The sequence below is a fragment of the Heloderma suspectum genome, chromosome 17 (assembly GCF_057233095.1).
Source record: "Heloderma suspectum isolate Gila_16-S chromosome 17, 16-S_ref, whole genome shotgun sequence".
Classification (NCBI taxonomy): domain Eukaryota; kingdom Metazoa; phylum Chordata; class Lepidosauria; order Squamata; family Helodermatidae; genus Heloderma; species Heloderma suspectum.
The window spans coordinates 8,212,501-8,449,359 of NC_139474.1; the positions used below are offsets into that span (position 1 = coordinate 8,212,501).

General features: G+C 49.2%; 10 protein-coding genes and 1 non-coding gene across 18 annotated transcripts; 4 read left to right on the forward strand and 7 right to left on the reverse strand.

Moving 5' to 3' along the window:
* Positions 1 to 30,046: 30,046 nt before the first annotated feature.
* On the forward strand, positions 30,047 to 30,120 carry TRNAR-UCU (transfer RNA arginine (anticodon UCU)). The gene has a single exon. It is a non-coding gene; the product is annotated as a tRNA-Arg (tRNA).
* A 10,323-nt stretch (positions 30,121 to 40,443) lies between these two features.
* LOC146334365 (olfactory receptor 6N2-like) lies at positions 40,444 to 41,400 on the forward strand. Its single transcript, XM_084823609.1, has one exon. The coding sequence runs from the start codon at positions 40,444 to 40,446 to the stop codon at positions 41,398 to 41,400; it is 957 nt and encodes a 318-aa protein (XP_084679735.1).
* An 11,197-nt stretch (positions 41,401 to 52,597) lies between these two features.
* On the forward strand, positions 52,598 to 53,569 carry LOC146334366 (olfactory receptor 6N1-like). The gene has a single exon (XM_084823610.1). The coding sequence runs from the start codon at positions 52,598 to 52,600 to the stop codon at positions 53,567 to 53,569; it is 972 nt and encodes a 323-aa protein (XP_084679736.1).
* A 12,293-nt stretch (positions 53,570 to 65,862) lies between these two features.
* On the reverse strand, positions 65,863 to 74,802 carry LOC146334367 (phospholipase A and acyltransferase 3-like). The gene is made up of 5 exons (XM_084824329.1): positions 74,705 to 74,802; positions 73,604 to 73,872; positions 68,270 to 68,372; positions 67,724 to 67,992; positions 65,863 to 66,145 (listed from the first exon to the last, which is right to left on the reverse strand). Exons 2-5 carry the CDS (start codon positions 73,679 to 73,681, stop codon positions 66,047 to 66,049), a joined length of 549 nt encoding a protein of 182 aa, XP_084680455.1. The 5' UTR covers positions 73,682 to 73,872; positions 74,705 to 74,802; the 3' UTR covers positions 65,863 to 66,046.
* An 11,188-nt stretch (positions 74,803 to 85,990) lies between these two features.
* LOC146334368 (phospholipase A and acyltransferase 3-like) lies at positions 85,991 to 96,303 on the reverse strand. Of its 2 annotated transcripts, XM_084823602.1 has the most exons (4): positions 96,204 to 96,303; positions 94,886 to 94,988; positions 92,043 to 92,311; positions 85,991 to 87,063 (listed from the first exon to the last, which is right to left on the reverse strand). In XM_084823602.1, the coding sequence occupies exons 1-4, from the start codon at positions 96,219 to 96,221 to the stop codon at positions 86,950 to 86,952; spliced, it is 504 nt and encodes a 167-aa protein (XP_084679728.1). In that variant the 5' UTR covers positions 96,222 to 96,303; the 3' UTR covers positions 85,991 to 86,949. The 2 variants fall into 2 exon arrangements, with proteins under 2 accessions (XP_084679728.1, XP_084679727.1); XM_084823601.1 differs by lacking the exons at positions 94,886 to 94,988; positions 96,204 to 96,303 and adding an exon at positions 92,732 to 92,990.
* A 290-nt stretch (positions 96,304 to 96,593) lies between these two features.
* LOC146334369 (phospholipase A and acyltransferase 3-like) lies at positions 96,594 to 106,358 on the reverse strand. The gene is made up of 4 exons (XM_084823600.1): positions 106,081 to 106,358; positions 101,251 to 101,353; positions 99,702 to 99,970; positions 96,594 to 98,635 (listed from the first exon to the last, which is right to left on the reverse strand). Exons 1-4 carry the CDS (start codon positions 106,114 to 106,116, stop codon positions 98,516 to 98,518), a joined length of 528 nt encoding a protein of 175 aa, XP_084679726.1. The 5' UTR covers positions 106,117 to 106,358; the 3' UTR covers positions 96,594 to 98,515.
* Positions 106,359 to 108,991: 2,633 nt separating this feature from the next.
* On the reverse strand, positions 108,992 to 131,742 carry LOC146334370 (phospholipase A and acyltransferase 3-like). Of its 2 annotated transcripts, none has more exons than XM_084823599.1 (5): positions 131,716 to 131,742; positions 122,072 to 122,157; positions 115,472 to 115,574; positions 113,161 to 113,429; positions 108,992 to 112,768 (listed from the first exon to the last, which is right to left on the reverse strand). In XM_084823599.1, exons 2-5 carry the CDS (start codon positions 122,126 to 122,128, stop codon positions 112,664 to 112,666), a joined length of 534 nt encoding a protein of 177 aa, XP_084679725.1. In that variant the 5' UTR covers positions 122,129 to 122,157; positions 131,716 to 131,742; the 3' UTR covers positions 108,992 to 112,663. The 2 variants fall into 2 exon arrangements, with proteins under 2 accessions (XP_084679725.1, XP_084679723.1); XM_084823597.1 differs by lacking the exon at positions 131,716 to 131,742 and adding an exon at positions 125,998 to 126,147.
* On the reverse strand, positions 123,021 to 123,827 carry LOC146334371 (uncharacterized). Its single transcript, XM_084823596.1, has one exon. It carries the CDS (start codon positions 123,752 to 123,754, stop codon positions 123,098 to 123,100), a length of 657 nt encoding a protein of 218 aa, XP_084679722.1. The 5' UTR covers positions 123,755 to 123,827; the 3' UTR covers positions 123,021 to 123,097.
* Positions 128,662 to 167,075, reverse strand: ATL3 (atlastin GTPase 3). 3 transcript variants are annotated; one of them, XM_084823594.1, is made up of 13 exons: positions 166,989 to 167,075; positions 151,264 to 151,481; positions 150,202 to 150,345; positions 148,411 to 148,515; positions 147,906 to 147,956; positions 145,962 to 146,018; positions 144,146 to 144,238; positions 141,560 to 141,698; positions 138,811 to 138,938; positions 137,873 to 137,929; positions 136,557 to 136,628; positions 133,904 to 134,335; positions 128,662 to 131,947 (listed from the first exon to the last, which is right to left on the reverse strand). In XM_084823594.1, the coding sequence occupies exons 2-13, from the start codon at positions 151,468 to 151,470 to the stop codon at positions 131,855 to 131,857; spliced, it is 1,578 nt and encodes a 525-aa protein (XP_084679720.1). In that variant the 5' UTR covers positions 151,471 to 151,481; positions 166,989 to 167,075; the 3' UTR covers positions 128,662 to 131,854. The 3 variants fall into 3 exon arrangements, with proteins under 3 accessions (XP_084679720.1, XP_084679719.1, XP_084679721.1); XM_084823593.1 differs by lacking the exon at positions 166,989 to 167,075 and adding an exon at positions 162,204 to 162,320; XM_084823595.1 differs by lacking the exon at positions 166,989 to 167,075 and adding an exon at positions 159,125 to 159,319.
* Positions 167,076 to 167,191: 116 nt separating this feature from the next.
* On the forward strand, positions 167,192 to 217,903 carry RTN3 (reticulon 3). Of its 2 annotated transcripts, XM_084823604.1 has the most exons (9): positions 167,205 to 167,399; positions 186,625 to 186,675; positions 197,054 to 199,090; positions 208,932 to 209,139; positions 210,470 to 210,608; positions 212,638 to 212,707; positions 213,555 to 213,601; positions 214,048 to 214,106; positions 215,333 to 217,903. In XM_084823604.1, the coding sequence occupies exons 1-9, from the start codon at positions 167,285 to 167,287 to the stop codon at positions 215,376 to 215,378; spliced, it is 2,772 nt and encodes a 923-aa protein (XP_084679730.1). In that variant the 5' UTR covers positions 167,205 to 167,284; the 3' UTR covers positions 215,379 to 217,903. The 2 variants fall into 2 exon arrangements, with proteins under 2 accessions (XP_084679729.1, XP_084679730.1); XM_084823603.1 differs by lacking the exons at positions 186,625 to 186,675; positions 197,054 to 199,090 and having other exon boundaries at positions 167,192 to 167,399; positions 215,333 to 217,898.
* A 7,160-nt stretch (positions 217,904 to 225,063) lies between these two features.
* ZFTA (zinc finger translocation associated) lies at positions 225,064 to 236,473 on the reverse strand. Of its 3 annotated transcripts, none has more exons than XM_084824840.1 (5): positions 236,159 to 236,473; positions 232,986 to 233,597; positions 230,256 to 230,651; positions 228,687 to 229,106; positions 225,064 to 226,086 (listed from the first exon to the last, which is right to left on the reverse strand). In XM_084824840.1, exons 1-5 carry the CDS (start codon positions 236,418 to 236,420, stop codon positions 225,545 to 225,547), a joined length of 2,232 nt encoding a protein of 743 aa, XP_084680966.1. In that variant the 5' UTR covers positions 236,421 to 236,473; the 3' UTR covers positions 225,064 to 225,544. The 3 variants fall into 3 exon arrangements, with proteins under 3 accessions (XP_084680966.1, XP_084680967.1, XP_084680965.1); XM_084824841.1 differs by having other exon boundaries at positions 233,112 to 233,600; XM_084824839.1 differs by having other exon boundaries at positions 232,986 to 233,600.
* Positions 236,474 to 236,859: the final 386 nt, after the last annotated feature.

Below are 236,859 nucleotides of genomic sequence, written 5' to 3' on the forward strand. Positions count from 1 at the left end.
GATAGGCTATGTAAATACTTATGCAGGCTATCACGGCTAACACAGGGACACCATTTGCGTCCCTGCGGAAGCCGTGATAGGCTGCATAAGTATTTATGTAGCCTATCACGGCAAAAAAAAGGGAACGCAAATGGCGGCGGCTATGGCGGCCGCCACTTGCATTGCCTTTTTTTTTTGCCGTGATAGCCTATGTAAATATTTATATAACCTATCACGGCAAAAAAAAAGGGAACGCAAATGGCGGCTGCCGGAGCCACCGCCATTTGCATTCGCTGTTTTGTTTTGCTTTTTTGCATGGCAAAATACAAGGACGCAAATGGTGGTGGCTACAGCAGCCACCATTTGCGTCCGTGCAGGATGCCCAGCGGCTGGATGTCCAGCTGCAGGCGGCCCCAGCCGGCAGCTCCATGGAATCTCCGCAGAGCGGAGCCGGCCGGAGAGAATTTCGGGGGGAGGGACGGCGCGCCTCCCCCCCACCGCGAATGTCGCCCTTCGAAAAGGTAAGTGACTTTCGTACATCCCTATAGATGATAGATAGATAGATAGATAGATAGATAGATAGATAGATAGATAGATAGATGATAGATAGATACTGTAGATAAATATTGATATAGATATTAGCAGAGGTGGCTCCAGTTTTGTGCAGCCCTGGACAGCTGTGCTCCATCCTACATCAGCAGACAGCCAGCTGCCATTTTCAATTCCCATAATGCCCAGGAGTGCCCAACAAAGCAACACTCCAGGGCATTCGGGGCAATTTAACATGGAAGGCGGCTCCCGGGACTTGCCCTTCGCCACAAAGGTGGGGGTGGAGATGGTGGCAGGCTGAACATCTGCGGTGGGCCCTGCTGGGGAGCTGGCCACCGCCCAAGGATGCTGACGCCACCCCTGAGATGTCGATACAGAGTACAGAAGAAGCAACGCACGTGTGCCTGTGGCTGGTGGGAGGTGGGTTGGGGGAGAGGCCTCTCTAGCGCTCAGCTCTTGGAGCTGTGGATGCGCGATGCGAGCAATAACGCAAGGCATGGATGCAAGTGGACACAGTTCCAAATGCGATTGTTTCCGCTGGAGGTGAGGATTAGAGGGTTAAGCCAGCGGCATCTTGGGAGAGAGACAGAGACAGGGAGGGCGAGAGAGAGGAGCATCCAGCATCATGGCCCTGGCTCCAAGCGAAAGCCAAGGCACTGACAGAGGAGAATAAACTCTTCAGGTCCAGGCCTGCTATACCACCAGCTGAGGGACTGAAATGGGCTCCAGATACTGTACCAAGCGGATGGTTGTGAACTTGCAAGGGTCCCGAACCAGCAGGCGCCTTCCTCTGAGCCCGCTTCACTTGAGGGGACAAGCTCCCACTCCACAGCACCTGCCCAGGCAGGAAGGCAGCAAGCACGCCAGGTGAGAAGGTAGGGTGGCCATTTACGCATGGCCAAAAAACAGGAATTGCCGGGGGGGGGGCGGGGAGGAGAGAGGACCCTAATTGGCGCAACATTTGCACATGCAGATTTGTAGGCGTAGGGGCAGGTTTAGAAATAATGACTGTATTTTAAATAGAGATGCAAGACATCTCACCAGAATGGAGGAGACTGGCCCGTCTGCTGTTCAGGTGTTGCTAACGGTGGATGCTCTGATCTCCCAGTTTATAGTTCTTTGGCTTTAAAGCAGACTTGGATTGGAGACCTCCTCAAACAGAGGGACATCTTCAAGTAGACAGCTGTCCTCTGCCAGCCCTCCAAAACAGAGGCCTGTCCCCTGTAAAGTTGGACATCTGGCCACCCTACGAGGAGCCACAAAGAGGAAAAGTCCTCATCTTCAATACAGGGGCCACACACCTCAGGTGGGTGGGGCAATGTATGGAAGTTAGGAGATATACATTGGGCAAAGGGACTTACAAGGACTCAGGCCACCTCCAGCTCTTGTCCGAGTAAGCTGTAAGATGGTGCAAACATTGCTCCCTGACCTCGCTTATGTTTTTCTATGGTGCCCGTTGCTGTCGTTGTTGTTATTATTGCTACATTTATATCCCCACCTTTCTCTTGCAAGGACCCCAAGGCGGCATACATGGTCCCCCTCCTCTCCATTTTTCTCCTCACAACAACCCTGGGAGGTAGGTTAGGTTGAGAGTCAACGGCTGGCCCAAAGTCACCCAGGGAGCTTCATGGCTGAGTGGGAACTTAACCCTGGATCTCCTGAGTCCCGGTCCAACACTCTAACCACAACACCACATGTGGTGTGCCATTATTTTACATAGCAAACTGCCACGTGTACATTGGCAGAAAAGAGATAGATAGATGATAGATAGATAGATAGATAGATAGATAGATAGATAGATAGATAGATAGACAGACAGACAGACAGACAGACAGACAGACAGGAAGACAAGGAATTTGCGGTAGACACAGAAAGGGGTAGGAAGCCACTGTCGGGATTTGAGAAGGGGATCATGTGGTCTGAGTGATGGGAGAGATGAACGTTTTTGACAGCAGAGAGATTTGGATAGAGGTGAGAGGACTGAGATATGACATGGAAGGTCCAGGGAAAAGAAGAAGGTTACCTCAGTCAAGGAAGAAGATCGATGGCAGGAATTTTTAGCCCACAGCAGGGAGGAGAGGGACGCGGGGAGCGTGCCAAGATTAAACAGGGAGAAGCAATGTGACAAAACAGATCATATCGTTATATTCCTGTATTTACTATATTTTTATCCCACTTTCCAGACAGTGATTGTCTCCCAAAGCGACTCCTATCTATGACGAAAGAGAGACAGGCCCTGCCATCCGGCTCATGGTCAAAACAGAAAGGGCACACAAGGAGAGGGGAGAGAGATTAGTTCTTCATGGCCAGAACAAAGTGGTCAGAGATATAAGGGAGCATTTCTGTCCAGTTTGGCCAGGAAGATCTTCCCATGCTGGGGGGTCTCGCTTGAATCGCAGTGGGTGGTTAGGTGGCCACTAATGAATTGCTAAGAAAGAGGAATGGCGTCACTCCAAAAGAAGGTGATTATTTGCATCCGCTTTGCATATGCTAACCTATATTTATAGGTGCAAATGTAGAAATACTTATCATAATTGAAGTAGAAATAAGAACATGAGAAGAGCCCTGCTGGATCAGACCAAGGGTCCATCTCATCCAGCGTGCTGCTCACACAGTGGCCGACCAGCTGCCTGTGGGAAGCCCACAAGTGGGACGAGAAGCTCTGTAAGTACCAGCTCCAGGTTCTGAGGGCCCTTGGGCAAAATGCCCCCTATGGGCCCCCTCCAAAGTGAGCCCACCTTCTCGCTGCCATGGTCACCAGCTGTTCTTGCTCCTCCTCCACTTTCTCATCATGGCTGCCGCTTGCTCGCTTGATGGACAGAGAGCCAGCGAGCAAAGAGGCATCCTTCCCACCTCCTCCATTTTCTGGCCAGAGCGAGGGGTGGGTGAATAAACAGGTTGCAATGGGGAAGAGAAGGAGCCACGCCAGGGAGCTCTTGTCAGTGGCGGTCGGGCCCTTGGTGGGTGCCCAACCATCTCAACCTTTGACACTAGGCATGAGTGCAATAGCAGCCCCACGCACACGCGCACGCCTGCTCCCCAACGACAGAGGACTATTGCCCCCGATCCTGGAAGAGGTATATAGCCATCAGGCCTAGTGGCCAACGATAGCCTTTTCCTCCACTCCTTCATCTGACCCCATTTGAACAGCCATCCAAATGGGTGGCCATCGCCGCATCCCGGTGTGGCAAAGTCTGCTGTTTAACTCTGCAGCCCATCCCGCCGTAATGTGGAAGATGGTGACCAGGCGACTGTCTGCCTGCCGGTTCGGGCTGCTCTCCAGTTGCTAACTATTGGTGGGAAACAACTCTTAGGGGTCTTTATCTTTAAAACAGACTTGGACTGGCAACCCTTCGAATAGAGGATGGTCGTCTGTCTAAGAGGAAAAATGGCCGTCTTCCTTTAGCCGGAAGATGGGCTCACATGCTCTTTCCCCCTTTCTCCTGAAAACCCAGGTCAACCGTCAATGGGATTTTTTATTTCTTTTCTTGCAGGGAGGGGGCGAAGCAAGCTACCTTTCCTAGAATCCTAGGGTCGGAAGGGGCCTGCAAGACCATCGAGTCCAACCCCCTGCTCAGTGCAAGAAGCCTGATTCCCAGGCGGTCTCCCATCCAAGTACTAACTGGGGCTGCCCTGCTTAGCTTCCGAAATCAGACAAGATGGGGCACATCCAGCTGCAACGGCTTCTTTGGGGGCTGTTGGGTGGGGCGAGGCTGGTCTCCTGGGAAGCTGGGGTGTGACCTCCTCGTGGATTGTCATATAAACTTTTGCTCGACGGGAAATTGGTTTGAAGTCTTTGGGCTCAGAACAGCATCTTTCCCGCCCCAAACAACCCCTGTGCTTGATCAGGCAAATGGGCCTCCTCAACATAATACGCCCATCTCTTCTTGCATTAAGAGAGGTGTTAAAATCAAGCAGCACAACAAGTTATTAAAGAAAGAGAAGAAAAGACGGGCACGAAGAAAGGATACAGAACATAGCAACACCTATAGGCTATTTATAAGGAGATAAAAATAGGGAGGGGAGAGAGATTGAAATGGCTTCCACGCTGACAAGAGTAATAATCTTATCAAAAGGATCAGTCTTAACTAAGAAAAGGAAAACGCCAGAGAAATTAATTGAATTGGGGCCGAGCTGTAACAATGTTATGACACACATCACACCAGGAGGGTGGGGTGGAGTCTATCATGCGTATGCCGTGTTGCTAAACAAGCGAGACCGTGAGTTCCCTGCATTGAAATTAGGCGCACCTAACCCTACGGAAGCACCTCAGGCAGGGGCGCTGAACCTCTTTCGGCCCAATTCTGTTTCAGAGAAGCTCTCGGGGGGGCTGCATTCCAGGGGTGGGTGCGGCTGAGAGCCAAAGGGGCAGGATGAAAATGCCCCAGATACCCACATGTTTTTGCTTCAAGCTGTCATTGTCAGTAACTAAGCTTTAGGAGAGGCATTTCAACCTTTTAGAATGTGGGCAAAAAACTGCACTGACAAAAAAGCCAGGAAACCACCAAGCATTTGGGGGGGAAGGAGGCAGGGCCAGGGGAAAGGGCGGGGCTTTCTGGGGGGTTGGCCCCCAGGCCTGCAGTTTTGCACCCCTGCTCTAACCACTGCACCACACTGGATGAAAAGGGAAGGGGCAACTGGATTGGAAGGTATAACCAAAACAGGGATGCCTCCAGTACTGGAAGTTTTAGAGACCAGGCTGCCCGTCAGAAACCTTTCGACAAGGCCGGCGAGTTGAAGAAAATACAGCAGCAGCCTGATATCTCAGCAATGCCCGAAAATGGCTCGAGATATTGTTCCGGGGAGGGGGAAAAATCATACCTCTGCCGGATTCGGCAGATGCGTATATAGCTCAGAGCACAAAAGCGCCCATAATTGACAGGGCTGTCTAAACGCAAGCCTTTCTGTTTGCCACGGCTCGTGCAAAAATCTGAAAACAAACCAGCAGCGGAGTCGAGAGAGAGGGAGAGAGAAAGGTTGGGCCTTCAATCACATGGAAAGTCTTTCGAGTGCATATTTGCTTGTTAAAATGGCAGCACCGACACCCGCCTCTGTGCAGCGGACGGGGCTGTCCGGTGACATTTCATGGGACTTGGAAAACATGCATATGCTCTCTCTCTCTCTCTCTCTCTCAATACACGCAGCTCCAAACATTCTCCCTCCTTGACAGAATCGAGCATGACCCAGGACTGGGAACATGCAGACGCAAAGGCGGAATCCAGGGCGGGGATTATGCAAATGAAAAGGCGGGGCCATGCAAATCGGAGCAGGCTTCGTGGCAAGGCCGGCGTCAAGGGTGGGCATGGTTGGGCACCTGCCGGGGGCCCACACCCCAGCAGGGGCCCACTGAGAAGGGCCCCCTGGAGCTGCTCCTCCTCTTTGCCATGGCAACCTGCTTGTTCACCTGCCTCTCGCTCCGGCCCGGACAATGGAGGTGGTGAGAAGGAGGAACAGGAGAGGCCACGGCCTGCTTGCTCCCTGGCTCTCTGCCTGCCAAGCAAGCAGGAGGAATCATGAGGAAGAGGAGGAGGGGCAAGAGCTGCTCGGGACAAGGGGAGGAAGAAGGTAGACTTACTGAGGGAAGGGGCCACTGAGGGTGCATTGCCCAAGGGCCCTCCAAGACCTGGAGCTGGCAATGGCTCCCAGTCAGTTCTATGGGACATTGTGAATGGGCGGTACTTCCAAGGGAGGGGCGAAACCCATTCTTCCCCACATGCTGAGAAACAGAGGTCCCGAAGCCCTCATCCCAGGGATACCTCCTTGAGCTTTGTCCCAAGTAAGCAAAAGACCGCCCTTCACACCTATGGGGAAAGACTCAGGTGCTCCTGCTGGGGACGATCCATTTGGCACCGGACTGTAGGAAACGTGGCCGTTCCCAGAGCTATACATACTGCTCGCCATCTCTGCTTTTCCTCCAACACCTCGCCGAGTTCTCCCGACTGTGTACACAGATTATTATTTTTCACCCGTCCCTACAGGGTGGTGGCTTTATTTTATATTTTCCTTTAAATGCTATGTATTTCTTCTTTTCCTATAAGCCGAGCTCCGAGCTCCAAGCCTGCCTTCTCTAAAGTCTTTCATTTTAGGCTGCTGGTTTGTAAGCCCTATATATCTCCCCTTCCTGCCAGAGCAGTAGAAATTGATTCTGGATTAGATTTATAATAGCAAACAGCACACATCTGCAAATGGAAAGCTTTCTCTCTCGCTCGCTCGCTCGCACGCACACATGCACATCTCACCTCCTTCTCCCCAGCTCCGCTAAAACCATCTGCTGCCGCCCTCTTGTGTCAAAAGAGGTGCATGTGTGGCTAAACCAGGATACGTGTTCACACACCTGGGCCAGGCTGCCCCAGATTAGCAGATGCTAAGGAACCCAAGAGGGAAGAAGCAGTTGCCCTCATGTCCTGCTTCTGGGCTTCCCAGGGGCATCTGGTTGGCCACTGTGGGGATAGAAGGATGGAGTAGGTAGGACTTTGGTCAGATTCGGTGTGGCCCTTCTAAAAAGAAAAACGGGCTGGAGCAACTCCCCGATTCGGGAAGGTTACAACAGCTGGGCTTGTTTGGCTTTGAGAAAAGGCAAGTAAGGGGAGACGTGGTAGCAGTATCCAGAATTATGCCTGGTGTGGAGAAAGTGGACAGGGAGATGTTTTTCTCCCTCTCTCATAATACTAGAACCCCGGGGTCATCCCATGAAGCTGACTGGTGGGAGATTCAGGACCGACGAAAAGGAAGGCATTCTTCTTACAGCACGTAGTTAAACTCTGGAATTCACTACCACAGGATGTTGTGATGGCCACCAATTTGGACGGCTTTAGAAGGGGACTGGACAAATTCCTGAGGAGAAGGCTATCAAAGGCTACTAGTCCTCATGGCTATATGGTAACTCCAGCATCAGAGGCAGTGAGCCTATGTACGCCAGTTGCTGGGGAACATGGGCGGGAGGGTGCTGTTGCACTCATGTCCTGCATGTGGGTTTCCTGTTGACAGCTGGTTGGCCAGTGTGCAAAGAGAATGCTGGACTAGATGGACCCTCGGACTGATCCAGCAGGTCTCTTGGTATGTTCTTACATTGATGGGCATGAACACTAAGGCACCATACGGTGTGCACTCCCCCATTCATTCGTTCGTTCGTTCATTCATTCATTCATTCATTCATTTGTTCGTTTGTTCACTGATGTCACGTCTGCACCACCTCATTTGCTGAAGCTCTCTGGGCAGGGTACAAAATAGAAGTTACACCCATAAAATGCGAGAACGTAAGAATAAAACAGGATATCAAACAGGGGTATTGGACGTCTTTCTGCTCAAGGACTAGGCTCCATGTCAGAGAAGCTCTCGGGCTGCATTCCAGTGGTGGGTGGAGCTGAAGGCAAAAGGAGAGTGGCCAACATGAACCACACCACCCAGAAAATCCTCCGGACTACCAGCATATTTTAGCTTCAAGCTCTTACTGCCCGTAAGTAAGCCTCAAGAGAGACATTTCAACTTTTTTCAATCAGGGGATGGGAGTACCACACAAAAGCCAGGAAACCAGCCAACAAGCCCCAAGGTGGGTTCAGCACCTTGGAGAGCTCCTTTAGAGTTCGGACTGCTTCGGACTGAAACCCAGAGCGGATTCACAGCCGCAATGACATCAGAGCCACCAGCCTTCACTGAATGAAACCCACGCCCGAGGACAACGGCATTGTAAGGATCTAAAAAGCACCAATACATTCTTTAAACCATTTCACAGGGCTGCTCACTTTCTGCCCTTATGTATGATAGCATATTATAGGGCAAGAGAACAAAGCAAACAACGTTTCCTTTGCTTTTAAATTAGTGGAAGGCCATCCACAGAGTCAAGGAACACAGCATCCAACAGGGAGAGGAGAGACTTCAACAACAACATCTTTATTTAGCTATATTCAGAATTTGTAGCCCACCTTCTCACCAAGGTCTCAAAGTGACAGCAGCAGCACACATTGTTTGAAAAAATGCCCCCCAAACCCTAATAAACTATATTAAACTGTAATATAGTTTATTAATATACCTAATAAACTGTAAAGAACACATATAATCAAATAAATAAGGAAGCAACTAATTGCTTAAAAAAAAGTTCCAATTTAAGAGGGAGGAAGCACAAGGAATCTGAAAAGCTATTAAAAGCTCAAGCGAATGGAATGTCCTTTCTCTCCCTCACCCCACCCAGCCCTAGGGCCTAAAAAGTAGTAACTACGGTTCCAGGTTGAATGTATCTTGGGGGAGTGTTCCATAACTTGGGTGCTACCACTGAGAAGGCCCTCTCTGTGGTAGCCAGTCGCCTGCCTTACTTCAAAGAGTGCGGGCATCCAGAGAAGGGTCTCATATGGTGGGATTATTTAGCAATGATGCCTCCTGTTAGAAAGGCAATTAGCAGAAAGAAAAAGGCAAAAGAGAATGAGCATGCACCATTTCCACACGCATTCAGGCTATCTTAGAACAGTAAAAGGAGACCAATCCTTTCTTCAGTGAAAGAAAGAAAACAGTTTTACTCACAACTATTCTTGCATAGACAATGCAGGTACAGCGTAGAGTTTCAGAAGGACTTTGTTCAGTCCATTTTGTGTTCCTTTCCTCCGGCAGAAGCAAGAGAGCAAAGACATGTGCTCCTAGCAATGGAGGAGGTCAGAGGGAGGGAGGGAGGGAGCGGAAGGAAGGGGAGGAGCAAAAGGAAGAAATCAGAGGAAACCACATTGTAGGCTATAGAGATCCTGAGGTTAGCTGTGGACAAAATTCCCATGAATTAACTAACTACAACACTGCCCGCTTCCAGTGATTTGCAGACAAAGTTGCAATATTCCCAATATCTTTAACGCACAGGCAGGCGCGTGTGAGAGGAGGTGGTCCCTTAGATACCCTGGTCCCAGGTCACTTAGGGTGCGGTAGGCCAAGACCTGCCCCTTCAATTGAGCCCAGGACCCAACGGGTAGCTAGTATAGCTCTTTCAACACTGGTATAAAATGCTCCCGATGGCTAACCCCTGTGCCAGGGTTTGAAGGGTGGCCGTGTGTCTTCTTCTGAAGGTCTGCCAGGGGACTGTTCTCCATTTGAAGTCTTCCAAGTCTGGTTTGCAGAGAAAGAACCTCCAGTAGGAAGAGCAAAAGGGCCTTGAAGCTGCCCAGCAGCAGCAGAACCAGTGGAGCAGACCGAGCAAGGCGCACAGAGCACCCAGCCAGTCTTCCACACTGTGGCGAGAGGCGCCGTGTTCCCCTCACCTTGTAAGAATTATCTCTGAATTTGCGTACGTGCATATACATAAAATGAGCACGTGCAAATTGCATGTAAATTGGTGTCCTCTTTTCAGCCACCCCAGTCATTGTACCTTCTCCACTCCGGCATGCCGTGCCACTATCCCACAGGGTAGCGCTTGCCCGAATTCCTGGCACCTCAGCTAAGGACGGGACGTTGGCAACACCCCGATTCTTCTTCTTCCGTTCCACGTCCTGCTGCCTCTCCAGGCAGAGATACCGGGGAGCCTTTTCACTGGCCCCCACCTCCTATCCTTTAACCATCAAATTATCATCAAATTGCTTTATGTTATTGAGTTCTGAGGGCATTTCCATGCACCACTCCAATCAGCAATGGCAGCTGGCAAACAGAAAGCGCCACAGGAAGTACATCATTCCAACGGCACTTCCTGTTCCGGGTTGTTTAGAGCGGCCATTGCTGTTTCGGGCTGGAATGCCGATCTCTCAGATTCCGGTTCTGCCCCTGCTTCTTCTTCTGGATGGGTAGGTGATGTGACCAAAGATTTTCCCACCCTGTCAATGGATTTTCTGTGGCCGGTGCATGGATTCAGAGCGCCCATAAACCCACCCCAGTCTTCCAAAGTCTGTTTCTATGGAGGCAGCCCTGATGCCTTATTAAAGAGACAAACTAACCTTCCTACAGCAGAAAGAAAAAAAACCCTGATTTTTTTTCTTCCCTGAAAGAAATTAATCAGGTTTCTTTAGCCTTTCACAGCTGAATTTTTAACACATCTCTCCTAGTCTGAAATACATTATCATTTTTTTTATTAAGCACATTAATATCCAAAGTACCCTCACCACTGGCCAGAATAATATCATATTTTAATTAAACTTTTATGGTGTTCATTTCAAGACAGATGCTAGATACAGCTGTTCAGCATTGATGCAACTTCTCTTTTCTTTTACCTGGGCAGGATTTGAAAAGAAAGTGTCTGCCATATCAACGCTTTTTGCTGAACCGAACATCACATCTGCCCAAGCTCTGGCATTTCATTTTGGAAAATGACAGGTGCTGGAATTCAAGACTGTTCAGAAATCTATTCCCCGTCCCCACTACCACCACCCAGCGGCACAGTGGGTTAGCTGCAATTGATCAGTGGTGAGAGAAAAGCACTCTGCACATTCTCAAAGGAACTGGGCTGAAAAGCAGCATTCCAGGGGGGAAAACCAGCATTCTGAACAGGCTGAGCCCAGTCAAAACAGACCCTTTGGACCAAACAGGAAATCATACCCACCAGATCAGAACACAAATCAGAATTTCTTCTCGTAAGTAGCGGTACAGTAGTAAATTCTGAAGTGCAGGCGCTCATCAGGAGAGTCACACTCCAAGGAGAGTCCAGAAAAAAAACCCTCAGGCAGGTGTGTTGAACCATATCAACAAACCAGCTTCCTTCTCTACCAGGAGCAGGTCTTTTGCTTTGTAAAGCCAATGGGTCCATTCAGAACCAATATATTGGTGCTGGGAAAGTTCATCCCCCCCCCGACCCCACTGCTGTGAAAATTGCAGCTAACCTTGGAGGGGAAGAGGTCTGCCTGGTTTTGCCTGCTGGGCTACACACTGCTGGCCACAATGAAGACCAAAATGCTAGTCCCTAAGATTGCCAGTCCTTAACGATGACGGATGGATAGACAGTAAATACAGATAGATCCAGGAAACCGTAAGAAGATAGATGCCTTGCTGGTCCAATGATCCACTCACCTACCTTTCTCTCCCACCGACCCCTATCTTTTGTCCCATGACAATGTTGGGACCGTGTCCAGCACCAGATGCTAGTTTGGGTTGGGCAGTTGCTGCATCCAGCACTGGCTCCAAGTTCTGGAGGGCCGTTGGCCAAGAATCTCCCAACGGGCTTTTCTTCTGCAGTGAGCCTACCTTCTCAGCTACATTGTCACTTTCTCCCTGGCAGAGAGCCAGGGAGCCAGCAGGCCGGGGCATCTCCTGCCCCTCCTTCTCCCCACCTCCATGACCTGGGCCAGAGCGAAAGGCAGGTGGACAAGCAGGCTGCAAGACTGAAGAGGAGGAGCAAATCCAGGGGGCTCTTATCAATGGGGCCCAGCTGGGGCATGGGCCCATGGCAGGTGCCCCACCATGCCTACCCTTGACGCCGGCTTTGCTTTGGACTTTAACTCCCAGAAGCCCCCGCCAGCATGGCCAATGGTTAGGAATGCTGGGAGTTGAACCCTTGCTGTCCTTGACTGGGTCCCAGACCTATTCCGCTCAGCAAAACGTCAGCTCAGAACCTGCATCACCGTCATCGCTCTCTCGTGACGTAGAATCCAGCTGTGTCAGAGCCGGTGACACACACCACATCTGATCGATCTAGGCCCTCTGCCAGCAATGTCTGAGCCCCAGAATCCCCTGTAAAGGCATAGAGGGTCACGGGTCTGTTTCTCAGTGTGTGCGCCTTACTCATGGGAGGGGCCGTAGCTCAGTGGCGGAGCCCCTGCTTTGCATGCAGGAGGTCCCAGGTTCAATCCCAGTTCTCCAAAAAAGAGGGTCGGGTAATGAGGAAGACCTTCTCTGCCTGGTGTCTTGTAGAGTTGCTGCTGGTCAGAGTAGACCTACTGGGGCTCGATGGGCTCTGTCACAGTCTAGATGAGGTGCAACAAACCCAAGTTAAATCCTGACAAGGCAGAGGCCCTGTGGGGAGATGCCGGGGAACTGGGTGTGCAGACGTTCAAGGTAGGGCTGCGTTCCCCTTGAAAGAGCAGATGCGTAGCTCGGGGGCACACCTGGTTCCAGCTTTGCCACTGGAGGCCAGAGGTTGCCGCGGAGCCTTTTACCAGCTTTGGCTGGTTCACCAGCTACAACCCTACCCGGTAAGGATAGTCTGGCCATGGTGGTCCGTGCTCCGATAAGCTCCTGATTGGACTACTGTGATGTGTTGCACATGGGGCTGCCCTTGGAGATGACCCAGAAGCTTCAACTGGTCTGGCCTACCAGCTTTCTGTTTGAATCAGCCCTTTATTCAGAACCCTAGCCCCGGAATCTTACTTGATCTTTAGAGAAAAGGCCGTAGCTCAGATGTACAGTCCCTCCTTTGCATGCAGAAGGTCCCAAGTTCAATCCTAGGCATCTCCAGGTAGGAATGGAAAGAAAACCCTGCCTGAAACCCTGGAGAGCTTCTGCTAGTCAGTGTAGGCAATATTGAGCTGGATGGACCAATTGTCTGATCCAGGATAAGGCAGTTTCCTGTTATTCTCCACCCCTGGCTTTGTCCCAGATTCCTCTGCTCCAGTCATTCCTTCTAAGGGCATATTGCCCAAAGCCATCGCCATCACCACATCTGGAACCAGAGGAGGCTGGTGGCTCCAATTTTGGTGGGGCTGTGAATCCATTCTGGGTTTCAGCCAAAACCAGTCAGTACTCTAAAGGAGCTCTCCAAGGTGCTGAACCTATTTGGTGGGTAGAATTCAGCACTTTGGATAGCTTGTTTAGAGTTCTGGCTGGTTCTGACTGAAACCCAGAATGGATTCCCATCCCCACCGAAATCAGAACCACGAACCTCCACTGACCTGAACCTATCCTGCCTGGAACAGGGGTGGGCAAATGTTTTGGACATCAACTCCCAGCATGCCTGACCATTGGCCATGCTGGGAAAGGGAGTGGAAGCCCAAAACATCTGGAGGCCTACCTTCTCCTCACCATTTCCCAACGTGGTGCTCTCCAGATGTTTTGTCCTTTAATTCTAGTCAGCCCCTGCCAGCATAGCCAGTGGTCAGGAAGATGGGAGTTGTAGTCCAAATCATCTGGAAGGCACCAGTTGGGGAAGGATACCCTAGAGAGGATTGTGTGGGGTGAGGAGAGATCATCCTGCATTGAGCAGGGGGTTGGACTTGATGGTCTTGTAGGCCCCTTCCAACCCTACTATTCTATGATTCTATGAACCTATGATTCATTTTGGTCATGCAAAGGGCAGGGTGAATGGAAAAGGCCGTCCTGTCCATTAATCCCTTCCCAGCTGCCAATGTCCCATACCTGGGCCCATTCCAGAGGCAGAGTTATTTAGCGTCCCCTTATAAATCAGTTCTCCGGGCCCCAAATGAGTCAGTTCCTGGGGGCAGAGAGAAGTGGAAAGAGAGGTGACTTTGCAATGGCTCTGAAATAAACCTGTCATTCCTTGGAACTGCTGGCTTGCAATTCATGGCTCATGTCTTAAGGGCTTCTTTACACACACACAGGCACCCTTCACCATCACCAATTCCCCCCCCCCCTTGCTCTTTTCAATTATATAAGGAGAAAGGGAAATAGAGCGGAGGGAGTGGGCAGGCATCTTTGTTCAACTCCAGCACCATCTGGAGGAGGAAAAGGGATTTGCTGAAGCCACAGGCAAATTTTCTTCTGCTGACCACTTGAAAACGACTGGGGGTCTTGGTAGACGGCTCAAGAAACTTTTATTTTGGTCAGCAACTCAAAGATCATACAGAACTCATTTGCATCACTTCCTTCTCCTTCTCCTTCTCCTCTTCCTCCTCCTCCAGCCCCAATGCTGTCATCAAAACCAGCACCGAAAATGACCAGCCTCAGGCTAAGTTTCTGGGAAGGGCCCCTTTAACTGGTAAGATATCAGCCAACATGAGTAGGCGGCACGGGCACGGTGTTGTGAAAATCATGGACCCTCAACCAAAGCTTGATTAGCCTTTTTAATCACCCAGCTCTGGTCCAGAAGGCCTCGATTGCCATTGTCAGCAAAAAGAAATCCAGGGTGGATCCAAGTATGGATGTTCTTGACTGTTCAGCAACTTCTCTGCAGACCGCTGAGACGGAGTGCCCAATCTGAGAACCTTTCTTCGACGTACGTTAGGGGTGCGGAACAAAAATAGGGTGGGAGAGGCAGATGACCCCCAGCCCACCAACCCACTGCAGCCCTTATGATGTCAGGTGGGTGTGACCCCACACCCTGACATCAGTGGCCATGGTCACACCCACCCGACATCAGTGGAGGCTGGTGGCCCCAATTTCGGTGGGGCTATGAATCCATTCTGGGTTTCAGTCAGAACCAGCCAGAACTCTAAAGGACTCCAAGGTTCTATACCTAATTTGGGGATCAGGTTCAGGGATAGGGTTCAGCACTTTGGACAGCTCCTCTAGAGTTCTGGCTGCTTCTAACTGAGGCCTAGAATGGATTCACAGCCCCAATGAAATCAGAGCTTTCCTGCGATTGAGATTGCAGGAAATCCTGCGATTGAGATTGCTGTCCTTCACGGACGTTTGCGGGCTCTTTACATGACGCCATGAACCTGCCATGACCCTCCAGGGCGTCTCCTGCACTAAATGCCCTTGGTTCTGTTTTTAAATAGATCGCAGATAATGAGCTATCAAATTACCCCGTTGTGTTCCGCTTGAGTTTCCTCCGCGAAAAGAGGAAAAGCAGCAAGAAGAGGAGCGAGATCCATGAAAGACAACGGAAGACTCAGATACGGGGAGAAGGAGGGGGGAAGGGGAGGGGGAAACAAAGTTCATGTAAAGGGAGTCCGTTGTGATCCTGCATTTAAAACAGATGCAGAAAGCCCCGTTTTAAATGCAGGATTTTAGGCTGGTGTAGAGAAGCCCTCAGACAAATTGGTTTCCCAGATGGGAAGCAGTGGGAATTCCTCTGCCCGGCCTCCCCGGGGAATCCTGTGTGTGCTGCTCCCGCCTCCCAATTGCAAACTGAACTCAATCCATACTTGTCCCTAGTTTTGAGGAGAGATTTGGGGAAAAGAGGAGCAAGATGGCACCGGGTAGATATGCCACGAGAGGGATACGTTCTAGGCAGAAGGGGCAGCAAGGGAGAACAGACAAGAACTGTTTGAGACAGCAGGAAAGCTTTGGGCTCCAAGAGTTGGAAGAGCAAAGCAGAGCCGGCATCAAGGGTTGGCATAGTCAGGCCCCTGTCAAGGTCCCATCTCCCAGCAGGATCCTACTGATGACAGCTCCCTGGAGCTGCTCCTCCTCTTCCCCCTTGCAACCTGCTTGTTCGCCTGCCTCTCGCTCTGGCCCAGACAACGGTGGTGGTGAGAAGGAGAAGCAGCCGATGCCAGGCCTCCTTGCTCACCAGCTCTCTGCCCATCAAGTCAACAAGTGGTACCAGTAGCAAGAGAGAGATGAGGAGTCAAAGTAGCTAGTGACCAAGGTGGTGAGAAGGTAGACTCACCGAGGGAGGGGGCCCATTGAGCATACTTTGCCCAAGGGCCTTCCAAAACCTGGCACCGGCACCCGGCCTGGTTTACCATCACTTGATGACTGCAGCATCAACTGACAAATGATATGCGTGGATGGATGGTGACAAACTCCACAGCAAAGAGACGTTTCCCTTTAACTTCCCATGACCCAAAAGACAATGCTTTCCCATGGAATCGTAATTTTCCAAAACAGATGACATTATGCAGAGCAGACATATGCAAATCTACTTAATTGGTATCCTTTCTTCTAGGGGTAGAATTTTACTTTCTTCTGTCTTGTTTGGAGGGGGGTTGGCTGGGTACAGCAATCCTGCTTTCCCGCTTCCTTCCAAATTCTAACGTCGATATTTTGTTTATCAGTCTCATATGAAAAAGCCAACAAGCTTGTGGGGGGGGGGGAAGGGGGGGGGGAAAAAGCTATTAAGTGCCATTAACCGTATCTAATTAAACCTTTTCTGTGCATTCATCTGGTGATTACGAGCCCCTTAGAAGGAAACCGGTGGGAAGGAAAGGGCAGGGAAGACTGCCAAAGCAAGTGAGCGGTTCGCGAGATCCAAAGAAAAAGAGTTTCATTTTCCTTTCTCCAAACAAGGATTCGTTCCCCTCCCTCTTTTCAGACTGATAATCTCGCTAAATATTTGCTGCTGGGGAAGCAAGCTGAGCCAATTCCTCCCCCCACCCCCGGCACCTCACAAAGCATACAACACTTGTTCAATTATTTACCAACTTTGCTCACCGAGCAGAGGGTACGTTGGGAATGTAAAGAAAGTGAGCCTTCCTGAATCTCTCTGTTTCGCTCTTGCTCTCTCTTTGCTGTTTCATTGTAAGGCAGAATGAGAGCAATGACAGGAGAAAAAGGGAATGTGTTTCTGAAGATGGAAGGTGGTGCGGGGAGAAGAAGAGAGGGGGAGAGACGGAGCCTCTTTGCTGTGTGATAAATAGAGCTGTCACTGGGCTTGGTGGTTATCACATCTAAGAAGGGCCTTCTCCTGACCTTTCTCCAAACTGGAGGAGACAATGTCCCAGTTCCTTAATACCAAGAACCAAGACCTTGTCTAAGCGTCGGCATGCTTGCGTCAGGAAGTCACTGTTGCATATGACTTGTGGAAATCCCTCCCCAAAGAATGGACAAGTGTCTGCCTGGGGCAGATCTTCACTTCTCCATCAAGGCCACATTCAGTCCTTGGGATGGGCGTACATGGAGCCGTGGCTGGTGTGTGGAACTCCATTTAGCTCGTGGGCCGAATTCCATTTCAGAGAAGCTCTCGGGGGCCACGTTCCACTGTGAGCAGGTTCAATGGTAAAGGGAGCGGAGCCAGCGGCAAAAGGGGTGGGGCCAAAAATAGGGGGGAAATGCCAGCCTAGATTAGCCCAACACTCTCACTGCCAGTAACTAAGCCTTAGAAGAGGCATTTCAACCTTTGAGGATGGGGAGAAAAATTCACAAAAGCTGGAAAGCCACCAAACGATCAGTGGTGGGGCCAGAGAAAAGGGCTTGCCTATCTTGGGAACCCCAGGAAGGCCAGATGCAGCCTTCGAGCCAGAAGTTCCCCGTCCCTGGTATAGTGTCTGAGCCAAGAGGGTAGGAATGGGGAGGAATTCGGATAGTCCAAACTCCAAAGCAGACTCACCTTCTTCGCACTTCCTGGACTCATGCACAAATTGGATTTAGGGTACTTTTGGGATCCACACTCCCACCACATTCCCAGTGAGGTGGTCGGAGGGCTGAATTGATTCTAGGTTTTTTACAGAAACCAGGCACCAAAGTGGCTAGAAAGTTTGGATGCTGCCATATGCATGGAAAAGGGTGACATGACTTCACTCTCGGGGAGATTTATGGCCGGGGGCAGGGGGGACTTGGATGCTGCCATAGACCCATCAGGGCAGCCATTTTTGTAACATACAATGTCCCTGGTAGTCTGTAAAAGAAGATGAAGAAGGTTTTCGGCCCTCAGATCACCTTGTAAGTCAGGGCTGCAGGAATTCACCCAAGGCCTGAATTCAAATCTTGGAAGGGTCTCAGGGGTCATATTCCAGAGGTGGGTGGGGCCAAAAGAACAGAGGTGTGGTTACAACTGATGCGTGGAGCCAAAGGTGGAGGAGACTATTTAATTAACCATTGCTCAAGGACACACATACTTACCACAGCAAGGTCCCATGCAGGATTACTCAGAAGTAAGCAACAGCAAGCAAAAACTGAGGCCCCCATGAAACAGCGAGCCATTTCTCTTGCTCCCCCCACCACCAAATGCATGTTTACTCAGACGGAAGCAAGAGACCAATGCAATATAAAACATGAACATTTAATCTTTTTTTAAAAAAACAGCTACCAAATTCATGCAGCTATATGGAGTGGAATGAAATGGAAGACAGGGCGCTGTCCCATTCCAAGCAATGACCACAGCAGTTGGGAGGTTGGGGAAGGTGACTTCCAGATGTTTGGGACTACAATTCCCAGCTTTCCTGACCATTGGCCATGCCAGCTGGGGCTGCTGGGAATTGAAATCCATAATAATCTGGAAGGCACCTGGTTGAGGAAGACTGCATTCAAGCAAGACACTTGATGCCTACCCTCCCTGGAGATGTTGGGATTCAACCTGGGAACATCTGCAGATCTACACCTGGGCTACGACTCTTCCCTAAGTTGGGAGACCAGAGAGTAGCAACAGAGAACATCGCTCTGTTGACCAGCCAAGGCCCGAAGACTGGAGCCCTGATACTTTAACCATGCTTGGCCCAGGCTTCCCCAACCTAGTGCCCTCCAGATGTTTTAGATTTCAACTCCCATCCTCCCCATCTCACATGGCCAATGGTCAGGAATCCTGGGAGTTGTAGTCTGAAACATCTGGAGGTTCAACCTGGAGACTTGGAGAAGGCTGGCGTGGCCAGAAGAAGGCTTCTGTCTCCCCAGCAAAGGGGCCAATGTTAGAAATGGCTGGAGGAGGAGAAGGCGCTGAGTCCTGAATGCTGAAATTAAGTGTAGCTTTTCCCTCTGCCAGAAAAAGCTTTGCTTGCTTAATTTCTGGCAAATATCAACCAAAAGAATAGCCCAAGTTGCCAATCTTACCTACTCATAATTTCATAGAATCATAGAATCATAGTCCAACCCCCTGCCCAATGCAGGAAGCCTGATGCCCAAGCGGTCTCCCATCCAAGTACTAACCAGGGCTGACCCTGCTTAGCTGCTGAGATCAGACAAGATTCAGCACATCCAGCCCTGTGCTCAACATCATAGAATCATCGGGTTGGAAGGGGCCTACAAGACCATCGCGTCCAACCCCCTGCCCAATGCAGGAAGCCTGATGCCCAAGCAGTCTCCCATCCAAGTACTAACCAGGGCTGACCCTGCTTAGCTTCTGAGATCAGACGAGATTCTTCCCAGCAAGCAGACATGTAGTGGTTGAAGCTTTCTGTAGTACTGATGGGGCAGACCTTGCCGGAAATCCACTTCTCCACAGATGTGGTTCATGTTCCTTTTTAATAAATGGCTCCCTGGGGCATGTGGAAACCCCTGGATACTTACCCCATTTCCCTGGCAGGTTTAGCCTGCCACAGACCTGACACACATTAGTAATAGGAAAACCATATATTAAAAACATCATTGATTGGAATAAATGAGGTGGAAACAGCAGGTTTTAGCCTTTCCAGGTGAATCAGAGGATCTCCATCACCTCACACACGCAGTACAAGGAACGTAATTAAGATATCTTCATGTAGCGAGACAGTAAAGGGATTCCCCCCCCCCCAATTCCCTCAGAGCGAAAATGTTTCCTTCTCCCCAGTGCTCGGTTTCTGAAATAAGGGCATTGTTAAGAAAATCTGACTTCAAATAACATCGAAGTGCATTTCTGCATTCTTTCTTTGGGAGAAATATCTTGGGCACATCTTATCTGGGTACCAAATTTCAGCTTTCTCACTGTCATGGACGTACCCGAACCATTTCTATGGCCTCGCTGAGGCAGTCAAGGAGACCAAAGCATTGTAGTACGACAAAGGTTAAAATTTATGGGCATGTGTTTTGGACTGTCTCCTTATCTAATACGTCAGTTTAACGCCATTGTTTTAATCAAAAAATAAAACATTTAATTTGTTCGCTAAAAAGATCCTTGGTGGATATCCGAATGGAAATGGGAGAAACAATGATTGGGCTGTTTCATGGGCAGAAACAACAACAAAAAACCCTAGCTGTGTCCCACTACTGCCAACCTGTGGCTGTTCTACACACAGCTGACGTACCCTCAAAGTTCACAAGGCTACTAAAACGCCAGGTGCGGGTGATTCATGTCAAAATCAATGCGCCAAAATTGACAGCTTTATCCAAAAATGCTCGAGACAAACCTTCACCATTCAGTGCTCCCGTCACCCAGAAATCTGTCCCACAGGTGCCCTGCTAAGACCTGGTTGATTGTGATGGGTCATGGGTGTCACAAGCATTCAGGCAGAGGTGGCAATTTAGGTCACAGGTGGCAGGCCTACAGCCCTCCGGATGTCTTTGGACTCTGGCTCCCATCATCCCCATCTGTTGGGCATGCTGGCTGGGGCTGATGGGAGTTGAAGTCCCAACCCATCTGGAGGGCCCGGCTTAGGTGAACGCCCTTCCATCGAATGCTCTCAGGAGCTACTGAGATCAGTACACAATGACCCCATGTGGTGAACCACTGAAATGCAGGCGGCAGCTTCTCATAAGCTACCCATAGGCCCTGGACTGACTCCGCCCACCAAGGCTGCCATTGGATCGCCCTGGACAGGAAGGAGTATAAAAGGGGCTTCCCGTTCCAGCTGAGCTTTGTTTGAGCAACAAGGTCATCCTGAGCTCTGGTGTGCTTCTGTATCCTTTGATTATTCTTCAGCTTTGCCTCCCGGTTTGCCATTCAGTCCTAGTTTAAGAACTTAAGAAGAGCCCTGCTGGGTCAGACCAAGGGTCTGTCTTGTCCAGCCTTCTGTTCGCACCATGGATAACCAGTAGGGTTGGCGGAGAATTTCTCCCCGAAACTTCGGGGGGCCGAGCGCCAACGTGTTCGACCCCCTGAACAAGTTTCGGGGAGAAATCCTCTGAACCCCCCCCCGCCCCCCCCCCGGGACGGGACTTACCTTCGCCGAATGTCCCTCCCGGCGGCGGGTCCGGCTGACGGTTCGGCGGGTGTTCGAGCGGGGCAGGAGCGGCAGCCGGTCTTTCGACCGGCTGCCGCCACCGCCATTGCAATCAAAGAAAAAAAAAACGCCCCCTGATAGGCTACGTAACGATTAACGTAGCCTATCACGGCTAGATTTGCAAAGTCAGCCATGATAGGCTACGTCAATCGTCACGTAGCCTATCACGGGTGACTTTAAAAAAAAAAAGTGTGTACGGATAATGGCGGCCCCCATAGGGAGCCGCCATTCCCGTTCCTTATTTGGTCGCTGTAGTCTATGTAAAGATTTACGTAGACTACGGCGAAAATAAGGGCAACGCTATTTGCGTTGCCCTTATTTTCGCCGTAGTCTACGTAAACATTTACGTAGACTACAGCGACTAAATAAGGAACGCGAATGGCGGCTCCCTATGGGGGCCGCCATTAGCGTACGCGCTTTTTTTTTTTTTTAAAGTCACCCGTGATAGGCTACGTGACGATTCACGTGGCCTATCACGGCTAGATCTGCAAAGTCAGCCGTGATAGGCTACGTGAATCGTCACGTAGCCTATCAGGGGGCGTTTTTTTGTTTTTTTTTTAACTTTTGCGTTCGCGGCTGGGCGAGGCGGGAAGCCTCCTCCCCGGCCTGAATTTCGGCTGGGCCGAGGCGGGAAGCCTCCCCCCCGGCCTGAATTTCGGCCAGGCCGAGGCGGGAAGCCTCCCCCCCCGGCCGGAACTTCGCGGGAGGAGCAGCGAACCGCCTCCCCCCCACCGCGAACGTCCTTCGAGGACAGGTAAGGGACTTTCATCCACCCCTAATAACCAGCTGCTCATGCAAAATCCACAAGCAGGACAGGAGTGCAACTGCACCCTCCCACCCATGTTCCCCAGCAACTGGTGCACATGGGCAGACTGCCTCTGAGACTGGTGGTAGCATAGAGCCATCAGGACTGGTAGCCGTTCATAGCCTTCTCCTCCCCCATGACTTTGTCCAGCCCCCAAATGGGTGGCCATCACTACATCTTGTGGAAGTGAATGCCACGGTTTAACTCTGCGCTGTGTGAAGGAGGACTACCTTTGATCTGCCCCGAATCTCCCACCAATCTGTTTAATGGGATGAACCCATATGGTTCTAGCATTAGGAGAGAGGGAGACAAATGTACCCCTCCCCACTTTCTCCACACCGTGCCTAACCCTGGGTTGCCCTAGTGGATCATTTGTATCGGGGTATGGATAGAGGGAGGTACAACCTTGTTAAGAACATAAGAAGAGCTGTGTTGGATCAGACCAAGGGTCCATCTAGTCCAGCGTTCTGTTCACACAGTGGCCAACCAGCCGCCCACAGGAAACCCACAGGCAGGGCATGAGCACAACAGCACCCTCCCGCCCATGTTCCCCAGCAACTGGTGTACAGAGGCAGACTGCCTCCGATACTGGAAGTAGCATAGAGCCATCAGGACTAGTAGCCATTGATAGCCTTCTCCTCCAGGAATTTCTCCCAGTCCCTCTTTTATTTATTTATTTAGAGCATTTTTTCCCCACCCTCCCAGAGTGGCTTACGAAAGCTAATATTAAGACCGTCCCTGCCCTCAGGCTTGCAATCTAAAAGACACGACACAAAAGGAAAGGGGACTGGGAGGGAGGAGGGGAAAGAAAGCAGATACGTCGCTGGCCGATGTGTAGGACCAGGTCGGTCTCCCCCTGTGTAGCGATGTTCTTCCAGGCGCACCCTCCCAGCGGCCCTTGGCTCTCTGGCCGACAGATGAGGCCAGAGTCCGCAGGCCCAGGAAACTGTCACTTGACGCTGCCCTCCAAAGTGGTGGCCGTCACTCCGCCTCGTGGTCGCGAAGTCTCGTGGTCGCGAATTCCCTACAGTAGCCCTCAGCATCAGATTTGCCCTTTGGCACTGGGTACCGCCTTGTTCCTGGCTCCTGCCTGAGACTGGTCAGTGCCAAAGACTCTGACGTCTGGACCGGCTGTGCAAAGCTATGCTTTGCACGTTCCCCCGTCTCCCGATTAGCCAAGCCTAACCTTTACAAATCAGGGCACGTCGTCTCCCCAGCCCTCGCCACCCACCCACCGCCGGCTCACCCTGCCTTCTCGCCAGCACATCTCTCTCTAATCGCCCACTTCATTTCAAGTGGTCGAAGAACTCCTCCGCCTTGGCCCCTCTCATTCCCTTGAAGAGGACAGAGGATCTAAGCCTTTTTCTTTTTCCTCCTCCTTTCTTTTCTTCTTTCTTTTCTTTTCTTTTCCTTTTTTTTTTCCTTCAAATGCCCAATCGATCCTCGCTTTCTTGCATTCTGCTGACCGGCGCCACAGCCTGCTTCAGCATTTTACAAAGCCTGCTGTGCAAAATGCAAGGACTGGGAGGCTGGGAGGTGGAAGACAACTTCGAGAAGAGCGAGCGAGAAAGCCTGAGGCTTTGTGCTCAGATACTGGGAGGAGAGCTGAAGGAGAACCTGACCGCAATAGGCATTAGGATTGCCACTTCTTTTCCCCCTGACAGATGTCCTGTTCCTTTAACGACTGCGTGGCAGGCAGAAATTCAAACATTGGGGGGGGGATATTCCCAGCAGAGAGATGCAACATCTGGGAAGCTGCACCGGTGGGATTTTGCCCCCCATGCAATTGTTGAAAGAGATGGGGCTTCTCCTGCCAAAGAAAAGGGCTTGGCCCTGCTGGGGAAGAGATACAAACATCTCATCATTTTTATTTTTTAACCTAGTGCACCAGCTCAAACTAATCTCCGTCTTTGCTCAAGGAAAGAAAAGACAGCCGTGTTCTCTGCACTTCTGATCTGTGCCGACTCCTCAGCCTGTGTGTTTCGCTAAGGCGTGAGGCAGGTCAGAGGGACAGCTGGCCCTTGTGTTTTCTGAAATGGAATGGAGGTCAGCCACTGCTTCTCTTTCCCAAAATGCATTGCTAGGTGTAACCTGAGGCCTGCAACTCCTAGCCCTGACACATCCATTCAGACGGCACATCTCCATTTTGAGTTCGGGTCTATTTGACCCACAGACCTCGTGGCCACAACATCTGGCCAGATTTTGGAACAGTTCTTATTTTCCCCCTGGTTTTTGTACCACCTAACCCAGCCTTGCTCAACCTGGTGTCCTCCAGATATTTTGGACTACAGTTCCCGGCATCTCCCAGCCAGGCGTAGCACACACACTCACAGCTGGCTGGGGAATGCTGTGGGTGGTAGCCCAGCACATCTGGAGGGCACCAGGTTGGGGAAGGCTGACCTAGCCTGATGAGGGGTTCTGGAGAACACGAAAGCTTGCACATTTTGAGCAGTGGAATTTTGGTTGGTCCTACTAACGCTATTGCCCAGCCGCAGAACTGTAATAAGCTAAGATGGGTGAATGGTAATATATACACTCACACTGCCATGAGCCTAAAGAGATCAAACAAAGCACATTCCAGACTGTCATAAGCTGGAAGACCCAAAGCTATTCCCCCTGCCTTCCAGAAAGAACAAGGGATGGGGGAGAAAGTCCTTCAGTTGGCATTTTAATGCACATTTCCCAAATTTCACACTATTGAACCGCTGTGCAAACTGAAACTCAGTTATCCTTCGAAACTCGCATTTCTCCAAATTTTGCAATGGAGTTCTTCAGTTTAAAAAATACATTAGAAGTGTGTATGTTCGGGGAAATAATGATTAAAAAATGCATTATGGTAGGAAAACAACTTGCCAAAATGTGTATGTTAGGCAAAAATGCATACACAAATGCATACATTAGGAAAGATGCACACAAAAATGCTACACATTTTCATGTGAACTTTAGAAAGCAAACTCAGTGTTCAGAACAACTGGGAAAATGGGCAACAGAACATCATAAGAACATAAGAAGAGCCCTGCTGGATCAGACCAAGGGTTCATCTAGTCCAGCATTCTGTTCACACAGTGGCCAACCAGCTGTCGACCAGGAACCCACAAGCAAGGCATGAGCACAACAGCACCCTCCCACCCATGTTCCCCTGCAACTGGTGTACATAGGAAGACTTCTTCTGATACTGGAGGTAGCAGATAGCCATCAGGACTAGTAGCCATGATAGCCTTCTCCTCCAGGAATTTGTCTAACTCCCTTTTAAAGCCATCCAAATGGGTGGCCATCACTACTTCACGTGGTAGCGAATTCCATAGTTTAACTACGCGCGGTGTGAACAAGTCCTTCCATCACAACAACAACCTGGTCTCCACTTGGAGACCAGCCTGGCCCCACCCATTAGCCAAAGAAGGAGATGTTGTGGGGAGATTGCATTCCCACAGCCCAGTTTTCCTGCAAAGGCTGTTCCACAAGCTGGGGAAGCCCATACACCAACCTCCCCATGAAAATGGAACCTCCCCACACCCCTTCAAACAGCTGCTTGGTGGGATGTGGGGAGCCCCATTTGCAAGAGAGTTTGGCAAAGGCAAAATCCGGCAGCGGCTGGGGCACTCATGTGGGTTGCACTTCAGGCCTCTGAGGGCTGCACGCCGGCCACAGGTTGCCCACATGTGGGCAGCCCTGAAAGTTGCTTGAGTGAGTGTGTGAGTGAGTGAGTGAGTGAGTGAGTGAATGAACAAGCACAGATCCGGTCCCTGGCAATTCCAGCTAAAAGGACCAGTGGTCCCTCTCATCCATTGGCAACCCCTGCTGGGCTTATCTGGTAGTGGTGCCAACAGCATGCTGGGTGGGCAACTCAGTGTCTCCACCATTTTAGTTTCCCACAATGCCTCCAAGTAGCATTGCTCTGAGGCACTGTGGGAGATTTGAAACGGTGGCTAAAACCCACCATCCAGAGAGGCTTGGAATGCTGGGCTGAGGGGAGGAGGAATAAAAAGGCCCCCCCAAAGCACGTGTTGACAGCGGTCCCCTGAGACGTAACCACTGCTCAAGGATTCCAGGCTGGGAAAGGCTCCTTTCAGCCTGAAGCCCTGAAGAGCCATTGCCACTTGGAGTAGACTAGGGGTGTTGAACCTCTTTCATCTCAAGGGCCGAATTCCACTTCAGAGAAGGTCTCGGGGTGGGTGGAGCCAAAGCGAAGGGGCGTGGCCATCCAGGGAACCAAGGAGGGCCAGTTTGGGAGCTGAGGCAAGCCAAATTTGGCCCCTGGACCTGTGAACCTGCACCCCTGGCGTAGCCCATATTGAGCTAGTTGGACCAATGGTTTCTTTGTTGGGGAGGAAGAACAAACCAACAAATGTGAACGTTATTTTTAAAAAGAATCTCTTTAAAAAAACAAGCCTTTGTATTTATCATGCCTGGACAGAAAGCTTACACTTCACCCAGAAGTTGCCCTCTTGTAAAAGCTTTAATTGGAGTGCAGCCGTGTCCTTGTGGAGATAAGAGGCCCGAAGCCACCACACCAGTTCCCATGGTAACGGCTCCATAGTGATGCTTTGCGGAACTGCCTGGCCTGCGGAGGCCTCACTCTGACACCCACAGTGTGGGGAAAAGTAGAGAAAGAGAGGGAGAAGAAAACAGAGAGGAAAGGAGGAGAGGGGGAAATGCATGAGCCTTAAAATGGGACCAGCTGAGAGAAAAGTGAAGTCCAAAAAGCATGACGAGCAGGAGGAAAGAGAAGACGTTGGTCCCAAGACATGGTCTGAAGGCACACAAGGCAGCAGCCATGCTGAAGCTAAGCAGGTCTGGGTCTGGTCAGTGCTTGGAGGGGAGACCGCCTGGGAACCACCTGTAGCCCCCTTGAGTTCCAGGATGGAAGAACAAGGGGATATAAATGGAATAAATAAAATATACTATCAGCTGTACTATTATACTATTACAGAGTGAGCAGTAAAGTGGCCACATTTTCTGAAGGTCCCAAGACATGGTCTGAAGGCACATGAGGCAGCCACCTCGCTGAAGCTAAGCAGGTCTGGGTCTGGTCAGTGCTTGGAGGGGAGACTGCCTGGGAACCACCTGTAGCCCCCTTGAGTTCCACAGTGGAAGAAAGGGGGGATAAAAATGGTATAAATAAATATGAGGGTCACAGGGATAGTGACTGGCCTGGAGACCATGTCCTTGTGAGTGGAAGGAGCTGCATATGTTTAGCCTGGGAAAGAGGCAATTGCCAAGTGTAATGTTATCAGCTTCTTTCTCTGCAGTTTCCTACTACCACAAGTAGCTTGATGATCACCACTACACACACACAATGCTCCCGCTAGAGCAGGGGTAAGCAACATGTGTCCTTCCGGAAGTTGGAGCCTACAACTCCCCTTCTCCCTCAGCATTGGCTATGCTGTCGAGGGCTGAGAGGAGTTGTCGGCCAAAACAACTGTAGGGTCACAAGTTGCCCATGCCTGCCGTGCTACATCGTGACATGGCGTCAGTCTGCGGGGGGGGGGGAGTGTGCAGATGGTAGCCACTAGGACGGAGGCCACCAACCACAGCTCTGGTGACACTTGTGGCAGCAGTGAAGCTGTGTTTTTAAAAACAAAGGGGCAGGGACGCTTCCGCCAGCCACAGTTTTCCCTGCAAAGATCTGATCGTTGCTACATCCCACGGTTTTTCGTGACTTGAGGGAGTTGCCTTGGGAGAGTGGCCCTTGGTGTCATGCCTGACCAGGGATATTGGATAAATGCATGAGGGGTTCAAATGAGTTTGGACTTCTATGGCTCTCACCTGCAGATCCTGTGGTGGACTGGCTTCTTTTGACTCGCGCGGAATCTATGGACTTGTGGGACATTTTGTGGGGACTTGTGCAAATAGGCCCTTCTGCAAGGGTGCACTTATCCAATTTATGTGTTGAAATCCAAAATATCTGGAGACCACCAGGTTGGGGAAGCCTGGGCCAAGCATGGTTGAAGTATCAGGGCTCCAGCCTTCAGGCCTTGGCTGGTCAACAGAGCAATGTTCTTTGTTGCTACTCTCTGTTCTCCCAACTTAGGGAAGCATCGTAGCCCAGGTGTAGATCTGCAGACGTTCCCAGGTTGAATCCCAGCATCTCCATGGAGGGCAGGCATCAAGTGTCTTGCTTGAATGCAGTCTTCCTCAGCCAGGTGCCCTTCATAACTGAAGTCCACAACTGCCTCCAGTATCAGAGGCAGTCTGCCTGTGTACACCAGTTGCTGGGGAACATGGGCAGAAGGGTCCTGTTGTACTTATGTCCTGCTTGTGGGTTTTCTGTGGACAGCCAGTTGGCCACTGTGTGAACAGAATGCTGGACAAGATGGACCCTTGGTCTGATCCAGTGGGGCTCATCTGATGTTCTTATGTAGCAACTGGCATAAAGACCTCCAGTCTTGTGACTGTCATGGAACGCAGGTTCCTCAGGTTCATGGGGGTGCAGGGGTCTGCCGGGAGGCCCTGCTCCCCCTGATCATCCTCTGAGCAGACCCCAAGTTGAAGTATCTGAGGTGTATGCAGTGGAAATGCAGGAAACCTCTTTCGGCCCAGGGCTAAATGTAATTTGGAGACACTCTCAGGGGCCAAATTCCAGTGGTGGGTTGAGCTGAAGGCAAAAGGGGCAGGGGAAAAGACACAAAGAAAACTCCAACCTAGTTTAACTCAAAGCTCTTAAGTTAAAGCCAGTAACTAAGCCTTAGGAGAAGTGTTTCAACCTTTGCAGCAAAAGCTGCACCAAAACCAGGAAACCACCATTGATTGGTGATTGGGTGAAATGGGGTGTGGCCAAGAGAATGGGGTATAGCCATCTGGGTCTGAGGTTACCCACGCCGGGTATCACACATGGGTTTCACATCATGAGAACTTCTGTCACATCCAAAGTGGCCTTTCTACTTCCTTTAGAAAAGCCCTGAGGCAGCCAAGCATCCCCTCCAAAGAAAGGAAGCCCCCAAACTGTGACACAGACACTGAGGAAACCCCCTACCGCTCCCCATCAATCTTTTCTATGCCTTCAGACTGGGAATGGGACAGCAATTTGTTAAATTCGCATTTTAACACCAACTTACCTAATCATTTTCCACTTTCAAACCAAAACGCGGTTATCGTTTGCAATTCACACTTCTCTGAATTTTGCAATGGAGTTCTCCAATCCAAACCTGTGTGCAAAAACATGTATATTCAGATAAATAGCAGCCCAAAATGTCTTATATTAGGGAAATCAGTTGCACAAAATGTGTGTATTATTAGGCAACATTGTGTCCAAAAACACATGTATGAGGAGAAACGCATACAAAAATGCAAATTCCCATGGAAACTTTAAAATGAAAAATTCTCAAAGTTTCAGACAAACCGAACTTAAGGTTGGAAAAATTCTCAAAGTTTGGGAGGAAAGGGACTTAAGGTCGGAAACATAAGGAACTGAGAAGTTGATGGATTTGTTACCTCAGACCCAAAACCTAGGTTCACTTCTGAACTGATTCAGTGAAGCATCAGTCCTGTGCATAATTTTCATCCCTGTGTAAAAAGACAGGATCGGTATCCTGGAAATTTTAAAAGCAGACAGGAACATGTTCCAACAAAGCTATCCATTGTGTGTTTCAGTCCCCTGCACCCAGACAGACACACAGACACACACTGAATCTCTTATTTTGTTCAAGAAAAAAAATGGAAACTGCTTCTCAGCATTAACTGATTTCCGGACTGGGGAAGGGGATATGGGGGGGGGGGAATGTTGGCACAAACCCCTGAGGGTTACAGCTGTTTCACTCAAGCTTGGGAATTTTGCCCTGTCCATGGTACTAACTGTGCTGATGCTGAGGTGAAAGCTGTCGGCTGAACAGAGATTTCAGTCCCGGCTCCATGTTTTTGCTATCTCTTTCTCTTTGTGGTAGGAATGGAGATATCCGATGAATTATATATAGAAAAATTTTCCCCTCCTTTTCTGCCTTGCCAGAGCAAAGGGTGGGGAAATGCTGAAAGGCATCTCTTTGATGAGTCGAGGGAATAGGATCCTGGCTCCAGGTTTTCCCTCTGTCCCCCCAACAAAGCCGTGCAGAAATAGCAGGATGCTGGAATCGCTCGGCAGTGATGCAGAAGGTATGTGCTTTTTCAGTTCTGGTCCTGATGCTGAGCTCGTGGTGAGGTCTCTGTGGCGCAATGGACGAGCGCGCTGGACTTCTAATCCAGAGGTTCCGGGTTCGAGTCCCGGCAGAGATGGTCTCCACGACAGGTGTCTTAATTTTTCACTTATCTTTGGGTAAGGAATGCTAATTAATTATATTTCCCTCTAGGGGATTTCTGAAAGGAAAATGAACGGCAGCTCTCAAAATCCCCTTGGTTGTGTATTCTGCTTCTGTCTTCTCCTCTTTCAGATCGCTATCACCAGATTTAAATGCATGGTGTCTCCTTCCTTTGCATTTATTTTTGTTTTGTTTGTCTCTGAACAGAAGCCTCCTTTTTTTCCCATTTTTATGATTACCAGGATTATTATTGCTTCCTAGGATAACAGCCCCCTGTTCAGACTATTAAATCCTGCAATGAATTGAGGAAGACTAAATTGTGACTTCTTGGAGAGGAGATAAGAAATGGTATTAATATATCTATATCTATATCTCACCTCATTTACAGTGATCTCTTCTTGCTGGCCCTGCTCCTGGGTTTTTAACATTGGCCCAACACAGAAGCCCCATGCTAAGCACACACACAGAGGGATGGATGAACTCATCAAGTCCCAGGCCATGTGCAACTCGCCAGAGCCCCACTGGCCATCTGCCCCTGCTCACAGCGAGCCACTGGGCAGTCAGTGGGCCCTGAGTGAGTGGTGCACAGCCCCCAATCCCTTGCCAAGCCACCATTTTATGTAAAAATGGTGGCTCTGCCTTTTTCGTAAATCCTCATTTGCACGAATGGCGCCCGTAAATTGGTCATTTACGCAAGACTACAGGCATCCATGGACACCTGCAATCTTGCGTAAATGGCCACTTTAGGGATGCCATTTGCACAAATGGGAGTTTACGAAAAAGGCTGAGTGGCCGTTTTGCAGCTCGGCGAGGGATCGAGAATTGCCAAGCCAGGCAAGTGCAGGGATCTGCGGACTGGCATCTGGGGGGCTGAACCGGCAATTTCTTGCTGGGACTCAAGCCCCAATGGATGCCTGTGACATCGCTACACACCCACTGAATGATTAGAGACATGTGGGGGGACACCAAAAGCTGGGGGTAGGCTGACAGTTTCACTTTCTCCCACATTCAGATGTTTTAAATCTCAAGTCCTTTCTCGCCCAGATATGAAGAACTTTGTGAATTTTCATGAATTCCTATCCAAAACAAACTGAAATGAGCCAAATGCATGGGCCAAATTTCATAGGTACAGCTATTCTCAGCCTGGAGAGGACGACGGTATACCTGCCTGTTAAACGTGAGGATCCGGTCAGAAAAAAACAGGTGGCGATCCTAAGCACTAACATGGGTGACTACACAGGGATTCAAGCCCAGACTTTTAAGAGCAAAGTACTCAATGCGCAGGGCCTGGGCGGACGAATCAATCAGTTTCCCTTTCTCCCACATTGGGGATTTTTAAATCTCAACTTCTTCTTATCGCAAATGTGGTGCACTTTCCGAATTTCGGTAAATTCTTACGGAAAGTGTATTGAAAAGAAATCCTCGCCCAGCCCTAACTAAGATTGCTGGGCCCACTGAACCTGCATCACTTTGCTCCATTGGCAGAGCACAGCATCTGCTTTGCATGCAGAAGGTTCCAGGTTCGATTCCTGGCATCTCCAGGTAGGACAGGAAAAACTCTTGCCTCAAGCCCTGGAGAGCCGCTGCTGCCAGTCAGCGCCAACGGTACTGGGCTAGATGGACCGAGTGTCTGACTTCACCAGTGGGGAGTTTGCTTTTGAGTAGCTCCATGTGCAGTTTAGAACCACACCCACTCCATGTTCTGAATCACACTGGGAGACGACAAAAGTGAGCAGGCCCTCTGCTACAGATATTCACCCTCCGGTGCTGTGTAAAAACAGACAGAAGAAACTCCGTGGCCCCCTCATCTGAAACTAAGGTAAGCCAAGCCAAACCTGAACATCCCCCAGACATTTCTCTCCCCCCTCCTCAAGAATTTCAAAGAAAAGCTTACCCCAAAAGTTCCGGCCAGCGCTAGCTTGCACGTCTCCAAGCACAGACGTTCAAACCAGAAGAAGAACCAGATTCTCTGGGTGTGGTTTGTTTCTCCCCTCCTGAAAAGTTCTCGTGCATGCTGCTTGCATGAGTAAAATACCCTTCTTTCCTCATGCAGAAATGACTTGTGGCCATGTGTGTGAGTGTGTGTGCATTTCACAAACACATGCACAATCAAATCTTTCTTCTCAAATGTCCATCTCTTCTTCCTACAGGAATGGATTGCTACCTCCAGGTGACCTAGGCTTTAGCCTCCTCACGACAGGTTACTCTTCAGGCAATCAGCCAATCGAGGGGCTTGTTTTCTTTTTATTGACCATCGAGTCCAACCCCCCGCTCAGCGCAGGAAGCCTGATTCCCAGGCGGTCTCCCATCCAAGTACTAACCAGGGCTGACCCTGCTTAGCTTCCGAGACCAGACGAGCTCAGGTGCATCCAGCCCTTTGCTCATTCCAGACTGTCTTGTTTTGGTGATTATACATAAGTTGCTCCAGGCAGCTTTTTAGCTGAGGAACAGGATAAAAATTATTTAAATCAACTAATAATAGATATCTATTTACTGTGTGCCTTCTTAGCAAGAAACACAGTAGAAATCTGTCAGTACAATTGTCCTTCTATCTCCACTATCTATCTTCTATGTAAGTGCCGGCAACTTATCGAGTCCAACCCCCTGCTCAGGGTTGGACTCAATAAGTTGCTGGCTCGATAATGGAAGCTGAACATTCAAAGAGTGGGCCTTAAATGTATACTTCGTCCATTGCAATGTTACGATAGGGGCCTTCACAAGAACCACACCCACACGATCAATGAAGAATGAAGCTCCTCCCAAACCATCCTGCCCATGCACTGAGATCTTCAGAGGGGGCCTCCTCCATATCCCATCATTGAGCAAAGCATACAATGCATCTACAAAAAAAGGGGGGCCTTCTCTGTGGTGGTGTCCCAACTTTGAAATGCTCTCCCAAGGGAGATGCAGTTGGTGCTGACTCTGTATTCTTTGGGGTGCCAAATTAAAATGTTCCTATTTGCCTAGGAATTTTCAGGAGAATTTTTAAATTTTAAAACTGAATGACATTAGCAATCTAAATTGGTTTTAGATGGATTGGTGTACCATTCAGGCCATGGCTTCTGTTGATTCTCTGTGCTGTAGCCTGGTTGCAGGGCTCTGGTATGGGTCAGATCTTCAGTAGGGGTGAAGTTAGGTTTCTCAGGGAAGCAAGACAGGAACAGATAAGCACCACAGAAAGCTCCAAGTGGGACTGGAGGCCAGACAAGGTTGTCTGCACATTACTCCAACAAGGAGCAGATCAAGACTTAAATAAGGATATGGCCGCCTTTAGGCTGCTTGGTTCCACCTCCACACTAACTGAAGCTTTGTCTCTAAAAGGGGCCTGGCCTGTTTTAGCAGCCTCAAGCTGAGATGACATGGCAGTGGCTGTAGCATGTGAATATTCTCATGGCCAGAGTTCTAAGACAGCAAGGCAACCTCCTCTGGACTCAGGGGAGACATCCTCCAGGATCCTTCTGGAGAACTGAGTCCTGAGGACGCCAGAGCCTCATGACACTTTTCCATGACTTCGTCCTCTCCCTGAACTGTTAAATCTAGAGCCTCTTCCTCAGAGGAAAAGGGGCCAGGATCCTGGAAAGACACCGTTTGGAGTCATGCTCCACGACAGTCGGGTTGGTTTGTTTTTATTTGCTGCTCTGATGTTTTTGGATGCTGTTGTTTTAATTTTGATATTGTTTTGTTATATGATATTCATTTTATAATTTTATGTTGCCCTCCTGGGATTGCCTTTGACAATGAAGGAGCGGTATAGAAATATAAAAATAAAATAAAATAGACAAAACTGTCGGTGCAGGGAACTTCTTCTCGTGAATGTCATTCATCAGAATAGGCAGAAGCTGGTCACAGTGCTGACAGTGGGTGGCGCGAGCCTCGTGAACACCCCCAAGTATCCATTGAAGATGTAGAGGGGTTCGCGCAAAGACCCTTTATGTCACCCAGATTTCACAGCTTGATGACAGAGATTACAAAAAGCAGGTGTACTTCTCAGCAAATGCATTTCCAACCTGAGTTTGAAAACTCTCACATCCTTTTGAGGTCACACTGACTCTGCACCCTCACTTGTCTGCCAGTGTATAGAGACAACCCCTGCAACATCACCCCTTCTGAAAAAACACAGCCCGGAGTGGCCTCAGCTGGAGACACCTCATCTATTTTTCCACCCTCGGTGGATGGGACCATGAAGCTCCCTGCCCAATCTTCTAATAACCTTGTTGACAAGATTTCCCCACTGTGACTGCAAAGGTTGCGTAAGGCCCCTGTTTGGTCTCAGAAGAAAGTTTGCCACGAGCTTTAATGAGCATGCCAAGGAAAAGAGATTTGTACGGGCATTAGCCTCATTGTCTCTGATCACTACAAGAAGAAAAACCATTGAGGGGGCCACTTGTTTATCTCTCCCTCAAAATGGGGAAGGGGGAAAGAAGTGTACCCCCAAAGTACTTAACCTAGTTCCACACTACCTAAAAAACTGAAATTTCACACACACATAGCCTGAAGACATTCTGATTACTGGGGAAGTCTGGAACTAGGAAGGATAGAACATGCTCCCTTGTTCTATATCTTTGTTAGAGTATTATGGCTAATAGCTCCTCTGTGTGAATTTATCGTTTTTATTTTTGCCTTGTTCCTGGGGGGTGGGGTTATGTTTTATTTGTTTGTTCTCTATGATAAGCAAACTCCTTGTGAATACTGGTGGATGAACTGCTGTGATAGATGACAGGATAGATAGATAGATAGATAGATAGACAGACGTTGATGGATGGATGGATGGATGGAGAGATAGACAGACAGACAGACAGATAGACAGACAGGGTTGTTACCAGAATTTTATTCTACTTGCGCAAATTTGCATGAGTGCTAATGTGCACTTGCGCAAATTTGCATGAGTGCTAATGTGCACTTGCGCAAATTTGCATGAGTGCTAATGTGCACTTGCGCAAATGTGCTGATGTGCATTAGTTAATGCAAATTAGCAGTAATGAGAATTAGCACAAAGGTGCCCCCAAAAGTGAAAAACTGGTCTGCAAGTCCACAGATTCACATGATTTGGAAAAAGAATCAGCAGGTCCGATTCACAGAAATCCTAACTCATTTGAATCCATTGCAGATTCCTCAGACATCCTGGAAGGATAGATGGATAGAGGGAGGGAGACATCGGAAAAAATATGTTAGATATATAGGCAGACAGATGAGAGAGAGATCTGACGATGGATCAATCTACTCAAACCACCTATGAAAGTTCTGACAGAAACCCTGGTCTCCTCCCTCAGCATACTTTTTTCTAATCCCTCCACATTAGAACTTTTCTCTTCATTCCTACTTCCTGTTAATTGGCTTGGGTTAATTGCCCCAGAGGGAAGGAAGGGAGCCGTCTTCAGTGGCCACATCCCTCAAACCAGCCAGGCAAGGGCCGGCTTCATTTCCCCCGATCCCCGCAAACAAGCCACTGACGCACAGCTCTTGGGTGGGGGTGACGCGACTCTGGCTTCCTCTGGAGAAGGAGAGAGCACAACAAAAACAAACTCATTAAGTAAGCAAGTCCCAGAGCTATTTGTTAATGTGACGTTTTAGGGACATAACAGAACATCCACCAGGGAGGGGTGGCTGAAGAACTGTTCTTGGTTTCAGCCAAACAGTTCCTATTACTTTTCATGGCCTGGCCCTCAGTCCATTTGGACCGCAGAGGTTGTCAAGGCCTCTCTGAGGGAGCGTGTGTGGTCCCTGCTGCCCAGAAGAAGGCAGCAGTTCAACCTTTTGTGAAGAAATAAATAAAAATGCCAGTTACTGGAGAACACAAGCAGGTGGGAGCGATGTTGCAGTGATGTCCTCCTTGTGGGCTTCTCAGAGGCTTCTGGTTGGCCACTGTGGGAACAGAATGATGGACTAGATGGACCTTTGGTCTGATGCGACATGGCTCTTCTTATGTTCTTAAATCTAGTTTGGACCCTACTGTTTTGAACAACTTTTGTCCACAGTCCAGCTCACCATTCTTGAGCAAGATAATGGTGTGAGTGGTGGCTTCTCCACTCTAGATAGCCTTGGATGACACTGATTATTTGGCTCCATTCCAAATAGGCTTTCAGCCTGGTTTTGGGGTTGAAAAAACCTGGGTTGACCTAGTGGATGACTTGCCTTGGGGTATGGATAGGGGGAGGTACAACCTTGTTAAGAACATAAGAACATAAGAAGAGCCCTGCTGGATCAGACCAAGGGTCCATCTAGTCTAGCATTCTGTTCACACAGTGACCAGCCAACTGCCCATGGGAAACCCACAAGCAGGACATGAGTGCAACAGCACCCTCCCACCCATGTTCCCCAGCAACTGGTGTACATAGGCATGCTGCCTATGATACTGGGGTTAGTAGCCGTTGATAGCCTTCTCCTCCATGAATTTGTCCAATCCCCTTTTAAAGCCATCCAAGGTGGTGGCCATCACTACATCTTGTGGTAGTGAATTCCATCATTTAACACTATATTGTGTGAAGACGTCCTTCCTTTTATCTGTCCTGAAGCTCCCACCAATCAGCTTCATGAGATGACCCCACTGGGTTCTAGTATTATGAGAGAGGGAGAAAAATGTCTCTCTCTCCACTTTCTCCACACCATGCATAATTTTCTACACTAGTCTTGGGCTCTTTGGACCTAGTACAAGGTATGGATGGGTTAGGACCTCAAGTAGAAAGCTGGAAAAGACTTGAGGTCTTGGAGAACCACAGCCTGAGTGACCAGTTCTGGTCTGGGTTCTTTAAACCTAGTACAAGCTACGGATGTGTGAATCTGCGTACCTCAAGCTCATTGAGCTCCTCTATTTCCACCTCAAAGCTCATTCTGACTTTTGTCTATATCAGATTGCATGCTTTGTCTTTGTTTCCAAAGAAAAATGTGGGTGTATTTTCGTGCACATGTTTCCAAATGTATGCATCGACCTGTCCATATTTTTAAAGTATGCATTTCCCCCCAATGGTTAAAGCATCTTAGTGTGCTTTTTTCAAAAATACACATTCTTTCATGTGCATTTCTCAAACGTACGCATTTTTGAATGCATTTCTTTTGTTCCACAACTCACATCACAAGCTCATAGAATCATGAAATAGTAGGGTTCGAAGGGGCCTACAAGACCATCGAGTCCAACCCCCTGCTCAGTGCAGGAATCCAAGTCAGAGCATCCCTGGCAGATGGCTGTCCAGAAATGTACAGCTCAGAAATGTACAGACTTCAACCGCTGTTTGCATTCATGTTCAGGTTCAGGTTGGAGCATTGCAAACTGGGTAAGTTCTGGGCAAAAACAAGCTGGAATAAATTTCTCTTCCTCCCTAGTACAACCTAGCATCATGCATACAAGTGTATGTTTCAATCGTACACGCATATGAATTAATCTCACACTGGGTCCTGGTTCTATGACTTCTTCTGGGTTTCACTGATGTATCCAAGCGGGATGGAAGAACCACAGGAGCCCTCCACTCCATATCAAGGGAGCCATTGTTTTCTTCTACAGCCCCAAAGGGCCAAGCTGGCAAAAATACATTAAGCCCCTCCCTCCCCCGAGATGTAAGTACAGAAAAGGGACCCTCATATGAATAGGAACCAACATCTTCACAGGAGACAAACAGAGAAGGAACCTGGAAAATGGCTCTTGGTGGGCCATGCTTTGCCTAGAGCTGAAACCGGCCAGCCTGCTTGTGGCTCCATCTTCAGAATGATCATTGCAGAGATCTCCAGATGCTAGCCAAATCAGACCTAACAAGAGAGAATGCAGATACAAAGCCTCTTATGGGCCTCGCTCCCATGGCACCCTGATCCTGAGACAGAGAACAGATAGCTGCACAGAAAAAGACCTGGTGTGCCTCCTACTGAAGATGCCACCAAGGTTCTGAGAAGTTCAGTGACATCCCTCCTCTATGGTTTCACTGATGGTAAGCAACGGTGCTCCTCCATTTATTCCAACTGTTTGTTAATTTTTTAATTAACTACTTCATTTGGAGATTTTTCCCCCCATTACATATTGACCAACATTTCATTAGCTATTCATTTCAAATGCAACCACCCATTTCCATGGACGTACTCTAGAGCACAAATTCATTGGAAGTTCAGTTTCTCTACCTTTTACTGAGTCAGGCCTCAACTGAGTCTGAGTTGATCTGCCCCAGTGCTGACTACTCTTGTTAATGATGATTCTGCGGTATCTCAGACAAGAGCCTTTCCCACCCCTTTTGGCTGGGAATTGGACCTATGACTTTCTGCATGCAATGGGTGTGCTCTGCCATGGAGAACATAAAAACATAAGGGGAGCCATGCTGGATCAGACCAAAGACCCAGATATCCTAATGGGAACTCCAGAAGTATGACATGAGTGCCAAGAACCTTCCTGGTCATGATCCCCAGCAACTGGGGTACAGAGGCAGACTGCCTCTGTTACTGGAGGTAGCATAGAGCCATCAGGAGTAGCCTTCTCCTCCATGAATTTCTCTAATCCCTTTTTAAAGCCATCCAAACTGGTGGCCATCGCTACATCTTGTGGAAGTGAATTCCATAGCTTAACTATGCACTATATAAATAAGGCCTTCATAGGAACATAAGAAGAGCCCTGCTGGATCAGACCAAGGGTCCATCTAGTCCAGCATTCTATTCACACAGTGCACTGTATCAAGAGGTCCTTCTTTTTCTCTGTCCTGAATCTCCCACCAGCAGTTTCATGGGATGACATCATTGGTTTCTAGTATGATGAGAGAGAGAAATGTCTCCCTCTCCACTTTCTCTACACCAGGCATAATTCTGTAGACCTCTATCATGTCTCCCCTTACTCACCCTTTTTCTAAGCTAAACCATCCCAAGCATCGTAACCTTTCCTCATACGGGAGTTGCTCCATCCCCCTGATCATTTTAGATGCTCTTTTCTGCACTTTTTCCAACTCTACAATATGCTTTTTTAGGTGCGGTGATCAGAGCTGTATACAGCATTCCAAGTGTGGTCACACCATTGAGTTGTATAAGGACAGTATGAGCTTGGCAATTTTGTTTTCATTTCATTTCCAAATTATGCCTAACGTGGGATTTGCCTTTTTCACAGCAGCCAAGCACTGGGTTGACATCTTCATTGAGCTATGCACCATAACCCCAAGATCTCTTTCTGGGTCATTGCTAGCTCAGATCCCATGAACCCATGACATATACGTCAAGTTGGGATTCTTTGCCGCAACATGAGCTATGCACCTTCCCCCAACATCACATGAAATGGCCTTATACTGGATTGAACCTTTGGTTCATCTAGCCTGGTACTGTCTCTCCCTTTCCTCAAGTAAGGATGTGTGAATCAGCAAAATGCAAATGCAATTGGCGGAGTCTGCGAATCACATCGCAAGCTCAGAAATCTATGGATTTTGACCACCGATTGCATTTGAGTCTGTGTTTAGTCCAGAAGGTACAAATTGGGTAAATCCTCATCAAAAACAAACTGAAATAAATTTCTCATACATCCCTCCCTTGTCCACTGCTGAGATTCTTTTAACTGGAGAAGCCAGGGACTTAAATTGGGATCTTCTGCACCCCAGGCATGTGCTCTACCACTAAATTATGGGACCTTCTGTGAACTATGGAACCAACCTTCAGAGGTAGTCAGAAATAGTGATGAATGAACCTTTCCATTTTGGTTTCTCTCAGTTTCTCATTTTTTTAGCCTTAAGTTTCGTTTCTTGCGAAACGAACTTAATCTTACGTTCGGTTCTCCCCAAACTTTGAGCATTTTTTTTAAGTTGGCATGAACATCTGTGTGCATTTCTGTGTGCATTTCTCCTAATACCTGCACTTTTGCATCATATGCGTTTTTCTCCAAGCAATTTTCCTAATAAAATGCATTACAATGTCATTTTGACATTTGACATTTGAGAGATATAAAAAGATAGGCATTTTTGCATGAAATTTCCCCTATGATATACATTTCTGACACATTTTTTTATTGGAGAACTCCATTGCAAAAGTCAGAGAAATGTGAATTTCAAAGAATAAGTGAGTTTCAGTTAGTATATTTGTCCAACGGTGTGAAATGAGGTCAGTTCGCATTAAACTGCAAACTGAACGAATAGTCGGAAATACAGAAACTCACATTGTACCACTCTTCCTCAGCTGCATCTTGTTACATGCTTGTCTGTCTTTGAACTTGTCTCCTGCTGCCCTATGGTCTCATCAGTTGTACTCACTTTTTAATCTGTTCTGTACTTCATTCACGACAGCTCTCCAGGATAGCACTTGCCGTATTTGCAGACTGGAGGTGTGATCAGTGTAGCACTGACTCACTGATACAACCATGGCCAGCATGGTCAATCAGACCAAGGTGACTGAGTTCATCTTCGTGGGCTTCCCAAACCTTCAGCATTTCCACCGGCTCCTCTTCTTCTTGCTCCTCCTCGTCTACCTCTTCACCATCTTTGGCAACCTGCTGATTTTCACAGTCATCCGTGCAGATGCCAGACTCCATACCCCCATGTACTTTTTCATCAGCATCTTGTCCTTCCTGGAGGTCTGGTATACAGCAACCACCATCCCCAAGATGCTGTCTAACTTACTCAGCGAACAGAAAAGCATTTCCTTCACCGGGTGTCTCCTGCAAACCTATTTCTTCCATTCACTGGGAGCCACAGAATGCTACCTGCTCACAGCAATGGCCTATGATCGGTACTTGGCGATCTGTGACCCTCTGCGGTACCCTTCCGTCATGACTACCAAGGTGTGTGCTCAAATGGTGGCTGGCTGCTGGATCTGTGGCTTCGTGTGTCCCATCACCGAAGTGATCTTGGTCTCCAAGCTTCCCTTCTGTGGCCCCAACAAGATCGAGCACATCTTCTGCGACTTCCCACCGTTGCTCAGCTTGGCCTGCACTGACACCTCTGTCAACGTCTTGGTTGACTTTGCTGTCAATGCCTTCATCATCCTGCTGACCTTCTTGTTCATCATGGCCTCCTATGTGAAGATCATCCAGTCTGTCCTGAAGTTCCGCACAGCCGAGAGTCGAAAGAAGGCTTTTTCCACCTGTGCATCCCATCTGACTGTGGTTCTGCTCTTCTTTGGAAGCATCATCTTCATGTATGTGAGGCTGAAGACAAGCTACTCCTTGGACTACGACAGGGCATTTGCCGTGATCTACACTGTCCTCACCCCGTTAGTCAACCCGATCATCTATAGCTTGCGGAACAAAGAAATCCTTGGAGCCATAAAGAGGAAAATCCAACTGAAGAGTGATGTTAGGTGTAGATGTACACATTGAACCTCTTAAAGAGGGCTGTAGTAACAGCCCATGTTAAGTGTGAAGAAAGGACAGAGCTCAATCATCTGTGAATCTGCCCCCTTGGAGGCACAAAACTCCATCTTTGAAAGGTCCAGTTTACTTGGTTTTTTAAACTGTTTATGTAGGAGACACGTTGGACATCAGTAGCTTTGCGCCTAGAATTTAAACTTGTAGGACAAGTTTAGTCCTGCCATAAGGGCATTGGAGAAGGTTTAAAAGGCTTCTGCAAATTATCTCCATTTGGATCCATATCCAAAATGCAGACCTAACCTTATGGGGGAAACTCCAATGTTGTCCTCAGAACAAATCAGGAGGTGGGGAAATGGGCGAGATGTGGAATGTGAATTTTATCTCTTCGAGCTGTATCAGAGCTATATGGATTTTATTTATTTGAGCCATTTTTAGCCAGCTCTTCAGCACAACTGTTCCCTCAGGGATGCTAACAAATCCATAGGTTCTCCTCCACCCATTTTATCCTCACAACAGCCCTGTAAGGTAGGTTAGGCTGGGGGATAGTGACTGGCCCAGGGTCACATAGTGAGCTTTGTGTGATTTGAACCCAGGTCTCCCCAGGGCTGAGCTGACACTAACTGCTACACCACACTGCCCCAATTTACACATGTCTAGGAGCAGCAGCAGCAAGGAGGGCTTGTCCATTCGTAAAATGTCTACCAGGATGAAAACACTCATTTCCCAGAAGGCAAGCTGGTAGGTGTAAAGGAAAAGTGATTTGCCTGAAAACCTAAGGACGAAGCAGAGGTGGGCTCTAAGCTCTAAAACCCAAAGCCTCTCTTTTGAACCCAAATAAAGATGCCGCTGCAGGGCGGCCCTTTGCTTTGCAGCATGCCTGCTTCCCAGGTAAATAATAATATTTTTTTAGAAATCTAAAGAAATAGAATACAAAGCAGGAGAGGCAGGGCAACGGGCAGGGTGACGGGCAGGCACCAAGAGATGTGGCTGGGGGCATATTGGTGCCTGTGGACACCACGTTGGAGACCCTGGTCTCAAAACATACCATGGCAGCTGCCACATGTGTGAAAGGGCAGGCTGTGCCCTTCATGATGCTTTGGCGTTCATGCGTATGCATTTTACCAACAAATGCAAGAGGCAGTGATGGCCAGCGATCTGGATGGCTTGAAAAGGGGGTTAGAAAATTCCTGGAGGAGAAGGCTATCCGTGGCTGCTGTTCCTGTTGGCTCTCCAGCATCAGAGGCAGTGTGTTGCTGCCAGTTGCTGGGGAACATGGGCGGGAGGGTGCTGTTTCTCTCATGTCCTGCTTGTGGGTTTCCCGTGGGCAGCTGGTTGGCCACTGTGTGAACAGAATGCTGGACTAGATGGACCCTTGGTCTGATCCAGCAGGGCTCTTTTTATGTTGGTACACACTGCTGGAGACAACATTTGCCCATTTTCTATAGCTGGCAGCTATGGGAGTGTAAATAAAACAAACATTGCAAAGATTCCATAAACCTCCCCTGCTCCCTTTCTCTCTCTCTCTCTCTCTCTCTCTCTCATACAGCAGAAACCTGTAGCATCACCCCGGACGACTTGGAAGTGGGAAGCATGCAACGTTGCTTTTGTTGTTGTTCAGTCGTTCAGTCGTGTCCGACTCTTCGTGACCCCATGGACCATAGCACGCCAGGCCTTCCTGTCCTGCGCTCTCTCCCGGAGCGTGCTCAAGTCCATATTCATTGCATCGGTGATGCTATCTAGCCATCTCATCCTCTGCCGTCCCCTTCTCCTTTTGCCTTCAGTCTTTCCCAGCATCAGGGTCTTTTCCAGGGAGTTTTCTCTTCGCATTAGGTGGCCAAAATATTTGAGCTTCAGCTTCATTATCTGTCCTTCCAATGAGCGCTCAGGGTTGATTTCCTTTAGGATGGACTGATTTGACCTCCGTTGCTTACTTATGAACAATTAATTGTCCATCACTCATTTTTATCCACCCAGCAGCCTAGTGTGGTAGGTTAGGCTGAGAGAGTGTGAGAGGCCCAAAGTCATCCAGCGAGTTCTGTGGATGAGTGGGAATTTGAAACCGGGTTTCCCCGGGGCTAGTCCAGGTCTCCAGCCACTTTTTTTTTTTCCCCTCAACCCCAAAGAGGTCTCGCATTACATCGATGTCGCTTTGCCATTCAATTAGGTGGAAATCCATACATTCCATTTTGCCCTCATCAATTTTGCATCCCCAGTGGCACACAGGTTGTCTTCACGGCTGAAGGCCGTCCATGTACACCGTCTCTGCTTTCCTGGTGCGGGAATCCGTCTGTGCAACTATCTGAGACGGGCTGGTTGCACGATCCTCCATTTTCCATCTGGCCTGCCATGGGGAATCCCACTCCCCATGATAAAGAGACATTCCAGGTTGGCTAATATAAAAAACAGTCCTCTTTCCTTTTCCTTCTGCTCTCTGCCTACCCAGGAACCTGTGTGTGTCACCCAAGGCAAGAGACAGATCTGGGTTACAGTTGGGCCTTTATATTTTCAGAATATGTGCATATGTTGGCAACCTTCTGTACATTCTCCAGGCATTATGCACTGTCTCCAACAGGTCTTGGGGTGCGGGGTGCATAGCTCGACAGGATTTTGCACAGGCATTAGGCATAATCTCTAATGCTAGATTGAATGGGCTGAAGTTACGGGAAGGCAGATTTGGGCTGAACATTAGGATAACAGTCTTGATGGTAAGAGCAGTTTGACAATGGAATCAATTACCCTCACTGGAGGTCTTCAATGGACAATAATTCATCGGGGGTGATCTAACTCTGGATTTCTTGCATCGAGCAGAGAGGACTAGATGGTCTAGACAGCCCCCTCCAATTCTCTGATTCCATATTGTTCCCATATCAGGAGGATACCAGTCTGGTGTAGTGGTTAGAGTTTTGGATTGGGAGATCCAGGTTCTAGTCCTCACTCAGCCATGAAGCTCACTGGGTGACTTTGGGCCAGCCACTGACTCTCAGCCTAACCTACCTCACAGGGTTGTTGTGAGGATAAAATGGAGGGGAGAAGGACCATGTAGGCCACCTTAGGTTCCTTTGCAAGAGGAGGAAAAGTGGGATATAAATATAATGATAAATAAAGACACAATTCCTCAGACTAATTCAAACACCTGATACAGAGAATGGACGTTAATGTGAGGGGATGCCTCAGAATTAGAGTTGGATTTATTCCCCCCCTTATTTTCCCCACGAACCACCACCATCAGATTTTTAGTGCTGAGATCAAGATTTCTGTCCTTGTCTTCTCTTAGCCACGGAACCGCTTGGAAGGGGCCGTCAATACTACATTTCTCAAAATTATACTCACCTTGCTTATTATCCGGTGTCAAGATTAATGAGACCAATAAAGAAATACAGCAATGTACTTCTGTATGAAGAAATATAACATCCCTCCCCTTTCTTTTCTTTTCTTTTCTCTCCTTCATGACATGATTTGTAATTGTGGATTCACCCATTAATATAAACGTTGAAATTACATTATGCCGCGATCATATATATGAGAGAAAGAGAAAGAGATTGGGATCATTAGGACAAGGAAGATTAGCTTAGGAATGAAATCCATTTTTACAGCTGCTATCTGATATAAATATAGAAAGCCGCCCTGAACTGACTCAACCATTGATCTGTCTCATTCAGTACTGTCAGCAGCTCTCTAGGGTCTGGGGCAGGGAAGGGTCTATAAAAAGTCCACCCACTCTCCACCTGTAAACATGAAAATAACACAGCTACTCAGGTTGCGATCTAAAGACCATCAGCCTAACTCCACTAGGTGTAGGATTCTGCAGAAGTGCTGCTCCACCAGAAGGACAGCACTTGCTATGCCAGCGGAGATGTCCCACCAGCGATGTTTCCGCAGCGGTATGGGGTAAAAGGGGGCGGATCAGGGGAGGATTCAGGGGAAGCCTTGGAGTAGGCTTTCCACTTACTCACTGTCAAAAAAGAGGAATTGCATCACCACCAAAGAAGGCACCAATTCACACGACTGTTGCATATGCCAATGTATAGGTGTGAGCGTAGAATAAAATAACTGCAATTGAAATTGAAATTCAAGACATCTCACTGTAGCGGAGAAGACTAATTAAAGGCATTTCTACATGAGGCTTTTATCCCTCACCTTTGCCGAGGCTTCTGCTTCCAGATTCTTGGCAGAATTAAGGGATTAAGATCGGCTCCTTTACACGTGCGTTTTTCCCAAGTTTTCTTTCCCCACCTTCCTATATGTTTCATTATACAACCACTAGATGGCACCGTGGTATAGCAGAATTGTGCAATCACAGGAGACTCTCCTTGAGCCATTTTAAAAAAATACCAGACTGCATTGGCGGGGTGGGGGACCTGTGATAATGTTTCCAAAGCATGAGAGAAGCCCTGGAGGATGGTGGCATCATGTAAAGGACCCGCAAAGTACCGTGAGTGAGCAATCACGAGAGCACAACCAAAGCCTAGTATAGAAAGGCTCTAGGTGAGCTGTGTGCCTATTGCTCAGTCTGCCATCCAGGTGCTGCTAACTGTGGATAGGAAACTTCAAAGCCCCAGTCTGCTCTCCCTTCTTAGGGTTCTTTCTCTTTAAATTGGACTTAGACTGGACACCTCTTCAAACAGAGGGACACCTTCTAGAGTTAAAGGAAGACAAACAGAGGATCAATTGATAGAAAAAGTGGAGTCTTTTTATCATTCATTGGAATGAAAAAGCTCGGGAATCATTAAAACCCTTTACTTTCCTGGGGACGATTTAATGTCAGCTTCGGCATAAAAATTGATGACGTTTAAACTCTTAAAGGTTGTTCAGGCAGGCATTTGGGGTGGGTTAGGGTATTTAAAAAAAAAAATATGGTAAAATTTTATTGTTTTAAATTGTTTCATGGTGGGTTGTACATCGCCCAGAGTGGCTGGGTGACCAGTCAGATGGGCGATTAATCAATTTAATAAATTAAATAAATAAATAAATAAATAAATAAAGGCTGCCTTTAATTTGTGAGTATCTTTGATGTTAAAATGGGGTCACTGTAAGAAGGATTTGGTGTCATTACATGTCGAGTATTTTAGCACTTGACCAGACCTATATTGTGTGCTTATGAGACTGACGCTGAGTTTTTACCCCCCTTTGCTTCTGACAGAGTTAAGCAGATGCTTAAACAAACAAAAACATCTCTGTTCTAAGTGGTTGGATCTGGTTGCAATCTCAGAAACGTCTGATTCTTTAATACCTGTTATATAAGATACCATTTGGTCTGGAGAGCTACTGTACAACTCGTACTGAGACACACACACACACACGCACCCCGCCCCAAGAAAATCATTCACAGCGTTACGCTTTCAGCGTACGCCTTCTGCTTTTATAGAAGGGAAATTTGATAATACTCCAGTCCATCAAAGACTTTGTATCTGGGGGTCTGGGGAAAGTTGAGGATGTTTCCCACTATTTACTTCGATGTCCCCTCTGTGACCATCCTAGGCATACTTTTCTTGCTATTACTCTTCAGTCCCTGTCGAACAGGCCCCTCTTAGACCAAATATGTGCTCTTCTTTATGGCATTGATGTTTTCACCACTGTTCAGGTAGCAAAATTTGCCTTGGCAGCAAGGAAAATACACGCCAAATCCCAAACAGCTTAGGAGGGATGTTTCTGTTGGATATGGGTGTGTGTGTGTGTGTGTGTATATACACACGGTTGTACTGTTCTCTTTTCTTTTTATGTATATGGTGGTGGCCTGTGGCACCAAGCAACAAAGTTGACTTAACTTGACTATATATTATGTAAATAATAATAATAATAATAATAATAATAATAAATTGGACACCTTCAAATAGAGGACTGTCCTCTGCCAGTTCTCCAAAATAGAGGACTGTCTTCTGCAAAGGAGGACACCTGGCCCCCCTGGCTTGGAACCACTGGACCCAAAGCCCCCTGGTACAGCTGACACCCCCCAGAACGAGTGGATAAGTATGACAGCACTGAAGTTGGCATTCATATTGGAGAGCCAGTGTGGTGTAGTGGTGAGAGTGTTGGCCTGGGAGCCGTGAGATCCGGGTTCGAGTCCCCACTCGGCCATGGGAGCTCACTGGCTGACTTTGGGCCAGTCACAGACTCTCAGCCCAACCTACCTCACAGGGCTGTTGTTGTGAGGATAAAATGGAGAGGAGGAGAATTATGTACGCCGCCTTGGGCTCCTTGCAAGAGGGGAAAAGGCGGGATATAAATGCAATGAATACATAAATACAATACATATTTACACTTCCAGAAGTAAATTCCCAGTGCGAGGGGAAATAAATACAAAGGCCTAATGGGGAAAATAACAACTGGAAAATCCACCCATGCACTCGCCTTTTGCCCTAGCTAATATGATCTGTCGGGTCTCCGGTGGAGATGGTTCCACCACCACAAGACCATAGGATGCCCTGCTCAGTAACCACCTTACAGTCATCCCCTCACTTACCCGCTTGTTTGTTTTTCATAATGCACCCCCTCCTGACCCAGTTAGTGTAAAAGCGCACAAACACACCCTCGCTCTAATTTGGCACCAAGGGGGTTACATTTGTCAAAGGGACTGGATCCCAGAAATCCAGTCCATTCACTTTTTAACAAGGCCCTGAAGACTAGAGGCGAAAACACATAAGTAATGGACAGGTAATCCCTGGAATTAGCCATCCAGTCAAGTCCCTATATCAGCCGCAGGTTGGCAAATCTGGTGGATGGATGCCGTGACCTGCCCTTCCTTGGAACCTGAAGGATCAAAGAAATGCTCCTAAGAAACGAGGAAATGGGTGAGTGCCTGCATCGGTATCACCCACCATTCCTCAGTGATATGGAAGCTGTAGGAAAGCAAACGTATTTTGCATTTATTCTGGGTTTCTAACTGGCTCAACGCTTCTGCAGTGGGGTAAACCATACAAAATATAAGATCGTTGCTGGTTCAGACCAAATGTCCATCTCAATCAAGCTTTATCTTTCCTACAATGGCCACTTGACCCCTCTCTAAAACCCAGAGTCCATGAGTGTGGCAGCCCTTGTCCTCTGTTGCTCCCCAGTAACTGGGATTCAGAGATAGTTTGCCTCTGGACATGGAGGTTCCATTCCTAACTAGCATGGCTAACAAGAACATAAGATGAGCCCTCCTGGATCAGACCAGAGGTCTACCTAGTCCAGCTTCCGTGTTTCCGACCGTGGCCTCTGGGAAGTGCACAAACAGGGTAAGAAGGCAAACCTACCTCAATTTGTTTTCTTTATTTCACCCTCCAGAGAGCTCAGAGTGGCAAACATGGTTCTCTCTCTCTCTCTCTCTCTCACACACACACACACACACACACATTTTACCCTCACAGCAACCCTGTGAGGTAGGTTAGGCTCCGAGATCGCAACTGGCCAACGGTGCACCCAGAGAGCTTCATGGCTGAGTGTGGATTTGAACCTGGGTCTCCCTGCTGTCAGTCTGACACTCTAACCAATAGACCACATTGCCTCTCACATGTGTTTTCTACCTAGAGAGATCTTGCGCATCAGTAGCATTCTACTGACAACTGCCTTGTTTAGCTAAGTGATACAATGGTTTTTCTAGAAGCAACATCGCAATGGTGTACATGTCTACTCAGAAGTAAGCCCCACTGAAATTCAGCGGGACTTAGACTGCAATCCTATACCCACTTGCCTGGGAGTAAGCCCCACTGAAATCAGTGGGGCTTATATCAGAGTAGTCATATGTAGGATTGCATTGAAAGGCTAACTGGGTGAATCCACTTTGCTGAAGGTTTTTTTATGATGCATTTTTATGCAGTTATTTTGCTTGGTGTTTATTCTGGGAGATTTTATATTGCTGTTTTTTTTACTATTTCCCTCTGTGCTTCCCGGATAGTTTTACTGACGGGCTGCCTTTCAAATAAATAAACACGAATAAAAATAAAATGAAAGATATGAAAGTGACTAGACCATTTTTTTTTTTAGAACCTCCAAGTTATTGATACATCAATGGTCCTATACATTCTTGTATTCCTTAGCTTTACTTGTCTGAAGAGTTTGAAATGTTTGGTATTTTGTTTTTGATCATCTGTGTGTATGTGAACGTGGGAACACATTTCATCGTTGCGTCTTCGTGTTGTATGGGTTTCCACGGATGTCTTACAGCGATTCTGCAGAAACGTGCATGCATCATTTTTATTAAGCAGAGCGCTTTCCTAAAAAGTACATCTTCTTTTATAACATTGTTGCTTTCAGCAATATCCCTTGTTGACAATTATACATGCTAGAACCAAGCTAGGTTTTGTTGTTTTAGTATTCCTATTAATGGCTCTGTCTATCCTGGTTGTCATTTGGATAAATAAGGTCAGTGTCTTGGCTTGGAGTCTTGCTACGCGTTATATTGTTCATGATCCAAATGTTGATGCTTGAGAAACTGAAGGCTCCCCAAGTGAAACAGAGACAGCTGAAGGGAAAGTGGAGCCTCTGGCCACCTTTCTCCCTCCCAGGTTTATCTCTACTTATCTCTCTTCTTGTAACAAATAAGAACATAAGAAGAGCCGTGCTGGATCAGACCAACGGTCTATCTAGACCAGCTTTCTGTTCACCCAGTGGCCAACCAGCTGCCCACGGGAAACCCACAAGCAGGGCAGGAGTGCAACAGCACCCTCCCACCCATGTTCCCCAGCAACTGGTGCACATAGGCTCACTGCCTCTGGTACTGGAGGTAGCACATAGCCATCAGGACTAGTAGCCATTGATAGCCTTCTCCTCCAGGAATTTATCTAACCCCCTTTTAAAGCCATCCAAATTGTTGTCCATCATTACATTTTGTGGTAGCAAATTACATAGTTTCACTCTGTCCTGTGTGAAGAAGCCCTTCCTTTTATCCATCCTGAATCCCTCACCAATCAATTTCATGAGATGACACCATTGGCTTCTAGTATCATGGGGGGGGATGCCTCCTTCACCACTTTCTCCGCACCATGCATCATTTGGTATACCTCTTTCATGTCTCCTTTCACTCACCCTTTTTCCAAGCTAAACAGATCCAGTCGTTGTAACCTTTCCTCATAAGGGAGATGCTCCAGCCCCTTGATCATTTTAGTTCCCCTTCTCTGCATGTTTTCCAACTCTGCAATATCCATTTTTTTAGGTATGGTGACGAGAACTGTACATAGTATTTCAAACTTGGCCAGGCCACACAATAGATTTGTCCAAGGACAGTATGATATTGGCAGTTTTATTTTTTATTCCTTTCCTTATTGTGCCTAACATGGAATTTGGCTTTTTCACAGCAGTGGCACACTGGGTCAATATTTTCATTGAACCCCAAGATCAATGAAAATATTGATCTTGGGGTTCAATATTTTGAACCCACTACAACCCCAAGATCTTTCTCTTAGTCAGTCACTGCTAGCTCTGATCCCATCAACATATATGTAAAGCTGGGATTTTTTTGTCCCGAAGTGCATCACTTTACACTTGCTTACATTGAACCAGATTTGCCATTTTGATGCCCATTCTCCCAGCTTGGAGAGATCCTTTTGGAGGTCATAGAATCATAGAATAGTAGGGTTGGAAGGGGCCTACAAGGCCATCGAGTCCAACCCCCTGCTCAATGCAGGAATCCAAGTCAGAGCATCCCTGACAAATGGCTGTCCAGCCTCGTCTTAAAGGCTTCCAGTGTGGGAGAAAAGGTCTTTGCAATCCCTTTTTTGTTTTAACCACCCTGAATAATTTGGTGTCATTAGCAAATTTGGCCAACTGCTCATTCCTAATTCCAGATCATTTATAATAAGTTGTAAAGCATTGGTCCCAGTATAGATCTCTCTGGGACCCAACTATTTATCCCTCCATTGGAAGAATTTACTATTTATTCCTACTTTCTGATCCATAACTCTCTTCTTATTATAAGACTGCTACGTTTGCTCAGGAGTGAGGTACTTTGGTGAGGGAATTTGTTAAAAAAAAAAAAAAGCCCTTTTAGAAGTCCAAGTAAACAATGTCTACCAGATCACCCCTGTCTGTTTATTGACACACTTGGAGAACTCTAAAAGGTTAGTAAGGCAGGACTTATTTTTGCAGAAACCATGTTGATTCCTTTTCAGCAAGGCTTGTCCTTCTGTATGATTACTAATTTTATCTTCAATAATGCTTTCCACCTATTTACCCAGAACAGATATTAGCTTAATCAGCCTGCAATTTCCCAGATCTCCTCTGGATCCCTTTTTAAAAACTGGTGCTATATTGGCCATTCTCCAGTCCTCTGGTACAGTAGCTGATCTTAGGGGCATGTTCCATATTTTTGCTAGAATACAGGCAATTTCACATTTGAGTTCTTTAAAAAAAAAAAAAACCTCTCAGCTGGATACCATCTGGGCCCAGTTATTTATTAGCTTTCAATTGGTCAATAAGGTCTTCATCTTTTGTCACCACTATTTGTCTCAGTTCCTCAGACTCCCTTCCTGAAAACATCAGTTCAGGCACACGTATCTGTCCTACATCCTCCGCAGTGAATACAGATGAAAAGAATTCATTCAGCTTCTCTGCAATCTCCTTATCCTCCTTTAGTTTCCTTTAACTCTATTGTCATCCAACAGTCCAACCAACTCCCTAGCTGGTTTCCTGATTCTGATACATTTAAGGAATTCTTTATTGCTGGCCTTGATGTTGTTAGCAGCATGCCCCCCAAAATGCTTTTTGTGCATCACACTGTGTGCTTGCATTTCCTTTGTGCAAGTTTGTGTTCCTTTTTGTTCTCTTCCTTTGGGCAAAACTTTTTCCTTAGAGTTCTGAGGTGGACTAGGGACAATTTGCTACAAACAAGAGATAGGATATGCAAACAACAGAGGGAGACACATGGTCAGAGGCTTTTGCTTCCCACTGCCTATGATCCCATCCAGCCTGACTCCGAGGGAGCCTTCAGAATTGTCAATAGTCAGAACCTGGCTTACCCGTAGCTACTTTTGACATGGTGAATGCAACATGTAGCCAACAACGAGAGGCACAAATCTTGCCCAAAACCCCAAAGTGACACAAGATCACACAAGTGCCTGTTTATTTTTGTGCAAGCCCAACATTTCAGGGAGACATTTCTTCTTCAGGGACTACCTGCACTAGTCAAACCAGCTCCTTGCCACTGCTATGTGTAACATGTCACCACCACGCTCTCCTTTCTTGTTACTATATGCCTACATCTCATATTTCTCTAGATGAACTTCTAGATGGCATGGAAACTTTCAACCAGACCAAAGTCACCGAGTTCATCCTCATGGGCTTCCCCAACCTCCAGCAGTTCCACATACTCCTTTTCCTCTTTCTCCTCTTCATCTACCTCTTCACCATCTTTGGCAACTTGCTGATTTTCACCGTCATCCGCTCAGACTCTCAGCTCCATACGCCCATGTATTTTTTCATCAGCATCCTCTCCTTCTTGGAGATCTGGTATACAGCTGCCACCATTCCCAAGATGCTCTCTAACTTGCTCAGTGAGAGGAGGTGCATCTCTTTCACCGGATGCCTCTTGCAAATCTATTTCTTCCATTCATTGGGAGCTACTGAATGTTACTTACTCACAGCGATGGCGTACGACCGGTACCTGGCAATATGCCACCCACTGCACTACCCAGCCATCATGACTAACAAGCTGTGTGCCAAATTAGCGGCCAGCTGTTGGATCTGTGGCTTACTGGGACCCGTGGCCGAAATCGTCTTGGTTTCCAAACTTCCCTTCTGTGGCCCCAATAAAATTGAGCACATCTTCTGCGACTTCCCCCCGCTGCTTAGCTTGGCCTGCACCGACACCTCCGTCAACGTTCTGGTCGACTTCACCATCAATGCTTGCAAAATCCTGGCCACCTTCCTCCTGATCTTAATGTCTTACCTGCGGATCATCAGGGCCATCCTGAAGATCCGTACCGCCACCGGGAGGAGAAAAGCCTTCTCCACCTGTGCTGCGCATCTTACTGTGGTGCTGATTTTCTTTGGGAGCATTCTGTTCATGTACGTCCGGCTGACGAAAAGTTACTCCCTGGATTATGACAGGGTGCTGGCTGTTGTCTATGCTGTCCTGACCCCTTTCCTTAATCCGATTATCTACAGCCTGAGAAACAAAGAAATCAAAGCAGCCTTACAGAGAATGTTCCAGGGGTGGGCAAGGATTGCTAGGGAAATAGACCAACCTAGGGGGCCTAGAAGCTAGGGGAGAAAGGAGTCAGGAAGAGAACCAAGGGGTCACATCCAGGGCTGTGTGCCTTCTGTATTTCTGTTCTTGCACCACTGGAGTACAGAATCTATTACTGGGCACAGAATTCCATGTTGCAAGCATCTCTGCTCTGGGATTATAATTTTTTAATAGGAATACCAAATACAAAATGTTGTACAGGCAGAAGGAATGACTGTAAGAATCAGTAGGCCTCGCCCGCTGATGCTACTCCCAACTCTACAGGAGCTTCCAAGTGTCCAAACAATAACTAAGCCACAGTGCCCCGCGGCCCCCGGATACATAACATTCCTCCCTCCTTAGCTATCATAGACTTCCAGCCAACAAGGAAGCACCCTTTCATGGCACGGTCTCTGCACTCGACTAGTAGGTGTAGCTTGCTCAGATGACTTTCTTTCAGTAACTGCCATAGGTAAGGAAGGAGGACTGCTCGCATCACTTAGTGGTTCTAGTGCTTCAACCAGCGGTGAAAAAAACACATCCGTTCCAGATAGATCTTCAGCAGCTACCTCTGCTGATAACAACCCTCTCTGGCCAGAACGCCTTCTCAGCTGGTCAACATGGCAATGCCACACTGACCATCTGCACACTGGACCTTGTATGACACAGGTCCAGTGACCTCACTGATAGAGGAAGGAACCCACTTCAGTCCAGCACCATAGTTCCTAGCAAACACCTGATCTTGTGGGGCAAATGAAAAGCGTATAGGAAAACCACTAAGCCAAAGGCTGAGGATCAACAGAGCCAAGATGGATTTGCTAGTGCATCCCCATAACTCTTTGGCCATCCCCAATGTATTCAACTCATCATGCAAACTGTAGGCATAGAAGCTACTTGGCGGCCTCTTTCAGTAGACTCCAATAGCCAACTCAAGACACAGACAGAAGGTTTCTTTTCAAGGCTTTAATCCTTTTACACCTTAATGACTCTTTCAGATGCTAATCACCAGCGACTAAGCAAGGAACAGCAGAGTGGCCTATGTGCCGAGTAGGCAATTGATCCCCGTTTGAAGGAGAGTCACTTGAAGACTCTGAACTTATGGGCTAGGGAGAGATCCTCCCTCTTTCCCTTGGGTCCCTGGGATGCGGCCGTTGCTTGCACACCAAACGGGCGCTACGTCTCCTTTCCGCGTCCTCCATCGCTCGTCGCTCTTTGCGTCTGCGTCGAGCGTCCAGTAAGCCCCCCTCCCGCACTTGCTCACTGCCAGGGTCACTATCTATCTCAGGAATGCCAGCAGGAGGAATCTCTGCCAGCTGCTGTGCCTGTGAGGGATGAGCTGGCTCCTCTCCCACGGATTGCTGATCCTCCTCAGAATCAGAACTGCTCTGGGGTTCCATCAGCTCAGTTTCTACCCTGACACTACTTTTCATATTCTAAGATGGTCAAAGTATTGAGCTTTTCTGGATGCAGAATCTGGGAGCATAATTCGGATTTTAAAAAAACAACATACAGAACCTTGGCTGCACTCTTGAAACAACTTGCTCTAAAACCATTTATTTATTATTTAATTATTATTACATATAGATGCCTTGCCTTTCTTCCTCTCACAAGAAACTCAAGGTGACTTAAATTATCCTCTCAACAACCCTGTGAGGTAGGCAAAGCTGAGAGTCAATCACTGGCCCGAACTCACCCAGGGAGCTTCATGGCCAAGTGAGGACTAGATCCCAGATCTTCCAAGTCCCAGTCCAACACTCTAACCACTACACCATACTGGCTCTCAAATTACAGCATACATGAAACCATTATTTCCAACCTTCGATGTACGTAATAAAAATTCCAGTACATCATAAAGTAAGTCTATTTTTTTAGTGGAAGTTGCTAGAATGGACAAAGCATTCTTTTGATGAACTTCTCCATTCCAGCAGGATCCAAAACATAATTGTTGTAGTAGATTATTGAAGCAGATGCCACTTTTTAGTAATGGTCCCAAACCGTTTGGGCCTCACCCAAAATATTTTGCCCTGGACAAAGGGGATTCCCATAAGCATGTGCTTGCCCAGTGTGGAAAAAACTGGATGCTGGGCTAGGTAGTGCTTTGGTCTGATCCTGCAGGGCTCATCTTGTGTTCTTCAGCCCCCAAGCAAGACATAAACACAACAAACCCCTTTTATTGCCCCCCAGTAATTAGCATACTGCCTCTGCCCATGGCAGTTCCTTTTAGTACCATGGCAAAGAGACCTCTCCTCCATGACTTTCCCTAATCCCCTTTTAAAGCAATCTTGAGTCAGTTTCCATCGCCATCTTTTGTTGGTAGGAAATTCCATCCATCAGCCTTCCCCGACCCAGCGCTCTCCAGGGGTGTTGGACTACAACAACCATCATCCCCAGTGGCTGGGGGTGGTGGGAATTGAAGTCCAGCACCTCTGTAGTCCAACACTCCAGGCTGGGGAAGGCTGCCATAAATGAATGATGCACTGTCCTGAATCTCTTGCTATACAGCTCAAGAGTTAGCATTCGTCCACTCAAGGGAAGGCGGAATCGTACCCACCCTGGAAGTCCCAGCTGTCCTATTGCCAACTTTGAGGACCAGTTTCCTTCCTGCACCCTCGGTCCCTCGGAAAGACGTTGACGACTGGTTTCCTTCCTGCATTCCGACTAGAGCTGGAGTGATGCCAAAGACTATGCACTTGGGTATCTATTCCTCTGTGCTCTGTCCCTGATCCCACCCCTCACCTGCCATTCTACTTGAACTCTTTGATCACTCCTGCATCCTGTCTACCAATGCCTTAATCTACCTGGAGTCATACACCAGGATCCTGAACCCTCATCCTCAGAAGATCCTTGTCCTCTGAGGAAGCTCCAGAGTTTAGACTTCAGGAAGAGGATTCAGTCACGGAAGGGCATCGTGAAGATTCCACCTCCCCAAGGTCTAGTACCCCAAAAATATCCCAGGGGTTGGCTCCCCTGAAGCCTGAGGAGGCTGCTTTGCCATCTTCAGACTCCAGTGATGAGGACACTCACATGCCACATCAACTCCCATGTCATCAAAGCCTGAGGCTGCTAAAACAGGCCAGGCTCCTTTAAGAGACAACACCTCAGTCACTGTAGAAGCAGGGCCGGCCAGCCCAAAAGCGGCCGAACTGCTACTTAAAGCTCAGTCTTGGTCTGCTCCTTGTTGGAGCAACATACAAACAACTCTCTCTGGCCTCCAGCCCCACTAGGAACGTTCCATGGTGCTGATCTCTTCCCGTCTTACTTCCTTAAGAAACCTGACCTAACTTAACCCCTGCTAAAGACCTGACAGATAACAGCACCCTGCAACCTAGGCTTCAGCACCGAGCATCTACAGAATCCACAGCATGAAATAGTACACCTGTTTACAGAACCAAAGTTCTGTCCCATCTCTGCACAAGGGCTCTTCTGAAGGCCTCAGCCTCGAACACACCCGCCACCTTGGGAGGGCTTTTATTTATTAAAAAATAAAATATCCACAAACTGAATACCAGTCTTGTTTTGAATATATATATTTTAAATAAAATATTGGTTTGGGACGATATTGAACATTTCATGAAAAACACAGTTACACGTATTTAAAGTTTCCATGCCAATCCTACTTGGAGCTTCCGGATATTACTAGGGTACACATTATATCAACAGAACTGAATCAAAGGCAGTTGAGTAAGCCAATGGGAGATTAATCTAAGTGTGGTTAGCACCACCTTAGTTCTCCACAACCTTACTGACAGTAATACAAGACTGTGTGGGGAGGATCCAAGACAGTGGTTACTCATAAAACAGTCAAGTTGAGTATAGGGTGGCCAGTTGTACAGCAGACAGTTCTCTATTTTTGAGGGCTGACAGAGGACAGTCATCTATTTGAAGGTGTCCTCTATTTGATGGGCTGTCCAATCCAAGTCTGGTTTAAAGATAAAGAACCATAAGAAGGGAGAGCAGGAAGGGCTGTGAAGTTACCCATCAAGAGTTAGCACCTGGACATCAGACTGAGTGGGCACATCGGTCACCTAGTCAATCGTCTCCACTACGGCGAGGTGCCTTGTATTTCTATTTAAATAATACTTATTATTTCTAGATTTGCACATATGTATATATATATATACACACACACACACACACACATTTACATATGCAAATGTTATGCAAATTGTCATCCTCTGTTGTGCTCTTTTTGGGTGATGCGTTTCCTCTTTTTTTATGATGTGTATGTGGCCACCCTAAGAGAGTATGGCCCTAGCGCCAGGTTGCTACATCCGTACAAGAATCACTAAAACTTTGAAAGAAGCCACTTGTTGCCAAGGGAACAGTATCATCAGGATATGACCACAGGCCAAGCATCTATCTCCACACTACAGGTACAATGGGACACTACAAGCAGGGTTGCTGAGGCAACTGATATGACTGGGGGCAGGTGATCGGAAGACAAGACCTTCAAGTCTACATCGAAACCAATTATGGTCCCTGTGTGGAGCCTGCAAGCCATGGGTTAATAACTACAAAGTTGACCGAGCGAAGCCCTCTGCGGCCCCCAAAACAGACATTAATAAACTCCATGGAGATGGAAGACCAATAAAAGCCAAACTTCAAGTGACTGCTAAACAGGCAGCAATGAAACTGATGAAGAAGTGTCAAGATGAACTGGGTGTTTATCAACAGGAACTCCGTGACCACAGAAGCGATGTGAAGGGATGTCACAAGATGGCTTCCTGTGGGTCAAAAAACAGAGGAGAAAATGTTCTCAGGTGCCTCAAAAACGTTTATCATGTCCAGGGCATTTTGGGAAGGACTTTCTTTCCTCAGGGGCTGCAAAGTATCTTTCCAATGCTTCTTCTGTCTTAAAATGCCACCATATAAGGCCTACAACTACACAATGGAGGGATGATAGTTCAGTTCTTCCATGCTGATGTACAGATTCTTTCTTGCAGGAGGAAAGGAGCCCCCAAAAGAGATGGGTATAAACAAAAGCTTCCGCATCATTGCAACGGGTGATAAATCAGGAAAAGCGACAGCAGTAAAGAATCCCCACCGAAAGGACAAGCTAGTCCCATTGACCACGGTCAGCTGTGCAGGTGACACTCCCAGCATCTCAGAGCTGCTTGCTGAGCTTGCACACTTGTCTTTCGCGTGCCTCGAAAGCTATCTTGGCGTCCATCAGTTCGCTCAGGGCCTTGCGCATGGCTTCCATCTCCTGCTCGGCCTGCTCGTAGCTCTGGGCCAACTCCCGGTTCTCCCGCTGCAGCTCCTCCAGGGTCGACTTGACGTCCTTGTTCTGTCGCCGGCAGCAGTTCTTGAGCTGCTCGGCTTCAGCGAGCAGGGTCTCCACCGTCTTGACCATCGACTCAGTCTGGTCCCGGGACATGGCTGCAAAAGGGGAAGCAAATAGGGGAACATGAAGCAGAGCCTCGCTGAATCAGATCTGGCATGTAGATCTGAATCAGATCTCACCCATCATCCCACTGCCAAGTGGCCAGATTTGGGGCCACAAACAGGGCATGAAGGCGATAGCCATTCCTCATCCTTGCCCCCCATTGAGTAGTAATTAAAGTGGCTTGTTGCCTCAGATTACAAAGGTTCCAGTTTGGCATCATGCCTATTACATTGTACAAGACCTCTCATCCTCCCTGAATTGGACTAATCCCTCTGGAAAGCCAGTGAAACCACTGGCCAGGGCCAGCGCTAAGGGTCGGCATGCTCAGGCACCTGCCAAGGGCCCACACCCCAGCAGGGGCCCACTGACCAGAGCCCCCTGGAGTTGCTCCTCCTATTTGCCACTGCAACCTGCTGGTTCACCTGCCTCTCTCGCCCCGGCCCAGGCAAAGGAGGTGGCAAGAAGGAGGAGCAGGAGATGCCCCTGCTTCCTTGCTGTCAGGATTCCCCTTTCACCCTGCTGCAAACTCCAACAGCCAAAATCAACACTCAGACCAGAGGCTGCATTTCCAAGGCTTTAATTCCATTTACCCTAATGAGGCATACAGATGCAAATTGCTAGAGACTCACAGACTGCAAAGGAAAAGGGGTTCAAAGGGGAGCAAAGAAAGTTGGTCTCCCTTTGGGAAAGGCGGCAAACTCTCTTAACTTAAGGGGTGGGAGGGGAAACTCTCCCCCTGTCCCGTGACACCTCTAGGCGCAGCTGTTGACGCCGAGCCGATCGGGCAGAGCGCCAAAGTTCAGCCCCTGCGATTTCCCGCGTGTGCCTGCGGCTGCGCCTTGCATCTAAGAGTTCAGGTTGTCCTTCCTTCGCCTCCCCCTGTTCGCTATCGCTCACAGGGGAATGTGAAGGGAGGGCATCTCCGTCCAGCTGTGCCTCTGAAGCCTGGGAAAGCTCCTCCCCCACGTGTTGTGGCTCTTCCTCAGAATCTGAGCTGCTCTGGCTCTCTATATGTTCAGAGGCAACCCTGACACTTGCTCACTGGCTCTCTGCCTGTCAAGCAAGCAAGTGGGAGCAACGATAAGGAAGGGGGGGAGGAGCGACAGCAGCCGGTGACCATGGCGCTGAGCCGGTGGACTCGAGGGAGGGGGCCCATGGAGGGGTTCTCGCTCAAGGGCCCTCCAAAGCTCCTGGAGCCGGCACTGAGCTAAATAATAACACCATGGATCCCTTACACCTGGCACACACACATGCCGCTGCCCCCAGTGGCCCAAGTTACTGGGAATACCTCTCTCTCTTGCTTGCTTGGAATCTTCTCTCAAAAGGAGATGCCCTACCGCCCGACTTACTTTTTTCTGGGAATGCCTCAAAACGCCGTGCTGGGTTGCAGCCACCAGGGGCAGCCTTGGTACTTAAGAGATGCAGGACACAGGGCCAGCGTCAAGGGTAGGCATCGTCGGGCACGTGCCACGGGCCCACCCCCCAGCAGGGGCCCACTGAGAAGAGCCCCTTGGATTTGTTCCTCCTCTTCCCCCTTGCAACCCACTTGCAACTAGGAAAAACTTCCTGACTGTAAGAGCAATACGACAATGGAACCAATTACCTGGGGAGGTGGTGGGCTCTCCCCCACTGGAGGCCTTCAAGACGAGGCTGGACAGCCATTTGTCAGGGATGCTCTGACTTGGATTCCTGCATTGAGCAGGGGGTTGGGCTCAATGGCCTTGTAGGCCCCTTCCAACCCTACTATTCTATGATTCTATGATTCTAACCCACCAGCAAGCAAGCGGGAGCCATGAGGAGGAGGAGGAAGAGGAGGAGGAGGAGGAAGAGCAAGGGATGCTTGTGGCAATGATGGTGAGAAGGTGGACTCACTGCAGAAGGGGGCCAATGGAGGGCGTCTTACTCAAGCACCCTCCAAAGCCTGGAGCTGGCACTGGTGGTCAGATGTCCTGCTTCACAGAGGATGGTCCTCTGTTTTGGAGAACTGGCAGAGGACAGTGCTCTCTTTGAAGGTGTGTCCTCGACTTGAAGAGGTGTCCAGTCCAGGCCTGCTTTAAAGTCGAGGAACCATGAGAAGGGGAGCAGAGCAGGGACCTTGGAGTTCCCCATCCACAGTTAGCAGCACCTGGATGGACAGCGGACTGAGCAGCTCACCTGGTCAGACTTCTCCGCTACAGTGAGATGTCCTGTATTTCTGTTTCAGTTACAGTTAGCCTTTCCAGACTTCCACCTATGCGTATACATTTTGGAGCTGAAACAAACTGGAAGCAGGTGAAGACTTTTTAAGGGCTGGGGTGTTACAACCAATGCGGAGGCGGCCCCCGCTTGACATTTCCCCGTGTCTTTGCCAAGGCTGCCCCATGGAGAGCGCCGTGAATCCAATCAGCTGGGAGATGGGCTTGTTTGTTCGTCACAGCGGGAAGATTTATGGCTGTGAAGTGGCATGTCTCGCGCCACGGGGCTGCCCCCAACCCTGGGCCGCGCCCTCCCTCTCAAGGAAAGCCATTTCACTCACCAGCCGGGCTGCAGGCAGGCCTGAAGTAGCTGTTGAACGGGAAAAAGCCTTCCAGCTTTTCTGCTTGGGTTGGTCGGCGTGCGCAGCGGGGCCTCGGCAAAGGAGGGTCCTTCCGCGTGGCTGGGGTCGCAGGAGGGATGCTTGGCCAGGCAGCTCATCAGCGTGGCACACACACACACACACACACACCGCTTTCCTGGAGCTTGTGGATGGCGACACAGAAGACACACCAGAAGGTGAGCAGAAGGATTAATGCAAGCTAAATGCAGCGAACCGTTTGAAGGAGGATTTACTGCCTGCCTGTTTTCCTGACAACTGGCAGCCTTAGCTGCAAGGCCAACAGGGAGGAGTGAAAGTAAAGAATCATTTGGGCCTCCCCCCCGCCCAGTCGAATGCTCGGGTCTTTCCCAGAATGCTCCAGGACGTGGAGAGCCCTCAGCTCAGGCCAGGCAAGGCCGGGCAGTGCCTTCACCTGCGTGGGGCAGGCAAACCACATCTTCCATCAGGCTGCCTCTGACCTAGCTGCATTTTCCCTCTGGGCAAAATGAGGTGGTCTTGTCAGGAGCTCTGGGAAATGCCCCGCCTAGAGCGGCCACTTCTGCATCATCAAAAAAGAGGAAATTCATCCCCAAGAATAGTAGACATAAGAGGGCATGGATTTGCATGGCATTTGCATATGTTCATACAAAGGCAGAGATGAAAATCTGGAAATAATTACTGTAACTTAAAAAGAAATACAAAACATTTATTTTATTTATTTGTTGCATTTATATCCCAACTTTTTTCCTCTTGCAAGGAACCCAAGGCAGCGTACATAATCCTCCTTCTCTCCATTTTATCCTCACAACAACAACCCTGTGAGGTAGGTTGAGCTGAGTGTCTGTGACTGGCCCAAAGTCACCCAGTGAGTTTCCATGCCCGAGTGGGGACTAGAACCCAGATCTCCTGGCTCCCAGTCCAACACTCTAGCCACTACGCCACACTGGCTCTCTCTCGATTTTGCCATAGTGGAGAAGGTTGTGATCAGATGACCTGTGTACCTGCTCAGTCCATCATCCATTTTCAACTCTCCCTTCTTAAGTAGCTATTTATCTTGAAACAGGATTGTGCTGGACAGTCCTTCAAAGAGAGGATGCCTTCAAATAGTTCAGGACTGGACAGAAAGTAGATTTCAAGATGTGTTGGACTTCAGCTCCCAGCATTAATGACCATTGGTCATGCTAGCAAAGGCTCCTGGGAGCTGAAGTCCAAAACATCTGGAGAACTACCTTCTGCCCACCTCTGAAATTGAGGATCGCCCTTTGAGTAGAAAACTGTCCTGTGACAGCCCTTCAAACAGAGGACAGTGGAGTAGGACAAATGGCCAACCTAGCTGTATCCCGCCAACCTCTGCTGCCTGCCCACCTCCATGTTTAAGCCCATTGCCATAGAGGCCATTTAGGTCCACAGATGAGAATGGATTCACACCACACTATTGGCGGGACCTGCCAACAACTGACGAGGGGGTTGGGCTAGATTATCCCCAAGTCACCTTCCAACCCTCAACTTCTATGATTCATCTTTCTGTTGCATTTCTATCAAAAATTTCCCCCTACACACACCCCTCATGGAATCCAAGATCCTTTACATATTCCAAGTGGTCTCCCCTCCAACTATTGCCCAGATTCTGCCCTGCTTAGCTTCAGATAGGTTGCCGCCTCATGCACTCTCAGGCCATGCTGCTTTTCATTCGTTTCTTTCCCTGGACATACCAGCCTTTCTCCCGCAGGTTGGGGAATTACTGCCTTAGAGGTCTGAGGATGCCTTCCCTTGGGGAGCACACGCACACCCTGTCCCAAGAGGACTTCTGTGTAGTCGTACCACCCACTCTCCGTCTTCTCTCTCGCGCTCAAGAGATGGACTTACGCTCCAGAGCTTTAAAAGCACCCCTTGGTAATCTTCCTAGCCTAGCTTCTTTGCTGGCATCCTTACAATCTCATTATCTCTGGCCATAAAGAGAGAATGTATGGAGAGCTCTTTGAGCCAGCAAAGGACTGCTAGCAGCCTCCCGCTCCCCCCTCCCCACTTGGCAAAGTAATAGCCCCATCCATTTAAATTTATGTCCATGGTAATGCAACCCATCAGGGGCTGCCCCCGGGATCCTCCGGTGACCAATGGGGTGTTTCAATTTCTGCGAGCCGAAAGGGGAGCAGGAAGGGTGGAGGAACTGAAGTGTATGGATGTCATCCGAGGGAGAGGGGAATATCACAGCGCTTCGGAAACAGTGGTGCAGGTAGGGTTGGACTTTGGGACCAAGCTCCAAGGCCCCACAGCCCAGAGGGGCCCCAAATGACCCCGCAGAGAGCAGCAGGTGATGAGGGCATCAGAAGCAAGCTGCATTGCATTCCTTTAATCATGCTGTTGCTATGATTTCAGTGAGTTTAAAATGCAGAACTGCACATGCTCAGAGTATTTTATTGTTTTTATCAGACTGGGCAAACAATTTTGTTGTCACCGTCATATCAAAATAATAAATAAATATCAGGAATGTAGAAGCCATTAAGAACATAAGACCAGGCTATTTGGGGCTGCATTAATAGAAGTATAGCTTCCAGATCACGTGAAGTCCTAGTTCCCCTCTACTCAGCACTGGTTAGGCCTCATCTGGAGTACTGTGTGCAGTCCTGGGCACCACACTTGAAGAAAGATGCAGACAAACTGGAGACGGTTCAGAGGAGGGCAACAAGGATGATCAGGGGACTGGAAACAAAGCCCTATCAAGAGAGACTGAAAGAACTGGGCATGTTTAGCCTCGAGAGGAGAAGACTGAGGGGAGATATGATAGTGCTCTTCAAGTACTTGAAAGGTTGTCACAGAGAGGAAGGCCAGGATCTCTTCTCGATCATCCGGAGTGCAGGACACGGAATAATGGGCTCAAGTTACAGGAAGCCAGATTCTGGCTGAACATCAGGAAAAACGTCCTGACTGTTAGAGCATCACAACAATGGAACCAATGACCTAGGGAGGCGGTGGGCTCTCCCACACTGGAGGCGTTCAAGATGAAGCTGGACAGATACTGACTTGGATTTCTGCAATGAGCAGGAGGTTGGACTCAATGGTCTTATAGGCCCCTTCCAACCCTGCTAGTCTATGATTCTCTGATAAGAAGAGCCCTGCTGGATCAGACCAAGGGTCCATCTAGTCCAGCATTCTGTTCACACAGTGGCCAACCAGCTGTTGACCGGGAACCTACCAGCAGGACATGAGTGCAACGAACAGCACTTTCCTACCCATGTTCCCCAGAAACTGGTGTGCATGGGATGGCGGGGAGGACATGTTAGTTGTACACTTCACTACTATCATAATACATCTGGCCATCTGAAGCCCCCCTGCCCTACCCACCCCATACACACAGAACCATTAAGTCCAGGGTCTAAAATTTCCTAGCTGCACCGCTGTTTGGAAAGTACAGGAGAACTTCTTTTTTAACAAAAAAAATAAATACAAAAGAATATTTTTATATCAGAGACTGGGATGAGGTGAGGCATGCTGGAGACTGAGGCAAAACAGTAAGTTGACAGGGGAGATGAGTTGCCATCTTTGTTGTGAGCCTTTAACAGGCTCACAGAAGGAAGCTTTCGCCATCACTCTTTCTCCATGCCAACAAAAGTTCACCTGCTGTATTCCTGCTTCTGTTAGAGACACAGGAGCAGAAGAAGAAAAAATATGGCAACCCTAAGAGGAGAGAACAGGGACAGAAGAGAACAGGAAAGGGAGCGGCATGAAATGGTGGACATAATGATCTAAATGGTGAAGGACAGCCCTTCCCACAGGTCCTTAGCAGGCACACAGCATCCTTGGGCAGCCGCCAGGGCCCTGGCCTCCTGCTGATGCTTCCCTGAGGCTCCTCTTCAAGGTGCCACGTGGCTGAGAGCCACCATTTTAATTTCCCACAAGGCCCCTAACATAGCATCACTCGGGGGCATTGTGGGAAATCAAAATGGCACCTTCAGCTGCCAGGTCCCACCATGGTAGGAAGGGGGCCAGCAGAGGGCACCTTTTTGAAGGCCCCGTGAAATCTGGAGGCAACCCTGATTCTTGGCTTCCTGTTTTCGTGACAGTCACGTGACTGAAAGTTAGAAACTGGCCATTTTCGATACGCTGTTGGAGAGTCAGGAAGCACAACCTGCAAAACAACGACTTCCTTTCCCTCACCCCATTTCCCTCAGAATGAGCAAAGAGACCATGAAAGGCTGATGGGCCTACTGCCTCTTGGCTGCCTAGCTCCAGCCTCAAGAGGGTGCTGCTGTCACCCACCTTTGTGCCGCTTAGCAACCATGAGGACCACCAGTTGCCTAGCCAGAAGGAGATAGTGCCCCTGCCTCTTGGTTGCCTAGCAACATCCACCAAATGGGGCCTAGTACTAAAAAAAAAGTCGCCACCACAAGCCGGAGTCCTGAAGAGAGTTTTATTGGCTCCAAGCACGGCGTGGGTGGGTGGTTTCTGTCACAAAATCTGATTTAATTTTGGGTCTGGTGGTCTGAAAACAATATGACAAATAAAGGACACTAGGCAGTCAAACACCCCCAGAGGTGGTAAGGATCTCGCCATGGAGGCCCCTGGCCCTCCCCACGAGCTATTCGTAGCGGTGCTTGCGCCTCTTGGCCGCAGATCGGATCATGGCGGCAGCCACGCCCATCATGCCAATTGTCCCCACAGCAATGGCTTCGGTGACCTGGAAGAAGGGTCGAAAAAGAGAGCCTTTAGGGGTCTACATGGGAGTAGCAACGTCAGGCGCTGCTGCAGCATTCTGAGCATTTCAAGTGCTCAGCGTGGAACTGTCTGACAAAACCTTACAACGGGCCTGTAAGTTAGGCCCATATTGCAGACGGGAGCGGAGGGAGACTGAGGCTGAACGAACGGTGGCCTGCCTAAGGCCTTCAAGTGAGACGGCGGCCACAGGGACTTTACGGCCCACGGCTGAGCCGCTACAGCACCTTGGGTAATTAGACGACAGATCTGAAGGTCGCCCACAGCGTGCATGCTGAGCTTGCTCCCTTCTCTGGTCCAGATGAGTCTGAAGGGGTTTTGTCTTGCTTCACAAATCTGCAAAGCCTCTTTAGAACCAGGGGGTGACAGCAGGACAAAACAAATTCGCCTGCACAGCGTGGGCAACGAAGCCCCTGTTGCCCCACTTCCAACTGTTTCTTAAAGAAAAAAAAGTTTCCCTCCCGAGCTGCTCAGCAGCGCTCAGACTCGGAAGTTGGCGGGCTCTTCTCTGGGTCGTAGGTTCTTAAGTGGCGGCTGAATGGGCACCTACAGGGCTCCAGGTTTGCCAGGGCCTTTGGGCAAAGTACCTTCAGTGGGCCCCCTCCATCCCTCACCTTCTCCCCGCCATGGTCACCAGCTCTCTTGTTCCTCCTCCTCTTTCTCATCATGGCCGCCGCTTGCTTGCTTGCTTGGCAGGCGGAGAGCCAGGGAGCAAGCGGGCCGTGGCATCTCCTGCTCCTCCTTCTCACTACCGCCATTGACTGGGCCCAAGACCAGGTTGCAAGGGTGAAGAGGAGGAGGAAGTCCAGAAGGGATCCCATCAGTGGGCCCCTTCTGGGGAGTGGGCCCTTGGCAGATGCCTGAACATGCCTACCGTTGACGCCAGTCCTGGACACCTATCAGTGATGCTATATTATCATCATCATCATCATGGTTATTATTGTTGTTGTTATTATTATTAATATATTTCTATCCCGCCTTTTTTCCTCTTGCAAGGAACCCAAGGCGGCTTACATGGCCTCCCCTCCATTTTATCCTCACAACAGCCCTGTGAGGTAGGTTAGGCTGAGAGCCAGTGATTGGACTAAAGTCACCCAACGAGCTTCATGGCCAAGTGGGGAACATGAAAGTGGTCAAGTTGGTGCTGGATCAGACCAAGGGTCCACCTAGTCCAGCATTCTGCCCACATAGTGAGCAACCAGCTGCCTATGGAAAACCCACAAGCAGGGCATGAGTTCAAAAGCACCCTCCCACCCATGTTCCCCAGCAACTGGTGTACATAGGCAGACTGCCTCTGATACAGGAGATAGCACAGAGCCATCAGGACTAGTAGCCAGTGATAGCCTTCTCCTCCAGGAATTTGTCTAACCTCCTGGATTGAACCTGGACCTCCTGAATCCTAGTCCAAGACTCTAATCGCTACACCACACTGACTCTCTGCAGCAGCAGAATTCCTGCATTAGCCCAGAGGTTAGACTATATGACCTCGGAAATCCCTTCCAACTCTGTGATTCAAGGTATCACAGCCACCTCACGCTCGCACCTGGTCACTCATCGCAACTCCATATCGCAAGTCCATCACAAAGTGTTCACAGTTGTGGCTAGTCAGGTTATAGGGCATCTCCCGGCCCACCAGTTCCTCTGCCCGCTGGAGGATCTTGGGAAGCGGCAACGCAGGATGGGTATGGTCGTGTTTGTTGTTCACTCGGAACTGGTCTTTCCGCACCACAACCTCCAGCCAGTCTTTCTTCACGTACGCTCTGTCGGACAAGACCGCCAATACGCTGGCAGCGCCGTTAGCAAGACGGTCACCTTTGCAGAGGAAAGGAAGAGAGTGAAGAACCACAGGGGATCAACATCTACCAGAAATAGGCCACCAATAGGCCAGGAAAAACTGCAGGGACTAATTAAGGCTAAGAGACCCAGGAAAGTGACTCTCCGAGGTACGGTGGTGACTTTCCTGCATTTCTACAATTGAGATTATTATTTTTATTAATATTATTATATCCGTTCTTTATTAATTCTTCGTAGATCCTTTATGGAAACCCCAACCCTGGAGCTTGGCCAACTGGTTTCCCTGGAAACTTACATTCAGGGGCTAAGTGAACAACTTTCCCCTCTCCAACGTAGATGGCCCAGTGCTGATAGCAAGAGCGAAAGATCTCGATAAGGTCTCCGGGTTTTATATCTTCCTATGAAAAAACAGATGGCAGGTTCGTGAGGCACCACTAATGTGATGGACTAATATGGCTATCTCTCTGGAAGTCGAGCGAATAATGTTCATCTGCCGCCCTATAACAAAAGAGTCACAGGGCACCTCACACAATAGAACAAGCTTTTTTTTTAAGGTTAGAAACGGGTTAAAAACAGCAATGATAAATAATACGATCGAGATTCAAAAGGCCTCACAATAATAAAAATCTGAAATTCTAAAATGCGTGGGAGAAGAGAAGTGGCTTCACATGGAACCGAGAAGATTCCTCGGAATATTCACCTCTGACTGGGATTCCTGCATTGAGCAGGGGGTTGGACTCGATGGCCTTGTAGGCCCCTTCCAACCCTACTATTCTGTGATTCAGGATGGGCGCCAGGCAAGATTCCTTGGGATGGGCATTCCATCAACGGGGTGCCACAGCTGAGAAGGACCTGTCTCTTGTAGCCATCCTCCTAATTTTCTTCAACAGGAGCGCCCAGAGGAAGGCTTCTGAAGATAATGTAATGGTCCAGGCAGGTACATACGGAAGGAGACATTCCTCCAGATGCTCTGGCCCCAAGGTGGTTAGGCTTTAGAGGTCAACAGAGCCCCTTTGTTTGCACTGGGCTCAGAAATGGATTGGAAGCCAGTGCAGCTGATGAAACTCTGGTGCCACATGATCATATCAACCAGACCTGGTTAGAAGACTAGCTGCTCTATTTTGGACTAACTGAAGTTTCCAAACTGTTTTCAAAGGTAGCCCTATGTACAAGACATTGTAGTAATGCAACCAGGAGGTTATAAGAGCATGGGTAACTGTTGCCTATCCCAGTCCAGATAGGGTCAAACAGCTACTATATTTTATTTTACTTCTTTTTTAAAGAACATAAGAGCTATACTATAGCTCTTAACACCTTAACACCTATACCGCACCAGCTGCATTGGTTACTTACTCATTTTTGGGCCCCGTTGAAAGCCCTAAATGATTTGGGGCTAGGTTATTTGAACGACCACCTGCACCGATATGAACATATTGGGCCTTGAGATCAGCCTCAGAGTTCCAGCCTGTGGGGCCACCCTCAAGATATATTAGACTGGCGGGCAAGGGAGACAGGGCCTTTTGGTGGCAGCCCCACCTTTGGGGAACCCCTTCCCTCAGGAGGTTCACATGGCTCCTAATTGTGGAGGTAAGTAGGACTCCTTCAACAGGCAGCACAGCTGCTAATCCTGCATCACTCTCTCAAAGAGAGCAACTGGATGCCCCTACATGACAGGCTAGGCAGGTGGTGACTGGGGAAAGGGCCTTTTCAGTGGTGGTTCCTCAAGTCTAGAATGCTCTTCCCTGTTTACTGAGTGCCCCATTTAATGAGATTTAAATGTCAAGCTTAGACTTTAAGAAATGGTTCAGGCTTGTATTGCTTCATTTGCTGTTGCCTCTTTTGAGTTTTGTTTTGTTTCTGTGAGTTTTGTTTGTTGGTTTTACTCATGACTGTCGCTTCGATTATTTCATGGATTGCGTTTCAGAGATTTGTTTCTCATGTTGTTCTGTATTGATTGTTCTTTATTCAGAGAGATGTTCAGCTGCCTTGAAAGTTCTCCAAATTACAAGGCGGGGGTGGAGGGGGGATGTAAAGGTAAATATTAAACAGCAGTGCCTTGGCCAGTTCATAGTGCTCTAAATTCAAACTGCAAACTGGTTGGTTTGTTTTTTCCACTAGCTGCAGGAAAGGTGTCACTTTCCCAAACTCGAATGGGGGTCACATTCCAAAAGGCAGGAGAGAGATTCCCATTTCCCAGCTATCAGGAGAACATCACCTGGCATGAGCTGCCATTGAAGAAACATCAGCTGACGGTGTCTGACCACTAGGAAACGATCCGCTTAACCAAGGAAGGTCAGCCAGTTTCCTTTTTTACAGCTTAAGTGAGTCTGTTTCGCAATAGACAGCTTTGTGCTAACTATAGAACAGCCCCCAGCAACTCAATGCATGCAGCAATGTTGAATAACTGGGCAGGCAGTGACGGTGGCATAGAAGAGGTCGCGGGCTCTCTCACAGTGGAGGCATTCAAGACGAGGCTGGACATCCATCTGTCGGGGATGCTCTGACTTGGATTCCTGCATTGAGCAGGGGGTTGGACTCGATGGTCTTGGAGGCCCCTTCCAACCCTACTCTTCTATGATTCTATGATTCTAAGATGAGGAAAGCACCGGCATTTGCAGTCCATGGGCGCGCCCAGGGCCACTGTCAATGGTAGGCACGGTTGGGCAGCTGCCAAGGGCCACACCCCAGCAGGGGCCCACTATCAAGAGCCCCTTGGGAGTTGCTCCTTCCCTTTACCCTTGCAACCTGCTTGTTCACCTGCCTCTCGCTCTGGCCCAGAGAACAGAGGTGGTGAGAAAGAGGAGTAGATGCCATGGCCTGCTTGCTCCCTGGCTCCCTGCCTGTCAAGCAAGCAAGCGGCAGCCATGATGGGAAAGAGGAGAAGGGAGGGGGCCCATGGAGGGGGTCTTGCCCAAGGGCCCCAGAAAACCTGGAGCCAACACTGGGTGTACTCTGGAATCAAGATGGCCTCCCTGTTCAGAGATTTAACTTCTAAGGCACCTGGAGGAGGGACAGAAATTAACACCCTTCCCCAAAATAGGGACAGTTATTTCCCAAGGACAGAAAAAAAAAATCCCTCCCCAAATATGGAATGTTCCAGATAAATAGGAACCATTGTAGCTTATGAACTTCCTGGGGGGCAGAGGAAGAGCATGGCAAAAAGCTATGAGGGGCACATGGAACTGTTTAGCATTTGTTGTGGCTTCAACATTTAAAAAGTCTGGAGTGGATACAATCTGGATCTTAGAAGCACAGAACCATATGGCTGGAAGGGATCTGGGAGGTCATCTAGCCCACCCCTCTGCTCAGTCCTTCAACCAGTGGAGGCAAGCAGCCCAGACGTCAGGGCAGTGGTGAATCTGCTCTAGGTTTAGTCAGAGCCAGTCAGAATTCTAAAGGAGCTATCCATGATGCTGAACCTATTTGGGGGATCAGGTTCAGCTCCTTGGATAGCGCCTTTAGAGTTCTGACTGAAACCCGGAGCGGATTCACTGCCCCACTGACATCAGAGCCACCAGCTTCTACTGCCTGCAACCACAGCATCCCTGACAGTTGCCTCTGCTTCAATCCCTCCAGCAAAGCAGAGCCTTTTAGCGCCTGGGGCAATCTGTTCCTCTGCCGAACAGCTCTTACCATGAGGAACTTTCTCCTAATGTTTATCCAAAATCCACTTCCTTGCTATTTCCACACAGTTCCAGCCCTGCTCTCTGGAGCAACAGAGAACAGGCCTGCTGTGAAGCACAAGGCCTTCTCTGTGTTGGCCCCTAGAGTGTGGAACTCCCTTGTCTGGATAACTGACCAAGCAGTTCTGCTATTCATACTTTGACACCAGGTTTGAAAAAAACGATTTCCCTCTTCCCCACGCATTTAGTGATATGAGCATTATTCCTGTGGCTGTATCTTCATGAATGGTCTCTGCTTAATTGTGGATGGCAAGGTTCAGGCGAGCGTTTTCCCTCGCTAGGATTACCGCCTTACCGTTCGTTCTATGAACAACATAATATTGTTCTACTGGATATGGCAAGAAATCCAGTAGCGGAACGTCAGTGTCCATATGGATCTGAGGAAGTAAAAAATGTGACTCATGTATTCCCCCCAGCCCAGCCCACAATATAATTTCTACAGCATTTAAGGTGAAGTGGCCATTTGTCTACGGCCTTAAACCTTTCCCAGGAAAGTCTTTGCAGTTCTTATGTTAAATTTTATGTTAGAGGATACCAAGCTTTATGTTATGGGGCGGGGGGGGGGGGGACACACAACACAGCAACATTAATAGCTGCTGCTATTAAAGGACGTAGCAAAGCGACAGCACAATGCAGTAATAGTCATATCTCCAAATCGAGAGAGAGAGATAGCCGTACACTCGGTTTTATGGCTTTGTTTATTTCCTATTTGTGATTTTTAGGACGCAATTGTATACACCAGGAGTGGGCAACTTCGGTGGGATGGGGGGGTCTGCATTGCCCCTCCCCAGAACCACCGGGGGGGGTGCCCCTTCCCCTCTGCCAGAGGTATCTGTGCAGCCAGATCCCAGCAATTCTCCAGAGAAACAAGGTGCTTTGCTTTCCAACAGAATTGCTGGGATTCCAGCACCCTGGTGGTGGTCACAGCAGCAGGGAACCCAGCAAGGAGGGGCTCAAACAAAACCTCGTGGGGGATCGCATGCATCCTGTGGACTGCAATATACACTTACCTGGGAGTAAGTCCCACTGAACTCAATGTTAATTACTTCTGGGTAAACATGTAACGGGTTGCACTGTTCATGCATTGTATTTTATTGCTTTGAAAGCCAGTTGGGGAGTGAACATAAGAAGAGCCCTGCTGGATCAGGCCAAGGGTCCATCTAGTCCAGCATTCTGCTCCCACAGTGGCCAACCAGCTGCCTGTAGGGACCCACAAGCAGGACAGGAGTGCAACAGCACCCTCCCGCCCATAATCCCCAGTAACTGGAGTACATAGGCAGACTGCCTCTGATACTGGAGGCAGCACATAGCCATGAGGACTAGAAGCCCTTGATAGCCTTCTCCTCCAGGAATTTGTCTAACCCCCTGCTAAAACCATCCAAACTGGTGACCATCACTACTTCTTGTGGTAGTGAATTCCATAGTTTAACTCTGCGCCGTGTGAAGATGTCCTTCCTTTTATCTGACCCATCAATCAGCTTCATGGGATGACCCATTATGAGAGAGGGAGAGAAACATCGCCCTCTCCACTTTCTCCACACCAGGCATAATTTCGTACACCTCTCTCCTGTCTCCCCTTATTTGCCTTTTTTCCAAGCCAGACAATCCTAGCTACTGTCACCTTCCCTCACAGGGGAGTTGCTCCAGCCCCTTGATCATTTTAGTTGCCCTTTTCTGCACTTTGTCCAACTCTACAATATATTTTTTTAGGTGTGGAGTAGTGGCCTTTTGCTTGGCCGAAAAGCAGCATCTAAGAACCAATATACATTTTTTAAAAATAGTTGAAAGGTAGGCCATCTGGAAGGTGCCTGCACTAACCACTACACCACACAACCTTCAAACAAATTACAAAGAATACACACTTACATACACCCCACCATTGCCGGTACATGGAACCTGACCCTCCACCTTCCCTTCCGTGTTAAGCACGCAGCAACCCCACACACCTGTTCGTTCATTTCGGCTCCGTAACGTAACTCCATCACAAAATGTTCGCAGTTGTGGCTGTTTAAGGTGTAGGGCATCTCCCTCCCCACCAGATCCTCTGCCTGCCAGAGGATCTTGGCCAGGGGGAGTGGCGGGTGGGTCTCGTCATGTTTATTGTTCACTCGGAATTGGTCCTTCCGTACGACGTCTTCCAGCCAATCCTTCTTTACGTACGCTCTGTCGGACAAGACCGCCAAAGTGTTGGGTGTTCCATCTGCAAGATGGTCCCCTTGGAAGGAGCACAGAGAGAAGGGGAAATGCACGCCAGTTAAGGACAAGAGGGATTAAAAGGAGTTATGGGTGTGCTTTCATTTGCAGAACACGACAAAGGTTTTTTGAGCAGTCCACCAAAACCCTCCAGCAATGTTCAAGCGGTCCGCAAAAAACAAATCTGAGAACCATTTAAAAGACTAAAATGCTTCTATGGCAGTCTAGACTTTTAACTGTTCGTAATCTGCCCAGAGAACATTGGTTGTTGGAATGATGAGAAATGTAATAAACAAACAAACCAACCACTGCTCTGGATTGGTCAGCAGAACCTGCTGGGAATATTGCAACCTCATCTGCAAGTTATGGGAAGGGGGCAGTGTTGCACTTTGTTCATGGGAATGTGGGCACAGCTAGCCTTGGGATCTCTATAGCCTACAGTGTGGTTTCCTGCTCCTCCCTTTCCTTCCCCCGATTCCTCTCCCCCCGCCTTTCCTCTTGCTCTCTCTCTGATCTTCCAGCATTGCTGGGTGCACATGACTTGCTCTCTCTCTCGAGCTGCCTGTGTAAAGGAACACAAAATGGACTGAACAAACTGTTTGAAACCCTACGCTGTACCTGCATTTATATGCAAGAATACTTGTGAGTAAAGCTGTATTTCTTTCTTCACTAAAGAAAGGTGTGGTCTCTCTTCTTTTTCTTTTCAGCCTTTGTGTGCAAGTGGGACTGATAAATGCTCATTCTGTTCTCCCTTTTGGTTTTTTCTCTGCTAAGTGCCTTTTTAACCAGAGGCAGCAGTACCAAATAATCCCATCACAGCCAGCATAGGTTGCCCTAGGTATCATGAAACTTACGTTCAGTTGCCAAGTGGACAATCTTTCGATCCCCAACGTAGATGGCCCAGTGCTGACAAGAAGAACGGAAGATCTCAATGAGGTCCCCAGGTTTTAATTCATCCTAGGAGGAACAAGGATGATGGTTTGATTATGGCTCTAAATTAGCTCAATATCATTATGACAAGGTGGGCAGGTGGGTGCAGGCAGAGTGCCTGTATTTTACCATGTCCCATGTTGGGGGTCTGTAATGTGTCTCTGTGCAGAGAGACATTGCCTCCTCACTCATCATGGGATCCCTGTTGGTGGAGACCACAAAGAAGGGTTTGGACTTGCAGAAATATAGGCTGCTTCTCCAATAGGGTAGCAAACCAGCCATTTTGATTTTACTGGGCTGATGAGTAAAACTATGTTCTTGCCTGCTAATCAGTATCTGTGTCTGAAAACCAGTACAAAATTAGATCCTGTCCTCACTCGATCCATAACCTGTAGCCAGGCCCCTGCAAGCAAAGTGGCCAGATGATGTCTACTTGAGGTCAGTCCTCTGTTGTGGACTTGCACCAATACCTATACAGCACTGATGCCTACACCAATACCTTCTCCCTATACAGAAGGGAGAGGGCCTTCTCCGTGATGGCCCCCCAACTGTGGAATGATCTCCCCAATGAGGCCCGCCTGATGCCAACATTGTTACCTTTTCAGCGTCAGGTCAAGACTTTTCCCTTTTGCCAGGCGTTTGGCAGCATGTGAAGGGTTTTAATTGATCCTGGATTTGTTTTATGGTTTGGCTGATTGCTCAAAGTTGTTTTTAGATATGTTGTCTTTGTGTATACCGTCTGTTTTTATATTTTATATTGTGTTTTTATATTTTAAATTTTGCATATTGTACTTTTAATGTTCTGACATTTGTAAACCGCCTAGATTACATTTGTAATAATAATAATAATAATAATAATAATACATGTTATGTAAATCAGTGTTCTCTTTTGTCATTTTTTAGGTGATGCATTTCCGCATATTCCCCGTAGTAACCTATGGCTGCAAGAGCTGGACCATAAGGAAGGCTGAGCAAAGGAAGATAGATGCTTTTGAACTGTGGTGCTGGAGGAAAATTCTGAGAGTGCCTTGGACTGCAAGAAGATCAAACCAGTCCATGCTCCAGGAAATAAAGCCAGACTGCTCGCTTGAGGGAATGATATTAAAGGCAAAACTGAAGTACTTTGGCCATATAATGAGAAGACAGGACACCCTGGAGAAGATGCTGATGCTAGGGACAGTGGAAGGCAAAAGGAAGAGGGGCTGACCAAGGGCAAGGTGGAGGGATGATATTCTGGAGGTGACGGACTCGACCTTGGGGGAGCTGGGGGTGGTGACGGCCAACAGGAAGCTCTGGCATGGGCTGGTCCATGAGGTCATGAAGAGTCGGAAGCGACTGACCGAATAAACAACAACATTTCTTTTTTGTCCATGCGTACCTGCAAGGATCAGGATTGAGGCAGCAACTGAGGACCTGAATGCCCAAAAGCACGTGCCCAGTCAAAGGCTCTGAGGTTGGGCCTTTATGGGGCCAGGTGGGCATGGATTGGCTGTTGGGGGCTCAGCTGACGGAAGGCTCAGGCAGACTGGTATTGCCACCCTCAAAGCACGATCCGCCCAGGCTGGCAAGCAGAAACAGAGCAAGGGTGGTGCGCAAGATAAGTGCCACAACTTGACCTCTGGGATCCCAGCTTCAAGACCCCTCTGGTGCCTTCCATCTGCCAAGTTTTGCCCTGGCTCTGCCCAATCCGGCTCTAATTCCACCCCTGGGTGCCCAGATGTTCAGCAGGTCAGTTCTTTTGCAATCAAAACACTGGCAGCCATCCTGTTCCTGGGTTGCTAGAACCCGACGTCCTGTACATTGAAGAGTTGCACCGCAGGGAGAATGTCGCCCTATGCGTCTTATACCAGCCATTGCGATACTGCAACAGAAAGCCACCTCTGGCCAAATTCTCCGTGCTATGCCGCTCTTAAAGGCACAGGAGTCTTCTCAAAATCTAGGTCAAGTCCACCCACAGCTCTACAGTGTACTTTTTTCCATTGTGGCAGAGTTCCGCCTGCTGGTGTTTTCAGGCACTGCAGAAGAACAGGGAAAATGGGAAAATTCATATATAGATGCAGAACATGGTGGCAGTTCTTCTTCACTTGCTTTTATTATTCTGCCTTTCCTCCAAACAAACAACCCAGTGTGGCAGACGTGATCTTCCCACACATACACCCAGAAATATGCTTTATGCTCACAACAACCCTGTGAGGGAGGGTAGGCTGAAAGAGTGTGACTGGTTCAATATCACCCAATGTGTTTCAAACCTAAGTGGGGATCTGAACTCAGGTCTCCCTTAAGTCAGACACCCTATCGACTACACCAGGAGTGGGCAGAATACAAGCATGTGGGATCTACCTTGGTTTGGGGGGGCGGGTTAGTAGAACTCCAAGGTCCACTAAACAGAACAGGGCACAAAGGGACAGCAGAGTCCATTACCTACTGCACCCTACAGCTATACACTGTATCTACAAATACAGATCAACATCTGAGTTACCATAAATCAAGGATTCTAACTCAAAACTCTCCAAGCAGCCAGGAAAGAGGCGCAAAGACCTGGTCGAAGGAAATCAATTAACACGCCCATTTTACAGGTCAGGAATGCTAAGGCTGAGATTGGTGACAAGCAGCAAGCCAGCCATGGTAGCATTTTTTTAATTTTATTTGTTACTTTCAATTTTACTTGCTATTGTTAAACTATTGGGAGGAGCGAAGCAGCCAGCCACGCACGCCAGCTGGTTTTACTTGCGCATTGCTTTGCCCGCATGATGCACACTGGTGGCACCATTGGTTGCATTGCGACATTTGTTTGAGCAGGCAGGAAGCAGGCAGAGTGAGGAACAGAGTCGCTGCCTTTGCATTTTAATACAAACTTAACAAATCTGTACTACACATGAACCAGAAGGGAGTTAGTGTGATAATCACACTTTTCCAAATTAAAAAAACACACACACAAATGCACAAAACTGCATATCATGTGCACAGAGAAATGCATTAACTTAGGCAAAATAGCTTTTGAAAATGCAGATGCTAAGAAAAAGGCGTACAAAGATGTGCCTCTTGGGAAAAATGTGTACAAAAAGTATGTACACATTGGGGGGGGGCTTTTAAAAAGATTCACAAACTGATGCAGAAATAGAAACTGTGTGGAAGTGAACTTGAAATTTTTGCAAACTGATGCAGAAACGGGATGGAACTAACTGCATGTTGAGAAAAATGAGTAACTGAGAAATTGACATGTTCATCCTTGGATTCCTGCATTGAGCAGGGGGTTGGACTCAATGGCCTTGTAGGCCCCTTCCAACCCTACTGTTCTATGATTCTATGATCCATCTCTAGGAGGAGTGGTGACTGAGTGGTGGCAAGGTATTAGCAGACACAGCTGTGTCTGCCATTCAGCCTCACCCTGCATCTCCTAAGCTTGCCTTCTGCCCTCAGGTTCTGTGGAAGATGCTGTCCTGTCACCAGTGTCAAAGTAAAATTCAACTGGCTAACTGATCAACTGGCTAACTGGCTAACTGATTCAACTGGCTAACTGGGAGAGCACCTGTCCTCTCCCAAGGGAGCCGATCTGAAGCAGTTGCACTTACTAGAAGGACAAGCCAGCATTCAAGTCCAATGAAGCAGGTTAGTAAGGCAAGGTCAAACCTGGCAGGGTCCATCAGGACCCTGGACAGATCTATGCTGGCTAGAGCTCACTCATGGAGAGCTGTTGTCTCAGCAACATGCAGAGGTCTGCTGAGGCTTTATGAAGGCTGGCTGATCTGAGCCTGGTGTTAACTCCACCCCCTGTGTCTGGCTCTTAAAGGGCCATTGCATTATTCTTCAGCTGCTGGCTCCTCTAGGATGGGGGTAGTGAGGACTGCATTGGGGTGGGGTACCCTCTGAGTCTAAAGAATCCAGTAAACCTACATCCACTGACCTGGAAGGTCCCAAGGTGACAGATGATGGCTCACTGGAAGATACCTTCTCCATCTCAGAGTTCTCCTCTAAGCCAGAGGGGGGGTCAAGGCCAGAGAGCATGACAGCGCCATCTTGTCCTTTGCCTCAGGTGACAACGTGTCTCAGGGTGGCCCTGCCTTTATCCCGTTCTCTCCCTGTAGAACAGAGCCCACCACCACAAAATATCTTGCTCCAGGCCATTAGCAAGAGCTACTTACCCGTTCAGCAGGGTTCTTCACCCTGATGAAGAAGGCTGAGTTGTTTTGCTCCTGGTCGTTCATCTTCACTAGGCTCCGAGTGATATTCTCAGTGTCGGCTTCCTATGGGCATAGCTAGAAGTAAACCACCATTTGGGTAAATCGCAAGGTTGCGTTCTGGTGTGACCCATCCCCTCCCTCCCTCTCTCAGGCGTCCCTGATGATGAGCACTTTAACAATAGCCTCAAGCCAGGATCGCCTGCCGAGACATTTTTCTCCCTCTCTCCTAATGCTAGAACCCGGGGTCATCCTTTGAAGCTGGTTGGTGGGAGATTTAGGACAGATAAAAGGAAGGACTTCATACAGCGCAGAGATAAACTATGGAATTCACTACCACAAGATGTAGTGATGGCTTTAAAAAGGGATTGGACAAATTCCTGGAGGAGAAGGCTATTGATGGCTACTATTCCTGATGGCTATGTGCGACCTCCAGCATCAGAGGCAGTCTGCCTATGTACACCAGTAGCTGGGGAACATGGGCAGGAGGCTGTTGTTGCACTTATGTCCTTCTTCTGGGTTTCCTGTGGGCCCAGAAGATATTGCAACCCTTGCATTTATGGACAGAGAAAACTAGTCCTCAGTGAGGTGGTCACATTTGCATGGCTGGGAGGTTCTACTTCAAGTGGTGGATGCACTGTTCCTCCATACCAAGAAATAAACAATAATAATCCCCATGCATAGAAAACTAGGCGTGTCAGGGAGATGGCTGAGCTAGGACCCTTATCCCTGAGATGCTTGCTTTCTACTTGAAGGGAATTTTGAAGGATCATTCAAGCATGGGAGCCTCCACCTGCAGGCTGAAGTGGTACAGTCCAATGACATGTTTGCTATCTCACTGCAAAGCCAGCCACAATAAAAAAAGGGGGGGGGGAGAGATCTTTGTAAATCCCTCTGAGGAATAGGTGTCCTTAGATTCCTTAGATAAGCCTGCTGGTAGTGCCTTGTCTGTCTATTTATTTATTTCAAATATTTACATCCTGCCTTTCAGGGCAAAACCCTTCCCTCAGATCAATAGCATGGAGATCATCAAGAATCCATGTATACCACAATCCAAAACTTAAAAAAAAAAAACATTAAAACATTATGACATTAAAACAATAGCAGATAAAATGATACAGAGCACCACATATTAAAAAGCAGTTTGATTTTTTCTAAGTTTTCAGGGTCCATTTAAAGGAAAGGAAAGTAGGAGCCATGCGAACCTCCTGAGGGCGGGAGTTCCCCAAACATGGGGCTGCCACCAAAAAGACCCTGTCTCCCTTGCCCACCAGTCTAATATATCTTGAGGGTAGCCCCACAAGCTGGAACTCTGAGGCTGATCTCAAGGCCTGATACGTTGATATGGGTGCAGGCAGTCATCCAAATAACCTAGCCCCAAATAATTTAGGGCTTTAAATTGCACCCAGAAACAAGTAAGTACCCACTGCAGCTGGTGCAGTATAGATGTTAGCTCTCATGTGGCTCTTTTCATATAATTTCATATAATACTTGTATTAAGTAACAAGAGGAGGGGGGTTAGAGGAGTTACTGGCATCTGGAACCAGTAATGGAGTTGATCATGCGCTCCCTGGGCTCTCTCCAGGCTCTGGAAAGACCTGGCTCCAATTCCCCTTTTCGTTTCCTGGGACTCTGATCCTACCTGAACCCTGCCTGTCCCTCCCTCCATACCTGGCCCACCTGAGCTCCTAATCCAGCCCCCCCAGGGACCCCCAAATAGCCACATCCCTTTCCCCAGCTCCGCCCCCTTTCCCCAACCACTGATTGTTTCATGGTTTCCCAGCTTTCGTGCATTTTCCCCTCCCGTTCTAACGGGTTGAAGCGCCTCTCCTGCGGTCCAGTTCCTGGCAGTAAGATCTTCAGCTAAAACAGGCTGTTCTTCTTTGGTTCGGGGGCCCTTTTGCTTTCAGGCCCGCCTGCCCTTGGAACGGGCCCCCCAAGCACTTCTCCAAAATGGCGTGCAGCCCTCAAGCTGAAAGAGCTTCAACACCCCTGCGCCAGAGTCACCCATGTGCTCTGCTTCTCCCAGGACTGGACGACCTTTGGTTGACAGGCCGCACGTTTCCTATATGCTCTTTTTTAATACAAGCGCTTATACTAGAGCTGTGCGCAAATGGCCTCTCAAAATTCTCCGGCCTCTTTGTGGGCAGAGAAACTGGGGGCCAAATTCACCGAATTTCTCCTAGGGGAGGAGAAATTCTACGACGGTTTCTCACGGATAGGGCTCACTATCGGCAGGGGTTGCCGCACAGGTTCTTCCTTTTATTTCCTCAGGGTTGTTGGTCTACTGCACTGCTTCCATAGCTGGCAACAGCATCAGCTGTGTCGAGGCGTTCACTTTCCTGAGGCAGAATTGTGAATTTGTTTGGATGGTGCTTTTGAGTTTAGCTAATCGCTGCGAGGTGGCCAAGGGTGCAGTGTGTGTTTCCTCTCTCTATTGCACATCTTTCTGTTGCTCTGCAGCCTCCCAGGCCACCTGATCTTCCTAAACTGAAAAAGGCCCGTGGGAAGAATTGCCTCACAACATCTTCTTCACGATGGCTTTAACTGAAGTGTGGGAAGCCAAGGAGGCTGCAGGCTGCCATGGAGATGACTGTGCAATGACAGACAGGGCACTCATGCACACTCCTCCGCCGCCTCACGAGTAAAGGAAGGACAAGAACCCAAAACCCAACCCATGAGCATTTCTCCAAAATTTCTCCTCCTTGGAATTTCTTTCTGAAAGCCATTTCTTCTCTATCCAACTGAATGAGAACAGTCAGGAAAAAAGAACGTGAGAGAAATTTTCAGCACAGCACCAACTTATACACAAAGCAGAGGGAAAGCACTGTTTCGGAACTGGCCTTCTCTTCTGAGAGAGAAAGAGATGCAATGACCGCCGTGACCCAAATGTCACAGAACACGAAACACAGGAAAGGGAGGGAGGGGGTGGAGCTGGGCTGAAATGTCTCAGGAAATGATCTTCAGAGGATGTTTCATCTGGAGGGGCTCTCCCGGAACTGTTGGAGAATTTCAGCACCACGACACACCCCGCCCCTGGCCCATATTCAGTAAAATGTCCTGCCCCCACTGCCCAATTTCACTGCCCGCAGATGGGGTGGAGAAAAGTGGGCCCAATTTTAAACGATACTAAAACTGGACCCACCGTTGGGCCTGGTTTTAGTATCGTTTAAGATTATTTCGATATGCTGAAGCAAGCAACTCCTGCTTCTTCCAAGCAGTGCTGGCTCTAGGTATTTATGGGCACTTGGGGCCCCCCTCCATGAGTCCACCTTCTCACCACCATGGACACCTCCTTCTCACCACCTCTGTTGTCTGGGCCAGAGCAAGAGGCAGGGGAACACACAGGTTGCAGTGGTGAAGAGGAGGACCAAATCCAGGGGGCTCTTGTCACTCTTGTGGTATGGGCCTTCGCATGTGCCCAACCATGCCTACCCTTCCAAGCCTTCTCCTTTAGCCCAATGTCTTCTCCATCCACCGGCATGAACTAGTAAAAGTTTCTTCCAGTGCTGACAGCCCAAATCTTTCAGAAGAGAACTTTCTAGGAAATATCCTAACAGTTTACTCTCTTCTTTCTCCCCCCACCCCAATTTCACGGCTCGCAAATGGGGTGGAGGATTTTGTGGAGGCCGTTTCCGCTCAGCCCTCGTTTCCTCGCATGGAAATATACTCAGCTGATTAACTGATCAATCAAATCAAATTCGTATAATTCGTCTGTGATTTAAAAGGGGGGGCAACAGACCAGTACGAAGTCCTTCCTTCTCGCAGAGTCTCTAAGGAGGCATCTTCGGTTGTCAGTGGTGCCGCCAGGGTAGGACTTTGGGGCAAAGTCCAGGGTCCCACCCAGGAGGGCGAGCAGGAAGGGCCCCAAACGCAGCAGCGGGATGGTTGACCACATTTTGGAGGCAGTGAAGGAATACACCCCACAATCGTAAGGGGGCAAGGCGTAAGACCTTTGAGTCCAGAATCTAAAATACGCTTACTGAACCACTGACAACTGTGTAGTGAAAGAGGAGTTGTTTCTTCTCCCCAAAACCATCTCCCCTGCCCACAGGACTCACAGGATCGTGTGCGAGCCAAATAGGAAACAGAAGACTGAAAATGGCCGTGTATTTTGGTACTATGTATCGGAGCTGGTGCAGTGCATCGGCTGCAAGTCCCTCAGCCTTACCTCAGCTGTGAAATCACTAAGAGACCTTACTTAAGCCATTGTTCTGTCAGCCTCAACTGCACTATGATAATAATACTGGGCTACTTTACAGGGTTGTTGTCAGGGGGACTGGGCTCCTGTACATGAAACACTTTGAAGAATGCTACAGTAGTGCTGCATGAACACATTATTATTATTATTATTATTATTACTACTACTAATACTACTACTACTACAAATTTTAATCAGCTCAGCCGAAAGTGAAGCCAGACATGTCTGTTTCTGAGAGGCTATTTTGGAAGTAGCATGTTACTATAGTAGCAAATCACAGAATCATAGAAGAGCAGGGTTGGAAAGGGCCTACAAGACCATTGAGTCCAACCCCCTGCTCCATGCAGGAATCTAAATTGTTAAAAAGGAAATATTAACGATGGCCTTTTCTTCTAACAATGAGTGACGGCGGTTGTTTATTAAACAAGCTTTCATTGGTACCTCAAAAAGGCATCGCCATAAGTTTTCTCATTTGCAAATTCATTTCCATTTAATCAGTTAGCAGGCAGATGTTTACCCCCACTCAAATTAATATGCATTCATCGTCTCCTCTTATTGTTCTCCATCAACCTCCCCTCCTCCTCCTTTGCTGAAATTGAGATTGCAAACCCCTCGGGACAGGGACTTGTCTTGTAGGTTATGTAAATCAGTACAATGTCATGGATTTTAATGACACTATACACCACATCTATAATAATAAAAGAGGACATGTGTCTGTCCGTCCAGGAATCCCCACCATAGCTCCAGGGCCATGAAATCTGGGCACCGGAATCTTGGTATGCATACTACAGGGATCCTATGGGGTGAGCACCTCAAGGTTATTTTGTTTTTAAAAGGCATTAATTAATTTTAATTAATTTAAATGTGTCTGTATGGTTGAAGCCTGCAATAACGTCTTTGGCTACTAGGGGGCAGGCTTCACTATCCAGTAAATAGTTTTGCAGTCTGTACAGTTGGAAGCCAGGGGAGATTAGTAGGCCCAGAGATAGAGTCATAACCCTCCCCCGTGCTGCGGAGCAGCCCCCCCCCCTCAGGGGACAGAGTGGGCACACCTCTCTCTTAGGGGAGTATGGGATGCATCATCACAAGGGCTGTGCCTAGGGGTGCCAGCTGGGCATGGCTTTACTCAAACAGCATGGGCACAGTGTGTCCCATTCTGACAGCTGCTTATGTTTGAACATAGGACTATCTGAAGAGCCCTGCTGGATCACACCAAGGGTCCATCTAGTCCACCATTCTGTCCACACAGTGGCCAACCAGCTGCCCCAGTGGGAAACCCACAAGCAGGACAGGAGTGCAACAGCACCCGCCTGCCCATGTTCCCCAGCAACTGGGGTACAGAGGCAGACTGCCTCTGATACTGGAGGTAGCATAGAGCCATCAGGACTAGTAGCCACTGGGAGCCTTCTCCTCCAGGAATTTGTCTAACCCCCTTTTAAAGCCATCCTAATTGGTGGCCAACACTACATCTTGTGGTAACAAATCCCTTAGTTTAACTCTGTGCTGTGTGAAGACATCCTTCCTTTTACTGGTCCTGAATCTCCCACCGATCAGCTTTATGGGATGACCCCGTTGGGTTGTAGTATTATGAGAGGGCCATGCATAATTTTGTGCACCCCTGTCATGTCTCCCCTGACTCGCCTTTTCTCCAAGCCAAACAATCCCAGCTGCTGTAACCATCCCTCATAGGGGAGTTGCTCCAGCCACTTGATCAGTTTAGTTGCACTTTTCTGCACTTTTCCCAAATCTACAATATCCTTTTTTTTTCGGTACGGTGACCAGTATTCTAAGTGTGGTCGCACCATAGATTTGTATAATGGGCGCACGATCTTGGCAGTTTTATTTTCACTTCCTTTCTAATTATACCGAACATGGCAGTTGTCTTTTTCATAGCCACTACACACTGGGTTGACATTTTCATCAAGCTGCCCACCACAACCCCAAGATCTCTTTCTTGGCCAGTCACTACTGCTCCCATTATAATGCAGGAGTGGGCAACCTGTGGCCTTCCAGATATTGTTGCAGCTCAACTCCCCTCATCCTGGACCGCACCCATTGGCCATGTTGGCTAGGGCTGATGGGATTTGTAGACCAACAACATCTGGAGGGCTGACAGCCCAGCTCAGGCCAGATGATAAGTAAGTCACCAAATCCCAAAGCAAAGCTAGGAAACTGGGTATTCGTCTGTCAACCAAGTGGGTACTCTCTTATGAGACTCTGCTCCACTCATCGGTACCAGTCGAGCATACACCACCAACGGGCACCGATAAAAGTAGAGAAAATAAAGGCAGAACCCCCCTTCCAACAACGTTCAAAACCCCTGTGTACCTGCAGTGGGGCTCTTGCTATTTTCCTGTGGCAAATGAATTAACCTCCCATTTTCTACCTGGTGCTTGGAGTGACATCATAGGGAAAGTGCTACCTCACCTGTTACCGAGTAACCATTAAATACTCTGGTATATATGTGTGTGTGTGTGTATGTGTGAGTGAGTGAGTGAGAGAGAGAGACAGACAGACAGACAGACAGACAGACAGACACAGGCAAGCAGGCAGGCAGGCAGGCAGGCAGGCAGGCAGGGGTATGGCGGTGGGAGCGGGGGCCAGGATGTCATTTACCCCATCAGTTCAGGAGAGCATACATTTGGTCATTAACCCACTGCGTTCTCAGATCCTTCATCCAAAGGGAAAAGTGGAGGTTGAGCAAGGGGGCAGGGGGAGATATAATACCAGCACATCTGCATGATGCGCTGTTTCTTCAGAGCAATGACAGAGCATAGCGAGAATCCTAATCCCTCTTAGCAATCAAGGAGAGAGAGACTTCTTATTTATTTATCAGTTTATTAAGACGTTTTAAATCATGCCTTCCCTGTTCGCAAACAGAAAGCTCATTTCATGAACTTCTATTAAAAAAAACACACGCACACCGAACAACAAACAATGATTCCTAACAAAAGCCGTAATAAATGTCAGGTATTAATAAAAAATAATAAACAGGCAGGCATTCAATCTCGGGGGGGGGGGGGGGCCTTCAAAACTGTTTTTCAGTAACTGCCCACTCAGTTCTTATACTGGAAGCAAATCCTTCATTTGACCCATATGCTTGTTCCTTAATTCTACTAGGTGTATGTCTTTCCCCACCAAGGTCCTGTTTTGGACTTGATGGCAGTTGGTGGTCACTGAAGTTCTGGAATAGAGGTGGTCAACTTCAGGAGGTCCGGGGGTCATTTTTGCACCCAAGACACACACACCCCAGTCTCCCCAAAAACGATTTAAAAAATATATATATATGGAAAAATGGCATCCAGAGGACTACAGCGCACCGAAACGGTCAAGTCGAGCTTGTTTGCAAGCTAAATTCGACCCTTTCAAGTCTCTGTAGCTGTTAAAGAGTCCTAAAAGGGTCTAATCTATCTTGCGAGCAAGCTAAATTTCACCTTTTCGGTGCTCCGGACACCATTTTTTATTTAAAAATATTTATTTTTACTTTTTTTTCCAAGTGTGGGGGGCAGTGAGGAGTGAAGAAGAAAAAGACCCCAGAAGCCCGAAGTCTGGCTACCCCTGTTCTGAGAAGTCATTCAAAATGTTCCCAGTACAAAAGCAGAACCACAAAACAAAACGAAAATCTAACCTTCACAACCTGACATCTTGTTCTTTAAATTTAGAAAATGACCATGTCGTATTAGGAATTGTTCGTATTTCGGAGTCTGAAATGTAGGACAAAGTAGGAAAGTGGTTACGTTCAAAGAGGAGATTTCCAAGCATGGAGTAAACCTCAGCCCGGGATGGCTGTTTAGTCCTCATTACGCCTGCTGGGCAACAGTATAATGCCAACCACCGTTGCCACAACTGCTGCAACTCCTACGCCAAGTAGGCCCGCTGTGCTGGCGATCAAGGTGTCTCTCACCTGAAAAAGATGAGGCAGGGGAACCATTAGACTACGTCCATTCCAGATGCAGACCTGTTGGGATGCGTAGGCCTAAAGCAACCTTTCCGAACCTGGTGACCTCCAGATGTATTGGACTCCAAATCCTATCAGCCCCAGCCAGCATGGCCAAAGGCAAGAGATGATGGGAACTGTGATCCAAAACATGTGGAGAAAACCACGTCAGGGAAGGCTACTGTTAAACATCCAATTCAGCGAACCGTCAACAACGAAATCCCCAGAAAAGTAAGACCGGCAAGGGGGAAACTTCAAACCTCACTCCTTCCACAGATTACTTCTCAGATGGGTGACTATTTTAGTAAGTCAGCATCTGAATCCAACCAGCTTTGCAATGGTGGATGGTAGGAACCATGGGATTTGCTGGTAGATCAACAGGAGTCTACCCAAATGTTTCTGACAGGGCGGACTCTGGAATTGAGGGAGTCAGTACTGGCTCCAGGTTTTTGAGGGCCATCGAGCAAGATGCCCCCAACAGGCTCCCCCCCTCAGTGAGTCTATCTTCCCCCTACCGTTGTCACCAGCTCTTCTTCCTGCTCAGCTTCTTTCCTGTCATGGCTGCCACTTGCTTGCTCAACAGGCAGAGAGGCAGTGAATAGGTAGGCCGTGGCATCTCCTGCTCCTCCTTCCCACCACCACTGTTGTCTGGGCCGGAGCAAGAGGCAAATCAACAAGCAGGTTGCCAGGGTGAAGAGGAGATGCGAGGCCCTTGTCAGTGGGCCCCTTCTGGCATGTGGGCCCTCAGCAAGCGCCCGAGCATGCCTACCCTCGACACCAGCCCTGGAGGGAGTCTTGGTAAGGAAGGCCCCCGCTGCCATCTTCAATTTCCCACAGTGCCCAGAGTGCCCGCCATAGCTCACCCTGCTTGAGTCCTTGCAGCTGCCCATGCATACTGGGTTCCACCCCTTTAAAGAGAGGATTTGGGTATGAAAGAACTGTGAGCTAACTTCAGGTTCAGGAAACAAATTCCTGGGCTTAGCACATGCTCAGGGGGAACCCTGTTCCTTCATTCCATGTGTCTGCCATACACACACACTACAAGCATTGATTTGCACCCAACACCAGTTGGTGGACCTCTAAGTTCTACTGAAATAACAAAGACAAAGTTGATCCCACAAGCCTGAAGTCCACCCATGTGTGTGTGTATGGTACATACTATAAACAGTATAACATTCATACAAAAGACAGGCATCTACATTATCTAACATTACTGCAAGGTATCTTTTGAAACAGGTAGCTAGTATGTTATTAAACATCTGAGGAAGCAAACAAGTAAACGGTTTGTCAAAAATCGGCAAACTTCACCTCTTGATCAGACTATAACAAGGAAAAACATTTTTATCTGTCAATACAAAAATTGTATCTAACCCTCATAAAGGCCATAAAAGGGTGCCAGACATTGGAAAAATGGGCAGTCTTTTGTCTACTCTCTCTTAAACGGACACACTCAGTTCGCTTAGTCATCTCTGCAACCTTCCAAACTATATAATACACAACCATTCTCTCAATGTCGGGGTGGCATTTCTCCTCCCGTTTCTGACATCCAAAATCCTAGCAGCAATCAACAGATTCTGAACCATCTATTTATGTACGGGATCTCTCTCTTCAAACACATAACCCAGGACGACTGTTAGAGGGTCACAGGATAAAGAAACAGGTCTGTTTATTGATATTGCACATACAACTGTTTCCGGAAAATAATTGAAGGGCATTCCCACCAAATCTGCACAAAATTAGCGTTGTCATTTCTGCACACCAACACTGGCCTTCACAGTTCCCATAGATATGACTCCATCGATTAGGGGTCAGAAAGTATTGATATAGTACATCTGCCCACTTCTGTTTTAATGGCTGCAGTCCCAACGTTTCTGGGGCCCATCCTGGGTAAACCAGCGTCTGCCTTTCAGAGAGGTTTTGACTTTCAGTTTGGCTCGTTAAAAAAAAACAATGTTGATGTGAGAAGCCAGAGAGGCCATTTTTCATAGCCATCCAGAGCTCAGCTGCAGGAATCCAAGTTCCCTTTCCAGAACCTGAAGAGTCACTTTCTCCCAAGGAGACCTTTTCTGGAGGCAAGGCAGGAGCCCAACTTGCCTGTCACTTGAGGGGACAACGCTCCCGGATGTCAAGGGGTTGCTCATTCTCCGCCTCAGAAGCAGCGTCCCTTCCTCCTGACAGGCTTGGCCCTGCAACCACCTCTCCTGAGGGCTCAGGCTCCTGTGGATCAGGCGGCAGTCCCTGGTCTGGGATGCCCTGGACTTCTTGGGCCTCTTGCTCTTCCTCTGAGGAGGACTCCTCCAGTGGGAGCATGGCAGTCAGGGCCGAAGGGCAAGCAAGGCGACCAGGTCAAGAAGCAAGCCAAAGGTCAGAGCCGAAGGGCAACAAAGGACACAAGACCACATCAGAGCACAGGAAGACCTTGTTGCTCAAGCAAGGCTCCACAGGAAGACCTTTTATACTTCTTCCTGTCCAGGAGGATCCAATGGCCAGCCTGGGTGGGCGGAGTCAGTCCAAGGCCCAAACATACCTCACTGAGCAGCTGGTGCCAGCTGTAGTTCGGTCGCTCACCACGCAGCGGAGCACCACACAGATACAGCCACTACCGAGACGTCGCTTCATCGCGAAAAGAACAAGCACCCTCTTTGTTCCGAAATCCCTTTGGGAGGGGTTATTGCAGAGAAAATGAACGAGGCAGACAGCAGGCAGAGCGGGGGGAGGGAAGCAATGTTCCTCGGTGTGAGAACAGCGGCGGTGGGTCAAATCTAAAAGCAGCATCCCCGTTTTCATCTGCAAAACGCTGGTGGAACGCCTTGCCACTTGTTGCAAACTGGCAAAAACCTGGTGCTAACCTACGTCGAAATCTAATATATTGAATAGTGCAAGGCCATTCCTCAGATAAAGGCTTGGATTCAAACACGGTTGCCCGGGCGCTTGTCCATCACCCCTGTTCCTTTCCCCTCATTGGCCGGAAGGTGAGAGCAAGGTTTACTTCTTGGGTTTTAAAGCATAAAAAGTGCCGAAATGCATGTCAGTCCATCCATGCCTTCACGCCCATTGGCCACCGAAGTATTTACCTAGGGAGGTGGTGGGCTCTCCCACACTGGAGGCATTCAAGACAAGGCTGGACAGCCATCTGCCAGGGATGCTCCGACCTGGATTCCTGCATTGAGCAGGGGGTTGGACTCGATGGCCTTGTGGGCCCCTTCCAGCCCTACTATTTTATGATTCTATGATTCTGTTGGTGGCATCCCTTGCGGGCGTGCCACCTCATTAGTCTGTGCAACTCGTCCCCAGGAGTAGCGGCAGTCAGCCGCTGGTGCCTCTCGCCTCAGTAGCTGACTCGGGGCTGTCTCAGACCCAGGGCCGGCCTTACCATTAGGTAGAGTGAGGCGGCTGCCTCAGGCGGCCGATCCAGGTGGAGCGGAGAGTGGCAGCAAGGTGTTGGAGGACAGAGCTGTAGGCGTTCGACACAGCCTGCACTGCACCGCCTAAGTGACCACCCTGCCTTCAAGGGTGGTAGAGGCAGCCAGCACCGAAGTAAGATTCAACTGCCAATCTGGTCGGCTTCTGCACATGGAATCTGGGGGACGCCATCTTGTCCTTTGCCTCAGGCAGCAAAACATCTTGGGCTGGCTCCACTCTAACACATCTAACCTTTGCTTCTCATCAGCCTGATGCGGTGCCTGAGCTCCAGCCTGTTCGTAACCATGTCTCTGGCCCTTCTAAGCCACATCGATGACCCACCTCCGATTCAGAGCTAGGCTGAGGCCTGACAGATGTTCAGACCACTGTTGTAGTGAACATTCCACTCAACTGAACGGGGTAGAAGTAGGGATGTACGGACTGTGTAAAATCCACTCCATCTGTGTTTTGTGGATTGTCAGGCGCCTTTTGTTCCGTCATCCGCTCACAGAAGGACGCGCTTTTTTTTCGTCGTGTGAAAAAATACGCAGGTAATTACGTAAGAGGGTTCGCAACAATTTACTGTTGTGCCAGTGTAGTGTAGTGTAGAGAGCCAGTGTAGTGTAGTGGTGAGAGTGACGGACTGGGAGCCGGGAGATCCGGGTTCTAGTCCCCACTTGGCCATGGAAGCTCACTGGGTGACTTTGGGCCAGTCACAGACTCTCAGCCCAACCTACCTCACAGGGTTGTTGTTGTGAGGATACAACGGTGAGGAGGAGGATAATGTAAGCCGCCTTGAGTTCCTTGCGAGAGGGAGAAAGGCGGGGTATAAATGCAATAAATAAATAAATAAATAAATTACTGTACATAATTTACCTCAGTACGTAACATTTAGCGTATTGTCCCCCGTTCCGTTCAATGTTTCCTCAACAGAAACTTGTGTGTTTTCCTACGAATAAATATGCATAACTTTTGGGAAAGTTTTTTTTAAAAGCATCCGAAAGTCCACAGACTTCGTGTGGCCCGAGGGGGTCGCTCCGCAGCGGATTCCACAGGTTGGATTCTTAGAAAACCGAGCTCATTTTAGTCCATCTTGAATTTCTCCAGCATCCCTAGATAGAAGCCCCTTACCAGTTGCAGAAAGCAGGGCCAGACGGTCCTCTCCCTCCTCAGGGCCGTTCCACATACGGAAGCTGACTGGACTGGCAGAGGAATCTTTCTTCAGTACAGGTGATGGGACAGCACTCAACATCCTCCAAGGGGCAGCAGACTAGTTTAGAGGGCACAGAGCAGACACAGCTGTGCCCTCCAGCATCTCGCTGCCATGCCCCACTATCTGCCGCCTGAGGCAGAAGCCTCACTCTGCCTAATGGTAGGGCCGGCCCTGCCCTCTCTGCAACATGCACACAAGATACAAGGAGGGTATTCCCCCCCCCTTGGGGGCAGCATAATAGCTCTGCCCTTCAGAAGTGATGAATAGCACATCCACGCTCAGCTGGCACAGCATTTCCAGGTGACCACAGCTCTGGGTCATCCATACGCACCTGATCGCTCCTAGCTTTGCCGTAGCGCAGCCTGGTGACAAAATGCTCGCAGTTCTCGCTGGCCAAGCTGTAGCGCATTTCCTTTCCCAGGAGTGATTCCGCCTCCTGGACGATTTTGCTGGCGGGACGCGGCCTGTCTTTCCAATCGTATTTGTTGTTGACCCGGCAGACGTCACTTCCAGCGATTTCCCAGAGGAGTTCCTTCTTCACCACTGCTTTTTCCGACACGATGGAGGCGATGCTGGAGGCGCCGGCCTGCCTGAAGTCATCTTGAAAGACATATCAACAGAAGGAACATCAGAATGAAGCACTGGCTCCTTTGCAGGAATGTCCACAATGAACATTTGAACCAGTTTCACTGCCACTTTCACTTCCTAACCACAAGGAATTCTGGAGAGAGTAATTCCTTTAAGGCAGGGGTTAGAACCTCAAGCCCATAGGCCAATTCCAGCCTGCCTAGGGTCATGATCCAACCCCCTTGGGTTCTCTAGATGGCTGTGTCCCACTACCCTGGCCCCATGGCCTTTCATCCAACCACCGACTGTTTGGAGCTGGGGTTCTGATTCTGTCAGGGCCCAGTCAAAGTAGATCCTTTTGATTACCAAGATGAAACAAAGCCCCTTGTGCAAAAGGATGGCAGCGTATTGATAGAAAACAGATGCAGAAAAAAATATGCCAAGAAAGCTCACACTTCTCTTCAGTTAACAAAGCCGTTCTCAGCCACACCGCTTGTACTCTGAGGAAGCCACAGCAGAGTACAAGAAGCCATTCCCCCAGGACCAGCAGAAGTTCTCCAACCTGATGGCGCATGCATGGCCCCCTGGAGCAAGACCAAAGCACAAAGCCTGCTGGTTGGATTTTATAGGTTTCTTCCTAGTTCAGGAGCTGACAGACTGGCACACAGAAACACATTCTCTTCTCAGGAGAAGGGGGGCTCCTCTTTCCCCCAGGAAGCGAAACCGATTTTCTAGGAGCTGACATCATCTAGCTGGCATGAACAACTTCAAGGTGGAGCTGTAATTTACTAGCCTGTGTGAGAAGCCCACTCTCATTATTAACTGGAAAGCGGCCTGCTAGGCTAAACTCCACAGGTCTCCAGGTGGCTACCAACAGCATATAGGAGTGCTGTGAAGTCCACCTTTTTGCTCACCATCCAACTCACCATTTTATTTATTTATTTGTTTGTTTGTTTATTGCATTTGTATCCCACCTTTTTTCCTCCTTAAGGAACCCAAGGCAGCATACATCCTCCTCCTCCTCTCCATTTTATCCTCACAACAACAACCCTGTGAGGTAGGCTGGGCTGAGACTCTGTGACTGGCCCAAAGTCACCCAGTGAGCTTCCATGGCTGAGTGGGGACTAAAGCCCGGATCTCCCGGCTCCCAGGCCAACATTCTAGTCGCTACACCACCCTGGTTTTTATGCAGTGTTTTAATTAATATTTTGTTCATCTGAATTTTATTGCTACCCTCCTTAAATGCCGTTTTTTGTGGCAGAAAGCCAGGAGAGAAATAAGTCCTCCTCTTGTCCAGTTTGCCAAGAGAGCATAGTCCAACACTCCCAGTCCAACACTCTAGCCACTACACCGCACTGCCTCTCCACAAGACGTTTTCCAGCTCTTGCACATTTTTCCCTTTCTAAAGAGTGGAAATACCTCTCCAGAGGCCCAGCTGCTGGCAAGAAGAGGTTTAAACTAAAACAGGCCGGTATGTTTGGGTGTGTGAGAAGCCGTGCGTGACTAGCCTCGCTTCTCCACCGGAAAGTAATTGCAGTGTTTCCGAAGGAGGCGGGAGGCAGCCGTCACATGCAGCTAATGAGCCCAGGCTGCAAAAGGAAAAATACAAAACTGACTAGGCACAGAAGCAGAGGGGAGATGGGAGGAGGAGAAGGCAAGGAGTCCTGCGTGTCCATACAAGCCATACTGATTGAGCCCAGGACTATATATTAGGAAAGCATCAGCCTCCGTGTTGAGCCAGCTATCTCTTGTTTAACGCCAAGCTGGAAAACAACTTAGCTTTCTCAGGCGGCTGAGACTAAACTCTCTCTGAAAGCCATTACGTTTAAGAGCTTAGCACAAGGTGTTTGGGGCCCCGCACACTACTGAAATGTGCCCTCCCCTCACCTACCCACCGAAAGCGTCTCCAAAACTGAATGTGGCCATTGGGTGAAAAACAGTCAACATCCCTGTTTTAGGGCTCTCTAACAAAGAAATTGTCTTAGAGCGCAATCCGATGCACATGTAGGCAGAGAAAAGGCCTACAACTCCCAGCATTCCCCAGCCAGCACGGACCCGAGGCCCGAATCCAGCCAATCTTGAATCAGCACTTATGGAAAGCTCCACGGTTTTTTTGCTTGTGGACAAAGCTGGCAATCGCCTGTAAATCAAGCCGCTCTTCAAAGCACAGCTTCAGAGGCCGGTTCAAACACTGGCTGCCTGAAAGCCTACCCAACTTGGGCACGTATCCAGGACCGACGCCACAGGTCGGCATGGTCGGGCACCTGCCGAGGGCCCACACCCCAGCAGGGGCCCCCTGACAAGAGCCCCCTGGACTTGCTCCTCCTCTTCTCCATCGCAACCTGCTTGCTTGCCTGCCTCTCGCTCTGGCCCAGACCACGGCGGTGGTGAGAAGGAGAAGCAGGGGATGCCACGGCCTCCTCGCTCACCGGTTCTCTGTCAAGCAAGCAAGCGGTAGCAATGATGAAGAACAGGAGGAGGTGCAAGAACAGCTGGTAGCCATGGCGGGGAGAAGGCAGAGCCCCTGAGGCAGGGGGCCCATGGAGGGTCTCTTGACCCAGGGCCCTCCAAGCACTGCACGTCTCCAGCAAAAGCCCAAGGTCTTACTTGAAGGAGCCAGGTGGATGACGTAACCAGAACCGACATAGATGGCCCAGTGCTGGTAATACAAGCGGGAAATTTCTATGAGGTCTCCGGGCTGTGGCTCCACCTGTGGCGAAACACAAGGGAAGCTGTAACAATAGTGTAAAGGAGCGTAAATCAGTAGTGTGACTACGGAAGCAGGATCCGGAGTGGGAGGTAAGCACCAGCAGAGGTCCTCCAGTGACTACGCAAAGTCGAGGTGCTGTGGCGTACGGGCTAAGAGGGAGGCAGCGTGGTATAATGTCAGACGAAGTTATTCTAGGGTGAATCCACACAGCCACGAACACGCAGCCTGTCAAAGGTGGTCTAGCCCGACACGCACATTTTAGAGTCCTTTGCTACGCACAGCTAGTCTCTCTTCAGGGGAGTTCAACCTGTGCATGTCGGCCTAATTTCAGAAGTCGCCTACAAGCCAACAGTCCAGACCTTGACCAAAAAAAAGGGGGACCTCTCCCTCACCTGGCTGCCCATTGGGTGGAGTGGGGGGAGAGAGAGAGAGAGGAAAGGGGGTCTCAGAAAGAGCGACAAAGGGAGAAAAGGGAGGTCCTTGGAGGAAGCGTGGGATCTAAATAAATGTAATTCTGGAGCAGCATTTGCAGAAAACAGTCCTGTGTTTTATTTGTTTTTAATTCCCGGACCTGTGAAATTGCTGGGTGTAGCCACAAAGCAAGAATAAAAGGAAAGGGAGTGTCAGGACACACCAGTGCCATAGTCTTTTTAACTCTACATTCGTGAGATCTAGAATCTTTAAAAAAAAAACATATACATGGGTGTGTGTACGTAATTTGAACTTTCTGGTACTCCCACAAAACGAGGATAAAACTACTTTTTCAGCGACTTGAGACCAGCTGTCTCTTTTTTATTCTAGTTTGGATGCTTTCCAGTTTTCTTATACTTTCTGGGTATAGCCACGGGCATTATTAAAAACCCCAACTCTGCGGCAGGGCACACTAATGCCTTAGTCTTTTTAACTCTACAGTCATGAGATCTAGAATCTTTTTTAAAGCACACAAACACATATTATCTGAGCTTTCTGGTACTCCTGCATTTACCAGATGTCTCTGTGCTATGAATCGTCTGACCAGCATAACCTCATGGCTATATATAACTCAACAGAGGCTTTAGAATCTGTCTGGGAAAATCACCCGTCAGCTGCAATGCTCTCTAATGCCACAGTGCACATAAACAGAAATGGCGTGGAAAGGACAGCAGGGGTATCCCACAAAACAACACAGAGAGGGTGGCTTCAGGGCTTTTCTCGACTGCAGCAGCAGCTACTCACGTAGGAGCAAGCAGACATCTTGAGGATCTGTGCGACTGCCTCGCTCGATCCTGTGCCCTTGTCAAAGCTTGAGAGCAGAGCAAAGAGGACGCCAGCCAAAGACTTTAATGATTGGGGACAGCTGCAGGCGGGGTGGGGAAAGGTTCGTAATTGCCTTTGCGCTGGATGAGGCCTGGGCTGGAGATGTCGAAATGGGCAGACAGCGGGCCTGGACAGATCGGGTGACCTGCCAAAGGGCAAAGCAGGATCCTGGATCAAGTGTCACATTCATTTTTAAACGTAATGGCGCGTTTCTTGTTATTTTTTAAATGCAAAACATGGGTGATTGCAAAAAGGACGACTCTTACTGAATTTCCCCATCTAAGGGAAGGTACAAAAATACACACATATAGTCTTATAAATTGCACTGGTTGCCTTTTATTTCTTTTCTTGGAACTGAAAGAAACAAATGCATTAAAAAGACTAGTGCTGTGCCCAACATTTCTCCCACGTCTTTTTTCCGACCATTCTCATTCCATTTGATAGAAAAGAAATTGCTTTTGCAAAGAAATTCAAAGGAGAAGAAATTTCGGAGAAATTCGCATGGGTCGGGTTTGGGGTTCTTGTGTTTACATTACTTATGAGGTGGCCATGGAGCTTAATTTACTTATGAGGGGGCCATGGAGTGTACAGAGATTCATTGTACAATAATCTCTGTGGCAGCTTGTTGCCTCCTTCGCTTCCTGCACTTCAGTCAAAGCCATCACGAGGAAGACATCATGAGGCAATTCCTCCCATGGGGCTTTTTCAGTTTAGGAAGATCAGGTGGCCTGGGAGGCTGCAGGGCAATGGAAAGATGTGCAATAGAGAGAGAAAACACACACGGCCCCCTCCGCCACCTCACAGTGATTCGGTAAGCTCAACAACCAAAAGAAATTCACAATTCTGCCTCAGGAAAGTGGAAGCCCTATCCGTGAGAAACTGTTAGATAATTTCTTCTCCCCTAGGAGAAATTCCCCCCCCCCCCAATTTCTCTGCCCACAAAGAGGCGGGAGAGTTTTGAGTGGCCCTTTGCGCACCGCTCTAAAAAATACACAGAAGTATAACTGTTTGGTCTCTAGCGTGATGCTGTTCTCTTTTTGATATCACTTTGCTGCCATATTCAAGCCTCTTGACTTTCTGCCATTGTATGTTAGGAACAGATTTGGAAAAGATGCTGGTTTGCACACTGACGTGCTGACATATTAACTGGCCAATATCATCGCTCCCTCTAATACTGAACGCAAGCGGTGAGCGCCAACATGAAAATGGGGGTCACGGAGAAACAAGAGAGAGGTCTTGGCATGCTTATTTGCAAAAGCACTCCTGCTCCCAAAATTAAGCACCTAAGGGGGCAACAACCCCCCCATCCACTTTCTCCACACCATGCATAATTTTGTACACCTCTATCATATCTCCCCTTTACCCACCTTTTTTGTAAGGTAAACAGGCCCAGCTGTTATAATATTTCCTGCTAGGGGAGTTGCTCCAGCCCTTTGATCATTTTATTTGCCCTTTTCTGCACTTTTTCCAACTCTATAATATCCATGCATACATATGCTGAAGTTTTTCCCATCACTTTGTCTCCAGACCAGGAAAACGTTCATCTCCTCAATTTCTGCCTGGTTCAGGGATCAGTAATGGCAAAGAATCAGCCCTCCCCACAAAAGTTGTGCCAACCCAACCACATGATTTCTAGAACTTCTAGAAAAAAATGTAATAGCATGAAACTCAGTATCTAAGATCTACCTAATGAGGTCTACAATGGTGCAAAATTCCACCCCGATCCATCAGAGATTCTCACAGGTACAGTAAGTTTTAAAAGTGCTGACAACTGGCACATCTACCCCTTTTTACTTCCATTTGTGTCGTGGCATATCATATATTTCTTTCCCATTCTGGTGAAAAGTACTGATCTACTTTATTCAGGCTTGTTGCAGAAGGGTGCCTTTCATTGGTTTGGTGAAGTTCTGAGCAGTGGTTCCAAACTTATTAAGGTTTTCCTGCCCCGTGAAAGTCTATGGCAGGAACTGCTGGCAAAGTTACACTGAGCATGCCCAGTTTCATCTGAAGCTGGAAAGCTGCCAGGACGTCAGTGTTTTCAGAGGAATTCTGTTACAGAGGAATTCTACTGTATTCTATGTACAACTGGAAGTTGTGGCAAATCACAGCATCCTTGCTGATCACGAGGCAGGTCTGTTAAGGCGTCACCCTTAGCTTCCAGTTTCCTGGCGTTGTGGAGGAGCCTGAGCAAAGAAAAAAAGAAAGCCCAAGAGAACACGAAGTCTCAGAGTCTATTGGTTCTCTTCTAGGTCCCGCTGCTTGTTCTTCTTCTTAGGCATGAGAGCGCCAACTATTCCCAGGGTAAGCAAACCCAGGCCTGCGATGCTCATACCCACCAGGACATCTCGGACCTGCAGGATCAAAGGGAGAGCCAGTCAACAAAGCCAGAGGTCAAAGGGAAGATCATGTTACCTGACAGGGGTGGAAGGATTTCCCCTCATTTCATTCCTTCAGAGTTCCTCAGGTTTGCTCTGCCTCTGAATTCCAATCCGTCTGAATCCAGGTTTAACAGGGAGAATTCCCAAAATTAATTCCAGAGATGTTATGTGTGCCAGTTTTACCTCAGCATTCAGTTCCTTTGCCTCATTTATTTACTTACTTACTTACAGGATTTATAGACCATGCTGTGTCTGACAAGATTCCCAAGCAGTGGATAATAAAAAAGAAGGGGGGGAATACAACATTAAAATATTTAAAATCAGATAATGCTAATAAAATTGTGACCAGTCAGTCAGGGAAGGTTTGCTTACCTCCATTCCCTCTAAGTTACCAACACGTATTTTTTATTTTTATTTTTATTACTACTCCTACAATTATATCCTGCCTTTTCCCCTCTTGCAAGGAACCCAAGGCAGCTTATATGGTCCCCCTCCTCTCCTTTTTGTCCTCACAACAACCCTGTGAGGTAGGTTAGGCTGAGAGCCAGTGACTGGCCCAAAGTACCCAGTGAGCTTCATGGGACTAGAACTCGGGTTTTCCAGGTCTCAGTCCAACACTCTCACCACTACACCACAGTGGCTCTCACGCATGCACACATTAATAAGAACACTTCAAAAAAGCAATCTTGCTGTGATTGTCTGTATGATTGCATGTAGATTCTTTTTATGCTCTGTTTTACTGATATACATCTATGCAACGTGCAAAAAAAGTCTTGATGCCACTGCTGATACAAATCATATGGAGAGCGCTCTTTTTGGCATGCTTTTATTTACAGCCAAAAGTGCACCTTTTCCCCCTTCTACGTGATTTATGTGCATGATTGATAAAACAATGCAAAAAAAGCATCCTGGGAGTAATTGTATGTATGATTGGATCTAGATTCTTTTTGCGCTGTGTTTTATAGACCATTTACGCTGGCCCTGCTCTCCTTGAATGGAAACCAAATCCCCTGTAATGCTATTAAATGACACCCCTTACTTGGTCGCTCCTGGCCACGCCATAGCGCAGCTCGGTGACGAAATGTTCACAGTTTTCGCTGGTGACTCTGTACTCAAGCTCCTGGCCCACCCTCTCTTCGGCCTGCCGGACAATCTTGGTAGTGGGCAGCGGGGGATACTTGGCATCATGCTTGTTGTTGACCCGGTAGTGGTTCTTGCCTACCACCTCTCGCAGCAGCTCCTTCTTCACCAGCGCCTTGTCGGTTAGGATGGACATGAGGCTGGCACAGCCTGCCCCAGCAACTTCACCTTCAAGAGGGGAAAAGGGAACACCATCAGGGAGAGAACAGCTGGCAAAAAACCAGCAGTGAAAACTTTGCCCATGTTCCGTCATGGAGCTCAGGGGACCAGCAAAAAGCATCAGAATTCCTGCAAAACACCTAGCACACTTTCATTCATTCTTGTTATGGAATCCGGTGGTGCCATGCCGAACATTTCTTCTGCGTTTTTTTTTTACCATTCTCATTCAATTTGGTAGAAAATAAATAGTTTTCAGCAAAAAAAAAAATCAAAAGAGAAGAACGTGAAATTCAGTGAAATTCTCATGAGCGGACTATGGAGCTTTTGTGCTTAGCTTAGTTACAAGATGGCCAAGGCAGTTGTGTGAGTGTCCTGTCTTTCATTGTACTATCATCTCTCTGGTGGGCCACAGCCTCCCTGGCTTCCTGCACTTCAAGTAAGCCCAGGAGAACCTGTCACCAGGTTACTCCTCCCATGGGGCTTTTTCAGTTCAGAAAACATGGCAACTAGGAACGGTGTGGGGCAATGGAAAGTGGTGTAATAAAAAGGCAAAAAATCCACACAGCATCCTCAGTCACCTCGCAATGATAAGGCAAGCTCAAAAACACCATCAAAAAGAAATTCGAAAGCACCCTGAGTAGGAGGCCAAAAAAGAGCCTCTTTTGCAAGAGAAGAAAACATCCAGGAACTTGGAGGACGTATGTCACAGATTTCATTATAACCAGAGGGTAGATTTCACTATACATCCAGGGAATTGGAGGACAGCACTATAATTCAGGTGTGCCACAGTGTGATGACGGCCACTAACCAAGATGGGTCTGGCAAAAGGTATGATTGCTCAATGGAACATCCATGTATAGGGGCAGAATATCTTTGAATACCGGACGCTGGAGATGAACAACATCTGTCTGCCCTTGGAAAGAGAATGGTGGATGTAATGGCCCATCGGTCAGGTGCAGCAAGCTAAAAAACGTTATTGGTTTTATTCCAATCATAACATCCCCCCAAAGGATGCTGGGAATTAGAGTTTGGGTAGCACTCAACACAGTAGCTCAACACTGCCTTAGAAGGAACATTTTAATGCACACAGTGATGTGATGAAATACTGGGGGGTGGGGGGGGGGCGCACACAGACTAAATAAATAAATAAATAAATATTCTAGCTCACCTCCAAAGTTTCAAACCCACCAATTTTCCAAGGATAAAGCTGCTGTCAAAATACACAGGCTGTGTGTTTTTCTCCTAGTCACCTGCCAATCCTACCAGGGATGGGGGTGGGGGGTCCTTACTTGCTGGAGCCAGATGGATAACAAAACCGTTCCCCACGTAGATGGCCCAGTGCTGGTATCCTAAGCGGAAGATTTCGATCAAGTCTCCAGGTTTCAAGTCGTCCTGTAAGTAGGGGACACAGGGCAAAGGTATTCAGCTACCTTCGACAGCAAGCAGCGGGAAACCAAAGAGGGAACATTTCTAGGACATTTAAGAACAGACACACAGAACCCTCAAAGCAAAACTAAGAGCCGGCTCATCACGCCACAGCTCAGAACGTGGAAAGGGTAGGGGTTCCCAGCTTTTGTGCAGTTGTTCCCCATTCTGAAAGGTCGAAATGCCTCTCCGAAAGCTTCATTCCCGGCAGTAAGAGCTTAAAGCTCAAATACGCTGGGGGGTGGTTCTGGTTTTGGCCCCGCCCCCTTTGCCCACGCCCGCCACTGGAATGCAGCCCCCGAAAGCTTCTCTGAAATGGAATGCAGCCCTCAAGATGAAAGAGGTTCAACACCCCTGTTCTGTGTAATCTTTGTTCTGACTGTATCTGTATTGCGTTAGTATTTGCATTATTTGAACTTATCTACATGGTACCGCCTCGGCGGGAAAGGTAACAGCGTTCCGCACACCTCGGTGTTCAGTCACGCCGGCCACATGACCACGGAAGCGTCTTCGGACAGCGCTGGCTCTTCGGCTTAGAAACGGGGATGAGCACCGCACCCTAGAGTCGGACACGACTGGCTGGAGACACCTTTACCTTTTTTTACATCAACTTGTAGCCTCCTTGGCAGGGTTTTGGCAGGGTGTGCCTTTTTAAAGAACAAAAACTAATCTCAGAACCACCCATGGGCAATGCTGAGGTATTGAATATGTCTTTTGCCTCCCAATTCTTCTTACGTGGTGGATTTGTTAAGAAAACACATCTCTTTTTCTTTTGTAAATGCTCGATAATTTCTGAGGAAGCTAGTGCCATGAGGTTTTTCTCCATCCGTTTCTAACCTAGAGGGATATTTCTCCTTATTGGGCAACTTTTCCAATCATTGGTTATTTACTAGGCGATCCGAGAAAGGGTATTGTCAGATCAGTGGCGGGGTTTGCTTTCACTTCCTGCAGGCAAAAGTCACAAACATTGTTTTACATACTTGTTCAATCGACTGGAGATTGGATGCCTCTATTGATCATTTCCAGCTGACGTTTTATTGAAAAACGGTGTGAGTTTGCTTTTTGCAGAAGGGCTGTCTTTCTTTACAATGCACAACCTGTCAGTTTGTGGAGCTTTTCATTATGATGGCCTCTGGTCAATAAATGAGATACATGCATACATAAAATGTCCTTTCTGCCTGTTGCACTCAGAGACACACAGAGTGTCTCTGAGTGTTCGACCTGTGCATGTCAGCAACACGCAAATCTCCCTGCCTTCTACCCGGTCAGACTCTTCATCTAGCTTAGTTGTGTTGACACTGGCCGGCAGCATCAGCTCTCCAGGGTTTCAGGCAGGAGTTTTTCCTGCCCTAACTGGAGATGCCGGGTGAAATCTGGGACCTTCTGGAACAGATGAAGCTGCCTTCTACCAGGTCAGACTCTTCATCCATCTAGCCCAGCAGTGTCGACACTGGCCGGCAGCAGTTTTCCCAAAGAACTACATGCCACATGGAGGGGAGCATGCACACCGCCTCAGCAACAAGGTCTATACTCAGAGAGAGAGAGAGAGAGAGAAAGAGAGAGAGAGAGAGAGAGAGACTGGACCCACCCCTTGACAAGCAAAGAGAAACTAACCCTTGCAGGCTAACTTAAAAACTATGAGCTTAGGCAATCTGGAAAGCATCTCCACACAGAGAGAAGGCATCTCAAGATGCTGGAAAAGATTACTTTTACTTTATAAAGTAAAAGTTTCAGGACTGTGTGTGTGTGTGTGTGTGTGTGTGTGTGTTTTAGGGCTCCTGAAGAAGGCCGCTAAAAACATCAGGGCTGAAATGCATTGGGCTTTGTTATAAATGAAGTCATCTTTTCCAGCTTTCCGAGATGAGTTCACTCTCCATGGGTCACTTAAAAGCGATACACACGTGTACGTACATCACAGCAGAGCAAAAGTCCTTTTCCTCCAACATCCCCTTCCTGGCCAACGTCCCCTTCCTGGGCAAGGTGCTTGAGCGGGTGGTTGTAGGACAGCTCCAGGCACTGTTGAATGAAACGGATTATCTAGATCCATTTCATTCGGGCTTCAGGCCTGGTTTTGGAACAGAAACTGCCTTGGTCGCCCTGTGGGATGACCGCTGCTGGGAGAGGGACAGGGGGAGTGCAACCCTGTTGATTCTCCTGGACCTCTCAGCGGCTTTCGATACCATCGACCATGGTATCCTTCTGGATAGGTTGTCTGGGTTGGGAGTTGGAGGCACTGTACTACAGTGGTTCCACTCCTAATTGGATGGCCGATTCCAGAAGGTGGTGCTGGGGGATTATTGCTCTGCGCCATGGCAATTGTGCCATGGGGTTCCACAGGGCTCTATTTTATCCCCCATGCTGTTTAACATCTGCATGAAACCGCTGGGGGAAGTTATCCGGAGGTGTGGGCTGAGGTGCCATCAATATGCAGATGACACCCAGCTCTACCTCTCTTTCTCATCAAAACCAGGTGAGGCAGTGGCTGTTCTGAACCAGTGCCTGGGCATGGTAATGGACTGGATGAGGGCCAATAAACTGAAACTCAATCCAGACAAGACAGAGGTACTGTTAGTGGGTGGTTCGTCTGCCAGGCTAGGTGATATTCAACCTGTTCTGGAGGGGGTTGCACTCCCCCTAAAGGATCAGGTTTGTAGTTTGGGGGTACTCTTGGATCCAGAACTGTCACTTGAGGCACAGGTGAACTCAGTGGCACGGAGCACTTTTTATCAGCTTAGGCTGGTATACCAACTATGCCCTTATCTGGACAGAGATAGCCTAGCTACAGTTATCCATGCTCTGATAACTTCTCATCTGGATTACTGCAATGCGTTATACGTGGGGCTGCCTTTGAAAACGGTCCGGAAACTTCAGCTGGTCCAAAATAGGGCAGCAAGATTGTTAACAGGGACTGGCCTGCGAGCTCATATTACGCCAGTACTTTTCCAGCTGCACTGGCTGCCAGTCCATTTCCAGGCCCGATTCAAAGTGCTGGTGTTAACATTCAAAGCCCTTAACGGCTTGGGGCCAGGTTACCTGAAGGATCGCCTCCTCCCATATGTGCCTGCCCGGACCTTAAGATCATCATCAGCGGCCCTTCTCCGTGAGCCCCTGCCAAAGGAAGTGAGGCGGGTGGCTACTAGGAGGAGGGCTTTTTCTGCTGTGGCACCCCGGCTCTGGAATGAGCTCCCTAGTGAGGTTCGCCTGGCATCTACATTGTATTCCTTTCGGCGCCAGGTGAAGACCTTTTTATTTTTCCCAGGCATTTTAGCATTTTAGCTTTCTAAATTTTTATCTTTGCTGTTTTAAATCTGTATTTTAAACTCCTGCACTGCTGCTAGGTTTTATTGTGGTTGTATTGTTATATTGTGGTTTTAATGTTCTATATGTTTTAAATTGTTTTATTGTGTGTTGTTTGGTTTTAATTTTTGTGAACCGCCCAGAGAGCTTCGGCTATTGGCCGATATAGAAATTAAATAAATAAATAAATAAATAAATTCCTCACCAGCAGTGCCATCGGGACAGGACTATAGGGCAGAAGTCCAGGGCTCCACTCAATGGAATGAGGAAGACCCCTGCCCCCAAAGACAGCAGCAGGGCTGGCCTGGCTTACCACATTTTGAAGTCAGCAAAGTGACACAAAATTGGGAGGGATAGCTAATACTTTGGAAGACAGAAACAAAATTCAAAGTGATCTGGATAGACTGGAGTGCTGGGAAGAAAACAACAGAATGGCATTTAATAGGGACAAATGCCAAGTTCTGCACCTAGGAAAAAGAAACCAAATGCACAGTTACAAGATGGGGGATATGTGGCTCAACCACACTACGAGCGAGAAGGATCTTGGAATTGTTGTCGATCACAAGCTGAATATGAGCCAACAATGTGATGTGGCTGCAAAAAAGGCAAATGCTATTTTGGGCTGCATTCATAGAAGCATCGCTTCCAAATCCCGGGAAGTACTAGTTCCCCTCTACTCAGCACTGGTTAGGCCTCATCTGGAGTACTGTGTCCAGTTCTGGGCACCACACTTGAAGAAGGATTCAGACAAGCTGGAGAGGGTTCAAAGGAGGGCAACAAAGATGATCAAGGGACTGGAAACAAAGCCCTATGAAGAGAGACTGAAAGAACTGGGCCTGTTTAGCCTTGAGAAGAGAAGACTGAGGGGAGATATGATAGCACTCTTCAAGTACTTGAAAGGTTGTCACAGAGAAGAAGGCCAGGATCTCTTCTTGATCATCCCAGAGTGCAGGACACGGAATAATGGGCTCAAGTTACAGGAAGCCAGATTCCGGCTGAACATCAGGAAAAACTTCCTGAGTGTCAGAGCAATACGGCAATGGAACCAATTACCTGGGGAGGTGGTGGGCTCTCCCACACTGGAGGCCTTCAAGACGAGGCTGGACAGCCATTTGTCGGGGATGCTCTGACTTGGATTCCTGCATTGAGCAGGGGGTTGGACTCGATGGCCTTGTAGGCCCCTTCCAGCCCTACTATTCTATGATTCTATGATTCTACTGTCTAAAGAGGGTGGGCCCCGTAAGATCATCAAGTCCAGAGTCCAAAATTACCTCCAGCGTTCCCACAAAGAGCTCACCCACACTGCTTCTGGTCTGCATCCTCACTCTAGTTTGCCTTAAACTATCACTCCAGACTCTCTACACACACACACTCACACACACACACCGCTCACTTACATTGTCGTATCCTGGCCCCACGCCGCACATCGCCATGGTCGCTGTAGCTTAATCCACAAACGCTCAGTAAGAAAGGGTTGGGAAACTTTACTAGAACGAAGGCAGATATCCTCCCGGCTTCTGCTTCGATGTAAGTAGCAATCGTGAACAACTGGGACTGAAAAATGAAACTAGAACTAAAATAGTTGGTTTGGACCCATGCCAAAATAATTTATACTGTTCACTAAGGGAACGTCTTCAAATTGCCAGTTGCCCACAACAGCTGCGTTTCCCACAGTATAACAGCTATACAGAGAGAGAGAGAGAGAGAGAGAGAGAGAGAGAGAGAGAGAGAGAGAAAGAAAGAAACTCAACCTTTTCCTGGGGAACAAACAGGTCAAACATGAAGTCATGCACCCAGTAAATCATCCACAAAGTCAAGCTAGTAGCGTGACCAACCAACCAGGAAAAAACCTCAAACAGCCCATCTTCCTCTTGCAAGACATTAGCACCATTTTACGGGTGCCCCGTACAGACTCATTACTCCCCCACCACACAAAAACCACGATCACATCCCATACATACAAACTCATGCACCATTAAAGAAACGTTCCTATTATAATCCCAAAATTACACATTTTATATTTCTGAAATTACGTTGTAGGCCGCTCATGGGGCTTTCCTTCCATGCCTGCAAAACACCCACCTTGTTTTTCCCTTGGCTTTTTTTGTGTTTAACATAACATCCAACATGACGAAGAGCCCTACAAAAGCTTGCTGACTACTGTGTAACTTTTTGATTGGTCCTAGTTAGTGTATCGCCTCAGCCAGACTGCAGAAAGGTGTTGTCTGATTTGAAAAACGGGAGGATTGATTGGCGTCCTTTTGCTTCTTTCAGTTCCCTTTGTTTGACCTCCTTATGTTTCTGGCTTCCTGATTTATATCTACATGGTAGAATCATAGAATCATAGAATAGTAGGGTTGGAAGGGGCCTATAAGATCATCGAGTCCAACCCCCTGCTCAATGCAGGAATCCAAGTCAGAGCATCCCTGACAGATGGCTGTCCAGCCTCGTCTTGAACGCCTCCAGTGTGGGAGAGCCCACCGCCTCCCTGGGTCATCGGTTCCATTGTCATATTGCTCTAACAGTCAGGAGGTTTTTCCCAATGTTCAGCCGGAATCTGGCTTCCTGTAACTTCAGCCCATGATTCCGTGTCCTGCACTCTGGGATGATCAAGAAGAGATCCTGGCCTTCCTCTCTGTGACAACCTTTCAAGTACTTGAAGAGTGCTATCGTATCATGTGTGTTTGCTCTCATATATTTGGGGCCTGTACATCAGCAGCATTGGCGCCCACTGTCCTTGAGATCAATATCCCTGATTGTTATGAGGCTTTGTCCCTTCTATCAGCTCTCCCTCCCTCCTGCCTACGCACAAGGAACTCTGGGACCAGTAGTTTTTGAGAGAGCATATCACGTCAGGAAGTTCACATCTTCGTGTCTCTCAATCTACGTCCTAGTGTAAATGCACATGCTGACTCTCTCTGTTCTAGAGCAGGGCTTAGTCAAGCAAACCACTGTTCAGATTAGATGGAAAAAACAGGGGAAAACCCAACATTACATCTGAGCTTTCTGGTAGCCTCAGAGTTACTAGACGTCTCTGTACTACAAGTCAAGTCTGAGCAGCATAACCTCACGGCTATGTATAACTCAACAGGTGCTGCAGAATCTGCCTGGAGAAACATTACAGAGCATCGCAGAGGAATGCCAAAGTGCACATGAACAGAACGGCATGGAAACGACAGCAGGGGTATCCCACAAAACGACACAGCTCAGGGAAGCAGAGACGGCAGCTTCCGCGCTTTTCTTCCCCGTTGCAGCAGCAGCTGCTATTCACGTAGAAGCGGCCAGACATCTTGAGGAGCTGTGCTAGATCCCGTGCCCTTGTCGGCTCCTTTCTGTGCCCTACCCACACTTTAGCAAGCAGAGCAAAGAGGACGGCGGCTGGAGACTTTAATGACTGGGGACAGTTGCAGGCGGGGTGGGTAAAGGTTCGTAATCGCCTTTGTGCTGGACAAGGCCTGGGCTGGAGATGTCGAAATGGGCAGGCAGAGGGCCTAGAGAGATCGGCTGACTTGCCAAAGGGCAAAGCAGGATCCTGAGTCAAGTGTCACATTCATTTTTAAATGTAATGGTGCAATTGTTAATGTTTTTTGTTTTTTTAACTGTAAAACATGGGTGATGGCCAAAATGGCAAAATGTACTGAATTTGTCCAGCTTAGGAAAAGAACAAAAACATAGACTTATAGGTTCTATGATTTTATGTATACATTGCCTTTTCTTCCTCCTTTTTAGAAATAAAATAATAAAGCATTAAAACATACATAAATATAAGCATAACTGCTTCACCCCTAGAGTGATGGTTCCTTTGTTTTCCATATCACTTTGCTTCAGTATTCTAGCCACTTTACTTTATATCACTGTTTGTTAGGAAAATATTTTGAAAATAAGTTGGTCATTCAGCCCAGTCAGCTTCTGTGTGTGGAATGGGGACAGGGCACCATCTCGTTCTTTGCCTCAGGCAGCAAAATGTCTTGGGACGGCCCTGTTTAGCCAACAGAACCATCATCCTGTTGGCTTTTAAATGAGCGGACAGACTCTTGCTGTGCAAATGAACGCGGCGTACGCTGAGTGAATTTGAGCTTTCAGCAATGTGTAATAGCGTGGAGAGGAAGTCATGCAGTGATCCTTGGTTTGAGGAGTTGGGATGTTACAAGCGTGTCTCTGTTTCCATCTGTGAAATGGTGCCAGGCGAGTCATGTCGTATGTGCCAGAGTTAAGCCCTGGAACTGAAAAGGCAGTCCAGATCTCTCTTGCTGAAAGCTGCTATCTCCTAGCCCTAACTGCCCGTAATAACTCACACAAAAACTCTGATCAGCTCGAAGTTTTTATTCGTGGAAGTATTTCTGTCATTTATAAAACTTCTGTTAAAACACAGGCTAGTAAAAATGATATTTATAGTAAAAGGAACAGGGGTTTATCACTCTTGTAGTGTAGCAATTGTAAGACTTACTATCCTGTTAGACTGCAATGTGTATTTTCCTTTTTAAATCTTGTCTTTACTGTTATCTTCTATTGAGATGTCTATTTTATTGATATACAATAAAAGTGACAGCTATCAGCACTTGGAAGGTTACCTATTAAGCCTCAACGGTGTCTTGCAAAGGTCATCAGAGACTTATCAAATGCAAAGCGGGGAAGGAATAAAGGCACATAGCAATGGGTAAAGAACTTCAGTGAAGATAATACAGTGAGTCAGTGGCAGAGGAGAAAAATTCAGTCAGCTGACAACCATCACCCACTACATATCCAGCTCTCAACTAGAAGATCTCTATTTGTGCCAGGATATTGTCGGGAGTGGGTTTGGGAGCAGATTCTGGAATCACCGGTTTCAGATTTGTTTGTTTTTAACCAAGTTTCTAGCCCTTATCATTGAAGAGATATCCTTCAAAGCTCACAACCATAAACTTAATGACATCTCAGAAGGCGGAAAGATGACTGACTAAGGGCCAAACAAATGAGACACCATTCACATAATTAGCAATGGTGTAAATGCCTTTTTAAAAGTAAATTTCAGGTGTGGTGACAGGGCCACATCAAAGGGTTAAAGGATCTCTGCCACCCATGTCAGGGTCCCAATTCAGCTCAGGCCTTCTGCACCTGCAATTTACTTTTTAAAAGCAGCTCACATAATTGTGAATTGGGCAAAAGGCATCACAGCCAGTCTGACCCTAAGGTTTCCAAAAATCTGGAAGCAGGGATTTAGTACCCCTTGCTTATCCCCACACAGCTAGCAAAACCAGAATAAGTCAGGCAAAACACTTAAAGTGCAGAATAAATTGTAGAAAATTAGAGGAATTATGCACATGGACATTATTTATACAAGTTGCAGGATTATGCTTTGCTGAGCACAGAATTTTAATTTTAGTGCAAAATTACGTATAACTTAGTTATTAGGTGCCTTTCACATTGGAAAGGCTCGTCCTTCAAAACGACACACCTGTTTCCTCACATGCGACTGGCAATTCTTGCCTGGGCATCGGTAGAAGGCAATACTTTCTGCAAGTCACACTTTGCCAAAGAAACCTTTGAACCTTGCTCTCGTGCCACTAAGGGGTTGGGAACCCACAACCCTCCAGATGTTGCTGGAGGGTGGTCAGGGATGATGGGAATTGTAGTCCAGCAAGATACAGAGACCACCGGTTCCCCTCCTCCACTCCAACAGCAGTGTAGTGGTGGGAGCGTTGGACTGGGAGTCGGGAGTTGGGAAACCCGGGTTGTAGTTGTAGTCCTCACTCAGCCATGGAAGCTCACTGGGTGACTTTGGGCCAGTCACCGACTCTCAGCCCAATCTACTTCACAGGGTTGTTGTGAGGATAAAATGGAGGAGCAGGATTACGTATGCTGCCTTGGGTTCCTTAAAGAGGAAAAAAGGTGGGATAGAAATGTAATAAATAAATAAAATTAATTAATCTAAAGCAATGAACAGGCAATCTTGTTTATACCTCACCACTAGCTGATTTCTACAGATCCACCCTCTCTTAATGGCCCATGAGCAGGCCAGGCCTGGGTTCCTCTGGTCAGTTAGTAACCCCGGTCAGCCCACACCAGGGATGGACGAATTTGTCAGTTTCGCTTTCTCTGACATTTGAGTTTTTTAAATCTCATCTCAACTTGTTTCCGGTCGGTATATGAAGAAATGTACAAACAGTGGTACATTCTTATCCAAAAGGAACAGAAACAAAATTCTCACTGAACTGCGCCAGACAAATTCAATAGGTACAGCCACTCCCAGCATGGAGCGAGCCATTTTGTAACTCCCTGCCATGTAGCTGTTAATGAGAAGCAGCCTGCCAGAAAAAAGAGATGGCAACCTTAATTCAGCACCACAAACGTGGCTGAATACACAGGGGCTGAAAGGCAGACTTTTAAGAGCCAAGCACTCAAAGCCCTCTGGACGAATCTGTCAGTTTCGCTTTCTTCTCCCACTCAACCCACATTCTTCCCATCCCCGTTTCTGAAGGGATTTGCAGGTTTGGGGGAGTCCTTATCAAAAATCAAACCAAACAGAATTCTCACCCATTTCGACCACGCACACACCCCGATCTACCTCTGCATCCCCTCCACTTCCCATCTCCCACCATGACCACTCCAAAATGAACATGTCCTCGCTGGCTTCATCATATAAGTTCCACCAGAGAAATCACTAAAAGAACTGAGCTCCTCATAATATGAGAATTGGTTTACACAGATGCCCAGAAATGGTGCTCCTGTCTCTTCAAACATGCGGCAGGATAGGAATTTCGGCAAGTGTGTCATTTCCCCGCCCTCTCGCACTTCCAAAATTCCTTTCTCCACCCCACCGTTAAAGGGACAGGACCCTGTTTGTCCTTTGAGGATGGTCACACACTTGGGACAGGCTTCCCTGACCCGGCACCCTCCGGATGGGTTGCACTACAACTCCCAGCATCCCGTGTCAGCACAGTCCATGGGAGTTGTAGTCCAACCCCTTGAGAGGGTGCCAGGTTAGGCGAAGGTGACTTTAGGAGAATGGTTCTTTCGATACACTCCTGCTTTTGTTGAAACACGTATCCAGGGTCAACCAGAGGCTGCCCTGGGTTGAAAACACAACGTTCGCATGAATAAATGCTCGCAGGGGTGTTGCCTTTGGTGCATCAAGGCGGGTGGAGGCACAGAGTTCCCAGGGAAACGAGCCACTTGAGAATGAACGGCATCAACAGCAGGGCAGACAATGGCTGAATCTTCCTGGGGAAGCCGGCCTCCTCTGGAACAACTTCAAGGGATGCCTTCCGATGGAAACAAGGCCTCCATTTCCACAAACAGGTCTTCAGCCTCGACATAAGGCCCGGGCTGCCGGAAAGTCTGAAATGCGAGGGAACTGGATTTCGAACTCTGGATTTCAAACTCGCCTCTCACCAGACCACTGCTTAAATGCAGAGAGCTCTGCTACGGAGTGATAGAACAGATGTTGGATAGAAATTAAAGGGAAGGGATAGAAATTAAACCCTGGGCAAAATGGCCTCTACCGCCATCCGTTTTGCATTCTTCCAAAGTTAGTGTTAGCTAACACTGCTGTTGAGACCGGGCTACGCGTCAGGAAGGCCTCACTCCAAATCTGGGCTTTGCCACAAACTTACTAGGAGGCCTTATGGTTATTCTGTCCACCTCAGCCCCCTTCAGCTACAAGCATCTTGTCTCTTCCAGAATGGAACCCATTCCAGTTAGTGTCCAGTCAATAGTAGCAGGGAGACACAATCCATGGTGTGTCATGTCTCAAAAACAGTTATGGGGAGAGCCCCCACCTTCCGCCCCACTCACTTTTACATGGGTGTTGGCGGGGAGAGCATGCCACCCTCCAAACAGGGAGTTAGGAAAGTGGAGGGGGGCTTTGGAACTGTGGCCTCAAATCGTACCGGCTTTGTTTGTGTTTTTAAGAAGTCGACTCCGAAAAGAACACTAAACTCAAAAAAAAAAAATGCAACCCAAGAGGACGCAGAAGTCTCAGAGTCTCTGTTATTGGTTCTGTTATTGGTTCTGTTGCTTCTTCTTCCTGACCACAGCGGCACCGACAATTCCCAGGGCGGCCAAACCCAGCCCTGCGAGGCTCACCCCCACCAGGGCATCCCGGACCTGCAGGATCAAAAGGAAGAAGCCAGTCAACCAAGCCAGGAAGTCCTTCGATGCAAAGGAAAGAGCATGTCAGGGGACTCCAGTGGAGAGGAGAGGTTTGCCCCATTCTACCCTTTCAGAACAGGGGTGAGGAACCCAGGCCCGGTGGCCAAATCCAGCCTCTGGGGCTCTCCAAATGGCCACACCCATTTCTCCTAGCCCCGCCCCCTTTCCCCCAACGACCAATCGATTGGTTGTTTCCTGGTTTTTGTGCATTGCCCCTACCACCGCCATTTTGGAAACTAAACTTGACAGTGCAATCCAGAAAACATCTCACCACTCAGAAACAGGGAGTGCATAACAATATTATTAATTGGGGCTATTATTACCCACATTAAAAAACAAACACTTACTTGGTCGCTTTTGGCCACACCATAGCGCAGCTCAGTGACGAAATGTTCACAGTTCTCGCTGGTGACTTTGTATGCGAGCTCCTGGCCCACCCTCTCCTCGGCCCGCCGGACAATCTTGGTAGCGGGCAGCGGGGGATACTTGGCATCATGCTTGTTGTTGACCCGGTAGCGGTTCTTGCCCACCACCTCTCGCAGCAGCTCCTTCTTCACCAGCGCCTTGTCGGTGAGGGTGGACATGAGACTGGCACAGCCTGCCCCTGCAAATTCACCTTCAGGAGAGGAAAAGAGAGCATGATTCAGGGGAGGCGGAGAGCCAGCAAGAAAAGGCACAGCCATGAAAACATCACCTGTGTTACGGAATCCAGAGGTGCCGTGCCAAACGTTTCTTCTGCCATTTTTCCAACCATTCTTGTTCAATTTGATAAGAACACAATTTGTGTTCTTATCAAATAATCTCATCAAATGTGTCTTCTTCCAAACGCATTTCAAAGGAGAAATGTTTCAGTGAAATTCTTGTGGGTGGGGTGTGGGCTTCTTGCGCTTCCCTTAGTTACAAGATGGCTGGTTTGGGGAGTGACCCTCTTGTCTTTCACTGTATGATCATCTCACCAGCAGTCTGCAGCCTCCCTGGCTTCCCACGCTTCAATTAAAGCCCACAGGAAGACGGCACAATGAAACTCCTCCTGTGGGACATTTTCAGATTGGGAAGCGTGGGTAGCCAGGGAGGCTGCAGGGTAATGGAGAGATATGAAACAGAAAGGATGGAAATACACAGCACCCTCACAGCAATCAGGTAAGCTCAAAAACACCGCCCAAAGGAATTCTAAAGCACTCTGAAAACGAGGCAGAAAAATGGAAGCTTCTTTCATGGGGGAAGAAAACTTTCAGGAAATTGGGAGGACAGATTTCAGCACAGCACTGGAATTCAGCTGGGCCACAGAGTGATGATGGCTATGAACTTAGATGTACGTATCTAGCAATGGGTATGATAGGTAAATGGAACTTCCATGTATAGGGGTAGTATTTCTTTGAATACCAGATGCTGAAGACAAACAACATCTGTCTTGCTGCTGCTGGAAAGAGAATGGTGGGCATAAAGGACCTTTGGTCTGGGATAGCTCTTCTGTCCTTATCTGCACTACACACTTACATGATGTAGTGATGGCCACTGCTTTGGCTGGCTTTAAGAGGGGGTTAGACAAATTCCTGGAGGAGAAGGCTATCAATGGCTACTAGTCCTCATGGCTATATGCTGCCTCCAGTATCAGAGGCAGTCTGCCTATATAGCTGCTGGGGAACATGGGCAGGAGGGTGCTGTTGCACTCATGCCCTGCTTGTGGGTTTCCTGTGGCAGCTGATCGGCCACTGTGTGAACAGAACACTGGACTAGATGGACCCTTGGTCTGATCCAGCAGGGCTCTTCTTATGTTCTTATGATATATAGATGGCTACCAACCTGAATGGATTTAAAAGGGGACCAGACAAACTCTCGAAGGATAACGCTATCAGTGGCTATTTCCTCTAGTGTCAGAAGCAATATGCCTCTCAAAAACGCTCACTGCTGGGGAACGTGGGCAGGAGGGTGCTGTTGCACTCATGTCCTGCTTCTGGGCTTCCCATGGGGACATCGGGTTGCCCACTTGTGAACAGAACACTGGACTAGATGGACCCTTGGTCTGATCCACGTTCTTATGGTTTTGTTCCAGTAGCTGTGTGCCCCCGCTCAAAGGATCCTGGAGGAAAGATCTGCCCGCTCTGTAAAAGTGTGTGTTTCTCTGCTGATGCCCAACTGCTGTCCGCGACAATGGCGGCCCACAACGAGTGGGAAAGGAAGCGGCCATTTTTTATGATGGCAGCCATTTTGAATTCCCCCCGATTGAAAAAAGGAAAGGAAAAAAGCACCTTGGAGCTGGGCTTTCTGGGGGAAACAAAATGGCAGCCAATCTGATTCTCTTCTCCCCCAAAAGGATTTCGCCTCACGCCCCCAAACAAAACCGCCAATCTTGAGGTGGGGGAAAAAGCTGGAAAATGGCCCGTATCTGTTTAGTGCAGCCCAAGTAGGAGCATTTTGATACACACAGTGATATAATGAAACACTGAACAACATTCTAGTCCTCAGCCAATGGAGGTTGGGGATGCTAACTGGTTTGCTGGCTTTTAAAGCAACTCGATTGTCAGGCATACGTCCGATACTTTTCCGAGGATCAAGCTGCAGGTAAAATGCACAGGAGTGAGCAAGGTGGGCGGAGGGGGGCTGTTTACTGGTAGGGGGGAGGCAGTCGTACTGGGCGGGGGGTAGAGAGATCCTTACTTGGCGGAGCCAAATGAATAACATAGCCATTTCCCACGTAGATGGCCCAGTGCTGGTATCCAAAGCGAAAGATTTCTATCAAGTCCCCAGGCTGCAGGTCATCCTGTAAGCAGAGGAAACAGGGCAAACGCATTCAGCTGCCTTTGAGAGCGACAAAACAGGAAACCGAAGAGAGAACATTTCAGGCTAGGGAATTAAACACAGAGACACACACACACAGCCTGTCAAAGCTAAACTCGGAGCCAGCTAATCATGCGACAGCTCAGAATGTGGAAGGGACATTCCAGATGAGCCACAAACACAGCTCTGTTAAAGAAGGCCCAGCCTGTTTCGGGAACTGATGGAGGCTAGCTGGAATCCCATTGTTTCTGCTGTGTATCTGATGCGATTGTTCCATTGTATGCCATCTTCTTCTTTTTTAACTGTTTATTTGTATTGTGTAAATGGCCCAGTTTGCACATAATGACAAGCCAAGAGAGGAGGGGTTTAAACCCTGGGTGGTTGTGAATGAGCCAGTGTCCCTGGGTTGTTTGGTGTGTTGTTTAGGATGACATCCAGACTCGGAACTCTGGCTCGCCTCTCCCCCGACAAGCCAGAGTTGGACTCTGAGTTGTTGAGCGCAATGTCTAAACCTGGAACTGTGGGTTGTCTCTCCCCCAACAAGCCAGAGTTGGTCCCTGGTGTCAGGGTGGACACTGAGCCCATAGAATCCCAGAGTAGTTCTGATTCGGAGGAAGAGCAGTCGCTCCTGGGAGAGGAGCGCGCCCCTTTTTAGCTGTCAGGGGCTCCTTGGAGGGCTCTCTCAGTCTAATCCAGTAGCCAAGTCCAGACGCAGACAAAGGGATTCTTTTCAAAGCTTTATTCTTCTTTTACAACTTACAACTCTACAGGTAGCAACTAGATCTGAGCAGCAGCATCCCTATGCCCTAAGTTGGAACAGTTGGTCCCCGTTTGAAAGGCAATTACTGGCAGACCCCTGAATATAAGGACTAGGGAGAATCCCTCCCCTTTTCCCTTGGATCCTCTGGGCGCAACCGTTCTTCGAGCGCCAACCGGGCGCTACACCTCCTTTCCGCGCTCTCCATTTGGCACCGCTCTTTGCGTCTGCGCCGCGCATCCAACCAGTCTGCTATCGGTGCTGGGTCACTCCCTGGACTGCTTTTTCTAATCTAGGAATGTGGGTGGGAGGAATCTCCGTCAGCTGTTGGCCCTGGGAAAAAGGAGCGCGCTCCTCTCCCAGGAGCGATTGCTCTTCCTCCGAATCAGAACTACTCTGGGATTCTATGGGCTCAGTGTCCACCCTGACACCTGGGTTGTTTAGCACGACAGGGCAGAGACAAGCCAGCGTTCTGGGTGCGGACATCACACTAAACAACCCCGGCACGAACTAGCACTTTGGCTTATTCATGACAACCCAGGGCTTAAAAAAAAAAAAAGTAGGTTGTTAGATGTGAACTGGGCCTCTATCTGCGTTATTTTAACTTATTATTGTGAGTGATTCTGAGCACTCTCGACGGGGTTTTGGCAGGGTATGCATTTAAAAATAACAACACATAAGCACTGAGGGACAACAGCGAAATACGTCTTTAGTTTCCTGATTCTGCTTATGGCGCAAGTGTGTTAGAACATCCCATGAGTTTTTGAAATGCTCCACCATTTCTGAGGAAGCTGGCGCTGAGAAGTTTCTCCATCAGTTTCCGAAGGGTTGATCCTTCCCCTTCATTGATTTACCGGCCGATCCAAAGGAGGATATTGTCAGATCAGGGGCTGCATTGAGGTTTAGCTGCCTGCAGCCAAAACCTGAAAACATTTTTTACATGCTTGTGCAATTGATTGCAGACTGGACGCCTGGGTGTTGATCGTGTGTTGCGTTTATTTTTTGCAGAGCTGCTGTCTTTATTTACAGCATGCGCCCTGTCCATTCGTACGGCTTGCTTTTTTGTGGCCTATGGTCAGTACAAAACCAACCATCTAAATACATAAATAAATAAAATCTTCTTTCCGCCTGCAACACTCAGGCGCACACTCATATCCACACACATGCCCTGAAGGCATTTCTGTTTCCTGGGAAACGGAACGGATGAGAGCAGTGTCAAAACTGGCGACACAAAAATGCTTTTTCCCCAGAATTTAAGGGGGGGTGCAGGCTGGCAACACACACACCCCCCTCCAACATCCGATCAATCTTTGGTTGGGGGAACTCTAGGCTATTCATAGGAGTAATTATCTTACTTTAATTCAAGGCAGCCAAGGTTTATTTTTTATCTTATTTTAAATTATTTTTCTTTCTTTTTGTTTGTTGGTTTAAAAAAAAACCAGTAGCTGCTTGACGGGCAACAGAATGTCCCTAGAACCAACATTAATGCAGCACAACTCCTAAGGTATTCTTTGGGGAGGCGGGGAGGAGCGACAACTCCCCCCAGTTTTGTGAAATGGGGGGATATTTGGCACACCTTTAGTCAAAACAGCCCCAGAGTTACAACATCTACTGTGTGTTGTCCGTGATTCTGTATGCACTTGGGAAAAGTGCAGAATGTGGAATTTGGCACAGAATTCTGGAAACCTTTGCTTTCCTTTTTTTAAGAAGAACATGTTTCTAGCTCTTAGGATTGCAAGGAAAGCATATGTGGCCAATGGCTTCTGAAAGCTCAGAAACCAGAAGGGTGATTAGGTCCAGTAACTGGATGGGACCCCTGCTAAGCACCTCACTCCATAACTAAGCAGAACTAAGAATAACTTACAGGAAATGTATTTATTAAATTATATACCACCCAACCGGCAGGTGCCTTTGCAGCAGTTTAGACTCATAAAAAAACCCCAACCTAAGCAGGAAATACAACAATGAAAATATCAAAATATTAAGTTATTAAAACATTAATATTTTAATAAGCACATGTCTGTGCAGTTTTTTAACACTGATGTCTGCTGTTCATGAGATTAAGGATTTGGGTTCCTTTGGCACAAAATTTTAGCGGTGTCATTTTGAAAAGAAGTGCATCATGTTACAAACAGCATCGGTTACTGTCATAACCCCACAAGCATCCTGTTAAAAAGGGCTGATAACCTCAATGAAACCAAGACAACTCGATGGAAACTCCTGCCTGGACAGAACTCACAATGGCTGACTCAAGGGTGAAAACTGGAACTGACCTTTGGCCCCTGACGGGCCATATCATGAGCAAGGTATGGTTCAGTTAGGGAACATCATCAAATTTCCAGTTGCCCACAACGGAGATTGGCTGCGATAGAACACTTCTCGCTCTCGCTCCTTTTAAAAACCTACAGAGTTAATCTGTTTGGTGACTGCTATAATTCTGCCTTCCACAACCCGGTACTCTCCAGGAAGCAACTATCTCTTGAACTGGAGTTGCAGACAATATGCATACATCGCAACAAGGCCAAAGTCTTTCCCCCCACCATTGGCGCCATCAGAGCAGGACTTTGGGGGCAAAGTTCCAGGCCGCCCCTCCACCAGCAGAATGAGCAGGAGGGCAGGCTTCCCACGTTTTGAAGTAAGCAAAGTAACGCGTTGCCACCTAAAGCAAGCGTGTTGAACCTCTTTCAGCCTGAAGGCTGCATTCCATTCTGGAGAACCGGAGAACCTCTCGGGGGCTGCATCCCAATGGTGGGCAGGGTCAAAGACAAAAGGGGCGGAGCAAAAATACAAAAAACACCAACGTATTTTAGCTTAAAGGTCCTACTGCTAGTAATTATGCCTTAGGAGAGGCATCTCAGCCTTTTAGAAGGGGGGATGCACTAAAAGCCAGGAAACCACCCCAACATTGCTGGTTGGGAGAACTGGGGTGGGGTCAGGAAAAGGGGGCGTGGCCTTCTGGGAACCGTAGAGGGCTGGATTTGACCCCTGGGTAGGGAGGTACAATTGTGTAAAACTCATTCCATCTGCATTTCACGGATTGTCAAGCACCTTTTGTTCCATCATCCACTCATTGACAGGATAGGAGTTCTTTTAGTTTCCCAATTTGCACAACTTACTTTATTTATTTATTTATTTATTTATCTATTTATTTAAAAGATGTCTTGGCCTCCTTTTAGAGCAGAAGCCCTCCCGAGGCAGTTTAAAACAATAAAATATATTTTCACATTTGCGCAAGCCCACACTCATGAAAATGCGCAAATCCCCCCACAAAATGTGCAAATCCCCCTAAATGCGCATTTTCATGGTTTAACCTATGGGGGAAGCGCACATTTTGGGCTTTAAAAAATGGATATTTTTCTATTACTAAATCTGCGCAAAATTTGGGAAAGTTAGAAAAACAGCCCACAAGTCCACAGAATCTGACCTACTGGGGAAAAGCCAGGCCGCTGCAGAATCCATGGGTCGGACTCATAAAAATCCAAACTCACTTGATTCCACCACAGATTTCTCTGACATCCCTACTGTGTGCCTAAAGTTCTGCGCCCCTGATCTAAGGAGTGTAGCCTGCATAAGACCATTCAGTCCCAAATCTACCAGAATGTAATTGCACCGTTGCAACCCACGAACAGCCAAATATATAAACTGTGTCTGCTCTACAACCATACTCTGGTTTGCCTTAAACTCCCACTCCATCCCCCACAGACACGCCGCTCACTTACTTCAACGGATCCTGGCCCCACACTGCACATCGCCATGGTCACCGAGACTTTATCCACAAACACCCAGGAAAAAACGGTTGGGAATTTTCCCAGAACCAAGGCAGAAATTCTCCTGGTCCCTGCCTGGACATAACTAACAATTCCGAACAAACAGGATGGACAACAAAACGGAACGAAAGCAGCTGATGTGCCCCGAGGGGCCGTGTCAAAAGGACTGTACAGGCCTGTAAGGGAACAGCTTCAAATTCCCAGCTGCCCACCACAGAGATGCCACCCATCATATAACAGCTATCAATCTAAAAAAAAAAGGACCTACAAATTCCTCAAAGAGGAGTTAGAGGATGAATACCAGCCATGCAACCCTACACATGTCTACTCAGAGAAGTAAACCCCGTTGAATTCAATCGGGCTTACTCCCAGGTAGGTGTATAGGAATGCAGCCTAATATTTCTAAGAACTTTAATATTACCATTGAAAGCATTTATTTAATATTAATTGCATGTTCCGGGACTAAACGTTTATATATTACTGAACCATACCTTAATTAATTTTTATTAACCTTAGTTCTATGCCTTATTAACCTTCTACAAAACACTGCCTTTTACCCCTCCGTTCATATTAATATTTATTAACTTTGTCTTATGAATCTATGCACTGTATATTATGTTATTTTCTGTCTTTTGTAAGTTACTTCTTTATTCTTTCATAAGTTACTTCTTTAATAAAAATTATAATTAAGTAGAAAATGTAATTTATATTAAGTAGAAAATTTAATTTATATTAAGTAGAAAATTATAATTTAATAGAAATTAAGTTAAGCAGAAAACCAATTTCCTTGAGTGGCTGGTGGATATTTGCTTCTGAAATATAATTTCCCCCTGACCAGGTGAGGCTGAGAAATTCTGTACGCTGATCAGAATTGTTTCCCCTCAAAAAGAGATGATATCATAGCTACTGTCAACTATTTGAAGAACGGTCAGATCGTTGATGGAGCAAATCTGTTTTCTGCTGCTCTAAAGCAGAGGTGTTGAACCTCTTTCATTCCAAGGGCCAAATTCCATGCTGGAGCTCTCGGGGGCCACATTCCAGTGGTGGGCGGGACTGAAGGCAAAAGGGGTGGAGTCAAAATGCCAGCCTAGTTTAGCTGAATGCTCTTACTGCTAGTGGAGGCTGGTTGCTCCGATTTTGGTGAAGCTGTGAATCCATTCTGGGTTCTCGTCAGAACCATTCAGAACTCTAAGGGAGCAATCCAAGGTGCTGAACCCGTTTTGGGCATAGGCTTCAGCACTTTGGATAGCTGATAACCAAGCCTTAGGAGAAGCATTTCAACCTTTTAGAATGGGCGAAAAAACTGCACAAAAGCCGGAAAAACCAGCAAATGATTGGTGGTCAGGGAAAAAGGGAAAGGGGGTGTGGCCACCTGGGGAAACTGTAGGGCCAGATGTGGCCCCCAGGCCTAAAGTTCTGCACCGCTGACTTAGTGAAACACAACAGACAAGACTGATTGAAAGTGAGAATGTTGGATGACCCAGCCTAGCTTGAAATACATGCCTGGATCTGTTTATATTCATTCACAAAGAACCTGTGGAAATGAAGCAGATTTATGTCTGTCTGCTTCTGTTCGCTGTGGGCAGAAGAAACCAGCTGCAAAAGACACCGGGGGTTCCTCCTCACTGCTGAAACCCGAGCTCAACTCTAGCTGCCAAGATTCTACCATGCATGGAGCATGTGCTTTGGAACATAGATTTGCCTCCATAAGAGCTAGAAAACTTTTTAAAAACAAAAGCCAAGATCCTTGGGAGGCCGAATGCTACGCCCAACTACCTAATTCTGCACTTGCACAACGCAATTGTGGAATAAACGCAGTGGCGTGCACAGCTTTGGATTCCATTTCTGAAACGTCCTACGCCAGGCAGCCCCGGTGAGAGCCAGCAACCTGTTTGAGACAAATATGCTCCATTCACAAACCTTTGTCCACCATCCCCTGCCTCAGATTCCCCTTACCAGATTGGGCAGCTTTGAGTTGGCAAATTTGTGGACGGTCTTCTTTTTCACATCCATGTTTCCATGCGCAACAGCTGAGGCGGTACCTGAGACATCAAAAACAACATGCTCCGTTAGTGCTCGGGACGCAGCCGATTAGCGCCCCGGGGACAGTTTCGGGAGGGGGGGGCCCTTTGGAACACCCTGCCAAAACACCACTTCACTTCTCACAGCCAAGGGTCCCCAAACCAATTCCATCCCAGATGCAAGAGCTTTCAGCAAGGCCAGCTTTTAAGAACCGGCTCTTCCCAGCTGTCTGAAAACCATGTCCGAGGAAAGAGCTGGGAGAAGATTATGGGGAGACGTGCAGTGCCAGCTCCAGGTTTTGGAGGGCCCTTGGGCAAGGCGCCCTCCATGGGCCCCCTCCCTCGGGGAGCCCGCCTTCGCACTGCCATGGTCACCAGCCACTCTTGCTCCCGCCTCTTCCTCCCCGTGGCTCCCGCTCACTTGCTTGACAGGCAGAGAGCCGGGGAGCAAGCGGGCTGCGGCATCTCCTGCTCCCCCTTCTCAGCACCACCGTTCCCTGGGCCGGAGCGAGAGGCAAGTGGACAAGCAGTTGCAGTGGTGAAGAGGAGCAGCAACTGCAGGGGCTCTTGTCAGGGGGCCCCTCCTGGGGCATGGGCCCTCGGCAGGTGCCCGACCACGCCTAGCCTTGACGCTGGCCCCGGAAACATGATAATGGTCTTCGAATATCTGAAGGGATGTCAGGCAGGGTTGTTCTCCGTCACACCAGAGGGCGGGGCTAGAATTAATGTGTAGACCCTGCAAGGTACCTTAGGAATCATCCTATCCTGGTTTTAGGATGGTAAAAGATATGCCCCTCCCCTCCTCCTCCTCCTCCCTGGCCATGTGACTTTGGAAGGGTTTTCATTGGCGTGTGTCATATTTACTTATTTTTAAACAGTTTCTTCTGTTTTTGCACGCGGCTGGGCTCGATCGCTAGAGCTCCCCGCTCCGCAAGCAGCTTTCTCCCTGCTTCACGGGGATTCAGTTGGGCAGGTGCCGAGCGCCCCTACCTTTGAAGGGGAAGGCCTGGCGAGGCGGCTTCTTGGCTCTTTTCACGCCTACAACGCCCAGCCTCGACACCCCCGGGGGGGCCCTGGTAGGCCCCCCGGGCGGGTCTCCTTTGGCTTTTGTGTGGGGTGCATGGTGAAGCGGGCATCCCGGCTCACTTCCCTGCAAGGTATTGGGCATCCTCGCCAGCTGCTTATCGTTAAAACTGGGAGCTTGTGGGGCGCAGCCCCCGAAGCCTTTGGGGGTGCCCCCCAAGGAATGGCTGCTCTTCCCGATGGCACCGTCTTCCGGGCGTTTCACTCGCCCCACCTCGGCTTCCCTCCCACAGCACACCCTCTTCCACACTGTGTTCAGGCCCTTCCTAGGCTTGGCCGATTCACCGCCAGGCAGGGATTCTTTTAGGCTCAATGCCGCAGGCCCCTTGGGACTCGTCTTCAACCGTTCCGGTTCAACTTTCACGGGATTGTCCGGAAGAGGTGGCTGAGCACTCTTCTTGCACGCCTGAGGCCCAAGGCAGGCTGAGGCCACGGTCTGCTTTTGGGGGCCCTCTTGGGCCGGCAGGGTCTTCGGCTGGTGGGCAGCCTTTTGGCAAGAACCCCTCTCACAGAACCACACAAAAAATTCAGACATCTTGCTGGCCTGGCTTGATTTTTCCCTTCCTTCCTAGACACCAGCTGGAGGGGTCTTTTGAGGGCCCAGAAGAATTGTGACAACCTGGTAACCACCGGCAACAGGCCTAGTGGCTACAGCCACTCCATTTTGCTCCAGCCTCCTGGACTGGATCATTATTCCACGTCTAGAATCAGAATCTTAGAAAGACAGGAGGTGGCCTGGATGGCCTCTGGCCTCCCCAAGGGACAAACAGCACCACAAACACGGGCGGACCATTTTTGCTCAGTCTATTTCCAGCTAGGTTCTATGCTCAGAGTGGCTATTTCGCTATATATATATAAAAGCCAGAGTCAGTAACTGGACATCTCCAGGCTAAATTTGCTTATTTAAACAGGGTGTCAAGGGCTCCTTGGAGGCCTAATCCAGTAGCCAAGTCCAGACATAGACAAAGGGATTCCTTTCAAAGCTTTATTCTTCTTTTACAACTTAACAACTCTACCGTTAGCAACTAGATATGAGCAGCACAGTACCTATGCCCTAAGTTGGAACAGTTGGTCCCCGTTTGAAAGGGAATCACTGGCAGACCCCTGAACTTAAGGACTAGGGAGAGTCCCTCCCCTTTTCCCTTGGATCCTCTGGGCGCAGCCATTGTTTGCGCGCCAACCGGGCACTACGCCTCCTTTCTGCACCCTCCATTTGGCGCCGCTCCCTGCGTCGATGTCGCGCATCCACCAAGTCTGCTTCCCGCGCTCTGTCACTCCCTGGACTGCTATCAAAGCTAGGAATGCCGGTGGGAGGAATCTCCGTCAGCTGTTGGCCCTGGGAAAGAGGAGTGCACTCCCCTCCCAGGAGCGACTGCTCTTCCTCAGAATCAGAACTACTCTGGGATGCTATGGGCTCAGTGTCCACCCTGACACAGGGACCCTCCTGGGGTTCCAACCTGGGTCCCCCAAATGGGCAAAAAACCTTCCCATGCCCCCCGCAACCACTGATCAGCTGTCCACCTTTGTTCTGGAGGCAGCTTACCACAATATTTTAGAAGCCACAAAAAAGAAATGAAGCTCGTTTTTGATCAGGGTAATAAACAGTTCCAAGGGTGTATGTACCTACTAGGCATGCATGCCGAAGACTAGGACTAAGAAGCAATATGACAGCCACCCTCCAATATTTGAAGGGCTGTTATGTAGAAGAGGGAGCAACTTTGTTCTCTGGGGCTCCAGAGGGGAGGACGCAACGCATCAGGTTCATATTACGAGAAAGGGGATTTGGACTAAACTTTTAGGAAAAACCCCCTGAGGGTACGGTCGGTTTCATAGTGAAACAGGCTGCCTTGCTGGACTCCGTTAACCAGAGGCTAGATGGTCACCTATCGAAGATGCTACAGCGGTAGAATTCCTGCCTTGGCGGGGGGATGGACTGGATGACCTTTTGAGGCCCCTTCCAAATCTGGGGTTTCATGACCTGCACCGCCCTCCTGGTCAAAGATCTGCCGAAGCAATGCTCCCAGGCAGCACTAGAGGGGGCCAGCGGTGAGAGGGGGCTGACCCCCTCTCTCAGACTGGTCACTTCCCGGCCTCCCCCGCCTCCATTGTGTTACTGGAACGAAAGGTACTTCTCCCCTAAAATCATAAACTGGGCTCATAAACTGGAAATGAAAAGAAAAAAAGGCTGTGGTCCACAACGCGCTGCCCTGAAAGTTATCTGCATCAAACTCGATAGGACTTACCGGGGGCAGGGGGGGCTGTGTTTCGGATTGGAGCACTCACGTGAAGCATATGTCTTTGTTAGATTTGTCCCTTTCTAAAGTACCCTTTCAGACATCTAGCCGAAAGGAATGAAAATATAACCTTCTGCACTCTCCCCACAATGTATTCCCTCCCCCCACCCTCGCTGCCCTGTCCCAGCGCCACCAGTTACAGCAAAGAAGTAAGGGGCCACTTTAGCTGGTCCAGAGAGGTGGGCTGACGCAATGCAAAGAAGCCAAACTGCCCATTCCCCCATCCCCTTCAATCCATAACCCGGCAGGGAGAACAAGGCATTTTTCCAGCAGATTGCAACCACGGATTGCGGTGGCAGAACACCTGCTTTGCAAGCAGAAGGTTGCCGGTTCAATCCCCAGCACCTCCAGTTAAAAGGAACTGGGAAAGACCAGTATTAGGGAGTCCCTAGAGAGCGACTCCCGGGTCGACAATATTGTGCCAGATCGACAGCTGGTTTCAACTCAGCGGATGAGAGGGTTCGATGAACAGAAACAAACCAACCTTGGGCTGGCAGACGCGGCAGCGTGCCCCCCGGCCGGATCTCAACACAACAGCCGAGAAGATGCAGGGGCCTGCAGAGAGTGCAACCAGCAAGACAGTACACAGGCCAGCGGTGAGATCACCAGAACTCCACCTTCCCTGTCATCATCTGGGGATGTTTAAGGGCTGGGGCTGCTGCCCCCTGCTGGAGAAAGGTTTCCCCGCACCTTGTTAAATTCGGCGCTAACCAAAAATCCGAATGCGAGTCTCTGGGCCGCTCCAAAAATTTAGGACGTCTCTCCTTGCTTCCTTTTGATCTGTCCGTTCACTGGCTTGCTGGTTGCATCGTTTTCATGCCTGTTGTTTTGTCACTGACCCTCTGCCTAACCGACCCCACAGGGTTGTTGTGAGGAGGGGGGCTATGCAAGGGTTCCTTGCAAGAGGAAAAAGGCTGGATATAAACGTAATAGTAAATAAATACATAAACAACGGTCTTTTCGTAATGTTATGTATGCCGCCCTAGGATCCCTTGCGGATGAAGGCTGTTTTTTTTAATTTTTAAAAATCAATTGAATACATAAACAAGGCGCAAAATGGTTATGGGGTTGGAGTGACCTTTCAGGGGTTCACAGCTAAGGCCTCTGACTGCAAAGAGATTCAGATTCAGATTCAAAGAGATTCAGAGATTCAGGCTCCTTCCCGACTATGTGATCCTGAAATCTTTTGTATCAGGGTAGGTGCCTTGAAGCAATACCTCTTCAGGGGCAGTTGATCACCAGTAACATTCTGGTGATGTGTTTCAATGGGGGCCAGGATGGCCCAAGAAAGCACAGGCGATGGGCAGAGATGGCTCGTCTTTAATTCCCCCCACCGCACAAGGGACCGAGTGGAGCCTGTGTGTGTAGAAAGAAATCAGTCTTGTGCTGGAACTGGGTCTGAAAAGGAGGCAGAGCGCTAAAATCCTAAGGTGCTATGTGTTCCCCTAGACACCTGATGGGGAGCAGGAATCAGGTGGAGCATTACCGAGGGGGAGCCTCATCTTACGCTCAGCCTGGACGCATCCGTAAACCAACCTGAAATTGCAGGTCTGCAATGTCCTTCTAAGAACTGCAGGTCAAATTCAGGCCTCCACCTCCCCCCGCATCATTTGGTGCCCTCCCAGCCTTTGTGCAGTTTTTTACCCCATCCTAAACACCTCTCCTAAAGCTCACTCACAGGCAGTAAAAGTTTAAGGGCACAATCCTATGCATGTTTAGGCTGAAAAAAGTCCAACAATTCTGGCTGGGGGATGCTGGGAATTGCTGGACTTGCTGCCTAAACATGCATAAGATTGCGCCCTTAAGCTAAAAGATGTTATCTGGGGTATTTTGGCCTGCCTATTTCAGCTCTGGCCCCACCAACACTGGAATACACCCCTTCCCCGCCACACTTCCCTGAAAGTGAATTTGGCTGTCGGTCCGCAGAAGATCCAGCACCGCTTTAACGAAACCGAATCCTGGGGGAAACTGAAGTGGGGAGGGGGGGTCTGGGAACAGAAATGGCCCCCCGGCCCTTGATGCGACAAAAAATCTGTTAGCGCCTAAGACAGCTCTTGGTTTCTGTCAGGTTTTTGCTGCCAAAGAAACGAACCTTTCTGGAAGTTTATCGTATTCTAAATTTTGATGTAAGACAGAGCTGCAGAATGTCAGGCCCAGGAACCAAATCTGCCTCCCCCCTCCAAATTTCACGCCTTTTGCTCTGACCCTACGCCCATTCCCCGTTCCAGATAAACATCTCCAGCAGGAGGTAAGGAGAAAGACCTTTGTGCATGACCCTGGGGACTCCGCTCTCAGTAAGAGCAGAGAGCACCGGGAGAGATAGACGGCTTGTCTAACATAAGGCAGCCTTGCCTGTCTCTTTGAAGCATGGATGGGGAGAGTGCAGATGCTGTTGGACACTGACGCCATCATCCTTCACTATTGGCCATGCTGGCTAGGGCTGATGGGAACTGTAGTCCAGCAACAGCTGGAAGGCCCCACCTTTCCCACCCCTGCTTTAAAGGGAAGCGGCATTGCCAAAAGGCGAGTGATTCAGGAGTCCTTGACCTGTGGCGTTCCCGGGGCTTGGTGGGTATAGATGTGGTTGGTACTTTGGGTTGGGTGGAGGAAAGGCAGTCACATGTAAGACCGGGATTACCATTCCATCAGGAGATACACAGCTCCCAAGGCTACAAAGACATTGTACAGCTATTCCATCTTTTGCCCCAGAATACAGCCTCTAGCTGGGTGACCTCTGGATGTGTTGGCTGGGGGATGTTGGGCGTTGTAGTCCAACACATCTCAAGGGCAATTGGGAAAAGCTGCCTTAAGGGATTTTCTGTGGTTAAAAGGGGGGGGGGCATGAAGAGACAGTGGGAAAAGACAGGAGGGTTACAAACGGAAGATGACATCGGGTGGTTCCAGATGGAGGGCTCCAAACGCTATTCATCAGAAAGTATTGTGCAGCTGTTTTTCTCCCTGACAGATTTTCTGCATTAAGGGGAAAAGATGGAAGAAGCAGTGGGAAATCGCCGGAAGGTCAGCAACTAGAAGACAATGCTGTTTGGACCCGAGTAAACTTGGCTGAATGATGCAGAGCAATGGCGCCATAAAAGCCTCGTCTGGAAGCACCAAGGGGGGGGGCACACGTTTCAAAACACCACAAGTTCAGTATCTTGGTCTTTATTTTTTGCAGTCGCAAAGTGGAAATGCATATTTATTTTTGCTCTCTTGCACTTTATAAATACAATTTGGCAGCTACGTCCCCACAGCATTGGTCCCCGGCCAAAAGTTTTAATACATGACTAACAAGGTCGTGGAGGGAGTTAAAACGGGGAAGTGAGAAAGGGCTCCCCGACAGCAAGAAAGGAGCTCTAATACAACCTGGCTGTGCAAGCAGATACATGGGTCCCATTTGCCTTAGACTCCCAGCAGTTGTCATCAAAGCGATTCCATGGAGAGAGGGAGAGAGCGAGAGAGCGAGAGAGAGAGAGAGAGAGCGTGAGCTGGTCCGCGATTTGAGCTTAATGCTCCCCCTTCCTTTCCAAACTAATTTGAGCTTCAAATGGATTTCAAGGCATAGACGGGCATCTCTCAATCTCACAAGGCAGCCAAGACAGAAAAAAGTGACATCTATACACCATCAAAACAAGCCACGGTGGCGTCTCATGAGCCGTGGCGTGTGCCGGATGGGATCTGCACAATCACTGCTTCGTGTCGTTCAGACCCGGGCGGCACAGCTTGTCGGAGGGTTTCGCAACCCTCAGATAACCCTACCAAACCCCAGGGGTTATTTGAGGGTTGTTTAACCCTCCGGCGATTCATGGCTCCCAGTTTTGGCCAACACGCTAAGCCGTGGCCGGGAGGCGATGATGCAAATCATGGCCAGCACACATCACAGCCCACAAGAAGCCACAGCTACATGTTTTGATCATGCAACCGGCACTGTGTGTCTGCAGGAGTATTGGGGGCAGGGGGGAGGTTAAGCATAGGATGACTCCATATATTACCTGGATGTAAGAAGTGGCGGGGGGGGGGGGGGGCTGGAAGAGGACAAAAATGAGTTCCGCTGTTTTTGTGCTGTTGGTATAACCTTTGAAAAGGAACAGATGCAGGAGAGAGATGCAAACAGCCTGAGCATGCGCACACACACACACCCGTGCTTCAAATGGTTACAGCAGCGGGCTGAGCGAGGTATGTACAATGCATCCATCCCTACCCACAACCAGGTAATACACCTGTACATGCAAGCAAGAAGCTACCTGTGACGTGCAATAAAATGTGTGGAACGCTGTCCAAAATGCCTGCAGAGGCGGGATTCTGCCCACCAGATCCAGGGTGGGCGGAAGGTAGATCTCCAGATGTTTGGGAGCTCGATGCTGCCAGCATGGCCAATGGTCAGGGATGCTGGGAGCTGGAGTCCAACACATCTGGAGATCTACTTTCTGCCCATCCCTGCCCTAGATAACGTTACTTGGAGGAGAAAACTGGTGTCGATGTCTTTGCTGAATTAAATGTCTTTGCCCCAACCAGCAGAATTAAAGGAATGCAAGTTGCACAACACCGATTTCTCCCTCCCTCTTCTCTCCCAGTCCCCACAATTCACTTGGTCAAAAGACGAGGAAAGTTCGTCTTGTGCTTGTATGTATGTATGTATGTATCAGAAGGAATGGACTATTATTCAGCTGTGGAGGGGGGAGAAACGGCAAAGGAGCAGAGGCGAGGCAAAGGCAAGTGAGCCCTTATAAAGCTATGAAACCGTGTGTGATGAACACCTGGGCTAAGGAGAGGCTGGAGTATGAAGAGCCATGAACAGAAAAATATTCTTCTTCTTTTTGGTAAAGCACATAACAAAAGTGGGTTTGGAGCAGGAATGAGGAACGGCCCTAGGAGAAAGATGAGAGTCAAACACTCTTTGCCCTGACCTTTCTGGCTTCCGTCAAAATCAAACTGCTAGACAGGAGTTTCTAAGCAATGGGGTGGGGTGGTTTTTTTGGTCAACTGTGAAAGTAAGGTAGGGGGGGTTAAAACAGGTAGTTTGGAGCCCTGCACAGAATGGGAGACTTTGCCTCTCCCTGCCCCAGAAGGTACCCTAACAGTGGGAAGGTAGCCTGGCTGGCTGATTCTGCCTTCCCCATTTGGGAGAATGGATTTCCTAGGCCTGTTCCCAGCTGCCAAGGCCTTCTTGACAAGATTTTGCCTGACCGAGGGATCGATCTACAGCAGGCTTGCACAATCGGTGGCCCGCCAGCTGGGTTTCACGTCTTCTTGCCCACACACACCATTTCTGCAGTGCCGGGCAGGCAGCCGCTCTGCTGGCCTGCACTTGGCTGGATGGGTCACAGACTGTCCAAGGTCTGATCGAGGCCCTCTCCCAGGTCGCCAGAGCCCTGCTTAGAGAATGCACCCTGAAAGTGGCCACCAAAGAACAAACAGTGCACGAGCTTTCGCCTGCCCACCATTTTTCCCCCTCCTGCCCAGAAAAGGCATGCCTGCAGCACCCTGCCTGGGCTCGAAGCAAGCTGGCTTCCATGGTGCTCACCGTGCGTCACACGGGAGGGGAAGGGTCAAGCGCATCCAGGAACCGACATACAGAACGAGCCAGAATGGGAACTGGGAATGATCCAAGGAACTGAGGCGACAGCCGCAGGGAAGCCCCAACGATGTGTTTGGGTCTCTGTTCTTCCTCGACACGAGCCAACCGAGATTCGTTTCTAAGGCAGTGGCTGGCCGAGTGAGGGCCCCTCTCCGACTCGAGGCACGAGGGTGCTGTCCAGCTTCACAAAGGCACAAAAGGGTTGAAGGAACTTGAGGATTATAGAGGGTGTTTTCTCCTTTTCTTTTTTTGGACCAGGCCCAGCACAATAAATGGTCCCCTTTGACATCTTCTGCAGCAGGGAAAATATCCCGAAGGGTCGGAGTTCCACCGACTGGCAAGGTCAAGCTGGATCTCTCAGGGAGAGGAATAGCCCACCACCTCCCATCGCTGACAAACATCCAGAAGCAGAGTTGAAGAGCAGGTTGACGAAGGCATGCGATCGGCATGCAGAGTTTGTGGTTGGTTGGTTTCGAGGAAGGCACTAACTGGTACAGAAAGGAACTTTAAAGCTGCGTGTTTTTCCCCCCTCTGTTAAAGTGCAAAAAAATAAAATAAAAAAGGGAGGGAGGGAAGCGAGATAAAAACGGGGGACGGGATTCTTAAAAATCAAAAGGAAAGATTAACCATAAAAGGGCGGCGGGGGGATATCCAGAGCCGGAAGCTCCAGATTGCTCTCTAGAAGCCCTGCAAGCGATTCCTGGATTCACAGGCTGGAACAAGACGTCTGCTGCAGCCGCAGTTTGGACCTTTTGCTATTAAGACCTCACTTGGTTTTCTTGTCCTCGGAAGCCCTCCGGGGTGACGGTCTGCTGGATTCTGCAGCCTGGGAGGAAAGATGCGTGCGGGAGGAGGTGGCCTGCGGAGAGGGGGGAAGAGGTGGAGGAGGCTTAGATCGGGAAAACATTCAAAGATTGTTTTACGAAGAGCGTGAATCGCATGGCAAAAAAATGCCTTTGGTGAGATTTAGATGCCTTCCCCTGCCATGCATATCTGAGGCCTGGCGTACACATGAAGCAGAAGAAAATGGCAGAGGTCTTAAGTGGAACAACAGGCTAGAAAGGAAACAGGTCAGGGACTGAGCCTGAAGGGCAGGGACTGTCCTGCTTTTATTGATCTGTAAGCCCCTCTGGAACTCTTTCTGGCTGAAGAGCGGAGTTTTAACACTTTAAAGATGTAAATAATAAACAAACAGACTTTGAAAACAGACTTTGTTTTTTCTCTGCTTTCAAGATCCCTTCTTCTAGAGAAGGTTAGTTATTGGGCGGATTAAAAATGTACTAAATAAATAATCAATAAATCCAAGCAAGATGTTAAAAAGGCAGGTTGGGAGGGGGAAGCAAAAGGTGACCGTCCCATTCCTAACATCTTGCCTAAAGAAGGGGGCTGGGGATCCCGAAAGATGTTTCATGATGATTTGCTTGGTCCAATAAAGGTATTACAGCAACATAGATTCTTGAATTTCTCAACATGGAGTTTGGTATTTTTCTTTTGGTCAACACAGCTACCTTTGCATTCTTATTCCAATCAGTCCATGTTTGAATACTTTGCTGTGCTGGAAATTTTAACTGCTGGTGGTTTCAAGTTTGAATTGTATGTTATAGCGTTTACTGCATTTTGCTATTTTATATATGTTTACTTTTCCCCCCATCTTTTCATAAGCTGTCTTGTGAGGCCAACGTGCCCTGAACGGCAAGACAGAAATGCATTCATTAAATTAGGGGTGGGCAACTTCCGTTGGTCTGGGGGCCAGTCCCCTCCCACCCACCAGCCGCACTCCCATCACCATAGCAAAAACAAAGCATTAAAAGTTGCATTCTAAGCCTTGGTTCTAAGCCTAAGCCTCAAGAAAAAATGGGGGGGGGGGAGAATTTAAACATATATAAAACAGCAAAACGCAGTAAACACTATAACATACAATTCAAACTTGAAACCAACAACAGTTAAAATTTCCAGCACAGCAAAGCATTCAAACATGGACCAATTGGAACAACAATGCGAAGACAGCCGTGTCAATCAAAAGAAAAATACCAAAATCCATGTTGTTTAGACCAAGCAAATGATCACGAAACATTTCTTTACAGAGGTTTCGAATGGACAGATCTAGCTTGAAAACATGCTAAATGTCTTCATTTACAACATCCGTATGCTGCTCCACATCTAAACAGATTCTGGAGTGGTGAACGACAAGAGATAAAACGAACAAATGATAAAAAGAAGAAATGTGATGTTCAGATTATTCTTTAAGGGAGCAATCCTATGGCCGCTAGTCAGTGGCTAGATGGCCACAGGATATGTAGGTTTCCGGGAACCGACCTCAGGAACCAACCTCACAGGCAGCTCGGAACAGCCCTGCACTCCGCACTCGGAAGAGAAGCGCGGAGCGGCAAAAACGGGGCGTTCCAGGGCGGGGAAGGCAGACATGCCGCTACGACACATCTTCTTTGTCGTCCAGCAGCCTTCCCGTGGCTACACAGCCGAAATCTAGCCACAAATGCAGGGCAGGAGAAGCACGGAGGGAACGACCCCCTCCGTGCTTCTCCTGCCTTGCATTGGACAGGCAGTCGCCTCTGAGTTTGGAGGCAGCCGCCAATCCCCATAGGATTGCGCCCTAAAAAGCAGAGTGCCAATAAAACCAAGGCTGGCCCATTCTAAGGCTCCATAGCGATTTGCCGCTGAATTTCTTTTTGATTCCCCCCCTCTTTTTTTTTCTAGGGGGGGAAATAAAAATAAAAATAAAAATAGGGTTGGGGGGGTTGCCCATCCCTGAACTAGATAATAAAGCAGAAAGGCACGAGCTGCGGGCTGCACTCACCCGCGAAAGCACGAACTCAGCGGTGGTGTCGATGATGACGCCCAGCTCGCGGTACTGGCCCGAATAGCGGATGTAGCCCCAGGCCAGGAGGGCGAGGAGCAGCAGCCCCACCACGAAGTTGCAGAGCTGGGCGGCGATGCCCAGGCCGACGTAGTCGGTGATGCCGGCGCTCAGGTAGAGCGAGACGATGAGGCTGAAGATGATGGCCGGCGTCCGGAAGGTGTTGAAGATGTTCTTGCTCTGGTTGTGCTTGGCCAGGTCCTCGAAGAGCTCGTTCATCTCCTTCACCAGCTCGTCCTCGTAGCGCTGGCTGAATTCCTTGCCGCCCATCTTCTTGATGCGTTGGAAGTGCTGCAGGGCCAGGGCGCTCTGGACGTGGTGCTTCTCCTCCAGCAGGTCTGGCGCAACGTACGGCTTGTCCCCACCGCAGAGCTGGGGGGGCGGAGCGAGAGCGGGCAGTGAGGTTTCTGACGGCATGGAGCGTCGGAAACGGGCCGAAAGCCGCTTCCGGGTCACGGAATTTATCTGAAGCCTTTTTATCCCGCTCTTCGGCCAAAAACGAAGGCTCTCAGGCGGGCTGACATGCCGTCAGTGTGACGCAGGTCAGTCCCAGCCCGCTTTGCCATCGAACAAGACACGACGCACAAGGAAAAAGGGTGGGGAGGGAAGAGGGGGAAAAGGAACTCGGCTTTTCGCAGGGGTGATGGAATGGCCCCGCTTGCCCTCTCATCTCCCTCTTCTAGGAAGCTCCCCTGTACCAGCCCAGACCATTTGTCCATCATCCGCTCTGATCGGTAGCACCTGCCCCCCACCCCGGGGTCTCAAACAGGTCCCGTCACCTGCTACCTGCCCCTTCTTTTCTTTTTTTTTAGGATTCTTTATTTAGTTTTGACAGTATACGTAAACCAGCATAAACAATGATCAACACAATCCATCATATAAAGTAAGACTAATAAATAGGAAAAAAAGAAGAGAAAAGACGAAGAAAAAAAGGAAATGAAAAAGAAAAAATGTCCACAATAATTCAAGCAACATATGGAATCTTATTAGAATACATCCTCACGAAAAATAAGTAGGAGTTTCGGGGGGGGGGGGTATTAGAAATATTAAAATAAATATGAACATTATATTTAAAGGAGGTTTATGCCTTATGGAAGCCAAATATTACTAACGGCTTTTGGGACTGAATGTGTGGTACTACCTTTATTCATAGATGCAATAAAAGTCCACCACTCGGCAGCAAAAGTATCTATTTTCTTTTTGCCCTTTTGCTATGCATAACGTTTGGGTCCATTTTTCTATTAATGCTACTTCCCATACTTTGTTGTACCACTTAGCTATTGAAAGTCCTTGTAGATCTTTCCAATATCTGGCAATAAAACACTTGTGCTGCTATTAAAAAATATCCCACCAGTTTCTTATATGATAGAAACCTAAGAGGAGATGCCTGGGATTGAACCAGGGACCTTCCGCGTGCAAAGCAGGGGCTCTACCACTGAACTATGTAGCCTTTCCCCGTAAATTAGGGCTGTTGAACCTCTTTCAGCCCGAGGGCTGAATTCCATTCCGGAGAAGCTCTCGGGGGGCACACTGCAGTGGTGGGTGGGGCCAAAGGCAAAAGGGGTGTGGCCAAAATTACCAGCATATTTTAGCTTAACGCTCTTACTGTCAGTAACTAAGCTTCAGGAGAGACATTTCAACCATTCGTAAGTAGGAGAAACAGGACAAAAGCCGGGAAACTGCCAAACGGTTCACAGTCGGGGGAAACAGAGGTGGGGTCAAGTCTGGTGTGACTTACAGCAGAGTTGCTTTATAGAGAGGAAGTGTGGCAACACTGCATCTAGCATTGGAGGCAATAAACGCAGGCTAGGGTCAGCTTAAAAGAAGTTCAAATCAACTTACTTTTATAGACATCGTCAGAGAAGGCTAACATTGTTTAACTACAAGCACCCCCTAAAGCTGGGTGTGTGAATGTGAGCTGGAGGCATGAGACAGGGTTCCGTGCTTCCTTCAGGGAGAGAACCGCACAGTGCTTGTTGCAGAGGCAAAAGCGGGGGGGAGCAGGAAATAGGAAGTGATCAAGCTACAGGACATTCTCTATCGCCCATAGTGTCTGGAAGCATGCAGAGTTGTTCCTGTTATCCAACAAGGGGAAGGGGGCATGGCCGTCTGGGGAACCTCGGAGGGCCAGATTGGCACACAAGGCAGGCCGGATCTGGCCCGCGGGCCTGAGGTTCCACACCCTATGCCTTAAATGTTTTTATGATGACAGGGAAAGAAAAAAAAATAGAGCGAGGAACAGCAACGAGGAAACGAGCTAGCAAGCCACTGCAAGGAGACAGGAGGGGCTAGGCCCACCGCCCTGCTGCCTCCTCAAAATCCAAACACCCTCCACTCCAGTTGCAAAGGCCTTACACCACCTAGAAGATGCTCAGGCCCAGACACTGGAGAGTCTCCAGGGAAAAGGAACTGGGCAGTCTCGCTTCCTCACTCAAGACTAGAGCCAGAATACTACTGCAGGAAATCCAGACCACAGCTTTGCTACAGCAGGGTGAAAAGGCAGAAGTCCCTCTCCCTGTGCTTGCCACACACACACACACACACACACACACACAGAAAAGGACACGCTACCTCTCCTCATCTCCGTTCTCACCTTCTCCATATTGGTGTAATACAAATCCTTGGCTGAAGCGACGGCAGCCAAGTTGTTGGCTTCGGCGGTGGCCTGGAAAGAAAGATCAGCATTGAAACATAGGTGTATAATCAATACCACCCTCCATGCCCACCTTCTCCCGATTTGAGCTTCGCCACTTCTGAAGCCTTGTCCTCAAAACCAGGTATTTCAGGCTCGGGAAGCCTATCATAAGGTCTAGCAGCTTAGCCACTTAAAAAGAAAAAGGTGAGATTTTGCAGGTAGCTCAATTCTATTTATTTATTTACAGCATTTATGTACCGCTCCATATCTAAACAGATTCAAGAACAGCGAACAGTCAGAGATAAAAGAAATAAAACACCGTATTACAGATTATTATTTTTGAAAACAGAGTACCGATAAAAACTGTAGCTGGTCGGTCAAAGAAGGTCCTGGAATAAAGATTATTTTCAGGCTGAGCTAGCATGTTCAGTGACCAGGTTCTTGCTCAGCCACGATAGCTCACTGGGGGATCCTGGGCTATACATCTGTCTAACCTACCTCACAAGGTTGTTGAGAAGATCAGATGGGGCGCTCTTTGGAAGAACGGCAGGGTAATTTTCCTATGTTATTATTTATGGATTACGTTTTTATGGTGTTCATTTTTATTTGTATTACTGTACTGATTATGGTTTTTATTGATGGGGGCAGGGGTGTTCCTGTTATATTCATTATGGATTTCTGTATTTGTATGTGTATGCAGAAGTCGCTTCGAGACGGCTTTTTGAGGTGGGAAGCATCACGCAAATTAATAAATGAAATAGAAATGATAAATAATAAAGAAGTAGTGATAAAGAAGTAGTGATAAAGAAGTAGTGATAAAGAATAAGTAATGGTAAGCAATGATAATAAGCAATGATTTTTAGCATTTTAGCATTCCAGGTTTTTTAGCTCTGCTGTTTTAAATCTGCTATTGCGTTTTGAATATCTGCACTGCTGCTAAGTTCACTCTGGTTGTATTTTTTTATTCTGTAGTTTTAATCAATTATATTTTATTGTATTTTCTGTTGTATTTTTGTGGTTTTAATTTTGTGAACCACCCAGACAGCTTCAGCTACTGGGCAGTAGAAACATGAAATAAATAAATAATAAGCAATGATAAGCAATGATAAATTATAAGCAATAATATTTTGACTGTTGCTAAAGATCAGAAGCCTAAGGAAATCTCGGTGCAAGGGTGCGATTCCTCCTGCAGCTGATGCAGAGGGAAAGGCCACCCTCGAAAAATTCCAAACAACCCCAAGGGTTTAGCTCCTCCTGTCCCGGGCAAAGCTTACCAGCAACATGGACTTCGGGTGAGGCAGGTCTTCCCCCTGATAGATCTTGATGTAAGCCTAGAGGGAGGTAAAGGTAATAGTCAATGGGGTCCAGTTAGAACAGTGTGCTGGTTTTAAAAAAAAGACACATTAGCAAACGTGTATTGTTGTTGTTTTAGACCCAGAAGTAGCTATTTTATGCATATTAGATCCGGTTAAGAAAGAATATAAAGAAAGAGCCTTGGGGCGGAATCCTAAAGCATCGTACAACAGCGTGCTGGCTGGGGCGGGCTGGGAGTTGTAGGACTTCTTTCCGCCTAAACGTGCATAGGATTGCGCCCTTACTTGCTGGCAACGGCAAAAGTATTACAAAATACTGCAACGTGGAGTGATCCAGCCAGCCATGCCCTTTTCTGCAATGCTCCATTCCATTCCCCCTCCCCACTGGTTTTCTGTTCTTCCACCCCCACCCTCCACCCCCTCCACAGTCAAGACAGCATTCCATGCCATGAGCATACTCAGCCCCTGCTGGGCTGCTTTGGGGTCCCACCCCCTCTTTTTGGTCAGGACTTTTTTGTACTTGTGCAAACCCTGGGGTCCCCCCAAGACCGCTAATCTCTCCCTCTTGTGCACAGAGGGTGCCGTTTGGGCTCCATAAGAATCCACACTTGGAGAATTGTGTTTGCTATTAGTATATAGGATCAATTCGAAGGGAAACACACGCACGCACGCACGCGCGCCAGTTCATTGTAGCCTGCAAAGAGATAGCATGTGGCTGACACAGGGGTGGAGAACAGGTGGCTCTCCAGATGTTGTTGGAGCCTATCATCCGATGATGAACAGAGTGCACAGGGAGCTTCAGGTGACAGAAGGTAGTCCAGATCCCCTGCCCCCCAGCCCGCCTCTCCCACCCCACCCCACCCCACCCGGCACTTAAGGAAAAAAGAAAAGGGACATACCTTGAAGTACTCCAGCAAGCCTCGACAGGTCACTTTGGAACCGTTGATCTCCTTCTCCAAGAGCTGGCCGGGATCCAGCACAAATGGGACCAGCTGCTTCAGCTGATGTTTGAATTCATCTGCAATGTCTGTGCAGAAAAAATGGGAAAAGATAGAAGAGGGAGACACAGGAGAGGATGGAGGGAAACTGCTCACGCTGGTGGACAGGACTTGGATTCCTGCACTGAGCAGGGGGTTGGACTCGATGGCCTTATTGGCCCCTCCCAACCCTGCTATTCTATGATTCTAGGATATGGTACTAGGCCAAAACATCAACTGAGAACATTAGTTTTCAGTATTTTGAGCAATGTTTCTAGTCCTCAGGACTGCGAAGCTATGCTTGAAAGCACATGGGCAACGCCCGGCAAAACCTTCAAAGCTGAGAAAGACAGAGAGAGAGAGAGAGAGAGCGCGCGTATGTGTCTGAATCAGATATCTCGAAGTCCAAGGTAGATGCTTCAGTGATTTATACAGCTCCGTGACCTTCGCCATGGCTATTATTAATGACGTACATACTGGCTTTTTTTCACTGATGTACACAAGGCAGCTTACAAAGAAAACAATCAACATAATGCAAAACTAAGATGAAATATCTCCTAAAACAGCAAATTATAGCAAAAACAACAACAGAGCTTTTAAAATGAGGAGTAACACATGTAATACAAAAACAGAACCCGACCCAAAGCCCACTTAAAATAAGATCAGGTGGACGGATCTTGGGAGGCTGTTCCATGCGAAAAAGGCCCTTTCCTTATCTCAGATAAACAGTGGGACCCAAAAAAGGGTCTCCAGTGTAGAGAAGTGATCTACAGAATACAAATATATTCCAATTCCATGATAGGTCAGATTCATATGGGGGCGGGGGGGGGGGGGGAATAACCATTCTGGAAATATTCCAGTTCCAAACTCTTTAGGGTTTAAAAGGTCAAAGCCAGGGCTTTAAATTGAGCCCTGAAGCGAACGAGTGGAAGTTGAATCATTTGTGCAAAGCACAAAACTTTGCAAAACAAACTGTGCAGAATGCGAGAAAGCAGGCCAATTTGCATCGTTGATAAATGGCATAGAATGCTGCTTTCCTTACCACAGGGTTTGAATTGCCTTGGTGAATAATCTCAATCGTTTTTTCCCAAAAACACAGTACATACAAGCCCTCATCTTGGTACCTCTGAACTTTGCTTCTTAAGCTGGAAGTACAGCTCTGTTCAGTTCAGTCATCACACCAAACCATGGTTAAGGAAGCTCTACCATGGTTTGGTGAGGGAAAATAAGGGCTGGTTCAGACGCCACACCAAACCGTGACTTGGTACCAAGTACACAAGCCATTAAGAACCCTCGGGCTCAGGTAACACTTAGCTCCCTTCCTGGTTTACACCAAATCATAGTTTGCCTTGTCTTCTGTGGTTTCCACTTCCCCTGCAAACCATGACTGAAAAGCCATGGTTTCTAATCCTGGCTTTCAGGGCAAGGGCAAACCATAGTTTGCTGGTTTAAATGAAATGGGAAACTATGGATTGCCTCAAACCTGGAAAGGAGGAAGGGAATTCCAACCCACAAGGGGAGCAGAGTGCAAACCCAAGGCTCCTTGAAGGTTTGTTATGTCAAACCATGGCTTGGCATTACACCTGAACCAGGTCTGAGGCTTGGTCAATTACCAAGAGTGTGACATTACCATATATTTTCTAGTATAAGGGAAGGCAGATTAAGCAGCAGTGAGATTTCAGAACTGATCCACACATCTTTACTTTCATTTTAGTTTAGAGGACAGAAACAAGAGAAGTGGATCTTCTGGTTGGATTCAGATGGTGACTTACTAAAATAGTTATCCACCTGAGAAATCAGCTATGGAAACAGCGGGGTTTGAAGCTTCACCTTTGCTGGTCTTACTTTTCTGGGGATTTCATTGCTGGCAGCTTTCTCCACTGGATGTTTTACAGTCACCTTCCCCAATGTGGTGCTCTCTAGACGTTTCGGATCACAACTCCCATCACCCTGAGCATTGGCCATGCTGGCTGGGGCTGATAGGAGTTGTAGTCCAACACATCTGGAGTTGGGGGAGGCTATAATTTTGCAATACTGAGAGCATATATTAAGATTGTGGTGGAATCTTGATTAAGAGCATTACATTTAATGGTTCTGAATAAAGGGCTGATTTGAGATAGGAACACAGGAAGCTGCATTATAATGAAGTCAGACACTGGGTCCCTAAAGCTCAGCATCGTCTGCACCAGGGACGGCTAGAAAGTAGATCTAGAGCTACTAGCAGATTTGAAGTAGATCAGGAAGGATTTCTGACTCCCAGTTTGTTTCACAATAACAGCAACGAGATGACTCTCTCGCCTGGTCTATTCCACGCTAAATTATACTGCTGAAATGAAGGAAGCTTAGGGGGACTAGGATTGACTTTTGTGTGAAAGGACTATGAGCTCAGTCCAATTCTACAGCATAAATCCCTGGGCTCAGAATTCTTTAATTCCAAGAGTATTGTCTTTTGCACTAGCCTGCAATTGGTGGATCTCAGGACTCCAATGAAAAAAACACAAAGTAGATCCCACAAGCCTGAAGTCTGCCCTCCACTGACTCACAGCAGTTTGTCAGGCTTAGAAGCCCTTTCCAGCCCTACCAGAAGATGGCAGGAATTGAACCCGGCACCTTTTGCATGCAAGGCCTCTGCTCTACCGCTGAGCTGCCACCCTTCCCCAAAGGCCCTCACCAGTCAGACGCCCATCAAAATTCGGGCTGGTGGCCACCTTGAGGCCTGGATGAGGCAGGAGAAAACAGTTGACGTTAGTGAAGCAGGAATGGATGTGCTTCCGGACATGCTGGATTTCCTCATGCTGGTGCGATTTCACCTGGTGGTAGAATACAGAGTAACATCAACCTCCAATCGCCTGAGATATTAGCGGAGCGAGACAAGTGCAAGGCTTGTATTCCGATTCCACGCAAATGCAAAGTAAAAGCAACACGACTTGTGGTAACGGGCACAGGATATGGTATCCTAAGATTCTCAGCTTCCATTTAAGAAAAAAAAAAGTGTCTAGCCCATGTGATTTGCAAATATAAGCTTGGAAGTGCAGAGACAACGCAGGGTGACATCGCAGAGGCGAGGCACGGATTCGTGTCGCGGTACAAGTGGTCAAAATATATTGCCTGAAAATGCACACAGAGAACTGTGAGGCAAATTGAAAGACTTGGGGGACAATCCTATCGGGATGGCCATCAGCCTCTGAATTGAAAGACTTACGGCCATCCAATGCAGAGCGGAGGCACCCTTCACCCCCGTGCTCCTCCCGCTCTGCGTTTTGGCAAGACGGGGGTTTTCGCCTGCCTAGCTGGGGCTCTGCGGAGCAGGAGGGAAGGTTGGGGAAGCATGGGGGCTATGACAGAAGCCGGCCTCCCCAGTCCGTCCCCCCACTGGCATGCCCCCTTTCCCTCCTATTTGAGGCAGTTTGGGTGACCTCAGGGAGACAGCCGGCGCAGATCTCTTTGCACCAGCTGTGAGGGGAAGGGACAGGGAGCTCCGATTCCCCACTCCGAGGCCAGAGCGTTGTCTTCAACCTCAGATCCAGGAATCCAATCTATCCTATGTCCCCCCAGACTCTATCCGGGGGGGGGGGGGTGTCATAGGACTGCTCCCTTAGCAGATTTATTGCAACGTAAGCTTTCGAGGACTGGAATCCATTTCATCAGCTGCACGAAGCTTTCCCCTTCACGCATCCAACACAGGGAGCTCTAACCCACAAGAACACGACGATAAGACTCTCTTATTTAAGAGCACATGAAGCTGCCTTATACTAGGTCCTTTTCAGATACGTAAAAGCGTTGTTGAACGGAAGAGGGCCGCAACCTGTCCTCTATCATCCAGGACTGTAGGACACGAAATAGCGGGCCTAAGTAAAGGAAGGCAGATTTCGGTTGAACATCAGGTGAAACTTCCCAACGGTCAGAGCAGTCAGACAAGGGAACCAACTTCGGGTGGCAGGCTCACCATCCCTGCAGGCCTTCAAGCAGAGACTGGACAGCCGTCTGCCCGGGATGCTTTAAGATGGATTCTTGAACTGAGCAGGGGGTTGGACTCGATGGCCCTAAATGGCCCCTTCCAACTCTATGACTGTATGTCAGACTATTTGTCCGCCAAGCCCAGCACTGTCTACTCTTCTTGACTGGCCACAGTCTCCAGGGATGAATCTGAGCGTGTGGAGATTCTGGCAGCTCAGACTGGGAACAGCAAGAACAGAAGGAGGCACCCCACCTAGTGAGCCCAGATACAGCCAGACTTTCTTCCCAAGACCTCGACACACAGATAGCCCAGCCTGAACGGCTCCCCCATTCCTCTACCATGAGAGCTCACGTTTCGGAGGGAGAAGAGGAGGGCGAGGGGCATGACTCGAGGGATGCTAGGGTCTGTCGCAGAGAGAAGCCGAAAAAGTTAGGGGCAGGGCGCAGACGATCCGCCAGGCTGGCCATTCGTGGAAGCCAAAGTAGGAGGGAGCCACCCTACGGGAGGGGCATCCCTGCAAAGCAAGTCTGGCCGTGAACTTACCCTAAATTCATGCCCAGACTGCTGGCAACTTCTCTAACATCCATGTCATCTCCTCTACTGATATTTGTAGATGTGTGGATTAGCTGCTTCCATGCAGTCTGAGAGTTTCCTAGAATCTACATTTGTAAAGAAGCTACCTGTTTACTAATAAAGTAGTGTTGGCCTGAAGCCTTGTTTCCTGGAGTGTGTTGACTGGGGACGCAGAGGACGAAGGAAGAAGGTGACAGAAGGGTCTTTAACAGCACTGCTACCTCATCCTTTTAACTGGAGATGCCAGGCGCCGAACCAGGGGCCAGATAACATCTGTTCCATCTCTAATCTATAGTCCTTCCTCTGAAGCAGGGGTGTCGAACCTCTTGCAGACCGAGGGCCGAATTCAAGCTTGGAGAAGCTCCTGGGGGCCACATTCCAGTGGTGGGCAGGGCCAAAGGCAACAGGGGGCAGGGCCAAAATATTTTAGCTGGAAGTTCTTCCTGCCAGTAACGAAGCCTCAGGAGAGGCATTTCAACCATTTAGAGGGGGGAAGTTTGTGCAAAAACCACCAAACTATCAATGGTCAGGGAAGATTAGGTGGGGGCAGGGGCATGGCCAGGTGGGCCAGATTTGGTCCACTGGCCTGAGGTTCAACACCCCTATCTGCTGTAAAATTCTGATTCACGCTCACACAGAGTTCGGCTTATGCGGTGCTGAAACCGTGACACGAGGGCCCCTCTCCGCCAGGCCTCCTATAGGTGTGGGTTTGTTTGTTTGTGTTACCTCTAGCCGTTTCTCCAGGAAATGCATGCCACCGTTCAGGCCGTAAGGGTACTCGTAAGGGAAGCTCCAGTCACGGACCAGGAACATCAGGGTCTGCGTGGAAGACGGTTCCAAGATTATGTTTGAGGCAGCCATACAAGGAATGCAATAAAAGCAACTCTGCTGGCCCATGTAGCACAGCAACCTGCTTCCGAGAGTGGTCAGCCCAAAACACTTCCAAGGAGCCCACATGTAAGGCTTAAAGACTTATTGTCCCTGCTCCCCAGCAACCGGTACTAAATGGTTCCATTAAGAAAGCACGACTAATAGCAGCCAGGCGGCCTGTACTCTTTCTTTAAAGCTTTATTTGGCCAATGGCTTTTAGAGATGAACCAATCTGTCGGTTTTGGTCTCTCCCTGTTTCTCATTTTTCTAGTTTTAAATTCAGCCCGTCCTGAAATGTGAGAATGTTTCTAAGCTGAAGTTCAGTTGTCTCCAAACTTTACGAATGTTTTTTTAAAAAAGACTCGGCATGAAAATGTGTACACGTTCTTGTGCACATTTCTCCTAATACTTGCATTTTGGTATTGCCAGCGGTTTTCCTAATGCAATGCATTTGCAAATATAATTTTCACTAACATGTGCATTTTTGCACGCAGTTCCCCTTAAAATATACATTTCTGCACACAGGTTTTGATTAGGGAACTCTCTTGCCAAATTCGGAGAAATGTGAATTTTGAAGGATAACCAAGAGCCTAATATTGGTTCGAAAGAGTGAAAAATGGGACATTTCCATTAAAACGTGAACCAAACTAATTTCTCCCCATCCCTAGTGGTTTTTACCATACCCTGTGACTGTGAGTTCCATAGGTTAATTGTGCACTATGTGAAGAAATACTTTGTCCAATACGACAAAGAGTCTTGCGGCACCTTAAAGTCTAACGAATTTATTCTGGGATATGCTTTTGGAGACACTGTCCTCTTCATCAGATGCAGTCGAACAAATCAGATTAGTCCAAAAATTAGAAAAATCAGTTTAGTCCAACGAAGGCTAATCTGTTAGTCTTTAAAGTGCGACAAGACTCTTTGGTTTTCTGCAACAGACTAACCCAGCTACCCCTCTGGAAATTGTTTCTTTTGCCTATTGTCAATTTCATTGGGTAGCCCTAAGGTCTGGTATTATGGAAAAATATTGAGGAGGAGGGGAAAAAATACCTATCAGCTTTCTCAACGCCACCTCTAATCCTTCCCTCCATTTCCAGTGCTCATGTTCTGACTGCTGTTACTCTCGTAGCCAAAACAGCACCACCCACACACAAGCATAAGGTTATTAGCAGAATTGAAGGGGAACCCCAAGGTTTACAGAAATACAAAAAAAATGGAATGGAGCATCCTAACCAAGAGACGTTCATGCCACAACATTTTGTTCCAGACCCCTCTCGTAATTATATAAACCTCTTAGCATTTTCCTAGCCTCTTCCCTGAAATTAGACATCTTCCCCCTGCCCCAGACTGGCCTTCCCCAACCTGGCCACCCTCCAAATGTTTTTGACTGCAACTCCCATAATCCCTGACCAGCAGCCATGCGGGGGTGATGGGAGTTGTAGTCCAAAACATCTGGAGGGCATCAGGTTACCCACCCCTGCTCTAGCCACGACCTCCATGCAGGATCTCAAATTCTGCATCAGTTCAGCTGCTGTCCAAATTTCAGAAGACCTGATCAGCAAGCCTCCGGACCGCGCAACTCGGGGCTGAGCATGGGATGTGAAAAGCAGGGCCCTGGGCTCCAGCACCCAAGCTGGTATACTCCCCACCCTGTCCCTGTTCAAATTCATACCTGGAACGGCTTGAGGAAGATCTCATCCATGGCCAGGCGCCCGTACTCGGTAAAGAGCTACGAAAGGAAACAAAGGACATATTCAAAGCGGTTTTTAAAATCATGGGAGTGCCAGCAGCAGCAGGATAACTTTTAAGCCAGGCTTTTCTCAGCTGATCTCAGGAAACATAACACTGGGGGCGGTGGAGGGGAAGGTAAAAGAATTAGGGGGAAACCATGAGTATGGTTGACCACCCTGGTTGTCCCTCCCTGGCCTTTTCCATTCTAATGCTTGGAATGCTCATACTGGTTACCACACCTTGGATTAGGATTCAAAAACGCCACACTGGGCTGTATCTGGGCTGGCCAACGATTTCTCATTATTTCAACTGATAAAAACTCGCCATGACAAACAGGCAAAAGTGTAACACCAAGATTTTACTGGTGAAGATGAAAAGTCAGACCTTGGGGCTGTTCACACAACATGCTAACACGCACTCAGTGGTTGAGTGTGGGTTGTTATTGAATCGTGGATTGTTGCTGAACCACGGGTTAGCGTGTTGTCTGAACCCAGGACATTTTCCACAGGGTGGCTTGTTAGCCACCCTGAACAAACAAACAACAAACCATGGGCTCTCAAGGTGGCTTGTTCAAGAAAAATAAGCCACACTGTATAGTTAACAAGCCAGCCTGCAGAAAATGTCCTGGGTTCAGACAACATGCTAACCCATGGTTCAACAAACAGCCCACGGTTTAACAACAACCCACACTCAACCACTGAGCGTGGGTTAGAGTGGTTGTGCCAACCCAGTCCTTGAGTTTACAGAGACATCAAAGTACAGATAAAGGGGTTCCCATCGTAGAAACCAAATGGACTCTCTGGGTCAGTTCAGAAGTAATACCCAACCATCTACGTGGCTGATCTCTAAGCTCGTACGTCTCCCTGTCCGCTCGCGTGCCCCAACTGCCTCTGAATTCCAATTTGGTGGCAAACTACGCCGTGCCATTGCATCCAAATCGGGCAGACGAGGATTTGTGCAAGCAAGAGGTGTTCGGACCTCAGGCTTGGGGTCCCAATCCGACCTTCCAGGATTCCCTAGATGGCCATACCTGCTTCCCCCAAAACCGCTGATCATTTAGTGGTTTCCTGGCTTTTGTGTGATTTCTTCCACATTCTAAATGCTTGAAAAGACTCAACCGAAAGCTTAAGAACGTCGGAACATCAGAAGAGCCCTGCCGGATCAGACCAAGGGTCTTTGTAGTCCGTTCACACGGGTGGCCGACCAACTGTCGACCAGGAGCTCACAAACAGGACACGAGTGCAACAGCGCCCTGCCACCCATGTCCTCCAGCAACTGGGAGTAAGAGCTTTAGGCTGGAAAAAACCCGTGTATTCGTGGCACTTCAGCCTCACTCCCCCGGCCTTCCGCACCAGTGGGATGCAGCCCCCAAGGGCTTCTCCAAAAATCTCAGTCTGTCAGGCTGAAAGAGGTTCAGCACCCCTGTTGCAAGCCACCGTCAGCCCGCAAGCCAAGTTTGCAAGCCCAGCTCAGACTGCCGGGTTGAGTAAACGGAGCAGAAGAAACAGAACACAGCTCACAATGGAGAGGGAGGGGGAGCCTCTGTTGCAACAGGCCTGCCGAAATCCCTCTCTTCCACCCCACTGTTGAACGGTCCAGGAGGTCCGGCTTTCGTTCCATCTGCTCAGTCTCTCTCCGTTGCTTTCAAAGGTGGTGCAGTGCCATCGGCATGGCCCACCTTAGGGTCGGGGTTGAACCCGCTTGTGGGCACCAAGCCAGCAGCTGAGAACAGATGCCATACAGAACCTGAATTCCGCACCACCGGTGGGGATTAGCAGAACACACACCAGCCCAACGGTAAGCCCCCCACTCAGAAACTGTTACGCGTGCAACACATTTGCACACCGCACGGTAAGACGGTTGATGAGTAGTCATTGTCGCCTACCTGCAGCTGCTGTAGATCATCTTCCTGGATGTTCTGGGACAAGTTGTAGATCTGGAAAGGAAAAGAGAGCTCACAGTCCCAAACTCACATGAGCCTGTTGCTACAAAGGTTTCTGTGGCCACTTCTTCCATGCCCAAGCTTGTCCCATGCCTGATGGGGAGGGATTTAAATTTAAAGAAATAAATGGCCACCTTCCCTTGTTGGAACCGGCCTATGCCCAGAGCTTCGGAGGCTCTGTTCATAGGCCAGCCTGTAAAATCCATCGGAAACACAGAGACGGGGCCTTCTCGGTGGTGGCCCCGTTTCACTGCCTGCACCTCATTTCCTGCCCTGCCTTGCTCACAACACAGATGGCTCTGCCTTCCAAGAAATAACCCAGTTCTAGCTTTCGCGACCTAGCACTCACCGCCCTCTCCAACTGAGAAGGACAAGCCCCCTTAACTTGGACCCCGGTAGATTCGACAACAGCACCATTACAGAAAATGCAACAAAGCAGGAGACCCACCTGGACAGAACTTGTCATGGTGCTGAGCGCAAAGATGGTGGCGCAATCCTTGACGGTCGATTGGCTGTCGAAGGCTCCTTGGGTGTCCATCAGCACGACTGCCACCTGGAAGCACAGGTCAAGGGCCGAGAGCATCAGGACCGACAGATGCTGCCGGCGAGACGCTCAACGCTGGAAGCGGAGGACCGACCACTTTTTCCCCCGAGGCCAAGCAAGAGACTTCAAGCCACAGCGCTCCATTAAAGCAGGGGTGGGCTGCATGTGCCACACGGGCCGCATGCGGCCTCCCGTCAAGTTTTTTGCGGCCCCTACTTGTTCCCCTGCCACCGCTGCTGCTGCTGGGAAACAAGGGGAACCCCAGAAAAATGGCAGTCCCTCCAAAAGAGCCATTTGGCGGGCTGGGGAGAGCGTGATTCTGCAGGGAAAGAACCCCTTGTGGCTTGTTTCCATGCAGAACCGCCAGGAATCTGGTCGCGTGGCCACGTCCAGCAGTGGCGGGGGGGGGGCTGGCAAGGGCCATGGTGAGCTGCAGCCCACCGAAGTTGCCCACCCCTGAATTAAACCCACTGGCTGGGCTTATGCTGCGCCAGACGTCGATGCCTGCTGCTCATGGCAAACCCTTGTGGCTTGGACCCAGAAGATGCAGGTTCAAATCCCTACTCGGCCATGAAGCTTCCTCAACAGCCTCGGGCAAATCAGGGCCGGCCTACCCCACAGGGCTGCGGTGAGGATAGAACAACACAGCCCAGGCACGCCGCAGAGAAAGAGCAGGACGCAATGAGAAGGAGACTGAGGAGGAGGATCAGCAACAAAACAAATAACGTGACCTCTCCCAGGACCTTCTGTCCCAAGGGTGGTGCCCTACAGGTGTTTGGACTACAGCTCCCATAAGCCCCATTCAGCATGCCCAAAGGTCGGGGATCATGGCAATTGCAGCCCAAAACACATAGAGGGGACCAGATCCCCTAACCTTACTCTATCCTAGTCCTCCGCCCCACCTGTCCTTTCATCTCCCCCCGCTCCTGTCCTCACTGGGAAAGGCTCCCCCTTAATCTTTTTCCTTCTAAAGTTTGCTTTGTACTTCTGACAATCTTATGGTTCTCTCAGGCCAGTTGATATGTCCCTCTTGTATACGGATGCTGTTGTTTCGGGTGTTTAAAGGACCCACACTTGGAGAACGAGCTCACTATTATTACATGCACCCTTTCCGGCACCAGGTGAAGACCTTCTTACTTTCCCAGGCATTTTAGTCTTTCAGCAGTTTTAAATCCATTACTGTATTTCAAAGCTTTGCATTGCTGCTCGGTTTTGTTTTGGTTGTTTGTTGAATTTTATGCTGTAGTTTTAATCTTTTATACGGTATCTTGTGTTGTATTTTACAGCTTTGTCAAGAGCGTTGGCTATCGGGCGGTATAGAAATGTAGTAAATAAATAGAACAGGAGTGGGGAAACATGTTTGGTCTGGGGGGCAAACTGTCCCCCACTTTGGGCCGGACGACACCCAGGGGCAGGGCCCTGCTAGTGACATCAGGGGCGGGGCGTCACCCCATGACATCATAGGGTCCCTGGCTGAAATGCTATCTGGAGCTCTTCCAGTCATCATTTCGACTTGGAGAGCTGGCTTGGCTCATCCGTGGCGTGGCCTTCCCCGCATGGGGAAGGAGAAGCAGGAGAAAAGCACAGCCGGACGGTGCTTGCAGGAGCCAGCTTAGCCCTGACCCGTTTGGCCAGGTTTCCACCCCAGCTGCCAGAGGCCAAGTTTCCACGCCACCTACCAGTTTTGACTTTTACCTTCTTCCCATTCGGTTTCTCCACAATGAACACTTCACTCCAGATCTGGATGCCAGTGGTTTCGGGGTCGGAGCCCCCACGCCAGGAGAAGCCCGTCAGGGGTTCATCCTTGTTACCCAGCCAGTCGCTGCTGCCCCCTTCTTTCTGCAGAACAACAGCAAACGCTGTGTAAGGAAGTCGCCTTGCCCACCTGACTTGTCCTGCAAATCAGGTCACTGAATTCAACGCATCTGGAGGGAGCCAGGTGAGGGCAGGCAGCTCCAAACCACGGATGAACCTCGCACACTCACATTCCTACTTCTCTTCACCCGTGAGGACGAGGACTTCACCCACTACCAGTTTTGACTCAAGTTTCCAGCTGCAAACTCGGGGAAACACGCTTCACTATAAATCTCGTTTGTTAGAAGAAACCACGGTTTGAAATCTGCACGCAAAAAACTTGATTGTCTGAACCCATCCAAAATAAAAAGGGAAGGTGGGGGAAAGAGGAAGAAGGGCAGACTGTAAGCACCATCAGGACAGGGACCTGATTTTTGCTCATAAAACTCTCCTAAGCACCAGAGACGAGAGATGTGAAGCCCGGGGGGGGGGGGGGGGGAGATCCCGAAAAAATGGTGGGAGACTGGAAAAAATCCGGAAAACAAATTATTTTTCAAAATTTTCCAAAAATCCCTGGGGAAAAGTGTGGATTAAAAAAAAAAATCCCCTTCCTTCGCCATGGCCCCCACCCCCTCCACTGTTTTTTTGTTGTTTTTTTCCAGGCCTTCACATCTCTACCAGGGACTGGTAGATGCACTGCTTGAATTATAATACCTCTTCATACGATGTAACTTTTGGAGCTCACTGCCGCAAGGTGCGGTGACAGAACCACTAGCTTAGATGACAATTAAAAAATGACTGGACTCATTGGTGAAGGACTGATTGATTACATTTCTGGGTATATTATTATCAGGAATAATAATAAATCATAGCGACAATAACAGCCAGCAGCAGCAAGATGCCACGGGGCTGAAATAACTGCTCCTGTGAAACTGGCTTACGTCCACCTGGTGGAGGCCTCACCTGCGTGTACAGGTAACGCAGCAGGAAGTCCAAGAAGAAGGATTTGCCCTTGCGGAAGGCCCCAGCCACCGACACCACCACCACGTCAAGGTCTCGGATGGCATCCTGCAGCAAGACACGACTCAGCGCCTTCTCCTCCAGCTCAAAGGAGTGCTGGTCTTTGTGCACAAGCACAATTTGCACGGGGCCAGGCATCACACCAGACATGGCATCTCCAGCTGTGCGCACCAAAAGAGAGGAAGGGAGGAGGGATGTTTCAGCACACATCGGCAGCTAGGCCAACAAGGTTGACGTGCCCCATGCCGAAGGATCTGGCAGCTGAAACGCTCAGAGCGCAGGGATCCGTTCCCATGTCACCACCTGTTAGCCTCGTACCACCTTAGAGCGTTGGCTTCCCGACCCTTTACTTTGTTTGGCCTCAGAAATGTAGGTCTTTGCCCTCAGTTCCTTCTGCGTGGGCTTGCAGGAGGGCACAGGGCTGGCTCCAGGTTTTGGAGGGCCCTTGGGCAAGACACCCTCCATGGGGCCTCTCCCTCCGTGAGTCTCCTTTCTCCCCGCCATGGTCCCCGGCTGCTCTGCTCCTCCTCCTCTTCCTCATCATGGCCGTCACTTGCTTGCCTGACAGGCAGAGAGCCAGGGAGCAAGCGGGCCGTGGTATCTCCTGCTCCTCCTCCTCACCACTACCGTCGTCTGGGCCAGAGCAAGAGAAAGGTGAGCAAGCAGGTTGCAAAGGTGTAGAGAAGGGGCAACTCCAGAGGTCAGTAGGGCCCAGCTGGCGTGTGGGCCCTTGGCAGGTGCCCGACCATACCTACCTTGACGCCATCCCTGGCTCCGCTAATCGTTGGGCCCCACGGACGTCCTCCTCCTTTGTTCCCACACTGCTCCTCTGTGAGCCCTGCCTCCCATCCAAAGTGCCCAAAACCCCCACGCTGTCCTCCCCCATTCCATTGGCATCTCACACCCACTCACTCCTGGGACAGAGCAGCACCGTTCCTGCGAGGTGTGGCTGGCTGGCACCTCTGCACAGCTGGCCTGGGGGGGTGAACTAAGGACCGCCTTCTATTTTAAAAAAAGATGGAGAGAAGTACACAGTACCTCTGCCCATACATGGAATGGTTTTCCCCTCTGACAAACACAAGTTTTTAAAAAGGAAATCAATAAGAGACCAGCATAAACTCCTCTGAACAACACAGATGTCTGCTTCCCCGACTTTTTTTATTTAGAAATTTTCTAAATCACTCTCCATAGTATGAATCCTAGAATAGTCACATATACAATTTTTAAACCCTCATATTATTTAAAAAAAAACACACACAAAGATGAGGACAGTACTGGATACACAGGGCAATTTCAAATGGTATTCCTACTCAGAGTAGACTCATTGAAGTGAATGGACCTAGTCTACGTAAGAATACCATTGGATAGTGTCCAATGTCATCTTCTGGCCTTATGCTCTCTTGGCAAACTGGACAGGAGGAGGATTTATTTTATTTCTATCCCAGCTTTCTGCCACAAAAAAACAGTATTCAAGGAGGGTAACAATAAAATTCAGATGAACAAAATATGAATTAAAACACTGCATAAAAGCCAGTGTGGTGTAGTGGCGAGAGTGTTGGACTGGGAGTTGGGAGATCCAGGTTCTAGTCCCCACTCGGCCAAGGCACTGGGTGACTTTGGGCCAGTCACAGAGTCTCAGCCCAACCCACCTCACAGGGTTGTTGTTGTGAGGACTGAGGATTATATACGCCACCTTGGATTCCTTAAGGAAGAAAAAGGTGGGATATAAATGTAATAAATAAATAAAATTAAACACACAATGAAAAACACAATCAAAGGAGTAAAACAGCACCAACCAATTAAAATCTCTTCAGCAACAGACCAGCTTATATTTATGTCTTGCATATATATATATCCTGCCTTTTCCATGACGGAGCCCAAGGTGATGAACATAATCCTCCTCTCCATTTTATCCGCACAACCATCCTGTGAGGTGGGTTAGGCTGAGAGTCAGCGACCGGCCCGAAGTCACCCAGTGAGCTTCAAGGCCGAGCAGGGAGTTGAACCTCAGGCACTCCTCAGTCCAAAACTCTAACCACTACACCACCCTGGCTCACTGGCTTATATGCCAAAGGCCTTCCTGAATTAAAAAAGAAAAAAAATACATATATTCTTGCCAGACCTACTGAAATGCTGACCAGAGTGGACAAACGAAATAAGCAAGAGCCCATTTCGTGGCTTCTCACCATCCATCTGCATGCGGCCAACCCGGTCACGGAGAGGTGGTTGCTTGGGTGTGGGTCCAAACCTCCATGGCTTTTGCCAGTCGGGACCACCCAGCACCCTGCGGAGCCAGGCTGGGGTCCCCTTGTGTGAGCAGACTTGGCGAGAGATTATGGGCCGCCTTGGGATGGCGTACAGCAAACTGGGGCAGCTACTGGAGGGCCGCGACTTCCGCGGCAACTCTGGTTCTTTCTTTCGGGCTTTCATGAGCTTTCAAACCCGGGAGGGCTCCCCGCTAAGAGGCAGCATCCCTACGGGACAAAACCCATCCTCAACGGTCCAAGGAGAACATAACAACCCCGTCACCACGGCAACAGCAGCCGAAGGGCTCTCTAGGCCGAGTTCCAAGGAAAGGACCATTGCCCATGATGCTTTGCGCTCCTCTGGGCCAACTGATTCCCCATTTTGGAATTTATTTCACGCATTTTTCAGGTTGACATCAGTCCTACACATACACAAACACGGCTTCTGTGCCTTCTAAAAAAAGTCTGGCGGGCACAAATTCAACAGGCACAGTTTCTCCCAGCATCACATGATGGGAGAAGACTTCGCTGGTTGGATTGCCGCCCATCACGGGGTTGTCAAAAAGCACAAGAGCCCTGTTGTTGTTGTCTTGGGGGGAGAGGTATCATCCATACTTAGTAGGGAGGGTAAGGGCTGAAAACGGGTGGGATTTTTATCTCTAGCCAAATCGAAATTCCTTGTGCCCGTTCGTGGAGCACGACTAAAACATAACCACAGTGAAAGACAAACTGGCATGAAATGTGCAGGGTTTAATCAGCTCAAACTGAGCGGCTGCTTTTGCTGTAATTTCACAACCAGCTGAAAGCAAAACCAAAACCGTAAAAAAAAGGATTTTTCAAAGAGGCACAAATGGATCCATATAGCCTAATAAAAGCACAATTTTAGCTTAAATCTACTAGTCCAAAATCCGGGTCTACAAAACACCCTGGACCCTGACATACACATGCAAACACAACAGTGCCATCTAAGAAGCTACCTAGAAAACTGCCTGGATAAGAGACAGCATATAAATAATTCTAATAAATACATTCCCCAACCCAGACATCGTTGGACTGCAATTCCCATAATGCCCTGCCAGCATGGCCAATGGGGAGGGATGAGGGGAGCTGAAGTCCAACAAGATCTAGAGAGCAACACATTCCCGCCGTCCCTGGACTTCCAATTGACTTGCACGCTTTAACCTTTCGATCCAGAGAGCCAGCGTGGCATAGTGGCTAGAGTGCTGGACTGGGAGTCGGGAGATCCGGGTTCTAGTCCCCACTCGGCCATGGAAGCTCACTGGGCGACTCTGGGCCAGTCACACACTCTCAGCCCAACCTACCTCAGAGGGTTGTTGTTGTGAGGATAAAATGGAGAGGAGGGGGATAATGTAAGCCGCCTTGGGTTCCTTGCAAGAGGAAAAAAGGTGGGGTATAAATGCAATAAATAAGTAAATCCTTCCCAGCCTACATAAGATGAGAGGACCGCTGCTGGATCATAGCAACAGCCCATTCACTTTCCCCACCCTATGCATAATTTCATAAACCTCTATTAGCCTTGCTCTTTGCACTCCTTGGCAGAGGAACCCCCTTTTTCGGCTCTGAACTCGGCAATTTGCAAGGCACCACACCAGCCCGTGGGACACTCACCTCCTCTTTTATCTGCTTATCTGCCCGGCACAAAAAGAGGTCAATTGAATTAACATCACCTTTAAGACCTCCATTTTCCTGCCTAGGAAACTCAATACGCTCTGGTGCCAGGAGAGCGTAGGCCAGGAGGAAATTAAACGCAAGCAAACTTTGAATGAAACTCATCCAGCAATCGAAAAACATGTGCTGAATAAATTCGGAAGGCAGATGCGCTGGGGTTTAAGAAAAACCCTCTGCCTTAAAAAATCCCTCTCTTGAAGTGGCTTAAAAACAATTTCCAGAGCTAAGCAGATCACCCCAGATAAGTAGAAGCGGCAATGCGAATTCTTGCCATTAGGCCTTCCTAGGCAGTCGGCTAGGGCAGCGCTTTATAAGGGGAGGTTCTACTGCAGCAGCTAGAAAATGGATCCTGAGGAACAACAGGAAATAAAGGCAGCATAGTGTAGTGGTTGGAGTGTCAGGCAAGGGCTGTGGAGAGCCAGCTCCCAATCCCCACTCACCCATAAAGCTCATTAGGTTGCTCTGGGCCAGTCAGAGGAACATTGGAAGCTGCCTTATACCAAGTCACACCATTCATCCATCTAGACTACAGCGCCCATAATCCTTCACTACTGGCCATGCTGGATGGTGCTTAGGGGAGTCATAGTCCGAGACATCTGGAGGGCACCTACCAGGACTCTACACTGACTGGTGGTGACCCTCCAGAGCTTCTCTTCCCTAACCCTACCTGGAGATGCCAGGAATTAAACCTGGGATCTCTGTATGCGAAGCCACAGAGCCTTCTTCACCTAAAGTCATTCTCTCAGCTTAGCCTTCCTCACTGGGTTGTTGTGAGGATAAAACAAGGGTGGGGAAGACGCACAGCTGCCACCTACAGCTTCTTAGAAGAAAGGTGGGCCATGAACGCAAGAATGATAAAATTTAATAAAGAAAACACAAAGGGTCTCAGTAACAAACAAGAGATCCCAGCAGGCTCCTGTTTTAGGAACACAAGGCCTTACAGCGAGTCAGACCTTAGTCCATCTAGTCCAGGATTGTCAGCACTGACTGGCAGTCTCTCACCAGGGTTTCAGGCAGGGCTTTACCACTGAGCTATGGCCGCTCTCCATAGTTTTTGAGCCACTCAGAACAAAGCCAAGGGGACGACTGACCAACACCTGGAAGCAATTTTTTTCAGGTATTATTAAAACCAAACTTTAAATTGTAATTAACTTCAATTTAATCCTATTATGTTGGCACTAACACCTGATCCCACCCTGTCCCGCCACCCCCAGAATGTATCCTTGGGCACTATCCTGCACAACATTTCAGGTTATGGGCTGACCATCAGCCACTTCTGTACAATTTGCTAGCTCCTTTGACTGGAGCGGGGCGAGGGCATGTTTGCAGAAATCCAGCGCAAAGATCTTCTGCCAGGGTTGTTCCTGCCGTTCCTAAGCTGCTTTTTGGCAAGCTGCACGCTCAGGACGAGGCTTTGCGCGCTCCTCAGAAACGCAAACTTCCGTGAAAGGGAAAAGGCAACACCGCATGCATGCAAGCCAAAAAAAACAGAAAAAACAAAGCAAAAAAAAACCCACAGGCCACTCACATACCAAAAGCTTTGCCAGCCAACCGCTGCCGGCTATGAGTCAGAAACAAGACCACTCCCTGCCTCAAAATGTGGGCCTGTTTTGCGTTTAGCAGCACAAGGATCCTGTCCACGCTGTGGAGGAGAGGCCTTGCACAAGCTGCTGACCCATCACCAGCCATGATTGTGGCAGCCCCCCTCTGTTTTCATAACCCCAGTTTCCTGCTTCCAACAGTGGCCAGCCAGGTGGAGGTTCACAAGCTGGGGCATGAAGGCCACAGACAGACCTCCCCTGTTGCTTGGCCTCCCCTCCAGCAACTGGTATTCTGGGGTATACTGCCTCTGAATGTGGAGGATCTATTTACCTATCGATAAATGTCTCCTCCTCCAGGAACCTGTCTAAACCCCTTTTAAACGCCGTCTATTTATTATTATTTAATCACTTAATTTATATTCCGCCTTTCCGCTAAACAGTGGCGCTCCAGGTGACTAGCAATAAAATACAGATTAAAAACAAGATCTTAATTAAAACATAACAACACATAAAACAAATAAATTAAAAACACAACAAATAAGCAGCATCCAACCAATTAATTTCCAGAGGTGGGGCCATGTTAGACTATTGCAGCAAAAACAACAAAGCATTTTGTGGCACCTCAAAGACTAACCAATTTATTCTGGTCCATGAAAGTTCTTGCCAGAATAAACCGGTTAGTTTTTAAGGTGCCACAAGGCTCTTAGCTGTGTTTCCAACGATTTCAAAACCTCTTCAGCAACAGACCAGCTTATATGCCAAAGGCCTGCCAGAATAAAAATGGCTTGGCTTGCTGGCAGAAGGGCAACAGAGAGGGAGCCAACCCAGCCTTCCTCAGCAGGGAGTTCCACAACCTGGGAGCAGCCACCGAAAAGGCCCTCTCTTGCATCCCCACTAAACGTGCCCCTGACAGTGGCGGACTCCCCGAAGATCATAAAACCCAGGCAGGCTCATATGGGAGAAGGCGATCTTTCAGGCAGCCATATACAGCTTTATAGGTCATAACCAGCACTTTGAATTATGCCCAGAAATAGACCGGTAGCCCATGAAGCTGTTGTATCTAAGCAGGGAAGGCCCGAGGTATTTCGCTGCCTCAGGCACCCCTTCCCATTCACCGTGCTGGCACTTCAACATGAGCAATGGGACACCCTCTTACACCATACACGAAGGCTGTGGGGTAGCTTAGGGGCCATGTGGCCCACAGGTCTCTCCTCCAACACTTTGCTGCCGCCTCCTAGCATCTACTGCCCGAGGTGACTGCCTCACCCTGACTAATGGTAGGCCCGGCCCTGTATCTAAGCTCACAGCCATCATTACATCTTGTAGTAGCAAGTTCCATATGTCAGTTACTACTACGATTTTAGCCTTCTCTCGCTGTTATTTCCCAGAAACCGGTATTCAGAGGCATGTTATGAACTATTTTTTAAAAATCCTTCATCCTGCTTCATCCGGGCATGACGCAAACTAATCCCACTAAGATAACATACAATAAAACAATAAAATTAATCGTCATAATAAACCAAATTTGACACAGCTAAACCAATAAATCAGGCTAATCACGTAACCCAACTTGGGGCCTGCCAGATGTGTTGGACTACGACACCTATCTATCCAGCCAGCATGCTGAAGGATGGGAATTGTCATCTAACACATCTGGAGGGCACCAGATTGGAGAAGACTGACATAAGCAAACTTAAAACATCCAGGCAAATTTTAAATGGTGTTGACCTGGCGTCGAATAGATTGTAAAGCCAGTCATACCGCCATGGGGCATTCTAGAACTGGGGTGCCACCAGAGAAAAGGCGCTCCCCTTGAGGGCACACAGAGAACAGCCTCAACCAAAGATCTTAAGCCAGTCGTCCCAAACCTGGTGCCCTCCAGGAGAGTTAAGACTACAACTCCCATGATCCCCAGATAGCAGGTAGATCGCTGGTTGATTTGCAACAGATCAGCAAGACTGTCTGACTCCCAATAGCCTGACAAGAGCAACTAAAAAGCTTTCCTCACCCACAAATTTAGGGTGCTGAAAAAGATCATTTGAGGCATTAGGGAAACCAGAAGTGTCTTTTTGTGTGAAAGGACTTGTGAGCTTGGCTCTGGTACCAGCCACAAATTCCTGCTCTGAGTATATGCTCAGAGGCACCCTCCTCCCTAACTCTTAGCACACGTCCAAGTGCCCAAGCCATTATTTTGCGCCTGGTTGCGGGTTGTGGACCACAGGGTTCTAGTTAGAAAAACAAACCACCCTAGATCCCACACGTTTGAAGTCTGCCCTCCTCTGGCTCAGGCCTTTTCAGGTATGCAGGTTGTGCGAAGGAGTTGCCTACCTGGGGAACTTATTTTGGATGCTCGAGATTGCCACGCTACCTGGATCAGCAACCTGACCCAACCTGGCAGCGTAAACCAGCGAGCGATTGGGAAATATGTTGAAAGACGAGTTGAGGAGTCTGCCTGCAGAGCATGAACGTGGAACGGGAACGCCCCCCTCGTGGAATAGATCTCTGAGGCCTCTGCCAAACACAGGGGCTATTTCCTGATGCAAGGCAAGGAAACTGTAGTAACAGTAACAAACGGTAACGGTAATAAATGTAAGACTTCTACCTACAAAATATGTAAGACTTCTACCTACACGCACACACACACCCCTCATCTGAATTTCCCAGGCTGAAATCTTATGCACGTTTTCCTAGATGAATGCAGCAGTGCTTACTTCGGAGCAAGCGTTAGCTCCGAAGTAAGCACTGCTGTGTTCACTCTAGGAAAACGTGCATAAGGGGCGTCCCTTACACTCTCCACTGAGCTTTTCCCAACCCGGTGCCCTCCAGATGCGCTGGAGAAATGTAGAGGGGGCCGCAGCTCAGCGTTTTGCATGCAGAAGGTTCCAGGTTTGATCGCTGGCATCTCCCAAGTAGGGCAGGAAAAACTCCTGCCTGAAACCCTGGAGAGCCGCTGCTGCCAGTCAGTGTCGACAATACTGGGCTAGATGGACCCAGGGTCCATAAGGCAGCTTCCTATGTTCCTAAGTAACTCCCATGGCCCCAGGTTGGGGAAGGGCTGTTGCACGGAACCCCAAGCTCTCCCCAAGACCTAACGGTGGGTCCATTTCCTACTCTCCTCCAGGGGGAATGCCCGTTCATAAGGCTGACCCCAAGTTCTGCCCATGCCTAAAGGGTGAGCACTCCGGTGCCATGGGGGAACCCATCCCTATAGGGCAATGGTGGCCCTCCAGATATCCCCGGGCTGCAACTCCCATCATCCATAGCCAGCATAGCCAATGGTGCTGCAGTCTCACAGCATGTGGAGGGCTACACATCCCATCTCTGCTGTAAGGAATTCTATGCCCTAGTAGCGGGCTGGGATTGGTGGGGCGGAGGGCAGGGCAACATAGGGGGAGCTGAGGGGTGGCAGTAGGCGGAGCCGAGGGGTCACAGGGATGCACAGCAGCAACCCATTGTACAGAAAAGGGAAACTGAGGCAAATTAACTTTGAGGTTACGCCTGCAAAGCAGAGGGCTGGGAGGGGGAGAGTCAAACAGCAACACAGAAACGCTCCTTTGGACCCATATTTTTCTGTCCCAGTTACAATCCCCATTGCACAGAGAAGAGTAACTAAGAGTAACTTCACGACCATTAGTGCAAAGTAGGGGGTGATCTCTCTTTTTTTATACACACATACAATATCACAGTCTGTTACTCTCTCTCTCTCTCACTCCCCCTTTCTTACTTTAAGCACATGGGACCCAATCCAGAATGGTGCTGCCCCACCCACACAAAGCAGCAAGCCAACCCTGCTATGCCCTCTCCTGCTTAGGTGCTACATTGTTCTATGGGACCCAACCTCTCCATATCCCTAAGGGATGGGTTTGAAGCCCCCTCCTGTGTAGGGAGGCTCAGCCCTATAAGATCACCCCATCCCTACGAGGATCTCTCCTATGTAGTTCCTGCTATCCCGATAGGATCATCCCATCCCTAGCGGTGACTTCATGCCCCTTCCTCCAACAGCATCCCATCCTTAGGAAACTAAGCTTTCCACACGCCATGGGGAAAATGCTCCAGCCAGCCAGCCCCCATAAGGATGGCGATTGTCTATGGGGAAAATGCACGAAGTCCCAAGTCCCGTATAGAGGTGGTGGTGGTGGTGGGATGTGGGTCGCCATCTCCATAGAGGGATCCTTACATCCTGCTCCACAGCCACCCCACCCTAACAAGGGACCCACCACCACCACCACCACCTCTATACGGGGCTTCGTGCATTTTCCCCATAGACAATCGCCATCCTTATGGGGGCTTCTTGCGTTTTGCTCCACAGGGGACCTAAGCATCCCTCACATGTCTACAGGGGGCTCAATGGATTTTCCCCACAGAGAGTCGCCATCCCTATAGAGGGAGAATTGCATTCTGCTCCACAGGAACCCCAACTCTACAGGCGACCCAAGGACCCCCCCCCATTTCTAGAGGGGGCTCCATGCATTTTCCCCACAGAGAGTCGCCATCCCTACAGAGGGCGAACTGCATTCTGCTCCACAGGAACCCCCAACTCTACAGGGGACCCAAGGACCCCCCCTCATTTCTAGAGGGGGCTCCATGCATTTTCCCCACAGAGAGTCGCCATCCCTACAGAGGGCGAACTGCATTCTGCTCCACAGAAAGCCCCAACTCTACAGGCGACCCAAAGACCCCCCCCCCATTTCTAGAGGGGGCTCCATGCATTTTCCCCACAGAGAGTCGCCATGTCCCTACAGAGGGCGAATTGCATTCTGCTCCACAGGAACCCCAACTCTACAGGCGACCCAAGGACCCCCCCTCATTTCTAGAGGGGGCTCCATGCATTTTCCCCACAGAGAGTCGCCATCCCTACAGAGGGCGAATTGCATTCTGCTCCACAGGAACCCCCAACTCTACAGGGGGCCCAAGGACCCCCCCTCATTTCTAGAGGGGGCTCCATGCATTTTCCCCACAGAGAGTCACCATCCCTACAGAGGGCGAATTGCATTCTGCTCCACAGGAACCCCCAACTCTACAGGGGGCCCAAGGACCCCCCCTCATTTCTAGAGGGGGCTCCATGCATTTTCCCCACAGAGAGTCGCCATCCCTACAGAGGGCGAATTGCATTCTGCTCCACAGGAACCCCCAACTCTACAGGGGGCCCAAGGACCCCCCCTCATTTCTAGAGGGGGCTCCATGCATTTTCCCCACAGAGGGCCGCTGTATAGGGGTCTCCTTGCATTCTGCTGCACCCTCTCTTTAGAGGGGGCTCCATGCAGTTTCCCCAGAGAGGGTCCTTATTCCCCATGCACTCGCTTCCATGGGGAGAAGCCCCCCACACACACTCCCGACCCCTTAAATCAGTGGGGCGTCCCGCCACGGGGACGCTTTCCATATCCCAGGCAAAGGAGGGGGCCCTTACCGGCCGCTTCCAGCTTCATACCACTCGCAGCCGCCGCCGCCGCCGAAAGAATGACACGAAGCCGCCGCCGCCGCCGCCTTCTTCCCGCCCCCGTCCCATCCCCGAGCAAGCAAAGGAGGAGCCGCCGGCGCAGGCATGAAGCAGGGAAAGAAGGCAGGGGAGCGGGGAGGCTTGGAAATGCATGCTGGGAAGCGGAGTCCCCGTCGTGCCACGAGCCTAGGGAGAACCGGCCCGGGCGAACTACAACTCCCAAGAAGCCAAGCGAAAATCGCGCGGGGGGGGGGCAGATGCATGTCGGGAGATGTAGTTGAAACGCGGGAAATGGACGAGTCGGGCCGAAAGGGAGTCGCCGGGATGGAAGAGACGTTTGGAGGCGGGGCTCTCGAAAAGCATGCCGGGGGACGTAGTCCACTACTACTTTTGAGGGTTCCAGCGGCCTTGCTCCTCTGCGTGTGAAACAGCAGGCTGTTATGTGACAGGCGGAAATGTTACCGGGGAAGCTTTCCCCGGCATAGAGAGAAAGCGATGTGGAGAAGGGGCAAGCCTTCCCGGGTTAATTTCCGCCTGCCGGGCTGCTAGAGCAGGGAGCAGGAGGGAAAGTTGGCGACCTTGTTTGCTGACTGAGTTTGAATGTGGAATAGTGGAAATGGAAAATCTCAGAGGGACAGGAGAACGGCTGTTATCTAGCTTCCTTTCTTTCTTATCAGCACTGAGATTATTATTGCAAGGGTGTTTGCATTGCAGGTGTTAAGTATATTTAAGTCTCCCTGAGTTAAAAGCACACATGATTCGGTTTTAATTCTCCTTCGATTCTGACATGTAAATGAAACTGGTAATTAAAACGAAAATACTCAAAGTGGATTTTCTGGCTGGCAGCAAGCAGTGGTTTTTGTTTCTTGGCTTCGGTATTTTGGTGGCCCTCATGCAAGCCCCACGTGCCCTTATAGATCTAGCCGACAAAGGTCCGTCTAATCAAAGCTATGTTTTCCCAGTAGCAACGTATGGCTGTGAGAGCTGGACTATAAGGAAGGCTGAGCGCCGAAGAATTGATGCCTTCGAACTGTGGTGCTGGAGAAGACTCTTACGAGTCCCCTGGACTGCAAGGAGGTCAAATCAGTCCATCCTAAAGGAAATCAGCCCTGACTGCTCATTGGAAGGACAGATACTGAAGCTGAAGCTCAAATATTTTGGCCACCTAATGCGAAGAGAAAACTCCCTGGAAAAGATCCTGATGCTGGGAAAGACTGAAGGCAAAAGGAGAAGGGGACGGCAGAGGATGAGATGGCTAGATAGCATCACCGATGCCATGAATATGGACTTGAGCACACTCCAGGAGAGAGCGCAGGACAGGAAGGCCTGGCGTGCTATGGTCCATGGGGTCACGAAGAGTCGGACACGACTGAACAACAACTGTCACTCATACAGACTACTGCAATTTGCTGCATGTGGGGCTGCCCTTACAAACGCTTAGAAAACTACCACTGATACAGAATGGCGCTGCCTGCCTGCAAAAACACGCTACACCCATTCTGAATCAGATGGGCAGATTGTGGGATCCACTTGGTTTTTTACTAGTCCTCTGAGAGGCACCAGCCAGAGCCTGCTGCAAAAGACTTACACATAGAATTAAAGATTGCTGGGCCCTGGAGTTCCTTTTGAGTACCAAAACTGAACAGAGCTCCCAGCCCTTCAACTTAACAATCCACGCCAGTTATCCTAAGCTTTCTTTATTTCTGCAATATAATTTAGGGTGGGGAGGAGACATTTTGTTGCCACTATTGTTCAACAGTTGGGAGTTGGAAATCATCCAGAGAACTACCAGTAGATCCAGACAGAACTTATGCCAACCCCTGTTCCAAAACATCTGTATTGCTTACCAATTTGATTCTGGGCACAATTCCAGCTACCGTTGTTGGCCTTTCATCCTGGGTTTAAGGAGTGCCTTCCCCAATACAAGTCCTGCTCCATGTTCCTTCCTTTACAGTTCAGTCCTAAGCATGTTTACTCTGAAGTCTCTTCGAGTTCAATAGGACTATAGCTCTAAGAAGTGTGTCTAGAATTGCAACCTCAGGAGATACAGTTGTCATCTAACAGGAGCAAGGCCTTTTCTGTGGTAACTCTAGAATTGTAGAAGGCTCAATTGTGTGTGTAAGTCACTTCAAGATGGACTTTTGCTGTAGGATGCGAGACATAAATTTAATAAATAACAATAAATCCCCCAGGAAGTCTATCTATGTGTTCTTTCCTGGTCACCTGTCATAGACAGGCGATGGCACTTTTATTCTGCTAGATGTTTGCGGATTAGCAGAGATGTCTTACCATTGACTGTATTCACTTAAAGGCTACAATCCTATGCCCAGTTACTTGGCAGGAAGTCCTACTGAACTGGTGGGGTTTATTTCTGAGCAAACACACACAGGAGTTGACTGTGTGTTTTTATTAGGGGTTGGGGGGGGTTGAAAGATGGTCTATAAATATCAGAACAAAAGAATCAATGGCTACTACTCAGCTATATGTTATCTCCAGTATCAGAAGCAGTATGAATGCTTCTCAAATCCCAGTTGCAGGGACACATGAGTTGGGGTGCCATTGCACTCATGTCCTGCATATGGGCTTCCCGTAGGTATCTGGTTGGTCATTGTGAGAATAGCATCCTGGATTAGATAGACCTATGGCCTGATCCAGCACAGCTCTTATGTTTTTAATCAGGACATGCAAACAGAGGGTTGAACATAGGAACTGCCTTACACCGAGAGAGATCATTGGTTCATCTAGTATTAGAACAAAAGAAAGAGGGCATGGAGAGAGGGTTGACATCCACTCAAAATTACAAATAAAAAAATTCTGGTGGTGGAAATGGTGATAAGGGCTCAACAGGGGAATTCAATTACATATACTTTGGCTTCATTACAAATAGGATATTAAGACTCTGAGGCTGAGCCAAAGACTTCCAGGAAAAGATTGGCGGCTGCACAGAGGCATTCTGGGAGGCAGTTCCAGGCGTAAGGGGCAGCAAGGGGGGAAATGGGGAGCCGGTTCAGGGAGCAGGAGAAAGGGTGCAAGCCGCCTGCCTATGGTGGCAGATGCTAAGGAGCAACAGTTAGGTTTTATTTATCAAAAGTATTTTTAACCAGCTCCTCAAGCATAAAGGCTACCGGACCAGCTTATATGCACTCAGTAAAGCAAGAGAGTCCCTGCCTGCAGGCTCACAATCTAAAAAGACACGACACACAAGGACCTGGCAGAATGTCCCTGATTCCCCTCTCATCTCCCTCTCTATACAGCTTGCTGGAATGGTTGCTGGTGGTGACAGCTGAGGGAGGAGGAATTTTGGAGCGGTTTGTGCCATGCAGCCTGTCCTGCAACCCCTAGGCTAGCCTCCTGCCCTCAGGAGCGGTAAAGGACACTGTCCCATCACCAGTGTTAGGAAAAGCATCAAATATAAAACTGCCCGTATCATACTGCCCTATGGTGCAACCACGCTTGGAATACTGTGTACTGTTCTGGTCTGGTCGCTGCACCTAAAAAAGGATATTGTGGGGCTAAAAAAAGTGCACAGAAGGGCAACTGAAATGATCAAGGGGCTGGAGCAACACCCCCATGAGGAAAGGTTACAACCTCTGGGGCAGTGTAGCTTAGAAAAGAGGGGAGACATGATAGAGGAGTACAAAATGATGCATGGCATGGAGAAAGTGGACAGGGAGATGTTTTTCTCCTCTCATAATGCTAGAAACCAATGGGGTCATCCCATGAAGCTGATTGGTGGGAGATTCAGGACAGATGAAAGGAAGGGCTTCTTCACACAGCACAGAGTCAAACTATGGAACTCACTTCCACAAGATGTAGTGATGGCCACCCATTTGGATGGCTTTAAAAGGGGAATGATCAAATTCCTGGAGGAGAAGGCTATCAAGGGCTACTAGTCCTGATGGCTGAATGCTACCTCCAGAATCAGAGGCAGCCTCCCTATGTACACCAGTTGCTGGGGAACATGGGCGGGAGGGTGCTGTTGCACTCATGTCCTGCTTGTGGGTTTCCAGTGGGCAAGCTGGTTGGCCGTTATGTGAACAGAATGCTGGACGAGATGGACCCTTGGCCTGATCCAGCAGGACTCTTCTTAGGTCAGCTCTGTTCATGGAACAGGGAAGGGGCATCTTGCGTCAGGCAGCAAAATATCTTAAGACCCGCCATGGCAGGAGTCTTTCAGATGGCTGAGGGTAGCAAAGCATGGACTTCATATTAGCTTTAATCACATTTTCTTGCACCGGAATTTCCCGTTATGTAGTTTTGCATGCTACATAGTTTAATTAATTTAATTATTTAATTAATTCTACCACATGGCATGTAGGAAATTCAAGCAGCAGTTATCATGCTTTAAAAAAATAATGTGAAAAGACATCTACAAGGTGGTTTTGTCAATGTACATATTTATTTAAATTAAATCAACTAACTTAAAGGCAGGCAATCAATAATAATAATAATAACAGAACCCTCTTGACAGCCCTCGTAAAAATACGTTTGGAGAGAAAATATGTATAAGGGCGCGGATGCTCCCGCCCGAGCTCCTCTACTCAAAGCTTCGAAAGTGACTCAAAAAGCCAATTTAAACACACACACACATCGCCCGCCCGCTCCTTTTTGCCGTTTATTCAAGCCCCTACTACGGTTACTACGCACGCGCGCTCAGCGACGTAATAAGCAGACCGGGAAGCGCGCCAGACTGGGCCGGCTCACACGCATGCTCAGTGCCCGGCTACCTGAAGTTCCGCCCCCCGCGACACTCACCGGCAGGAGAAGGAGCCCCCGAAATGGTCCGCGGGCGGGCGCATTAGGCGCGCCCTTCGCCCGCTACACACCCTTCTCAGTGCGCCTGCGCCAACGGGCAGCCGCCCAGGCCCGCCCCTCCGCTGTACGCCTGCGCAGCGCGCCGGCCCGCCGCCCCTGCGGCCGCGCGTGCGCAGCGCGCCCTTGCCGCCCTCAGCTTTGTCAGTCAGCGCCTGTCCGCCGAGAGGGACGGTCGCTCGGAGCGGAGGCTCTCGTCGCTGATATTTTTTTTTTGCTCCTCCGCCCCTGTAGACGAAATGGCTGAGCCCGCCACCCAGTCCTCGTATGTTTCTTCCTCCGCCGGAGGTGGCTCCTCGGAGCCGGGAGGACGGGACCTCAAGGGGGCAGGTCCCCCGCCTCAGTCTTGCGCTGGTAAGGGCTGGGAGGTGGCCAGGGAAAGGAACAGCGGGGTGGGGGGGGAGGGTTGGTGAAGGGAAGAGCCTGCAGGGTTGGTGGGCACAAGGCAGCAGGGGGGCGGGGGCCGCAGTCCAACACAAGAGAGCCCCTGAGGACGTCAAAATTCCCTGGGACCCTTGAATCAGTGCCTTCATTAAAAGCCAAATCATCCCCCCCCCAATTAGGACCAGCCCAGGCATTTCAGCTTTAGAGTTGCAGAGAGCCCTTCCTCTGGCTGCATGGGGCAGAAAAGCACAAGTAGCCATTATTGCAACAACAACACATGCAGGGAGAGTTAAAAGCAGTCCTCTGTGGAGTCCAGGGAGCCGTCTCCATGAGGTTTGCCATGTGGCCTGTGCAAGGTTTGAGAGCTGGGCTGGGGTGGGTGCTGTAATTATCTTTTTAGGACATGGATAGCGGCTGCGTTCGGAGAGGCAGTTCAGGTAGTGCCTTCGTGGAGGCTTTTGTCGGCGCAGTCCTGTGTGTGTGTCTTCTCAGAAGTAAGCCCTGCTGGGTTTAGTGGGGCTTAACTCCCAGGTAAGTGCGTATAGGATTGCAGCCTAAAGCGTGCGTTCTGTTAGGACAAATCCCAAGTTCCCGGTGATGATATATTATGTGAGCTCTTGAGCTCCCTAGAGCTGCTTTGAGCGCCATTGTTTTGGTAGAAAGGTGGGGTATAAATCAAATAAATAATTAAAGCCCTTCTTCAGGTTGGCTGGTTAAAAGAAAAGAGGGAGAGAGGAGCGGGGGGAGAAAGAGGGAAAGCCATGTTGCAGGGGGAGGAAAGGTTGTGGTTTGCTGAGTAGGAAAGAGCCTGCAAGTATGTGGACGTGGGTACGGGGTGTGAGGAAACATTTCTCAGTAGGGTGACTTAGAAGAACATCTTCCATTAGAACCAAATTTGACAAGGCCGGAGTTCCGAATGGGGTGTGCATGCTTCTGAGTTACACAGATGCTGTCTTCAGCACTGAAGGTTTAAATCACGATTTCAAAAGGGGCGAATCGCTATTTCTGAGGGGATCCTGCTGCAGGCAGTGATTATAACCTTCCTAAGAAACACCTTTGCACCCCCTCTTAAAATGATTTTTTTTTCCTGAACAGCCAGCTTAGAGAGAGAGCTCTGTGTAACTCAGAAGCTAGCCTGCGAACACTTGGAGGTCCTACTAAGGGTATTTGACTGTCTCTGAGGAAGAATCAATGAACAGAGGATGAGAGAAGTGGGGAGCTGAGTCAGACTGTTAGGGAGGGATGGCCAATGGTGGGTCATGCTGAAGGAGAGGAAGGGTGTGGCAGCTAGGTTTGGGGGTGACTTCTGGAAGAAAATGGCATTTGGGATTAACTTGGGCTGGTGTTCATTTGAAAGGTGTAGCATGGAGGACTGCAACAAAAGACATGTGAGATGTGTGGGGTGATCAAAGGTTGGAGTGCCAATGGGACCAAGTCTGGGGAAGGTGGAATGGGGGCTGAATTGCTTAGACCCATGTCAGGATGTGGCCGGGGGAGCAGGGGTTAGAAGGCAGACAATTTAAGAGGTGCCATGGGTGTGTAGTACTGGTGCTATGGAAGAATTATTACATTTCTAATCTGCCTAAAAACCAGTGTTGCAAACAGTTAAAAGGCTAAACATGCAGCAGAAACAGTTAAAAATATAAATTCTCAGATCAGGCTGCTGAGTGAAGGGGTTGTATATATTTGACCTGCGAGGTTTGCGGTTGCTTTTAGGGGTGGCCAATGGAGGAGTGAATTTAATAGTCTTTTGTACATGTGGGTGGGATTCCTCCAGCCCTCCAGCAAGCAGCTGCTTCCTAATCCACCATTTCGAATGTCTTGCAGTCTGTCGAGTATGATGCAACCGGGAGACTTGAATGTATGGATCTGGGGAATGCCATTCCCTGGTACCGAGGTGGGGGGGGGGTGGGATTCTTAATGAGATGAGGGAAGAGGCATCCTGCATTTTAAGGGCACTCTTTTAGCAAACGGACCAGGGCGTACAAACAACCCACCCCAACCTATGCCTGCAGTTGGATCAATGTGGCTTTTGTACCCCATCGGCTGTGCTTCTGAACATGATCCCTCACTAAGCATTTGAAAAACAGCAGATGGGCTGGAGTTTGGGAAGGGAGTGGTGCCGCGACTGGAAGGTGGGGAAAGGAAAGCTTCTGCCCACTCCATTTTTGATAGATTCAGTTCCAGGAGGTGCCTCTTGGCTCACGTAGGAGCAACCATTTTTCCGTGCTTTGGAGGAGCTCACCCTGGGTTTTTCTTTTGGCTCTGATTTTCACAGTGTAGGCCAACAGCTTCCAAAATTGCCCCCCCCCCCGCAGGTGATCCAGCTGAAGTGGGGTGTTGGCTTTTGCAAGGCAGATACCCCGTCACCATTATCTCCTGTGATGGTCTCATGGTATATTGCCAATTCCCACTTGAAACAAGAATGCAGTTCATTGTCATAACTATTGTTATTATTTCACCCTTAATAGAGAAAAATCCCCTGTAACCTCCCATTTGGGGGGAAGTAAAAGGGGGTGCTTAGTAAGTTGGCTGTGAGAAGGCAGTATCTGTGCCAGATACTCCCATTTCATGATGCCTTTTGGCAACTGGAGAGGGGGGCAGGGAAGATCATCAGACAAAGCAGTGACTATTTAAAATATGTCTCCCCCCATCTCTCCCTCCCCCTTTCCCGTAGCCTGGGGTGGATTGGAAAGTAGACAGGTTCTTGTCTTTTGCCTTCAGGGGAAGCTGGAAAGAGACCTTCTCCCATGCAAAAATCTGCACTGCAGATGCCTCTTGGAGGGTGAAAAACATGGGCCAGGTGACGCTGCCTTAAAGGGGCCGTGTCCTGCAACTCTGCGGTCTGACAATAGCCTTGCCTTATCAAGCTTCGCAGCTTGGGTGATAAACTGACTTTTTAAGAACGGTTGTGGGTTTTGTTTCTAAATTCCTGACCACGCTCCTTCCCTTGCATGGGCATATTAGTAGCGTCTGGTATGCGGCAGTTCCTAGTGCCAATGTTTCAGGCAAGATGCAGTCTTCCTGGCTGTCAGGAACTTGGGAGCCCTGGTGTATTTTTATATCTCCCACCTGCCAGGCCTCTCAGGCTATTCCAAGACATGGATGCTTTCCTGCCTTAAGAAATAAGCGCACCTTTTTCTGTGGGATCTGTCTTGGGTCTATAGAGTCAAGGTCAAACAGAAACGAATGAGCAGTTGCCCGTTGTCTTTTGGCTGACCAGTGGGCCTACACATGTGATGTATGACTTCGTGCCAGATGGGGAGGGGATATGGTTCCTTGCCAGCCAGATAACAGCTTCCTTGTCTGTAGCCTGATCTTTTTGCCCTCTCGGGTGAGAGACATCTCTTCAAAGCCCGCTCTCCTTCTCTGGTGAACTCAAACCAGCTGCCTCGGGTATCACACCCTTTCATCGCCCATCCTCCTCTAGATATGCCTGGACTTCAATCCCTTCTGTGAAAGTTCAGTCAGGCTCCGGGCATGAGGCTGCAAAGCTCTTGAGCAGCTTTCCCCAAACTGGGGCCCTCCAGATGTGTTGGACTGCAGCTCCCAGCAGGCTAAACATGCCAGCCTAGCTGGCTGGGGGCTGCTGGGGGCTGCAGCCCAACACATCCGGAGGGCCCCAGGTTGGGGAAAGCTTCTCTAGGGGGAACGCTTGAGCTTCAGGGTCACTTGACTCAACGCAGAGCTAAGTATGGACTCTGAATGCCTCACACCTCCCCAGCAGAAGCTGTGTAGTACTGTCTGCATCATCTTCAAGTTGCATCTTAGGTTAAAAATGTGTTGGAGAGAATGTGGGGCGTGCGTCCACGTGGGCATGTATCCCAACGTGGCCAGTGGCTGGGAATCATGGTAGTTGGTGTCCAGCACATCTCCGGAGGACGCTAAGTTGGAGAAGCCTGGTGCGTTCGAAGCGCTTTGAACTATAAACGCCAGGTGGTATTATTGCTGAGGAGTCACAATTCCAGCTTGGTTGAACCGCGTGCCAGTTTCTCAACCTCTCTGCAGAGGTATTCTTCCTAGTTGTTGTAACTGTGAAAGGCTGCGTTATTTTGGTTGCTTTGTTGGTGCTGCCGCTGTGTCCACACCACAGATGTACCATGCAAGACCAGAATTTGGCACTGGGTGTAGAATTCATTGTGTTAATAAGCAGTCAAGTTTCTAGCCCCTCAGGCTGCAAAGATAGGTTTGAAGGATGTGTCGCAATGTTTTGTGAAACCTCAGAAGCTGGGCTGTATGTGTGCATGTACGAGTGTTTGGAGCAAGACTTCCAGCAGCTGGGTGCGTGTATAGCACCTTCCCATGATTCGCAGGCAAGGTGGGACAGTTTGGCGTAAGCCATGTTTCAAATTGGCAAGAGAAAAAGGCAGATGTAAATCAGCTATTTCCATTGAAAACCCAGTTTTCCATTGAAACCTTTTGCTATATCTTCTAAACAATGGTGCATATCTGATGGCCAAACCTTGTTAATTTGTAACGCAATCGAGTACTATTTACATTGTTCCATTCTTACAACCAGGCTCTTTGTTGCATTTCTATGTTTTACATGCTTCCTTTCTTTCTTTTTTAACCTAAGGAGGGAACGTCTTTAAAATAATCCCATGTAGGGTCTTCCTTATGACCAGCAACCATGACAGTTCATATTATTAAATATGGGCATATAAGAACCTCTGCACTGCATAATTCTGCCCTTTCTTCTTTCCAGCATTGCTCCGTTTTGCTGCATTCTGCCTTGGCCTAGCCCCACCCTCACAAAAACAAACCAGCAAGCACAGCCAATGGGTAGAAGTGAGGTCTGATAGTTACTGGGCAAACCAGAGCAGGGTCATTTCATAGGAGGAAAATGAAGCGGCTGATCCTGGTAGACAAAGTATAAATCAAGGGTGGGAAACGTGTGGCCCTCTAGAATGTTGTTGGACTGCAACTCCCATCATCCTGTTGGCTATGCTGGCTAGGACTAATGGCAGTCCATCAACACCTGCCCAGAGGGCCTGCTCCTCGTGGTTCCACATGGACCTACGACCCATCTGGATCCACCTAGAGAAGAGCCTTCAGTGTGGTGGCCCCCTTTCTTTGGAATTCCCTGCTCCTGGAAGTCAGGCAGGCACCAACATTGTGTTTGCAGCGCCTCCTGTAAAACAGCACTGCTCCAGGAGGCATTTCTTAATTGACCAGTCAGAGTTTCTATTGGCATTCTGTTTTTTTAAAAAGCATGATTCTAAGGTGGTGTTTTAATCTTTTTATTCTTTCACTGTTTTATCTTTTGCATTCCCCGCTCCGAAATCTGTTTTCGATACGGAGCAGTGTACAAATATTGTAAATAAATCTGGAGGGTTAGTGCATGCTGGTCCAGTTTGGCCAGTCTGTTTGTTCCCTCCTGCCAGTGGGAATGGCTAAATAAACCACAGGCGCTTGTCTGTGCTTTGTTTATCATGAGATCTGGACTCAGAACTCTAGCTTGTCTCTCCCCAAACAAGCCAGAGTCATAAGCCAACAATAAATTTGGGCTTATGACTCTGGCTTGTTCGGGGAGAGACAAGCCAGAGTTCTTGGTTCCGATGTCACGATAAACGAACCACGGACAGAGGGTCTGTGGTCTGTTAAGCCACTCCCACTTGCAGGAAGTGGCAAGCAGGAGCAATTGAGCTGCGTGTATTTTCTCCAGAACCCTGGCTTATCGTTTTATTTATTTATTTATTTCTATACCGCCCAATAGCCGAAGCTCTCTGAGCGGTTCACAAAAATTAAAACCACACGGTAAACAATAAAACAATATAAAATATATAGAACATTAAAGCCACAATATAACAATGCAACCACAATAAAACCTAGCAGCAGTGCAGGAGTTTAAAATACAGATTTAAAACGGCAAAGCTAAAAAGTTCCGAAAGCTAAAATGCTAAATCGTTGTGTTTAGACATAGCCAGTATATCTGGTAGAAAACATTCATTTAGACTGGAGGTTAACTATAGGGCTAGACATGCTTATATTCAGATGATTGAATATTAGCCAAGTTACCATTTAAGAGAAACATTGTATTTACTTTTTAAAAATTTGTTATCCATCCTGCTAGCTAGAGCCATTCCTCTTAACATTGGGGTGGTCTTGATGCATTGCACAGAAGGGAATGCATTATAATATTCCTGTACTTATAAACGTGTTAGGTATTTAATGGTGCCTTCACCTCTGGACATGGAAGTGACCTGAAAATGTCTAATCACCTAGGATTGGGTAGTTCAGAATCCAGCTGCTGAATCACTCTGACAGGACACAACATCCTCTCCCTAAAAATGGGATGGCATGGGCCTACTTTGCCCCAGGGTGGAGAGCTCTCCCATTTACCAAACTCAATTAATCTGACTAGAAGGTAAGAAATGGCCAAATTATGGGATTGTAGCAATTACCTTAATTCCCTCTGCCTCGGAGTTGTTAAGGAGCGCTGTGCTGAGTTGCAGAACCCGTTCTAGAAAGCTTGGGTTTGCTTCCCAAAAGGTTGAGGTGTCAACTTGGTCTTCGGTTTCTTGGTCATCTGTGGTTCTGCTTTTGTGCTCTACTTCTGGGGCTTTTGCTCTTGGACACAAGCACATGGCTGTCCCCATATCCCAGGGGTGGGCAACTCACAGCCCTCAGAGGGCGGCTGTCCAACCCACTGCAGGGGCCCTGGTGCCCAATTCATTGCTACCATACAGGGCGTGCTGGGGGGGTCATCCCCACGTGCTGTGTTCTGAGCAAAATCGGGTTTCTGAGAGCCAGCCAAACAGCTTTTGAGATCCCAGTGCTGCAGGGAAACAATCATCGCACATGCTCTCTACTCATGCACCCTGTTTTCCAGCAGAACCAAGAGTGCTGGGAAAGCGAGCACACCAGGAGAGTCGACCTGGTGCACCTTCTTTCCCAGCAGGATCAGTGATCTGGAACAGGATGTGGGATGGGTGTGTGTGATCATGTGGATAGGTGCAGCCCCCAGCCACCCACCCAACACTACATGCGGCCCTCAGGGCTGTAAAGGTTGCCCACTCCTGCTATGTCCAGTTGGTAGCAGATTAATCGCTCTGCCAGTAGGATGTTGAGTTTAAAACCTTGCGTAGACTATGCCACTGTTTCCCTGTTGCATTATCAATATCTGGCAGGCACAGATAATAGTTTGCCTAATCAGATACCGTAGCAAACTATAGCTTGCTCAAACCAGGAAGGGAAGGAGTGTGTGAAGGAAGGAGGGGGAGTGCAGTGATGACCCAACCATGGCTTGGCCATGGAGTCGGAACGTCCGACTCACATCCTTGGTGCCTTCCCTGGAACGTTGACAGAATTGTTGGGTGGCTATGGGGTTTACACATGGCAGCAGAATGAATGCGAGAATGGATATTACCATTTTAGTAACCATATATTGATATTTTACTGTATTTCCTGTCTTAAAATGTTTGTTTATGAGTGGCTTTGGGACAGCGTTTCGTCTTGAAAAGCAGGGTAAAAATCTGTTAAATACAAATACCGCTTCAGGCTATACCTGAACCCTTAAGTGGGGAATACCACTTTTAGTTGCCCTCACCACACACACACACACTCACACACACCTACCTGAAAATAGAAAGCTAATGCATTGAGGGGGGAGAGGTGTCCCAGACTAGCCGCTTGGTTGCTGTGCCAATTTTCTGTTTGCAGCAGTGAAGATTGGAGCAAGAAATGTGATTCCCACCTGCAGCCTGAAGTGTTTTAATCCATTCTATCAACTGGTTCTGCTGCATATTTAGTGTAGGCCTGAACATTCTGTGACTTCTTTTTAAATTACTATTCCTATCCCACTGAGATCAGTGGCATATGTTTGCTCATGGATCAGTTTATTACCATTTGAAATGCTTTATGGTGGGGTGATGAATGCATAGCATTGCTCATGGTGTGATTCCTTTCTTTGAAACGTTGTTTCTTGGGGAGGAAAAAGGGCCGTGACCCTGCAAATGTTTGTCCAAGTCATACTTTAATGGGGGGGTGATTGTGATTTGAGGGTGAGTGACACCAAGTGGCACCAAGATGCCATAAATATGTCACAAAGCTCTTAAAAGTTGACATGATGCCAAGGGCTGGACTTTGCTACTTGATGATACCAGCAGCCAGTAACTTGGGAGCAGCCCGCCACATGGAAGACCTCAGGCTGATGTTGCACTTCTGGGGAGCCCCTGGAAAGTGAAGATGCCCCCCCCCCCCCAATCCATGTGTTTCCTTAAGTATCCTCGGTCTGATGTGCAGTGGGGCGAGTGCCTCTGTAGTGTTTGGGGGGACTAATTCGAGGCTCGTTAGAAATATTGGACTCCAAGCAGCTCCGTTAATATCTGGAATCCCTGCCATGAGTTGGGTTATTGCCCCTCAAGTAATTAGGAAGAGTCTCTTGTTTGGATGCGTTTCCCCTTTTGCAAGACAGCCTAATTGTGCTTCTGCAAGAGTTGACAACCTCCTTTTCTCATCTCTCTGTTTTTGCGCATTGGGAATACACTGCTTTTTCACTAAGGCAACTCTAGGCTGCCTTCCAGCTTTGTCTCCGCAACATGCAATCTCATCAGCCATCACAACACGCCACTCTCTGCTCTGATCCGCACTGCATGTGCTGGCTGCTGTTGCCTCAGCTAGGATGGTCTTCATGGTAGCTTTTTTTAAAGAACAGATATCCATAGCTCACTTGAGGGCCGAAACAGACATGATGTGGGATTTCCATCCTCCCTTCTCGCAGCATTTTTCTCTCTTTTAGGCAGCTGTGGCGAAGAGGATCCAAATGTGGGTTGGAGAAGCCACACTGGAGGAAGGGATGTTTAACCCCTCTCTGTTCTGCTGTGGCTGAATCAGTCTCAGAGTTAGAGCAAATTATGGGGCAGTGCCAAAGGCAAGGCAACAAAGCAGGCAGATGGTCACACACAAATGTTTCTGTCAAGTAGGGGATTGGGCAAAGGTAGGAGTGGTCCATAGAATCATAGGGTTGGAAGGGGCCTGCAAGACCATTGAGTCCAACCCCCTGCTCAGTGCAGGAAGCCTGCCTCCCAGGCAGTCTCCCATCCAAGTACTAACCAGGGCTGACCCTGCTTAGCTTACAAGATCAGATGAGATCGGGCGCATCCAGCCCTTGAATGTCTAGGTACAAGCAAAGGCCAAAGCACAATTAAGCAGTAAGTTACCACACACTGTCCAGAAACAGAGCCAAATGAGAGTCTAAGGTCAGTAGCAAGGCACAAGAGCAGGTGAAAGATGTTGTTCCAGCGTTGGCTGGGCTAAAACTGAAGGTTTGTGTAGCCAGAGCTTTCTGAGCCCTACCCAGGGCTCAGCTGCAGGCCCTCTGGCAAAAGGAGGAGGCTGTTGCCCCTGAGGAGTCCTTCCTTCCTGAGGAGTCGTCCTTTGCAATCGAGCTCTCCTCAGAGGAGCCCTGTTGACCTGCCTCTTGAGGCGGCGACGCTCTCGGGGGCTAGGTGGTTGCCCAGCCTCTGCCTCGGAGGCGGAACTCCCCTCCTCCTGCAGAGATGGGCTAGCAGTGATCTCCTCTGAGGGCCCAGGCTCCCCTGGATCTCCTGATGTGAGTGGCTCCTTGGCATCGACTGTCTCTGAGGTCTCGCGCTCCTCCTCAGAGGAGGATCCCTCCAGCAGAGGCATGACACTCTCCCCGCAGTCTTTGCTTTTAGGCCCATAGGGGAGCTTTAGTTTCATTTTTAAGTCAGGAAATAGATGGCATTCCTCAGCAGAAGTGGTTTTCGGTCAGGGGTCCCATGGAGGTGGTTCTCGTAAAAGTCATAGTTAATGAGACTTCAATTAATTAAGGGAGCTGGTGCAGTGTAGTGCCTAACGCTGCTGGGGTGTCCCCTGATTTGAATCCGTATCTGCCGCAAACTCACTAGGGCCGGGCCTGCGAGCTGGGAACGTTGCAGCAAGGAGATGCAGAACTGGAGGGACAGAAAATCCATGCAGAACAGCCAGAAACTAAATATAGGCAACCTAATATGTTTAAAGTGGTGCATTTGTATTAAAGAGTTTGGGGCCTGGTGCTTGACATTTATCCCACTAACTCGACCCTCGTCCTGAACCCTGGTAGGTGGGAGCAGGTTGACTTCTTACTAAGCAATTGAGTACAATTCTGACTGCACACTCCTTGATCTCATAGAATCATAGGGTTGGAAGGGGCCTGCAAGACCATCGAGTCCAACCCCTGCTCAGTGCAGGAAGCCTGATTCCCAGGCGGTCTCCCATCCAAGTACTAAGCAGGGCTGACCTTGCTTAGCTTCCGAGATCACTCTTCCTTTATATTTCCAGAAGTGAAAGGGCCAGAGACTCTTTAAATTAGAACTGGAAATTCCAGGGAGAGGTCTGGAATATCCTTAAGGGGGGCAGATCCCATTCATGTAACACAGAGATAATACCTTTCATACATTCCTGAGAGAATTTTGATTTTGTGCTTTGCACACACAGAAGCTATGGAAAGACAAAATGAAGTGGCAGAGAGGACTATACTGCTTTAGACAGGTGGAGTACCTCTTTTGCTCCCCATATTTTTTTTAATCCTGCAAATCAAAAGTTAGCACACCAGAGGAAATGTTTCTAGCTTATTTACAAGGCTTTTTTTTCACTTTGGGAAGCATAAAAGTGTTCCCTAACTGCAGTCTGTAGAGTGGTATAGTCCATTCTGTCAACGCAGGACTGCCCATTCTGTCAACCCCCATCTCTGCCACCTCATTCTGCCGCATTTGTAGACCGGGCCTCGGTGCTGTATGTTATTAGAAATAAGTACTGAGCTGGGTTCAGCCATGCAGGAAAGTCATGGTCCCTGATCCTAGCTACAGTGAGGTAGGCTGTGGCTACTTGGTAGCGAGAGAAACTGCACATAACTCAAAGGTTGTTGTTGTTTTTTAGCCAAGTCATAGAGATAAATAATTTTCAGCAAATGTTACGGCAAGGCCCACGGTAGGTAAGGACCAGAACTACCTGCTCTGATCCTTTTATATTTATTTCCACTCCTCAGTTATGGTCCTAAAAACCCACATAAACATTCATGCTCAAGAATTTTAGTAACCTCATATAGCAGCAAGACTTCCGTGCTGCACTGTCATCCTTGTTAAAGGAAGCTTAGCTGTTGCTATGTTGGGAAAGTAATCTCAGTCATGCATTTTTTTCAGAACTTTCATTTTGCTGCGTCACTTAATAAAAACCTTTGTCCCGCATTATTTTGATGACAGTCCTTCACGCAAGACTACGAAGATTACCTAACCCCCAGGAATTTTTATTAGTGCACTTTCCCACACGTACGTTTAGGCCACAAATAACTAAAATGAGAAAAGAATTGCTAATTCTGTGTAAAGTTTCCCTGCCCAGTTTGCGTGACATGATTCTTTCTGTGAGTGAGTGATTTCTGTATCTTTATGTATTTACATATTTATAGGCTGCTTTGCGGCTCAAAATAGAACATCAAAATTCATAGGACACCAAAAAAAAAACCCATAAAAACTATTAGCACAATTTCTCAGCAACAGTACTAGCAAACAAATCCAGTCAAGCAGCAATAAATAAAAAACAGTCAATAACCAAGCAGGAAAAACAACAAAACTAAATAATATAGCAGTTCTAAAATTGATCATGAAATCTCTGATGAATAGAATAATTTTATCTGAATGATGCTAATGTAGATTCCTCCCTTGCTTGTCTGGTGTCAGGAGCGCCCTAGTGTAGGGATGTATGAAAGTTCTGCCACGGATCTCGGGGAGGCCAATTGCCAGCGCATTTGGCCCCCTGAAATCGGTGGCGGAACGGCCCGCCACCCCCCTAGGACGAGACTTACCTTGGGCGTATCTTCTTGGTGGCTCCGGCGGCGGCAGCCGGTCTCCCGACCGGCTGCCACCTCCGCCATTTCCAGGTTTAAAAAAAAAAAGTGATAGGCTACGTAAAGATTTACGTAGCCTATCACGGCTGACTTAAAAAAAAAAAAAAAAAACGCGCGTACGCAAATGGCAGCAGCCATGGCCACCGCCATTTGCGTTTCTTATTTTGTCACGTCTTAGTCTACGTAAACATTTACGTAGACTAAGACGGCAAAAATAAGGGGAACACAAATAGCGTAGCGTCTACGCTATTTGTGTTCCCCTTATTTTCGCCGTCTTAGTCTACGTAAATGTTTACGTAGACTAAGACGTGCCAAAATAAAGAACACAAATGGTGGCGGCCATGGCCGCCGCCATTTGCGTATGCGCATTGTTGTTGTTGTTGTTGTTTTAATCAGCCATGATAGGCTACGTAAACATTTACGTAGCCTGTCACGGCTGACTGCAGGGACGCAAACGGCGGCGGCTACAGCCACCGCCATTTGCGTCCCTGCTAGCCAGTGGCCAGATGTCCGGCTGCTGGCGGAGCCGGCCGGTGACTTCGCAGAATCGCTGCGGAGCACAGCCGGCCAGCCAGGATTCCGGGGGGGAGGAACGGAACACCTCCCCCCCCCCACCATCAACATAATCCGTGGAAAGGTAAGTCAGTTTCGTACATCCCTACCCTAGCAGCCTCTTTCAGTACACCCTAATAGCCAGTTCAAGACACAGACGAAAGGATTCTTTTTAAGGCTTTAATCCTTTTACAACTTAATGACTCTTTCAGATGCTAATCACCAGCGACCAAGCAATGAACAGCGGAGTAGCCTATGTGCCGGGTAGGCAGTTGGTCCCCGTTTGAAGGAGAATCACTTGAAGACCCTGAACCTATGGGCTAGGGAGAGATCCTCCCTCTTTCCCTTGGGTCCACGGGAGGTGGCCGTTGCTTGCACGCCAAACGGGTGCTACACCTCCTTTCTGCGCCCTCCATCGTTCATCACTCCCTGCATCTGCGTCGAGTATCTAGCAAGCCCCCCTCCTGCACTGTCTAACTGCCTGGGTCACTATCTCAGGAATGCCAGCAGGAGGAATCTCTGCCAGCTGCTGTGCCTGTGAGGGATGAGCTGACTCCTCTCCCACGGATTGCTGATCCTCCTCAGAATCAGAACTGCTCTGGGGTTCTATCGGCTCAGTTTCCACCCTGACATCTAGGGAGGAGGACATTCTGTAAACGAGAAGCCACCGCTGAGAAGGCCCTGTCACCTATTGGCTCCCACCTCACAAAGTCAGGGTGCTTCGACATGGGTGTCTGTCGCAAACCATTGGGCAGGTCCTTATGGAAGATGGCGATCCTTCCAATACCCAAGTCCCAAGCTATTTAGGGCTTTTTATTTATGAGCCAGATTAACACCAGTTTTATGAGTTCCTACAATTAGACCCTGTTAGACTTAGAATGGTCTGGATCCAGATTAGCTCAGGGAGCATCTTCTCCCATATGAACCTCCCCCAGTCTTGAGATCAACCAGTGAGGCTCTGGTAAACGCACTGCATCATTTAATTGGTACATCAGCTTCCACAGGAAGCAGTCTTTTCTGTAGTGGCTCATGGGTGTTCATTTGTCATTGTCTCCTGTCATTTGTCCAGAGACAGGCAAACAGTATTTTTCATGCCTTCAGAGAGCTAAGGCCGTTTAGATGTTTTCTGCTGCAGTTTGCTTTAATTGTAGTTCATTTTTAACCACCTTGAAGATAGTTCCCTTACTTGTTCACCCTCTGTCTCAGTATATAAAGGATAAAATTCTCCTGGAATTAATTAATTAATGAATCGTGGCTACTAGTCAAAGCTCCAAAAGAGAGCCAATAGGAACATTTATTGTATAAAGAGAAGTAAGTATCAGTTTCTAAATAAATGTATTTAATCTTCCTCTGGCTTCTGCTTTGGCCAAAGCCTAAGTGGACTTTAACTTAAATTAAATTAAGGGTGCAATCCTATGGATGTTTAGACAGAAAAAAGCCCTACAGCTCCCAGCATTCCCCAGTCAGCCATGCTGCTTGGGTGCTTGGGGAATGCTGGGAATTGTAGGACTTTTCTCTGTCCAAACATCCATAGGATTACAACCTAAAGGTTAGCAGAGTGGAATGTATAGTTCTCACTTTTTTCTGTTCTGTCCTCACAATAACCCTGTATCGTAGGTTAGCAACTGGCCTATGGCCACCCAGTGAGTTTCATGGCTTAGTGGGGAGTTGAGCTTTCAGTGTTAACTTCTGGATTGCGCACCAGACCAGTGTACAACTTCATTTTGTAAATGCTTTAGCGTATGTAGAACGTACACTTCATTGTAGGTAATAGCTATTGTGCTGCTGTCATTTTCAATTGGTTTTATGATGATGGGGTGTGGCTGGGTTCGTGCATGTGTATTGATTGTAAACAACTTTGGAATGGCATGCTGAAAACAGTCTGGAAATGCCATAAACACAGTACGTGGGAGGGCACAATGCACTGACCTGGTTCACCACAATGACGAGCCTGAGTATGGGTGGTTGTTGTTGAATCGTGAGTTGTTGTTGAATCATGGGTTGTCATTACATCCAAACCCTGCGCTATGGTTTAATGTTGGGTTGTTAACCATGAAAAACCCAGGAGGAGAACCCATGATTGGTTGTTGGGTTGTGAACTTTGGGCTGTTCATGGTTAACAACTCATAGTTAAACCATAGTGCAGGGCTCACATGTAATGAAAACCCATGATTCAACAAAAATCCCTGAGCTTGTCCTGTGGCTGGCCTCCATCTGTTTAGTTTTGCTACTTTCAGAATTCAAGTTTTGCTGAACCTGAAAAACTGTAGTTCTGGGACTCTGGAGGAATAAAAATTCATAAACTAAACAAAAGCAACTTTGGCTCGTAAATGAGGGCGGCGTTGAGGAGTGTGAGCTGGGAAGACCCCAAGCCAAATCTTGCCCATCAATTTACTAGATTGTTTTTGACAAGCTATTCTCTCTCAACCTCTGCTCTCCTTTCTGCAATACTGGTAGAATGATACTGACCTATATCAGGCGTGGGCAGACTTCAGTCTTGCGGGATCTATTTCATTGTTCTTTTACTAGAATCCCAAGACTTACCAGGTGGAACCAAGTGCAAAAGACACACGCAGAATTGAAGAATTGATTCTAAGTTCCAGAACATAACTGAGCTCACAGCCTTTCTCCATGAAATCCACAAAAATCCTGGCTACTTTGACCCCTGCTTTCATTACTGCACCCCCAATTATACTAGTGAAATAGAGTCTCATTTTGTTACTGCCATTGTTAAACAGTTGGGAGTCCGAGATCCTTACCATCTTCTTCAAATCACCCAGGGATCTACCAGTAGATTCCAATCGATATTCTGTCCATCCCGGCCCCATTATATGATGGCGCTTAAAAATAAGACTGCAACTCTGTAATAAGCAATTTGTACACAAATGAGAAAAGCTCCACTCGACAGCTGTACAAAGGTTAAGCACCATCCGCTAATAGTAATTTGGTAATTTTTAAAGAAGAGATTAGCCTCTCTCTTTTTTTGCAGAGAGGGTGGTAGGTTAGAGGTTTGGCACTTGATGAGTCAGGAAAATCTTAAGTGCTAATCAGGCCATTTTAAGGCCTTACACAGCACTAGATATTCCAAAATGCTGATAACTTCTTTGGGGATATGCCGCTAAACGTTTTAGTAGCTTGGCTTTTTAAGCTTCTTATAGTGATCTGCACTTCAGTTATTTAGTGCTTTGTTATTAATGCTTTAGACATCTGTAGCCCTTCCTTGTAATCTGTCTTGTTGGGCCCATTGGCTAGAAAGGCAAGGTATAAAATTCAAGAGATAACAATGCACATGTAGCAAGAGCCATTTTGCTTTACAGCGTCTTACGCTTATAGCTGTCACTGGTAGAGAAACGCTTCATTATTATTATTTATTTTTATGAGAGTGTTTCCATGGTTTTTTAGAGCTCCGGCACAGTTCCTTTATCTAAATGCAAATCCAAGCTTGGGATCCATTTGGGCTGCTGTGAAAAAGACCTCCAAAAAGAACCACCTAGAACTCTAGCTATGCACAGCCTCTTACAAGGCCTGATCAATCATAAAAAAGGGTCTGTTGAAAGCTAATCCTGCGGGCAAACAGTACTAAATAGCCCCATTGGCAGAACAGCTGGGACTGGAGAAAAGGTAATGGAGTCCAGGGGGTAGAAATAGGAAATAACGTTTAGTTATTTATTTATTCCACCAATGCATCTTTTTTCTTTTTTATTAAAAAACAATGCACCCTCTCCTACATAATATCATGCTGGAGCTAGGGAACGCATTGCAAAAGGCATACAATGTGCTTTTTGTAAAAGTGGGGGAAAGAGAGGAGACACCCCCCCCCCAAGTGCAAATTGCAACTTGTTGCCTGAGCTTTGGATAGACGGCGTTGCTGTTCATAGTTGCTAAATAGCTCTGATGTTGAAATTGTCAGTGAGGGGGGGAGGAAAGGCATGAGAAGCAGCTGCCAAGAGCCTCCTCCCTTTGTACGTTATCCCAGGGGAATTCTCGCCAATAACTGTTTCCCAACCTGGTACATCAGGTTTTGGAGTCTGCTCCACCTCTCCTCCTCTGCGCGGCTGGAGCGGAAAATGTGAGTCACCTGCCAAGGTCTGTGAAGGCTTGGATAAACCGGTTCCGTCGAGTATTCTTTCAGGCCGATATCTCCAGCGTTAAACCAGTCGCAAAGTGCGAGGTTGCTCAGTGATGAGTGGGACGCAGGCCCTTTCTAACAATTCTGTGCCGAGCTGCAGGTCAGACTTTCGACAGTGACAGAAGTAAGGCCCTCTGGTTACCTATCAAAGGTGTATATTGTTAGAAATTACAGTTTCGGATAATCCTGGAGAGTAAGTGGCATTTATTCATTGAGATATTTTAATCACCCTTTCAGCAAAGACTCTCCAAGGTGGCTTACAAGGGATATAAAAATCACATCATAGAGAAACATGCAAAAGTAGTTTGGATATACCGTGGGTGGGGCCACTGTGGAAGGTTGCCCCCAGACACACATACACCCCTTCCCTATGGTCTGCACAGGAAAAAAACACTTTTTTTAAATCACCGGCTTGCCGCCAAAATTCAGTGGTGCTCAGTAGCATTTAAAAGGGTTGAATTGAGTGTGTTTGAAGACAAGCTAAATTTGTCCTTTTCAGTGCTCGGTAGCTGCTGCAGAGTGCCATTTTGTTTCTGATTTTTTTATGTATATATAATTTCAGGGCACAGTGGGGGGCAGTGAGGGAGCATGTGACCTATGGGCCGCATTGCCCAACCCTGGCTTATAGGATGTTTATTATTATTAATAATGATTAATGTCATAGGAGGAAGAGGAAGCTAATTAGGATACACCCAGAAGCCTTCTGGAAGGAGGCTGCCTTGGCCGGGCCAACTGTTTTCATTAATCCAGTACCCTCCAGATGCCCATCATGCCCCCCAGCCAACATTGGCCTTGTCCATGCTGGTTGGGGGTGTTGGGAGTTGTAGTCCCACATATCTGGAGATCACCTGGAGCTAGGCAAGCTTCCCTACGGAAGGGGTTCTACAGTGTCAGTGCAATTAGGGAAGTTTGCAACCTCATCACCCCACCACCTGCGATACTTCAGCCGGTGAGGGCACAGGAATCCGGGTGTTTCAAGGAACCTCAGGAGGCATGGGGTAGGCAGAGTTTCGGAGATTTTGGCTTGCACTGGTGGCCAAACAGAAACGTGCATCAGACAAAATTGAGCCAAAACAGAGCCAAGGCTTACTCTGAACTCCGGGGCTGGGGAGGGGATCAACTGCCACCACCCACCACCCAGCTCCAGGGTTCAGAGGAGTTCTGGGGCTCTTCATGCTCACCAGAGGCTGCCCAAACGCTTAACCGCAGTAATCAAAATTGTAGACCTCTATTAAGATCTTCTTCGTAAACCCTACCTGAGACTTCTCCTCAAAGAGAGGCATCTAGAATGAAAGTATTTGGGGTCTTGCTTCCGATTTGCCAAGAACTTAAACACTGTTGTCCTTGTTCATACTTAAAGTGGAAAAGTCAGTTCCATGGCTTGATTCAAACATCACATCAAACCATGGTTAAGGAACCTTGGCTGTGGTAAGGTCTGATGCCTGAATTGCAAAACACGGCTTGTCAATCAGGTTGCAAAGCATGGTTTGGTTTGCTGACCGTGGTTTGGCATGATACCTCAGATGACAAATCAGAGTTATGTCGGTTGCTCAGCTTCCAGAGGCCACTGCACACAGAGGTGGGAATGCTGTGCAAAAGGAAAATGGAAGCAGACAGGCAGCTCTAAACCACGGTTTGCCTGGAATGTATTGAAGTCCAACCCGTGGATTCTAAACAATGGGTAGCATAAACCATGGTTTGGCATGGATGAGTTTATAAACGAGTAAACGGCTCTGTTATCCCCAGCTAGAAGGAAATATTGAGCTTTGGCAAAGGAACAGCGTTCTAGTCAGATGCTTGCTGGGGAAGGAGGTGCGGAGGACGCATGAAGCAACGTGACAGCGAAGGAAGTGGTGTGACGTGGCTACTGGAGGGGAAAGCGTAGGCAACAATGGAGGTTGTATTTTGAGACTGTTGGACAGTGTGCAGATTCTGTAATGTGGCTCCTCTAAACTTCAGCTGCCTTGATATATAATGTGTGTTTTGTGAAGTTCTTGGATGACAGTTGAATCAGGTTTCAGTGGCATAGCAAGATTCCTGTACTCTTTTTTTGTAATTTAAAGAAGCTGAATTAATTTATGACTAGGTTTGCCTTGAAACTCCGTGCAGGACATGTGGCAAGGAGGTATCTGCCTGGAGACATCCCGTCACTGTGGTCTTCCCTCCTCCATCCATGTGGCCAATTTTTGGAGCTACAGGAAAAGTCCTAGTAACTGGGCTTGGTGGGGGCTGACATTGGTAACACTTAACTTCGCACATCCAAGGCATGGCATCCATATAAAATGGGTTGGCCAGTTTCTAGGGCTCGCTTGGTCTCTTGCCATCTCCAAAAGCCTTCCAGTTAACCTGTAAAGTGCAACTACCATGTATTTACCTATTCTCCTAGCATTTCTATCAAAAAATCTGTTCTCATCATGTGACAAGATTATCCTTTTCCTTCTAAGCAGATCTGTAAAAATTCTTCACTTTGCTTGGCTTTCGTAGGCACATCATAAAACTTTTCGGCAAGGTGAGTGCATAGCCACTGCTGATCGTCCCCCCTCCCGCTCTTTTCCTGTGGCCCAGGTACAGCGGAGACCTTGAATTTTGCTGCAAAGCCATATTAATGAAATGCTTATATTCCTCCACTCCAAGGTTGTCGAGTCTCATCCAATGTATTTTCCTTTCAGATTCCTTTGTTTCTTCCTCTCAGCCTGTCTCTCTCTTTTCGACCTCACAAGGCAAGTCTGTCATTTTTCTTGTACCCCTCATAAAAGAAAAATGTTGAGAAAGAGGCTGTAACTGGGGACAGGATAAAGTTAATCTTTTCATTTATCCCACAAAAACTCTTGACTAGCTCCAGAACAGCTTGTTGGGTTACATTCAACAGCCATTCATCCATAGCTAGTTTCCACCTTCATGAGTGAACCATAGGATTCAACTTCTTGTGCGTGAAGTGTACAATCTTGAAACCTGCCATATTCACTCAAAGTGCATTCTGATGAACCTAAATTGGCAGTGGCATTTTTTTTTTTTAAGAAAAAGTCAAGCAGCATCTGTAAGAAAGAAGATCTTGTTCACAAATTCAAAGATGGATTATTTCCCATCAAAACAGTACATATTCCTAGGAGACGGAGACCAGGGGCAGGGGAGAGACAGGGCTTGGTTGTGCCTCTGTGGAGAAGAGCAAAACTTAGGCCAGATGTTCCTTCAAATCATGAAGCCTGAGCAGTTCAAGGTTAGGAAAAGACTGTGATCTTGATTTGGTTCCTGTAGGCCTGCAAGGGGTACCAGAATTCAGTGCGGTACATTTCCCTGAGCAAATCTCCCTTGTTGAAGATAGTGATAGCTTTACTGTAGTTGTCTTTTGGCTAGTAATGTGTCTTAGGCCAGTGCTTTTCAAACTCTGGAACACTAGTGGTTCCTCGGTGAGAAGATCAGCCGTAGCAGATAAGCCCCTTACCTGACAACCAGCTTGGCTGCCCTTCAGGGTCCTCCCCTGCGACATACAGCTGCAAGGTACATTTTAGGGCACACAGTTCAAATGGAGCGGTGGTGAGTCCCAACAGACCTGGCCAGTGCCGTGTATGAACTGAGTGTGCACCCTTGATGGAACATGTTCCAGAACCTCTGCAGCGCACTAGGGATCCGTAGCAGATGGTCCCAGATGTCCTCAGCGGACAAGTAGATGTGGGAAGCGTTCTGTGGTGGTACAGAGTTTGAAAACCACTGTCCTGGACTCTTTGGGGAAGAATTCTCTCCTGCCCTGAGTGAGGAGAGGCTCTTTCTTGGCATGCATGCCGTGGGTCTTGAGTTAAACGATCCATGGCAGCGGATCGTTTGTGGTTTTCTCAAGAAGTGATGCAAAGGGAGCTGAAGGAATGGTGTTCTTTGTCTTTTCTGGGAAGGAGGTGTGAGGCCTACCTATAGAAGAAGGTGCCAGAAAGCCTCAGCCTCTTGGCTATTATACGTGGGGGTGGGTGGGTGAGTGAGAGAGAGGTGGATAGACTTCCATTATATTACGTAAGAGGGGATGGAAAGGGAGTTGGAAGTGTGTGTGTGTGTGTGTGTGTGTGAGATTGAGAGAGAGAGAGAGAGAGATGGATAGGCTTCCATTATATTATGTAAGATGGGATGGCCCGTAGCTCAGTGGTAGAGCTCATGATTTGCATGTAGGAGGTCCCAGGCTCAATCCTTGGCCTCTCCAATTAAAAGGATCTGGGAGAGTTGTTGCCAATACCAGTAGACATGATTGGCCTAGACAGGCCAACAGTTTGGTTTCTATCAAGGCAGCTTTATATACAAGACGAGGTAGAAATGGCATCTGTAGAGGAACTTAATGAGGGGAAAATGTATCAAAAGGAGAAACTAGGTAGAGATGGGAATTGTGATGGAACAGGAATTCTGTGTGTCCCTGTCCTTAATGTTTCTCACAGGAGTCACAAGAATGGTGTCTCAAGATTGTCTGTCTTAGAAAGGCTTTGGCATCCCACATGCTACCTTCCAGTAGGTGGATTTCCACCTTCATGGAACCCTGCAGAGGACCCCCCTGCCCACTGCGGAGGACTCTGGGGCATGTTCTGAAACAGTTTGGGTTGGATGCCGGCCTGGCCTCTTGGAGCTCACTGTTGGCCCACATAAAATCAGGAATGCACTCCAGAAACACCCACCATTTTCCTTCGGCTGCACATGGCATGAGAAGATGGATAGTTGTGGGCAAGCTGTCCCGAGGAAGCTCGTTCACCAATCCAGATCTTCTCATTGAGGAACCCCGAGAAGCTTTGGAGGAGTCCCAGCATTCCCCAGGACACAGTTTTAATGCAACCGTTCCCTTAGACTCTAATTAGATCCAGAAGCGTAGGAGAACATTTGGTTGCAAGGCCGTAGAAGTTCACTGCAGCGGTTGGCCCACTGAAAAATGGGCCAGCCATTTTGGAATCCTGCATGGTGCTTCTCATAACTACTTGCTGATGGAGGTGGAGATGTCTGCTGCTTTTTCTTTGGTTAAAACTGTCATAGCTGGGGTTTCCTAGAAGCATCTTACGAGCACGTCCTCCCAAGGATTCAAGCCAGAAGCTGCCCAAGAATCAAATGTAGATTGTTCCACCTTGACAACGCTGCTCGTGCAATTGTTCTCAATCTGTCTGTCAATCAATCAATTTTATTACGGTCATAGACCAGCAAGTGTTCTCAGTCTAGCATTTTGCCACTGTAATCATAATACTTAAAAACACACACGCACACACTTTTGTTAGTATAGTGTAATACAGCAATGGTCAAACAGTGTTCTGAAGTGGGGTTCCTTGTCAGGCAGACGGAACTGCCCTGAAAGAGTTTGCCCACTGCTGCTACAGATCTTCTCCTGCAGCATGAAGCTGAAGGGGAGTGTTGGCTGTTTCCAAAATGCACCCTAACCACCTCAGTTAAGACCATAAAAATGCTGGAATTGCCCTGAGCAAACAGCCCAAAGGTCTACTAACCCAGCTTCCTGTATCCAATGGTAGCCTACCTAATGTCACTAGAAGCTTGCCATCAGGGCATTGAAGGCCCTTTTGTTTGTCTCTGCACCTTCCATTCACAGAGGTAGATTGCCTCTGAAGTGGAGGTTCCATTTAACTACGATGGCTAATAACCATAAATAATCCTTGCCTTTTGAAATACTCTTGGCATCTGGAATAGGAAGTTGCGACATTGAAAGACATTCGGGGCAAGCTGCGGGAAACCAGTTACAGCCTTTTTTGGAAACACAAACATTTTTCTTCTCACTTTTTCCCCTCGACTTAAAGTCCCCTTGAGACCTAGCTTGGCTGCAAAGTGCTGCTAACTTCCTATCTTGGTGCTGTGGCAATCACGTGCTATTACTATATGGCTGCTTTTGCACGCTGTGTTTCTCCTTTCTTTTTTAAAGCTTCACCTTTGTCTATTTAAACATGCTTTTTCAAGTAGCGGAACACACATGAGTTTCATTTGGAAGGCAACAAATACCTTCCAGCTGGAGGTTTGGGGAGTGGCAGTGGCAAATGGCAGCAAAGCCATGTGCGCTTCTAAAGTCACTGGACAAGATGCTAGAGTTTGCTCTAGGGCTGGTGCTGGGAAAGAAATTAATCCCAGAATCCCAAATTCTGTGATGGAAAGAAATGGTGTAAATTTGGGTAGACCTGAAGGTTTTACTAAGCCTCATTCTAGCCTGCCAGAATTGGGATTTCCTTATTTTTTGGTCAAGGGCTGATGCTGTAGCGTAGGGATAAGGTGACTAGGGTTACAGGGGCATAACTGGAGTGCCTCATTCAGTTCAGATGTTACAGCCAAGGCACGTTTTGGTCCGTGCCTTGGGCTCTATCCTCTCTCGCACGCTCAGATTCTGTGCACCCTCTTTTTGTCGTTCCCTCTTACTTCCTGGTTCACAATAACTTTGCCATGGTTTCTGAATTACATAAACTGTGGCTACTGAAAACTCTTAATTTGCTGCCAAACCGGAATTGGAAGCCATAGTTTGAACTGGGGTTTGAATGCGGGTTGCAGGCCGCGTGAGGTTTATGGTAACCATCGCTGACCCTCTCTGGGCATAAACACGGTTATTGTGAATTGGGAAGTGAGGAAGGGGAATTGTGATCCTAGGAGGGACCTCGCGAGCCCAAGGCATGGCTGCGACAAGGCATGGCCCCGGTTTAGCCATGATGAGCGAGCCAGGCCACTGTGAAGAGGTGTGACTGCTCGGACCCTCTTCCAGATCTCCTCTGGTTTTCAGGGCTTTTCGCTAGTGCTTTTCAAGTCCCTTCCCCTCCAGGCACTCTTTCCCATGCTGATCTGTCTGCTGAGGAACACTTAGGTGTTCCAGAAGGTTTTGAGGCACATTCCCAGTTCACACACACACTGTGCCAAACACTCCTTTGAGGCTGTATATTGCAGTGGAAGCTGGGTAATCGTAAACAAGCTTTCTTTCAGGGAGGCTTATCTGCCATTGCTGAGTCTCTAATTGAGGAACCCCTGATGAGCATCCAGGGAGTTGCAGTTCTGCGGAACACTGTCTGAAAGGCACGGCTTTAATTTGATACTGCCCACATGCCAGGTCTATTGTTCTTGAAACGGATAAGAGCTAGAAATGTGCTTTTGAAAACTAAAACAGGCAAGAGGGTTTTTTTCTGTGTCTTAGGCAGTAAGGTACCATACTGTACCCTTACATAAGATCATAGGAGCCTTGCTGAGTTCGACTAAAAGTCCATCTAGTCCAGCATTCTGCTTCCCACAGTTGCCAACCAGATGTCCCAATGGGAAGCCCACAAGTAGGACATAAACACAGTAAAACCCTCCCCTTCTTGTTCCCCAGGAAATGGTAATTCGGAAGCAGTGGTGTAGTGGAGCCGGGGTTAGCAGGGACACAGCCCCCTGACTTTTTTTTTTATTAGCAGGGATGCTGATGTCATCTGCCATCCCCCTGAGACTTCCCTGCTGCTTCCGAGCTGAGCTGCAGTCCTCACAGTAGCTTGTGGGAGGAATGAATTTTCTCAGCAACAACATATACTTGTGAGCTGCCCCTGCTGTACTGCAAAGGAGCTTGGGATAGTTTGGTCTTGAATGAGCCATTAAAACCCAATAGACCTGCTCCTGGTAGAGATGGAACCTGCTAGAGCTAGTTGGTTGATATGGATCAACATGGCGGCTTGACTTTGTGGCCTCTCCTTGGGGGCATGGCTTTGGCTCATGATGAACGCCTGCATTTCAAAATTTACTACCACCCCACTGGCTATATATAGCCATCATGAGGAATAGCCACTGATAGCCTTATCAGCCATGAATCTGTCTAATCCCCTTTTATAGCCAGAGAGTTGCCCTCCCTTGTTTTGGTTTTTTGGGTTCCACTGAGCAGTCGTGACTACTAACCGCTGCAAGATCTATCCTCCCTGAATTTGTCTAATCCCGTTGTGAAGCAACCTTAGCCACTAGCTTGTTGCAGTGAATTCCATAAGTTTATGCATGTAAATTATGTGTAGTTTGTGTAGGAGGAAAAACACCCTAATTATCAGGTTTGGGGTGGGGAAGATGTCATCTAGATGCTAGATGATTTAATTGGGGCAGAGGATGGCTTGAAATGGCTTCGTTTTGGACTTGCAGAAAATCCGAGGCAAAAGTAATTGGATCAAAGGGAATGGGAAAGCCAAATATCCATAAATATTATGAAACAAACCAATTAAGAACAGTGGTTATCATATTTAGTGGGCGCATCAGAGACTATGTTGGTAGGTATGGATGCAACGGGGAAAGATTCACGATTAATTGAACACATGTTATTTGGAGGGGAAAATATCAAAGGTTTGAAATGGGTAGACAATCCCTTTTTATACGCTACTTTAAAAATTTGGGGAAAATGGAAAAATAATCCTGGAAATATCCCCACTGCTTCCGTTTTTGTTACATCCAGATTTTGCTTACACAGATGAACAAGAGTGGTATGCAAAGAGCAGCTGCTTCATTTTGATTCAGCGCCCACAGCATAAATGGTGAAATTCAGGGTGAAGGTCTGTTGTGCCGCCAGGCCTTGCTAGCCCGACTCCTTTTCATATCGTTGCCTACCAGGTCCACTGGGCTTGTTATTGCGGTTTGCCAGTGTGTCCTTTTCTAAGCGGTGTTAGGGAGATACCTGAGAATAATTCTACTCTTCAGGAGGCTTCTGGTTAGAGGGGCTTTTTTCAGCAGCATGACGATGCCTTATTGAGCCAGTGTCTTCAGCATGTACAGCCAAGTACACTTCTCCTGTGACAGCCAGGCTTTCAGGAGGAGCATTTCTTGGCCCCGTTCATCTCCATTTTAATAGAACATGCCAGGATCTTAGAATCACAGAATAGTAGGGCTGGAAGGGGCCTCCAAGACCATTGAGTCCAACCCCCTGCTCAATACAGGAATCCAAGTCAGAGCATCCCCAACAGATGGCTGTCCAGCCTCGTCTTGAACGCCTCCAGTGTAGGAGAGCCCACCACCTCCCTAGGTCATTGGTTCCATGGTCGTATTGTTCTAATAGTCAGGAAGTTTTTCCTGATGTTCAGCCGGAACATGGCTTCCTGTCACTTGAGCCCATTATTCTGTGTCCTGCACTCTGGGATGATGGAGAAGAGATCCTGGCCTTCCTCTCTGTGACAACCTTTCAAGAACTTGAAGAGCGCGATCCTATCTCCCCTCAGTCTTCTCCTCTCGAGCCTAAACATGCCCAGTTCCCTCAGTCTCTCTTCATAGGGCTTTGTTTCCAGTCCCCTGATCATCTTTGTTGCCCTCCTCTGAACCCTGTCTAGCTTGTCTGCATCCTTCTTAAAATGTGGTGCCCAGAACTGGACCCAGTACTCCCAAGGAGTTGAGCCTTGGGTTTTCTGCATGCAGAGTACCTACTCCACCACCTGTGCTGTGGGCCAATGTGGTATAGTGGTTAGAGTGTTGGACTGGGACTCAGGAGACCCGGGTTCTAGTCCCCACTCGGCCATGAAGCTCACTGGGTGACTTTGGGCCAGTCACTGACTCTCAGCCTAACCGACCTCACAGGGCTGTTGTGAGGATAACATGGAGAGGAAGAGGAGGAGATTATGTAAGCCGCCTTGGGTTCTTTGCAGGAAAGAAGGCGGGATATAAATATAATAAATAAAATAAATAAATTCCTACCGGTTGCCGGTTTCCTATGGAGCTGCCGTTTACCAAATTGGTCCATTTAACTCTGTAGCGTCTATTCTGACAAGGACCAGTAGCAGAGTTATTGGCAGACAGTGGACTTTCCTGGCCCTGCTACCAGAATAGGGCGAGCACCTGTGCAGAAGCCTCTCAAGAGGCTTCCGCAGAGGCGCTGGGCCCAGTCCTTACAGCTAGGAATCTTACCTAGGGCCTTCTGCATGCAAAATGCACGTTACCACTGAGATAAGCTCCTTTCGGTATCGGCGTTTCAATGCCACGGAGGAGAGAACTGTTCTGAAGGTGCTGAGGCTGTATTGTGTGAAAGGAGGCGGTAATGGACATTTGAGCTCACTGGGTTTTGTGTGTCGGGGTGGGGGGTCTTCCCACTCCTGCTCGGAGTGCAGTGAAAGGAGTCATGTGGCGGCTTGGAACGTTCGCCGTTCACGAGCTCCCACCCAACAAATCGATGCACTTCCCTTGACCCCAAGGCCTTATTCAACCTCTGTTGGGCTTTGGAGAGGGTCTTTAATTGCCCTGGTGTGCTTGGCGGTCTCAGCGTAGAGGCAAAAGGTTTTGATGGAGACGATTTTGGTCTTCGGCCAAGCTCCACTGCCTTGGGCAAGCAGCATTAAACAGCGTTGCTTCACATCGGTCCCTGTCCAAGCTTGATCGCTGCCGATAGGTGGTGGAACATGGATTTCTATTCCAAGATAGCTAGCTGTGTCTGTTCACCTGCCTTACTGCTGTAATGGAAACTTGTTCTGTTACACGGCAGCTGTGGTTTTTTTGATGAGACTTGAAAAGGCCAACAGGTTTTCCTGAAGGACAACTTGCTCATAGCGACTGATCTTCTGTTCCCCCTACAGCAAGAGTGGGCAACTTGTGACCCTCCAGATGTTATGCCCTACAATTCCCATCAGCCCTAACCAGCAGAGCCAATGGTACACGATGTCCCTACAGGGTACAGATGCAAGGTGTGTTCTAGAATAGTGCTCTTCAACTTTTCCAGTCCCAGGACCCACCTTAAGCCCTGAGCGGCAACATGGAGCCCAATTTTAATTTAAGGTATCTTTTGCTCTAGCTCTTGCTCTCCCTTTGTTTTTCTCCATGCTCTCTAGCATAGTTACACTTCAGACACACTTCATTCCTTCTCCCTGAGAGATGAAGTTTGGGGGTAGGGGAGGAGAGATCTACAACATTTCTTAGCACCCACCCCAGACTGCAGTTCCCATTCTTGCGGGGTGGGGGTAGGTGGAGCTGTGATGCATAGAACTAGTACAAAATTGTTGTGCAGGCATATCCCCATTCTTTCTCCTTCTCCCTTTAAAGCAACAAAAACAAAATATGGTGTTACCATTGCAACCAACCTGCTTTGGGTCAGGCCACTGGCCCGTGGGTTAAGACCAATGTTCTGCCATTCACAAGGATTGGCAGGTCAGCAGGCATGGCTGATCACCCTGTCAACGGCGCATCCAGAAATCTTCTGCGATGCACAGGAGTTCCACGGTTGACGGCGGGGCTTTCTCAGCACGCCTGTGACCCCAGGGTAGCCTTAACACTGAATTGTGGCTCATTTGAAAATGAGACTGCTCTTTGGGCTCATTGGGGGTTGGGCTCAATGGCCTTGTAGGCCCCTTCTGACCCTACTGTTCTATGATGCTGGGGCGAAGAGAGACCCGTTCCGTGTTTCAGGAGTGTGCTTCCCTGGTGTAATCTCAGTTGAGTCCTGTTCAAGCGAATGTGCCCCTCCCTCGTCAGAGCTTTTTTTCCTAGAGCAGCTGCTCTCTGAGTGCCTTCAGTATGCGCTTCAGAAAGCACCCTGGCAGTTCTCAGCCCGAACCTTCTTTCTATGGTCTGAGAAAGAATGAAGGGAATTAGGACTGCAGCATGCTTCGTGCAACAAGAAAGAGCATACGCCTGTTCGCTAGTTTTTTAACCGCAAGGATTTCTGTTCCAACTTTCTGCAGTAAGCATGCTCAAGATGGCTCATGAAGTCAGAGATGAGAGTAGTGGTGAGGACATATCCACAGCCTTTATCCTAGATCCTTTACTGCGGTAGGCTCCCAACCCTTCGTTGGGAATGCAGTCCTGCAAAAGCTACTTTAGGGATGACGCCCTCTGGCTGTACTATCGCATTTGTGCACTGCCACAGGTCCAGGCCTATTTTCCCATGGCTTAAGTGCCAGGTAATGTGACGTAACTGATGCTCCGCTCTGTTCAAATGTGTGGGCTGATGCCCCTGGGCGCTGGCCCGCCCCTTCTGTATCTTTCTCAACCACTGCCCCACGTGTGAAGTGTGGTTCCCAGAATCACTCCACAGTGTTGATGCAGTCCAGGTAACTTCTAATTTTAGGTACTATTGGGCAGAATTATTTTTCTTCTTGCTCAGGTGCTTTGTAGCAGCTACCCTGCTGCCCACTCAGAAAGGCCCAGGGTAGCTTGGTAAAGCAGAACCACGTGGCGTCCATAGGAGGGTATTTACAGAGCTGCCTTATATGTGATTGGACCATTGGTCCCTCTGGCCCAGCATTCTATACTGTGACAGCAGTTTTCTAGGCTTTCAGATGGGTTTTCCCAGCCCTACCTTATTATTATTATTTATTACATTTGAGATGCTGGGGATAGTACTTCGGGCCTTCTGCATGCAAATCATGTGTTCGACTCCCTCCCCAGTTCACCTGATCCTTCACTGTGCGAGATTGTAGCTGGAAGGGGCAGTATTACTCTGCCTTAGCAACAGCTCAGGCTACAACAGGCAGTTGCAAACCCCGGTAAAGCACACCATATTTGTAGAGCTTCAAGGTTTCTTGATTCTTTAGGTTTGCTGAAAAGCCCCTTCTAACGCTGGTTAGAATGCTTCAGTGTGTTTGTTTATTAAAAGAATGTATAAACGGCCCGTCATCCTTATGGATAACAATAAATATGATTTAAGTAGTCATATAAACACAAAATAAAGGAATAAAATACAGTAATTCTACAGTCTTTGCCGCCTTGCAAACATCCAGTAGCACTTTGTAACACTCAGAAGAATTTACGTGCACTAATTTGAGTTGCTTCTGTTCACCCACATAGCATGCCTGTGGTCTTTTGCACTTACTGTTGTTGTTGTTATTATTTGCTGTCCTAAGCTCTTCATCTGCTATGAAATTGACTGTCGGTGGCTTTATGTTCATTGGATTATAGCTTCCCTGTGAAATGGCTCCCTTGTGAAGTCCCTGTATTTTGGGTAACAGTCGCACGCATGCTTGCTAAGGCTGGTTTCTCTTGGTGTGTTTGTCGTCTCCCTCATTCTTAGAGCATGCTGCCTGCTTGACTGTGAAATCTGTAACTGCTGCTGTGTGCATTTCTCCCTTTAAAAGAAAAAAAAAAATCTGGCTTCCGAGAAGGGACAACTGGTCTTCTTCCTGTGGCCATAAACTTGGCTTCCAAGATTGCAACTCCCCCCCTCCCTTGTCTTCTCTTCATCAGCTGGAGCTCAAGATGCTTATTTAACACAGTCAGGAAACCAGAGGGAAACAAATGGCACATCTACACTCTTAAACGCAGGAAAACAATTCATAGATGGCCAAACACAGGGCTACGTCTGTGGGACCAGTGAAGGTTTGAAACTGGAGGCAGCCTCTGTAGGAAACCCTGACCTGGAGAAATCTTCGTTTTCTATTGGATCCAAAGTTCACAGCTGTGGGTCAGTGATGCAGGCTGGTTCCCCGGGGCATAATGACTTTAAGGGAGATGTCTCTGTAGATGGTAAGAGTGATCTGAGTGGATCCGGCCAACTCAGAGAACCAGCCTCAAGTGGAGAGTCCAAATCTGATTTGCTGACCAACCTGAAAGATGAACCTGAGCAACCTCTAACCAGAGTCACATCTTCATCTTCCTCAACATCCCCCGTGGCAGCTAATGAGGCCATTGTGGAAAAAGATTCCCCTGAGTCCCCATTCGAAGTCATTGCTGACAAGTTGGAATTCGATAAAGAATTCAAAGATGTCCTCATGAGCAACTCCAACGACATCGGCAACAACTGGGTCGTGCACAGCGAAAGGGAGCTGCTGACAGACATTCCGGAAGACCGTGTGTGTGAGTTTCGGGTGAAACCTCGGAGCGGGAGCAGAGCCCCGTCAGGGCCTGGCCTGTCACGCCAGTCTTCGGGGACCACCGCCGCACTCGAAGAAGTGTCCAAATGCGTCCGTGAGATGCACAGCTTCACGAGCGAGTTGCTTAACTGGGATTTGATCCCCAAGGATCTCGACGGCAAGCCCGACGACCTTGTCAGCTCAGGCCCCTCGCCCTCCCCCACCAGAGATACCGACGGTGTTGTCACGAGGCCAGCGGGTGGCAATGTGGAGCTGGGCAAAGCTTCCGCCCCTCACCAGCCGCTCACAATCAGCCTCCACCACCAAAAAGGCAAGCCATCGTTAGAGGTGGAAGACCAACGGGTCATTGTGGGGCAAGAGGCAGCTGTTGCAAGAACCACTCCTGTTGCCGTGGCAGAGCTGAAAGCCGATGTCTGTTGGCCGACTCCCATCCTACCTGAAATAACTGATGCTGACAGCTCCGGGGAGTCGGACGACACCGTCATAGAGGATACCGCAGCGGATCCAATCTTCCAAAATGAGAAGGCTGTGGAGAGCAGCAAGGCACCTCCAAAGCCAACTGGCTCTATCAAAACAGAGATTGTGCATATAGCTGATGAAGGGACACCGGACAAGCCATATGAACTCAGCCAGGGAGCCAGAATTCCTTCCGGGACCCTAGAATGCAATTGGGCGTCTGTTGATGACTTTGAAGCAATCCCGGCCAAGGACGATGTTCTTGGGGGAAACCCACTTGGTGCACCTCAGCCCCCCAAATGGTCCACTTCATACCTACCTGCTAAAGCAGGGCAGGAATTGGGCACTTGCGAGCAGGACTTGCTTGAGGAATGGCCCCAGGCAGAAGGTCTCCCCGTTTCCCCAAGAGGAGCCCCCCCTTCTCTCCCCTTGGACAGCGTGAAAGAGGCCGTGTGTCCAGATGCTCTCAACGGCGAGAGTTTTACGGATTTCATGAAGGACTGCTTGAAATCCAAAAGGAGCGAATCTCCCGAAGACCCCGTCGAAACTTTCTCGGAGGCCGAGCTCAAAGCAGCAAGGTCTGAAGTGACGGCGGCGCCCTTCCCACCGCCCCCCAAGGCGACTCAAGGCTTTGAGCAAGAGCACCTCACCATCAAGGCACTCAAAGAAGTCAGCAGAAAGACCGAGCTGGAGAGGCAGCCGCCCACCCCAGGCAAGGCCTCCCTGCCTGCCGGGCAGTGTCCCAGGAAGTCTGCTGAGACGCCACCAGACCCTCCAGAGTCTGCACAGAAGTCTTCCTTGGAGAAGAGACCCCTCTGTCTCAAGCAGGCTGTGGATGTGAAGCTGGCTCCCGCCCCTGCTGCCCTGCACAGTGTTCCCAATAAATCTTCCCACGCCCCACCTCCCGAGCTTCCTGCACTGCACGCCATCACAAAATTACTGGCTAAATTCTCAGGTAAACATGCCCTTAGGTCGCTACTTGTGCCTTGCATGTAGCCCTCCAAATAATAACGGCAAAAGTCACATTACATTTTACCCCCGTGGGGGTGGCAGTGGGCACCTCATAAGTCGCGGCTGGTGTGAAGCGGTCATGCCCATCTCATCATGCCAAGTTCTCACCCAGCTCAATATTCCCCAAGAACAAAACATCACAGACAAATACAGGCACAGAGATTCTGGGGGTATTCAGAATGAGGCAGAGAGGATATTGAAAGATATGCATGGTTGAAAGATGTCCAGCCCCTGTTGGTGCACGACACATTATAAAAGCATAACCTATTTTTCTTCCTGGGGCGGCTTTCTGCTCTTCTATTTGCTTAACTGCCAAGGAGTTGTAATCAATCATATGAGCGTTGGGCAGTGAATTAAATCCGCAAGCATTTGCACATGAGAGAAACCAGTAGTTCTAAAGAAGAATGGCATATCCTCTGTGTTTGGGGGACGGTGCACCTGTGTTGTGGCAGGGCAGCGCCTTAAGAGAATCTGCTGCCTGAATTAATTGGGTGCACCTTTCGAGATAATCAGAAGGCGTGTAGTTGATTAAAGTGGACATTGCAGCCCTGTTAACTGTCATCTCTCTCACATCTGCTTGCCAGTTAACTTCAGCCATTTTTTAATTTCATTCGAAGCCCACCCTTCCTCAAAGGAACTCAGACATTATGTTACTTATTTTACTTGGAGACTTATATCCCCAATGTCAAACTCAAGGCCGCTTCCAAATAGTAACCCTAACAATAAAATAAAATCAACAGTAAAACAGTATTATAAATCGTTTTCCATTTCCATTTCTCTTTTTCTCCCATACGTGCACACACACCTCTCTGCGTCTGTGATGTAGTTTGTGCTGCAAGATAGCAAGCAACTGGCCCACGCTTGCTCAGTGAGTTTATGGGAATTCGAACCCAGGAATCTCCCTGGTCAGATTCCAGCACCCTACTCAGGTTTTCCATATGCACAAACCCCAGTTTCTTTTCCATAGAAGGTGGGGATTTGGACCCACAACTTCATGGGCACAAACCTAACAAATGTGTCAAGCTTTAAGTGAGGAAGTTGTAGTGTGATTAGTAGGCAGTTAGACAATGCAGAAATAATGTCAAGTCCAGTGCACGCAGTGGGGAGAGGGCATAACTCAGTGTTAGAGCACACACTTCCCATGTGGAAGGTCCTGGTTCAATCTCCAGTTAAAAGATTTGGGAAAGACCCATTCCTGAGGCTTTGGGAAGCCATAGCCAATCAGTGAAGATAGTGGGGCTATTCAGACAACATGCTAACCCACACTCAGTGGGGCTGTTCACACAACAATGGGGCTGACCCACACTCAGTGGTTAAGTGTGGGTTGTTTGGAACCTTGGGTTGTTTGTTGAACCATGGGCTAGCGTGTTGTCTGAACGCAGCCAGCGTGGCTTGTTAACCATGCAATGTAGCTTGTTAACCACCCTGAACAACCCAACCAAAAAAACCATAGGTTCTCAAGGTGGCTTGTTCGAGAAAATAAGGCACGCTGCATGGTTAACAAGCCAACCTGGCTGCATTCAGACAACGCGATAACCCATGGTTCAAAACAACCCACACTCAGCCACTGAGTGTGGGTTAGCGTGTTGTGTGAACAGCCCCACTGAGTGTGGATTAGCATGTTGTCTGAACAGCCCCACTACTGGATTAGATGAATCAACCGTCTAACTCAGTGTAAGACAGCTTCCTATAGGCATAGCTTTGGGCAACTTTTTAAGAGGGCAAGAAATGAATTTGTACCCAAACACCGTACTTCAAATAGTCCCCCCCACACACACAACACACTGGACAGTGGCCAGTAATTCCCAGTTGCCTTGGTTTTCTCTCCTTGTTGTAATGCTTGTGCATTGAAATCCTCAAGTAACTCTCATATTGCATTTCCGTGAGCAAAGCAGGGTCTCTCTGCTAATCCAGTTGGTCCTGCAGGTAGCAAGTGTTTGGTCATCTTGAGTCGTGCAGGTTGGCTTACACGTGTGCGCGCGCTCGCACACACACACACACACATACACAGATCTGGGCAACGGTAGGCTTGGATTTTGCAAGGGCTTACTGTAGAATTGGGATTGTTTAGCTTGGAAAAAAAAGGAGGGTAAGGGGAGACATGATAGAGGTGTACAAAATTATGCCTGGTGTGGAGAAAGTGGACAGGGAGATGTTTTTCTCCCTCTCTCATAATACTAGAACCCAGTGGGGTCATCCCATGAAGCTGATTGGTGGGACTTTCAGGACAGATAAAAGGAAGGACGTCTTCACACAGCGCAGAGTTAAACTATGGAATTCGCTACCACAGGTTGTAGTGATGGCCACCCATTTGGATGGCTTCAAAAGGGAGTTAGACAAAGTCTTGGAGGAGGAGGCTATCAATGGCTACTAGTCTTGATGGCTCTGTGCTACCTCCAGTACCAGAGGCAGTGAGCCTATGTTTACCAGTTGCTGGGGAACATGGGTGGGAGGGTGCTGTTGCGCTCATGTCCTGCTTGTGGGTTCCTGGTCGACAGCAGATTGGCCACTGTGTGAACAGAATGCTGGACTAGATGGACCCTTGGTCTGGTCCAGCAGGGCCCTTCCCATGTTCTAAAAACTTGGTGACATATAATCAAGATTAACTGTGAGGAAGAGTTCAATATGAGGTGCTGTGTTTGAGCATATTTGGGGCCGGGGGGTGTTCGAGGTTCTTTATTTTGGAATTAAGGTCGAAGGCTCGCACAGAATCCTGAATACATGGTTTGCTTGCTCTTGCAACATATAAAGGCACAAAGTTTCAGCCTCCTTCTCGGTGTTCTTCTCAAGCTCAAGAGGCTGAGTACAAATCTCTGTAGAGACCAGCCATCCTCAACCTGGTGCCCTCCAGCTGTTTTGGACAACAAGTCCCCAGCATGCTCTAGCCTGCCATAGCTGGCTGGGGCATGTTGGGGGTTGTAGTCCAACTTACCTGGAGGACACCAGGTTGAGGAAGGCTGGTCTAGGTCATGCGTCCCTGCCAACATCTTCAGACTTCGACGGTGGTAGGTATATGCTGTATTGTAAATTGTAGTCTTCGTTGACTTTTAGGGTTTTTTGCAGAGTGTACGTTTGAATGAACCAAAAGCAGATGAGCTCTTCCAGGATTTGGCTAGCAGTTCTGCTCTTGTGAAGCCTGCCTTGCCACTTGCAATGGCTTCTTAAGGAGCCCCCAAGGCAACTGCGCAAATGCTCCTTCTGTGTTTGCGCTGAAGCAGATGAGCTGTGAACTAGGGACTTCCCCAGTTCAAATGTTGCCCCTGCCATTCATTAACTTGGTGGTCTTAAGCAAACCATTCTCTCAGCCCCCTGCCATCTTCAAAATGGGAGATGATAAGACTTTATCTTGTAGGGCTGTTGTAAGGATTACAGCAACATTATGGAAGGGCTTTGCAGACTAAAAGAACTATATAAAATTCTGTTATAATCTCTGTGTAGGGAAGTCTCCAGCCATTGCCTGAAGCTCACATCTATGTTTTAACCCACGGATGTCGGTTGGGAAACTGGTGTGGGCATTGGCTTTCACCTATTCGTTGGTGTAACACTCACAGTGACAGTATGCACAGTTTTCCCTACAGAGAGATTATCTGTGTAAGGAAAACATCACGCACAAAGTCGCCCTAAATCCATAGAGAGCTAGGGACCGAGGATGCAGTCCTAAACACACATGCCTGAAAAATAAGTCCATTTAGAAGCAGCGGAAGTCACTTCCACTTAGCCATGCGAAGGATTCTGCTTTTCACTGAAAATTCTGCGTTTTTTATTTTTAAGAGTCTAGCTTCTCTGCGATGGCTTGAGAAGAATCTGGCACTGTATCAGAATCCTTTCTTTGAACTTCACTGTATTAAGCTGTGGGAATGGCAGGCACTTTGGAAGAGGGTGAGAAAGTGCTTCCTAGTCTGTATTAATATTCGGCAAGTATGGAAAATCCAAATGTAGAAATTCAGGAGCTGGGTTGAGATTTAGCTGAGAGGAGTGGTGGAGAATTAGGTGAGTGCTTTTCTCAGCATTGGGGAAAGCATCATGAGCTTGAAGAGGGGGCCCTGGGCTAGCATGCGCGCTTCCATGCACCTCCTCTTTGCTTCCATGTTCCAGATGGCACTCCGCTGCAGCCGATGGGCATGTTACACTTGTTCTGCAGGGCTAATCCCGCTTGGGCCTAATTTTTTGCTGAGGAGGCAACCCCCTTGCCTGGACTTGCACCCCTCTTGAGGGGCAGTTCACATGATGAATTGCTCCTTCATATAAAAGAAAACCCCAATCCCTCCAGATAGAAAACTAGCATATCAGGATGAAGCCTTCTAGCCTAGCCATCTCTGTGACGTGGTAGTTTTCTGTGTTTAGGGATTTTTATTTTTTTTTAATGGGAGGAATGTTCAGTCACGTGACCCCCCCCCCCACCTGGAGTGGGCCGGGTCAGGCCCTGGTTAATCTACCTCAGGGGTAACAAGGTCTTAGTTACCAACCTGAGTCTTCAATCTCTGATTGTTCGGCCATAAGGCAGCAGCTGCTGTTTTTCTGTCAGCGGGCATGGCGCTCCAGGGTAATCACGAAAAGACAGGTCTCCGTCCCATGAAGAATGCAGTCTAAAACTCTGCGCAAGCAAGGCAGGAGAGAAAGCAGAATATCCATTCATTCCACTTTTACATCATTGGGCTCAGTTCCAGTGAGGTCTGGGGACCAAGGGATTGTGCCAAAGGCTTTGTGGAAAAAGGTGACCGTTGCCTCTTCTCTGTCTGTTTCAAAAGATGCACTCTTCCTGCGGTAGAAGGTGGCGCTGCACAGACTCCCTTCTGGTTGAGGGAAAAGGGAGTGAAGCAGTTGATAGCGTAACCCAGGCCTGTCACAACCCCGGGGAGGGCGTTCTGTATTCGTGCCCAGCACCCTCAGTGGCTGTTCTGTCCGCCTTTGTTCACCAGCGTTTTATGGGCTGATACCAGACAAACACAAGGGCGGGGTTCTTGGCTGCCGTTCTGTTCCGCTAGCGATGGGCAGAAATTACTTTGGCGATTCGTCTCTTTTGTTTCAAAGCCAGACTGCAAGCAGAAGGGGTTGGGAGTGGGGGGGTTAACGAGAGGCAAACCCGTTTTGTTTTCCCTCTGTGGGTCAAGGAGCAAGCAGCCTGAAAAGCGTTTTTTTATAAACTTTTATCTTTGGCAAGCTGCCCCATCACCCATCTCCCCGAAAGAGGGAGCGGCTCTCCCGTATCCACACAGAGCAAGTCTTGTATTGGGTTTTAAATGCCTCTTCTGTGCTGCTCGGAGGGTGCTTGGATTGCGGGGGGAGGGATGTTTCCCGACGCTAGGGCCACGTGCTTTGTGTGCGCGAAGTCCCAAGTTCAGTCTGTGGTTTTGGAGGGGGACCCGTAGTTCAGTAGGAGAGCAAATGCTTTGGAGGCATGCCGTCCCAGGTTCTTAACCTCCAGTGCACGGGACCTTGGCCAGCAGGGCTGAGAAAGAGGCTTCTCTGCCCCAGACTTTGGAGTGTCACTGCCGGTCCAAGGATGCAGTCCTGGGCTGGATGGGCCAGCTTGGTCTGACTTGCCCCAAGCCGGGTTTGTTCTTTCATGCTTTGTGTATCTATGTGTCCAAGTGGCAATCACTACAGCAGGGATGGCAAACCTTTCAGCCCAGGGCCCAAATTCCATTTTGGAGAAGCTGTTGGGGGCTGCATTCCAGTGGTGGGTGGAGCTGAAGCCAAAGGGGGCAAGGCCAAAATACCAAAAAATACCAGCCTATTTTAGCTTCACGCTCTTGCTCCTAGTAGCTAAACCTTAAGAGAGGCATCTCAGCCTGCACAAGGGCAGGAAACCACCAAATGACTGGGAGCCAGGGGAAAGGGGCGGGGCCTTCTAGGGTTCCCTGCGCAGGCAACATTTGGCCCGCGAGCCTAAGGTTCTCCACCCCTGTGCCACAGGGCTTTGTTTACTTTGACAGGAGAGAGCAGTGGAGACGTGTATATTTGCAGCACATGCTTTATTTGCGCGAGTAACAGCAGAGCACACGCTGAGTCAAAGAGGCTATTTGCTACCCTCCCCAAGAGAGGGGCCCTGAGCCCCAGCACCCTTCCACCCGACACGAAGCATCCTCTGTGGGCATGTTTCTTTCCTTCTGTTGGGCCTCCATCCTTTCCCCTCTGCTTGAGGAGTGCTAGCTTCTCCAAGCCCTGATGGATGCCTCATTCAAGAATGGTTCCCAGTTGTCAGGAGACGGTTTTTGGTCACTAGCTCCCATGCATGAAACCTCAGCCAGCCTTCCTGCACCATTGCAGTCCATGGACACAGGAGTGTGGGGTGGGGATTCTTCCTTAACAGATTCCATTTCCCACCTCGAGGGCAGCCCTTGACCAAATAATTCTGTTCCTGCTAGTCATGAAGCAGAGGAACTACAAGGAGCTTAGAGGGGCACTAAACACCCGCCCCGCCCCCCCTTGTGCTTTCTTGTAAGTCTTTCTCAGGCTGTGTCTTCCTCGCCGTAGATTTTGAAATTCCACCAGACATCCCACACATCTTAACGCTTTGCTTCAGTCATGAGGACTAGCAACTTTTTTTCTTTCTTTTTTTTTAATGGAAGCTGAGATTTCAAAGATGCTGAACTGCAGACAGCCCGGTTAGGCTCTAAGCCTGGGTTCACCACGAGCTTATGAAAAATGCATGTCAAATGCACCGGCGTGAGGGGCAACCAGCTTAAGACTTCCCAGCAACCTGCTAGTAAATGCGCTCGAGGGAGCGATGAAATGGATTCGAGGCCTGTTGGGGAGCCGCTGGCGCGGGTTTTTATTCTCCCTTTCCTGCCCCCTGCCTCATTAGGTGTTGAGCACTCATCCATCATCCCTGATGCATTTCCCCCTGATGCATTTGCAAAGAGGACTGCCAAGACGTTGCTGATGCTCTAGCAACCAACCTTTCCAGCTTTTTCCCCCTCTCTCTTTTTGTTTCGGGGGGTTTTGCCCTTGCCTTGGGCAAGCACCGGTGATCTGCTTTTTCGTCCTCTTTCTGTCCTGCAGCCTCCCACTCCTGGCTGCTTTGACAGCTATCTCATGGTGGAGGGGGTGACTTGGCCAAGCTGTTACTGCAGAGAAAGCTTTTGCTAACAGGCACACAGCCCGGTCCTCTCCCTCCCTCCCTCCCACCCCCCAAAATAAAGGGTCCTGTTCTCAACCAGTTACCTTCTCTCTTTCAATCTGCCTGAGAATGCAGTGCAAAACGTCCCTCGGGAATCCAGGTGGCTTACATTGGCAACTTTTGCCAAAGAATAAATTAATCCACCCTCCCTGCAGCTGCAAGGATGTATGTGGAGCTTTTTGGTGACCCCCAGGTTATGCCTCAAATGTGGCCGAGAGCAGCCAAGCTGGCGGCTTGTCGGGCGAGTGCCAAGTGATTCTACCTCCTTTTGTTCCCTCCCCCATTTCTCTCTCCAGCATAGAGTTGAAACCAAGCTTTCATCTTAAGCTCAGCAGCGTGGCCCGGAGCCAGGCTATCGGGAGAGACGCTGGCTTACAGCCCGGTTTCTCTTCCCCCAGCCCTCCTGCCTCGTGCGCTGCTGGGAGAATAAACAGCCATTGCTGCAGGCGGCTAATCCAGAAGCTGGGTTTCTCCTTCCCCGGTGTGGGGCAACAGTCACCCTCTTGACAGAGTGGGTGGTTGATATTGCAGGGCCGGTAAGGTGGAGAACGGGGGAGAGCAGGGAAACAGCCTCCACCCTCTTGGATGCAGGTCTGTGCCCGGGAGAATGTATATTTTTGGACCTGGTTCATCCCAGAAAGAGGGGGCTGTCTTCTCTTCCCCCCAATGATTGTGCCTAATTTCAAAGCTGGAGCCCATATTGTACCGACAGCTATCGGGGCCGAGCGTCTATTTCCAAAAGGCGTTTGGGGCTACAGTCTCAGTGTGGTTACCAACTGTTGCGGGGCAGGTGTATTTTAACTGTGGCAAGATACAAAAAGCAAAGGTAGCCGTGTTCACCCGAAGAAAACCTCTAAAATCTGTATCGCTATAATGTGTGGCAGTCCAGGGGCCGGTTCCTCCCACAACCCCACCATGGGCCGCACTCAGACCATCACAGCAGGAAGGGGGGGCGAAGTCAGATTCCAAGCCCCTGTTGCAGTTTGTCGCTGCATTTTGGTGGCCAACCACGACTTCCCCTCCCTTTTTTCTGGGGGAAAGGAGAGGCGGCGAGGGGTGACGGGAGCTGCGCTGGGAGCGTGCAAACTGTTCACAGGTCACGTGTGGCCCACCACTGCTGAAATACCTTTGCATGCCGAAATACCAGCTCAAACATCACAAAATGCTTTGCAAGCTTTTGGGTTCTCTGGGACTCTTTCACCAGGCAAGGTGGTAAACAGAGCGAAATGGGGTGGGGTGGGGGTACAGTCTCACTGTAGTTAGCAACTGATGGAGGAGGGGGTGCCTGTACCAGGTGCAGAGGTGGTTTCCGGTTCCACCTGGGGTCCTCCTAAGGGTTGCTGGGAAGAAGAAACAGGCAAACACTGGCTGATCCCCCATTTCTGAAAATGTAACATCCAAGTTCACCCTTAAGTGAAACACCCAGGCTCTTTGGCAGGTGGAAAGCAGAAGAAGAGAGAAACCAGACAGTTCTTACAAAGCTGGAGATAATTTTAGATGGTGTGTTAGAAAAGTTGTCGGAAGGCAAATTGGGTAGCTTTACCTAATAGTTGGAGGGGACGTACCCTTAGAGAATAAAGTCTCGGCTTTAGACGCTTGATCTCAGGAAATGGCTCCCGGGTAGATGAAGCCAGGAAGTGGTTTTATTTCCCAGTCATTTTTTTATCTGCACTCCAGATCAGGGTGAACAGACTTCAGGCTTCTGGGATTTACTTTGCATTTTTGCTAGAACCCCATGATCCACTGAACGACAGGATTCTGAGCCCAGGAATTTGAGTCCCAGAGTTGAGCTCACAGTCCTTTCACCCCAAAATCCATTCCTGGTTACTCCAAGTTTATTCATTTCAGCAGTCTTAATTTAAGGCACACCCAGGGAGTCATTTTGTTGCTGCTGCTGTTACACCCTTGAGAGTCAGGAGTCCTTGTTAACAACACAATCTTACGCGTGTCTATTCAGAAGTAAGTATCACTGAGTTCAGTGGGGCTTACTCCCGGGTAAGTGTGTATAGGATTGCAGCCTCAGTTCATTTGTGAAACAGTGCCAGCACCAAATTCACAAGCTTCCTGCTGTTTTGAGTCCCTTACTGGGATGTACAAGCTACCAGATCCTGGCCAGTACTTTACTTGCTCATTAGCAATAGTCACTTTCTTCCTTTTAAAATGCCCGTGCAGTCAGTCAAATATAATGAATGTAATTGTTGTGAACCCAGAGAGGCTTCGACTATTGTGCAGTATAGAAATGTAATAAACAAAATTTTAATGAGAGATTTATTGGAAAAATCCAATAAATCAGAGTAGATAGACAGTTTTGAAAGAGCCAGGTTATAGACAACTAACTATTCTCTGGGCCGGGGGCTCTACGGAAGAGCCATCCCTGATGTGGCGGGGCCGTGTAGGCCTTTTTTGGAACGGCATTCAGTCGGTGTCCCTTGACCGGGTGGTGGGGAAGCCTTGTCCCGACCCCACACACACACACACACACACACACACACACACACACTGCCTCTCAACATGGGAACATGGTGGGGGAACATGGAGAAGAGCCTTGGATATTGCTCTTTGGAGGCCTGCCCCGTCGCATCGTGTAGCCTGGTTGCTCCCTTCTCATAGCGCTCCCCACTGACTGCTGGCGCATCCCCGCTTGTTCCCCTCTCTCCGGCAGTGCACGACCTGATCTTCTGGCGGGATGTGAAGAAGACGGGGCTCGTCTTCAGCACAACGCTGATCTTGCTGCTTTCCTTGGCCGCGTTCAGCGTCATCAGCGTCGTCTCGTACCTCATCCTGGCGCTCCTTTCCGTCACCATCAGCTTCCGGGTCTACAAGTCGGTCATCCAGGCCGTGCAGAAATCCGAAGAGGGGCATCCGTTCAAGTGAGTGGGCTCGGCACCGAGGGCAAGTCAGGGGCCGATCTCCGGGAGGGGGGCCGTTGGGCCAAGTGGCCTTCTGTCCTCAGTTCTCCTTCTGTAAAACAGGCAGCAATCCACTCTGAGGGCTAAAAGGAGCATGCAGCTTCAGAGAGGGGATGCGTCTGAATGCCAGACAAGTGTACGTTACAGGTGTACAGCAGGGGAGGGCTGTTCTCTGACTAGCAATGGCTCTCTGGGATCTCAGGCTGAGAACGCTTTTCCCCATCACCTGCTATGTGCCACATCCTTTTAACTGGAGGTGCCGGGGATTGAACTTGTGGCCTTCCGCATGCAAAGCATCTGCGAGTGCTCTTGTCGCTGAGGTTCGGCCCCTCCCCCTCTTGCTGTCCACTGTTGAAGCAGGCTGCTGGGTTTCATCGAAAAGATCCAGCAGGGCTTCTCTTAGGGACCCTCTCATGTTAATATTGGCTGATCGTGGCTGGTACTGTGTAAATACGGAGTTGCAGTTGTTTGTCTTTTTTTTAAAGAAAGGGTACAGTTGCTTCTAAAGAATTTATCTCCTTCGACCATGAAAGGGCAAGCCCCATGCCTTGCCACTGGGAAGGCAAGCCTCTTTGCCTCCAGGGAAAAGAGAAATCTGAGTCTCTCATCCGGTCCCGCTTGGCCAGCATCAGCCCGCAAGTCCGGGGATTAATATTGGCCCAACCTCACAGGAGGTCGGGCCAATATTAATCCTGATGTTCCGGCTGAACATCAGGAGAAACTTCCTGACTGTTAGAGCAACACAACAATGGAACCAATTCCCTAGGGAGGTGGGGGGCTCTCCCACACTGGAGGCATTCGAGACGAGGCTGGACAGCCATCTGTCGGAGATGCTCTGACTTGGATTCCTGCACTGAGCAGGGGGTTGGATTTGATGGCCTTGTAGGCCCCTTCCTCTTCTGTGATTCTATAAGGAGGCAGCCTCCGTCCCACCAGACCTGTCAGGCCAGCCTGCCACCTCACGTGTCCCAACAGCCCCCCTCTGTGCCTTGCTTTCCCCCAGTGAGGTGGCGATGCAGGAAGGGATTGCTTTCTTCCCAGCCTGCCCTCCCTCCTGCATCCCTGAGAGAGGGAGAAGAGGGAGCAGAGTGGCTTCGGCCATGGCTGGTGTTGACATCCGGCCCCTGGACGGGTTACATGTAAACGAAGGGCTTGGAAAAGTTTCCCCACCACTGCTGCATAATATGGATGGCAGGCAATGCAAAAGCTTTATCCTTGGGGGGTCGATGCTGAGCGCTGCCTCGGTTTTGCCCTGGATGTGACTCCCCCGGCCCTTTTTTTCTCTTCCCAGAGCCTACCTGGATGTGGATGTCGCGGTCTCCTCTGAGGCTTTTCACAAATACGTCAGCGCTGCTATGGTGCACATCAACCGCGCCCTGAAACTCATCACGCGCCTCTTCCTGGTGGATGACTTGGTGGATTCGCTGAAGGTCAGGGCTGGTTTAATCTGTGCTGAGCACGCTCGGAGCAGGGCCCCCAAGAGGCAGAGGCCCCCCTGCAGCAGTGTAATTGGGGGCACCGCTTCACAGGGAGCAGGCCCGTCAACTTTAAGATCTCCCTGCCATTTGAGTCACGGCGGCTGTTCCCTTATTGTGTGGCATGGCGCTTTGCACCCCACATGGAAAAAGCTGATGCAGAATAAGCCTGCCCAGAACTGGAAGACAGAATGCCCGTTTTCTCCACGGCAGACTCCAGACATTGGGTTCACACTTACTGGAATAGCAAAATAAACAACCTCACAAAGCAGTTAGAACATATTGACGCAAGGTGATAAGGACCATAATAATCGGATGGAAAATTTTTAGAGCTGGTTTAGGGCCTTTCCTCTGCTGCTGTCAGGGATGGACCTCTCAGCAGTGACAGGGATGGACCTCTCAGCAGTGGCAGGGATGGACCTCTCAGCAGTGGCAGGGATGGACCTCTCAGCAGTGGCAGGGATGGACCTCTCAGCAGTGGCAGGGATGGACCTCTCAGCAGTGGCAGGGATGGACCTCTCAGCAGTGGCAGGGATGGACCTCTCAGCAGTGGCAGGGATGGACCTCTCAGCAGTGGCAGGGATGGACCTCTCAGCAGTGGCAGGGATGGACCTCTCAGCAGTGGCAGGGATGGACCTCTCAGCAGTGGCAGGGATGGACCTCTCAGCAGTGGCAGGGATGGCAAGCTGGTTGGGAAGGGGAGAGTGAGCATCTCTGCTGGACGGATATTCCAGCCCTAGAACGTGCTTTTACCTTAAGGCTTGTGTGCTGTGGCGATGATAAAAAAAAAAATGCCCATCCCTGCACAAATAGAAGCGTTCCTTCCGCAAAGGCAGCCCACTCCTTGAGTCTCATCCAAATCAGTACCACTGGTGAAAAATATGACCATGCGGACTCAGTTTTGACTGCAGTCCTTTGTTTTCAAATTTGACTCCCATTCCTATCAGCCCCTCTAGCGAGACCATGTAGATTCCTGCGGCGCGGCCAACATACCTGGCATTTTACAGAATGAGAGCCCCCTATTCCAAAGAGCTTACACCAGGGGTGCAGAACCTCAGACCTGGTGGCCAAATCCAGCCCTCCAAGGGTCACAATGCGGCCCTCCATGGGGGCCCAGGTGGCCACACCCTTTCCCCCCCAGCTGCCAGTCGTTTGGTGGTTCTCATAGAATCATAGGGTTGGAAGGGGCCTATAAGACCATCCAGTTCAGCCCCCTGCTCAGTGCAGGAATCCAGTGAAAGCATCCCTGACAGGTGGCTGTCCAGCCTCATCTTGAATGCCTCCAGTGTGGGAGAGCCCGCCACCTCCCTGGGTCATTGGCTTCATTGCTGTATTGCTGTAATGCTTAGGAAGTTTTTCCTGATGTTCAGCCGGAGTCTGGCTTCCTGTCCCTTGAGCCCATTATTCTGTGTCCTGCACTTCTCTAGCTTTTGTGCAGCTTTTTCCCCATTCTCAAAAGTTGAAACGCCTCTCCGAAGGTTTAGTTCCGGGCAGTAAGAGCTTTACGTAAAATAGGCTGGGATTTTCGGCCCCGCCCCTTTTGCCTGTGGCCCTGCCCACTGCTGGGATGCGGCCCCCGAGAGCATCTCTGAAATGGAATCCAGCCCCCCTGCCGGAATTGGTTCAACACCCCTGGTATAGACTCGTACAGCACTGCCAACATTTATGGCATTTTACATCAGGTGTCTGCTCCAGTGCAGCCGCGGAGCGTGAGCCCCTGCCCTTCCTCCCAGCTTTGAGCAGGGTTGCTGGCCCATTCCCGTTGCCCTGAGCCCCGGCTGCTCAGAGCAGCCCAGTGTTGTGTCTCCAAGGCTCAGTGAAGCATCCGGGAGGGCAAGCGCTGGGTAGACTTCTCCTAGCTGTCGGAGGTTTGGACAGCATGACAAGCATCTGCTGCTCCAGGACAGCCTTCTGGATGCGGCTAGTACCGTGGGACCTCTTGTGGGGCCGCGCTAACCATCATACCACCCTGTTTTGCCTGCAGCTGGCAGTCGCCATGTGGCTGATGACCTACGTCGGGGCCATCTTCAACGGGATCACCCTCCTCATCCTGGGTAAGACGCAGTCCCTGTAGGAGCTCTGGCATCAGCAGGTTGGCCCGACACTGTTCTGCAGTGACTTTTGGCAAGGGCAGTCTTATTTATTAGCGCTGCCCGGTCAGACCAAAGGCCCGTCTGGTCCAGCAGCCCGTTTCCCACAACAGCTAGTCAAATGCTTCCAGAAGGCCCAGAAGCAGGACAGGGAGAGGGCCTTTTCAGTGGTGGCTCCCCATTTGTGGAATGCCTGGCACCAACATTGTCCTCCTTTCGGCGCCAGGTCAAAACGGCCCTCTTCTCTCAGGCATCTGGCAGCGTATAATGAGTCTCTGATTGCCTCTGGCTGATTGTTTTGAATTGTTTTAGGTATATGTTGTTGTTGTGCATGCTGTTTGTCTTGTCATTAACGTAAATGGTTTTTTTCTATTTTATATCATGTATTTTAATGGTTTTTTATTTTTGTGAACCGCCCAGAGAGCTTTGGCTATGGGGCGGTATAAATGTATAAGGAATGAAATGTTGGTTAGAGCCTCTCTTCCTCCCCCCCCCCCCGAGGTTCATGGCCCAAAGCCATCGATAGACCTTAATCTTTCAAAGGCGTTTAAGCTTGCAGCCATTTTGTGGCAGTGAGTTCCATAGCTCCGTGTAATTACAGACCTCAAAGGCTGCCATGGACTTGAAGAGCGGCTGTCTCCGTAACTCACCTGGCGGGCTCCTCTTAAGGACCAGCCCGGTGGGTCAGACACGGTCTCAAGCATGGTGACACCTGCCTCCAGATCGTGGAGCCGGAACAAGGGCCCCCCTTGCGCTTTGCGACCCATCTCCAGCTACCTTGTGACCTATGGCCTGTCTCGTCTCGTTTCAGGGGAGCTGATGGTTTTCAGCGTCCCGGTGGTTTATGAGAAATACAAGGTGGGTAACGCAGGCTGCAGGCTTGGGAGACATCGAGCGACTCGGGCACGTGGGGCCTCTGAGAGAAGCATTGCTGTCGTGCGCCACTTCCCGTGAACTGGAGTCCTAGGGTGGCCTCACAAAGGAGTGCCGTGGCGGCTTGCTTCCCCCTGTGGCTGGACCCTCCTTGCATAATGGAATTGCAGTGCCAGCTGGCAGGGGTTGATCTGACCTGCATCGGCTTCTCCATGCTCTCAAACTTTCCCCATCTTTGTAGAGCTGCAGGGAGGGCAAGAAACATCCAAAGGAGAAGAGGGGGGACAGATGTTGTGCCTGCGTGCACATTGAAGAGGTTGGCTACGCATGGCAACCCATAATACAAATGCATGATTGCCCTGCATAGCTTTGTTGCCCCGCCCCACCACCCCCTGTCCGATTCCACTAACTCCTGCCGTTTTTGTTCTCAGACTCAGATCGACCATTATGTTGGGATCGCTCGGGATCAGATCAAGTCGATCGTTACAAAGTGAGTCTCTTCAAAGCCGTTCGTGGGCTTCAGCATCTGTGCTCGCCATGGCGAGTGTGGCACTGCCCTCTGGCGAGCCTGACAAGCAAGTGGCCTTCCTCCTGAACCTCAAAGCTGCAGAGGTGGGGGGGGGTCCCGGCAGCTGCGTGGCAATCCCCATCCCCTCCACAGCTCCAAAGTTGGGGAGTCGGGGGCGGCTGCGTGGCCATGCAGGGTCCCAACCCAGGCTCCCCAACCTCTCCTGCTTCGGAGCAGGAAAGAGGAGAGGGGACTTCCTTGAGGGCTGCTCTGTGGTGGCACTCTGAGCACATTGGATGACACTGGAGTTCTGTTGGATGGATGCATGTGTCTCCATCAGGATAAGGAGGAAACTTGAGGCTGCAAATTTTGGCTTGTGAACAAAGCCAGCCAAAACCTGTAGGCCCCTGGTTATGGGTTGGACCTAAGTGTAAAATTTCTTCTGAGTGAAGCAGGGTAGAGGAAAATAGCCTCACCTTGACCTTCCCCTCCTTGGTCCCCTTGCTGTTAGAAATGTTCCCCTTTCACAACATGGGTGAGGGAGAAGGCTTTTGACAGTGTAGAGCGAGAAGCCGCTGTACACAAAACAGGCTGCAGGGGTGTAATTGAACACTGCCTCTCAGCGATGGCCGAGCAAGGAATTCCTGAGAACCCTTTTTCCACCCCTGAAGGAAAAAAGGCTTCTAGTCCTCATGAAGCCACTCCTAACAACGATGCAAAAGCTGGGGCTTTTTGAGAGCTCTGCACAGCTGTTCCTGTTCTCCTGGCTTCCAACCGTGTTGCTGTTCCAGGGCATATGTTGCCCGATGTATTTTCTTATCGGCTCACGCTTGGGTGCACTCAGCCAACTGGACCCAGAACTCTTCCAGAGGTCTGTTCTCTCAACTCTGAAGCAAGTGAACAAAGCAGTTGTGCAGAACAAAAGCCATCAGCAGGATCTGTTTTCCGCCCACTTTTGGAGAGCTGGTCGTTTCCCAAGCGCTACTTCTGAGCACATTTGGTGTACATCCCGCTCCTCAAGGCAGTGTGCCGGGGGTTCCCAGGCACTGGCCGGACCCAGCAAAGTGCCTGCCTCGTGGGCCTTCAAGCCGTAGTGCTGACCCATATTGAGAAGTGCGACGTGGGACTCTTGGCCCAACAGGAGGGTTTACCAGTTCAGACATTGGCACTCAGCACTTAATCCCGTCTCTCCTCTCTTCCTTCCACAGGATCCAAGCAAAACTTCCTGGAGTTGTGAAGAAAAAGCCAGAATAACCTTGCAGGGAGCTAGGGCCCAGCTGTTAACTAAACGGAAACGAAACAAAAACATACCCCTTGTGTCATAGTTATAACCATTGCTACCTGTACCTATGAAGGAACATGCAAAGTCAGCTTGATGTCTGCATTCCAAGCTTACTGATTATTTTTATTTTTAAGTGTGTCTCCCCCCCCCCCCTTAAGCCTAAACACTGGGCTCAGAATGCACTGGACTAAACATGGACTGGTGTCAGAAGTTTAAAAGTGGGGACGGGGGAGGCATTCCTCTGTCTCTCAAATCCTCTTGGGCATCTTGGAATGCCTAGCGATCGATGGAAGGCGTGTGCCCTTTTCTGGTTGAGCTTTCTGCTCAGCGGATCGTGTTGTGGGTTTCTAAGCCAGTCTGGTAGGCTGAAATAGCCGCAAGGTGGAAGTAGTCTGTTTCTTTCTTCTCCTCCTCCTCCTGGTGTCCCGCTGCTGCCTCCGCTACTGCGACCACCCTGTACAGTGACAGGATTTTTGCATCCACTGCAGTGTTGTCATTGTTCCACTAAGGTAGAAAGTGTCTGTCTCACCGGGCGTATCTATCTTTCTGCTGTGGACTAACTGTCCTGTCTCAAGAAGGCATGGTTAAGGAAGCATGGAGAAACCCTGGCCAGCTCCCACCCCACCCCAGTGTACCCCACTGATGGAAAGGGGGGATTCTCCACGCCATCTCCCTTAATGACGTCAGTTTCGCTCTTTGGTCTGGTTCATCTTCTGCCTTCCTTGCTCTCAACCCCACACACACACACACACACACTAATTCTTCCATGCCCCAATCCTGTCCCCACCCTCACGCCAAGGTTAATAAGGGGATACTTTTTCTTACTCTGAAATGGAAATGTCTGTAACTGCTGTACACGTTGCTATAAAGACAAAACCTCAAGCTGTGGGGAGAGCCGAGAGTGGGGCATGTGATTCCCTCACTCGCCGTAATTGTAGTCGTCAGAGTGGTGGGGGGAGATGTTCCGAGCGCGCGCACGTACACGCACCCTCAACTTTTGTCTGCCCCCCTAGTCCCACCCCCCTCCTGGCCACCAGGGTACCACAGTCTCCCACCACGGCAGTGGCAATTGCCAGACAACCGTTGTGATCTCGGAGTCTCTGTAGCGTGTTGTTCGCAGCTTTTAGAAAGATGCTTGGGAGTGGAGGACTGCATCAAAGAAACATCACTGCTTTTTAAAAAAAAAAAGGTTTTATTTTTTCCCTGAAGGAAACCTGTTTTAAAACAAATTGTCATGATTTGGCAATGGTTCCTCACCTACGGGCGCCACCGCCATCTTTGCCTGCAGACAGATTCCCAGCACATGCTGGCTGTGCTGAGTTAAAACCGTATCCCAGAAGCCGTAGGTAACTTGTTTGGAGGAGGGCGGTTTCTTGATGAAAGAGGGGGACTTTAGGGCTAGAGAACTGATTTGGGATTCAGCTTGACCAAGGGGAGCCCCATCTGTTGAGGCTGAGCAGAGGGGAGTTCAAGAGTCAAATTGGCAGCTAAAATGGAAAGGGTCCAACCTTCTCTCCCATTACGTTGAATGTGTCTCAAAGCAGGAGACAGTGAAGGAAGGGACGTATGTAAGTCTCCCCATGGGTCCAAAGAAGAGAGACTGTCCTGTGCTCAGCCCCATGGGACTTCACGGAGTTGGGCTTCTCCCCCACCCCCCAAATCACTTGTTAAGTGATGTTTGGGGGGCTGATTCTCACGTTGCAACTTAATAGGCAGGGTGGTCTGTGCACGTGTTGAAAAAAAGATCTGCCCAGAGCACCAGGCCAAAATCTTTTGCACGAGTAAATGCAGACTTGTGAGACACCTGCCCGCCCCCCATCATCTTTCACACTCGGAGCCTTGCGTGGTGCAAAGCTCCCACCGGGAACGGCTGGCACCCGCTGTTGCAAGGCCACGCAGGTCTGTTGAGGTGAGGAAGGAGTAGGAGTCAGTCCAACAAAACGGCTTCATTGGGTTTTTGTTTGTTTTTTAGACCCGCGTAACTTGAGCCTGTGTGTGTGTGTTTAACTTGAAATAAGAAAAGCAGGCCTTAGTGAGAGGCGCGTGAGTGTCTGTTCCGTGCTTCTGCACCACCACCTTGCCACACCCTGAGGGGGCAGCTTGCACTGTCTTGTCTTGACTCCTCTTCCCCCCACACAAACACACACGCACCCAAACTCCCCCTCTCAAGGACTTCTTCTCTGCGCCGGAAGCCTTTGGCTCAACTCTTGCATCTGTTCTGTTACTGCTGTGTTTGAATACCGTGAACCGACCTCTTTGTGCCCTGCAGGCGTTTTAAAGAAAATAATAAAGAGAGAAAAATGTATGTAGACGGAGAAAACCGATAAAAACTGCTAATGAAGCTCTTGCGTTTGTGTGCGTTCGTGTGTACTGTGCGTGCAGCGTTAAAGTGCGGTCGCGCCAAAGGAACAGAAGAGACCCGACAGACGTAAAAGAGAAATTTAAAAATGCAACTTGATGTGGTATTATTAATAAAAGAGCACAAAGTACAAGCTCCAGTGCTTTATTTTCCTGAGTTTTTGCTGCCCGGAAAATGGGAAGAGGGGATTTTGGAGCCAGGGCAATTCAGCATCCCCCAAAGCCTGTTTCAGTCTTCTTCCTTCAGCGGAGGTAGGGATGTACAAATCCCCTACCTGCCAGTGCGGGGGGGCGGGGGGAGGCGATCCGTTCCTCCCCAGAGAATCCTCACCAGCCAGCTCCGGATTGCCAGTGATAGGCCGCCATGCCGTATCGCTGGCTGACGGGGACTGACTGCGGACACAAATGGCGTTCTTGACGCCATTTGCGTCCGCAGTCAGCCCCCATCAGCCAGCAATACGGCATGGCGGCCGTATCGCTGGCAATCTGGAGCTGGAGGATTCCGCGGGGAGGCGGAGGTCAGCCCTCCGTCCCGCCATGGACTCTGGGGTGGGGGCGGACTCTTTATAATCCAGCCTCATTGGAGTCAGGGGCGGAATTCTCCGCCATCCCTAATGAGCCAACCTCACATGGGCCATTCCCCACCACCACCACCGATTATATTTGCAGTGTAAATATAACAGATGCCAACATGCTGAATTTTCAGGGGGCCCAGAAGCTGCCCCCTAAGCTTCACAACACCCCCTTGCTTCTGGATAACCTGTTCTCTCGGCGTTAATTGCAAAGTTGCGATTGGCTTATCAACAGAAATGAGTGACCCTTGTGGCTTGTTGCTCCTGTTAGATGCCCACAACAAAGCTTTATTAAAATGTGTATCCTGCCTCAACACACACATGGCAGCTTACAGTATCGATCTTCCTTTCTAGTGGTAAACAATTTGAAAGGAGGCAAGAGTTAGGTTCACAAGACCAGCTTAAGGGGGGCGGGCTACTCCACCCTCTTACCTATGCAACTGCTCATCAACCCGCCTGTGTACTTGGCCGTGTCAAAGGGCCACCATGCACATTTCCTCATTATGTGGCTCCTGAACTTGGGGGGGAAGGGGGGTGCATGTTGCCAGCATGGACATGCACACATACCCCACACCTTCAACCAACCAAGTAGTGAAAGTCCAAGGAGGACCTCCCCTGGCAGAGTTCAACAACTTAGGGGCAGCCACAGAAAAGTCCTAAGAGCCCTGCTGGATGAGACCTAAGGCCTGTCTAGTTCATCTTTCTGTTTGCAAAGTGGCCGCCCCGATAGGAAGCCCCCAAGCAAGACACGAGTTCAATAGTGCCCTGCCGCTCATGTTCTGCAGCAAGTGGTACTTGGAGGCACGCTGCCTCTGGCACTGGAAGAAGCATAGGGCCATCAGGACCAGTAGCCCTCGATCGCCTGATCCTCCATGAATTTGTCTAATCCCCTTTTAAAGTCCCAAGTTGGTGGCCATCACTACACCTTGTCAAAGCAAATGCCGCTGTTTTAACTGCTGCGAACCTCTTTTATCTGTCCTGTATTTCCATTCAGCTTCGTTGGATGATTCCAGGTTCTAGTATTATGAGATGTTTTTGCGATCCACTTTCTCCACGCCTTGCAGAAATTTATACACCTTTATTGTGCCTGTCCTTACCTTTTCTCAAAAGTTAAAAGGCCCCAAATGTAACATTTTCTCATAGGGGAGATGCTCCAGCGTCTTGATCATGTTGTTTGCTCTTTTCTGCAGCTTTTCCTGCTCTACAATAACCTTTTTTAGGTGTGGTGTCCAGAAGTGTTCACACTATTCCAAGTATGGTCATGCTATAGATTTGTATAATGACATAATGATGTTGGTGGTTTTATTTTTGATTCCTAATTATGCCAGCAGCTGCACGCGGGGTCGACATTTTCATCCAAGACCCCTTTCTTGGTCAGCCACCAGCATCTCAAACCCCATCAACACATACATCAAGGTTTTTATTTTATTTTTTGCCCCCATGTGCTTCACTTTACACTTGCTTGAATTGAACTGCGTTTGCTATTTTAATGCCCGTCCCTCCAGTTCGGAGAGATCCTTGTGGAACCCCTGGCAATCCCTTTTTTTATTTTAAGCACCCAAAATAATTTGGTGTCTTATTTACTTATTACACTTGCATCCCACCTTTCTTCCATTGTGGAACTCAAGGGGTCTACATGGGGTTCCCAGATGGTCTCCCCTCCAAGCACTGACCAGACCTGCTTAGCTTCGGCACGGAGGCGGCCTCGTGTGCCTTCAGACCATGGCTTGGGACCTTCAGAAAATGTGGCCACTTTACTGCTAACTCCATAATTCCAGAACATTTATGTACAAATTTAAAAGCACTGGTCCCGATACAGATCCTTGGGGGATCCCACCATTTCCGTCCCTCCTGGCGAGAACTGACTTATTTATTCCTACTCTCTGCCTTCTGTTCTTTAACCAGTTACTGATCTGTAAGAGGACCTCTCCTCTTATCCCATGACTGCGAAGCACGCTCAGGAGGCTTTGGTGAGGGACTCTGTCAGAAGACTGTTAGAAGTCCAAGGAACCAGTGGCTCAATAGGGAAAGGCTGGACTAGATGAGCTCTACGGACCCTTTCAACTTGACAGTTCTGTGAGTGATGAGTACTTGAACCTACAAAAAGTCAGACTGTTGGTCCATCAGGGCCAGTACTGTCTAGTCTGATCTGAAATAGTTCTATGAGATCTCTTGACAGGGATGTTTCCCTGATCTTCTCTCCTGAGCTCCTGGAGATGTCAGGGAGTTTCTGCATTCTAAAGCATGTGCTGTCCCATCGAGCTATATGGTATGGCATCTTTCCCCTTGGACATGTCATATCTCCCAGAGGTGGGACTCGATTCTGAAGTCTGAGGTCAGCACATGCCTACTCCTGAATGAGCTGTTCTCCAACCTGGAGATTTCTAGATGTGTTGTCAAGGGTCGGCATGGTTGGGCACCTGCCAAGGGCCCACGCCCCAGCAGGGGCCCACCGACAAGAGCCCCCTGGAGTTGCTCCTTCTCTTCCCCATTGCAACCTGCTTGTTCGCCTGGTTCTTGATCTGGCTCGGACAACAGCGATGAAGGAGGAGCGGAGATGTCCACCCGCTTGCCCACTGGCTCTCTGCCTGTCAGGCAAGCAAGCGGTAGCCAGGAGGAAGAGGAGGAACAGCTGGTGACAACGGCAGTGGGAAGGTCGACTCTGGGGGTGTCTTGCCCAAAAGCCCCCCAAAATCAGGAACTGGCATTGCCTGTTGGACGAATGGACCAATGCCCACACTAGCTGGGAACAATGGGAGATGTAGTCCCAACACATTGGGAGGGCGCCACGTTGTCCTAAATTGCGGTGAGTCCTGCATGGCAACATGGGATGGCTGAAATGCAATAGAGGTTTTTAAAACGAACAGAAAAACTTGGACCCTCTGCGGCTGCATTTTAAAATAGCATAATTTTAAAGGATTTATTTTGACATAACCTGTTTTACAAAACTTAGTGCTTATATATATATAATATAATATAATATTAATATAAAAAACACACCTCATATTGATGCAAAACACCATTTCACGAGAGACACGGACAAGGTTCCAACACAGTCACAAGGTCATGGTGGGTGTTTTTGATAGTATACCTCGGAGTTCACGTTTTACAGGAGTAGCTACCAAAAAAAAAAAATAGACCAAGCTATTGATTTAGAAAGATGGGGTGGAAGGAAAGCAACTGTGCAAAACGTGATTGCTTTCGGGGGGGGGGGTGATTCGGGGCCGGGGGGACAACGAGTGTTTAAATGGAATGACCTTCCCATAAGGACCGGTGCGCTGGATAAGTGCAACTTTCTTGTCTTCGTTGTCGTCAATGAATCGCTGCGGGCAAGCCTTGGCCAGCGACGTTTTCAAAAAAAGTTTCTAGCCCTCATTTGTTTCTAAGGTGTGGGTTCCACCCCCAACCCCCTTGGCCTGTGTATGGCGGAGGCAGAGTAGCAAGGCCAGACCGAGACATGTTGATGCCTCAGGTGAAGTACAAGATGGCGCCCTCTCCCCATTCCTCACACACAAGCCAACCGGATGGGCAGTTACCAAGGTAGCAGTTCCCTCCGCTGCAGCCGAGGGAGCAGGCTCATTCAAGGGCCCCGGACAGGGCCGGCGTCGAGGACTGGCATGGTCGGGCACCTGCCAAGGACCCACCTCCAGCAGGGGCCCACCAGCGAGAGCCCCCTGGACTTGCTTCTCCTCTTAACCGTTGCAGCCTGCTTGTCCGCTTGGACCGGGACAACAGAGGTGCTGGGAAGAAGGAGCGGGAGATGCCGCGGCCGGCTTGCACCCTGGCTCTCTGCCTGTCAAGCACGCAAATGGGACCAATGGTGGGAGAGAGGAGCAGCTGGTGACAATGGCGGGGAGAAGGCGGGCTCCCTCGGAAGGGGGCCCATCGGGGGTACCTTGCCCAAGGGCCCTCCGAGCCCTAGAGCCAGCTTCGCATGGGGCACACTCCTCTCTACCCTCCAACAGGTGAGAATGACTGGCGGGGAGGGGGGACGGCCTTGGGGCTGCCCTGCTGTCCCCCCTCCAGCGTCTGCCGCCACAGGCAGTTACCGCTCCCTGCCTGGCACAGCCTGGGGCCCTCCAGATGCTTTGGACAACAATGCCCATGCTGGCAGGAGCTGATGGGAGTCGAAGTCCAAAACAGCTGGAGGACACCAGGTGGAGAAAGGCTGTACCTTTGAAAGCAGGCCACCGGTCCCCCTTGCCAAGCACTGTCCATTCCAATCAGCAGCATCTCCCCAGCGTCCTGAGTCACAGTGGCCTGGATGTCTTAGGCGCCGATGCTGAACCGCAAACCTAGGATCCTCTGCATGAAGAGCAACTACTGTAACTGCTAGGCCACACTCCCTCCCCATCACCGTGGGAAGGGAGGGGGCAGGCGGTTTCTAAACAATGCCGTTCTTTTCCTTACTTAGTCCCCCGCTTCTGTTATCCCGCCTCCAGCACTCCCACCTCTCCTGATGTTTGTCATGTATACATACAGAAACAAAACTGTCTGGGGAAAACCCAAACCTTGCATAACTCTTAAGTACAAAATATATAGAGGTGGGCGGAGGGTACGGGGGTCCTCGCGCTTGTTTTCAAACGATACCGCGTCTCTCCCCATGGAGAAAGAAGGAAGCCCCTTGCCTTGAATTTGCTTTTGCCCTGGCTTTCTGCAGCCAGCCGTTGCCCTGTTTGTTCAGGCCGGGGGGGCGCGTTCCAATTTGAATTGACCCCACAGAGCAACCGGGACAAGCAGATGAAGCGTTCCGTCTCATTCTAGCCACTTCCGCCAAAGTTAAGAGGTTTGGAGGCCAGGAGCGTGGAAGGGAAGCGCCAAAATCCAAACCGAAAGAACAACAAAATTCTCAGCCAGCCAACAGACTGAATCGTCACCAGCTCCCATGGGTGAACCTTTTCTATAGCGTGCCGCTGTAGATGGGCGACTGGCTGCTTCCCCTATTTATTTATTTGTTTGTTACATTTCTATCCTGGCTTTTTTCCTCCAAGGAGCCCAAGGCAGCATACGTGGTCCCCCTCCTCTGCTTTTTATCCTCACAACAACCCAGCGAGGTAGGCTAGGCTGAGAATCAGTGACTGGCCCAAAGTCACCCAGTGAGCTTTGTGGCCCAATGGGGACTAGAACCAGGATGTCCCGAGTCCCAGTCCAGCGCTCTAACCACTACACCAAATTGGCTCTTCCCTTAGGGCGCCCCCTGCCTGTATGTAAAAAAAATACGCCGCAAGGAAAGGTTCAAGCTAGTTTTTCCCTACCTTGCTGGGTTGGCAGTGTTTTTTTATAGGCAAGGAGCTTTTTCTCCACGAGAGAAGCAGAAAAATAGGCCACCCGCGCGCACGCAAGCATGCCAGAACCCGGTGCGGTACAGTCCGACAAACCCCGACCCGTTCGATTTGGCTGGCAGAACATGCCGGCCTCTCGTCTAAGTGCGACCGCATGGGAAACGTTGAGCAAACCAACATGTTTCTCTTCTGAAATATTTTAACGTAGCAACGTAAAGAGCCACCGATGCTGGATCGGTACAAGTGTCCGTCGCTTCACATGTGGACCTGGTTATTCCAGGTTTCGGCGGGGTGGGAGGGAACACCGTACTTAGTTCCCTCTTAGGATCTCTCGCTCCGACAAACCTTTCTAAGCGGACAGTTATGGGCCAGGCACTTAAAGGGGAAAAGGGTCCGTCCTCGTGCCACGCCGTGGCTTTGCTTAAAACATGGATGGGGGAACTGCAGCCTCCATTATCCCTGACCATTGGCTGGGCTGTCTGGGGCTGATGGGAGTTGTAGTCTAGCAACATCTGGAAGGGCCCCGGTTCTTCCCCCGCCCCAGCTTCGGAGATTCCCAGCTTCCTCCAGAGTAGTTGCCCTCCATCCCCTGCTGGCTGTGCTGGAAAGCCGCTGCGCTGATCCCCACTTTGACCTGCAAGCCTCTCTCTTCTGAAGCTGGGCGTCAGCGGCCCCTGCGGCAGGGACACCAGGGCCAGAATTATGGCCCGTCCTGACTAGCTTTCCAAGAGTGGTCTTTTGCCAGCATTACCTGGAGATTTGGGAAGCGTCTCCAGGCAACGCTCCAGCCCTGAGCTGATCAGCTCCTTCCCTTCTCAAGTTCATCCGTTTGAGGAAGGTGCTCACTAACTCCACGCAGCTGGAGCTGAAATCGCAGGCCCGTAGCAAGCTCGGATGCCCCCCTCGTGCCACAACCAACGGGGCAAACCAAAACATCCCAACTTTACATGCCCGGGAGTCGTTTTCCCGAAGCAAATGAGCAGAGCCTGGCTGTCCTGAGGCTGAATGCAGAGCAACCTGCTCAGGCACTCCCTTCTGGGCCACCATAGCACCCTTGATGCCTTAGAGGCAGGCAGCAGCAACCACAGGGCTGATGTCAAGGGCTGATGTCAAGGGCTGATGTCAAGGGTCGCTGTGGTCAGGCACCTGCCGAAGGGTCAGGCACCTGCCGAAGGGTCAGGCACCTGCAGGGGCCCACTGACAAGAGCCCCTGGAGTTGCTGCTCCCCTTCCCCATCGCAACCTGCTTCTTCCCCTGCCTCTCGCTCCGGCCCAGACAATAGCGGTGGTGAGAAGGAGCGGCAGGAGGTGCCGCTCTCTCTGCCTGGCTCTCTGCCTGGCAAGCAAGCAAGCAAGCGGCAGCCACGATGGGAAAGAGGAGGAGCAAGAACAGCCAGTGACCGTGGCGGGGAGAAGGCGAACTCACGGAGGGAGGGGGACCACGGAGGGAGGGGGACCACGGAGAGTGCCTTGCCCAAGCACTCTCCAAAACCTCGAGCCGGCGCTGAGTGACCTCCCCTCCCATCCCCTGGCAACGCTTGCTTGAAGAACCATACCCCCCCATGCCCTTCACCAGTTTCGTCGCCCCGTAATGTAATGCAAGTCCCCCATACCGTTACGCATCCCTTACTCGAGTCAAATCTTCAGAGTACAAAAGTTGCAGATTTACAGGGAGTGGGGAAACGCACCTTAAAGCCCTTTGCCACTAGAACAAAACATGCAAATTAAACGGATGCGATGTGAACAAAACAAAACAACAAAATTTCCCTGGCATCAGCCGTGTTTGTTCCAGCCGCGGAACAGAGAATTCCAAGCATCTCCACTGTCCATAGAGGGGCGCAGGTGTTGGGGAGGGGGGAGAAAACAAACGAGCCCAGCCATTGTTCGGCAAAGTCCACCCCGCCGCCACAGGGCAGGAGATCCACGGCTACGCCGTACATGCAGGCAAAGTGTAACTCAACGCCAACTCCCCGGCCCCTTGGATGCTTGGCTTGACATCGTGGGGCTCAGTGTCCGGGATGGGCTCGGCTGCTGCCTTTGGGCTCCACAGCCGGGGCGGTGGCGTCTGATCATTCTCTGCATAGGCTTCGAGGATGGTCTGCTTCTCCAGCGCCGTGTACTCCAGGGAGAAGCGATGCACCTGGAGGATGTGCCGTTTGATGGTGCTGACCTTCAGGGTGGCCAGCGTACCGCCACACACCATGCAGATCAGCCCGTGCCGCTGCTCGTCGTAGTCCATCAGGTATTCCTCCCGCCAGCGTGGCTGGTAGTTCCGACGCTGGCCCCGCCGGGATGGGGTGCCGGCCGCCGGAGACACAGCCTCCGGGGACTGCTGGGAGGGAGCTAGCCTTCCGGCTGCGGCCGCCTCGTCTTCCTCCTCCTTCTCTTCTTCATCTCCCACGGCTGTCGCCACGTCCTCAGGAGCTTCCTCGGGCGATGAGGGCGACTTCCAAGCATGCTGTGATTCCACTGGAAAGACCCAAAAGAAGACGCAAACCGTACAGCAGCTTCAAGTAACCAGCATTTATGCGCCCCAGTCGGAACAACGTTTATTATGTATTATTTATTTAGTCATTTCTTTACTAGGTTTGCTTGCTGCAAACACAGTAAATAAACCAGTGCCCTCCAGATGTTTGGGTCCATTTCTCCCATCATCCCTGACCACTGCTGACTGGGGCCAAAGGGAGCGGCAGTCCAAAACATCTGGAGGGCGCCGGGCTCTCTTGGCTTTGAAATCAACAAAGAACAGGGCTTTGGTTCTAGGCTAGGAGTGGGGAAGGGATGGACTTCCAGATGTCTTCGGATGGTGGTTCAACACCCGCTTCCCATACCTGCAGGGAAAATGCTACCTAGATGGCACTAATGTGTAATAGCTGGCGGGCATGTGCGAGGAAGAAGGATTCAGATAAATTGAATGAGTTCAGAGAAAGGGCAACAAAGCGGACCGGGGGACTAGAAACTAGGGATGTCAGAGAAATCCACAAAGGATTGAAATGAGTTTGGATTCCGATGAATCCAACACGAATTCCACAGCAGACTGGCTTTCTTCGAATCACGGGGCTTCCGCTGACTTCCAGGTAGTTTTTCCACTTTGGGGAGTGGGATTTGCACTATTTCATATTAGCGCTCATGCAAATTAGCACAAATAGAATGACATTCTGGTTTTTAAAACTCCGACTCCGTTCATGAGCGGACAACAGAACTGAAGACGCCCGACAATTTGCAAAACACAGATGCAACGGATTTAATAAAATCCATACATCCCTACTAATCCTACGAGGAAACACTGTAGGAACTAGGTATGTTTAGCCTTGAGAAGAGAAGACTGGGGGGGCGGGATGATAGCACTTTTCAAGTACCTAACGGGTTGTCGCACAGAAGAGGGCCACAACCTGTTCTCTACCAAGACCGTAGGACACAAAATGGCAGGCTTAAGTTAAGGGAGGCAGATTTCGTTTGAACATCAGGAAAAACTTCCTAACGGGCAGGGCAGTCAGACAAGGGAGCCAACTGCCTGCGGCGGTGGCGGGCTCTTCGTCCCTGGAGGTATCCAAGACTGGACAGCCAGCTGTCAGGGATGCTTGAAACGGGATTCCTGCACCAAGCAGGGGGTTGGACTTGATGGCCAAAAGGGCCCCTTCCAACCCTAGGATTCTATGCGCCGTGTCCCTTGGTATCAGAATAGCGGTGTTACAAGGTGTATGCCCAGCCGTGGGCCAATGGGGAGCGTACACAAGGATGTCCCTATTTTCTCCTTGCGAAAGGGTGAAGGCTAGATGGTCTCTGTTAAATCTGTCCCTTGTGCCGTGTTCCCATCCCTTACTGCCGCCTGCTTTCTCCGTCAACAGAGAAATATTCTCCGTTAGCAAAAAAAAGTATTTGCCTACGCTTATCCATTTAGTGCTTGGGGCTGAGATCCCCCTGTCCGCGAGCTGCAGATTAAATGGGTTTGGGGCACCGGGAAATGGTGCAGGGGCGCATATTCCATCTGCTCCTGGGACCACCGTGGCACAGCCGTGCTTCCAAGGCGGCAGACTCTGTACCTGAGTATCTGTCCTGGTGCCTCTGCAGAGAACAGCCTCGGAGTAAGACGCTCCGGGCTCATTTTGAAAGGGGCGTTTGCACCATGTCCACAGCTCTTGGTGCCGTGGGATTTGGACCGCCTGGGTGCAGAATGGTTATACGTCTCTTAGCACAGTACTAAGTGCAGCTCTAAGCGTAATGTAAGACAGGGGTGTCGAACCTCTCTCAGCCCAAGGGCTGAGTTCAGTTTCGGAGAAGCTCCTGGGGGGTGCATTCCAGCGGTGGGCAGGGGCAAAGGCAAATGGGATGAGGACCAAAAATATGCAGAAGCTGGGAAACCACCCAGCGATAAGTGCTTGAGGAAAAGGTGTATGGCTGTCTGAGGAGCCCCAGAGGGCCAGGTTTGGTTCCCAGACTGAGTCCCTACCCCCACCCCTCATGTAAGAGCATCTCTGTCATCCAGGCTTCCCCACCCCCGATATAAGAGCATCTCTGTCATCCAGGCTTCCCCCCCACCCCGATATAAGAGCATCTCTGTCATCCAGGCTTCCCCACCCCCGATATAAGAGCATCTCTGTCATCCAGCCTAGCAGATGTGTCTGTTGAAGACAAAAACACAACATACTAGTTTCTAACTGTACCCTTGGGAATCTTCTGTTTATTGTTTTCCAGTCTCAGCTCCCCCAAGATGCTGTTGGACTACAACACCCTATCTGTCTGCGGATGATGGGTGCTGGAGTTCAAGAACGTTCGGAGACTGAGTTTGGAAACTCCTTGCATCCTGCCTTTCCTCTGAAGCACTTAAGGCTGGGCACAGGTGTCTTCCCCTGCCCCGTTCTGTCTTCGCAGCAACCCTGCGAGGCAGGCTAGGCCAAGAAAGAACTCCGTGCGCGATTGGCCCAAGGTGGCCCGGTCAGTTTTGTGGTGGCTTGGGGATTTGAACCTGGGTCTCCCCGGGCCTCGTCTGACAGGCTAACCGCTCCACCATGCGGCCTGGCCATCCCTCCCACGGGAGATCATGCGCGGCCATCTCATTCCCCGCTCACCTTTGTCCGCCTCGGCTTCCGTCTCGGGCAGGGAGTCCTCCGCGTCGGCCAGGCGGGCCACCTTCTGGCTCCACTCCTGCACGATGAGGGCCTTGACGTGGTGGCTCAGCTGTGTGGAGTCCGGGTGCTTCTGCTGGATGTGCCGCTTGATCGTGCTCATCTTGAGCGTGGCCAAGGCGCTGCCACAAACCATGCACACCAGCCCGTGGCGCAGGCCGTTGTAGTCCATCAGGTACTCGACCCGCCAGTGCTCCTGGAAGTAGCGCCGATGGTCCCTGCCCCGGGCCGGAGCCGGAGGGCTGCTGCCTTCCGAGTCCCATGGGCCAGCCCCTTCGGACCCATCCTCGCCAGCGGGGCGCTCCGGCGACGGATCCATTTCCTTCACCGTCAGGTCCTGCGGGAGCGGATCCGAGTCCCCCTCTGGGACAGGCGGGGAAGGGAAAAGGCGGATTGAATTCCTGGGTCCCGCAAAAGGGTCTCTTTCTCTTTTTAATCCTACGCTCGTGCTCCGTGCAGCCCTTCCCTGGGCCTGGCACCTCGCCCCCTCCCAGCTGCGTCGGACTACAACTCCCAACGGCCTTGCTGGCTAGGGATGATGAGAGTTGTTGTCCAACGTGGCTATGGATGATAGGCCCTGTAGTCCAGCACAGCTGGAAGGGGGGCCAGGTTGGGGAAGGCTGCATTCCGCTAGGAGTTAGGCTAGACCGCCTCCAAGGCTCCCGTGCAGCTCTGTGATCCTACGACAGAGAACCGTCGCAGGACAGAACACTCAGCTGGCCTTAAATGCGGAAAGTTATTCAGTTAGAGCTGGAACCTTTTAACCGATTAATTGGTTCGATTAAAAAGGCACCCTGATTCACTGGGCAACACGTTTTGTTTAATGGTATGCTAAAATAACATTAACATCTCGCCCGATAGCCGAGAGTTTCCTCAGACTGGAATTCAACCCTTGGGCTGAAAAAGGTTCCCCACCTCATCATAGTATGAGAGGCAGTATAGAAATAAACCAATGCTGACATTTTGGCCGTATGCAAATATATGCAGATTTAACTGACGAATGGATTAAAACTCATTTAATTCATCAACTGAGTTTTGTTTTTTTTTAATTGGGCAACAGCTCTAATAAATACCATCGCAAGGGCTGCATTCCATTTCAGATAAGTTCTCGGGGGCCGCATTCCAGTGGTGGGCGTGGCCAAAGGCAAAGGGGGAGGGGCCAAAAGACCCAAAACAGCAGCGTAGTTTTGCTTAAAGCAATTTGTGTCAGTAACTAAGCCTTCAGGGGGGCATTTCGACCTTTTAGATTGGGGAAAAACTGCACAAAAGCTGGGACACCGCCCAACGTTCGGGGGTCAGGGAGAAAGGGGGTGTGGCCAGAGAATGGGGTGTGGCTGTCTGGAGAACCGCGGAAGGCTGGGCTGAGAATCCAGACAGGCCATATTTATTCGATGGACCCAACACGGATTTCAAGATCGATCTCACCTAACGTCGCAAGCATAAGAGCTGAGTGGAAGGCTGCTGATGTTGCCTCTGCCCGCCCGACCACCCTCAGCCCACTTCCCGTCTCACCCACTGGTGCCTCCCCTGCACTCCTGCCCTCGGCAGCCTGCGCCAACGCTCGGGAGTTCCACGCCTCCAGGATGGCGGCCTTCTCAGAGGGGCCGAAGCCGAGCGAGCTGGGATGGGCGTCCATCACGTGGCGCTTGATGTCGTCCAGGTTGAGGCTGGGCAAGGAGGAGCCGCACATCATGCAGAAGAGCTGGTTGCCCTGCGGGTCATAGTCCATCAGGAACTCGGACTGGAACCAGCTCTGGAGGGACTCTTTCAGGTACCGCTCCAGGTTCCGGGCCTCCCCTTCCGAGGAGGCCTTCAACGCCAGGCCGGATGACCGACGGCCGCCACGAGAGGAGAGGGGGCCTGGACCACGCCGTCTCCTGCGGCCTCCGCCAAACGACAGCTCTCCTCCTGTTCGGAAGCAACACAGGGGAGACAGGATGAGTCTATCTGTCAATGGCTGGGTTCAGACAACACACTAACCCACGCACAGTGGTTGAGTGTGGGTTACTGTCGAACCATGGGTTAGCGTGTTGTCTGGACCCAGGGCATTTTCTGCAGGGTGGCTTGTTAACCAGGCAGTGTGGCTTATTTTTCTCAAACAAGCCACCTTGAGAACCCACGGTTTGTTGCTGGGTTGTTCAGAGTGGTTAACGAGCCACACTGCCTGTTAACAAGCCACCCTGTGGAAAATGTCCTGGGTTCAGACAACACGCTAACCCACAGTTCAACAAACAACCCATGGTTCAACATCAACCCACACTCAACCCCTGAGTGTTGGTTATGGTGTTGTGTGAACAGCCGCACTGGCTGAGTGTGGGTTGTTGTTGAATTGTGGGTTATCGTGTTGTCTGAACATAGCATGATTTCCGCAGGGTGGTTTGTTAACCGTGCAGTGTGGCCTGTTAACCACCCTGAAAACCCAGCAGTAAACCACGGGTGCCCGAGGTGGCTTCTTTGAGAAAAAATAAGCTACACTGCATGGTTAACAAGCCACCCTGCGGAATATGCACTGTGTTCAGACAACACGATAACCCATGGTTCAACACCAACCCACACTCAACCACTGAGCATGGGTTAGCGTGTTGTGTGAATGCAGCCAATAGTCATAGGCAGCACTAGAGAGGACGAAGAACACGCCATTCTCGTTCCAAACCACTGCTCAATCCCTGTGGTTATTCAGGGGGAAAGCACTTTCCCCACGCAAATTACAAATGAATCCTAAGCCAGACATCAAAACGGAGCTGTGATCTTCACCACGCCAACTTGCCAGTGAACTCCATCAAGGTCAAATCAGACAAACGTTTGACACATTAAGATGGGAGCATACGTGGGAAACACAGCAGTTTTTCTCTTTCAGAAACTGAACTGGCGAAATAAAGCACTTTGCCCCTGCTGTGTGTGTGCCTCTCTCCGATACCGTTTTTGTCCCGGTGCTCCTACCGGACTCTTTCCTCCCTCTGTCTCTTCTTCCTTCTCCCCAACATATGCTGATGGCATTACTGGCAGGCTCCAAGACTAAAGACAACCAGTTTGGGGAAACTGCTAGGTTTAGGCCAGGGCAGAATGCAGTCCAGGATCTACTGGTAGACATTTTAGTGTGAGCTGCTTAGAGATTTTATTCTGTTAAGTGGTATAGAAGTATTATAGACAGACAGACAGACCAACTGACCTACCTCTGGGCAATTTGCAATAGATTGCTAAGAGGTTTTCACCCTAATAATAATTTTTGTAAGCCAGCTTGGTTGGTTCCAGAGAGGCGGGAAAGAAATGCAGTTAGTAACATCATCATGATCATGTAATTAATTGTACTTCTTTACCGCCTCTCTGGAAACAACCAAGGTAGGTTACAAACATTCAGGAAACAAAAATCATAAACAAATATAAACACAGTCAAACATTCAGAGCCCTCTTAAATATCACGGTAACAATTTAAAAGGCAGGTTGAAAAGATGGTCTTGATCCCCTTCCTGAATGCAGAGAGTGTGGGGATCAGTCGTAACTCCAGGGAGAGCGCGTTCCACAGGTTGGGAGCGACACAGGGGAACGGGCTTTCATAGGGCCGACAGGTGAGCCTCTCTAAGCGAGAGTGGCTTCAAAAGTGCTTTTCCTGCTGATCTTATTAACCGGGCAGGTTCATACCGAGAAAGGTGATCTCTCAGACAGCCAGGCCATTTAGACCAGGGGTCCTCAAACTTTCTGGGCCGGCGGGCACATTTGGAATTTTGAGAGAGTGTTGCGGGTGCTCTCACAAAATGGGTGCCCTGAAGACAGCCTGCCCATTTGTAAAATGGCCGCTACAGTGGGCATGGCAGGTCGCAAAACACTCATTTCCCAGAAGGCAAACTGGGGAGACTAAAAGAAAAGAACCCTGCCTAACAGCCCGAGTACAAGGCAGAGGTGGGTTCTGGACTCCAAAACACAAAGCCACTCTTTCGGACCTCAATAAAGAGGGCCGCTGGAGGACAAATAAATAAAACACAAAGCCACTCTTTCGGACCTCAATAAAGAGGGCCGCTGGAGGACAAATAAATAAAACACAAAGCCACTCTTTCGAACCCAAATAAAGGTGGCTGCTGGAGGGCAGCCCTTCACTTTGCAGCATGCCGGCCTCCCGGTTATTTTTTTAGTTTAAAAAAGTCTTAGAAAATAAAACTAAATTCAGGAGTGGCAGGGAGCCTGGCAGGCGCCGAGAGAGGGGTCTGCAAGCACACCCTTTAGAGCGCTCCCGGTTACAACCATCACCTTGAACGAAGCCTGGAAAACAGTTGGGGACCGGTGCGGATCTTCCAGCAGGGATGCGGTCACAACACCATGATCTACACAAGGTCGATCCTGCCGGCCTGAACTCTCCCCGCCCCGGCTCCCTACCGTGGCTCCCGTGCGGGGCGTCGGAGGCTTCCCCGGAGTCCCTGGCTCCGTCTGTCTCGGCCTCGAGGCCCAGGTGAGCGTCCCAGCTGCTCATGATGGCCTCCTTCTCGTGGCTGCTCCACGCCAGGGAGTAGGGATGCTTCTGCCGGATGTGCCGCTTGATGGTGCTGAGCTTGAGGGTGGCCAGCGAGCTGCCGCACACCATGCAGATCATGCCGTGCCGGGCGGCATTGAAGTCCATCAGGTACTCGGCCCGCCAGTGCTCGTGGTAATACCGCCGATGATCCCGTCCGGGGATGCGGCTTTTGCCGGGCCGCGACGCCCGTTCCTCGCAGTGGTCCGAGTACTTGCGCCCTCCCAGAAGGAGGACGGAGGGGTCCTTGGCATCCCCCCGCAGGAGGCCGTTCCCGGCGGGCCGTAAGGGGCGCCCGGAGCTCAGCTCCCCACTGTTCTGGGAGTCCGAGGTCACGTCCGGGAATGGCGAGTCTGCTAGGGGGAGACAAGCGCGCCGCTTTCATAAGGACACCGACAAGCGGAACCTGTGACAAAACGTGGCATTGTGGAGCGCTCCTGTTCGCTCTTCTGGCCAGCCAGCCAGCCATGCCCTGTTCTGTGATAGTCCATTCCATTTCCCTTCCCACTCAGTTTTCCATCCCCCACCCCCCAAAAACGTGAGTCAGCATACTGTGACCACTGAACGTTAGGTTATTTTGGGGTGCGGGGGGAGTTCTACTTTTGTAAACCTCAGGGTTCCCCCCCTTTTCTGCTGATAACCCCCTTTTGTGCATGGGTGGTGCAGTTTTGGCTACATAAACAATGGCCCTCCCTCCCTGAACATTGGTAATAGAGGGAACAATAACCAGACCAGACAAATTCATGGAGGAGGAGGAGTTCTGTCGACAAACCGTTCATTAAACTAGCTAACGATGCAATCCTATGCACGTTTAGACAGAAAAAAGTCCTACAATCCCCAGCATTCCCCAGACAGCTGGCTGGGGAATGCTGGGAGTTGTAGGACTGTTTTTCTGTCTAAACATGCATAGGATTGTAGCCTAAATGGAACTTCCAAATACAGAAGCAGTCTATCTCTGAAACCCAATTGCTGTGGATAAATGACAGCTCTTCTTATCGTAGTGTAGAAGAGGGCAAAGAAATTCATCTAGAGGTGGAAGCACCTTCCTACGAGAAAAGGCGGGTGCGTTCGGAATGTTTCCGTTTAGACAAAACGAAAACTGGAGGGGGGGGAGGAGGATGACTAAAAGATACAGGCTTATAAAGTGACGCATGGCACGGAGATAGTGGACAGTGAGAAAGCTTTCTCCTTCTCCCAGTACAAGAACCTGGGCTCACCCAGTGAAATTCACGGGCAGCAGATTCAGAACAGAACAAAGAAGGGCTTCATGCAGGGAATCGTTAACCTCTGGAACTCACTGCAACAAGATCTGGTGATGGCCACTTGGCAAGTCCACTTTAAAAACAAAGACCTGTGGTCCTCCAGGTCTCGGACTCCATCTCCCATGAGCCCCAGCTAGCATGGACAATGTTTGGAGTGACAGGAATTGAGGCCCGAAGATATCTGGAGGATCTCAGGTTCACCACCCCTGCTTTAAAAGAAAGGATTGCGCCAACCCAAAGAGGTGATCACTGGCTATGGGTCATGATTATTAATATTAATAATAATAATAATAATAAAAACAACCCTGTGTTTAGACAGCCAAAGCAACTGGTGTAGAAAATGCCTGACTCTTTCACTGCTAACTAGAATACAAGGTGAGGGACTCCTTGAAGGAAACAGATCAAAGGTTGTAATAGGGTGACAACCTCCTTTGGGGTTGCAGGGCTGACTTCATCGGGGGGCATGGCTGGGCATTTGCTAGGGTTCCAAGACCAGCATTGGGTCCCCCCTAACAGACCTACCATTTCCGCTTTTCACAGCTTGTTCAGGATGCTCAGATGCCACCTAAGAGAAATCCTGGTTGGCGCGTCCTGCCTCTTCTACATTAAGGGGGGGTGGGGGACTGAAGTAGCTGTCCCCTAGAGCCCCCCCCCCGCCCCAATCCTGGAGCCAGCATTGCACGGTAGGAGGAAAGGGAGGGGGGACTCTTAAAGAGGCAGCAGTCAAAGCGGTGAGAAGACTGCTGCCCCATTCCCACTTTGGGGGGGGGGGTGTTAAAGCAATGTCTGAAGGAGAGGAGACAAGGGAGAGGATGCGGATTAATCTTGTTCCATCCTCGTTCGCAGGCAAAAACAGGCAGGTCCCTGCCCCCGAGGAGCACGCGGCGCAAACACGTTGACAGCAGCCAAGCCGACAGAGGAAAGCGAGGGGGGACAAGACCTCCTGGCTAGGAAGTACAGACAAGCACTGAGACCCTTTAAGGAGCCTAGTCCGAAGGGCCCTGAAAGGAAAGTCAGATCCCAGTCCCTCGTGATGCCGAATAAAGTTTGGCTGATTAAAACAGGGACATGGAAGGGGGGGGGGGCTTAGTATTTCAAAGGGCCTCGGGAACAGAAAAGGGGCTGCCACAGAACATGGGAGGGGCGACTTCCGAAGGGCAGAGGGACCCCTCAAGGGAGCCCCGCAAAAGCGCACGGGCTTCGGAGCTGGGGCGTCCCCGGCCGCAAAGCCCCTCCGCTCCTCAGCCCGCCCCCCCGGCCTTCTGGGGGCGGGCCAGGGGGCGCCCCCCAGGAAGGCGCATGCCCCTGTCGGGAAAGAGGCTCGATCCGTCCAGGCACTGATCATCGGCAGCGTTACATCTTTTGTGCCTCCGGGGCTTCTCGGATCGATAGCTGCGGATGGGCTCGAAAGCCCCCCGGCTGATGTGTACAGGAAGGGGGGGGAGGTCTTAAAGGAGCCATCGCCACCCTCTGGGGTTCGCCGCCCCCTCCTCTCTCTCTCCCCCCCCCTCTCCAGCAGCCCCCCCCCCCGCCATGCAAACTTGAATCCCCCACCCCACATGCCTTTTGGGGGGCACTTTCCGCCCGCCCAAGGCCAGCAGGTGGCGTCGAAGAGGTGGGGGCGGGAAGGATGGAGGCCCTTTTGTTCTCACCTGAGTCCCGGGGCTCCTGCTTGATGGAGAGACGGGGGGGCTCCATGCCTGCCGCCGCCTCTCTCCAGGCATCCGCCTCCCCCCGGATCCGCCGGCCCCTCCCTCGCGCGCTGCGTCTGGGGCCAGCTCCCCGGGTCTCTCCCTCTCCCTCGCTCTCGAGCTGTGGATTCTCTGATGCCTCGCTACATTTGTTGCGATGCAACTTCCCCCCAAATAAAAAAATGCAGAAATGCGCGCGATCCACGGGGTAGCTTTTAAGCATCGGCTTGCATGACCGAGGAACTAAGCAGGGTGGGGATGCCTTCCCCCCCCCGGGGCCCCTGGGGCTCCTTTAAGGGCTCCTGGGTAAATTTAAAGGGGACGTACTATATTTCTGCAGCGGTGGCGGGGGGGGGGAGGGAGGCGGAAAAAGAAGGGGAGGAGAAGAAAGGGGGCGACCAGCTGAACCCCCGCCCTGAAAAGTATCCCATCGCATCTCCCCCTCCTTCCGTCCTCCTCCTTCCCCTAAACTGTGTATCCTTATTTAGGGCTTTTGATCAGATACCGTCCACGATCAGTTGGGAAGTTAGGTAATTTTAGACTCTGGTCTTATGCGAGTGGGTGGAGGTCCTCTGCGGATCAGCCTTCTCCGCCCTCCAGATGTTTTGGACTGCAATTCCCATCAGACTCAGCCAGCACGGCATAGTCAGGAATCCTGGGAG

What these genes read in the sequence shown, in the direction of transcription:
- LOC146334365 (XM_084823609.1), top strand. Translation starts at nt 40,444, where the DNA reads ATGGCCAGCATGGTCAATCAGACCAAGGTGACTGAGTTCATCTTCGTG.
- LOC146334366 (XM_084823610.1), top strand. Translation starts at nt 52,598, where the DNA reads ATGGAAACTTTCAACCAGACCAAAGTCACCGAGTTCATCCTCATGGGC.
- LOC146334367 (XM_084824329.1), bottom strand. Translation starts at nt 73,681, where the DNA reads ATGCCCTACACCTTAAACAGCCACAACTGCGAACATTTTGTGATGGAG. An exon ending in GAGCCGAAATGAACGAACAG is followed by an intron (nt 68,373 to 73,603) that starts GTGTGTGGGGTT and finishes GTTTTTTCATAG; the next exon opens with GAAGATATAAAACCCGGAGA. An exon ending in GAGTTGCGATGAGTGACCAG is followed by an intron (nt 66,146 to 67,723) that starts GTGCGAGCGTGA and finishes CCCTTCTTCCAG; the next exon opens with GTCACCGAAGCCATTGCTGT.
- LOC146334368 (XM_084823602.1), bottom strand. An exon ending in CATCCACCTGGCTCCTTCAA is followed by an intron (nt 92,312 to 94,885) that starts GTAAGACCTTGG and finishes ATGTCTTTCAAG; the next exon opens with ATGACTTCAGGCAGGCCGGC. An exon ending in GCAAAGCTAGGAGCGATCAG is followed by an intron (nt 87,064 to 92,042) that starts GTGCGTATGGAT and finishes CATCTTTTTCAG; the next exon opens with GTGAGAGACACCTTGATCGC.
- LOC146334369 (XM_084823600.1), bottom strand. Translation starts at nt 106,116, where the DNA reads ATGGCGATGTGCGGCGTGGGGCCAGGATACGACAAT. An exon ending in TGGGGCCAGGATACGACAAT is followed by an intron (nt 101,354 to 106,080) that starts GTAAGTGAGCGG and finishes CCCTACTTACAG; the next exon opens with GACGACTTGAAACCTGGAGA. An exon ending in TATCCATCTGGCTCCAGCAA is followed by an intron (nt 99,971 to 101,250) that starts GTAAGGACCCCC and finishes CCCCTCTTGAAG; the next exon opens with GTGAAGTTGCTGGGGCAGGC.
- LOC146334370 (XM_084823599.1), bottom strand. Translation starts at nt 122,128, where the DNA reads ATGGATGTGAAAAAGAAGACCGTCCACAAATTTGCCAACTCAAAGCTG. An exon ending in ACTCAAAGCTGCCCAATCTG is followed by an intron (nt 115,575 to 122,071) that starts GTAAGGGGAATC and finishes CTCTGCTTACAG; the next exon opens with GATGACCTGCAGCCTGGGGA. An exon ending in TATTCATTTGGCTCCGCCAA is followed by an intron (nt 113,430 to 115,471) that starts GTAAGGATCTCT and finishes CCTCTCCTGAAG; the next exon opens with GTGAATTTGCAGGGGCAGGC.
- LOC146334371 (XM_084823596.1), bottom strand. Translation starts at nt 123,754, where the DNA reads ATGTCTGAATTTTTTGTGTGGTTCTGTGAGAGGGGTTCTTGCCAAAAG.
- ATL3 (XM_084823593.1), bottom strand. An exon ending in AGAAACCGAATGGGAAGAAG is followed by an intron (nt 148,516 to 150,201) that starts GTAAAAGTCAAA and finishes CTGTGCTTCCAG; the next exon opens with GTGGCAGTCGTGCTGATGGA. An exon ending in TCTTCCTCAAGCCGTTCCAG is followed by an intron (nt 144,239 to 145,961) that starts GTATGAATTTGA and finishes TCTTCCACGCAG; the next exon opens with ACCCTGATGTTCCTGGTCCG.
- RTN3 (XM_084823604.1), top strand. Translation starts at nt 167,285, where the DNA reads ATGGCTGAGCCCGCCACCCAGTCCTCGTATGTTTCTTCCTCCGCCGGA. An exon ending in TCTCTTTTCGACCTCACAAG is followed by an intron (nt 186,676 to 197,053) that starts GCAAGTCTGTCA and finishes TCTCTTCATCAG; the next exon opens with CTGGAGCTCAAGATGCTTAT. An exon ending in ACTTGGTGGATTCGCTGAAG is followed by an intron (nt 210,609 to 212,637) that starts GTCAGGGCTGGT and finishes TTTTGCCTGCAG; the next exon opens with CTGGCAGTCGCCATGTGGCT.
- ZFTA (XM_084824839.1), bottom strand. Translation starts at nt 236,420, where the DNA reads ATGCTTAAAAGCTACCCCGTGGATCGCGCGCATTTCTGCATTTTTTTA. An exon ending in TGCAGGGGAGGCACCAGTGG is followed by an intron (nt 229,107 to 230,255) that starts GTGAGACGGGAA and finishes CGCCTGTCCCAG; the next exon opens with AGGGGGACTCGGATCCGCTC. An exon ending in GGAAGCCGAGGCGGACAAAG is followed by an intron (nt 226,087 to 228,686) that starts GTGAGCGGGGAA and finishes GGGTCTTTCCAG; the next exon opens with TGGAATCACAGCATGCTTGG.